This window comes from Antechinus flavipes, chromosome 3, assembly GCF_016432865.1.
Source record: "Antechinus flavipes isolate AdamAnt ecotype Samford, QLD, Australia chromosome 3, AdamAnt_v2, whole genome shotgun sequence".
NCBI classification, from domain to species: Eukaryota; Metazoa; Chordata; class Mammalia; order Dasyuromorphia; family Dasyuridae; genus Antechinus; species Antechinus flavipes.
Window position 1 is genome coordinate 177,684,911 of NC_067400.1, and position 221,722 is coordinate 177,906,632.

The following is a 221,722-nucleotide window of genomic DNA, read 5'->3' on the forward strand; positions in this document are numbered from 1 at the left end:
ACTAAGGCAAACAGATTAATAATAATAACTACTAATTATAGTATTTATTATGTGCCAGACATTGTGCTAAGTGCTTTACAGTTGTCATTACAACAACCCTGGGAGGGAGGTGTTATTATTATTCCTAGTTTATAGATGAGGAAACTAAGGCATACAGAGATTAAGTGAATTGCCCAAAATAAGAAAATTAGTAAATTTCTAAGGCTTAATTTGAACTCAGGCCTTTCTATAGTCAGAATAGCACTCTATCCATTGAGTCCCCTGTCTGATTCTAGTGCAGAGATAGTGATAACCTCCCCCCCAAAAAATGGGGGAAAGAAAAGATTAAAAATAAAATATTTTAAAATATCTTACAAAAAAGGCAGAAGAAAGTTAGGAAGGGGACACATGAGCAGGGCAATGTTGGTACTAACATCGAATTTGACATAAAAATTATATTTATATATTAATTGTATTCTTACCAAAATTATATTGATTATATTAATATCAATTCCATCAATTATATATTATTAATTACATTAAAATTAAGTTATGTAGTAGATTTACATTTTCTTATATAATCTCTACTTTCTAGGGTTTTTTATACATGGAAATATTCATGTCTGTTGGTGACTTTCTAATTCATAAGAATTTTTTTAAATTATAATGAAATGCCATAAAAGAAGTAAGGATAAACCATAACAAAACTCAGGAAAGAAAGAGATCACTTCAGGCTGAGGAAATCAATGGAGGCTTATTGAGGAGGTGATTTTTTAAAAACATTAAACATTTTTTTTTTTTAAGCTTCAAGAGTAGCAAGAGTTACTGTACATTTGATGGTATAAATATAACATTATTGCATTGTTTCTGAAAGCATTTTTCAGAATACTTTAGTACCTTTGAGAAGAGAATTTTTAAAAATACTTTATCTTATAAATCATTTTAGAATATTTTTCTCTTCTCTTCTCTACCTAGTGATTCATCTCTTACTACAAATAATAAAAAAGAAATCTCAAAAGGCAATTAAACAAAACCCAGAATATGCACTATCCACACCCATAACTGCCCTCCCACACCTCTAGAAAGAGACAAAGGAATGATTATTACATGTGATTTTTAGGCTTTTACCAGGTAGTTATGAAAGGAGGGGAAATTGAGGAGGGCAGAATGTCAAGAGCTGATATTAATAATGTCTTAAAATTTTTAAAGTGCTTCACACACATTATCTTATTTGAACCTCATGACAATTTAAGTCAGTATTACAGAGATTGTTATCTCCAAAGATATCTTTGTTATCTTTCTTTTTGCCAAGATCCTGAAAAGCCATAGAGAGTAGGACATGACTGAAAAACAACTCAATAATAATAATCTATGACCACTTTTGTTTTTACAATTATCAACTACTAATAGAATTTCCATTCTGTCTAATCTTGTATAGCATGGCTCATTTATCTGACTCCTATACTCTAGCTAATTGTATCTTCAAAATTTTCTTAAACTGTATTAATTCCCACCTCTAAGCTTTCATTTATGTTTGTTCCTCCAACTATCTGATTCTAATCTATTCTATTAGGCATAAATCAAATTTAATTTATGCATTGCTGGGAGATTAGGACTAGAAAGAGAATTTAGGCTACATCTAGTGTAAGTCTCTCATTTCATAGACGAAGAAAATAAATAATTTGTTTAGTTAATTAGTTGATTATTGGTAGAGCCATGATTAGCACCCACTTCTTGCAATTCTCAGTTCTATACTTTTTCTTCCATAAAGTCTTCACTTGCAATTTTAATTTTTATTGATTTTGCTGACTCCTGAAGCTCCATAATATTTATTGTACATACAAATTATCTTGTCACTTAATCATGGATTGCCTTGTATAACCTAAGTATCTGTGCCTTTTTTTCCCTCCATGGTATATAACAATGCTGCATTCATAATAAATATCTATTGAGTAATGTTAAATAACTGACTAGAAAGTTTAATTCTGCCACTGATTTTCTGAATGACTTTTTTTAACATGAGTCATCAATTATGACGTGTTCTAATTGCCATAAAATGTGTTAATTGCTGGTTATATGACAATGGCTTCATTAGCCATATCAAGCCATGGAACAAAGAGATATACAAAATGAAATTCAATCTTATGCTTCCTGCTTCTGCAGTTTTGATGACAAAATGTTAGAAAAAAAAGAACGAGTCATCTAGAATCACTTTTGTTTGTGTCCATCTCATACTAATATTAGCTTAGCTATTTATCCTTAGAATGTAAGATCTGTGACCTATGCCCAATGACTAGTGAGCACAGAAAGCACTAAAGGAGCTGAATCATATTAATATTGACACATTCTCTCTAAATGAAACAAGAAGACAAAAGGAAGCTACAGCTAATTGGAAGAATGGCCTTGGAGAGGCAAATAAAAGAGTTAGCAGCATTTGTTTCTATCATGAATCAAAGGCAATAAAAAACTCCATTTCATAGAATGCTTGGTCATCATGTGCTGCAGTGTTTGCATAATAAACACTTATAAAATTACTTCCATGGAGACAATTAGAGTTTCTGTGGAGGATAAGGAAATAGAGAAATTATATGAGGATCTTGATAAGACCCTTCACATTTCAATAAAATTTTGATTTCAATAAAAATAGAGACATGAGAAAAACAGTGAAAATGTTATGGTTCAGGAATAAGAAATTTAAAAGTCCAAATATTTGTGTACTAGGTTAAAGCTTCAATATTTTCTTCAACATGGCAATCCTTTAATATCATCAGAAAAAATAGAACTGATTATTTTTTAAGAAATAAGAAAAAACTGATGTGGGAATCGTTTCTAAAACATCTACCTCTGGAGTCAGATCATTGACTTATTATAGCAAAGATCAAAATCATATCAGATAAACAAGAATAAAATGAATAAGAAGATAAAGTGTGAAATTGAAGCAGGTCTTATTACCTATTTAAACAAACTAGTGATACAAAAGAAAAATAAGGGGAAATAGACAAAAGAATCAATATTGTTATAGACTGCCATCATTTTCTAAGGAAGTTTAAGAAATAAAAATCAGTTGTCAAAATAAAGTAACCAAAAGATTTTGGAAACAAGCTCAGCCAGAAACAACTTGTTCTCCTTCTCAAATAAGTATACATGACAGCTAAAAGCAAAACCAATTTAAGTTGTAAAATCTTATAGATTGAGGATATTAGAAAAGTAAAAACAATATCACCTTATAAGACAGCAAGAATCAATGGAGAAAAAAACAAGTTATAGAAAGTTTGGTAAGAGATCCAGTTTAAGTAGATCATCCTGAAAACATTTTAAAATGAAAGCAAAAAGCCTATAAACACAGAGAAAATGGAAAGATAAGTAAAGATTCTTATAATAAATATTTTTCTCTAGCAATGAGAGTGACAACCTAACAGAACATAACACATATACTGCTGAGGAAGAAGAAATAATAGTAAAGGGAAAAAAAAAAGAAAGAAGCATCTGGTCAAAGTTAAGTAGACTTGGAGAGCATTTAAGTACCTTTCTGAAGAAGGAGATACCAAGTGTTTTGGAAATGAGAGACATGGACCTTTACATTATCCCCAAAAGGTTGAGTGACCCACATAATTACTTTCCATCTCCACAAAATCTTTTATACAAATCCTCTACATACTCATCAAGTATGAAAACAAACAAGCTTTCATGTATTTTGTCTTTTAGGAGACTATAGAGACTCCTACATTTAAATGTGTATATTTATAGTCAAATAATTGACAGATGTATAGACTAGGAGATCCTATTGTGTTTATCATTTTTGATAACTAAAAAAAAAAAAAAAAGCTTCTCCCTGAAACAAAGTTCCATTTTTAAAATATCAATGTTTTCAATACTGTTATAAGAGGGAGGGAATAGAGAAGACTGCAAAATATTATGAAGAATTACACACGGAAAATTTTACAAAAAATGTCACCAGAAAGATATATAACCAGAATAAGTGGGTCAATCTTACAGAGAAAGAAATGGCCAAGTTCTTCTACTATTGATATCTATACAATGTCAGGAGACCAAAAAGAAGGCCCATCAATTGTGGAATGGCTGGGCAAGTGGTGGAACATGAATTTAATAGAATATCAGAAGATCCTCTGCCGAGGATTTATGAGCGGTCACCCAGCATTAAAAGGCATGGGTGGACTATAGTTCATGATATTGATAGAAATGGAATGGAATACCCATGTCACTGATGCCACAAAGAGAGCACAGCAGAGTCCTGTGCTTGGAATCAGATAACTAGGTTTATATTCAAATTCTGTCACTTAATACTTGTATGACTTTTGGCAAATCTGTCTCAGTTTCTTCAAATGAGATGACTGAGCTATATGACCTCTAAGCTTCCTTCCAATTCAATATCTATGATTTTATGATTCTATAATAATGATAAGTGATAGATCTCAGTTAAATAATGCAAGAGTTCTTAACACAAATCTACATAAGTCTTAAGGATTTGTGGACAGATTTCAAGGGGTCATGGACTTGAAGAGAAAAAATGAGTCTTTGTTTTCATATAAGTGTTTCCTTTATAATCCTATGTATCTTATACAATGCATATAAAAATGATTTTCTGAGAAGAAAGCCATATACTTTATCAGACTGACAAAGAGTTATACACATATGTGCTCACTTACAGGGGTAGAGTGGGGGAGGTAGGAAAAAACAAACAGAGAGACAAAAAGACACAGAGAGAGAGACAAAGGACATCAAGAAGCTCTGATACAATACCTTTTATTTAAAAAATAATTTGTTTTAATCAGACAAAATCTGCCTCTTCACCTCCCACTTCAAATACCATCCCCATACATACATACACTTGAGCACACAAGAAAAATGAAATTCTGTACAAATATATATGGTCCATCCTAACAAATGACCACATTGGCCATGTCTTCCCTCCCACCAAAAAATGCATAATGTTTCATCATTAGTCCTCTGGAATCATGAGTGGTCATTTTGCTGATTAGAGTTTAGCTCAAAAATATACCATCACATTTATATATCACAATTTTCTCATCTTTTTCCAAATTTGTGAGCACTACCTCAGATTTCCACTTTTGGCCAATGCAAAAAAAAAATTTTTTTTTTTGGTATTTGTGTGTGTGTGTGTGTGTGTGTGTGTGTGTATTTTGATTTTTTTTTTAAGATTTCTTGAAATAAAATGGATATTCTTGAAACAAATGAGGCTCTAGTCTGCACCTGTGCAGATACTACTGGACTATACTATCAAGACTGCAGCTGGCTTCTGAACTTCCTTTCTTAATATACTACGCAGAGCCTACTTACCCCCAAGCATCACAATGATGCTATTCCATAAATCTCCTTGGATCTTTGACTTGGAACTGGATAGTGAGTGACAAAGCTATCAGTTGGCATCTGTCCTTACTATAATGCCCCATGTGGGTCTGCTAGTTTGGGATCTTTTCTTACCCTGGCTGAGCACTAGAATGCTTCTTGAAAGGCATTTTCTTAGCCCAGGGTCTACAGATATCTCTTCTGTCTCCCTCTGACAACATGGATTACACAAATGACTTTTTTTTTGCATTTGTTTTGTGTGTTTTCTAAGTATGTTTAGAGAAGTTTTGTGGAGTGAAAAGTAAGCCATACTGCTTCCTACCACTCTACTAAATCTTCCCCTGATGTCATAGATCAGAATATTTTCTTTATCAGAGTTTTCTGAGATAGGTGGTGAAAGAATATTTTTTCTATTATTTTGGTGGGAAGGAGGGAAGCGGTTGACCCGGATTTGTGACGTTATTGGTCTGGGAAACTTCTTGTGTGAAAATTCTCTTCACTGATGCATATTGTCAGCTAATCTGCAACAATCTCAGAGGTTTACCTAGAGTCTTGAGTGGCTAAGCAGCTAGACCATTGACACAGAGCTGGGAAAAAAAACCTTGAATTCAGGTCTTCCTCATTCCAATGCTGACTCTTTATTTACTAAATTCCACTGTTTTTCATCCCCATATTAAAAATAAGTAAATTGAAAATTTAAAAATTGAGTGATCTAATTAGCATCAGAACTTTGACTCAAATTCATGCCTTACTCTTCTTCTCCATTGATCTTTTCATTATATTATGTGATTCATTATGAAAATAACAATGCTAATTTTTCATTCCTATCATCAGTACAAATTCAGTATTTGTAGCAAGCTTCATAATAGTTCTTTGGGTTCTTCATTACAAAGATTCCCATTGTTTTTAATTTAACCAGAAAGCAAAATAATTTCTACTGAAGCCAGATTCACCTTAAAGGTTAAAATGTCCTCTGAATCTTACATTTACAGATTACTGTTCTGAAAAGTAATAGATACTTTGACTTAAAAAGGAAAAGAAAAGAAAAAGAAAGAAAGCAGAGAGGACATTATCCAAAACCTGCTCAACAAAGCATATTTTACAAGGTTACCCGCCTCTGTGAAGGGTAATACATAATTCCCATTTCCAATCGGGGTTCTAATTAAAGTCCCTGGATAATAAAACACACTCTTAAAACAGCTGCAGAAGATTTCCTTCCTCTAACAATGTTTCTTTTCTCTCCTTGTAGGGGAGGGGAAAAATACAAATCAGTCTACCAAGGATGTGCTCTTATACTTTTTGCAAGCCTTGTGAATTTTATATAATCAAAATTTTTGTGGTATTACCACATAACTATATAATTAGATGCTTAAAAATTAATTGTACTTCTAATGACTGGACTTTTTTGCTGATGAATAAACCTATTTAAAAGGCAAGGAATTTGCATCTAAACTTGAAGAAAATATCTCATTTTCAAGAACAGATTTTGTGATACATAATGATTTGTATCTTATGGTTATTTTGTTCATTGACAAGAAAACCAATTATTCAACACACCCCAGAGAAAACTTGTTCTTTAATGACTAATACCAACTTTATAATATTACAAATTGAAAAAGTAATTTGACTACAGAATGCATATCCCTTGAGCCAGCCATTCAATAAATTCTCATTAAAAGTATACAATATAAAAAGCAATTAGTATCTAAAAAAAAAAAAAAAGATTTCCTCAGGATCTTCCATAAAATGCAAAGATGTTCTCCTGTTTGATGTATACCTCCTTCCACTCTTTCCTGAAATGAGAGAAAAATAACTAAACTAAAATATTATAGTTGATGGTCACCTGAGACTCCATCTGTTTTAATTCATGCTTCCTTCCCAATACTAACATAATCAAGTGGTCACCCACTCCCTGAACTTAGGGAAGTAGAAACTACCTCCTCCCAAAGCAACCCATTCAACCTTTGGACAGCTCTCTATAAGAGCAACTTTTTCATTATATCAAGCCTAACTTTTTCTCTTTGCTCCTTCTGCCCACAGATCTTTATTTTGCCCTCTAGAGACAAGTAGAAAAAATTAACTGCTTTTCTATTTGGTAGCCATTGAAAAATTTGAAGATTGGTACCATCTCCCCTACCCCATCCCCATTCCTACCTTAAGTTTTCTTTTCCCCAGGCAGGGCTATAACTAGTGATCATTGTACTTGGACAGTGGCAGGAAGGGGGGAAAGATAGATTCATTTGGAGTGTGACCACCAGGGAAAGGAAGTGCTCCCTAGGAAATCACAAGGTTTCTAAGCTGTAGAAGAAGAAAACATTAATAGAATGAAGTCACTGCTTCTTTCTCCAGCAGGATAAGCTAAATAGGAATGGTAAGGCTCCTGGGGCATAATTTTACAATCATCAATTAAACACCTACTAAGAATAGGACACTGTGGTGGGTATTATTAATATAAAGACAAGAGTCTCTGTCCTCAAGAAACATACATTCTATTTGGATATATTTAACATGTCCTCACATATGTAAATATAAGGTAACTTGAGGATGGAAAAAGCACTGAATCAACTAGGAAAAGTTGGTCACCCTTCCCTAGTTCCAACTATGTTTCAAAGTTAAAAATCCCAGGTTCTTTCAGCCAATACTCACATGGCATTATCATGAGTTTTCTAACCACCCTAGATGTTCACTTCCAGATGTGCTTCCATTTGCCTTTGTTCTTTCTAAAAACTGATTCCTGAAATACTCTAGATGTGGTCTGAACATGGCAGAGTGCAGCAGAATAATCTTCTTCAAAAAACTCCCAAATGCTTCTCAATATTTGGTTGGTTAGTTATTTGTTGTCCTTCCTTCTCAAAGAGAACTAATATGACATGTTAAAGTCAAGTTAGTGTATCCAACTGTGGCTGATCAAAGCAATACAAGCTTGGAATACTCTGCCACAGGTCAAACATAAATAGTTTCTATGAACATTCGGGGTGGATTCTTTAACTTTGTTCATCTTGCATTTGTTCCGAGCTAATTCAATTCTGTTTTGTTCATAGACTATAACACCTTCTCTGATAAGGGCATGCCATGTTGGGTAGGTCCTGTGCCAGTGTGTCTCATGTCATACAATCAATCCTAAAGTTCTTTTTTATAACTCAAAAGTATTTTATTTTTTCCAATTACATGTAAAGATAGTTTTCAACATTTATTTTTGTAAGATTTTGAGTTCCAATTTTTTCCCTCCCTTCCTCTCTTATCTCCCCCCTCCCCAAGACATCAGACAATCTGATATAGTTTATACATGTACAATCATTGTAAATATATTTCCAAATTAATCATATCATGAAATAAAAAGAAAAAGAAAAAAGAAAAACTATGGGAAAGAAAAAGCAAATAAAAATAAAGGTAAAAATAGTATGCTTCCATCTACATTCCATCTCTATGGTTCTCTCTCTGGATGCAGATGGCACTTTCCATCAAAAGTCTATTGGAATTATCTTGGATCAATTTGTTGCTAAAAAGAGCCAAGTCTAACTAATACATTGTTGGGGAACCGTGAATGGATCCATTGGAACCATTCTGGAGAGCAATTTGGAACTATGCTTAAAAAGTTATCAAACTGTGCATACCCTTTGATCCAGCAGTGTTTCTATTGGGCTTATATCCCAAAGAGATCTTAAAGGAGGGAAAGGGATCTATGTGCAAAAAATGTTTGTAGCAGCCCTGTTTGCAGTGGCCAGAAACTGGAAATTGAGTGGATGCCCATCAATTGGAGAATGGCTGAATAAATTGTGGTACATAAATATTATAGAATATTGTTCTGTAAGAAACAATCACCAAAGAGACCTGGAGAGACTCACATGAACTGATGCTAAGTAAAATAAGCAGAACCAGGAGATTATGGCAACAACAAGATTATATGATGAGCAAATCTGATGGACATGGAAAAATGATTCAAACCAGTTTCAATTGTTCAGTGATGAAGGGAGCCATAAGAGCTTCCCAGAGAAAAGACTGTGGGAACTGAGTGGAGTTTACAACATAGCATTTTCACTCTTTTTATTGTTGTTTGCTTGCATTTTATTTTGCTTCTCTTTTTTTACTGGTTTATGTGATTTTTCTGATGCAGCACAATAATTTTATAAATATATATGCATATGTTGGATTTAACATATACTTCTATTATATTTAATATATATTGGACTACTTTGCCATCTAGGGGAGGGCATGGTGGAAGGGGGAGAATTTGGAATACAGGTTTTGCAAGGGCTAATGTTAAAGAATTGTCCATGCATATGTTTTGAAAAATAAAAAGCTTTAATAAAAAAGAAGAGCCAAGTCTATCATAGCTGATTGTCACATAATCTTGCTGTTACTGTGTAAAATATTTTTCTGGTTCTGCTCACTTCACTCAGCATTAGTTAATGTAAATCTTTCCTGACTTTTCTGAAACCAGACTGCTCATCATTTCTCAGAAAAAAAATATTCTATTACATTCATATCTCATAACTTATTCAGCCATTCCTCAATTGATGGGCATCCACTCATTTCCCAATTCTTTGCTATCCCAGAAAGTGATGCTAAAAACATTTTTGGACATGTGGATCCTTTCCTCTCTTTTATGATCTCTGGGATACAGGCTCAGTAGTGGCACTACTGGATAAAAGAGTATGCACAGTTTCATAACCCTTTGGGCATAGTTCCAAATTATTCTCCGGAATGGTTGGATCAGTTTGCAACTCTACCAGAAATGCATTAGTGTCTCACTTTGCCCACACTCCCTCCAACATTTATCATTATCTTTTCCTGTCATCTTAGACAATTTGATAGGTGTTATGTGGTACCTTAGAGTTATTTTAATTTGCATTTCTCTGATCAATAGTGATTTGGAGCATTTTCATATGGCTATGGAAGACTGTAATTTCTTCTTCTGAAGACTATCTGTTTATAGCCTTTGACCATTTATCAACTGGGGAATAACTTGTATTGTTATAAAATTGACCCACTTCTCTATATATTTTAAAAATGAGCCTTTATCAGAAAAACTGGTTGTAAAAATTGTTCCCCAGCTTCCTGCTTCCCTTTTTAACTTGGCTGCATTAGTTTTGTTTGTGTAAAACCTTTTTAATTTAATGAAATTAAAATTATCCAATTTATATTTCATAATGTTGTCTAGTTCTTCCCTAGTTCCTCTCTTCTCCAAAGATCTGACTATTCCTTTCTCTTTTAAGTTGCTTACAGTATCACCTTTTATGTCTAAATCACTTATCTTGATATAGGGTATGAATAATTTTAAAGTTTTTAAGAGAGATCTTGAGAGTATTCTTATATTGCTTTTTCTGACCACCTTGTGAACATTGATCCTGTTGAGTTCTCCATAAAATAGTCTTTTTGGCAAAAGTATTTGGCATTCAAACAATGAGCCCAGCCCAGTGGAGTTCTGCATTCTGTAGTAGAGTTGGAATGCTTGGCAGTTTAGTTCAAAAAGGGCCTGTAATGTCTGGTATCTTATCCTGATGGGTGATCTTCCTAAGACAATTCAAATGGAAACAATTCAGTTTCCTGTCATGATGCTAGTATATTGTCCCAGGTTTCATAGGTATACAGCAATGAGCTCAGCACAATGGTTCAGTAGATTTTTGGCTTACAATTTGATAGCCTAATACCTATCCTCTCCCACACTTTCCATCAGAGCCTTCCAAATACTGAGCTAACACTAACAATGCATTTCAACCTCATTTTCAAAGCATACATCTCTAAAAAGTATACTGCCAAGATAAGTGAATTTATCCACAGCTTTCAAAGCCTTTCCATTTGCTGTAACCAATGATTCCATATATGGATGGCATAGTGCTGGCTATTGAAATACTTTTGTTTTCTTGTTAATTGTTGTAATGTTCTGGTTAATTCTCTGGAGGTCTCGGGACCAGCCTTGTTTTCAGCAGAATAATCACCATGAGAATAGCCAGGGATAAAGTCCAAAAGTCTTTATTGTCTCTTTCATAGTCTGTCTCCTTCGCCTGGTGCTCAGCTAGCTTTCTCCTGGCCTTCAGATGGGTCTTGGTCTCAGTGGAGAAATGAAGGAGGACGGGCCAACCACCACAATGGTGGGAGATGGAATGTCTCTCTCCCAGTCCTTGTTGGCTCTTATATACTCTACTATAAGTACATCATCATAGGTGTCAATCTTGTAGAATAGGTGTCAATCAATCTTGTAGAACTATATTAAGTACTAAGTACATGTAAACTAGAGAATCATTATCTTAATTCCATTGATTTAATACCTTGTTTCAAGTATATGTCACCAGAGTTTTGCCCTTTACAAATTGTTAGTCCAAAATTAGCATAAAAAGCTGAGTGTCAATCCATATTTTGTTACATCTCAGCTTCAAAGGCTGCATTGAATGCCCAATCACCTGAAAACAAAAACAAAACAAAACAAAAAAAATGATGCATCAATACTCCCTTTACTTTAGTTTTGTCTTGTAGCCTTTTCAAGTTGAAGATTTTTCCATCAGTTGACTTTGATACCATGTTTGTCCTCATTGAAGACATTTGACCACAGAGCTAAAAACAAACCAAACAAAAACAAACAAAAAAACACCATGCCAAAAAGCACAAGAGCAAGCATACAGCCTTGTTTCCATTGGTGATTGAGAAAGATTGAGAGTATTGTCCATTGTCCAGAACCCAGGCAAGCATGCCCTCAAGAAATTGACCTACTATATTGATGAACTTCTCTGGGCAACCAAATTTTGATATAATTTTCCATAACCCCTACAGATCAACAAATGTTGTCTAAAGATCTCTGTTCTGCTCCTAGAATTTCTATTGATGTTTTATTTAATAGACTATGTAACTGTAAGAAGAAGAGACAGATAGAATGTGAGAGTGATAAAGGCAATGTGTGGTGCAGAGTGCTGGACTGATCATGGAGTTATCCTCTCCAAGCTAAATATTAACATTCAACAAAAGCAGCAGTCTCAAGGCAAAAAAGACTACCAGAATTACTGTCAACAGATTAGAGTGTTTCTCTGAGAGTGAACAGTTTGTTGCTAACTTGCAGGGTAAGTTGAGCCAACACACAGTTGGCAACAGTGGAGCATAAAAGGAGTGGACAGCTTTTAGAGAGTTGGTATACAGCACTGCACTTTCTCATCTGGGTCAGAACACTCATAAATATCAAGATTAATTTCATGAAAATGATGGGGAAATTCAGAAGCTGCTCAATGAAAAAATAAGAACTCCACAGGGTGTAACAATAGTAAAGTTCATCCATCTCTAAGAAGGTAGCATTCAATTCCATCAAAAGTAAAGTACAATGAAAACTTATAGGATTCTTGGCTCAGTAAAAAGGCAGATTAAATTCAGTTTTATGCCAATAGTAACAGTCCAAAGCTCTTTTGTGATGTACAGAAGGCTATGGACCTTAGGTCTTTAGCCTATGGTATATCTCAACTACTCAGTGCTGATAAAGCTACATTAATTAAAAATAAGGACATGATCCTAGAGAGAAGGGCTGAACAGTTCCATAGTGTTTTCAATAGACCATCATTAATCAATGGTAAAATATTGACCCTTTACCTCAAGTTGAAATCAATCACTCCCTAGTTGAAATTCCAACTGAAGGAGAGATTTTTGAATGCCATTAGAGGCTACTTTTGTGTGGCAAAGCACCTGGTGCTTATTCTATTACAGCTTAGATTTACAAGGTGGAGGATCCATTGCAAGAACTGACTGAAATTGTCCAGATTATATGGCAAGAGATTATGTCCCATGAGTTCAAGGATGTCTTCATTGTTCATCTCTATAAAGGTAAGGAAAATAGAGTGTCCTGTGACAATCATGAGCATGTGTGTGTGTGAGGGGATACCTCTCTTTTAGTCATTGGTAGCAAGATTATTACCAGAGTCCTCCTTACTAGGCTGATCCTACACCTGAAAGAAGGTTATCTACCTGAGAGTTAGTATGGCCACAGAACAGTCAATATGGTATTTGCTGCCCAACAACTCTAGGAGAAATGCCAGCAGCAGAATAGAGGCCTCTCAATGCATTAGCTATTTGGTTCAAGCCAAACTATTGATGCATATTGAGCTTACATTATAGCCCACAAAAGTATAGCCTACAGATGTTTTTCATAGGAACTATTGTGTAGTCATAACTCACCCATTCAGTTCTTGTGATGCTGGGTTTTTAAACACTTCCAGTTATTTATATTTATTGTTATTAAGCATTACCTTCTTAGAAATTCATCTTTTCATTCTATCATGACAAGATCTTTTAAGATCCTTATTCAATCCTATTAACTTTCCCTCTGGTTTCATGTTAGTTGCAAATTTGACAAGCTTTCATTCTTCCATTCTTTCATTCTAGCCTTTGGAGGTAGAAATGGACTTCCAAGAGGCTGAAACAAGGCCAGCAAGATGGTGCAGTGGGCAGAGTGGTGGGCCTGGAGTCAGAAAAATCTGAGTTCAAATCCTGCCTTAGATACTTACTAGCTATGTGAATGAGCTAGAAAGAAAAACAGCAAATCTCTTCAGTATTATTGCCAAAAAAAAAAAAAAAAACAAACCCCAAAAGGGTTCATCAAGAGTCAGATACAACAAAACTAAACAACAACAGGGCCAAAAACAATTCTCTGGACAACTCTCTAGAGACCTCCCCCTGAGTGGAATTTACCACTTAACTATACTTACCATCTAACAAAAATACATCTTGCTGCCTCTCTATTTGTCTTATAAATATAGCATAGGAGCTTTTGTCAAATACTTTGCTTAAATCTACATGTACTCTGCCTGTGGTATTCCCCTAATCTTCCAGTCTATCATGAACAGAAATGGAGCCTGGCATAACTTATTCTTGATGAAGTCAATCTGGTTTTAACAAATTTTGCTTCCTTTCTAAAGGCTTCCTTTTCTTTACCACTCTACCCTTGAGAAAGTGGTATGGAATTTTTAATTTTGCCAGGAAAGCTAGTCAAACTCGCTGTCCTGTAATTTAGACACTACTCACTTCTAATTTTTGAAAACTGAATCAATATTTGCCTTTCTCCTTATCTGTAATGCCTCTTCCATTCACTCAAATTTTTATTTTTAAAACATCAGTAATTAGTTCAGCAATCACATCTGCCAAATATTACTCAAACACTTTTAGGAATTATTCCAAATATTCCTTTATTTCCTTGTCACTGCTAAACAGTACAATACAGAACATTTCACAATGAAATTTCTAACACAATCTCTACCTGTCCTGCTTTGCTGTAAATCACTACTCCTCTTTCTTCAATATTTTTGTCCAATCTGGGCTTCTTCTTGTTCCTGGTGGTTCTCTTGATCTCTCCCTTTACTCTTCCTATAGTCATCCCATTGAAGCAGAATGGCATCATGGATAGAGAGACTCAATCACCTGGCTTCAAGTCCTGTCTCTGATTGGCTATGAAATATTCCATTTCAGAAGTAACTGCAGAGAGAGTTCTGCTATCTCTCCTTCATGGTTAGGCTCAGTGGATGAAATCCCATGTCTTGGGCAGGGTGGGAGCAATAAATATGGGCCTCAAGCTTAGTACAGTTAGGGAAGCCAGAGAAAAAGAAGCTGCCAAATGAGCTGTAAAAGTTAAGTTTCCTAGAGCAACAAATGAAAGTTTCCAGGTAACCCTGCTTCTCTTTACCAGTTTCTCTCACTATGTGAGTTATTGGCCAAATAATAATAAATAAAATTTAAAAAGAAAAGGAAAACCAAAAAGTCAAGTAGTCGTAAATATAGGAGAAAGAAGGCAGCTAGGTCATGCAAAGCATATGTTCTGAGCCTAGAGTTAAGAAGATTTGAGTTCAAACTTGACTGGGACACATATAGTTGTATGACCATAGGTGAGTTACTCTCTCTATCTTAGTTTCCTCAAATGTAAAATGGGAGATAATAATACACTACTCTACAAGGTTGTTTTTAGAACACAATAAAATATTTCTAAAATGCTTTGCATAGTTCTTGCATATAATAAGAGCTTCATAAATGTTTGTTCCTTTCCCAACAGAAAAGAACTATTAATGTCTAACGATGGTGGAAACCAAAATAAGTGTACCAGAAGATAAATACAAATATAGATTAATAGAGATGAACATACAGACACATATATATTTATATAGACATACTTGTATTATATGTGCACAAATATTTATGTACATATATATACTCATAACATACATATTACCATTATTGATGAGTATTTGCAAAGAGCCAGGTACATAAAGATCTAATCAACTAAAAAACCAGCATTTTATACATGCCATGGATTGGTTCTTTTTTTCCTTTCTCAGATGTCTTGCTATCAAAACAAAATATTATAAACAGCTAAAGTATCCAAAATGCTTTCACTCTTTTTTCAAAGAAAGAAAAACTTCTATTTCCTCTTCACCTTGGGCAAAATTATAAAATAGGCAAAGTTCAGTTTTGAACTTCATCCCCATTCTACTGTAGCTAATTTGTTTTTTAAATTAATTTTAAAAATCATTTTCCTCCAGTTCCTCCCTATAAAAGGAAAGGAAGGGAGTTAACATTCATATAGTATCTACTATGTATCATGTACTGTGCTAAGCACTTAAAAAAATATATATCATCTCATTTGAACCTCACAACCATCCTAAGGGGAAGGTACTATTATTGTTCCCATTTTACAACTGAGAAAACTGAGGCAAATAAAGATTAAAGTGATTTGTCTAGCATCACATCGCAAATAAGTGTCTGAGAAAGTATTTGAATTCAAGTCGTCTTGAATCTGGGTCCACTGCTCTGTCCACTGTGCTAAACAGCTGCCTCACACTCTCTCTTTTCCTTGTATATCTTGTTGTATATCATTCATTTAGTACCTTGTTAGATGATAATTACAATAAAATAATCAAATTAATCTGTAATACTAACTCATTTGTTTTGTTATTCTGGTTCTTCATGACCCCATGGACTATATTACACCAATACTGTCCATGGGATATTCTTGGCTGGATTTGATTTCAAGTCTTTCTGGCTCTAGGCTTAGTGCTCTATCCCTTATACCATCTAGCTGATACATAATAAATAATTCTTGAGGGTAACTTCCTCCATTCTTTTCAGAGATGGGGGTGTACATTGCACAAATTGCATTTTGCATATACTGTCAAACTTGGTTCAGGTTTGCTTTGATTGGTTTTAGTAAATTACCTTATTTCCTTTTTTTTCCCTCTATTACAAGGCATGGTTTTCATGAGCAAAGATATATATTTAGAAATAAGTATAACAAAAACAAAAGATATGTCTTTCATAATGCATTTTAATAACACAAAATGTTTAATAGTGGAAATTAGAAACTTGTATGGGAAGATATCTTGAAACAAACATGCTTTTAGATATCCCTTAAGTCATATTACATGAACAAGTCATATGGTCTACCATACAGATGAGATCATCCTGTGAAATATAATAAAAACATTATTAAGCAAAGTTTATCTCTGAAATCCCAATTGTAAAAAGTATTAACATTTATTTATAACATAGACTGGTACCTGAAAAGAGTTCTTTGTGGCTAGAATCTTATTATAATAAATTTGTGAAGTTCTATTCATTCAGTTTAGAGTGAGATCTGTGAAATCCATGCAATAAATAAAATACATTCCATAATCACTGAACTATTCTTGGGTTGGTGGAGGAGGGAAGAAAAATATAATATTCAAAAATACTTTAATATATAAAAATAATCTTATGTTTATAGCTACTCAATAGGATGAATTCATTTGAAAACATGTTGAACATATCTGTTTGCCTTTGTTGGAGGAGAGGAGCTTATTTTGCTTTTCAGATTTATCAAGTTTAATTTTCATTTTAGAATCCTGAATTCTTTTTTCTATCCTTGAAAGTATTTGAATCTAGTATCTTAGCAGGATTTCTGATTTCTTCCTACAATATGTTTTCAGCAATGCATATTGTAAAACATTTGGAATCCTCTGACTTCGATTCAAATCCCGTCTTTGCAGTTTTACTATCCTGAAATCTTGGAACCTCCGAAACCCCCTTTCTGGGTCTTTGTTTTCTCACCTGTAAAATGGTGGCTTGGGCAGATTATCTCTGAGGTTCTTTCTAACTTTAAATCTGTAATCCTATAATCTTCTGTAGTACAGATAGGTGATAAATTACAAAAGAAATATCATGATTCTTTGGTCTTCATTGAATCACTCAGAGTACCAGAAACATACTCACCAGTCTAGTGATATTTTTTCCCATAATTCACAATAAAATAAATCCTTACTTCATCCTACTATCCTGATAATGGTCAACATACATCTCTTCACTGAGTCCTTCAATTACTTTTCATCATTCTGATAATACAATTCAATGCAATAAACATGTGTTAAGTACCTACTATGGGACCAGCACTGAGCTAAACAAAAGGACCATAATTAATTAAAAGAAAGATACTCCCTGCCTTCAAGGAGCTCACAAGCAATTAATGAAGCAGGGATAGAGTGAGACAACATACCTAAAGGCTGTGAGAATGGGGGGAAGCAGGAGCTATCTAGAGGAGTATCTTGCTCTGTGTAGTTGAAACCAGACAAAGCAGCGGATGCAGAGTGGAGAGGGCTGAGCAATCACATTTCAGCCTTCTATAAAGAAAGACATTGGGAGGAATTTGGTATCAGTCAGGGTAAAGAGGAGACTGAAGGAGATGGTGTCAATCAAGGTTTGAGTTTGCTGTGTGGTGAGATTAGAGGTAGGGAGCATAACCTGGGGAGGGGGCACTTGTTCCTATGAGAAGCAGCAATCTGTCTTAGATATCACTCTGATACTTTCTCCAAAATTACCAATTATGTCTTACATTTGGAATTAAGTGACCTCTTCCAATCATTCTGAATACTGTAATAGTTTATTCTTTGTTCTTAACCTGGAACTCATTTCATTTCAATTCCCCTCTATTTTCCCCTTCTTGAACTTTCCCTAGTATTTTCAAGTGTACCACAATTCTTCAATTCCAATCCACGTATGCAATCTGTTGTCAATTCTTGTTATCTCCATTTTTGCAATATCTCTCATCTATCTCCCCTTAATCCATTCACATAACCATCATTCTGGTCCATACATTCATCACATCTTAGACTATTTCAGTAGACTTTTTTTTTTTAACTCATCTTCCCCCCTCAAAACTTTCCTCTCCAATCCATTATTCATTCAACTGTTAAGTAATTTTCCTAATATTACTCGTCCCCACCCACACTAAATAAGCTTTACTGATTCCCTATTACCTTCAGAATTTTGTTAAGGTCCTTCTTTGCTAATTAAGGCTTTTTAAATTATGTCTTCTACTTTCTAGCCTTTTTAAGTTTTTCATTGCTCTATGGTTGCCACAATCCACTAACGTTGGCCTAGTTACTATTACTCTCCTACGGAACTCCATCTTCCACCTCAGTAAATTTACCTGGAATCCTTATTCGCTTCTGCCTTTTTATTTCTCTGGTTATCCATTATGCTACCTAGCTGTCTCCTCTGAGACAACTCCCCATTTATTCTGGATGTATTTTGTTTTGTATCTAGCTATTTATTTACACATTGACTTCCCATTAGAATATGAGTTTCTTGAAGGAAGGGACTTTTGCCTTCCTTTACATTCCCAGCATTTAGCACACCATCTAGCATATAGTAACCACTCAGTAAAGACTTTTTGATTGATCAAATAATTGATTGATATTTTCTCTCTTGTATCTTCAATCTTTTCCTCTATACTGGCTCCTTTTCATCTGCTTAAAAACATGTCTCCCTAATTTCACAAATGACTTTCCTGGGTCCTTTTATTCCATCTAGCAACTGTTCTACTTCCTTCTTCCCCCTCACTGCTAAAGTTCTTGAAAAAAATCATCTAGGACATGACTCTTTCCAACAGTGAGATAATTCAGGTCAGTTCCAATGATCTTGTGATGATGAAAGCCATCTATACCCAGAGAGAGAACTATGGGAACTGAGGGTGAATCACACTTTTTTTCACTCTTTTTGTTGTGGTTTGCTTGAATTTTATTTTCTTTCACAATTTTATTTTTTACTTTTTGATCTGATTTTTCTTGTGCAGCAAGATAGTTGTATAAATTATATGTGACTAGATGGGGTTTAACATATATTTTTACCATGTTTAATATATATTTGGATTACATGCCATCTAGGAGAAGAGGTGGGAGGAAGAAAGGGGAAAATTGGAACACAAGATTTTTCAAGGGTCAATGTTGAAAAATTATCCTTGCATAAGTTTTAAAAATAAAAAAATTCAATAAAAATGTAATTAATAAAAAAGAAGAAAGAAAAAAATCATTTGATCCATTTCCTTACTAATCAATCTACTCCTTGCAATCTGGTTTTGGACCCATCTCTCTTCTAACACCTGCTTTCTAAAGTTATTAATAACTTCCTGGTAACCAATTTTTTTCAGTCCTCATTCTCCTCTAAGATTTTTGATAGATTAATAGTATTTCTCTTTTTAAAACTTATTTATTTCATTAAATGTTTCCAAACTCATATCAAAAAATTTTAACAATCAATTTTTAAAATTCTGAGTTCCAAATTCTTTCCCTCCTTCCTGACCTTCCCTTCTTCTTGAAAAAGCAAGCAATTTGAATTTGATTATAGATGTGAGATCATGCAAAACATATGTCCATATTAACCAACTGAAATGAAACTACAAAAAAAAAAAAGGTTTTAAAAAGTATACTTTGACCTGCCAAGTTCATCCATTCTCTCTCCAGAGATGGATAAAGATAGGATGGAATTGTCTTGGATCATTGTGTTCATAAGAGAAACGAAATCTTTGATAGTTTTTCATCCTTACAGTACTGCTGTAAATGTCTACAATGTTCTCTTGATACTTCTCACTTCATTTTTTATAAGTTCATGTAAGTTTTCTCAGGCTTTTTTTGAAACCATCAAGTTCATCATCTCTTGTAGCATAATATTATTACATCATCATCATATACCACAATTTGGTTAGTCATTCCCCAACTAATGGGCATCCCCTCAATTTCCAATTCTTTGTTATCACAAAAAGAGTTGCTATTATTTTTTAAATGTTTTCCTTTTCTTTGATCACTTTGGGATACAGATCTATATAGTAGTATTGCTGGGTCAAAGAGTATACATAATTTTATAGCTCTTGGGCATAATTCCAACTAGTTCACAGCTCCACAACCACTATTCCTAAATATTTTCCAGCTCCATCTTTGACTTTGTTGATATTCCCTAATTCCCCATTAATGACTCTTTTTTAGCTTCCTTTGCTGATTCTTGTCTTCTTTGCCACCCATTAGGATAGGTTCTCCCCAGAGGCAGATTAGTGAGGCAGACTGTTTAGCAACTAGCAACTTAAAAAAAAAAAAAAAAAAAAGAAAGAAAAAAAATAAAAGGGACAGTTAAGTGGAGCAGTAAATAGAATACCAGCCCTGAATTTAAGAAGACCTGAGTTCAAATTTGGCCTCCTATACTTAACCTAGTCCTAGCTATGTGACCCTGGGCAAGTCACTTAACCCCAATTGTATCTTCAAATTATTGAACAATGAGGAATTTTGTCCAATCAAAATAAACACATTGCTTTAACTATCAAAAATTAAAATCTTTCTTCTAAATTTCTTTTTTAAAGCCTTGAACAGATCCTATATTTTGTATCGTAAGATAATTTCTTTAATGCTTCCAAGGAGCCATATCATTGGTATAAATCATCCTGGGGCAGCACAGTATACTAATAGAGTGCCAGTCTTGGAGTCAAGAAGATCTGAGTTCAAATCCAGCCTCAGATACTTATAAGCTGCATGATCCTGGACAAGTTACTTTCTCCTGTTTGCCTTGATTTCCTGATCTGCAAAATGAGCTGGAGAAGGAAATGGCAGTCAAATGGGGGCACAGAGTCACATACTAGAATAATTCAGCAACAACAAAAGAGGAGTATACTACAGCCATCCTATGCACCAACAATACTAATTTGTTCTTCAAAAATTTGGCATTAGGAAAAAATGACATTCCCATTCTAAAGGTAAAATACACTATTGGTTAGTCCAAATTTAAACTATAAAAGCTTGTATCTATGATTGTAACCCACAAAACCTTTTATTGGATTTCTACTATAGAAACTTTTTTTTGGACAAATCAATATGATGAAACATTATTGTGTTATAAGAAATTAGGACCATTCTTCTTCTGTTCTGCTTTGTATGTTCTCTATTTTTGAAAATATTCAGGATTTATATGTGTACATATGTATATATATGTATATATACTACATATAATATATATAATATAATGTGTATATAATAAAAGCGGAATAAAATAATCAGAATAAGGAGAATAATATAGAAAAAAATTATTTTAAAGAATAGTTAATACAGTTTCTTCATTTTATAGAAGAGGAATTTGCCCAAGCACTAGGAAATGTCAGGGCCAGACCTTTAAGGCTACTATTTGAGATGTTGTGACTATAAATCCTCCTCCAATTTGATAAATGAAACAACCTAAAATCATACTTTCATAGAAAACAATAAAGGAGAATCCAATTATGTATCACACAATTACTGGCAGATGATTGTTAAGATTCTTATAAGGTACTAAGACAGTGAAATTGATAGAGACAATAATTATCTAATTTAGCATGGTTCTGTATGATTGATCTGATCCTACAAGGAGATGTTATGGACCAGAACTTGAAACAAGGTACTAAGTGAAATTGAGGAGACAATGGTTAAATCTAGTTTAGAATTGATTTAATCCTACAACAAATAATGGCTTCCCAGTGATATAATGATTGGTGTGTACTCAGTGTGCAGCATATAAGCAAGAAGCTCTCAAGGCCAGACACATAAGCCTACTAGAAGTTCTTGGGGGAAAAGATAGATTCATTCCATTTTCCATTTTTGTGCTAGATAGAAGCTGAAGCTGAAGAGGCAAAGGACTGGTGGCAAAAGCTCTTGGAACCAAGGAGAGAGATAGGCCTCTAAAAAAGGGCAAAATTCTGCAACCTTTCCAATAAAAGATAAAATTAAGCCAGAGCCTAATAAAGAAGGAGCTATTTATCTACTAGTTCCATTTTTCCACTATATGTGGTAAGGTAATGAAATTCCCAGGCAGACTTAGAAAACAGAATACCACTACCCAGGTTCCTTACCACTATCACCAGCCAATCATGCAAACCTTGTTGTGGCTAGAGAATTTCTCTAAGTCACACAACTTTTCTCAGATTCCATTGAATTTGTCTGTCAACAGGCACAGGACCATATATATACACCCCAGGCTCAGCTATCTATCATTTAAGTAAGAGAACTCTTTCTTCCCTCTAGAGAGAGAACAGCAGTGGAATTTGGAATAGCACATCTGACACCAAAGATATAGCCAAAAGAACAGACCAAAGTATATTTCCCTTCTAGGCTTGATAAAACAATATTGTGGTTAGTTATGCCATGATTGCCCAAAGGAATAGTAGAAGTTCTTCAGCTCAAAGCAATTTAGCAAAGCCTGAAAAGCAGAGCCAAGCACAATGTAATAACATGTTGTTGGAATTTACATAGTATTTTTTTTAAAAGTTTTATTGACACTTAGATTGGCCTAAATTTTGTCCTGTATTCCTACCTCCTCCCTTACAGAGAATCATTCCATACAATCACAAATAATCTTTAAAATAAAAAGGAAATGAAGAAAAGAAAAACAATCAACAAAAAATGATCAATATATCAAAAAAAAAATCTAAAAATACTATACTCATGTACCTCATACCTCTGCAAAGAAATTGAGTAAGGTTTCTTACTATATTTCATTTTGGGGGTTTTGTTTATTCCTTTATTATTTTATAATATTCACTATCATTTGGTTAGTTATTTATATTCATATATTTTCACTGTGTATATTATTTTCTTAATTTCGTTTACTCTTCTCTGTATCGGTTCATATAAATTTATCCCTACATCTATATTCCCCATATTTTTCATTTCTCATAACAGTAATATTTCATTACATTTGTGTATCACAATTTGTTAAAAGACTGTACAATATTTTCCGATAAACCTTATCTTCCTTTTGAGTCCATTATTTCAATCTCCTACTATTTCCCTATTCTATTTCCCCTACTCTCTTATGTTTGAAACCTTGGAATTATCTCTGACTTTTCTCTCACCTGATATGCTCAAAGAGTTACTAAGTTCAATTGATTCTACCTTTGTAATACCTTTTTTATATGTCTTCTTTTCTCTGTACTACTTGAATATCCCCTTTCTGCCCATTCCCCAATAGATTTATATTTGCTTTGCAGTTCTTACACTTTTTTGTTACATCAAAAAGTGTTGCTATAAAAATTTTTATATTTAGAAGGACTTTCTTTTGTCAATGACCTACTAAGGGTATATATCAGTATTCTAAGGCAAGAATGGACTTTTTTAATCTCTCTGTTTGCATAATTCTAAATTGTTTTCCAAAATTGTTGTACTGATTTTTGACTCAGCTGTTATATGTACCTATAAAGCCTCCAACATTAGTTCCATCTTTTGGCATATTTGTAAATTTTCTTGTTATAAAATGAGAAAGTTCAGGATGATTTTGATTTTGATTTTCCTGATTAATAATTTGGGGTATTCTTTCATATGATTATTAACACTTTTAAAATTCTTTTAAGAACTATTTGTTCATATCTTTGATAGTTATGTATTGAGATACAATATATATTATAAATATATATATATATATATATATATATGTATATGTATATACACACACACACATACACACACACACACAATTGGGTTCACCAAAAGTCAAACACAACTAAAACACACACATTGTGTTTGACTCTTGGTGAACCCATTTAGTGTTTTCTTGGCAAAGATACTAGAGTGGTTTGCCACTTCTCCAGCTTATTTTACAGATGAGAAAATGAAGCAAATAAAGTTAAGTAATTTGCCCAGAACATAGCAAGTGTCTATTGCCGATTTGAACTCAGGAAGATGAGTCTCCCTGACTTAAGGCCTGGCACTCTATCCATTATGCCACCTAGTTTTCTAATATGATATAATGATATAATATATATTTATATATACATTTTTACATTTCTATATATTTTAGGTATATTTTAATATAAATGTATATGTTTGTATGTATTTGTATAATATTGACATGATAAATATTTATATTTACATAAAACTATCTAAAATTCTTCTTGTATATACATTTCTATATACAAACATACGTAAATTTTAATTGCTTATACATCTTGTATTCTAGATACAAGAAATTGATTTTTAAAAAAATTTATCTTCCCCATTTAGTTGCTTCTATTCTAATCTATTGATCTGTCTAGCCATGATGCATTAATTTTGCATGTAGAAATATTCCAATTTCATGTAATCAAAATGATCTACTTTATTTTTTATAATTGACTTCACCCCTTACTCATAATGTACCCTAAGGTTGGAAAAATACTTCATATACCTTCTCTGATCCTTACAACAAATCCTATGAGGCAGTTACCATAAGGATTATGATCTTCATTTCACATAGGAAGAAACTAAGTACAGAGAAATTATAACTTGCTCAGTTATTGTTAGAGGTCACATTTGAGCCCAGGTTGTCTTCCTACTTCCCATGTGGTATTTTCCACCTCGCACTATGCTGCCTCCTTAAAAATAGGCACATACTCCTTAGACTTTGTCTCCATATATGATTATAGGACTATAGATTGAATACTAGGAAGGGACCTCAGAGATCATCTCATTTAATCCCTTCATTATATAGAAAAATAACTCCAGAACAAATGAGATTAAGTGACAAATCCAAAAATAGAAAAGCATGAAAGATAGGATTCGAAACTGGGACCTCTGAATCCAAAGTCAATGCTCTTTCCCCAGTAACTTGCTTTTCAAAATTAAGGAATTTTCTGCCTTGAACATGACATAAACTTTAGACTCTTACTTTTAAAATTGCCTTTGGAATTTATCATAGTTCTGATTCAATCTCATTTCCCTTTGAGAAAGTACGTGGGCTCTTTCTTATAATGATGTTGCCCACTTTGCATGCTGAGCTGCCCTTTATAAAACAGACTTCCCAGCTCAAATCCTTTCCCTGCCTTTACTCTCACTACCCATTACTGTTCTTCAATGTACTTTCAATGTACTTTCAGTGTACAAGGATAAACTTGTACATTGAAACAATGAGCCACAATTTGGGGCAATTCTTAATTGCATCCTCCTCAAAGATGAGAAAGGAGTGGGAAAGGGATTAGGATGATACAGAAAAAGAGAATGGTAGTGAGGGAAGAAGGAGGGGGAAGGTCTGCTTAAATTAAATTAAATTGCCTACTTATTAACATTTTTTAAAAAGAGGATTCATCTTATTAAATGATGTATTGCAATATATACCATTCCAATGTCCTGAAAGATGAGACCATAGAATTATAGTATCTTTGATCATCCATTTTTATATATTCATGGGACCTGAAACAAGCTTGATCTTCTTTTTTTTCATGTTGAAGAATATGAGTAGGCCTGACATTTCACCAGCCACACAAAAGAATTTCAAGTTCAAGTCCTGTCATAACATATCAATCAGAATCAGAAACTAGAACTGAAAAGTGATTTTTCATTGTTTACATTTTCTCTAGGAAATTCCATGGAACTATACTTATTTGCCTCTAAAATACAGGAAAATGGAGTCTGTTGATTTCTACCAATGTGCGACTCAACCTCCATACAGTCTCAGGATTTTTTCAGATTTTTTACATCTGAAAAGCTAATCCACATATAATTTTATCAATATCAGATATGAAATTTGTTTTATTAATCTGATCCAAGAAGAAAGCATGAGGACCTCAAAAAATGTGAAGATTCCAAGAGTCAGAGGTAACTAGAGAAATAGTGAGCACAAAAACACAGAGCTGGAAGATGGAAGAAGATATGGGAAAGAGCTAGCCAGGTACTTTGAATACAACTGAGACTTGATTCAGGAGAGTAACATGAAATAAGACTGGAAACATAGATGGGAACCATCTTGTAGGCTTTATTTTTTTTCTGCACTACAAAAGGCAGTTGTCAAAATAAGAAGTGTTCAAATTAAGAAAGTGCAAATTGGATTTTTAATTATTATTTTTTTCAATTACAAACAAAAGAAAAATTGGGAGAGAAGAGTACTGAGGCAACTGGGATTAAGTGACTTACCCAGAGTCACACAGCTAATGTCAAGCCTTTAAGACCATATTTGAACTCAGGTCCTCCTGACTCCAGAATTGGTGCTATATACACTATGCTACCTAGTTGCTTCATAAAAAAAATTTTTTTAACATTAATTTTTAATGGCTTTTTTATTATCAAAATATATACAAGGATAGTTTTCAACATTCTTGCAAAACCTTGTGTTCCAAATTTTTCTCCCTCCCTTCCCCCCAACTCCTAAACAGCAAGCAATTCAATATATGATTAACATTAATTTTTTTTAAAATTTGAGTCTCAGATTCTCTCCTTCCTTTCTTTGCCTCCACACTTCCTAAGAAAACAAACCTTTTAATATAGTTTTTCAGAATTGTTTTGGATGATTGTATTGCTCAGAAAAACTAAGTCATTTACAGTTGATCATTGAATATCATTGTTGTTCCTGTGTACAATTCTACTGGTCCTGCTACTTTATTCCACATCAGTTCATGCAAATCTTCCTAAACTTTTTTGAAACCATTCTGCTTGTCATTTCTTAGAGCACAATAGTATGCCATCACAATTATATGCCACAATTGTTCAGTCATTCCCTAACTGATGGGCATCCTTCTAATTTACAATCTTTGCCACATAACTTTTTTGTATATGTAGGTCCTTTTCTTTTTTCTTTGATCTCTTTGGGATATCGACCTAAGATCCATCTTGATTTATCCAAAAACATTTAAGTGATTACATTCAAGACACTGTGCAAGATGATGTGGAGAAATAATTATCTTGGGTTTATATAGGCCTTATGGTTACAAAAATTTTCTCATGTCTCCTGTGACACTCCTAAAATTTCACAAATATGAAAAAAGTGTTTGGCAAATATTCTGACCACTGAAGATGGAGGCACCCACACAGAAGAATCACTGTTGCAAAGAATTTAAGTTGTAAAAGTAAATCATGAGTGATGATATATCCCAATACTTTTTAATTGTTTTATAGTAATGGTCTCAGGATTGACTTTGAGTTCAATGACTATATCATAGGAAAAAAAAAATAAAGAAGCAAGACAGACAAAGAAAAATTCCTTAGCTTTTTAAATGTTGGGAACCAGACTCGGGCCTATATTTGTATTAGCATTTTATCCTGCTTGGGAAGTGTCCTTGATTGATAATAGATCTATACTTTATTAATTTAAAGAGCTGTATAAAACATTGGAAAATTAAATTAATTTTAATGGTCACATAGTCTGTATGAATCAGAGGGATGATCTGCATCCAAGTCTTTGGTTTTATGAACCTTCTAAACTTTTAAAGATTATTTAAGACTCCCTTTCCCAAAGACCTTTTGTTTATATGGACCATATTGACCATATTTGGAATTAAATCATCTTAATAGTATTATAAAATTCAAAGACCCCCTGAAAGGGCCTTGGGGTTTGGGGAGCATACTTTCAGAACCATTACAACACACTTCTGCCTCTCAAAAGTAAATTTTAAAAAATTATATCCTAGAAATTCTAGGATATTCTGGATGGTTATGGCATTAAGCAGAAGTCAGCCTTTAACAATAAATGCAGGAGTTTTCCGTAGCCTATAGAAAGAAGAGGACAAAGGGAAAATGAAGTATCACAATCATAGGAAAAGGTCTAATAAATTAGTCCAACTTCTTAAGAATCATGGACATCTCTTTAAATAATCTTTTTGAAACTGGGAGAAAGGCAACTTTTTTTTTTCTTTTTATTATTGTTCTGAATACCAGAGTTTCAGCTCCAAAAAGCTTTCTCCAAGAACAGTACATCTGAGATGCCAAAAATTCAGTCTGAGGATGTAATTGTAAAGCATTGGGGTTACATATTTAGGATTATAGTTAACTTGAACTGTCTTTCATACCTGCTCTGACATCTTTACTACTGCTTTTGTAATTATATTTCTAAAAAATTTATGTCAAATTCAGTTTTCTCATAGACCCAGTAATTACAAGAGTTGTAAGCCTGATTAAAGACCTTAAAGACATTTATTTTTAAATTTGTTGATTCAGTATTTCGGGTTTTTAAATTTATTAATGTACCTTGCCTAATTGTATCTTGTCTAAAAATCATAAACATTTTAAAAATAAAAAAATCACATTATATTTAAGTCTAAATTTCTATATATTTGTAATATCTAATATATACTTATCTATGAATGTGCTTTATCCTCCAGTAGAATGAAACTTATGTATGCTCTATCACAGAGTCAAGGCTATTGTACTAAAAATAATTGTATATATACCAAGAAGGATGAATTAGAATTTAAAAATGGGAGGATAAACAGAATGGAGAGGAGAGAAATTGATCAGCCAAAAACAATATATACAACAAATCAGTGATTCTTTTGACTATAGGAAACAGAGAGGACTTCCTACTTGGGATACTGAAGAGATAAAGTTCATTGGTATCTTTTTCTTGGTTTGGCTACAAAAGATGGAGAAGGAATGGCATTTATGACAGGTTCTCCCAATGAATTATAGTCTGTGATACTATTTCCCTACTACAAGCTGTGGTTCTGTAGTCATTGGTTCACATGGGCCCATTAGATATAGGTGCTGGGGAGGAAATCAGTCTACTCATTCTTCTCTCAGGAGGGAGAATATTTCTGGCACTCTTTGAACTCTGTTTCTCTTTCTTTTCTTTCCCCCAAATTTTCCATGAATCAGTTCCAGTCAAGTATACCAATACTTAACTTCTAGAATTTAATTTACTTTACTTTGGGTTTTTCAAATCAAATATCCATTGCTGTACATTTGGGGACTCTGAGCCTCTTTAAACAGAACTACATTCTTCAGCAATGCCAGAAATTTGCATTCTCTTGCAAAAATAAGCTGGGGAATGATTTGTTTGGAAACAATAACCATACGGCATAAATATAACACTAACACTTTGTGTTTTAATAAGGGTGATTTTCCTGGCATGCCAGGTGAACAACCTAGAAAACCTTTGAAAAATCAAGAAAACATGTTTATTAATATTATTTGACATAGCCATGGCACTATGAAAAACATTACTATAATAAGACAATTCAGTGACAAGATGCCTAAGTTACATATAGGACATATAGCATATATACATTTTAGAAGTACTTGTCTTTTTTTTTTTTTTGATTCATGCATAAATTGGATTTAAATGAAGCAGAGTTGCACCAAGACATCAGTATCACTCTCTTCTACAGACAACATTGTAGCGCATTGGACAGAGTCAAAATATCTGGTGATAACTCAAGATTCAGTAAATGACCTTGGTGTCTTCAATGTCTAACTAAGTTCAACATTTAGCACAGTTTCTAGCATGTAATAAGCACTTTAATAAATATTTCTTGGCAAAGGGAATAATCATAAATAGCAAAGCAATAAAGCTAAGCAAGACTGACAAAGCAAAGTTAGATGACTATGATAATATTAATATCAACAGGTCTATAAAATAGACACATTAATCATAGCATATATGCAAATACAAAATAGCAAAACAATTGGAAAATATTTATAATTCTATTACACACAACACATGTACATAAATAAATGAACATAATAAAACAAAGCATACTGAAACATGCAGTAATTATCATGTGTAGCAAAAAACATTCAATTATAACAAGATAAACATTTGGTCAATATCTAGTATTGTAATCTAGATAAGCATGTAACTATTCTAAAAAATTTCAATTTCATTGATGTATTTCATATTTATGTTACAAATACTAGCAGATTATTCTTCACTCTTGCATCAAAGTAAAAGTTAAGTAAAATTAAAATACAGTGACTTCATCTTAAAGTTCATGCAATATTTCACTTCTGTAATACACCACATTTTTCCATTTTTTCCATTAAGAGAAATTTGGAACTCAAACTCTTGTAAAAATGAATGCTAAATTATCTTGATGTGTAGTTGGGAGAAAATGAAATACTATTAAATTTTTTAAAAAAAGAGATTTGTAAAATCTATCATGTAATTTTTAAGTATATTGTATAACATGGAGATCACAATTTCATATACAATTTTTTGTGTTCTTCTGTATATTTAATTTACATATATATTTATATATTATATACAATATATATATTTAAATAAAAGTAATATTTTTTGATGCTTAGGTCCTGAATAAGAAATTTTAAAATTAAAATATATATATGTACACATATATATTACATATACATACATATATATGTAGGTTTGTGTATGGATGTCTCATACTACATATTAAATCCATTAGTTATTTGTAATAGTTGGCATATTTCATTGTCAGTTGTCAGGAGTCATGAATGATCATTATGTTGATCATGACTTATAGCTTTCAAAGTTGTTTGCTTTTACAGTATTATCCTATAAATTGTTCTGGTTTGTTCATGTAATTTTTCTTTAGTTTATCACAGTTCTCAAAATTGTAGTTTTATAATATTTATATTATTGTATATATTGTGTTTCTGGTTCTCACTTCATTCTGCATCAGTTATATTTTTTTGCATCTTTTCAAAATCATCTCTTTTTCATTATTTCTTTACATTAAAATAGTTCTCTATTGCTTTCACATATATAAATTTGCTCAATCTTTTATCACTTGATACATATCTTGCTGTTTCCAATTTTTACTATCACAAATAAAGCTCCTATGAGTATATTTGGTACAAAAAGTACCTTTTCCTGTTTTTTTAATCTCAAGTGTTATAGCTGAGGCAAATGGCACTCACTTTTTAGTAAGTATTTATATATAAAACCAAACTGCTTTCTAGAATTGTTATATCCATTTAAAGGTCTACTAATATTGTATAGATGTGCCTATTTTCTCATACCCTCTAACATTTAACATTTTCCTTTTCTCTCCCTTTTTTGGTGCTCTGATGAATATGAGACAGAATCTCAGAAATTCTGAGAAATTTCATTTCTCTATTTGATGGTGATTTGGAGCTTTTTTTTTTTAATATGGCTACAAATTGCGTGGATTTCTTCCCTTGAGAACTATCTGATCATATCTTTTAGCCATATTTTATTTAGGTAATTGCTCTTCTTCTTACAAATGAGATGTTTATCAGAGAAATTGCTGCATAGATTCTACAGTTAATGATTTTCCTTTTAATCTCATCTTTATTAATCTAGTAACTAATTTTTTGGGTCTATTACCCAAGTCATTTGCTGACTTCTCTGCTCTTATGTTTATGATAGTAGATAATTTGGACTGATGATCAGTATTATTATATATTTGCTTCTCTTCACCTAAACTTAAGATAGAGTCAGGTTGGCTATCAGTATTCTTGTGTTCTATGGATTGCAACTTTACATTAGGAATATCTTTGGGGCAATTCTAGACAAGAAGTTGGTTTTTGTTTAGCACAATTAAGTGTGTTAAACATAAATTCTTCATGGAAAACATCACTCATACTTTGTTGGTTTTGTTCACTACCTGTTAAAATAAGTTTTCATCATTTCTTGATCATTAGAATGTTCCACAAACTCAGAAAGGGTTTTAGTGAGTAGCCTTATTAGGAACTCCTGCAGTCTCTAGTGTTATTTTATAAATGGGCATATTGTCTAATCTCTCCACAGCTTTGTATGGGTTAACTTTCAATAGATCAGCTAATTTGTAAGTCTCTTAATTTCAAGGTTTAAAACTCTACCTCCTTATTGAAAGTTCTAACTATGTATTTTAGCCTTATATTGTCAATTATTTCTATTCCAATTCTGTTACTTTAACTCTCAAATTTTGAGATTGATCTTGTGACATTATCAATATTTCAAATATTAACTTGAGAGATAAAATTGCTTGCTATATTGCAAGCCAATGATAATATAATTAATATACTAAGTATAAATACCAAACCACTACTCATACAATAGCAAAGCAGCAGACATTAAAAGTCAAACTTATAAAAATTATTAATAATTTCTGTGTTGACATAGCAAAAATTTTGCATAAAACAAGTATTCAGAACCCAAAGCACATCAAGAAAATTCAGCAAGACATATCATATAATAATGTTTCATATCAGCAGCAGATAGATGGAATACCAAGTTAGCCTGTGAAAAAACTTCACACCTCAACAAAATAAATAAAATAAAATTGGAAATAAAGTTTCCCTGGAATATTTGTGGGGAATGTAATTGCAATATATAACCAGAAAATGGAATAAAATTGTCAATTTTTTGGATTTTTAAAAAACTATACATGTATATTCATTTTTTAGATAATTCCATATGAGTCATGTTTGGGGAAAAGATCAGAACAAAAGGGAAAAAAGCATGAGAAAGAAAAAAAAGAAGAAAAAAGTGAAAACAGTATGTTTCCATCCATATTCAGTCTCTATAATTCTCTCTAGATGTAGAGGGCATTTTCCATCCAAAGTTTTCTGAAATTGCATTGGCACACTGAATTGCTAAGAAGAGTTAAGTCTATCACAGTTAATCATCATATAATATTGTTATTGCTGTGTCTGTTTTCCTGATTTTGCTCATTTCACTCTATAACTTATTTAGCTATTTTCCAAATGATGGGTATCCATTCATTTTCTAATTCTTTGCCTCCACAAAAATAACTGCAACAAACATTTTTGCACATGTGGATCCTTTTCCTTATTTTATGATCTCTTTGAGATACAGATCCAATGGTGGCATTGCTGGATGAAAGGATGTACACAGTTTGATAGCCCTTTGAGAACCAAATTGCTCTCCAGAATAGTTGGATCAGTTCACAACTCTACTAACAATGTATTAGAGTCCAGTTTTCTCACACCCCTTACAACATTTATTATTACCTTTTCTTGTCATTTTAGTCAGTCTGAGAGATATGAGGTGCTACCTCAGAGTTGTTTTAATTTGTATTTCCCTAATCAATACTGAGTTACAATTTTTTTTCTTATGGCTATAGATGCCTTTAATTTTTTCATCTTAAAATTATTCATATCCTTTGATCATTTATCCTTTGGGGAATGACTTGTATTCTTATAAATTTGACTCAGTTCTCTATATATTATAGAAATGAGATCTTTATCAGAAACATTAGCTGTAAAAATTGTTTCCCAGCTTTCTGCATCCCATCTAACCTTGGTTGCATTGGTTTTGTTTATGCAAACCCTGTTTAATTTAATTAAATCAAAACTATCTATTTTGTATTTCATAATGTTCTCTATTTCTTGTTTGGTCATAAATTTCTCCCTTCTCCACAGATCTGACAAGTAAACTATTCCTTGTTTTCCTAGTTTGTTTATAACATCACCCTTATATATAAATGATAAACCTATTTTGACCTTATCTTGGTATAGCACGAGATGTTTCAACAATTATAATTCCAGTATATAACTAGAAAATGAAATAAAATTGTCAATTAAAAAAAACTAATAACTATACTCATTATAGAGAAAAAAAATTTAAAAAAAATTCAAACTCTAGAATGAAAATGTAAAAAGTGTCTTCTCAAGCAAAATATCCAAAACAACACATGAGGCTAAGAAGAAAAAGATAATGCCAATCAGGGTTCTCAACTGTTCTGCTGGGGGAAAAAAAAAACACTATTGTACCACCAAACAACCTGATCTTCTCAGAAAAATAAAAAAGATGTGATTTAAAAATTCATAAAAAAGTGATCAGTTCAGATAAAAAAATAAAAGCACTTTACATGTGTTAATGCATTTGATTTTCACAACAATGTTGAAGCAGATGCTATTATTATCTTTATTTTACAGATGAGGAAATTGAGGCTGAGGGAGATTAAATGATTGGTCCAGAAACACACAACTTGTAATTGAGGTAGGATTCAAAGTCAAGGATCTTACTGATTCCAATTCCTTCACTGTCTCCACTGCACCACCACTATTCCATGGTAAAAAAAAATATATATAAAATTAGAACCAGAAATCAAAGAACAGTGAAGAAAGGAAGTTCCATTTCACAAAGGAAGTTTCATTTCACAAGAGCACCTAGGCTCTTGGATTTAGGGCAATCAGTGATTTTTCTGATAGTAGGAAGTAGATTTCCTGCTTAGCTGCAGAAGAGATGAGCAGTCTTCCCTCTAGATGTCCCTGGAAGTAAAAGGATAGGAAAATATCTCACACTATATTGAATCTGCACCACAGGGGTTACATCTCCTGCAATTGAATCTTCAGTTCTCCAAGTCTTTCTGGATGTTAGTGCTGGGGAGGAACCAAACCAGGAATACCAACTGCACTCCACATGTCTCAATCTCTCAAGATATATTGTTCATCTGCTTCTTTTGAACACCATACCTCTCTCCTCTTCTTAAAAGAATTCTCCATCAATCATTCCCAGTCCTACATCCACACAGACTCTCACATTTCCTCAGACATCCATCGTTGTGCATTTTAGAAATCTGAACCTTCTTCAATAGAAACTATGTATGTAAACTCCTTAAGCTCAGAGTTGTCTCGTTTAGTGCCCGGCATATGGTAGGAGCTTGATATATTTTTGCTAATTGATGGATTAAAATAATGTACCTGTATGCTACACAGTACAAAGCTATATAAAGTGTCCAAAAATCAAATAGGCAAACATAATCTCCAACCCCATACAACTATATTTAAATATGAAATGTCATATGACATATTATTTTAATTCCAGACACTTCTACTAAAAAAAATTAAAAGATATTTGAAGAATTTTTTCAAGGTTGTAGAATTTAAAGGTTTTTCTTGAGGAAGTTGTGTTAGGTAACTGAGGAAATTTACTAAGGAAGTTAAACTAAATTATTTCCAAGGTCTCTCCTAGATTCGAAATTCTATGATTTTAGATCTTGAGGCTATTTGATAGCTTCTTGAGTAATGGTTCCAAGGACATCTGTTTTTCCCCTCATTGTAAATTTTTCTGTAGCAAGCACAGATGCCAGAGATCAAGCTGATGATCTTTTTATGTTTCAAAGCAGAAAATATTCCTCTTTTCTTGAGTTATTACCTTAACAATGAAACAAGCTACACCTTACACCCTTGATTTTATGCAAGGCATGATTGCCTTCAAAATACATTCACCAGTTTTGTACTGCATTTTTCATCCTATAATCAGTGCTGAAAAATCTCAAAATCTGGTTTAATTATTGACTTTTCCTTTATTCCAGATCAATAAATTCAAAAATTTATCTCAACAACAAATTCTGTTCTCATCTTATAACAAAGGATTGTAAGCATTCAATATTTGTCTTTTTTAATCACATATTTTTTAATGTTTTAAGGAAAAATATTTTTGCAATAACCAATACATTTTCATCTCTCTCACCACAATAAAAATTTTAAAAAGTAAAAACACAAGGAGGCAGTTAGAAAACCAGAGTTCAAATCCCACCTTACACATTGCTGTGACCTTGCACAAGTCCCTTAACCTCTGCCTCAATTTCCTCAACTATAAAATGAGGATAATAGTAACACTACTTCCAAAGGTTCTTGTAAAAATCACATGTATGTTTGTAAAGCTATTAGCACAAGGCTTGACATATGATAAATATTTAATAAATGCTTATTCCTTTCTCTCTCTACTTACCTATTCCATGAGTGTTGTCCTTCAAAATAGCCATGTTACTGATAATATGTTTGAAGTTTCTTCAGTTAGTTTACCAAGCACACAAGAAAGTCAGTAAGTTTATTTTCTTACCTTCCATATCACTTCTTTCTTTTATCTTTCTCTTTCTCTTAGTTAAGCTTCTTCTCTATCTGAATGTGCACTTGATGGAGCTATAGAACTTCTAGGAAGAGATATCCTGGAGAATGGAGCAACTAGCTTTCACAAGTCTAGAAGCCAAGGGAAAGCAGAAGTGAATGACTGTTAAGGGTTTATTTCTGTGAGGCCTGTTCCAAGTACCATAAGTGAGTGATTATAAGTGTCTGAGTTCTAACTAGGAATGAATAGAAGTTGACTTGCTTGAGTTGCAAACATGAATTAGCAGAAGGTAGATTGACATTATTCAAGAACAATCTGACATTATCAAAGGTCCCTTGACACAGCCTCCCTATCTGTGTACTTGAAATCTTCAGTATTTATACTACCTATAAAGGGTTAAGGTGAACTCATATATACAGGTTTTGAATTATTCCAGTTGCTCCATTTCTTCCTCTAATATTTACGAGGCACAAAACAATTCTAGTTGAGCTTCTGGGCATCCCTAAATGGGCAATCCCAAATTTCTGGCTTGCTTGGGAGCTGACAATAAGACCTTATTTTGATCAAAGAAACAGATGGTCTAGCTAACACATAAAGCAGGAATTATTTTTCTTAATAACCTATTATTATTCATTCAGAGTATTGGGCTTTTGTGCCATGGGTATATTGTAGATAGCTCCCACCAGCTCAGGAGAGCTAACTGCTAAATTTTCAGTGTGAGTATTTATACCCTGGTGTGGTGTTCTTGTTCTTTAAAAAAAATATATATATATATATATATATATATATATATATATATATATATATATATATATATATATATATATAATGGTTTTCTCTGGGGGCAGGTTTCTTAGGGAGGTTTTTCTGGAGGCAGCCTTAGTTTTTAGTTAAAAGTAATAATCACCCAAAACGTTGCCAGGTGTTAAAAGTTCAAATCTTTTGTCTCCAATATAGCCTGGTTAGTTTTCTTGGCCTTTCTCTCTGCTTGGTTCCAAGAGCTCCCTCCGAATGTCACCAAATTTAAAGGTTTGTCCTTCAGTCTCCAGCTAGCCAGGTGGAAAATGGAATGAATCTCTCTTTCCTCCTTTACTTGAGGCTCGGCTAGCCTTCTGGAGAGCCTTTCAGACCAGCTTGGTCTCAGTGGGGGAAGTGCAGGAGCCCAGTCACCACAGTGGTGTGAGATGAAGTGAATCTGGTTGAGCCTCCGAGAGAGGACTTCTCCTGAACTGACTTGACGCTCCCCTCTCAAGTCTTTTCAGCTGAACTCTCTTGACTGGCTCACTGAAGCTCTATTTATGCTCCTTCTCCGAAAGAGGGATTGTGGGATACGAGAGAGTAGGATTATGAGTTTTCTCCCATAGTGCTCTCTGGCCCTAAGAGCTTCAAGGGAGGTGTGAATTCACAAAGTTACACAGTTAATTTTGTGAATCTCCCATACTTGTGAATTCCAATGAGTACTTAAACACTTCTTGCTTCTATGAGCTCTCTAAAGGTGTGAACACAAGCATTTTTGTCTATCAGTTCTACTTAGTGCCTTGTTTCTTCTGGCCTGTAACATCTCCTTGTAGGATCAGATCAATCATACTGAACCATGCTAAATTAGGTAATTATTGTCTCTATCAACCCTAATGACTTTACACTTTGAAAAGATTCCAACACCCTGGAAATAGGCAAATCATACTATTAGGGTTTAAGTTACTGTTTTCTTGATTGTCTAGACTTAAGAAAGTGATGGAACAAAGTTAATAATGCAATTTAAACTCAAAAGTGTACATTTTTTGAAAGTGGTTTTAACATTCACAAGCACATACCCTTGTTTCTATACCAGCAATTTCTGGGGCATTTCAGAGTGCAGGTCCTATTAGCAAGGCTATCCTTAGTAAAACTGTTTATAGGGTGTTATTTGAAGAATTATAGATAGGAACCCCTGCCCACAAATCATTTCCTTTTTCTTCTTCCCGTTCTACTGTCCTGAAAAGTCATAATTTTTTGGTCTAACCAGATCATTTTACAGTTGAGAAAACTAAGACTTTAGAGAAAGTGACTTGGCCATGATTACATAATTAGCGGCATTTTTCTCTAGACTCCTAAGTTCTATGGTCCTTTTACTTTATTGAACACTTTTCTTGAACATTTTCCAGCAACAGGGGGTTCACTACTCACGAAGGCTGCTTATTCAACTCGTGAACTCCACAAAAGTACTTTGAGAAATTCCTGTTTGATCTCAACTGTGATTGTGCACCAATTGCCTCTTGTCAGAGCATCAATTCTTGTTTTGGCCGTTCGGAAGATGCAACAACACCACAAATATAAGTCCCTGAGAAAGGTTTCCTTTATTGAATGGGGGATTAAATACCTTACGTGCAGGCTCAGATTTATCATTTTGATGCTTTTATGCTGGAAAGCAAGAGGAAAATGAAATATAAAAATAAAAACTTTCCTGAGACGTTCTCAATGCGTTTTAAGGATAAAGTAAATTAACTGCAGAGAGAAAGGGATAGGCAAAGATAAAAAAAGCAAGCTTGAATGCTCAAGAGCGCCGAGTTCCCTCATTTCATCGAGGACCATTTTTCCTGAAATAAACCCAAAGTTAAGCTTGCCAGAGAGAACCCGCAGGGCTGGTGAAAAAGATAAGCCCAGACAGATGAGAAGGCGTGGTCAAGAAGCGCTATTCTACGCATGCGTGCACCAGTTGAAGTTGGACCCAACCCGCCCCCAACATTCTTTGATGACCGGAGGGGCGGGGGGAAGAGATGGTTCCTGCGCCTGCGGGTTGGGGGCGGGAAGTAAAGGAGAGGGAGGAACTAAGATTGCGCCTGCGTATTGGTGTCTATCGGCAGGAAGCCTCTGGGGCTGAGGGGCGGAGAATCCAAGGCTGGGAGGCAGAGGGAGGAGTTTACTCGGGCCGCTGCCGCCCTGCCGCGCGCATTGTGCAGCAGGCGGGTCCCCGCGCGCGCGGCAGGGTCCTGGGCTCGCGCTGCTCTCGGGGATGGTGAGCAAGGGGCCGCTGTTACGCCTGCTGACTGCCGTCAATCGGAGGAGGATGAAGCTGCTAGTGGTCATCGCCTTTGTCGCCTACGTAGCCTGTAAGTGTGTGTTGGCGGGGAAGGATGGAGAGCCCCCATTCATTCATTGCTGGGCACTCGTTGAGGGGGGTGGGGGGGAGGAGATGGGGTGGTAGTGGACGAGGTTCTTTTCCCCCGTCTTGTGTAGGGAGTCCTTCTGGGCGGGGAGGAAGGAGGGAGGGAGGAAGGGAGGAATGGGGGAAGTGAGTGGCACTGCTGATGCAGGCGGTAGTGTAGCTCTGGTTGCCTACACACTGCATTCTGAGTGGTGGTGGGGACTAAGGGGTGTGTGTGTGTGTGTGTGTGGGTGTGTGTGTGTGTGTGTGTGTGTTGGGTGCCGGCGCTTTTAGCCTGGAGGGTGCTTTTCCAGTTTTCTAAACCTTCCTTTACACACCTGGCGCTACCTGCTCTTCTTACCCCTCCCTCTCCAAACCCCTTTTCTCCTCCCTCCCGGCTTTCCAGGAGAGTCGGCGATTTTTCCTCTATTTGGAAGTAATCTGCGAGCAAACTTCAGCCGAAACCATCTGAGACCGTTTTAGGGCCCGTAGGGAAGAATGCAACCTGTGTAGAGTTAACCGTGAACTTGAGACATGAAAAGTGGTTGAGGGGGGGAGCGAGATGGGAGGCGTGTCTGCATTCTAAGGGTGGTGGAGCTGGGTGCAAGTTGGTATCTAGGAGAGAGAGATGCGAAATAGGGATCATTTAGGGCCGTAAGGATTAGATAGAGGCTTTTCTTATATTACCTGGAAGCCCTCTTTTTTAGAGTATAAACGAATCCAGTGGCCAAAGAGGACTCATACTGTTGCCTCAAATTCTTCTTTTTCCTCCTCAGCATCTCCTCCCTATCCTCATCACCCATTAAGGAAAGTGTGTGTGTGTGTGTGTGTGTGTGTGTGTGTGTGTGCGCGCGCGCGCGTGGGGTGTGTGTGTGTGTGTGTGTGTGTGTATGTATAGAAGAGTGCTAATTGTGTGTATTGAGTGGAAGTCGAGCAGAGAGTAGCAGAAGAGGCTGGTAAAGCTCAGTTGCTCTGCAAGTGCTGGGTTAATGCCCTTTGGGAATCTCTCTGGATAAAAGCTCAAAAAGCTCTCCTTTGTTGTAGTCTAGATAGAGTTATGCCGCGAAAAGCCACGGAACCCCGTAACACCCGCAGCTAGTCATCGTTGTTTATTAAATAGGATAAAAATACTGTGCAGTTGGCAGAATGCACTGAGCTTAGTGTTTACACTGCGGGGGAAATTACTCAGCATTTAACTATTCTCATGCTAAATTTTACTCTCCAAACTGAATCTTCCTTCTGCCCCTTCTTTCCCCTCCTCCCCCCTCTTTCCCCTCCTCCCCCCAAGTTTGTTCTCCTGTATGGTAGAGAGAGGATAGTGTAGCCAACCTTTTCCTTAGGTTCGATTCTGAAAATGGTTAGAGCCAGCTGCTTGAGTTACATGTGTATCCAACCTTTTTCCGGGGTTTGATTCAGTATCTGGGCTAAGCCGGCAGTTAGTGTTAACAGAAGTAACAGTGTGTGGAGCTGTTCCTGGGGAGATGGGTTCCTCCATCTGAGTAGCTTTTTAATTCGGTGCTACTTGTTAGCTTCTAGGTGCTAGCTACTAGCTGCTGGCTAAGTCCTTAAGTGAGAAAGGAAATGTTACTCAAAAGGACTGAAAGGATATTTTGATGAGAGAGAAATCTTGAAAGGAGGAGGATTGGAGAGTAATAAGACAAAGTATAGAGATTGTGCTTTACTCCTTTTCCTCCCTCCCCCCGGTGGTTGTGGTTTTAGTTTGTCCTCAGTGTAGAGCTCCTGCTCGGGGGAAGACATTCTGCTGACTTAAATGACTGGAGGATTGTGTTGGTTTTTTTTTTTTTTTTTTAAATAATTGGTGGTGGTGCTGTGTGTGTTTTAGGATATTGGGGGGTGGAGAGGATTGGGGCATGACATAAATGGTTTGAAAGCATTTTATCAAAGAAAACATTATAGCACCTTCTCTTTTCCAGGCATTTATGTGGGCACTGGAGATTATATATGCAATACCATAGTACATAGTAGTCTGTAGTTCCCTTCAAGAAGAAATCACCAAGCAAACAGATATGCAACTACTTACTTTCTATGCCAAGGAAGGAAGATATTGTTCCAGGGGTGACTTCAGCTTCAGAGAAGTCCCTTTTTGTGGTACAGTAGTGGATAGGTTGTGATTAAATGTTCAATTGTGAGATACAGGCTAACCCCTCTAGGAATTAGAAAGTGATGGTTGGAGACACTTGGTCTTCACTGAGAAAGAGTAAGCTTTGGAGCTAGACTTTCAAAGATTAAAAAAAAAAAAAAGGTGGGACAGGAAACGAACATTAAAAGTAAGAATTTCTAATTCACTAAGGTTTGAAAATAGAAGAGTTTAGTTGATAAGGAGTGACTGAAGAGGTTGAGCAGAGTAGGATTTTTTTTTTTTTTTTGTAAAGCATCCTATCTGGAAACATAGTTGAGCTTTAGTGTGGAGGAGTAATATAACCAACTTTATACAAAAGGAAGATTTATCTGACAATGAGGTGTAGGCTAATTAGGGAAAGAGAACCTTTAAAAATAGTCAGGCTGACTTTTAGGAAGCTATTAGTATAATTATTTCATTAAATAATGAGGGCCCTAGATTTGGGCAGTGGCAACGTAGATAGAGAAAAAAAATCAAATCTGAAATATATTTTGAAGAAATTAACAGGATTTGGCTGTGATTGATTTGAAGCAAAGGTAGAATGAATGAGTCAAATGACCAAGACAGCAGAATTGGGAAGGTGGAATCTGATTTGGAAGAAATGATTTCAGCTTGGACATTTTGATTGGGAGGTAATGGTGAGACATCCTGATGAAAGCTCCTCTGAATACAAAAATTGGCAAACGTGTATGGCTTCTTTAATGTGAGAAGATCAGGGACTCAAAACAGAAATTTGATAGCTGAGTATCTTGTCTCTTGTTGTACTTTCCAATTAATAATTTGTTCTCTTCCCATATCCTTTATTAAGAGTAAAATCTTTGTAAAGTCTTCCTTGGACCCTCCCCCCTTCAAATAAACAAATAACATACCCAGTTTTCCTGCTCTCCTTTCTCATGTTTCTCTCATCAGAGAATGTGCTGTATGAGCAAAGCAGAATTGAATTAGTCTAACGGAAATGCTAGATATGCAAAATTAGAGAAGCTATCCCAAATGTTCATATGGACTATTTATGTCTGACCAGTGTCAGAGCATTCTGGGCTTGTGTTAGTCTGATCAGCCACAGTCAAACACATTGTAACTTGACTCTAACATAATGATGTCATTATGGTCCTATTCGAGAATGAAGGACAGCAACCAACCATTTCTTCTTTGAGATACTCAGTGTTCCATATCTTGTTGCTTCAGTGATTCTTTTGATCCAAAGTAATCTCTTCCTGTCTTGACTTTCTGTGATACTTATGTACTGGTTTCTTAAGACTGACAAAGTCTGGCCCACCTTCTCCCCTCAGTCTTTTCTATCATTATTTTTGGAGGCAATCACAGTGAAGTGACTTGTTTGGAGATACACAGCTAAGTAACTGAGGCCAAATTTGAACTCGGGGTTCATGACTCCAGGGTTAATGCTTTCTCCATTGCACCATCTAGCTGCCCCGTCTTTTTCACCTGTGTTTTTCAGCATCCATGACCTCTGGGGAATAGTTGACAGGAGTTTTTTTTTTTCCTCCTAATCAAGGGGGAAAGCTTTATTGCAATATAACACCATTACAAAGCAGACTAGATTGTAAGGGAATTCAGTAAAGAAACAGAAGCAAGGAGATACATTTATATAGCTTTCAATCAGATATGCTAATTCTATGGCTCAAGGGTAGGTCAGGGAGTAATTTCCAGATGAAATGAGGATGGTCTCTGAAATTTGATTATCACTGACCAGATTATCACTCAGCAATGAACTGAGAAGTAGTCTATTCAGAATCAGATGGACTGAGCATAGGAGTTTTCTGAGGCAGACTCCAAAACCAAAGTTTTAGAGTTTCATATCACATCATTTTCCCCCTTCAAGCAGTCATCCCCAAATGCATTTGGGATAAAGGGATGGAGGTCTCATCTTTTGGAGCTGCTTCTTGCTGATAAGGGACATAAAGCTGTCCCTGCTCAGTGGGGGTCCAGACTGAGAAGGGGAGGTAAGATGCAGCAACAGCATTCAGTGAGGTGCTGAGTGTCAGAATCAGTTAGCCAGTGGTATTCAGGGTGAACAAATAGTTTGAAGTTCATAGCTTGGAGCCTGGAGGAAACAAATCTCACAAGTAGAGCCAAATAGGAGCAAAAAACGATAATTAAAAGTAGAGTTAGTAGGGACAAAGCCAGGAACCCCACCCAGAGGAAGGCTGGGGTGGGAGGAAGATGAGGCTATCATGAATGCCTCATCCAGACAGCTTTTCCTAAGATAAATACCAAAAAATGTTTTCCCCAAAATCCCCACTCTTGTCTCCTCGAAAGGGTGAAAGTAGTGTCTGAAGCAGCGGCATTATACACAGTGAAAGGAGCACTCAGATGACCTAGGATACAAGTAACATGTCTCTAAAGGTGTTAAGCATTGGGTAGAGAGGATGACATGCAGAGTGGAGATAATAATTAATCTTAAATGGGTTTGATCTCCTTTAGCAAAAACCTGAGCTTTCAAGGAAGACTTTACCCAATTAGTAAAGGTGACAACAAAAACCAAAAAGCAGTTTGAAACCCCTGAGAGGGGCATATGTGTAAAATCCTTCTGCTAGTCCTTCTCTATGTATCCCTATTCCAGATAGTCTTCAGGATAGGGGTTTTAGCAGCCCTTTCACAAACTGGGCACATTTAATAGACCTGTTTAATTGTTTCTCCTAGCTTGTAATCAGTGAAAATAGATTTCAAAAGGATTGGAAAGCATTTTTTTTTTTTTAAGTGAGTATGAAGAAGCTTCAAGGAAGGTGATGTAGAAGTATTATGAGTGAGTTTGCCAGAAAAATTTTGGAATGCATATCCTACAATTATTATCTTTCTGGCAAGAAGACAAAGGAAAGTCAGGTTAAAGTTATTCCCCTAGAGGGGAAAGGGGACAGGTAGCTAGTACAAATGGGTTGGTATCCAGGGTAGAGATGGTGACATTTGGGAAAAGGACCTTTGCAAATAATGCATCAGGGGGTGACAGATTTTCACTTCATATTTCATGTTGTCCTTAAAGAAATTCATAACCTTTTTTAAGTTTCTTTTTTTAGGGATTTTTACAGCTACTAGCTGCAGATAAACAAGTTTTAAAATTAAAAATCTTGGAAGACTTTATTAGTACATTATTTTTCTGATCTCTAAATAAGCTGATCTAACTCCTAGTCACTCTTCTTCAACTGACATCTTGAACTGGGTGTCCTGTAGATACCTTAAAATTTATTTTGTCCAAAATTGAACTCATTATCTTTTTCTCCCCACTCACTTCCCAACTTCCCTTTTACCATGTGGGCATCTTTCAGTTACTCAGGTTTGCAACTCTCTCACCTCACTATACACAATCTGTTACCAAATTCTTTTGATTTTACTTTCTTTCATCTGCCACCATCACCAATGATGAAGATCATAATTGTACTATCTTTGCACAAGATTCCATCTTCCCAACTCTTAAGCATTTTTCATTACCTGTTCCTTATGCCGGAAATTCTCTCTCTCTCATCACTCTTCACTTGGCTTTCTTGTTTTTCAGGTCCCAGCTAAAATCATACCTTCTGCAAGAAGCCTTTGCCAATATTCCTTTTAATATTAGTGCTTTCCCTATGAGATTATCTCCAATTTATCCTGTTTGTTGTTTATAGATGATTGTTTGCATGTTGTCTCTGGACTGTGAATTGTGGATTCACTGGATATGTGAATTACTATTGGACTGTGAGCAAGGGTTACTGTTTACCGTTCTTTATATACTCCACACTTTGCACAAGATCTGGTTCTGGTTAATAAATGGTTTTTGAGTTTCTCTGGTTCAGTTTCTGGTCTTTACTTTGTCCAATTAATCAAACATTTATTAAGCACGAATAAGTACTAGTAAGATCTCTATTCCAGATGTGTGGGAGCTAGAAATTTTAGAAAAATTTTGTGGGGAATTTGCTATATTCAGCTACAACAAATAAGTTCATTAAAGAGATACAAGCATGGTACTTTGTAAGAGATTCAAGGGGAGGAAGTTCATATCTGAGAAAGTGGTATGTGAGGTTTTTTTTTTTGTGTGTGTGTGTGTGTGTATGTGTGTGTGAGTTTGAGTGTGAGAGAGGGAGAGTGTGAGTGTGAGAGAGGTGGGGAGAGGGAGGGAGGAGAGAAATCAGAGAAAACATCTTAAGAGGGGATGCTTTCAAAGATAATTTGGAATTCAGTGGTCAGGACTGGGCTCTGATTGCTTGGTAAAATGTGTTAAGCAATGTGAAGCCACTGAAATTTTTAAAAATAATATTATTTTTAATAATAGTATTATTATAGATATCTTTTGTTTTATACAGAGTACATTTCTCAATGTAACACTCCTTCCCTCTCTTGGAAAGCTATTTATTTATTTATTTTTATACTAATAGCTTTTTATTTTTCAAAATCTATAAGATAGTTTTCAACATTCACCCTTGCAAAACCTTGTGTTTTATATTTTTCTTCCTCCTCTCCTCTTCCCTAGACAGCAAGCAATCCAATATAGATTAAACATGTGCCATTCTTCTAAATATATTTCCACATTTATCATGCTGTGCAAGAAAAATCAGATCAAAAAGGAAAAAAAAAATGGGGAGGCGGGGAGAAACAAGCAAGCAAACAACAAAAATGAAAATGCTATGTTGTAATGCACATTTGGTGTCCATAGGCTTCTCTTTGGAGCAGATGTCTTTGTTCATCATTAGTCTATTGAAATTGGCCTGAATCCCCTCCTTGTTGAAAAGAGTCATATCCATCAAAATTGATTGTCACATAATCTTGTGGTTGCTGTGTACAATGTTCTCTTGGTTCTACTCACTTCATTTAACATCAGTTCATGTAAATCTCTCCAGGCCTTTCTGAAATGATCCTGTCGATTGTTTTTTTGTAGAACAATAGTATTTATTACATTCATATACCATAACTTATTCAGCTATTCCCCAGCTGATAGGCATCCACTCAGTTTCCAGTTCCTTGCCACTATAAAAAAGGCTGCTACAGCCCTGTTTGTAGTGGCTAGAAGCTGGAAATTGAATGGATGCCCATCAATTGGAGAATGGCTGGGTAAATTGTGGTATATGAATGTTATGGAATATTATTGTTCTGTAAGAAATGACCAGCAGGATGAATACAGAGAGGCTTGGAGAGACTTACATAAACTGATGCTGAGTGAAATGAGCAGAACCAGATCACTTTACACTTCGACAACGATATTGTATGAGGATGTATTCTGATGGAAGTGGACTTCTTTGACAAAGACTCAATTTCAATTGATAAATGATGGACAGAAGCAGCTACACCCAAAGAAAGAACACTGGGAAACGAATGTGAACTATTTGCATTTTTGTTTTTCTTTCCGAGTTGTTCTTACCTTCTGAATCCAATTCTCCCTGTACAACAAGAGAACTGTTCGATTCTACAAACATATATTGTATCTAGGATATATTGCAACATATTTAACATATATAGGACTGCTTGCCATCTAGGGGAGGGGGTGGAGGGAAGGAGGGGAAAAATCGGAACAGAAGCAAGTGCAAGGGATAATGTTGTAAAAAAATTTACCCTGGCATGGATTCTGTCAATATAAAGTTATTATAAAATAAAATTAAAAATTAAAAAAAAAAAGGCTGCTACAAATATTTTTACACATGTGGCTCCTTTTCCCTTTTCTATATATGTCAAAGAGAAACAGATCCAGTTAGAGACACTGCTGGATCAAAGGTATACATAATACAGTAGCCTTTTGGGCATAATTCCAAATGGGAGAATTATTTACTTAAAAAAAAAAAAGAATTAAAAAAAAAAGAGGGGGAGAAAGATCCAGTAAAATTAACCAACAAATGGAAAAACGTCTGACCTGCAGTTAAATGTATCACATATATATATATATATATATATATATATATATATATACACACCTTACATTCTGGTTCCTTTGTATCTTTCTAATCTTCTTACATTTGAATCCTCTCCATACATTTTATGATCAGCAAACTGTCTTCATTGCTATTTCTTGATCAATAAACTCTAACTCTTACCTTTCCACTGCTTCTTTTCCATGCTTGGAATGTTCTCTTCCATTTATGTCTGACTATTGGATTCCCTGACTTCTTTCAAGACTGTCCAAATCTGATCCTTTATAAGAGACATTTTTTGATTGCCCTTCTCCCTTTCCCCTTTGTGCCTCCCTTTGAGATTATTTCCCATTTTCTTAAATTTTATATATTTTGTATGTATATGTTGATTGCCCAGAACCCCTCATCCCCCAGAATATGAACTTCTTGAAGCCAGAGAATACTTTTTCCTTTTTTTGTATCCCTAGTGTTTGGTAGAGTACCTAACACATAGTAAGTGATTAACAAATGGTTGTTGACTAATTTTATAGTTTTACCTTTGTGGATTAGAGGGGAGAAGTGCTCTCTCATATCTATTTGGGGTCAAGCTTGGTTATTTTAATTTTATAGTATTCCTTTTTGATTGTTTTCCAGGAAAATGTATAAGTACATTTATACAATTGTAATCATAAGTATTGTTTTCCTGTTTCTCTTTCATTTTGCTTTAGTTCTTATAAATCTTTTCATGCTTCTCTATATTAATCATTTCATAATTTCTTACAGGCTGTTGAAAGTTTTGGAGCATTTTCCTTGTGAAGGCCTGTTATGTTACTTCACTTGTCTGAACTGGAAGTAGTGAGGTCCTATCCTAAGGTAGTTACAGCAGGAATAGTAAGGAATTAGGGGATTGAATGAAGTTTCTGTTGGGAGAGCAATTAGAGAAAGCTAAGGAATTCAACTGAAAAGTCTTAGAATAGTACCTATCCTTGAATCACCATTCAAGAATAGATAGAAAGATAAAAGTAACCTAGAGATTATGTGAATTGGAAATCAAGAGAAGAAAATATCTCCAGTTGCATATTTTGCTGATCTCATGATGTCTAGTACTGGGAAAGAGACTAAAAAGTTACCTAATAGCTATTAGAATTGGTGATTAAAAGTTCATCTCTTCAAATAGTGACTTCAGTAAATTGGGGGAGAGAAGATGGAAGTCATATTACTTGGAAATAGGGAGAAAGCAGTTTAGGCAGGAAGTGAAGGCATTGAGTATAGATGACTTTTTCAAAACATTTGATTATTAGACAGGAGAGAAATGGAATCATGGTTGAATAAGACTGAAGGATCAAAGGAAGATACATACATATATGTGTGTGTGTGTGTGTGTGTGTGTGTGTGTGTGTGTGTGTATATATTAGTAGTATAGCTTTTTGTTGACAAAACATATGTATGGGTAATTTTTCAGCATTGACCCTTGCAAAAACTTCAGTTCCAACTTTTCCCCTCTTTCCCTCCACCCCCTCTCCTAGATAGCAGGTAGTCCCATACATGTTGTATGAAGTCTATGCTAGCTCCTTGGAGGCCTCAGGATCAGCCAGAGTCAGGATAAGTAAAAGTCCTTGGTCTTTAAGAGGAGTAGTGAAGGAGATGGACAAAACTGCGAGAAGTTTTGCCAAGGATCTAGAGTTCAGAATTTCCACAATTTTCTCCTCTGTCCTGCGACCAGGTGGCTCCTCTCACTCCACCCTCTAATCCTTCCTACGATTATTTGTATATACCAAAAGATCAAGCCAGCAAGGAAGTGAGAAGGGCCATTTTTCTAAGTATATGCTAATAAAGTTATTATCCAATAGGTAATTAGCCTTAATTGCTTGGTTGTTTGATTCAAACACACCTCAAGAGTTTCAACCCTTTACAATGTTAAATATGTTACAGTATATGTTAAATACAATATATGTATACATATTTATTCAGTTACCTTGCTGCACCAAGAAAATCGGATTTATAAAGAAAATAAAAATAACCTGAGAAGAAAAACAAAAATGTAAGTAAACAATAACAGAGAGTGGAAATGCTATGTTGTGATCCATACTCTTTCCCAGTATTCTTTCATTGAGTATAGCTGATTCTGTCATTACTGATCAATTGGAAATAATTAATTTGGATCCTCTCATTGTTGAAGATAGCCACTTCCATCAGAATTGATCCTCATATAGTATTGTTGTTGAAGTGTTCACTTAGCATCAGTTTATGTAAGTCTCTCCAAGCCTTTCTGTGTTCATCCTGCTGGTCATTTCTTACAGCACAGAAATAATATTCCATAACATTCTACAATTTACTCAGATTTCTCCAATTCATGGGCATCCATTCAATTTCCAGTTTCTAGCCACTACAAAAAAGACTGCCACAAACATTTTTGCACATACAGGTCCCTTTCCCCTTTTTAATATCTCTTTGGGATGTAAGCCCAGTGGTAACACTGCTGTATCAAAGGGTTTTGCAGAGTTTGATAACTTGAGTATAGGTCCAAATTGCTCTCCAGAATGGTGAGATCCATTCACAACTCCACCAACAATGTATCAGTTTCCCAGTTTATCCGCATCTCCAACATACATCATTATCTTTTCCTGTGTCATTTTAGTCAATCTGAGAGATGTGTCGTGGTATCTCAGTGTTATCTTAATTTGCATTTCTCTGTTCAATAATGATTTGGAACACCTTTTTATAAGAGTAGAAATAGTTTCAATTTAACTATAAAAATGTTTTTCCAATTTATTGCTTCCCTTCTAATCTTGTCTGCATTAGTTTTGTTTGTTCAAAAGCTTTTTAACTTGATATAATCAAAATTTTTCTGTTTTGTGATCAATAATAATCTCTAGTTTTTCTTTGGTCACAAATTCCTTCCTCTTCCACAGGTCTACAAGGTAACTATCCTATGTTCTTCTAATTTATTTATAATCTCATTCTTTATGCCTAAATTATGAACCCATTTTGATCTTATCTTGGTATACAGTGTTAAATGTGCATCAATGCCTAGTTTCTGCCATATTTCCAGTTTTCCCAGCAGTTTTTCTCAAATAGTGCATTCTTATCCCAAAAGTTGGGGTCTTTGGGTTTTTCAAACACTAGATTGCTATAGTTGTTGACTGTTTTGTCCTATGAACCTAACCTCTTCCACCAAATCAACTAGTCTATTTCTTAGCCAATACCAAATGGTTTTGGTGACTGCTGCTTTATGATATAGTTTTAGATTGAGTACAAGTAGGCCACCTTCATTTAATTTTTTTTTTCATTAGTTCCTTTGAAATTCTTGACTTTATGTTCTTCCAGATGAATTTTGTTATTTTTTCTAGGTCTTAAAACAGTTCCTTGGGAATCTGATTGATATAACACTAAATAAATAGATTAGTTTAGGTAATTGTCATCTTTATTATATTTGGCTTATCCAAGAGCTCTTAATATTTTTCCAATTATTTAGATCTGACTTTATTTGTGTGGAAAGTGTTTTGTAGTTTTGCTTATATAGTTCCTGACTTTCCTTTGGCAAATAGCTTCCCAAATATTTTATGTTATCAACAGTTATTTTAAATGGAATTTCTCGTTGGATTTTGTTGGTGATGTATAAAAATGCTGAGGATTTATGTGGATTTATGTATCCTGCAACTTTGCTAAAGTTGTGGATTATTTTTAATAGCTTTTTAGTGGAATTTCTGGGGTTCTCTAAGTATCCAATCATATCATCTGCAAAGAGTGATGATTTGGTTTCCTCATTACCTAATCTCTTTTTCATCTCTTATTGCCAAAACTAGCATTTCTAATACAATACTGAATAGTAATGGTGATAGTGGGCAACTTTGTTTCACTCCTGATTTTATTGGCAGTGGTTCCTTTTATCATTATTACATATGATGCTTACTGATGGTTTTAAATACATGCTACTGACTATTTTAAGGAAAAGTCCATTTATTCCTATTCTCTCTAGTGTTTTTAATAGGAATGGTTGTTGGATTTTATCAAATGCTTTTTTTGGATCTATTGAGATGATCATATGGTTTTTGTTAATTTGGTTATTGATACATTTAATTATGTTAATAGTTTAGAGGAAGATATTTTTAAGATTGTGAGAAATCTCAGGTGGTCTAGAGGCAATAATATTTTAATCAGAAGACCTGGATGTTATTCCTGCCTTTGACATTTACTACATTTTCAGCCTTTGGCATGGCATTTAACTCCAAGGGCCTCATTTTCTTTTTGTGTGTGATAAAGAATTAAGACTGGATAACTTTTTGAATTGTCTTTCAGTTCTGGGAAAGAACCTGTTGAGGAAGAGAGATTATTCACTGTATAACAGGGGTTGTGACTCCTGGAGTAAAGCCCTGGAAGAGTAAAAGTGGGTGGGAGTAAGCATACAAATAAAGGAATTGTCTTTATCTAAAAGTAGAGATATTTGTTACTTACTCATCTTTTTGAAATTTACTTATCTGAACATATTTACATATGTACTTTAGGAAAAGTAGGTGGAGAAAGGATTGGAGAGGACAGAAATTCGAAACAGGTAGTAGGCTAATAATATGAACATATTTACATATGTACTTTAGGAAAGGGATTGGAGAGTGTAATGGGCTGAGGCTTGAGTTGATGCACTGAGGTCCCAAACACTTGAGGCTAAATAGTAATTGTACCATACTCTATTAATATATAAGCTTGGAGAAAGAATGGCCCTATTGCTATCGCAATCCTTCTTGCCCATATTGCTATCGCAATCTTTTTTCACCTCTTCACTTCAATAAAGACTGAAGATTTTTCCCTTAACCTGAGTTCCTGACTCTGGCTGATTTTAAATACTCGATCATTACAGGAGAGGAAAGAAATTCCAAACACTTAGTAGGCTAATAATCCAGGTGAGACAGGCTGAATATCTGAACTAGGATTATGACAGCAGAAAGAAGGAATTGTATGTGAGAGATATTGTGGAGTTAGAAATGATAAGATTTAGCAAGTGTCATTTCACCTCTGAGGATCTGTTTCTCTTCCCCAGGGTCCTTTATTGTTTCCAAAGTGCTTTTTACAAATATTCTTATCTGATCACACAAAACCCTGGGGCATGGGTACTATTATTATCATACCCATTTTATAGATGAGGAAAATGAGGCAGAAAGAGGTAAAATGATCTTACAGATACTAAGTATTTGAGACTAGGTCTTTCTAACTTCAGGCATAGCTCCACTCAATTCTTTCTCTGGTGCTTGTTACAGAACAGGTTCCTACACACACACACACACACACACACACACACACACACACACACTCACACACTCATACTCACACTCTTGTCACTTTGGTATCTCTATAAATCCAAGAAAATACAGTGTAGCTTACTATTCTAAACAATGCATGCTTCCTGTTGGTTGAATGAAATTATCTCAATTAAATAAATAACTACTGTTTTGCAGTTGTTTATAAGTATTGTGGTTCTTGAAGTACAATATCATTTAAAAGAATTACTGAAATCATAGCCTTTTTAAATTACTAAATATTTATTATTCATTGGATACTGATAATATGATGGTATTAGTATGGAGGTCTTTAAGGTTTTTATATATAAAGGAGACTACATATATTCAAAATGGTTGGGAACCATCAGCCTCCTTCTACAGAAGGAGAAACTTGAGTTTCTCTGAATTTAAGTGACTTGCCCAAGTCAAGCAGATAAAAAAGTAGTAAAATCAGAATTCCAACTCAGGTTTGCTGACTCCAAACCTACTAGGTTTTTCTCTCATCTCTGGAGATGTCTTTGTATCTGTTTCAGGTTCTAGTACCTCAGTGCCATTACCTAGTGGGTATTTAAATAAATGTTTACCTGATGAATGATGAATAAGTAGAAGGCTACAGGATTTCCTAGGAGAGTTCATTTATATCTCAATCAGATTCCAGCTTAGTGCCTTCCCATAGTATATCCTACTTCACATAAGAAAGTCACTTTAGTTATTCTCTGACATTTAGCCCTGGAACATAGATTTCCTTGTGTTAGTCTCAGATTGTTTCATATACATTTTTTCTCAGTTCTACTTCAGAGCAAAGCATAAGCCTCATGCCATTTTTCTATTCCCATTGCATCTATGACAAGTATGTAGTAGGCACATATTTGGAACTCGCTTAGAAGCATTTGGACTGAGGAATAAAAGATGCAGTGTCTGGACTCTCCCAGTTTTCCTCTAATTGGTTCAGAATATTCTTTTCCACTAGCTTGTTCATAACATTGGGTCTTGTTCATAATATCGGGCCTCTGGCATGAGGTCTTTAAGAATGGGGATGTGATTTATTCCAATGTGCTCATTATGTCCAAATTTTCTATTGGAAGAAAACAATTTGATTGCCTCATAGCATCTATAATGGAATTTTATCTGTAGCACTTTTTTTCTTAAATTTAAAAAAGTAATCTAATAGATTTTAATTTATTAGTCTTTTCTTGTATCATTCTCATTTCTAAATATATACTCAGCCCCCTTTTCTATTCATCAATCCCTCCTTTATAACAAAACTGAATAAAAGGAGAAAAAACGAACCCCAGCGAAACTAACCCCATCTCTGCAAAGAAGAGAAGGAGTAAATGCCTCCTTGTTCTCTTTCCTCTTTCTGTTATTATCTCCCTGATCTTACCTACTTACTTTTTATTTTTCTTCTTTTTGAACCTATTAAGACTTAAAGTTAGCAGAAATCCAAGCTTTGATTCCCTTCTCCCTTGTTTACAAGAAAATCTCCCAAACCTATGTATAAACTTTGTTCACTTTACAGGAACATATGACTTGTATAAACAGATGTATATCTGTATGTACTAAATTTTAGGGCTTAGTGTGTTAATTCTCCGTTAACAGAAATAGGTCTCTAGATAATTTAAAGGCATATTTGGCTTTAAAATGCATTATAAGTTTTGAAACTGCAGATGAACCTTTTATATTATGTTTAATTCATTAAAGTAAACATTCCTTGAGTACACATCGGCTTTCAGAGAACATTCAGGTATAAACTAGATGGCATCTAGGATTAAAAAAAAAATTCCATGGATAATCTACAAAGCATATAGAGAACCTAGATATAGGTTATAGAGATACAGATAAAATTCCATTATAGATGCTATGAGGCAATCAAATTGTTTTCTTCCAATAGAAAATTTGGACATAATGAGCACATTGGAATAAATCACATCCCCATTCTTAAAGACCTCATGCCAGAGGCTGGAACTTTGGAACAAGGATACTTACAACAAGGTGTTAACTCAGTACTGAAGATTTGATGAGATGATGGTTCTTTAGTGTACATGTACTTAGTACGGAGAATGGTAGTGTAATGGTTCTCTAGTTCACACATAATCAGTATGCCGTAATGATGTAATTACAGTAAGGTCTATAAGGGCTAAGAAGGACTGGAAATGAGACACTCCATTTTTGACCATCCTCCTAGTGGCTCTCCTGCCTCCTGTACTCCTCCATTAAGATCAAGACCGGGTCAAACTGTGATAAAGGAGAAAGACTGTGAAGGAGACAATAAAAACTCTATACTCTATTCCTGACCATTCTTGGGGTGGCCTGCTGAGACCAAGGCCCATCCAAAGGACCTCCAGAAAGTTAGCCCAAACATTTTAGTATACCTTCAGAGAACTAATTGTTAAATGAAGATACACATAGTATAATTATTGTATGTCTGTGTGTATATGTGTGAAATGATGGCTCTCTAATATGGAGTGGGTAGGGAGAGGGATTCAGTTTGGAACTTCAAATGTAACCAAAAAATTTAAAATTTTAAAAATAAAAAAAAAATAACAGATGACCACATTTCACATCGATCGGAGGTTGTGGGGAACAGAATTTAATGTCAATTAAATTGAAATAATATATCTAAGAGTTACTGTTTATACAGTGGCATTTCATGAATTTCAGTAAAATTTAGATCCTTAATATGTTTAGAATATGCACAATATAGAGCTAGAGGCTGAAGTTAAGATATAAAAACTGTGCTGAGGAAGGTTTGACTTCACCATCCAACTTCAGCATTTCTTCTTGTAGGAGTTGGAGTTAAAAGGAAGAACTCTAGTTGGAACTAAAGAAACGGAGCTGGAAAGATGAAGTAGTTTACCCAAGGGGAAGAGGAAGGAAATAAACATTTACTTATCACCTACTATGTGCCAGACAGGACTAAATGTTTTATGGTTATCATCTCATTTAATCCTTACAATAAGCTTGTGAGACAGGTGCCCATACTTGCTCAGTCATGCTGTTAATTAAGTGTCTAAAGCTGGATTTGAATTCAGATCTTTTTGACTCCAGACCCCAGAGCTTATCCACCTCACTGAGCTATACTAGTCTTAAATAAACAAGGATTGTAGCTAATCCAGGATATTTGACTACTTCTTTTGTACAACTAAATTAATTCTCCTTTTCCCCATTATAGCTCTTGATGTGAAAACTGGTATCTAAAATAGCACTAATGTTCATAGTTTTCTGGATATATGTATATAGTTGTACTTGTCATATTATATGCAGTTTAATACTAATCTCTAACTTTGTCATTTATACACAGGCTCTGCCAGTGACTGTCATACTCATTAAAAAAACAAATGTCTAAGCTGCCAAAGGATAGCAGAGATCTGGGGCTTGAAAGCTCATTATCATGAGCCAGCTCTGCAGGATTATTTCTTTCTAAGACTTGGGAAAAGAAGGGGAGAGGAACCAGAAAGAGTAATACTTCTTGGTGGCAAAGAACAGACACAGTACCCAGTTTATGAAAATCCAAGGTCCTAGTGGAATCTAGATCATGGGATTGATGGTTAGGATAAGCACAACATATAAAATCTTTTTAACAGTAAAGTACCCGGTAAGCTAGTATTATTATTATTAACCTTTGAGCTAGTGGGGATGCCTGAAAAACAGGGAAATAGTGAATGGGAACAGTGAAGACTGTAATCCTTGGCCTCTTGGTGAACCAAAGGGTTGTTGTTCTAGAGCCAGAAGGATCTCAGAGGCTATTTAATCTATTTTACAGATGAAGAAATTCAAGTTTTTGAGGTCACATAAGTAGGAAGACCAACCCTTGCTGCCATAGACAAAGTACTCTATTGCTTCACCTTGTCCTTCTAGAGTCTTAAGGACTTAAGTTGAAATTCAGCCTCAGACATTTACTAGCTGTATGATCCTGGGCACATCACTTAACCCTATTTGCCTCACCTTCCTCATGTGCTGGAGAAAGAAATGGGAGACCACTCCAGTCTCTTTGCCAAGAAATATCCAAATAGAATCACATAATAATAGTCAGACATAACTAATGACTAAACAACAATAACAACAAAGTGATAAGCCCCATCCCAATCCTGGAACCTACACATAGAAAAGGAAGATGGTTCCTGCTATCAGAAGGATTCCTCTTCAGCTGTGGGTGGGCCAGATGGTTTCATACATGCTTTGCCACTCTATTATTCTTCCTGTAAAGCCAACACTTCATAGCATGGGAGTGAGCATAGATTCAAAAAAGGTGTTTGTTTGTTTTTTGCCTTGGGAACATGAGCTTCCAATAGGTCCTTCCTACTTAGCTTGAAAGAATAGAGGTCTAGGAATAGATAACACACACGTGATCATCCAAATGACCAAATCAAAGAGATTTATTGTAGTCTGACAAATTTTTTTTAAATGCAGAAACTTTTACAGACTATCTATTGAAATCATGGAGAAGTTTTAGTCTGCATGTTTTAATCAGTGTAGCCACACTGATGGTATAAGGCCTTTAGATGATTCTGTGAATAGAGGGCAGAACAGTGAATCAAAAGATTTGAATTTAAATTCTACTTCAGAAACGTATTGTGTGATCCTGGGAATGTTATTTATTATCTCCTAGCTTTAGTTCCCTCATCTGGAAAATGGGGATTTTAATTTTACCTACTATACAAAATTGTGAGGACCAAATAAGGCAATATATATAAAGCATTGTGTAAAACACAAAATGCTCCATAAATGCTGATGTTATTATATTAGTGATAAAATCACTAAACCTTAATTTATTGAAGTATCAGAACTTGCAATGGACTTGACTTAAGAAGATCAAGGTTTGGCACTTGGGGAAGCCACTACCTTGTAGTTTTTCTCATCTGTACCTTATAAGGTATTTGTGAAGTTCCAATGTATTACTTGAAGCCATAAGATACCTTGTAAGTATCAAATGATATTATTACTTTTAAGGATACATTTTCTTTGACAAAACTTTTCTCCTTCAATTTTCCCGTGGAAAGACTGATTAATTTTTTTAACTAGGGAAAATATTTTCTATTGCAATTGTACCAATGCAAAGTCATCATTGCATTTTTTTTTCCTCTTTATCATTGCATTCTGAGGTGATTTTGATTTAAATACCTGTAGCCAACTCTGTCTTCTCATGTGTGTTTACAATTTTTCATTTTTCTGGAGGTGTTTTTTGTCATTCATATTTGTCTTCAGAATAAAGAATAGATTTTGGGTTTTTTGCAGAAATCAAAAACAGTCTGCTTCGTAGTCTCTCCCCATCCTTCCCTGTCTTTTTCTTCCTGACTTTTATACTATCCTAATTTAGTGTTTGAGCTAGGTTTCTGAATGTTTATTGGTTGGCCTCAGTTTTCTCATCTGTAAGATAAGTTTGAATTAGATGACCTCTAAAGTTCTTTACTTGTTCTAAATTTAAGATTCTATGAAATAAATATTGATGCATTTGAGAACTGGGAATGACATGTATGAGAGCGGAATGTGTTTGTCAAATGTTTCCTTGTCCTGCTGTGACTATGGAAAAGCTGGAGAACTTTCCCATGTGAAGAATTGCAAATAGAAGAATTGCCCTTCAGTTCTATTTATTTCAAGTTGTTCAGAGAATTCCTTTTCCCACACTGTAATATGCAGGTAGTTCTATGTAATCTTCAGTTAAATATTGAGTTGAAATGGAGGAACTTGCTAGTCCATGATAATATATTGGTTCAGGGACTGTGCTGAGTACCTAGGACATACCCAGAGAGGTACACTATTCCAGGAAGACAAATTGGGCAAGGAGGTGTACCATTTTAGGGATACAGAATGCTTAAAGAGGTACACTGTAGCAGGGATAGTCACTGTTCAGACTTTCAGCTGGCCTAGAAAGTTATAAGTATCACTGATAGTTTATTTGTTTGTGCTTTATTTTTAGTCACAAGTGGCTGTTTGTTTTTGGTCTTTATTTCCCATTTAAGCTATTTCATAGTTTCCTGAATTAATTCCCAATTTTCTCATGGGCATTTTAATTTGCACTCCATAACTAAGTATTCTGAACTTTCAACATACATATGTTAAAGAATGGTACACTGAATTTGCAACTTAATAAATTAGATTGACTTTAGGTTATGAGGAAATACTTAAGGTTAAAAGTATGCTGGCTGAAACAAAAGCTCATCTTGTACACTTCAATTTTAAAAAAGCAAAAAATATATTAATAGGGGAGTTGGGTTTTTTAAAAAAATGTATTGATAGCTTTTATTGTTTATATTGCTGGAATTTCTCCAAGTGTTTCTTTCCCTTCCTCTCCTAGAGAGTATTTTTAAACAACAAAAAATAATAGACTTTAAAAAAAAATCATCAAAGCCTGTTAATACAGTGAAAAAGTCTAAAAATATAGTCAATATGCCAAGCTAGTGAACTTTCCACCTCTGCAAAGTACTGAGCTAGGTGTGTCTTCTCATATCTCTTTTGAGCCAAGCTTGTAAAACAGGGATTGTTAGCCTGAATAGATCATAGAATGTTTGTGAATTTGGATCTTTCTTTCAATATAATGAATTTCTTTTTGAAATCCTATATATTGTATTTTGTGTATTTAGAAACATTATTCTGAGAAGCCTAAAGGTTTCGCTATATGATTAATGAAGATGATCATGTCACAAAAAAATAGATGAATAACTCATGCAAATGTAGATAAATGGTTCTCAAAGTCTAATCTATGGGCTATTGACAATCTATAAGGATTTTTCCAGGTGGCATTTGGATTAGCTTGTGGAAGTGAAGTTTATAGTATGATGTTTATTATTTTGATCTGGCAAATTAATTTAGTAAGTTTTTATTGATCAACTACTATGTTCCCAGTACCATTGGTGCTATGAGCCATAAAAAGTTGCTAGAGTTAAATCTCCACTCTAAAGCAAACTCAGAAAGAATAAATACCTTGGGGAGGGTTGGTTGGGGGTGGAGGGGAAGCAGATATTTCATATTCATTATGTATATACCTTGTATCTCTAGGCACTTGTCTCAGGGCAAGAAAACATTGATTATGTCTGGACCTTTTCTCCTTCCTCATTTCTCTAGTCCTTTCTTACCTCTCTCTTACGCTCACTCTTTCTCTACCCTTCTCCCTGTAAAACCCCATGCCAACTTGATTGTCAAATCAAATTCAGTGGTTCATTATTTATCGAGTATACACAGCAGAGTCAAGATATTTAGACACAGAGTCTTAGTTAAATATGCCTGAGAAAATCTCTCATTCATCTAGGATTTTACAAAGTATTTTGAATGCTTAGTACTCTCCCTCCCTCATCCCTACCTCTAGAATAGGTATGCACATATTTATTGTTTTTGAATATGTATATATAGAGACACACATATATGCATGTATACATGTATCTATTTAGCAAAAACCAAGCTATTTATATATGTGAACATACATATATGTATATATCTACATACATATATAGATATAGATGTGTGTATGTGTATTTTCTAAGTTAGCATGTCTGGCTTGGATAGAGACTGACTTTTGAGTCAGGAATTATTGGGTTTTAGTCATTCTTCTGACACTGATTTTTTTTACCCTGGACAACTCACTTAACCATCTGAACCCCAGATAATGAATACTTAAATTATTTAGCAAGAAGTTCTCTTCACTATTAGGAGTTTTCTTACATTAATCTAATTTGTGCTTCTCCTCTCAAAAAGTGTGGATATGTGTGTGTTTGTGTATATTGGGCAAGAATGAAAAACAGAGCATGAGCACAACCATTATGTGCCTTGTATCATTTAAGATGCCAAGGCACTGAAAAAAAAAATTAATAATCCTATTTGTAGCTAGCAAATAATAGGGGAGACACAACATACACATAAGGAATAGGCGGACATATAGTGAATGAGTGGCTTATTCATTATGCATTTTTTTTTGCCTCCCCAACTATATAGCTAGCTAGAGTTTGTCTAAATGCATGTATACATAGAGAGAGTAGCCATTAATTACCTATTCTATATGTTTGTATATACACACATATTTGTATGTAGATATATCATATATAGTATACATACATATATATGTGTGTGTGTATGTATATATATATATATATAGAGAGAGAGAGAGAGAGAGAAAGAGAGAGAGAGAGAGAGAGCTAAGTTATATGGCAAAGAACAATATGCCATAAGATCCTAACAGAATGATTCAAATATTTTGTGCAAATGGAGTTACATGATATATACTACCATCCTCAGGGAATCTTCACAGAGAAACTGAGACTTGAAAATGCCTAAGGATATGGCTGACTAGAGTGTGAAGATGTGAGGGTAAAAATAGTGGTGCATCATGAATAAAGACATGGTATGAAAGAGAAACAATAAGAAGATGACCTGTCTAATTAGAGTGAAGAGAATGTTTTGGAGAACTAGTAGAAGATAAAGGTTGTTTTGATAGGAAGGAGTCCAATTACAATTGACATTGAAAGGCAAATAGATGATGTTCTATGGAATTAGCAGTCTTGGGGGGAATGGGGGAACATGCTGAAGGCAATGATTTAATTTTTTAAAAAATTAGTTAGATAGATGGACTGAAACATAGAGATTGGCATGAGAAAGACCAGCCAGGAGGCAATTTCAGTAATTTAGGCTTGAGGTGTTCAGGGTTATAGAGAATAGTGGTGGTAGGAATAGAATTGAAGGGATGAAATTTAGAGATATTTCAAAGGAAAAATCAACAGGACTTGATGACTAATTGGGGTAAGAGTGCAAAGGACATGAGAATTCCTGAATTTGGGCTTGGGTGAATAGTGATGCAAGTAATTTTCCATGATTTAATTCTTATGTTTTTGTGTTTGGTGGTGGTATGGGGAGAGTGTTGTTTATAGCAATCAAGGAGGACAATTTGCTTTGTCCCAATAATGAAAATGTTATTTTTTGGTGAAGCATTTGGGGATTAACTGACTTGGCCCAGGGTTATACCCTAGTAAGTGTTAAGTGTCTGAGGCTGGACTTGAACTCAGATCCTTGTAACTACAGGGTCAATGCTCCATCCCTCTGTTCTGTTTAGCTATCCCATACAGGTGTTTTATTAAGGGATTTTGCTAGGTACTGGGTGGATGGGGAATGAAAAGTGGTTGTAACTAATTTCAAGACATGAGAGGGTGGAAAATAAAAAAAAAAAAAAAGTGTATAAGCAAGAATTCAAATCATGGCCCAAGAGACTTAAAGAGGTGAGTCGATTGCTTCCTGCCAGAGTATCAGGGAAAGCCTCATAGAGAAGGTACTCTTCAGCTTGACCTTACACAGAATTTCAGTAGAGTGTAATAATTGGTGAAGATGAAAGGGATCTATGGAAAGCAGAAGCATTGAATCTGTAGATTCAATGCACAAAAGCCTGGCTGTGGGAGTAGGCAGAATAATGGCATGCAGGAAGGAAGTTACAGTGAAATAAGGTTTAAAAGGTTGGTTTAAAAGAGGCTGTTTGTGAAACTTTTCTTTTGTAATTTTAGCGTCAATTTAATTTTTTCCTTTCATTTTTTTTTTTGTTGTTGTTGTTATTGATTTGACAAATGCCAACAAACATGCATATTCCCATGGACAAAGAACAGGAAAAAAGCTTGTTTGTGAAATTGTGACTCATTTGCATATAGATTGTTTCTTTTTTAGAGGTATATATTTAAATTTACAAGGTTACTGCCCTGCTTATGTGAATTCCTTCATAACTTTGGGCCTTTTCTTTATATTTTTACATAATCATTGATAACTTTCTTTCTTTAAAAAAAAAAAATCACTATCGTCGCTCTTCTCAGTATTTCCCAACTAGAAAATAACGCTCTTGCTTTGTAACAAGTATAGGAATAAGGTTTCACTGAAATTCAGATGAGAAAATTCCCTTTACCAATATTGAGTGACACTTTCTCTGCCATTGCTGAGGGTCATATAGTTGGTATATGTCAAAGGGAGGATTTGAACCCAGATATTCCTGGCCCTAAGGCTAGTTCCCCATCTACTGGTGACATCATGTTGTCTTAACAAATTTATGGAGAAGCAAAATAAATTCAGTCTAAAACAGTTCCCACAGCCATGCAGTTTATTACCTCCTTGCCAGGAAGAGGAAAGCGTGTTTCATTTCTTTTGGAGTCTTGATTGGTTATTTCATTGTTAACAGTTCTTATGTCTTTCCTAGTTTGCCTTTACTATTTTGTATTCATCGTATAAATTGTTCCTTTGGTCCTGCTCACTTTCCTATGTATCAGTTCATACAAGTCTTTTCCTGGTTCCTCTGAATTCATCCCTTTCTTCTTTGTAATTATATATGCCATTATAATCATAAACCATCATTGTTCATTCATCTTTTAATTGATTTGCATACCCAATTCTACTTGAAAACCTCCAAATGGAGAGGGGAAACCTCCCTCTTGTCCAAATAAGCTATCTGACTGGTGGATATCTCTATATAGGAAGTTCTCCACGCCCATCCATGTTAAATCTCAATTTGCCTCCTGGAAACCTGTACCCATTACTTTTGGGTCTGTCCCTAAGGCCAAAAGAGGTCTGATCCTGACTCAAAGTTAAAGCTCTTCAGATTCCTGAAGACAGCCATCATATATCCTCTGAATCTTTTTCAGGCTAGACACTCCCAGTTCCTTAACTGATCTCACTGTTATAGTCATGGACTCTAGGTCCTTCAGGATTATGGCAACTTTCATCTGAACACTCTAGTTTTGCAATGTCCTTCTTAAATTTATGTTGCCCACAATTGAGGACAGATAGAAGTACAGAGGAATTATTGCTTCCTATTCCTGGAAATGATACCCTTGTTAATATAGTTCAAGATTGTGGTGTCTTGTGGCTGAGCTTGCTGGCCCCTAAAGCCCCCAGATATTTTTCAGTACCACTCTGTCTATTCATGTCTTCCCCATCTTATATTTGAAAACTTTTTTTTAATGTTTTATTCGTTTGCTTGTTTGTTTTTGTTGGATGGCTTTTTCTGTTTATTTCTTTTATCATAAATTAGGCAGTCAGTAATTATTTATTAAGTACCTGCTATGTTCTAATCACGAGTTAGTGTTGGAAATACAAAAAAGATAGGCCTTGGTTTTAGGAGCTTATAATCTAATGGGGGAAAACAGCATACAAATTAAAATTGAAACTGGGAAAGATATCCGATTTTAGGGCATGATTGAAAAGTCACAAGGAGTACTGCTAAGTGAGAGATAAAGAGATGCCTATCCTTATCAAATATAGACTCTTGGAGCTCTCTGCCCTTCAAGCAGAGGGCTGCTGGGGCAGAGACCATTGAGAGGTGTAAGAGTTCCAGCACTGATGTGACCTTGCAAGATGAAGAGATTTCTTGGGTATGAAGAAAAATTCCAAAGGAGTTCAGCCAGGTGGGAAATGAATTCCTTGAAAGCAAGGATTGTCTTTGTTTGCTTGTATTTGTATCCACTGAGCTTTGGTGGCTGACACATAATAAATACTTAATAAGTACTTGTATCCAACAGAATTTAATTTTTAGATTCAGCTCAGTCCTCAGTTTTGTCTTGGGATGAAGATGGAAAAGGGATTAAGCATTTATATTACATATAAGTCAGTCACTTTACAAATATGATCTCATTTGTATCTCATAACAATCTTGGTAGGTGCTATTATTATCATTCTTTTGCAGTTAAGGAAATTGAGACAAACAGGATTATTAAGTGGCTTGCCCAAGATAGTTGGTAAATATCTAAGGCAAGATTTAAACTCGGGAATCCTGATGCGAAACCTGAAAAATCTTTTTTGGATCCTGCCTTTTGTCATCCATTGTATAATCTAACCCTTCCAGATTTGTGTCACCTGCAAATATGATGAGCGCACTATTATCAGTATCTATCCAAATTTGAATAAAAATTAACACATGGTCCCACAAAGACCCTTTTAGTACATTACATCTTCAGCCATATGATAACTCCACTTTGAGCCTGGCTCTGTATCCAATTCTGAATCCATGTGATGGGATTACTTCTCAAACCATCCTCTGTCTTCTCCACAAGAATGGTGTAAGTTGTTATGACCATGAAAGAATCCTATAGTCACATTCTCAATATGATCGTGAGGGAGACTTTTTTTTTTGAACCGTAGTTTCCTCATTTGTGCTAAATGGCAATATTTTTATTATATTCACTTAGCAATAGATAGCCACTGAAAGATTTTTGAGTAGTTGGATGATGTTACTTCATTGCTGTGGTACTGTTTAACTGATCAGTTTCCTCATGTTTTTCCTTCCTTGAGCTCAGTACCCTGCAAGACAACCAGGAAAAGGACCTAGAATCTACTTTTTTAATCTCCCTTTTTAGTACTCTTTTAAAATTATGTTTAGGCAAGGGAATCTCAAATAAACACCTATCTGTCGTTAGTACAATAGAGTTTGCAGCTTAATTAAAGATTGCCTCCCTCAAAGGGGAAAGTCATGTATCTCCTAACACCCCCAAATAGCATATTCATTTTCACTTCACTTTTACTTCTTGGTCCTTGGCTTAGACTCACTATTTCATCACTTCAGAGCAGTAGTTCTCAGAAGTATAGTTTGGTGACCCCTGAGAGAGTCCCTGAGATGCTTGCAGAGAGTCTACAAGGTCAAAACACTTTTCCTGATAATACTGAGATGCTTTAATTCCTAATTTATATAACCATGTAAACAAAAATTCTTTGAGGGAGGGTTCTTAATTTATATAACCATGTAAACAAAAATTCTTTGAGGGAGGGTCAAAAATTTTTGAGGGAGGAAACTCTTAAGGAGTTTCCTGAGAATAAAGAACTGGGGCTATAAAGGATCTCCTGATAAAGAGACACCTCCCATCTGGGTACAGTAGCAATTAGTCTTAGAGAATTGTCTGGGAGAAGTAATAGCTTCTTTTTGGAACCAAACAATTAAGTGTATTAGTACTAGTGGGCAACCTGATAATGCTGTTCCCTGAATTGATGTAGGAAGATTTTTATGTGAGGCTATGTTATTATGAAATCTGAAAAGGGACATTATTAAAACTTAAAACCATATCCTGGAAACACATCTCTTGAAAGTATATTCAAGGGAGAAGGAGATATGTTTTATACTTGACCTTTAACCCATTTGAATTTTTTATCTTTTCCAAAGTAAAGAATCCTTTTAAAATCTCCAATCTTTTAAATGTATCTTTTAAAGAAGTTTTCTTTATGTAGTACTTAATTGTTTAAGTACAGTATTAGAAAAATCCCTACTAACACTGTTTCACTCCTTGGAGGTTACCCTGAGCCGTGGAGCCCAGCCTCTGGAAAAGCCTACCCAAGTGGAAATCTAGTTTACATGGGTTGGTGTTCTGTAGTTGGAGGACCAGTCTAACTCATCACCAGGTTGTCTGTCATGTGATAAATTAACTATTTGGTTGCAGGAACTCTTAAAAACCTTCTGCTAAGTTATAAAGGCTTTAAAACCTATATTGATGAGGAAGGGCCCAGTCCAATTAAATAAATGGTTTTAGAAGTACTGAAAGACTTATCTTTAAACATGCCCTTAACATAACTATAATGTGCTATTTTCAAAAATGCAATTTACTATACTGTGGATTTTGAAAAATAAATCCTTCTAGATGCATACACTTGTTTCTCTTAGTTATAAAGATCTGAAAATTTGATAATATATGTGTCCTTCACTTTTAATATGTAGGATCATAGAATCACAGATTAAGAACTGAAAGTTTTTGGGACTTGAGAAGCCTCAAGATAAGGAGCTAAAGCTCATATACACATATATGTGTATATAAGTGTTAAAAATGTGTTAAATGTTTAGTCTTTAAAGCAGTTTTATACTTAAGCCTTTTATTAATGTGAACATCCACTGTCTCTCACAATTTAGTAACTTGTAAAAGTTTGAGTGTGTCCAGTATTGGTCTGACTGTTCGTAGAGGCATGGCTTTGGAGTAAGATCTAGAGTCAAAACTTTATATATACTAGCAGTGTGACCTTGGACAAATCCCTTAACTTCTTAGTGCTTGTAAGCACATCTCTAGGACACAAAGTTACAGTTACATTGATGAGTTTGTACAGGAAGTTTTGGGGCCTTAAGCTAACTACCTGGCACATAGAGGTTTTTAATGCATATTTGTGGATTGATTGAGTGTCACATTGGTACTATGAAAGTGTCATAGACCCTTCTTAAATCACACATATGTCCCTAAGAACTGTAGCTTCAACATCCCCAGGGCTCCACACCTTAGAACTTTGTTTGACCAATGACTTGTTCTGCTGCAAAGCCTGGGAGGGCCATGAGCCTTCCTGCTTATAAGGCCTTATTCCAGTCCTTAAGAAGTCTTTTGGCATTATCCTTTCAACTCATTTAATGATCCCCTAGACTGGCAAAGACTGACAGTATTTCATCACAGAATTGTTCACAGTTAACCAGAGGTATAGATATAAAAAAGGGAAGGGGATAGGTAATATGGAGGATCAGTGAGAGCCTCATCCTTGAGCCTCCCCTGTCTCTAAGAGAAGTGCTTTCTTCCCTTGGGCCATTTTGAATCTATGCCTCTGATTTTTTGGGTTCTTAAAATTTGTTATGATGCCTTTTATATTGTGTGTTGGAAGCTCGTTTCTTTAAATTTCAGGAAAAAATAACAGACTTCTCATAAATAGAGAACAGTTTTTATATGGTAATTTTTTTTTTGTACTCAGGAAGCTCAAAATCTAATTTTAAAAAATAGTATACAAACAGATAAATACCAAAAAACTATCTACAATATACCTACGAGATAATTAATAGAGGGAAGGTACTGAAATTGAGAGAGGTTGGGAAAGTCTTCCTGTAAAAGATGGGATTTTAATTGAGACAGAGGAAGTTTCTTAAGAAAGTGAATTCAGCAGACAAGATTAGAAGGGAAACAATAAACTGGGAAAACCTTTTACATTCAAAAATTCTGATAAAAGCCTCATTTCTAAAATATATAGAAAATTGACTCAAATTTATAAGAATTCAATCCATTCTCTAATTGATAAATGGTCAAAGGATATGAACAACAATTTTCAGATGATGAAATTGAAACTATTTCTAGTCATATGAAAAGGAGCTCTAAATCACTATTGATCAGAGAAATGCAAATTAAGACAACTCTGAGATACCATTACACAGTTATCAGATTGGCTAAAATGACAGGAAAAGATAATGCAGAATGTTGAAGGGGATGTGGGAAAACTGGGACACTGATGCATTGTTGGTGGAACTGTGAACGGATCCAACCATTCTGGAGAGCAGTTTGGAACTATGTTCAAAAAGTTATCAAACTTTGCAGTATTACTACTGGGCTTATATCTCCAAGAGATATTAAAGAAGGGAAAGGGACCCACATGTGAAAAAAATATTTGTAGCAGCTCTTTTTGTAGTGACAAAAAACTGGAAACTGAGTGGATGCCCATCAGTTGGGGGATGACTGAATAAATTATGGTATATGTATATGTTATGGAATATTATTGTTTTGTAAGAAATGGCCAACAGGATGATTTCAGAAAGGCTTGAAGAGACATATATGAACTGGTGTTAAGTGAAATGAGTAGAACCAGGAGATCATTATACACAGCAACAAGATTATATGATGATCAATTCTTGGACACTGTTCTCTTCAACAGTGAGATGATTCAAACCAGTTCCATTTGTTCAGTGATAAAGAGAGCCATCTACACGCAGAAAGAGGACTGTGGGAACTGAATATGGTTCATAATATAGCATTTTCACTCTTTTTGTTATTGCTTGCTTACATTTTATTTTGCTGCTTCTTTTTTTTTTTACTGGTTTACTTGCCAACTAGTGGAAGGCATGGGGGAAGGGAAGGAAAATTGGAACACAAGGTTTTGCAAGGGCTAATGTTGAAGAATTGTCCATGCATATTTTTGAAAAATAAAAAAGCTTTAATAAAAAAAAAGTGAACTCAAATTTAAATACAAAAGTAGTCAGGCAAATGTGTAGAGAACATGTGGTACCCAAAAGTACCTCAAGTCTCCTATCCCTGGGAGATGTTTTCCTTTCATAAAGTCCTCAAAAACTTCCTATTAACTGTGGCTTTATCTTGGGTTCCAAGAATTGGCATCTTTCTAGAGTCTATTAATGGCTCTTTTCTCTTCAAGGATCACATTCTCTGAAACCACCACCATTCTTAGGTGCTTGGATTTCCACATCCATTTTCCTTTGCTGTCAGGTATTGCTATGATTTCCACTGGATTTTACTACCAACAGTTGCTGGAGAAAGTTGTGGTGGCTCTCCCAACTTTCTTTCTTTTCTTTTCTTTTCTTTCTTTCTTTGTTAATATTTTTTAAAATAGGCTAAAAATCCTTTTTCTTTTATTTAAAAACAAAAACAAAATAATAGAAAAGGAATACAAAACAAAAGGAGAAAAACATTGTCATGTGTCCAAAAGAACATCAGGGAGGATTCAAAATATATAACAATGAATTACCACAAGAAAGTATATATAAGTAGAAGAAATTATATTCATGAGTGCTTATCTTTTCTTTGCTTCCTTTTAATTATTCTTTTGTTCTCTGCTGTACACTTTTTTACTTTATTCTTCCCCACCCTCCAACCATCCCCAAGCAGGCTATAGTTAAGAAAAGATATATTTATGTATACATGTGCAGATATATACGTACACATATTCCTGCATCTGCCCCTACATATACATACATATCTTTCCAATGCCTGCTAATTCTTTGCTTTAATTCTGCTCCTTAACTTGCCTTGCTATTACTTAATCTCCCCCCACCCATGGATCCCTCCCTTGTCTTCTTCCCTCACCTTTTGCTCCCCATCTGCCCAGCTTTCCCCCTTTATTTCTTTATAGGCTTTGAAAGATGCTTTCCCCTTCATCCTATATATGTAATATTGCCAAATTAACCCTATTTAACTTTTGTGAATAGGTTTTCAGAACTATGAGCCCTCCTCCTCCCTCTAATGCCTCTGTGACTATTCTTTCTCTGCACCTCATTTGTATAACATAATTACTATTTTTACCTTAACTTTACCCCAGTCTTTCTTTTGAGTTACCATATTATTTTGTCAATCAAATGGTATATTTTTCCCATGTAAACAATTTGTTGAGTTTCTTGAAATTGATTTTTGATATTGGCTCTTCTATGTGAAATTTTCTATTAAGTTTGGTTTTGATTGATAGAAAATCTTTTAAGTTTGTTGAATGTCTATTTTCTCATTCAATATTATAGATAATTTTGGTGGATGTGATATTTTTGGCTGCAGACCTAGTTCTTTTGATTGTCAGTGGATATGATTCCAGGACCTGAGGTCTTTTTATTGTGGCTGCTGATAAATCTTGTGTAATTTGTACCTCTGGCATATTTGAATTGTTTTTTTCTTGTTTCTCGCAAAATTTTCTCTTTGATCTGGGAGTTTCAAAATTTGACAGTGATATTCCTATGTATTTTCTGTAAAGGATCTTGTTGAGATGTGATTGGTAGAGTTTTTCTATTTCTATTTTCCTCTCATGTTCTATCACTCTTGGACAATTTTCTTGGATTATTTCTTGCATTACTGTATGAAGATTTCTTTTTTGGTCATAACTTTCAAGCAATCCAATTATTTTTATATTTTCTCTTCTTGCTCTGTTCTCCAGATCTGTCATTTTTCTTATGTTTCACATTCTGTTTTAGTTTTTCATTCTTTAGAATCTGTTTGTTATTTTTTAGCTTCACATAGCTTCACTTCTTCCCCTTGCCCAATTCTAATTTTCAAAAAGTTATTTTCTTCTTTGAGACTTGATCTCCTTTTCTAATTTGTTAACTGGTTTTTTTGGTTTGTTTTTCTTGGATGATTTTTTTCCTCAGTGTCTCTAATTTGATTTTTATATTCTTTTTTGAATTCTTCTATAAATTGTCTCTGGACAGGGAGCCATTTCTCTGGGGGAGAAGTTCTTTTTACTTAAATGTTCTTCTCTGACGATGAACCCTGGTCTTCCCTGTTACCATAGTAAGTTTCTATGGTGGGATTCTTCTTTTTTGATTCTTTTTTTTTTTAAAATAAAAAGTATTAATGTAATCATTGTCAGGGGAGGGGGAGAGATGGTGCGTCTAGTTTTACCTCAACTCTCCCCTCTGATCAGCAACCCCAAACCAAGAGTTTCACCCTTCAGCAAGGGCTTTCAGAGAGCAGCATCCTTGCCCTAATGCCTCTGCACTCAGCAGTGTGCTGTTTCCCTCTCTCTCCCAGGTCTGTGCCCCTGCAGCACAGATGGACTTGGCATTCCTAATCAGCCGAGATTCCCTCAGTCTTCTGGGACTCAGAGCTTCGACCCTACACAGTGTCCAGGAGGTGAAAGTTTCTGTGGTTACTACTTAGACTCCAGCCAAATCCAGCTAGTCCCAGGACTATTTCTGTTTCTGTGGATATTTTTGTGGAGCTAGCCGAGAGATGTTTGTACTTCCCATGGATTAATTCCCCAAGGTCTCTCTTCAGATCTTCTCAGGTTATACCTGGAGGACCCCTGTTCTGGCCCAAGTCTTGATTTTGCCCTGTTTGCCCTGTCCATGTTTGCCCTGAGGTGCAGATTTCTTCTATATATGGGGGAAATCAGGAGAGCTTGAAATTTAACAAATTACTCTGCCATCTTCCCAGAATTCTCCCTCTATATATGGTAATTTTATGTGACTATTTTTCCTCTTTTATGTTCAGTAAATTTTGACTATCCCAAGCCCATTTCATTGTGTTACCAGATAGTCTCAAGAGATGTTCTGAAATTCCCAACACAAACTTTTATTTCTGTTTATATATATATATTTTTAAATCATCATGTAATATTTGGAGAGCAAGACAAAAAAGCACCAAGAGGTGCTAAAGCTTTAAGCAATGGGAAAATTTGATAACTTTGAGAATTAGTGTTTTTATTTTTTGTCAGATCTTGATTTTTCCTTTAGAAATCTAGAGTAGTGTTTAGCTCTGCTTGTTTCTTCCCTTCAAAGCATAGTTTAAATAATTATTAGAGGTATTTCATGAATTATTTGATATTCATATATGGATGGACTCATTTTATTTTTTTAAGGTTAAAAAATGTATATAATGTTTCAAAACTCTTAATGCAATTTTAAGCTGTTAAAGCTAAAACTTTTGGAAAACTTTGTATAATAAGGAAGTACTCTAAAAGATGAAAACCTAAAATGTAGATGGTGACAATATAATAGACCACTGAGAAAGTGTTAACTTTTAAAAGATTCTTTGCATTATAGAAAGAGGTGGGTGATAAGGTGACAGGATTGATTTATTTTAAAGCTATTTTAAGGATCTCTTAAAAATTTCAATATGATGGAGAGGAGGCAGAGAAGCCTTAAGCTATGAAAAATGAATTTTGTTTTGACCTATGTTCCTAAATTATTATGATAAAATGAATTCTGTGTAATTACAATTTGTCTGCAAGGAAAAAAAATGAGAAAATGTACTTCCTTCTTTCATGGGCAAGGTGGATGTCTATGACTATGGAAGTGGCAATTAGGAGCTAGGATTATGCTATACCTTCTGGCCCAGTCTGTCATCAGAAGTGATGAGAGCAAGGAATTCAAATGGCACTGGAAATGGGGTTGAAGGCGTAAGGTGACCTTTCCCTGATCTAACAGTCTTATAATACACCTTTTTATAAAGGAAATTATGCTTGTGGGGCATAATCAATCTCCCTTCTTCTTTCCCTCCTCTGTACTATGTGCCACACTATAGGAATCACCATTTTGAAGGGATCACAATCTATTTATTCCTTTAATAATGTATTGTAGAATCTTGCCAGCAACCCCCAAGTCCCTCATTTCTATTTTCCCCTCCCCCATGCAATTTCTCTGGGCCTATCTTCAATGAATTCATATTACCAGCAATTTGCTCCTTCCCTATTTCATTTATCTTAGTCTTTATTCCCATTTAATCAGTTTTTTGCTCCTTCTTTCTCAGTCTTGATATCCATTTTTTTGATTGGGGAAAAAAAAAAACCAGAAGCAAAATTTTGATTATCCATTTGATTGTTCCAGATTGAAGATTGACTAATCTTCTATTAATAGTTCTAACCCCTTCCCCTCCCATATTTCAAAAATGCGTGGGTCTTTTTTTTTTTTTTTTTTTTTTAGTATTTTGAAAAGAAAAATAAGTTATTATTAGAATGATAGATATGCTCTTGCCAATAATTTTTTAGACTTGGGAAGAGTGTCAAGGAAGATATAAATTTTCAGGGAATTAGGACACCTGTTTAAAAAATGACATACTTCCTTCAGTTCATTTCAGTGTGTTCCTACCAGAAAATATTTGTATTTGAATATGTCTTTTAAGAGAGTAAAATATTTATATTTAAAATATTTATGTCTTGAGACCGGGGCTATGTAGACAAGGGATTCTGAAACATTTTCCACTTATGACCCCTTTTCATCTAATAAATTTTCACGTGACTCTAGGTATATAAGACCGGTATACAAATCAAACATTTACTGATATTAAATTATAAAGAAACGTATTTTAAAATAGTTCTGTTACTGATATAATGTAACCACTTATTAAAGATGAAAACAAGTTTGTATACTAATGAGATGGATGTGCTTGTTAATTTTTATATAAAGAACTAAATCTTGATGAAATATTTGATACCTTTTATTGTTGCCAAATTTTTCACAGCCCCCACGTCCAGTTATGAAACTCTATATGAGGTCATGACACAGTTTAAGAAGCTTTGATATGGACCTTGATTTTTTGTGGATTTTAAATATGAGTCACAGTAATCCTTGATTAAGGGACATTTGTGCTGCTTTCCCTTTCATCCCCCCAGTTTGGGTTATAACAAAGCTTTAAAAATAATTCCCAAGATTTTTATTTTAAAAATGAAGTGTAGTTCACAATTAGGCTAGTAGTTTCCAAGCTTTGTGTGAGGAAAAACTTTTGAAGTCACTGGGGATATGTAGTAGGAAGAAGAGAAAAATTTCATAATAAAGAATGAGGGTAGAACAAGAAAAAATTTTTAAAGTTTGAGAGCTTGATCTGTTTTTAAGAGGCATCTTTATAAGGCATCTTATGGTGGTCTTCAATGGATAAATGTTTTCATTGGTATGAGTATTCCCTTGATGCAAGCCTCATCTCATATAAGCCTTGTCCTTCCATAAATATCTTCTAGACCATAGAGGATCTATGTTCTCTGAGCTTTTAATATTTCATGGAAGGTAGCATGAAAGCTGCCCATCTATTCTCATTACCAGCCCACTTCCTTTTCTATTTCTCTGATGTTTTTTCAGATAATTTCTTATGTACAAGTCATGTGATTTCATACTTTCCTTTGCATTGCTTGCAATTTTTATTCATTGGGGGATATGGTAGTGTTTTGTTTTTATTAATTTTTTTTTTTTTTTTTTTTAGTGTTTTGTTCTTAAAGATGGGCTTAAAGATGGGAATACTTAGGGTCATTGACAGTACTGCACAGTACCAAATGGAATTCAGTTCTTTCTTAATTGTAAGTCTAGTTCATTGTCTTCTTGTAATACTTGTCCAAGGCAATTATACTGATATATAAAGTCAGTGGGCTACCCATTCAACTGTGTATATGGCCAACTTATAACTGTTCCCCTTTTATTATGAACTTAATTATTGATTTAATATTGACAAATTATTGCAAAGAAAAAAGAATCAAGTATTAATAACATGGCATTCTTTGGATTTCTTTATTAAATTTGTTTTGTTTTGTGTGTAATTTAAAATGTTTTTACGTACTTTTCTTTCTTTTTTCTTTTTCTTTTTTTTTTTTTTTTAGCTTTGTATCTGTTTCTTTCCATTTATTCTCTTCTCCTTAGTAGAAGTACTCCCTTATGATGAAAAAATTATTAATGTTACACTGTATTTTAGGCACAAATCTGCTAGAAAGTTTTATTTTATGGATCAGAGTTCTGAAGTCATAGGATCTAGAGTTGTAAAGGATATAATCCAGTTTTCTTCACTTTTACAAATGAAGAAACAGATATTTGGGAAAGTGAAATGATTTGCCCTGGATGATACTGGGAAGTAAATATTAGAGGCATGATTCAAACTCAGGTCTTCCTCTGTAATATTTATTATTCTTCCTGTAAACTGTTATATTCATCATATAAACTGTATTTTTAAAAATATAAATAATTTTTTCCAATTACATGTAAAGATAATTTTCAACATTCATTTTTATAAGATTTTGATTTCTAAGTTCTTTTCCTCCTCCCAAGACAGCAAACAATCTGATATAGGTTATAATGTGCAGTTGTAGAAATGTTGTGAAAGAAGAAATAGAACAAAAGGCGAAAAAGCAAAAAAAAATAATAATAATAATAAAAATTAGTATGCTTTGATTTGCATTCAGACTCCACCAGTTCTTTCTCTAGATACGGATAGTGTTTTCCATCATGACAAACTATTTTTTATCCAATTGGTTTTTCTTAGGCTGATGATATTAAGGAGACTTTGTAGATAAATATGCCTTTTGGCCTGGAGTCAGGAAGACCTCAATTCAAATTTAGACTCAGATAAATTTACTAGCTTAAGACAAGTCATTTAATTTCTTGTACCTCAATTGCTCAAATGTAAAATTAGTATAATAGTAGTAGCTACCTCACAGGGTTGTTATGAAGATCAAATGAAATAATATTTGTAAAGCATTTAGCTCAACGGTTGGCATATAGTAGGCACTTTAAAAATACTTACTCTATCCCATTATTTTCAGGGTATTTCAGGGCTAGCTAATTTAATCGGTACAATTTCACTCACAAATAAAAGCATCTTAGAACGTTACTATTTATAAGGAAATACTCTTCCATTTGGATTTTGCTATTCCTTGCTCTTCCTGGAGCTAAGCGTGTCACCTCCTATCTACATCCCCTTACATAGGCTGTCTATCCTCCATGCCCTTTTACAGTTACCTTTTTATGTTTTTTAGCTTCCTTGAAAGCTCAGTTTAGGAATCTTTCTTGATTCCCCTAAATGTTAAGATTCTCTTTTATTTCAATTATCTTGTATTTACTTATTTATGTATATATGCCATTATCCAGTGGAATCTAATTCCTTGAGGGCAGAGACTTGTTTTTATGAGTCTTTGTATACCTAGCCTAATACAGTATTTTGCTTGTAGAAGTAATACTTAAGTAATTAATTAAGTAATACTGAACAAATACTACCCCTCCCCCTAATCCAAGAACTCTGGAGATGGCCATATATCCCAGATCTCTGGCTGCTTTTTTAATTCAGTCTCTCTAGTCACTACCAGGAGAGCAACTTCATTGGAGAAGGGGGCAGATATCCCCTCTCACTAATGACGAACTGCTTCTTACAGAGCAGTAAAAATAGCCTCAATGTTTTGATTTGCAGCACTAATTTCTACTGCTCTCCAAATGCCAAAACATCTCTGAATTTTCCCTATTAAAATGTGCATTGCTTGAGAGAGATACAGAGACAGAGAGAGGGAGGGAGGGAGAAAGAGAGAGACAGAGTGTGTGTGTCTATGTGTGTAGCATTTACTACAGTGCTTTGGACAAAATAAATGTTTAATAAATGCTGTTTCATTCATTTATTTCATTCATCCAGCGTCTGGCAAAGTAACTGGAAAAGAATGTACTCTTAATAAATGCTGTACTATGGACTGGCAAACATCTTTTCTATTTTATGCTTACTTAATATTAATATCTGAAAATAACTCAACATCTAGAAATTAATGCTGCAAAAGTTTGATGTTTAGAATCTTAACAGCTCTTTAAAAATAATGTCTTATGTTCTTTATGGAAAATATAAGTTTTTGTAGAAAACAGAAAGAAGGCTGGACATTTTTGGTGATGGGGTTCCAATTGGGCCATTTTTTCTGAAGTTTGTCTCCTTGTGAGTTTGTTCTGTTTTGATCATTGCTAAAAGAGCAGATAGTAAGGAGAGATAGGAAGTGAAGGGGGTAGGAAAGGAAAAAAAAAGTGGATTGTTACAGGAAGCAAAAAGGTTTATTTGTTTTAATTGAGTGAGTGGATGGTAGAAAATGCCCAACCTGCCCCTCAATGGTTGTAAGGCCTTAGGTCACCTTTATCTGATTTGTCAAGAGTCAGGTACTATGATATCTTCTTAGCACCTGAGATGTGGACAATTTGGAAAAGATCCAGAAGCAAGCAGCAATATTGCTTAAAGGATTGGAAATGAGTCCTTTGGAGAAACATAAAAGGAATTGTTTGTTGTTGTTGTTGTTGTTTGTGGTGGTGGTTGTTTGTTTTTAAGCGAATACTCAATCACCAAGGACTAACATAGAATATATCAGCTTTCTAAGTATCAGCTTTCTAAGAACTTTTACAACTCAATTGTAATAATTATATTGTAGTAGGAAGACATTTACTTGGTGCTTTAGGGATCTTAAGGAGTTAGTGACCTCTCCAAGGCTCAGGTTTAATTCTCAACATCTTAATTTTTGTTCAATTTTGTCTGACTCTTCATGACCCAAATTGGAGTTTTCTTGACAAAGACACTGGAGTAGTTTGCTTCCTTCTCCAGCAGATGAGGAAACTGAGGCAAACAAGTTTAACTGACTTGTCCAGGATCACATAGCTTAAAAACTATCTCTGAGACCAGATTTGAATTCATATCTTCCTAACTCTAGGTTCAGTAATCTATCTATTGCACCACTTAGCTATTCCAACCATCATAATGGGAAGCCATGTAGTTGAGTGGAAAGAGAGATATATTTGGAGTTGGGAGACCTGGATTTGATATTAGTTTTGCCACTTAATACCCTTGTGATCTTGGACAAAAGGTACTTAAACGAAGTCCTTATGTATAAAATAAGAATGTGAGCTAGAGGACAGTCTAACAAAGATTCCTTCTAGTTCTAAATTCATTATCTTTCTCCTTTTCAACCCAGTGACCATGGCTTGTTAAATTAGTCAAGGTCAGTTGTTAAAGATGTGAAATCATGTGGAACATGTTTCCAAAGTAGCCATCTTCCCCCCTCCCCTCACCCCTCACCCCAAAAAAGGAAAGGAAAGTAAGCAAAATAAGTAGGAGAAAAAATTTGAGCTGAGTACTTCAATAGTTGTAATGCTTTAGATCATCTCTGTCTGATTTATCTCAAGAGGCAGGTACTATGAAACTTTTATTGTATTTCATAGTGTCTGAGAAGTGGACTATTCTGTACTCAGCATTTATCAGTTTCCTTTTGAGGTAGATAGCATTTTTCATCTTAAATCTTTTGGAATTGTCTTGGATCATTATGTTGATCTGAGTAGATAAATCTTTGACAATTGATTATTATAATGCATTTGCTATATAGTATTCTGTTGGTTCTCACTTTACTTTGCATCAGTTCTCATACATCTCCCCAGATTTTTTAGAAATCACTTTCCTTATCATTTTTATAGCATAATAATATTCCATCAAAATCATATTCCACATTTTCAGCCATTCCCCAGTTGATGGATGTTCCTTCAGTTTCCATTTCTTTGCCATCACAAAAAGAGCTACTGTAATTTTTTTTAATTGAATAAGTCCTTTTCCTTTTTGTTTGATCTTTTTGTAATATAGACCTACTAGGTATTGCTGAGTCAAAGGTTATGCATAATTTTATAGACAGCCCTTTGGGTATAGTCCCAGTTTGTTCTTCAGAATGGTTGAAGCAGTGTAAACTCTCTCTTTTTAAAAACTATTTCAGTATGATTGGTTTCCATTGTAATCCTATGGATTTTATTTTATGCATTTAAAAATATCCTGAGAAGGGATCCATAGGCTTGACCAGATAGTCAAAAGCGATCATGACATAAAATAGTTAATAACTCGTGATGAAGTAAAAAGAACATTTGGTTTAGAGTGACAAAAAACTTGGTGGGTTTGAATCCCACCTCTATTTTCTAGCTTTGTTTATTTTATTTTATAATTAATAAGCACTTATTTATCTTTCTACCCTTCCACTATTGAAAAGAAGAAAACATGTATAACATATGAAGAATCAAGTAAAGTAAATTACCTCCCTGACCAGACTTGTACATCTTTAATCATGCTTTGCTTCTAACTTGATAGACTGCTTTACCTTGCAATTTTTCCAAGCTTTCTTCTTGTTTTTCAGTTTCCTTTTGTTCTTGACTCTCTGTTAGAGAATATAGGATTCTTGTTTTTGTTTTGTTTTGTTTTGGCTTTTATTTGTATTCACAGTATTTAATATACACAGAACATCTAATAAATTCTTGATTTAATCTAACATGTTGGTATTGTCAAAAAATATATTTCTCATTCTGTATCTTCTCTTGAGGCTTTCATTTCCCTGTCAAGCAATAGGTAGTACTCTTTAACAACATCTGTCCTCTGCAATTATGGTTGATATTTGCACATATCAAAGTTTTAAATTATTTTCTTGGCCTGCTTACTTCATTTTACATCACTTCATATGATGATGAGATGTAAGTCTCTCTGGGTTTTTCTGAAACCATCTCTTTGTCATTTCTTATAGCACAGTATTATTTTATTTCATTGTTGAAGAAAAAAAATGTACTGCATTCCAATTTTAGGCTCATGTTTGCTTGAAACAATTTTATTAAATTTAACACTAATCTAATATCTGAGCATTTCTAGCTTGGAGAAGATGTCCAAATTGGCATAGTCCCACATGCTAACTGATTCTATTCACCAGAACAATGTTAGGTAACATTTTAGGAACTTCAAACAAAGAGATGATCACAGGTTTTTTAAATGCAAGGATTTCCATTCCCTCCTGGATCACTCCTCTCACTTCTACCTCTGTGTGTAATAGATATTAATATCTTTTTTCCATTGGAGAAGGGTGATCCATATTGTTTTTTAATTGTTTTAATTGAGCAAAAAATATTTTAAAAGGTGTCCACACCATTTATATACCATATTTGTTCAGACAAATTAATGGGCACCGCCTTAGTTTTTTGTTATAAAAAGATTTGCTCTCAGTATTTTCATACATTTAAATCTTTTCCTCTCTTTGATCTTTTTTTTGGAGGTAGGCCTACTACTATATAGTTAAACTAGAGCCAAACTATCTTCATTTTTTATTGTATTCTAGCCATTCTTAACCTTTTTTCCATTTAACCCATCTTCACAGATTAGTTACTTATTAATTTTGTCACTGTCATTTACTTTATTATTATTATTTTTTAAAATAACTTTTTATTGATAGAATAACTTTTAAATAACTTTTTTATTGATAGAACGCATGCCAGGGTAACTTTTTACAGCATTATCCCTTGCATTCACTTCTGTTCCGATTTTTCCCCTCCCTCCCTTCACCCCTTCCCCCAGATGGCAAGCAGTCCTTTACATGTTGAATGGGTTGCAGTATATCCTAGATACAATATATGTGTGCAGAACCGAACAGTTTTCTTGTTGCACAGGGAGAATTGAATTCAGAAGGTATAAATAACCCAGGAAGAAAAACAAAAATGCAAGCACTTTATATTCATTTCCCAGTGTTCTTTCTTTGGGTGTAGCTGCTTCTGTCCATCTTTGATCAATTAAGGCTCTCTTTATTGAAGAGATCCACTTCCATCAGAATACATCCTCAAACAGTATCGTTGTTGAGGTATATAATGATCTCCTGGTTCTGCTCATTTCACTCAGCATCAGCTCATGTAAGTCTCGCCAGTCCTCTCTGTATTCATCCTGCTGGTCATTCCTTACAGAACAATAATATTCCATAACGTTCATATACCACAATTTACTCAACCATTCTCCAATTGATGGACATCCTTTCATTTTCCAGCTTCTAGCCACTACAAACAGGGCTGCCACAAACATTCTGGCACATACAGGTCCCTTTCCTTTCTTTAGTATCTCTTTGGGGTATAAGCCCAGTAGAAACACTGCTGGATCAAAGTGTTTGCACAGTTTGATAACTTTTTGAGCATAGTTCCAAATTGCTCTCCAGAATGGCTGGATGTGTTCACAATTCCACCAACAATGTATCAGTTTCCCTGTTTTCCCACATCCCCTCCAACATTCGACATTATCTTTCCCTGTTATTCTAGCCAATCTGACAGGTGTGTAGTGGTATCTCAGAGTTGTCTTAATTTGCATTTCTCTGATTAATAATGATTTGGAGCATATTTTCATATGTCTATAAATAGTTTCAATTTCTTCGTCTGAGAATTGTTCATATCCTTTGACTATTTATCAATTGGAGAATGGTTTGATTTCTTATAGATTAGAGTCAATTCTCTATATATTTTGGAAATGAGGCCTTTATCAGAACCTTTGATTGTAAAAATGTTTTCCCAGTTTATTGTTTCCCTTCTAATCTTGTTTGCATTTGTTTTGTTTGCATTTACTTTCCTTGTCTGGCTCTGTTTCTTCAACTTTAAGAATATTTATAATACTTGGCCTTTGAAGTTACTACCAGGCAAACATTAATTGAATAATACCAATGGTAATATTTTAAAAGTGAATTATATATGTTATAAACCAAAGTTTGTAGTTCATCACTCTCTTATTGTACAACTCTCTGACTTTTAATGACATGGGTCTTGTAGGAACTGATGCTTCCCAATGATGTTTAGTTATATAGAGGGAGATGCTGCATTCCTTTTAAAAAAAAAAAAAAAAAAAAAAAAAAAAAAAAAGCAGAACTCATACATGTCTTATGCACACCTGAAATTCCTGCTGCCTGAGAAAGTGGAGGCTGGTGATAGCTCTAGAGTTCTGCGCTATGTGTAGTAGGCTAAATTGATTGACTGTTCCCACTAAGTATAGCAGTGTGGATTGATGCCACTGTATTGTTTTGGATGATCTCACTGGCTAAATCAGAAACTGATCAGCTCAGAGCTCTATTGCTGATCAGGGATGGGACAAAGCTTCACTATCCCCCCTGTACTTCATTCCAGCTTGGGCAAGAGAAGATCCATTTTTTTTTTTTTTATTCTTTTCCCATTAAAACTCACTGTGGGGGCAGCTAAGTGGTACAGTGGATAGAGCACCAGCCCTGAAGTCAGGAGGACCTAAGTTCAAATCTGGTCTCATACACTTAACACTTCTTAGCTGTGGCAAGTCACTTAACCCCAATTGTCTCAGCAAAATAAATAAATAAATAAATAAATGAATGAATAAGTAAATAAAAAAACTTGCTCTGTGTCTTTTAGAATAAGTCATACTATTAAGTTTATTTTAAAATCTTGTTTCATTTGTTAGCAGCTCTGTATCTTAAATCTAACCACAATTGACTTCTAAAGGTTTCTTGCTTTGTACTAATCCATATTTAGTTCTTCTTTTTTTTTTTTAATATTTAGTTCTTTTTAACCATGCAGATATCAAGGATAACACCGTGATGAAATAAGAAGAGATCTCAAAAAATTCAAATGACCAAATTTGAGTTGGATAGGATATTAGAAAGGCATTATCATTTTTAATAGTTATTGTGTAAATTTCTTTTTTTCTTTCCTTCTCCCCAGCCATAGAGATGGTTATCATCATATATAAGTTCATTTTCATATTTTTATTCTTTCTGTCTTGTTTTTACTAACTTCATTCTGTGTGATTTCATGTAATATACTCATAGATCCATTTTATAAGATGAGAAAAATGAAACTCATAATTAAAGCAATTTACTCGGCCAGAGCTGGGGCTTAGGCCAGGCCAGGACTTTTCTATTATACCTGAAGCCTCTAGGGAATGCACTCCATTTTCCTCAAGTTGCTTACTTGATTATTAAAAATGGGAAAGACAACATGCATAGAACAAAATGAGAAGCAAAATGATTTTGATCTCATTCACAAGAGAGCAGCTACTATTCCTCCTCTATTGGATGAATTGTCTCCAATTCCCTCAACTCATTCTCCACTGTCATGGTATCAAATTCACTTGCCTTTTCTGCTGCCTTTCTGTACAACTCAGAACTGCACACTCTAGTTCGCACACAATCTGACCATCAAAGGGCATTCAGCCTAGTAAAAATTGATAGGATATCAGGAGTAGGACATGGGAGGCAATTATGTGCCAGGCAAATCAAACCACCATTACCACCACCCTGACTATTATCTCTCCTTGACCTAATAGAGGCAGCCCAGAAGCCTGAGTCCAAAAGCCTTGAAAATGGCAGTGTCTTCCAAGCCATTGTATCTCCCTCCTGCTCAGTCTCCAAAGCCATTATTGAGAGGGAAAAATCATTATGGAGAGTTCTTCACTACCAACAACTGCTGACCCAATAGGCAGATAGGAACAAGAGTTGAGGGAATACATAGCATATCTATTTGCTTTCAGCCCATCCTTCTTTGGATCTTTCTATGCAAAAGAGGCCCATCTTTCCCACTAACTCACTCAAAAATCAGCCCACATGAAGCAGCAGAGCACTCTGAGAGAGTAATAAGAGGCAACACATGCCAGGCAAATCAAACCACCGCCACCTTGATCATTTTCTCCCCTTCATAGAGACAGAAGAGCCTGTGGAATAGGAATGTTTCTACCCCTGTGTGAGATGGCTTAGCTTTAGAAAATGATAAGATTTTATCAATTGAAATGAGATTATGGAAGAATTCTTACTATCTATCTGCCTTGAAGCTTCACTCTAAGAATTGTATGACCTTTTGGTGTGGCAGCTGAAACTCCTCTTATATGTAGTCTCCCTTTCATTAGAACGTGAACTGATTAAGAACAGACTTTCTTACCTTCCTGTTTGCATTGACTTAGTGCTTTGCTCTTAGGTTAGCGCTTAAGTGCTTCCCCCTCACCCATTCATTCATTCATTCATTCACTTTCTGCCACTTGTTTGGAACTCTCACTTCCTCTCATTTGAATTCCTAGAGCTGACCTTGATTTGTATCAGGCTTTTCTATCCCACTGGCTTAACTCCCCTTCTCGGAAAAATTAGAAATCAGGTAAATATGTTCTTTTCAAATGTCCATTCTTTAAATTCTCATTACAAAGCAACTGCTTTTGGATTTGGAGTTATGCAAATGAAATCAATCACTTTTCCAACCAAGCTTAGAGAGCATGTTTTATTTGGGAATCTCATTAGCTCAGACTAATTGAGTTCTAAATTTATACGATTTTGTATACTGGGCTCTATAGACTATTAGGTTGCATAAAAATAACATAGGCAAAGTGCAGTTAAAGTGAAATAAGTATTGGGGAAGGGGGTCCTAAGCAGAAGGAACAGTGTTATTAGGATAGGCTAATTAGGGAGCATTTCATAGAGAAGGCAATTTTGGAAGAGTAAGTGATTTCGAAGCATAACCAGACACATAAATCACATACGGGGAAGAGGTTAGCTTGATTAGAACCTAGTTTTTTAGGGGAAGGCAAGATGTGGTACAATGGGAAATGTTCTGCATTTGGAATCAAAGAACAAGGGTTCAGATTCTAACTGACACTTATTAACTGTATGATTTTAAATCAAATCACTTAATCTCTCTGGTTCTCAGCTTCCTCATTTGTAAAATGATGGATTTGTAAAATTTGGATTAGATTTCCTCTGAAGTCTATTCCAGCTCTAAATCTCTGTTCCTGTGAATGAAGAAAGATATTGAAGAGCTAGACAGAAGAAAAAAAGAAAGAACCTACAGCTTTGTGGTCTTTGAAAGCCAAATCAAAAATATGGGATTTTAAATAGTGGGCTTCATGAAGCCATTTCTCTAACTTTTTTTTTTTTTTTTTTTTAAGAGAAGAGAATTCCTGGCTTTGGAGTTCAATGAAGAACTAGAAATATATGTGTATAGTTCTTGATGAAGTACAATTAAGCACTTGTTATTCATTTTATTTATATATGTATGCATATATATAAATGAAGAATAAATGTGAGTGTGTATATATGTATACATATATGTATATCTGTGTATACATATACACACACACACATATATATACACAAATATACATTTACACATAAAACTTGATAAGGTTTTTGTGGGAGGGGTTTTATTCACTTATTCATTACCAATACTCGGGAGCTCTCCCTTCATTTGAATGCATATCATGTATATTTTAATTCATTTTATTTATATCTATACATCCATATATATGTATCTGTTTCACTTTCTCCATATTTATCCCTCTCTATAAGGAATAACAAATGCCCAATTGTATCTCACCAAGAAATTTCTGTTTAAAGATAGAGGGAAAATGACTAAAATTAACATTGTAATTTCATCATAGCTGTTCATTTTTCACAGAATAAAAACATAGCTACTTGGAAGGAAGGAAATTATCTAAGAAAAAGTTCTTTTCTATCTCTGGCAGAATTTATTTAAAACTAGTTAATGTCCATGAAAGGTTTATTTGGTCTGTAATCTTCTCAGTGGGGTTAATCAGTAAGGTACTGATTATAGGAGGTAGCCCTACAGGTTCATATAAATTGTTAACTTCTATACTCTATTTTGGCAGCAATAAAAGGGCTTTAATGATGTGACTGGCTAAGATATAGTTAATTCCCACTGTCCATTTATGTAGTCTAAAGTTTTTATTTTATTGATCTAGAGTTGGCAGGGATCCTGGTCTTCTGGTCCCAATCTCTACCCTCTTTGCATTGTAACATTTTCTTTAAATGAGTTGGGAATAAAAGTTCCCCTTTTTGATTCCAATCCATAAAGTATCCAGTGTATCAATATATCTTCACATCTACTTTTTAAAAAATTGACAAAGTGCCAAGTTCCTTCTTCAGGGTTAGTCTTTCACTCAACAAACTTTTCATGGATGCTCACGATATGCTTTGTTCTGCTAAATGATGGGGGTTTCCAGAAAGATCAAAAACAGCCCCTGCCCTCCTGAAGCTTACATTAGAATGTAAGTTATTTGCATAGAATTTATAATTATTTACCTTAGAATTTAATAAATAGTCTCTCCCCCTTAGTTGATAGAAGGCATAATTTATGGGGGAGGGGGGGGTGCTTCATTGAAGTTGGATTTTTGACCTGAATTTTATAGGAAGGCTGGGAAATGTGGAGATTGAGGTGAGGGACTGTAGAATTTCAGGCCTCGGGCAGTGGTCTAGCAGTGCTATGGAAGCTGGATGATTGGGAATTGGAGTTTTAGCAGAAAAATTGCTTGTAGGCCAGGATAGCTGAATCATAAGAATACTTGGGAGTAAGGATGAGGAATAAAGTGTGAGACGAATGGAAAGGTAGGTAGAGGCTTAATTGTGTAGAGCTTGAAATGCCAAATAGAGGTGTTGCATTTGATCCTGGAGGAAATGGGAAGTAACTGGAGCTCACTGAGAAATGGAAGGAGTGGGGTTTGTGACATGATCAGATCTAAGCTTTAGAAAAATCAATTTGTTAGAGTGGAGAAAGAGACTTGAAATTGGGCCCAGTTATAAAGCTGTTGCTGTAGTCTAGTGAGAAATCATGAGTGCTGAGGCATTGCTTTGTGATTGTATATGTGTGATGGTTAGGGCTGAAATATTATTTTAAAGAACAGAAAAATTTTAGGGATAAAAGCATGGAAATAATATATTAATAATAAATAACATAGAGTACCGTAAGTTTGCAAAATAATATCACATATCTTATTTTATCCTCACAATAGCCCTGCCCAGAATTACACTTGTTTGTATTTAAGTCAAAATCTGAATTTTGACCTTATGGTCATTGTTGTTTAATTGTTCAATTTTCAGTCAAGTGTGTGATTCTTCATGACCCCATTTGGGTTTTTTAATTTTTTATTTTTTGGCACAAATCCTGGAATGGTATGCCATTTCCTTCTCTAGTTCATTTTAAGGATGAGGAAACTGAGGCAAAGAGTTACTTGTCCAGGATTACTTAGTTGATAAATGTCTGAGGTCAGATTTGAACTCAGAGAAGCCTTCTTACCCCAGGTAGGCACTCTATCTACCTTGCCACCTGGCTGTTTGTATAATAAACATTATAAAATAATAACAACACAATAAAAACAATTAATAAATGTCAGCTTTGAAGATATAGAGTACTTAACATGTACTCAGTACAAGGAGTCCTTAATTTACAGATAGCTCATGTTCCCCAAAGTTCAATTGTAAGTTGTTTTGAAAAAGTAATAGGTTTTCCTATAGAAACAATTTTTTAAGATACTGTTGAATCTCCCATAGCTTAACAGATATGTTTATTATTCATTTACAAATAAAATCAATCAGAAATACAATATAATGAAAAGAGTATTGGATTTTGGAGTCAGGAGACCTGTGTTCAAATCCTCACTCTGCCTCTTATTTCCTATTTATCTTAGAGCATATTGTTTCTGTGTCCTTTTTCATGAAATGAGCAGCTGGATTAGCTGATCTCCAAGGACCCAATTTTAAATTCTATGAGAATACTATACCAAATGTGTAGCTGTGCTCTATTTCTGAGGTCCCTTCCAATTTTAAATCTGTTACTATTAAAAAATTTATGAAATATTTTAGTAATATTATTAAAGATCTAGAGCTGTAGAGGACCCCAGAGACAGTCTAGTTTAAGGGTTCCTAACCTTGTGACAGACAGTTAAAACCTATAGCCCTTTTCTCCAAAGAATATGTTATATCTATTATTGAAGGATCAACCAATCAGTAAACATTTATTAACACTTACCATATGTCAGATACTGTCCTAAATGCTAAATACAAAACATCTTAAATTTCTGAATTAAACAAAAATGACAGGTTCCCTGACTCCACAGGGAGTGTTCTTTTTACCCTATGTCCCTATCTTTTGTACCTGCAGGAGTATAGACCTTCTTACCTCATCTAGACAATTTCATAGAGCATAGTAGCTCTTTCCTAGAATTGCTGATAGAAGTTAGGGACCTTACTTGTTTAACCTTCTTTGGGTAATTTATCTTTGAAGGTGTTATAAAAAGGGAAAGCAAAACTCTTGCTATGATAGTTCTATACACACAATGGCTGCTCAATAAATATTTAATGAGTCATGGAAGGGACTACCGTACACTGATAGCCTAAGATTGACCCTTTGTATAAATATTTTATGAGTTTCTGCCATTTAAAAAAAACTTTTATCTTTTTGGAGAAGAGAGGAAAAGAAGGGTTTGTGTAAATCTAAGTTCTGGTATTTTTTTTAATCTCTGTAATGTGTGCATAGTAGGTACTTAAATATGTGATTGAAATAGTCAAAGCTATTTTCATAAAGTGGGCTTCTTCAGCCTGTTTTTACCTGGAATACTCTTCATGGTAGGCCACTGATCTACTTTTGGTTATGATATCTAAATGTATTGAATGATAATTAGTCTTCCTGGATTTGTCTTTATTGTGACCTGAACTCTTAAAGAGCAAATTGGGAATGGCATAGGTTTCTGACTCCTTGGATTGGCTTGCGTTTGCCTGAACTGATTTTATATTCATATCAAGCTGAACAGACATTTGACTTGCTATATTCAGTCTTCTGTGATACTTCCATACATTTTGCTTCATCTCCTTAATCTCCCTCTCCCCCCAGAAATGTTCTTTATTAAATCAGTCATTCATTAAGTGCCCATTATGTTAGATATTGTTCTGGGTACTGGGAATTAAGAGATAAAAATAATTGCTTTTATCTCCAGAAGTTTGTAGGGGAAGCAACCTAAATACAGATAAATAAATGTAAAATATATATGAAGTAAATACAAATAATTTTTATGGTCGGGTTGGGTGCTAGCAAGCAGGAAGATCAAAATTGGTCTCCTGTAGGGAGTTAAGGATGTTAAGTTTTCTTGAAAACCCTTAGGATGCTAGTGATTCTAAGAAGTAGAGGGATAATGGAGCATATTTCAGGTATTAGGAGATAAATCTCTTTGACTAAAGCATGTTAGAAAGCTTTTCCAGATGAGAGGGAGAAGTGGCCTAAGGTGGCATCTGTGCCAGGGATGTTCTAGAGACTGAATCTGTAAGACTGGGTAACTGATTGTGGTAGATGAAGGAGAGGAAAGAGCACAGGATTGTTTTGAGAGCAATCTGCTAGTGGCTGCTGGGGATCTAATTCTGACCAGCAGAGTAGATCCCTTCATGTGAGAGGATGATAATGATACAAGGAGACTGAACGAGTTGCATTCTCTGACCTCTCTTCTTTCCTCTTGCCTCCAATTTATTTCATTCCCAATTTACAAGTAACATCTGCACCAGTAAAGACTGAATTGCAATTCCTTCAAATGTGTTATGATTCACAGCTATTGGGGCTTTCAGAGAACCAACCTGCCCCTTAATGGTACAGTCTTCTTTAACCCTGTACAGACTTTCTGGATTTTGCACTTTGGTGTGGTCCTTAACACAGGATGATTCAGCTTGCAAACTTAGGTGACTGAAAAAATAGTAAAATCCTCAACAGAAATAAATAAGAAGATTAGGATAAAGGTGGAGTTTTAGGAAAAGATGAGATCTATTTTGTATGTGATTAATTTAAAATGCCTGTGAGACATAAAGTAGATATATATCCAGCAATAAATTATGAAATGAAACTGAAGCTCAAGAGAAAAACATGATCCAGAAATTAAACTAAAAGTCACATAAATAATAAAAGAGATGGAGCTGGATTTGAACCCAGGTCTTCTAACTCTAACACAATTAGGTGCATATTGGATAGAGCACTGGGCTGGCAAATAGGAAGACTCTTTTTCCTGAGTTCATATCTGGCCTCAGACATTAGCTATGAGGCTTTGGGCAAGTCACTTAATTCTGTTTGCTTCAGTTTCCTCAAGAATGAATTTGAGAAGGAAATGGCAAACTACTCCAGTATCTTTGTCAAGAAAATTCCAAATGAGGTCTTAGAGAATTGAACAACAGCTTCTAACTCTTGGGTTCTCTTTCCATTGTTATCATTCAATAACAATAATTTAGATATTATGATATTTGAATCCCATCATTTTTTAGCTTCTTAAATTAACATAACCAATCCTATAAAGTTTAAATCTTCTCATATTTACTTATTTTATTACAAAAGGAAACCACAGCACAGAAGTTGAAGTCATTTTAAACTTAAGTAATAAGTCATTTATCACAAATGATGTATACCCTTAGAAATATTTAGTGTCTTAATTTCAGAATTGCAGTTTTTATTCATATGGTATGGACAATTTTCAAAGGTGATAGAAAAAGATGTGAAATGACAATGACAAAGATAGAATAGAAAAAAATATGAAGAAATATATTTTGTATTTGTAGACTTTTCTGACCCTTGAAGAAGTTGCTTAAACTTTGTGAAATCATGTGGCTTTTGGTTTCAGAGACCAGACCACCTGATTCTCAGCATTTACTAGCTTTGTAAAGAAACCTGCCAAGTCATCTATAAAATGGGGATAATAGTATAACATATCTCTCAAGACTGTTTTGAATATCAAATGAGATGATGCAAATAACTATTACTACTGCTACTTCTGAAGGGAAAGCTAAAAGCTTTTGCTAAGGTGATTTCTGCTATGAGTCACCCAGGGATCTTGATTCTATTCCACATTGATGGCCCAAAGAACAAGAAGTATTCCTGTGGGACTCATCCCAGAATAACAGGGTTGAAATGGGAGTACATTACTAGGATGGAACACAGTTGAAGCAAAGTACAAGCATCCTTTTTCTTATATTCTCAAAGCAGTGTTACAGGAAGCACTTTGGTTCAATTTGAATGATTTGATTTAGATTTGAATTGATTTGATAGAATTGTTTGATTTTAATTAGATAATTTCTGAGATCACTTCCCATGTTAAGATTCTATAATCCTATCTCCTGAATCATAGCAGTAGTCTTCTGTTTGATCTTCTTGCCTTAAGTTTCTCCCTACTCCATTCTATCCTTCACCTAGGAACCAAAATTATTTCCCTAAAGTACAAGCCTGAACATGTCACTCCCCTTCTCTATAAACTTCAGTGGCTTTCCACTATCTCTGGGATCAGTTCTTAAAATCTTGTTTTAGCACTAAAAGCTTTTTACAATCTGATTTCATCATCCTTTTCACTTTTGTCACACATTTCCTCCTTTCCTTCTCCTCACTCCAGTATAATCAGATTGATCTTTCTGCTGTTCATCAGACATTCCATTCCCATCTCCCTTTTCTGTGCTATTGCATTAAATTTCCCCCATATTTAGAATATATCCCTTTTGACATTTGTCTCTTAGAATCCTAACTTCAAAACTTATTTCAAGAGCTATCACATTCCATGCTCTGTAAATCAGCTTGTCTTTTTTTTTTTTTTTTTTTTTTTTTTTTTTGGTCCCTATGTATGTACATGTTGTTTCCCTGATTGAATTTAAGTTCCCTAGGGACAGGGAATATTTCACTTGTTTCCCTACCCCACCACCCCACCCCCATCCCCTTCCTAATTCCTAGTCCTGCCTCTACCTGGCCTCAAAATAGGAGCTTAATAACTGCTGGTTGATTGATAGTTGAGATAATCTTTTATCAGATAGGAGCTTTGGACCAAGTAACTTTTAAGGTCTGTTCCAAAGCTGAAGCTCTCTGTGATATACTTTATTTGTCCTCTTGACATGCCTAGAAAATTCTTGGCATGCTTTTGCCACATACTTCCAAGTGAGTACAAATTAAAAATTGACATCATCCCAGTCTATTTTACAGAGATTTAATATACAAAGAATCTTTGATTTTCATGCATTTAGGGAATTGTAGTAGATAATGGCCTAGGGACTTGCCTGAAAAACAGAGGTTAAGAGAACTTGCAACATAGTAAGTATTAGATAGATAAATGGATGGGTGATGGATACATAGATGAATGGATAGATGCAGAGAGAGATGAATGCATGGATGCAGAGAGAGGATGAAGTGGGTTCTTATTATGTGCCAGGCACTAAGTACATAACACAAACGGAAATGGCAATACAAGAGGCAAGATTTGATCCTAGAATTTTCAGTCAACTATAACACATATTAAGCATCTACTAGATGCTAGATACTGCATTAAGCACTGAGGATACAAAGAAAAAACAAACTATTGTTCCTATCCCTCATAGAGCTCTCATTCTAGTGAGAGAAATACTATTTAAATATCTGTGTGCATACAAGTTACATACAATATACATTCTAATATGGAACAGATAATACATATGGGAAGGTGGGGAGACTTAGATATTTTGACCTGGGAAGCCTCAAGGATTGGGAAATGGACCCTTAGAGGAATGACTTGAAACCATGTTGGTATTGATTTGATATGGTGACTAGAGCAAAAGATAGAAAATGGATGGGGCAGGGTGGACATGAAGACTATGTGGAAAATTCTACTTCCCATAGTTTTATGTAGTTACAGTAACAACTTTTAGAAAGAACAGGCTTAAAAATAATGAAATGCTAATTGAGAAAAGCATGAAGAAGTTTGCATAAATTACCAATATATTCACCCAAATTCCAAGATTTGAGGAACTCTAATACTCTGGTGCTTAAATCTCCAAGAAGGTGTAAATATGTTCATTCAAAGCATAGATAACTTTGGGAATCACAGATCTATAGCATTAAGGACAGTGGAGATTACTTACTACTTGTAGGGTAATATTTTTTATTCAGTAATTCTTTCGGATATCTTCCTCCTTTTACTTTCCTACTATCCTGCTTTCTCTTATTGATATCCCTCCCCCCTATCTCCCCCACCCCCAAAGACACAAACCCCAAACCAAACCAAAAAAAAAAAAAAAAACCCACAACATTATGCATCCTAAAATAATTTTGTGAAAATGTTAATGGGTGTTAGTAAATACTTTATTTAATCTTTAAAAATGGAAAATTTAATGAGTTTCTGGTAAACTAATTAGAGCTTTGTTGTCTAGTTTCAAGTATCTTAAGGATGAAATATATTCATCCTCAAAATATGGGGCATGTCAAATGATCACAGTCAGCCCTATATATACTACCTCCAAATTACATTTGGGATTCAATATGGAAATTCTGACATTTCCTACTCTGTGGTCATAATTCTTGATTAGTGAGTTGAGTAGATAAGCAAACTCAGGTAATGTACTTTACATGGTATCTTATCCCACTTCACACTAGCAACTGTGTTACCCCTTCCCTGCTCTCACACCAGCCTTCCTACAATCCTACATCCCCATTTACCATCTTCACTGGAATCTTTAATGATGTACCATTGCCTTTATTTTTGCAAGGATCTTGTCAGCTGACTGTCTATGGCTCTACTCACCATTTTGGAGATGTGCTATATCTAAATATATAGCTTTATCTATATATTGTCTAGCTTTAGCTACTTTTCTCCTATGTTTTTTTCCTTAGTAGAAGGTATTCTTGTTGAGAAAAGTTACTAGCTTTTGTAGCCCTAAAACTTAGTACTATGTATAATACAAAATAAGTCTTTAATAAATACTTTTTAAAAAATTATTCATTTGGGGGCAGCTAGGTGTCACAGTGGTTAGAGCACCAGCCCTGAAATCAGGAGAACCTGAGTTCAAATTTGGTCAGACAATTAACTCTTCCTAGCTGTTATATCTTAAGTGACTAGCAAATCACTTAACTCTAGTTACCTCAGCAAAAAAAAAATACATTAATTCTTTTGCTCACTTGGCTAAATTTAATTTTTAACCCTTTAAGTTTTATTCATTTTTATTTTATTTTTCCCTGAACTTAGTAAATGCCAAATAAAATTAACATTTCCATATAGATTATAGAGTAGAAGAAAATGGTACTTTTAGGTTGTGAATTTCCATTACCCAGAGTTTGTTTTTCTTTTATAATATATAACAAATTTATTGTGTAAAAGTGTTTTATTTTTCCAAATTTATCAAAGATAGTGTTCAAAAATATTTAGCTTTGCAAAACCTTGTGTTCCAAATTTTTCTCCCTCTTTCCTCCCTTCCCCCTTCCAATATAGGTTAAAAATGCGCAGTTCTTCTAAACATATTTCCATATTCATCATGCTGTGCAAGAAAAATCAGATCAAAAGGGAAAAGAAATATGAGAAAGAAAAACAAACAATCAATCAACAACAAAGGAGGAAAAAGGTGAAAATACTATGCTTTGATCCACATTCAGTCTCCCTGGTTCTCTCTCCGGATGTAGAAATCTCTATCACAAATCTATTGCAATTGCCTTGAAACATCTCATTGTTGAAATGAGCCAAGTTCATCATAATTGATTATTACATAATCTTGTAGTTATTGTATGTAATGTTCTCTTGGTTCTGCTTGCTTGACTTAGCATCAGTTCATGTAAGTCCTTCCAGGCTTTTCATCATTTCTTATAGAACAATAATATTCCTTAACATTCATGTACCATAACTTATTCAGCCATTTCCCAACTGATGGGCATCCACTCAATTTTTAATTCTTTGCCATTATAAAAAGACCCACTACAAACATTTTTGCACATGTGGGTCCTTTTCCTATTATGATCTCTTTGTGATACAGACCCAGTAGAGATACTGCTGGATCAAAAGGTATGCAAAGTTTGATAGTCCATTGGGCTATTATTCACCAGAAGGGAGGGATCATTTCACAACTCTACCAACAATGCATCAGTATCCTAGTTTTCTCACATCCTCTCCAATGTTTATCATTATCTTTTCCTGTCATCTTAACCAATGTGAGAGATATGAAGTAGTTCGGTTTTCTTTTTTGTTGAGAGTGGAGACTATTCCCTTTCTTCCTTTCTCTGCTCCTCTTGTGATAGGAAAAAAAGCAAAAAAGCCTTGCAACAAATGTGCATTGTCAAGCAAAATAATTTTTTGTGTTATCCATGATCAAGAAATGCAAGTCTCATTCTGCACCTTAATTCTACCTGTCTGCCAGGAGTTGGATAGCATGATTCTCTATCAGTCCTTTAGAATTATGCTTTTTCATTAATTTATTAGAGTGGTTGGTTTTTTTTTTTTTTTTTAACAATGATATTTATTTTATAAATTATCTTCTTAGTTCTATTCATCTCACTCTGTGTCATACAGGTTTTTCCAGGTTGCTCTGACACCATTCTTTTTGCTATTTTTTTATAGCATATAAACTATTCCTAGTTGCTGGATACTTGACTTGTTAATCAATCCTCCTTTAAAAAAAAAAAAAATCAGAGAAATTTTTTTAAATGTTAGGATATCATCTAACTACTCTGAATTTCAATTTGAAATTTTCCAAAAAAAGCAAATGATTTAAAGTCTTTAAACTAGCATCTTACCATTGGGTATATATAGTAAAGAAGTTAAAGACAAATGAGGATATATCATAATATCCCTAGCAGTACTCTTGTAGCCAAGAAATAGAAACAAAATGATGACCTGTTGATTGGGTATGACTAAAATAACTATCTGAATGCAATAGAATAAGATTAAGTAATTTTTGAGCAAGATTATAAAAAGAACATTAGATGTAATGATTTACAGCAATATACATTAAAAACTTACTAAAAGGAAGTTGAACTCTGTGTAACAGAAAAGCCAGTGAAGATTCTAGAAAAGAGATAACAAAATATGACTCTTTCCTCATTTACTAGGACAAGGAGGAACATGTATTGTGTGTGTGTGTGTGTGTGTGTGTGTGTGTGTGTGTGTGTGTGTGTATACATACACTGCTAGGCAGGACTTCTGTGTGGAGTATCTTTGCCTAATTATTTTTCTTTGTCATAGAGGGGGAGCAGATATGGGTAGAAAATCACTAACAAAAACAAAAGGCTGACTAATAAGATATTATTTTAAAATGTAACATATGTACCAAACTGTCTTAAATTAACTCTGTTCTTCAGTGAAAAAGGGAAATTCTAACCCAGGAGTGAACAAAACTCCACAAAAGTATAATGCATAAGGAAATTAAGAGACTCAACAGATGCCCCAAAAGATATATGCAAAAATAAAAGTATCTAATATTAGGTTGTTATGTAAGGGTAATCTTAACAACCTAGGCGTAGGCGTAAGCGAATAATAATTTATAAAAGTTTTTTTCCCACTAAACCTCCTACCCCCTTACTAAATTTTATTGCTTCTGACAAACCCCCAAAACCGGATGATAGGCCTTTAGCATGGTAATTAAGTACCGAGGAGAAATAGGTAGAGATACCCAGAGACTTCATTCATTAACTCATCTTCTGTCTCTTCCCATTCCCACCATTGTTCTCCTTTTTTTCCTGATGTTATCCATCCCTTCCAAGAAAAGTATCCCTTTGGATTTTACCAAGCACGTACCTTTCCTTCTTAACCAGGGCAGAGCATCAAGGCTGCCTCTTTAGGTACACACCTTGGGAGCAGTCACTTGTAGTTTTCTTTTTCTTCTTTAAAATATATAATAAGATGATGGTTCTCTCTGGGAGAAGGTAGGTTTCTTGAGGAGGTTTTCTTGGAGGCAGCCTTAGTATCAGTTCAGATCAATAATTACCCCAAATGCAGCCAGCTGGTAAAAATACAAATATTTATTTCCTCCTTCCAAAATAGCCCGGTTGGTTGAGAGGCCTATCTCTCTGCTTGGTTCCAAGAGCTCTCTCCAAATGTCTCCAAATCCAAAGGTTTTATCCTTCAGCCTCTGCCTCTGCTTTCTTCAGTCTCCAGAGCCAGCACCACATTGAATCTGTCTCTGAGAGAGCCTTCTCAATCTTCACTGAACTCTCGACTCGTAGCTTCTTCTGACTTGACGCTCTTCTCTTCATGTAATTTGGCTGAATTCTGTCCTAGAGCCTCTGTCTGTTTCTTTTATAAGACAGAGAGGGATTATGGATTTTCTCCTATAGTGCTCTCTGGCCCTAAGAGCTCCAAGGGAGGTGTGAATTCACAAAGTTACAAAGTTTACTTTGTGAATCTCTCATACTTGTGAACTCCAATGAATAAAGGTGTAAACACAAGCATTGTATTAATTAGTTCTACTTAGTACCTTGTTTCAGGTTCTGGCCCAAAATATCTTGTAAGATCAGATCAATAATCTATCAACTCTAATGAGTTAGCAGTTTGTAAAGATTCCAACAGTCACTGGAGTCTGAGAGTCTGAATTCAGATCCTACTGATTCTCACTATGTGTAGCTTGACATTACTGGGCCTTCGTTTTCTCATAAATGACATGAGAGAATTGGCATGGATTTTTGGCTAGATCCTTCCTGGCTCTGTTTTTAAATGTTTTCTTGCTAGCTCCCAGGCAGGAATGTTTTGTTTTTCTAATTTGCATTTTACTCATCTTCCCAGGATTAGTCATCTATCACAAATGCTCACCTGAGTTAAGTTGAAAAGATCTTCTTAAGCTGAAAAACATTTTAAAAACCATCTTATCCAACTCAGTAATTTTTACAGATGTAGAATCTGTGACTCAGAAATAAAATGACAAAGGCAGCTCAAGTGCTGTAATGGTTCAGAAATGCTGAACCCCGAGTCAAGAAGATTTAAGTTCAAAACCAGGTTTAGATATTTCTTAGCTGTATGATCCTGAGCAAGTCACTTAACCTATATATCTCAGTTTCTTCAATTGTAAACTGATGATAATAATAACACCTACCTCCTAAAATTGTTGTGAGGAACAAAGGAGATGATATTTGCAAAGGGCTTAGCACAGTGCCTAGTATATTATAGGCATTTAATAAATGTTTATTCCCCTCTTTTCCCCTTGCCTAAGGCCACTCAACTAATAAACGGCAGAGCTGGTTTTGAGCCCAAGTTCTGACTCTAAAATCTACAATCTTTCTACTGTACCAGCTGCCTGCCTTGATTTATTTAATGTACAAGAATCTAGTTTGTTGTATCATTAAAATCATGTCTTTATTGTAAATAATTTTAGCCAACCATGTGATATCATGATATTGTGATATATATATCATTTATACATGATAAATGATATAAATAATATGTGATGAGGATAATTTGTAGCTAAACAGTAGGCTATATACTATAGTTTTCTGTGTGAATTTGTTTAAATGTTAGTTTTCTTGAAATTTTGCCTTTTAATTCTTTACTAAAAATGATAAATATTATATATTTTAATGATTTTTTCCCTTTTTTTTTCTAGCAGCTGTTTGGGGCAACTTTGTAAACATGAGGTAATTAATTCACTTGAATATCTACTGTGCAATTGTGTTTTATAATTAATTTTCCAACTAAATATTTTATAGATTTGCTGAAGAAAACTTTTATCTTAGATAGGATTCTCAGTATCTAAGCTGTCTTCTCCTGTGTCAGTTGGTATCCAGCTAGTTCCTAACTTCAATAAAACAAGATCAAAAATACATCACCAGAAACAGGCAGAATGAGTGCTTTCTTTAAAAAGCCTGTTGGGGGGGTCAGTAGGATGAAGTGTAGAGCTGATATAAACTTTTTAATTGGCATTTAGAATATAGATTCTATGTTTAAGAAGGAAGAACAACTGAAGTGTTTTTGTTTTTTTTCTTCCCAAAATCCACTTCATTGATTTAAAAGGCCTTTGAAAAGTCTGAATTTGTGGAGAGAAAAGGGGGGAGAAAGGAAGTAGAGAGATCTAAAATTGCTTAAATTGAATCTCGTTAGTGCCCCAAGTCATATGAGCAAATTCTTGATATATGCAATGATAATACTATTTATCCAGTTTATATTACTGTGTACACTTTTACTGTTGATGTAGTGTTTTAGTTAATTAATAGGCTATTTACAGAGCTTATATGATTATGTATGTGTGCCCTTGCATATATGTGTATTTAGGGAGGGAAAATTATGTTTTGTTATTTAAAACATATTTTAGGTTTTCCCAGAAAGCCATTTTAACTTAAGTTAAAAGGAAATTCTCATTACCATGTTTCTTTCTTGATTTTTGAATTCAAGGGAGGGTGGTCACCATATTTTACTATTGCTATTTGTAGTGATAGTGTAAAAGTCTCCAAAGACAAGAGTATTCCTTTTTCTTTTTTACTCTTTACCTCCCAAGGTCTTTTTATTTTTTTGTTATTTTGACCAAAAGATTTTTCCAAAGTGGATGGGGGAAATGTTGATCTGATTTCTACCACTGTGGCATATGTATGTTTCATCAACAAAGAGGCTTCTGTGTGTCTAGGTGTGGTGTATGCTGATCCCATGTAAAGGAGCTCTGTTATGCTACTTGAAAGGGTTCCATTTTGTCTTGGATGCCCAAGAAAGTTCCCTAGTATACAGAGTCCACACCCTTAATATAATGAAGGGTCCCATACCTTTTTACTTTTTAAATTTATTTTTAGGAAGTTTTGCTTCTTAACTTTTAAATCTTAGTTTTGAGAGTAATATGGAAATGAGATTACTTAGATTAGGTTAAAAACTTCTCAATTAGGGTGACTGGAGCCTATATTTACAAAAATGGCACAAATGAATATTAGGGAACGTCTAAATTTTATAATATTTTATTTGTCTATGATAATCAATTTATGCTAAAATAGTTGTTCAAAGTCATGAAATTATTCAACTGACCTCAATTTTATATCCTTTTTTCCTCCATAGGTCTCTACAGGAAAATGGAGAACAGAAAATTGAAAATAAGATAGAAGAGGTTAGTTTACTTTCTTTATTCCTTTGATAACAGAATCATAGATTTTTTTAGCTGGAAAGAAATTCAAAGGTCATCTGATGCTGTTTGATTTTTACCACTGAGGACCAATGAAGATATCTTCATTGGGATGGGAGCTGATGATACATGATGGTTTTGTTTGTTTTGTTTTTTTCTAATTCTTACTATTATATTACAAATGACATTTCCACTTAATTTGATTTTAAATACAGGTTTTTATTATTTTTAATTAACTCAAGGAAAATTTAATTCATCATCATTCAGTGATATCATTCTTAGGCAACAAGTGGGAGAAATTGAGGAGAGAAAGAGGAAAAAATAGAATGAAGAGGTGAAGAAAAAGAAGAAAGGAATAAAAGAAAAAAGAGGATAAGGAGAAAAAAGAAAAGAAAAAATACAAATAAGAATGACTTTAGTTAGCTTTCTTGTTTGGTGGACAAGCCAAAGCATCTGTTATACAGAAACTACAAGTACATATTGTTACATTTAAAAAACAAATTTGTGTTTAAAAAAAAAAATTGCCAGAATTCCCTTATAAAGGATCAAGTTGGGTAGGTGAGCATCATTTTTTTTTTTTTTAAGATTGGTTTGAGGCTCAAATGAAAGTAAAAACAATACAAAACAAATAACTTCTGGAAGACCATGAATTGTGCTGACTCACCCCCAAGATTTTACGCTTCATAACACAATACATGCTGGAGGAACAACTTCTCAGTTACTGAATCAAATTGGCTGCACAAACAAAATGTTGATCGTTTGTAAGCCAAAATAGGAAAAAAGTTGCTTTATTAAGAAAAAGATATGAATGGTTCCTGTTTGTTTGGTTTTGATCCGAAATTCCCCTTTACTGATCCTGATGGTGACTAGATACAGATATTATCTTCTACCCAAACCCTAGGCATCTCAAGGAGTAGAAGCACCATATGCCTGCCCCTTATTGTTTAGAGTAACAGCTGAATCCAAGTTGTAGTACATTTAGATTTCAGACTTAAAATGAACAGTGGGAAATAATGTTAAACTTCTGTGTTATGTTTGCAAGACATTTATGCCTACTTATAAAAGAGCAGTCTGTGTGTTTCAGGGGTGGAGAAAGGTCTTGAGTTCTTTAAAATTTATTTCTGTCCCTGTCGTAGGCTGTTGCACCATTGAGAGAGAAAATTAGAGACTTGGAAAAAAGGTAAGTAAATTTCTATAAAATATATTTAAGACAATAGAATTACAATTTGATAATATTGGAGATGTTCGAGTAGACAATTACTAGAAAGGTATCTAGTATAAACTCATCAGTTAAGTATCACTTAGTATATGTGGATAAATCATTTGAGTAAGTCTCTCTTTGTGTGGCTGTGTGTGTATGTGTATATGTGTGCACACAAACAACCAGGAGTCTGAAATTTAACAAAAAATGGCCAAAAAAAGTAATTTGTTGAAAGAGCTAAATTGTTAAATTATGAGTATATGTTTGTATGGGGGGAGAGGGGGATGTAGGGAGAAGGAAAGGATAATTAATAGTAGTAGCAAACCTTTCTGTACCACTTCCTATGCACTGTATTAACTGCTTTATGATAATTATCTCATTTGATCCTCACAACAACCCTGGAAGGTAGGTGCTTTATCCCCATTTTATAGATGAGAAAACTGAGACAAATATCCAGAATTACACAACTAGTAAGTGTCTTAATCCTGGTTTGAATTTAGGTCTTCCTGGCTCTAGGCTTGGCACTCTTGTGAATAGAAGACTGGTTGCCAAGTCAGGAAGATCTGTTTAAATATTTTGATACATATTGTATACACAAGGCAGGACAATTCACTGACCTTGGGCAGCCCTCTTAAAACCAAAAAGTACAGAGTACTTGCTAATTTGTATGTCTATAAGGAATTTCTTCCCTGGGAGTTCTTTCTGAAATAATGAAATCACAGTCTTGTCCAAAATAATTATATTTGTTATGTGTGTATGTGATTGTGTTCATATATGTTAAAGTACATATAGAAATATTACATATACATACTCTCACATAGATATAGCTTAAAACAAAATGGACATTGTTTCTTTTTCAAACATTGATTAGCCTAAGTGTTTTTCCTGTGTCGGTTATAAGTCCTCTTCCATGAAAAAAAATGTAACTTTTTAAATATTAGGTTGATATATGTTCAGTAAAAATGGCTTAAATTCAGGCCTTCTTGTTCTCATTCTTCCCATAGTGACCATATACATCAGTTGCTCCTTTCTAAAGAACTTGTTCCCTGTTTCTTCATTAAATAATGGTGTAGGCTGTGACTGGATTAAATGGCTATTACCTGCTAACTCAAAGCCCTGAAAGAGAAGATCAGATTTACTGATTGACTTTAAATCTTTTCTTAGTAGATTTCCAACCAGGAGACCTTTTGCTGCCTGGTGTCTGTCTGATTTGGCAAAATTCTCAGTGAGAAGGGCAGTGTGGAAAACTGAGAATTGATATTCATGTTTATTTTTTTAATTCCTTTTTTCTTTTAAATAATATTTTCCCCCAATTACGACAATTTTTAACATTCATTTTTAGTATAAGATTTTGATTTCCAAAGTTTCTTCCTCCTTAAAAGTGTAAGCAATTTGATATAGGCTGCATATGTATAGTCATGTAGAGCATAGTTCCATATTAGTTATATTGTGAAAGAAGAAACAGAAAAGAAAATATAAAGAACAACAACCAAAAAAAAGAAAAATAGTATGCTTCAATTTGCATTCAGACTTATCAGTTATTTCACTGAATATATATAGCATTTTCCATCATAAGGCTTTTGGACTTGTCTTGGATAGAAAATAACAAAGCATATTTGGAAAGTTGTGAGTATCAGGTATGTGTTAGGAAATTAGTGAGAGATGAAGCTAGAAATGTGGATGGAAAGCAAGATTTCTGAAAGGCCTAAAATTCTAGACTGAGGAATTTGTACTTTATTCCAACATCATTGCATGCTTTTGAACAGGTCTATGACATAATTATAGGAATGATAGGAATCAAGCACTGGAGGCCAAGAAAATTAATTGGGAAACTACTGTAATAGCCGAGATAAAAACAGTAAAATACTAAATTTAGTTTGTATCAGTATTCTTGGAAAGGAACTAGTGATACCTGTAGGTATTAAGGCAAATTCCTAAAGCTGATTGCATATTTACTCAGACCTAGAAACATGACTTTCTTTGGAGACAGCTAGCTTTGATCTAAAGATACCCTAAGTCATTCTTAGGTGACTTATCTTTTCTTTTTTTGACTGAGGGATGGGAGATGTTAGATTAATTCTAAATTATGTCGTTAGCATCATTGATTACTCTGTGCCAGGCTCTGTACTAAACACTGGGAATATGAAGAATGGGGGTAAAAATGGTCTTTGTTTTCAAAAGATATGTAAAAAATAATATACATACATGATATATACAAGGAAAATTGGAGCTAATAGAAAGAAGTGTTAATTTAGCCTCGGCTTCAGTAGAAAGTAGGATTTGAATCGAGATTTGAAGGAAACCAGGCTTGGAAGTTGGCTAGGAAAGACAAAGATTCTGGAGATGATATATATAAGATATAGCAAAGAGGCTCCTGAATTCCAGACTAGCTTGAAGGAAGTTAAATCTACAAGAATATAAGTGAGGAAGGAATCAGTCTGTGAAAGGCTTTAAATTTCAGAAAAGAAGATTTCATGTTAGTACTGAAATTGATCAGATGGGATAGATGACATATCCAAAGCTGGATTTTAGGAAAATAAATAGATTGAAGTATGAACTGAAGTGGGGAAAAGATCTGAGACAAAGAAAAGGCTATTTCCATACTTCTGGAGTAAAATGATAAGGGACAGCTAAGTTGCCTAGTGGTTAGAGTACCTAGTCTGGCGTATGGGATACCTGAATTCAAATGTTACCTCCAATACATTTTAGCTGTGTGATCCTGGTGTGTACTTCATTTCACTCTGTTTGCCTTGGTTTCCTCTTCTGTAAAATGAGCTGGAGAAGGAAATGGAAAACCACTCCAAAAGAGATCATGAAGAGTCAGACATGACTTAAATCACTGAACAACCAAGAAAGTGATAAGGGCCTGACAGTGTCAAATAAAAGAATGGGATGTATTCAAGAAAGATTGAGAAATTATTATCTACAGACCTTGGCAACAAATTAGGTAGAGGGAGTGAGTTGCAGTAAAGAGTTGAAGATGACACCCTTGGTAGTATTAGGGAGATTTGAAAGAGAGGAGAATTTGAGGAAGACAAGAAAGATAATGAATTCTGTTTTGGACATGTTGTGTTGGAATGTTTATAGAATATTGTGTTCCAAATGTCCTATAGACTGTTGGAAAAATGAGACTTGAGGTCAAAAAAGAAGGTGATATGGCACTGATGAAAATCCAACAAAGAAGACTAAGATCTAGAGAAGATGCGATGGAATAATTTTTAACATTTACATAGCACTCTAAAGTTTGCAAAGCATCTTGCATCTAAGTAAAATCCTATTTTACTTGAAGAAATTGAGGCAGAAAGAAATTAAGTCGTTTCTCTAGGGCCACACTAATTCAGATTATCCTAACTCCAGGTCCATCATTCTTATCTACTGTTCCACCCACCTGCCTGGAATAGTATGGAATGGAATTCAAGAGGTATGTAGAGGAGTTAGCATTGGCAAGCACTTCTTCCTATAAGATAGAATCCTAGTAATATGAGAAGAAGGAACTGTTGATGAGTTGTCTCACTTCAGAATCAAACTTCTTAGCTTTGAGGGGAGGAGTGCCATGGGAGATGTGAGAAGGAATGAAACCATTGTGGTAAATGAGACTGTGAATGGATTGTTTTTGTCCTTTATTTTTGAAAAGAACCATGACATTAGGGAGGTGATGCCATGACATGCAAGTGAATTGAATGTAAATGAGGGAAGGCTGTGTAAGGCCACCTGCCTTACTTTCTCCTCCAGTCATGTGGGTCCAATGGGAAGGGTATAGATTAGGATGACTAGAGATGACCCTAGGTGCTGAGTTTGACTGGGGCAATGCCCATTCATTTTTTTTTAAATTTTATTTTATTTAATAACTTTGTATTGACAGAATCCATGCCAGGGTAATTTAAAGAGTAGGTAAGAATTGAAGCAAAGAGAGAGAGAGAGAAAAGAGAGGGGGAGAGACAGAAAGAGAGAGAGAGAAAGATAAAGAGAGAGAGAGCGCTGTGCTACCCAACTGTCCAGTTTCAGGGTTCCCAGTAGGATAATCTCTACTCAGAGGTTGTTGTTTCTCCTTTCTTGAACAAGACCATGAGATGGGGGGAGGTGAGTGGATTAGGGAGGTGTAATAAGATTGCCTTTCTGCAGTGAGGGATTATTTAGCATAAAATGTAGTTATCCTTTCCATAACTTGACTTTTTCTCATCATGGTTTTTATATATTGTAGGGTAGCATAAGAAATTAAATGGAAATTTTTTCAAGTTTGATGAAAATCATAGACAACATGTGAAAGCAAGCAGACAACACAGAAAAACTTTAGAGATGTAGAAATACTTATATAATACTATGTATTAGCAATATTTTTTTAATATTATAGGAATTCAGAATTCTCTGGTACAAGAAGATGATCAAAAAATTTTAAACAGATTTTCCAGATTGCAGGGGCACCATACCCCTAAATTCTACAATGTGGAAGGGATAACCATAATATAGTTCAATTTAGCTTACTTTACATTTGAGGAAACAAGTCCAGAGAACTTTAGTGTATTCAAGGTCATACAGTTACTTAGTAACAGAAATAGGTCTACAATCTCTGTCTTTTCACTCTGCATTCTATCCTCCCCTCCTCACATTCCCCTCCTCCCCCAAACAGTGTCATTCTGACTACACCCACTAAGGAAGATGCTGGGGATTACTTTTGAGGGGGCTCATCATAAGCCAGTTTTGTATCCCCGGTATTCACCTCAATTTCTGTTTATATTGCTATTTTTATAGATAAAATCCATAACACAAACATTACAAAGAGGTGGTTTGTTTAATAAAGTTACTTCCAAGGTTTGGCAGAGCCTGGTTTGCTAAGATTCCACATGGGAAAAGGAAGCCAAGCCTGGTGCCCCCTTCTCTTTTAGATGATTAGGCTAATTCATTCATTCAATAAATATTTGCTGAACTCCTAAAAAGATGAGCTAGACATTACATGTGGCATTTTAAAAAGAATTGTAATCTAGGAGGAATCTGAGACATATGCATAATTAAGCAAAATTTACTGTTCTTTTTGTTATTTAATCATTTTTCAGTCATGCCTAACTCTTCATGACCCTATTTAGGGTTTTCTTAGCAAAGATCACTGTCTTTCTCCAACACATTTTACTGATGAGAGAACTGAGGCAAAAGGGGTTAAGTGATTTGCCCTGGGTCACACAGTTATTAACTGAGGCCAAATTTGAGCTCAGCAAGATGATTCTTCCTGACTCCAGACCCACATTCTATCCTCTTTTCCATCTAACTGTCCTTCACAGTTATTTAAGATTTGGCAAATTCAAAGTAACAGTTAATCAGTAATCATTTATTCAGTACCTTCTATGTGTCAGATACAGGGCTGCATGCTAGGGATACAAAAAGAAGCAAAAAATAGTAGCTGCCCTCAAGGAACTTTTAGTCTGAAGGTAAAGATAATATATAAATTAACAATATATACAAGATAAATAGGGAATAATCTGCAGAGGGAAGGCACTGACTGGTATTAGGAGGGGTTGGGAAAGGCTTCTTGTAGAAGTTGAGATTTTAGTTAACACTTTAAAAAGAAGGCAGAGAGGTCAATAGTGAGATAGTAGGAAGACACTGGAATTTATTGATTAGGGTTGGGGTTAATGTGATATGTTCAGGTTTATGCTTTAGGAAATTGACAGTTAAGTGGAGGATAGACTGGAGGTGAAAGTGGACCAATCCAAAGGGTACTGCAGGCCTGAGAGGATGAGAGGATGCACCAGAATGCTGTCAGGGTCAGGGTCAGAGATGTTGGGAAGAATATTATAGAACCTAGAAATGACAACACATTGGTTACATATTGAATATTAGAGGTGGGATAGTGAATTAGAGAGAGAGATATTAAGCATTGATATCAAGATTGGGAGAAAATGTTTGACAACTTTTACCATAATACGTGTTTTGGTTGGAATCTATGGTGACATTGGTATAGAGTTTTAGGGAAATGTATTTGCTACTAAGATGTTAAGTGACTTGGCCAAATTTAAGCACCTACTAGGTGTCAGATGGGATATAAGCCAATGGTTTCCTAACTGACTGGATCTGTATATTATTATCATTATTAATAGTCTTACCAATATTCCTTCTACTTTTGAGGGGATTAGAGTCTCTGGTGATGACCACATATTTAAAATCAGCCGGAGTCAGGAATTCAGGTTAAGGGGAAAATCTTCAATCTTTATTGAAGAGATGAAGAAGGATTGCTATAGCAATATGGGCAGCTGTGACAAGAAGCCAGCTAGCAGAGGGGAATTGGAGGTGAAGGGCAGTCCCGATAGCAATACGAGTAGCTGTGTCAAGACTCCAGCCAGCAGTTTCTCTTTCCCCTTCCCTTTCCACTCCCCTGCCTCCACCCACCAAAAACGTCATTTCCTGTATAACACATCAGGACTTGTACAAAGAGTGGGCGGGGCCATTCTTTCTCCAAGCATATATATTAATGGAGTATGGTCCAATTACTATTTAACCTCATGTGCTTGGGACCTCAGTGCATCAACTCAAGCCTCAGCCCATTATAATCTCTATTCCACAACTTATCACCTTGTCATGATGACTCTCTGATATTATCATTGTCATCATTATTACTTCAGGTTTCGGTTGGAATCTGGATTCTGACATTTATTCCCAACTAGATGGCGGTGATAATAAGAGTGCTTGGCTGTAATCAGGAATCTGGCCACATACACATAGTAGTTGTGTGACCCTGGGCAAGTCACTTCATCCTGTTTGTCTGTTTCCTCATCTGTAAAGTGAACTGAAGAATGAAATGACAAACCATTCAAGTATATTTACCAAGAAAATCCCAAATAGTGTTACAAAGAACCAGATGTGATTGGAATGACTGATCATTATCACAATAATAAATTGAGTTCTGGTTTGTAGCATTTGTCTATTTCTGAGGCATAACTAACTCATAATGCACAAAATTTAACCATTGGCTCTTTACAAGTTCAAGCTGCCTCTTGCAGGACAGCAGGACAAAAAAAAAAAAATAGCATCTTTCAATTTTATGGGAATTTATCAATTCCAGGATTAAAAAGTAAGGAAGATAGTAATTTAGTTTGAATGAATGAATGAAAATACTTAAAAGGCATATCCCTTAAAGAACTTTATATTCTAATGAGGTAACATATTAGGAAGTTGTGGCCTGGAGAAGTTATTCTGGTTTGGAAAGTTAAGTTGGGCTCTATAAGTGATGCAAATAGTCTTGATCCTGTCCGTTTTTGCCCTCAATTAAGACTAATGGATTGACCATTTAATCTCTCCCTAGAGCAAAAGTAAAATATTTTATTCTTATTTAAGGAAAATAGCTCAGATATTATTGTTGGGAATTTTCCTGTAATAGTTCATTAGAGTTATTGAAACCCGAATCATTTTGACCTAAATTGAAGATTAAGCTTCTTTGGGTAGAAAGAACCCACATTCAGTAAATCAGAGCTTGCCTTGCTGTGTGAGCAAGAGCAATGATAGCTCATGCTTGTAATGAGAAAGAACAGGCAAAACAAAACAAACAAAAAAACTGGAATAAGATTTCCTATGATGGAGTATATATAGTTGAGAAAATAAATTTGTCCATCTGTTGTTTTTGGGCTGGAAATTCCTTTAAGTTTGTGAAATGAAGAAATAAACTGGTCTTATAGCATTCTTGCTTTATTGACAAAGAAAAAAATACTGCAAATATGAGAAATGGAAGATTTCCTTTTATTCTTCTTTGAAGATAATCTATGTGTTCACAGAAATATTTACATATTTAATCTGTAAGGATCTATCTTAAATGTCTAGAAAAAGTTTATGAAACATTTTTCAGGTTAACTGAGCAGAGTGAGGAGTGTATGTGTGTGCATATTCTCAAGTAACATGACATCTGTTGTTTTTATTTCTTCTGTTCTAGAATCATGGGAATATTTTGACTTTGTACACATGTAATTATAGTTAGAAGATATATTTGGCTATCAGAATTGGCTCCTTTGTTTATTAGCAGAAAAATACAGTAACCAATTTTTTGGCTTTAGAATTTGCCTAACCACAGTATTAAAAAAAAAGAATAAAGAAATGTGGTTTTGGAAGTAGAAATTAAGCATTATTCATCAAGAATAGTTTCAAGGTTAATGTGTTGTAGTAAAAAATTTTACTAATAATATGCTGCTAAAATAACTTCAAATGTTTTTCAGTTGTTCAGTCATTTTTCAGACACATTTAATTCTTCATAATCCATTTGGGATTTTCTTGGCAAAGATAGTAGAATGGTTTGCCATTTCCTTCTTCAACTTATTTTACAGATGAGGAAACTGAAACAGAGTGAAGTGACTTGTCTAGAATCATATAGCTAGATATCTGAGGCCACATTTGAATTCAGGAAGATTCATCTTCCTGATTCTTCTTGATTACTGACTTGTACTTGCAGTACTGCAGCACTACCTACCTACCCCCAATCTGAAATAATGTCAGCTCAGTTTAAGTTATTTTCTGATAGCTTACATGGTATGTTTGAAATTTACAGGCAAATAACGGTAAATTGGAATATCTTTTTGGTTTTTTCCTTTTCTGTTTATTTTATCTTTTTCCCTTTCTTTTCTTTTCTCATTCATTAGCTGTTTTATTCATTTGACTGCTTATCTTATAATATTCTGTATTGTTGTTTATTTTAAGCTATCTTGTTTGTCTTATCTCCCCACCTAGATTGTGAACCTGAGTTTTAAAATTTCTTTGTAATGCAAACACAGAATTGTCTGAAAGCTTGTAATAACAGACCTCTCCTTGAACCTTTTAAAGTTTTTTGATATTTTCCAAATCACTAAATGTCTGAGTCTCTCTTATCTTACAGAATTGATTTAAGAATAAGCTTTGAAACCTGAAAAGTGCTGCATAGATGAAAAATAGTGTTTTTGTTATTAGTAATAGTTTTATTAGCACAGAATTCTAAATACTAAAGTTCAATAAATGTAAGTTATATAACTATAATTCTCTGGCCTAGACTGTCTGAGGGAAAGCTATATTCCACTTTACCCATCTCTCCTTAAGTGGGTTGGGAGAGGTAGTTATACTTATTTTCAGGTATCATTTCTAATAGTGCATTGCTAGGAAAGTGTGGTTGATAGCATAGTATTAATAGCAGTCTATGGAACTCAAGTGACCACCTGGTTAGCTATTCAATATTCTTGCTACGTTTGATTCCCACTTATTTAGGCATTGCACTGGAAATGAAGAAAGAGAACTATTTTTTCATCATAATACTCTTTTTTCCTTTGGGTTTCAAGATTTTGTGCTCAATTCTACATTACCATTCATTCCTATCTTACCATTCATACTCAGGTCTCCTTTTTCCTTTTTACACTCTCAGTTAGTTCTTGTCAAAATGTGCTGCTACCTGGTTCCTGTATATGACATTCTATATCCTACAGAATACATCCCTTTTTCACCTTTTTTTTCTTTAGAATTCCTAACTTCTAAGCTAGTTATTTTTATTCCATATTTTTTCTCCAGAAATCTAATTTAATTTCTTGCTTCTTTCTTTCCATCTTCTCATATAGTCCGTGTGGCTAAACCATTGCTTTTAGAGGCTCTATTTGTCCCAGTGGAATTACTTTCTTCTGGGCTTACAGCTTGGGTTTTTCTTAGCCTTTATCATTTTTTCATTGTCATTGTTTTCTCCTGCCTACTTTTTTGTTTATTTGTTTTTTTGCTGAGGCAATTGGACTTGCCCAGGGTCACACAGTTAGGAGGAGTTAAGTGTTTGAGAACAGATTTGAACTCAGGTCCTCCTGACTTCAGGGCTGGTGCTCTACTCACTGTGCTACCTAGCAGCCCCTTTCCTGCCTACTTCTGTTTCTTGTTTCAGTTCTTAAATTGGAACTTTGTACCTTGAATAGTTAAACCTTGTTTGGTCCTTCCATCTCAGTTGTCCGTATGCTATTGCTACTCTAACTAAAATGGCTAGTATTAGGCACTACTCTCAATATTTGTCTCTTTCTTTTTTTGCTGGTTTATCTTTTCAACATTTAAATTTTTTTTCTTTTTTTAAAAATAGTATTTTAATTTTTTCCCTCACATGTTAAGAAAAATTTTCACATTCATTTTTTCAAGATTTTGAGTTCCAGTTTTCCATTGCCTCTTTCTTTCCCTCCCTTCTTCTGAAGATGCTAGGCAGTTTGACTTAGTTTATGAACATGTTATGACATAAATATATTTCCATATTATCACATTTGTGAAAGAAGAAACAAATCAAAAGGGAAAAAAGGAAAAAAAAATGCTTTGATCTGTATTCCAAGTCCATCAGTTCTTTTTCTGATTATAGGAATAGCATTTTCCTTTGTGATTCCTTTGTACTAGTACTGAGTACTAGTACATTTTATTTTGCATCAGTTCATACAAATCTTTCCAGGTTTTTCTGAAATTTGCCTGTTCATAATGTCTTATTGCATAATAGTATTCCATTAGAGTCATAATCCTCGCTTGTTCAGCCATTCCCCAATTGATAGGCATTTCCTTAGTTTCCAGTATTTTGCTTCTACAAAAAGATCTGCTATAAATATTTTTGATACATAGGCACTGTCTCTCTTAAACGCTCCCCAGTTGAGAGTAGGTTCTGCTGCAAGACAAGGCCCATTTGGATACTATTCTCAGGGTTCTTGCAAACTACTCTTTCGTCTCTCCTCTCAATCTTTCCTCCTATTCCCAGTCATTGAGTTGTTCCTTCTTCTTGCCATGCTTCCCTGTTCTTCAAGGTATAACTAGTAAAGTCCTGTTTTCCTGCTTAAGTGAGCTATGAAGAATTTTTCTGACCAGCCAAGGCCAGTTTCTGGCTTCAGTTCATCATTCCTGGAGTTTGTGTTGATTTACCACTCATCCCCTCATCCCTTTCCCAAGAGCATCAGTGATCATTAGGACCATTTATAGTAGCTTGTGCTTCCCTAGCATAGTCCTTCTTCCAGAGTTGACCAACCTCCAGTCCATTTATTTACTTAGACTTGCTTTGGCTTTTTTTGGTGCAGTTCTGGTTTAGAAAAAGGACTCTAATTTTGTTTCTCTGATTTTTCTTGTGATTTCTCTATTTGTGGTCCTTTTCAAGCTAAGATTTACCTGTAGATATAAGCTCTTTACTACCTTTCAATTACTCTCTTAACCAGAAGTTTCTCTTTCATTTAAAAGATAAATCAAGGTAGTTTTCAAGAGGTTGGAAAATGAAATGAAATTTCCCCCTCCACCCCACCCTCCCCCAAATATTAAATCCTAAGACAGTACAAAAAGAGCAAAGGAAAGTATGGGGAAAAAAATTCAATCCTAGATGAACACTTAGCTGCTTGCCTGGGCCCTGCTAGTGATTCTCCGTGTGAGTAAGGAGAAGTCACTTAACTTTCCCTATCCCTCATTACCCTTATGTGTAAAAGAAAGGTCTTAGAACTCCAGGTTCCCTTCCAACTTGAATATTCCATGATCCTGGAAAAGTTAAAAAAAAAAAAAACATTTATAGACAGTATTCTCAAATGATCAGTCTTCTCTTCTGTCTGCCTCTGTCACTTAAGTGACAAAATGGACTAGATGATCTGTTAATATCTTTCTTAGCTCTAACACTATGATCTTATGATCCAGCTCTGGCACTTGCACAATTTTGTCTTTTCACTGTCTCTTTTCTGGAAGAAGTATGTAACCAGGCCATTGCTACAGGCAACATATGCCCTCATTCCTTTTTCTCTTAATGCATGCAGCCACGGAGGCTGTGAGGGTGCTGCTAAAAGGCCTGTTCTGCATGGAAACACAGCTAACAAAAGCCCTTCAGAGTGAAACCAGTGTTCCGATAAGCATTATAGATCATTAATTTGGAAATAAAATGCTTCCTCTCACAAAGCTCCAGGTATACTGCATGCTGTTTGTTATTCTATTGCTTTTAAATCTCGCTCTTGCCTTCTTATTGGGTGGGGAAGGGAGAGGAGAGGAAAGACTTTAGCACTGAAAATTTGAACTTTTAAAAAATAAACATTAGAGACACATTCCTAAAACAAGGGAAATCAGAATTCTTGGGATATAGTTAGTCAGTAAGCACTTATTAAGTACCTAGTATGTGCCAGGCATTGTGACCGAGGCTTACAAGGAAAGGTTAAAGGTAGTCCTTGCTCTCAGGGTACTCATGGCTTAATGGAGATAACATGAAAACATCTATGTATAAACAAGATCATGCAGGATAAATAATAAACAGAAGAAAAGCAGTAGCATTAAGGGGGATTGGAACAGGTGGAATTCTAGATGGAATTTGAAGGAATCTAGAAAAGCCAGAAGATAGCAAGGGAGAGCTTTTGTAGTTTGGTAATTAGCCAGTGGAAGCATATGTATCTGGAGATAAAGGATGGGGGAGTAAGATGCTATTGTTTTGAGAGTTCCCTCTAACAATATACAGATTGTAGCCTACATATATCTTCCTATCCTATACACTCTGGTCCATGTCCTCCTATAGATTCACTTCAGGGAATCCTCTCATCACAATATTGATCTTTGATTTTTTTTTTCTGATATTAAGAGGCTGTCTTACATTAGGAGAGCCCTTACTTTCCTGATAACATCATTTGCTTCAATTCACCTTCAAAATTCCATATTTGTTATGTGCTACATCCTGCTTACACCCTTGACATTTTTCTCTATGACCCTCATTTTTAATTTCTCAGATTCTGGTTTCTGTTATTCATGGTCATAACAGTATTGATAATCCCTTTGCTTCTGGTAGAAGTTTTGGGGTCTTTAAATGAACTGCACAATTTCCCATAGACAAGTGAGCCTGCTTTCCTAGTCTTGTTCAATAATGTGTCCAACTCCCAAAGTGTATTTGTATATTCTCTCCAGAAATATATGTATGTATATTTGTGGATATGTATACAAATATATATATATATATATATATATATACACACATACAATTATATGCATGCCTACAAGTGTATATATCTGCCATATGTGTGTATTTTGTGTATTCAAGTGTATGTAATATAGTATGTCTGCTCTATATATCTATCTACAAGTATGTTTATGTACAGAGTGTATATGTGCTATATTAGTGTTTGTTTTATATATACAGGTGTGTTTATATGTAAAAGTATGGGTATACAAATATGTATGTGTGTGTGAGTATGTACACACAGGGATAGACAAGCTTTTTAACAGAGATTCTTAATCTAGGATATGTAAACTTTTCCTCCCTTATATTTTGATAACTGTTTTTAAACTAGCTGTAAATCCTATGTATTTTCCTTTATGAATTTAAAAATAGTATTCTAAGATGGGGTCCATAAGCTTCCCCAGACTTCTTTGATGCAAAAAAAAAAAAAAAAGTCAAGAACCCCTGCCCTGTAGGAAGTCAAGACTATTGATGTACTTTGGAAGAGATCCATAGGGCAGCTGAAACTACAGGACTAGATGAACTTCTGGGATTTTGTTACTAACCAGGTGGCCTAGTAGTTGGGAAGAAGAGAAAAGATAACATAGGGATTGTTTAAAAAAAAAACAAAAACAAATTTGGAATTCTGAGAAATTGGGGAGAAGGGACTAATATTTAGAAAAGTGAAAAGAAGTATTTTTTTCAACTTCTTGTTTGACACAACATGGTGTTCTTCCCTGCTCTGAGAATTAGAAAAAGATGACTTCTATTTTTTCCTATCAAGGCTCGAGCAGCACTTTGGTTGTACAGTTGTTGTTGTATTTAGTATGTATGTATTTCTCTTGTGATTTGCCTTTACATGTGTTAACATGTCAACTTCAGGTCAACTTCAGCTGCAGATTGGCTCTGTGGTAGATCCTCAAGTCATACTCAGTTAGTTTGTGGAACAGCAAATTAAATAACATTTATTTAATGAATTGAATGAGCAACAGATATAAATTTCATATAAGAATTGCCCTAGGTCAGCTGTTTCTTTGACCATTAAGACTAAAAGCAGAAGTGAAACATATTTGTTTCTGTAAAACTATTGCTATTAGTGATTCATCAGTTAAAAAAGAATGAATTGAGACCCCTAATTTTGGCTTTCTGCTTTTTTTTGTGTGTCCTCACATTCTGTAGCTTTACCCAAAAGTACCCACCGGTGAAATTTTTATCAGAAAAGGATCGAAAAAGAATTTTGGTAAGTTTTTGCATATTTTTTTCTTCATTCACATTGTTCTTTTTAGTAAAGGAACTTATTTATTTTGTTAATCTATGATCTTTGATGACTTATGAATTGTAACCCTACAAGCTTTAATACAAACTTTACCAGAGTATTCAGAGTACTTATCCCACATTAAGTTTGTGGGAACTTAAAAAAAAGAAAAAAAAAAAACACTTATAAGAAAAATGTTACTTATTTTTCAGTAGCAAATAAACTATCTTTACATAAAAACTCCTCTAAGAGGAGTAGACAGATTGGTTGTCTCCTGCCTTTTCCAAGTGAGTCACATAATCCAGATCCAGACCAAATCCAGAAGCTTCTTTTACAAATGTCAGCTCTCTACTTGGGTCAGAGCCTCTTTTTACAACTCACCAGAAATATCTATTGCCCCATCTGAGCTTGAATGGAGTAGTAGCCCATGATGATGTGGCACAGGACAATTATTTCTCTCCAGTCTTCTGGAGCCATAGGACTAGGTGCTGAGTTTTCTGATGAATGGCATAATCATAACCATTTATTAATCTTGTGTAAAATTCTATATAGGAAGGACTAATGGTTTTGAAGAAGACTTTATACATGATGTGGCAAAGGTCACAGGGTCATGAATGGTAGCAAAATTTATTCTGTTTTACAAATAACTGCAAAATTCTGACCACTATTTCCAGAGTAATTGCTCTAAGATAAGTTAAACTGTGAGAAAAGACAGAACTTCATCTAGGGTTTTTGTGTGTGGGGGGGTTTGAGTTTAGAATGATAGTTTAAGCTCTAAAAATCATAAAGTCTATTTATATAGTGACTTACCATTTATGAAATGGTTATACAGCTTTAATTTACAAATTCTTTAGCACTAAAACTTGGGGCCCTTTTGACTGAAGGACTGTTAAAATATTCATACCCAAGAATGGTTTGTTGAAATAATTTTTTCTTATTGCTGAGCAACCTCACATTTAACTGCCAAGTTTGACCTTAAGCACTTTAGTTTCTTTTGGCACCTTGAAAAAGCCTTACCATTAATGCATCAACTGAAATCTGTAAGGTGGAAAACACCTAAAGTTGTGTAGACTCAACCAATTTTCAATGTAATAGATAACAAGCCTTTTTTTGCTGGTACCTTTATATAAATTTACCAAGAAGATCTGTTTCTTATTCTTATTTGATTCTTACCCTTATTCTTCCTTTTCTGGTGAAATTTTTCCTCCTCCTGAAGCCTTCAGCTTCTATCAGTATTCCTTCTATTAGGAATGCTTACTTAATGGGCTGAAGATAAGAAGAAAATATTCTTATAGTCTAGCTAAGTAACATAAAGCATTAAGTACTCCTGGTAGAGGATAATTGCTCCATTAAAACAACTCTGGCCACCTAGACCAAGGGACCTTCTCACAATTTCATGCCTCTGAAGTTAACGAAATACAGGAAGCAATTCTTAAATACAATGCATGGCTTTAGGTTCTAGGCTGTTGACTCTGCATTTTATGTAAAAAATGATTGAATAGACAGTTACTAGTTGTGTCACCCTGGGCAAGTCACATAACTGGTCTGCCTCTATTTCCTTATCTGTAAAATGGGAATCATAATAGCACCTACTTCTCAGAGTTATTTTGAAGTTCAAATTAAATTATATTTATAAAGCACAATGCCTGGCACACACATTAACTGCTTAATTCATACTTTTTTTTCTCCTCTTCCCTTAATAGGATAAGTTTAAATTCATTGTCTTGTTTGCAAAAAAAAAAGATGTTTTTAAAACTTAGGATCATAAATCTGGAGCTGGAAGATCCATGCATAATCTAATCAAATCCCTCTTCACTTTAAAGAGCAGGAAGTAACACTTAATCCCTTCCAACAGACAAACTCACACTCTCTCTCTCTCTCTCTCTCTCTCTCACACTCACACTCACACTCACACATACTCACACATACTCATTCTTACATAGGAGGAAACAGACCTGGAGAAAAATAGTTGACTTGCACAAGATTAGATAAATAATAAATTGTGACAGTAGCAGATTTTGAACACATTATCAGCCTCCAAATTCAGCACTTTCTCAGATGCACCATTCTTTTAACCTTTTGTAAAAAAGAAAAAAGTGTTAGACTTGAGACTCTAAGATCATTTAAATAGATATTAATTTCTACCCTGACTATCTTGCCATGTGGATATATGGACGAAATGAAATAATTATTATAAAAACATTTTTGTGAACTTAGACTGAGATCAAAATGGCAATTCCAAAAGTAACTTCCCAATTACTTTTTTAATACCTGCCAGTAAAGTTAATTCAGCTAAAACAGCATAGTAGGATAGTGAAAGTATCCCTCTATTGGGAGCCCAGGTCACATAAGCCTCTTTAGATCTTGGTTCTTCATATGCAGGACTAGATAAGGTTATCTTTCATTTATTTGTCTCTTGATGGTTCATAAGGTATTCTTTATAGTCTCTATGAGAAGTCAGGATAGGAATTATTATCTCTGTTTAGATGATCCTAATGTCTCTTTTAGTATAATTCAGTGGTTCTAAAAGGGTACTTATGAATATTCTATTAATAGTGAATAAATTTAATTACATCGCAAATTAACCTCTATGGACCAGTTTCTCCATCTGCAAAACGCCCCATTTGGACTATCTGCCCTCCAGGGTTCTTCATAACAGTACAATGAAGAGAGCACTGGATTTGGACTCAGAAAATCTAGATTTGAACTCTCATCCTGTTACAACCTACCACCTGGGCTTTAGTTTCCTCATTGTAAAATGAAAGGGTTAAAGATGGTTACTAAGATTTCTTTGAATTCTATATTTGATTTCTTTCCCAACTCAAACATTCTGTTGTTCCATGATTCTAATATGAGCAATCAAATTTACTTAGCCTTAAAAATGATAATTAAAAATCATTCCTAAAAATATACATTTTTTAAGGCTTAAAAAATGAATAAGCCATGTATTTTTTAGGTATTGAGTTACTTGCTCTTCTTCATCACCATCATACAATAGCTGACATAATAATAATTTAAGATTTTCCAATTTTTTTTCCTCACAACAGCCATATGTAGTAGGGAATATGAATATCTTTATCCTCATTTTACAGAGGAAGAAAGTGAAATTACAATATTTAGTGGCATAGCTAGGAAATGTATGAGCCAGGATAGGGAGATCCTCTGACCCTAAGATCAATGTTCTTTGATCAATATCAAAGTGCCTTTTAGCATTTTTGAGAGTGGGGGACAGAGAGGAAGGTTGAAAGGAGGGTAAGAAGGGATGGATATTGAGGAGAATAGGATGGCTTTAGTGACCTAGAAATTTCATCTAGGAACTTTTAAATTAAATGAATGATATTGCTGTTTTATAATGGAATGGAAATCAAAGCAGAACATGGCAAAATTTTTTTGTATATTTACACCTGTCTAGCCCCTATAATCACCCCACCTTCTCCCCAAGCATGAATTCACAACATTGTATTAATAGCATCTTTTCATTCATATGTTTTGAGTTGACCCTGTTTCTTATGGATTTTAATTTTAGGAAATTGATTATTACTGAACCCCTGTCACAGCACAGTAACTGCATAATTATATCATTTCTGAAGTAGCATATAGTTAGAGTCTACATAGGATTTACCTTTTTGTGATGATAATCAAGCAGCAGTTTTGTGTGTGTGTGTGTATTTTGCATGTTAGCCTCTGAATAGTCCTTGCTATTTGTTTATCAACTTGTTAACTTTTTTTACTGGTGAATTCTTGTAATGGAAACCTCTATTTATCTCACAGACATTCAATGCATGAGTCACTTTGCCTATTCTATGTCTTCTAATGAAAATAATTCTATTAGGTTTTCTATCTATGGTAATACCATCCCAGCATTACTCAGGGTATCTCATGTAAACAGAATGCTGAAATGATGTAATTAATGTTATCCAGAGAAAGATGTTTTTCAATTTGTAACACCTATCTTCCTGAACAATTATCTGAGTAATATCTTTTGGTTATTTTAGAGATTGTTGAGATATTTATGCTTGCTTGCTCTGGAGTAGAAGTTAAGGTATTACCTAAACTATCTTTACCCTCCCATTTTCCCTTCCCACTTCTCCCCATTCCCACCTTTCCATCCCCAACCTCAGCCAACTGCAAAAGCCAGTTTGTAAAATCTGTTTTCATCTGATTTCTTTGGTGTTTTCTGTAAATATTTCATACAAACTGTCCTAATGCAGATAACTGGAGGAGCAGGGTTTGTGGGTTCTCATCTTACTGACAAACTAATGATGGATGGCCATGAGGTTACAGTTGTGGACAACTTCTTTACGGGCAGGAAAAGAAATGTGGAACATTGGATCGGCCATGAAAACTTTGAACTAATTAACCACGATGTTGTAGAGCCCCTCTACATTGAAGGTGAGAAAACATGTCTTATGGATAGTTTTCATTTGGGGGGAAATATTTATTGATATGTGTATATCCATGCATCCTATCTTCTTACTAACTGCTAAAATTTGTAGTTAATGCTAATATTTTTCCATTGTTTTTAATTTATTTTCAAATAGTCTGTTAAAATATAAATATAAACATTTAATAAATAATAAAATATAAGTTTCTTCACAATAAGGATAATTTCATTTTTTGTGTTTGTCGCCTAAGTTCCTAACACACTGTCTGGCACATAGACACATAAAAAAATGCTTGATATGTTAATAGAGTAATTATAAAACAATAATAAAATAAACCAAATTAAAATTCATGAATTTATGTGTCATGTAAGACTTGTATATTATATATTGTTAACTAACAATAATATATAAAAAAGAATTGATAGAATCATGGTGATTCAGATTATTTGACTTTTTAAAAATCTTTTTGTGTGAATTCTTGTTCCATTTGTCACATATTGTTCCATGTGTTGTAAATAAGAAAAAATACATTAGTGGTTTTTTTGTTGTTGTTGTTGATGTTGGCTTCTCCTTTTTTTCTCCTCATCCCCTCTCTCTATATATATATACACATACTTTTAGTATTTGAAAGAAATTGAGATTTAGGCTATGTCTTAGAGAAGTCATTCAATTCTTTTCAGTAACTGCCAGCAAATGATTAGTGGTCCCTTTAGATTAGTGCAGACATGGTGCAATGAAATATGTTGATAGCTACCAAAAAGTTAGCACTTTCGAATTTATTTGACAGCTAATGGTTTTGCTTTACTCCTTCCTTCATTAGGATGAGAGAGGATTAGGAGATAAAGAAAGAAAATCTCATCTATTTCTTCACCCCACTCCCTACCCCCCAAAAGAATACTTGTAATCCTTTCTTCCCCCTTACATAAACTAGTCTGAGCATATTTGAAAACATTCTTTAGCCTTGAAAAGTTTTAGGGTTTTGTATTGTTTGTAAATTGTTTGGATTAATGAGGTAGTAATTACAATATGGCATGTCCAGAGTACAGTACTCCTGTAATTCTTCTGTGGAGATTTCCTTCAGCCATGCATGAAGGTCATTTGTAGATGAAAGATGCCTGTAATTTTAGAACTTTGAGGTTATAAGAGTTATGTTTCAAAAGCAAAGATATTACATGGATTTCTCTTTGGATCCTTTGATTTCTTATTATACAAAGAAGCCAACAGCTAGCTATGCTAAGAATTTGGTGTGGAGTCAGAAGGAATATTTAATTAGAACCTTGGTAATAAGTAGGATAGGATTTTGGTGACCAAAGAATTAAAATAATTAATTTGGAAGGTTTGTGGTCGTTTGACCTTTGCTTATTCAAAGGTGAAAAAGACTCAGGCAACCTCTCCCCTCAAGGAGTTTTTAGTATAGTACAGGACATAAAGACAAAAATAAAATATGTATGTTTGAAAGAACAAATTAGCTAAATTATGATTGGTTCATAGGAGAGGACAGAATAAGATTTTTGAGAAGGAATTAGAGTTAGAAGTGGGGTCTTGAGAAAGTTTCTACAAATGGATGTTAGACAGAATTGGAAAGGAGAGGGCAAAGGATATAGGGAATAGTGAATGAAACTACACAGAGAGGATCCAATTTCAGAATGCTGAGTTCTGATGGGGGCTGGAGACAGGTTGGAACTAGATTTTAAAACCTCCATTGGAAGTCTACTCACTTTGAGTGCTGATAGAAAATGGGGAGATGCAAAAGTTTGAGGGAGGGAGGGAAGGAAATTGGATTTTGAGGCTTGCATTGTAATTGTTAATGGACCATCATGATCTAAGGTCTTTATTGATAACAGACAAATAGAGGTTTAAGTGAAATGAAGATAGATGTTGGCCATTAGAACTGTATCTTCTTTGAGAGACAAATACACTTTAATCTGTGGACACAGGACCTAGAGAGAGTAGAAGGAAAAAAATTAAAACGTTATCAGCAATCATTTTAAATCTTGTTCTCTCTTCCTCCATTTTTTTTTTAGAGCCATCTCAAAGTAACCAAAAAAAAAAAATTCTCTTTCATTGTTAAACTACAGGATGACCAGAGATTAATATAAAGAGGAATATTGATGACTCCAACTATTAATATTTGAGTAATCATTATAGGAGACCAAAAATAATGTTGTCAAGCATACCATGGTATGCTACTTTAAGAATAAGAGTTCTGGGGAAGTTAGGTGGTACAAGGGATAAGACCAGCAGTGGTCAGCAGTACCTGAGTTCAAATATGGTCTCTGGCTCTTAACACTTCCTAACTGTGTGACCCTAGGCAAGTCACTTAAGCCCAGTTACCTCAGGAGGGAAAAAAAATTTCTGTTTCCTCATGAGCCTTTAGATTTGAAAGAAGTCTCTAGTGTCAGAATACAGACTTGAGTCATCATATGACTTTAAGCAAGTTACTTCATTTCTTAAATTTCAGTTTCCTCACCTGTAAAATGAGGAGAGATTTCAGCTCTTTTTCAGCCTTAAATTGTTTGATCTCAAGTTAATCATTTAACTTGCAGGTTTCTTAATTCTAGTTTTCACATTGCAAATATGAAGCACAAAAAACCGGTTGCTGGAAAGCAGAGACAATATCTCTTTATTATTATTATTATATCTTTATTTACAAAATATATGCATGGGTAATTTTTTTCAACATTGACCCTTGCAAAACCTTCTTTTCCAAATTTTCCCCTCCTTCCTCCCACCCTTTCCCCTAGATGGAAAGTAGTCCAATACATATTAAATATGTTAAATCCAATAATATGTATATATATTTATAGTTATCTTGCTGCACAAGAAAAATTGGATCTAGAAAGAAAAAAAAACCTGAGAAGGAAAACAAAAATACAAGTAAACAAGAACAGAAAGAGTAGAAATGCTATGTTGTGGACCACACTCAGTTTCCATAGTCCTCTTTCTGGGTGCAGATGGCTCTTTTCATTATTGAACAATTGGAACTGGTTTGAATCACCTCATTGTTGAAGAGAGCCATGTCCATCAGAAATGATCATCGTATAGTCTTCTTGTTGCCATGTATAATGATCTTCTGCTCATTTCACTTAGAATCAGTTCGTGTAAGTCTCTCCAGGTCTCTCTGAAATCATCCTGTTGGAGACCATCTTTCTTTAGAATCTTTGGATAATAAAATGTTATACTTGAAAAGACTTAGATATCACCTACTCCCTCATTTGACAAGGCTATATGCCAAGAGTCAAAATCCTTTTCTTTGGTAGATGAGAACTTAGTTTTCAGAAGTTATTATTGTTGTATTCATAATGAAAAATATTAAAATGCATAACTGTAAAGAGTACCATGTAAAAATTAAATAGTTTTATCCTCTGTAAAATGAGGCATTGGACTTTATATATAATCAAGTTATTTCTTTTCTAACTCTGATATTCTATAATTCTAAGTGAGAATTGAAAATTTAACAACGTTTGTGAAATAAGGTATAACTGATTTGAAATCAAGCAAATCTAAATGCATAGGATAATGAATTTAGAGCCAGAATGGATCTTGGAGGGCATCTAGTCACAGGTTGAAAGATGTAGCAAAATTTTTCCTTTTTTTTTTTTTTTTTTAACCAAACTTAGTTTTTCCACTACCTTACAAGCTCTCAAAAATAGAGACATTCCCTTCTCTTTTTTTCCTCAAGATTTTGTGGGACTTTTGGTATTATCATAAGGAAGAGAGGAGTGTGTGTGTGTGTGTGTGTGTGTGTGTGTGTGTGTGTGTGTGTCCTTGTACCAATGCAGAGTGACATTTTCTCTAAACTTATACTCTTGGATAGTTGCCTAGGACACTGAGAGGTCAAGTAGTTTGTTTAAATCAACAAGCTAGGATATATCAGAATTGGGACTTGAACCTTTTTCTTTGATCTTTTCTCTTAGACCAGCTCTTTATCCAGTAGTATGCTATGCTGGCTCTTATTTCTGTATATATATACAGATATGTATGTTTTCCTCTGTGGCCACTAACTGCATTAGTGGCCTTTCTGAGAATAAGGGGCTAGATTTAGTGGTTTCCCCCCCACTCTTGTATTTTCTAAAAATTAAGATGCTCTATTTTATTCTGCAGTCAGCCATTCATGAATGGAGCTTACTGGATAAGGGGAGAATATGATACTGTTGTTTTTTTCCTCATTTTCAGGGGGCAAGACATCTCAGATTTTAATTAGCCCTCATGCCATCATTGTGGAAGTAAAGTAGCTTGTATGTCTGGCTAGAGTTTTAATGGCCTCTGGCACTGGGTCTGAATTGAGGCTTTCAGCAGAGAGGAATCAGGGGGGTGTTGCAAGAGACCATCTATTTTTATATGTGCCTTCTGCTTGTATGATAGGAAATAAACTGATTTTGCTGTTTTTATATTATATATAACTCTGGTGGGATACTTGAAGAATTTTTCCTTCTCAGTTTTTTGCAGTTTTCGTTCTAGATTTTAATAAATGCTTTGTTTGCATAGACTTCAGGCTTCACTAAAATGTACTCCTAAAAGAAACCACAAATAGTCCATAGATGGCTAGGCCTTTCTTCCACTAGAATTATTGGCAGTAATTCTGTAAGGCACATTGCCTCTCATATCTGTGTGGTCTACGCTATCCCTTTTTCCTTGCCTCTCCCCTTCCTTTGATAACACAAAGGGAACAAAACTCCTATGTTCTTAACAGTGTTTTCTGAGCTATTTTTAGCAGTTCTGTGAAAAAGTGAAAATAAGCATGTCTTTAAAAGGGGTTAACTAAACTAATTTAAAATTCTTTAGGCTCATTTCCTGAGGGTCATAATTTTGCTAGCTGAGGTTACCAGACATTACAAATGGACAGAGCTTATAAAAGGTTCATTTAGTGGTCAGTATCACTGGAGGGAAGGAAACTTGTAGTAAATGACTAGTGCATACCTGTCTTTTGCCTCCTACTTCCATCCTTCCCTTCTCCCCACCCTCCACCGAATCATTTTTCATTTTTATTACAGTCTGAAGTATAAACAGTTGACATGCTATGAAGCTAATTCTAGACTAGCAGAGTTAACATTGCTGCTTTATTTACATTCCAACTCATTGCTATTAATATAATTTAGTGCTGACATAGAAGCAGCAGCGTTCCTTGATGATAATTTGAAGGATTTTTCCTTTTCACGTTTCTTTTCTTCATAATTCTTTAAGAAATTAATTTATCAACTAGAACTAAAATAATGTCTTTGTTTTTTTTTAAGGACAGGACCTGAGGTAATGCTGTCTTTTTTTTTTTTTTTTTTTTTTTTTTTTGCTCTTTTATCTGCAAAACTGCTGAGATAGAAAAAGTTGCTTTGGAAAAGAAGGGTTATAATTGTTATTTATCTTTTATTCTTGAAGAGGAGCAATGGGATCACAAGGGTGATATATTGCCCTTTGCTTGTCTTAAAAATAGATTGTATGAAAGGAAAGGGATATTTTATTCCTTTTGTCCTTTTTATATAGAATACCAACTAGGTATTCTAAGGAATAACTGAAATAAAGGAAGATTAGCAATAGTTTCCATAATTTCATAAGAAACTCATTCCCAGGAATTCACAGGAGACAATATATAAGAGGCATCAAAAACAAGAAGGGAAATGGGGGAAAAAAAGGAAGAAAGGAGGGATTGTAGGGGGGTATCAGTGTTAGAGTGCTGGGTTTGGATTCAGAAACAATTTGGGTTCCCATCTCAAGGTATTATCATATCACTAAGTGTTATGACATTCTTTAGTGAAGTCAAGTAATTTCTGTAAGCTTCAGTTTTCTGTAAAATAATGACTGTAGGATCTTAGATTTAGAGCTGGAAGAGAGGGACCTCAGAGACTCATTGATCTAAACTATCCATTTTACACTTAAGTTAACTGAGACTCACGGAGACTTAAGTTAACTGAGATCAGTAGTAAGGTTGCCTAGGTAATAAAATCTGAGATAATCTTAGAACCCAGGTCCTCGCCTTTTAATAATAATTGTAGTACTTCGTAGGATTGTTGTGAGGATCAAATGAAATAATGTAATTTTAAAATCATTTGGCTAACCTTAAAATGGTAGCTTTTATTTTAATTTTTTGAGGAAAATTTTTTGCATCCATTGTGCTTTCCAGATTCCTTCGTGAATAGTATAGATAAAAATTGATTTGTTTAGATTTTTGGAACAGAGCCAGAGGGGGCCTTCTAGAATACTTAGAGAGATCAACCACTTGCACCGGTATTGTCATTCTATCCACTAACAAATAGAGAGGTGAGAAATCATGACTTGAATAGAGTCAAGCTAAAAAATTGCCATTCTACAGTTGATGCTGAAGACTCATTCCTCAAGATGTCAGATAATCATACAGCTTACCCACACTCTCATATAATAGTTTTATCACTAGTGTGATGTTAAAAGGAAGATTTTCTTCTCAACAGCCTTTATTGCTTTTCCTTTCTTTCTTTGCATGTGTTATTACTTCACACATGCAATGGGTATTTAAGATTCATTCTACAATAGAATTTTTGTAAATCACAAAATGAGAATTGGAATAGACCTCAGAAGCATCTACTTGAACACTTAAATGAAAGAAAGTTCTGTCATTAACATATCTTACAGGCATCATCCAACTTTAGTCATTTATACAGAATATCAGAAAACTTTTAAGAGCTACCTCTTAGAGGAACAGAAAGGAATCACTTTGTAAATTGGGGTGGTAAGCAAGTTGAGCTGTTAGACATGCTTTAATTTTATACCAAGATTTATCATTAAGACCCATGGTAATTTTTAAAAACTTCACCTGTAGATTCAATCTATTTTGAGAGCCCCTAGGAGGCATAGCAAGTGAGAATGACATGGAATATTTATTGAAACATTGTCAAGAAATCTAGTTATATGACAAAACCAAAATGTTCAAGTACTCAAACTTACTTTTAATTATCCATAGAGTTAATTAGGACCAGGAGTCAGGAAGACTCATGTTCCTGAGTTCAAATCCAGCCTTAGATACTCATTAGCTGTGTGACCCTGAACAAGTTACTTCACCATGTTTACTTCAGTTTCCTCATGTGTAAAAGGAAATAAGTAAACCATACTACTATTAAGAAAATCTCAGATGGTGTCGTGAAGCATCAGACACAACTGAAAAATAACTGATAGAAACAAAGAAAACAAATAAATGAAACTTTTTTCACTTTATAAGCTGAAACCAGCCCCCTTTGGGAAAAGTCTATTAGTAAATAATCTTCAAAACTAAGTGAACGGGGGTAGCTAGTTGGTGGAGTGATTAGAGCAAAAGCCCTAAAGTCAGAAGGGTTCAAATCTGGCCTCAGACACTAAATACTTCTTGGTTTTGTGACCCTGGGCTAGTCACTTAATCTCAATTGCTTCAACAGGGGGAAAAAAAAAGAACTAAGTGAACAAAAATTAAACACCATGAAAACTGGCTAAGCATCTTTCTGTTTTGAACTCAAAAAAGTATAAAATAAACAACTGAGAAAATTAAAAATTGAGGAAAAGTATTATTCAACTAATTTAATTGGACTGGCTTTTTTAAAGCTCCATTTGAAAATTTCTTTCTGTGCTTGGGCAAGTCCTGTCTTACAGTTTGCATGTGGCCTGGTTTATGCCATGGGGAAACTGGATTTTTTTAAACTTGGTTTCTAATGAAGACTTTCAGATGAAAAGTGGTTATGCCTTTTGTTTAGTCTAGAGTGGTAGCTTAAAAGCTCTGTCATATTTCAGGTTCATAGATTTCTAAAGGAGGAGTTAAATGGATCCAAACAAAACCTTGGCAATGCCAATTCGAAATACAGTGTCTTTTTCTTTTGAAAGTCTTTTTCTTGATTTTAAATTTATTAAAACTTGTATCCATATAATCAATCTTCTTCAGAATCTTTATCTTCAGTTTTGACTTTTTAACATCCTCCTGGTAATTCTAGCCAGTCATGAGGTAATGAGCATATTGAATGTACTTGTTTTGGGATTTGCTTATTTTTTTGTATTGTAGTCTTGATGATTTTTGCCAGTATCATTATATCATATTTTAACATCACTTCCCAAACTGATTGGACCATGGAAGAATATTGGGCTCAAAATATATTATGGCAGTGTGAATTTCTCTATACCTTCTTTTCATAAGGAAGACTGTCTAGCAGCATATGTTCTATCTTATAATTTTGGAGATGAATTTATTTATCTGAATGTAGAACTTCCACCTTTATTCCTTTTCCATTTTATTTTATTCAGTTTAACTCATCTTGCCAGTCTGTCTTTTTTAAACCTTGATTCCCATATTCATTATATTAGCTGTTTCTCCTAACTTTGTGTCATTTGCAGATTCCACAAGCATGTCATCTATGCTTTCATCCAGTACTAACTGATTTAAAAAAAAAAAAAAAGGGTGAAGAGCATAGGGTCAAAGACAAATCCTTCATTTGTTCTAGGAGAACCCTTCAACTTGACATAGATAATTAGTGACTCCTTTTTCAAATTGGAAATTCAACTCATTCATACATTTATTCAAATTCATCTAACTTGTTGAATTTCCAGACCCCCCAAAAGTACTGTTATCTATCACACATTTCCATTTTGCCCACAGGAATAACATGACAAGTTTTGTCAAATGCTGAGTTCTAAATGAACTATGTCAGTTGCATTCCCTTGATATTCCTAGTCTAGTAGCACAGAAGGGAGGGAGGGGAATCCAGTACAGTTTCTCTATCCTCAGCAATAATTAGGACTTTTTTTGCACAACCTGTAAGACCACAAGCTATATCTTACATAGCTTGAAATAAATGCCCCCCCTCCCCCAACAAAAAAAACCTCTCTTCTTTTGCTGGGGGAAATATATAAAGGAATGTATCCTACTAGATGTTAAGCTTTGTTATTTCTACATTACTAAAAGACTGTGGTCTCAAAAACTGAAGTCTTTAATAGTTCAATCCTCCTTAAGACCCCACCTATTTAAGATGTGCAGATCATCTCACCGGTGCTTCCTTATCTAAGTGCTCACAAGCCATCCCTTTAATAATATTTTCTATAAAATTTTTTTTAAAATTATTTATTAAGTTTGTTTTATTTTTAATTTATGGAATAAAATAAGTATTTGCATAACATTATAATAAAAAAGATAATTGTACATGAAACTGAAAATCTATTATGTACAACTTGCTATTCTTTATAAATGTATCATAAAGTTCTTATATAAATTTTTTCCTTCTCATTTTTTTCTTCCCCACTTCTCTGCCATAGAGATTGCTATCATTAAACATAAATACACAAACACACACACACGCGCACGCGCGTATGTGTTTGTGTGTTCAGGCTTACAGTTTTGCAGACTGCAGAAGCAGGAGTCTCTTCCTTTTTTTTTTTTTTTTTTTTTTTTAATCTAGACATTTGCCCTTCTCTAGGTTTCTGCTGGTAACCTTTCTAATTCTCCATATATTTTAGGGATCACTGACAGTGGCTTATTTGCCAATTTTTCCTCAGAATGTAAAATGTAATTCAATATATTATTGCCAGGAAACTGAGATAGAGGGTAATAAACAAAGAAAACAAAAGACATGATAGAAACCTGCATCCTGATTATGGAGCTATTATTTTCTCTTTTATCTGAGGATAAACATTTGGCATATGGTGATCATTGCTGTCATAAGAGATGTGTTTTTAAACATAGAAACTCAAGTTCCAAAAACCACTATATTTATTTGCAAGGCAATTTTAGATTAAGAGTATTTTTAGAAGCAGGTTCTGATTTTTTGTTGTTGTTCTTGATTGTTATGTGAGGGAAGGAGGAGAGAAGGTGAATGTTTTAGTGAATTCAATGTCATTTCTGTTTTTCATTGAAAATGCCACTTCTGCTAATATAGAGCAACCCCAAAGTCCTAGTGCAGTTTTTAATTTGAATATCTTAAAACTGCACTAAGACCTTGGAGACACATTGTAAATCATTAAGTAGGGGCAAATAGATAGCATAGTGGATAGAGCACTGGCTTGTAGTCAGGAGGACCTGAGTTCAAATGTGGACTCAGACACGTAATACTTACTAGCTGTGTGACCTTGGACACTTAATCCCAATTGTCTCACCAATAATAAGAATAACTTGAAAGTAAGGAATAGAGCAACTGGAAGGAGCAAGGGTGGATTAGTTGGAGGTGATGAGAACCTGGGGTAAGAAAGCCTGAAACTTCTTCATGGGGAAGCAAAGGGTCAGGGATAATGGGGTTTAGAGTTTAGAAAGATAGCATCACCTTAAGCTCAAGCCTCAAATGTTTGGACTTTTATTTATTATGGCAATAGGGAGCTTTGGTACAATAGAAGTTGTTCTGGTTTTGGAGTTGGAGGACTTGAGTTCAAATCGTGGCACTGTTGCTTAGTATCTATGTGAATATGTTGCATCGTATAAAGATATTTGTATCATTGTCATCATATGCATTAGAGAAATTTGGTCAGCAAAATCTATGGATCTCAATTTCTTGATCTGCAAAACGAGAAGGTAAAGATTGTTGGCCTAGATGACCTTTCAGAGTTCCTTCCACCTCTAAGTCTGTGATCCTTTCATTTTGAAGTGATTTGATCAGAACTGTACTGTGCATTAGGAAGATTAATTTAGCAGCACTGTTTAAGATGAAAAGTGGAAGGGGGAGACTAGAGACAGATAGGTTAGTTAGGATTGCATAGTTTAAGAGTGAAATATTCAGAAGTCTGAACTCAAGAGGTGACCACTGGTGAGGGTATGGAGGAGAAGTGAGGAATAGATGTGAGAGAATGTGAAAGAGTTTGCAGAAATCAATAATAGAACATAGGCAGTAATGAAAAAGGCAGAATCCACGATATGTCTATCAAAAAGAGCATGAGAAGTAGTGGTGCTGTTAGTGGAAATAGGGAAGGATCAGAGGTGTCAAACTCAAAGTCATCTCTGGAATTGGCCAGCAAAACTTCCACATTAAAATTGTTGAGCAAAATAAATGAAATATGTTAATCTGTGGTTTTCTAAGTCATTATGCAGAAGCTAGATCCCTTTCAATTTCGTTTGGATGCCACTGTTGTTGATTATGTTGCATCATATAAAGATATTTGTATCATTGTGATCATATACATTAGAGAAATTTGGTCAGCAAAATCTTAACTGATAGATGCCAGGAATTACTTCTGATCCTTGGTAGTGAGTGATTTATTGGAGCAATAAGCTGATAAGATACAAATATATATAGTCTATAGTCTAGACAAAGGAATTAACCAATTTAATGAGGCCTTTTTGTTGTAAAATCTTGATATTTTTATTGGTCTTTGGAAATCATGCTTTTATCATGTTTCTTATAGTGGACCAGATTTATCATCTAGCATCTCCTGCTTCTCCTCCAAACTACATGTACAATCCTATCAAGACGTTAAAGACCAACACAATTGGAACACTAAATATGTTGGGTAAGTTGAAATTAGTTTCTTGTTTCTTTTATAAGTTATATTTATTATTTTACTTTATACACACACACACATATATTAACAAGATAAGAAGACACATCGTGAGCTCTTGCACTGGACATTTATCTCAGACTTGGAATGGTTTCCCTTATATTGTAGCTTAGGAAGGGAGTGTCCTAATAAGATGGTAGTTTGCAGTCTTGACTACCAGTTTATCAGCTAGGAGTTCTCTAGTTCTTGTGCAGTGCCTGGGGTCCTTAAGTTATTGCAGTGTCTTTCTCACTGAGTAACCATTTTTGTGGTAGAGCAAATAACTGGCCAGCATTTTAAAAGCAGGTATCTGTACTTGGGAGCTTCTTCTGCAAGTATCCTATAGCCATCACTTTCCCCTCTACAATTCCACAAATCATTAAATAAATTATCTAATGCCAGAAATGAATCCCATACCTTCCATCTTACAAATTTACAAAGAAGTACTCATGCATGACCTTGAGTTGAGCTCTAGATTGACATAGAGCCATGGGTGTTTAGGTATTTAATGGCATTATTTAAAGGTAAGGAGAAACTGTCTGATTGTTAGGACAGGTAGGTTGAAACTGAACTATATTACCTGACTCTGGACTAAGCCAAAAGATTGATATTAAAGGTAAACTATTCTTATTGATGGTGTTGAACGATGTGTGTTACAGAAAAAAGGTGAAGAGTTAGCATTTTTGTAAGATTTGAACCCAGTTTTTCTGCCTTAAAAAAATAACAATTTTTTCAGTGTACTATGATACTCTTCAAAGGAAGGGAAGTTAATGTGCTATGAGTTTCACATGATTTCTCTAAATTGTTTTCTCCTTCAGATTAGTGTCCTACATAGCCAGAAAAAAAAATTGAGTCTTGCCAACTAAAATGAGCTTGCTTTTTTTTTTTTTAATGAATTGACTATCTCAGGAAATGGAGTCAGCATTCTTTTCCCAAGGAAAATGGATAGAGAAGAGTTTTTGTTTTGTCTTGTTTTTTAACTTCATCTTTCTATTTCAAAAAAGGAATTTGAGCAGGCATTATCAGTCCCTTCCACAGGAGCCAGATAGATTAAAGAATATAACATAGTTTCCTCTGTCTACTCCCATGTCTGCTCAATAGTTGTGGAATGGCAGAGTTGCCCCAAGCCTCTTCTGTACTTACCATTCTGAACTTGGCATGCAACATAAGATTAGTACCTTTGAATAAGGAGCTGTTCATCAAGAATATGAGCCTTATTGTCCCAAAACTGATATTGGGATACATGTTATTCTCAAAAACAGGACATTGAGTTTTGGATACTTGTAATAATATATAAACACAAGTTTTTGCATTTGAGGCAAGTCTAGAATCAATTTTCTTCCCTGTAGTGATGAAATCTACAGTAATCCCTTTTATGTTTTCATATTTGTAGGGTTGGCAAAACGTGTTGGAGCACGTCTTCTTCTGGCCTCCACTTCAGAAGTATATGGAGGTAAGACAGTGGCAACTTGTCTCTTAGGGTCAGTGGGAGCCTTCACTTGTCAGAACTTTATAAAAATTTTGGTAGGAGAATTTTAAGGTTGAATTTTGAGGTTTCATCTCAGAAGAAGAACCTGCAGTTTCTATTATAGTTTTATCTCTTTTTGGTCACAGGTGAGTATTTGACAGTCACCCCCAAAATAGTCTTGTGACCAGAAGGGATTTAATTTTTAAATGAGTCAGGAGTATCACTCATGTAGATTTCATCATTCCCAGTCCTAAAAGAGGAGAGCCAAATGAGCAAGGAACCTGTTTTAGAATAGAAAGCAGGAAGAGAATTTTAATGTCCATAGCTTCTCACGAATCCTTCATCTCTGAGACTCCTTCTGCTGTACTTTTTTCTTGTTTCCCCTAACTCTCCTTGTTTGTACCCTTTTACTACTTCCTTGACTCATTTCTGGAATGAAGTGAAAAGAGGAGACTAAAAATAAAATAAGATGGAGAGGTTGTATATGTTTATTTGCTTAATAAAAACCTAATAATAATGGGAATTTGCCTTTAAACATCATGTTCACAAATGAGATAGGAGAACCTAAATCTATCTCTTCAGGCATTAGCAGTAAATCTGGCTTCTTCTTGGTAGCCTTTTAATCTGTGGACATTGGCATGGGCTGGATACTAATGAGCATCATTTTAACTAAAAGCTTATTTTATCTTCCATCATTCCAGTCTTAATAATGACTTTTTCCTTCCAGTCTATTGCCCTATATTGGTATTCCTTTATCTATTACTTTGGACAGTACCAGCATCTGTCATATTTTCTTTCCTCTGGTATCAGGTTACCTGTTTTCTCAGCATATTTTTCTAAAATTTTTTTTCCATAAATAAACTATTTGTTTTAGCAGGAGAGAAAGGATTAAAACTCAGCTCCAAGAAGGAATACATCAACTGCTTTTTTTCTTCTTCTCCTGTTCTCCTCATAATCCAATTTGGGGTTTTCTTGGCAAAGATACTGGAGTGGTTTGCCACTCCATTTCCTTTTCCAGCTTATTTTACAGATGAGGCAAGCAGGATTAAGTGACTTTGCCAGGATACATGTCTAGTAAGTGTCCGAGGTCAGATTTGATCTCAGGAAGAGAAGTCTTCCTGACTTCAGGCAATACTCTTATCCACTGTGCCATCTAGCTGCCCCTTATGTGCTCTAAGATATCTACAAGAGCACATCCCAAAAATCTATCACATAAAATGTGTTACCTTCTAATAGCATACTCATCAACATTTCCCCAGCCCTACCATTGTCACAACAGTGATATATCTAATTGAAAGACTATAAGAGGGAGTTGCGTTTTAAATTCACAGTAAAATTATCCTCCGTTTAGTTCTACACTAATGTTTCTTTGTTATGTAGTGTAGAGGTGACGCTGGGTTCCCAAAGGCTAAACTAGAGGAAAGCAGTAAAGCTGCTTCTCCTACGCTGGAAGGGTTTCAAATATAAACCTAGCAACAGACTGTATCTCTGTCTTCTGGAGACCAGATTAGCAATTTGGAGCTGCTGCTCATCATCAGGTTGGTTTCAAAGATGATGAATTATTTTGACCATAGCAACTCACAAAGAGTATATTTACTAGAGCATAGAGGAAGATCTACACCGTTGACACTATAGCATTGCAATATATTTTAAGTAAACACAGCATATGTGCAAGGCATTGAATATCAAAAAGAATCCAGTTTAGGTTTAGGGCAAGATTGGAAGTCTTTGTGGTGTGTTAAGTCATGGTGCTATTCTGAATGAAGTACTGGAAAACTATGCAGATGCTACATAAAGAGAGAGTAAGGTAATCTGGAACACATCTGCTACCTAAACAGTACTACCACCCACCCAAAATAAAGTCTATGTATATTTTTTATTATTTTGCATTCCAGGGAAAGAATGTTACCAGCTCTTTCTCAGAAGCTCAAGGATACTATACCTTTCTTCTTTGTTGATTTGCTTCTTGGTACACTGAGACACTGAAATGTTCTATCTTCACTACACAACTTTCCTCCCTTTCCTCTTATTTTATCTTATTGTTGTTGAGGCAATTGGAGTTAAGTGACTTGCCCAGATAGAAAGTATTAAGTGTCTCGGGCCGGATTTGAACCCAGGTCCTCCTGACTTCAGGGCTGGTGCTCTATTCACTATGCCACCTAGTTGCCTCTTATTTTATCTTTCTTTCTCATCCCTCTCTCATCTCTGAAGAAACATGGAAACATTGTCTGTTTTGTTTGAATAAATGATGAACTGACTGGCTGCTCTCCCTTTAAATTGTCAGATGTTCTCTTCCTCAAAGACAAAGGCAGCAAAATATCTTAAAACACTATGTCCAAGAACTGTGCTTTCCCTTCCAAGCTAGTATGTCCCGTGGGCTTAGCACTGTTTTAAAAGATTAAAATATGAAGCGACCTTCCTTGTCCTATCCAAGATAGCATGCTCACAAAGCTCATATGCACCACCTTCCCTTTCTACTTGAATGACATATTTGATGGGAGTTTGTTTTTCATGAGATTGTGGAAAACAGTACATTTTCTGAAATTCACAAGACATTGCATTTCAGACTTAATTTTGTCAAAAAATCTTTCCTAAGTATTATTTATAGTGCCAAGATCTTTATGTGGTTGGGTACTCCTTTATTTGTATACCTTTACTTGAACCATAAATAACACAGAAAACTATCTCATAAATGAATCTTTGATGTTGACAGCATTTATCTTGAATAGAGAAATCTTAAGTATACAAGGAAATATTCTTCTGGTATTTGGGATTGTTCTTTGTAACATGATCTTTTACCACTTGGTTATTCTGGGATGCACAAATACCTACCACCAAGAACTATTTTGAACATTGATGCTAGTGATAAAATTAATTGGCTCTTACTGCATGAAACAGGTGGGGATCTGTACAGGTAGAGGAAGCCCTAGGCAAAATTATGTTTATCTGTGTCCTTCTGAGAAACCACATAATTGTGTTCCTGTTTTGTTTTCTATATATGGAGTCCTTCCTTTTTGTGTCCCTATTTCCTTCTCTTTATTAAAACTTAATTTATAGGGGTAAAATCTGATTCATATCTTAATGTTATGATACTGTGTTCTTAAGGACACTGTGTTCTTTCCTAGAAGTATTCACAATATTTGTTATTTAATTGTGAAATGAGAGCCTTGTTTGTAGGTGATCTTTTGTGTTCCAGTGATACCCTCTCAATAATTGTCTTTTGTCCATTTAAATAAAAAGTAAAAATGTAAATAATCACATAGTCTTTTAATATTTGATACATGGTACATAAGTGATTGTTCAACAAGCCCTGGTTTTTTGTTTCCTTCTGACATACATTTGAACATTTTTACATTCATTCTTATGAACTTGCAATGTTCCTATAAGAAAGATTTCAAATTTTATTTTTATTTGTATTTTCTTTTATTCCCATTTATTAGGTAAGAAACTGAGAATCAAGTTAATTTGGCTAAGAGCATACAATTAGCAAGTGGAGGCACCATGGCTTAAAGTTAGTCTTCTGATTCCAAGTCCAGCTTTCTTTACCTTGTACTTGTAGATTACTTCCTAAAGGTAGCCCCCTAAGACAAAGACATCAGAAATATTTTTTATGTTATCATTTTAAACTCCATGGAAAACCCATAACATTTGTGATCACAGATTTTCATTTAGAAGTTTAGCTTTCTGTACAGAGCTTTAAGAAGAATGATTCCCTCTAGAAAGATATATAAAATAAATATATGGCATGATAATTTCTGTTACCAAAAACAAAAAAATCTTTTATGAAATAATTTATTTTATTATTAAAATGTTTAATACATTCATCCACATTCAGGAATATAGAAATTGTATCCAAAGGGAAGGAATTTGTACTAGACCATTTAAAACTTATTTGTCCTATCCCATTTCTTCAATGTTCTACCTTGCTTATATATTCCTTGTATTTCAGATAAATCTCAATATAAAAATTCTTCCACACTCTCCCTTTTTCTTTTTTTCTAACTCCCATTTTCAAAGTGAATTTATCTTGTTTGTAAGCTTGAAATGAAGTAAAAGAAAAACTATTTCTTATTTCCCTCTAATAGATCCAGAAGTACACCCCCAGAGTGAAGATTACTGGGGCCATGTAAATCCAATAGGACCTAGAGCCTGTTATGATGAAGGAAAGCGTGTGGCGGAGACTATGTGTTATGCCTATATGAAACAGGTATGCCCTTGGTTTCCTACAATACTTTTTAGTACTTGTTTCCTTCATTTGGATTTATTTTATTTACTAAGCATGTATCATTCAGACTATGTTTAGTTTAGGAAACTGATCTTTTGGGGTAGACATGTGAAATTAATTTAGTCAGTAGGAGAAAAGATGTTTTTTCATGTTGATATTTGATGGAGCTGCTTCTGGTTAGTTTCGATGTATTGTCTTCCTCTATGACTTGTGTTCAACATATTTAATGGATTGGGAGCCGGAAAGTGGTAGATGGTCGTTTTTGTTATTGTTTATTTTAAATTTTAAATATATCTGCAGCCTTTCCCTGTAGGAAAAAGTCTGCAGACTTTGGGAGAAATGCACTATATTCCATTGTCCCTTTGTGAGTGGGATGCACTGGCTTCCTCACCTTCCAAGTCTTATACCCTTACTCAGCTTCTTTCATGTTTTTAAAATCTGCTATGATGCCAGCCACCTTATCTGAGTTTCAGAGCTCTGAACAGTTGCCTATAGCCTCAGGACTAAAGTGTCTCCCCTTGATGTTGTTACTTTAGAACTAGAACTCACTGGTATGCTTGCAAATTTCAGCAGTGATGCTACATTGCCATGTAGGTAATGTCAAGTGGATGTATGCAGAGAAATCTCAAGTTCAAATTATGTAGCTTTCTTTCCTTTTTAACATGCATTTCTTTTTCTCTCTCAGAAACCTCTTTATAATGAATAAATCCTGCCTTAATGTATACTTCCAGTCATGTTAAAATTAAAGAGAGGTGGAACATTATGATTGCACCTTCAGAAACTAGTATTTAGAAAACTGCATTAAATTTTTGGGCCAGAATGAATGAGCATAGATTTAAAGTTGAAAGAGACTTTAGAGAATTAACCTGTCAATTGTATACCTAGCATGTAGCATAGTGCCTGGTACATAGTAAGCATATTATTATAATAATTAATAAATTCTTGGTGATTGATACTTTTTTTTGCCAGTTCAATTCAACATTTAATTATTTAGCACCTACTACAGGCAGGGTACTATGGTGAATACTGGGGATACAAACAAAAAACTAATTAGATGCTACCATCAGGGTATTGAAGTGGGAAAAAAAAAAAAAACCATAGATCTTGCCCTTGTGATTTTAGTATCATTTAGTATTATTATTGGTTATGTTGTTAAAGATTCAAAGAATCTTATCTCAGTACCTAAGGCTGGTCAATTCTTCCTCCCCTACATACCACATTGTTTTGCATATATTTTTTATTTATTTATCAGTGTACATGTTGCATTTATCCACAATAAAATGGGACCAGTTTCTTTTATAGATGAGGAAACTGAGGCAAACAGAGTTAAGTGATTTGCCCAAGTTCGCACAGATAGAAGTATTTGGTATCAAATTTGAACTCAGGAAGCTGAATCTTCCTGACTCCAGGCTTCTTATTCTCTCCACTACATTACCTAATTTAGATATATTAGGCTCTTAATTCATGCTTATTAAATTGGATTGGCTATCCAATCTGACTTCTCCCTTCCCCCAATTCTAAGGTCTCATGGCTACTCTAGTTAGGCTAGATTAAGAAACAGGCTTAGTGAGATAAAATTATTTTTTCCCAGTCTTCTGGATAATGCATTATCTATCATAACTAAAGGAGTGCCATGGTTATGGCCAGAACCAATACTAAACTCTCCTTCTCACTCATATTTTTTTATCCTACACATGTGCCTAGAACATCTGAACTAGGTCACTGCAGAGTAATGAAGCATGTGCTGGGGGGGAGAAGGGGTGGGAGAGAAGAGAGGACGTTTAGACTAGTACCTAGCTTTTAAAGAAATCAGAATCATCTATGTGTGGCAGCCACAATAATTTGACTATTCCGAAAGTAAATGGCCCATAGCCTGCATTTACATAACATTTGTTACCACTTCTCATGCTGAAGATCCATAACAAAGTTGCCCTAGAAATACCATCTGTTACTCCAAGCATTTAAGTTTTAATCAGCAAAGTTGTAGCTGTCTCCTCTACTAGGATATTTTTGGCTTTTGGGTTTCTTGTCTTAAACTTGAAACACAAAAAGTGCATCTAATGATAGTAAAAAGTAAAGGTATTCAGTAGATTGTGATGGCTCCAGTTTAAAGAAAGATCAGAAAGGAGGCATGAATTCAATGGTAAACTTAATACCATTGGAGCTTTTTTGTTCTAAAGTCATATATTCTCACAATTTTGGGTTATTCTGAAGCACAGGCATATCATTTAGAACACAAGTCCTTGTTTTATTGTAGAACACTCTAAATGATGTACAGGGCTGCCTTACTTTACACATCCAACATAAGATCATCTGCAGTTCTTTATGCCATGAAGCCTAGCCATGTTATCCATTGAGATTTCTTCTGAACAAGACCTTTCCTGATATTTTCCTTCCTTCTAGTTGCTAATTTGGAACTGGCTGAAATGCTTTAATATTTTTGGTTAATAAATATTTCTCACCATATTCTTCACCCCTCCCCCATTATATTTAGTTTATTTAAAATTTTTATTTTCATTTTCTTAAATTTATCTTTCCATATACAGAAATCTACCTTCTCTCTTCTATGTCCTTCTGCCCACCTCCCCATTGAAAAAGAGAAAATAAATATGCAGGCAAGGGGCAGCTAGGTGGTACAGTAGACAAAGCAACAGCTCTGAAGTCAGGAGAACCTGAGTTCAAATCTGGTCTCAGACACTTAACACTTCCTAGTTGTATGATCTTGGGTAGGTCACTTAACCCCAATTGCCTCAGCAAAAAAATAGTTTGATAGATAAGCAAGTAGTCAAGCAAAACATACCTTTCTGAACAAGTCAAAAAATGTGTGTCTCCCTCTGTTTCTGCTGTATTTTATATTTACTTATTCTTCTCCCCCATACCTCCTTGTGGGCAGAAATATTTTCATTTCTTTGCCTTTATAACCCTTATACCTAGCCCAGTGCTTGGAATAGAGTAAGTACTTTAAAATGCTTATTAAATGAGTGAATTTAAGAAAGAACAGGGGCTAAGGCTAATTGTTATATCTTATTATGACTTATCTCAACCTATGGCATGTGCCTGTATTCAACTGGGAGCAGCAGACATGGGGAGGATTCTGAAATCTGTTTCTGCCTCACTGTATTGGCTAACCATCAGCAAAATGTAGTAACTATTCTGAAAAACCAAATTTTTCAATGGCCTTCAGAAGCTTTTTGGTTTTTGTGTCTCTTATAGCTAATTGTTTTTTGTTTCCCCTTGACTCTTCAAAAGGGAAGCATTCATTACAGGAAACTTAACCAATAACTGACATTAAGCCTGTTGGCTTAGAAACTACATTTAATATAATAAGCTTCCCTGAAGTTATGTGTAGCATCCTTATGAGGAAGACTAATTGTCCATCTTATTTTCAAGTTGCTGTCTTTCAGATGACCTGACAACTGCATACTCTCCTTTCAGACATTCAGTATTTGTTTTTCCCTTTATAAAAAATTGTAATGTCTAGAGTGAGATGCCAGTGACTCAAATTATTCCCCACAATGGTACATTCTGTACCCAAATGGGTACAGAACCCAAAAATGAAAATTAGTCATTAGTAATAGTGATTCAGCCATGAACCTCCTGAATTACTGACTTGTGACTCCAAATCCTTGGTGAAGAATGTAAATTTACCAGAATTGTAGTCAGTAGGAGATCTGCCACTATAAAATAGGATTTGAGATATGATTCTGGAGAAGTCACATTTTGATCTTTTTTTTTTTTCACTTATTTTTGCCAGAAGATTTAAAATTGGGAAAGAACAAGAAAAAACTAAGTAGAGTTGTCAGCTCAGCATCACAAAATTAATTGAAGGAGTTCTAAGAAATGAGATTTACTGCTTTAAATTGGCCTGTAAAGATGATTTATCACTACGAGATATTTATTTATAGGAGATATGTTTTGAAGAATTTTTTAGGTAATTATGACAACATTCACAAACTCATGTGATAAAGTAATCTTGAATGCTAGACTAAAAGTCAGGAAGATATGAGTTCCAATTCTGATTCAGATACTTAACTATGATGCCCAACATATTACTTACCTAATTCAGTCTGTCTCGGTTTCTTCATTTATTAAAAAAGGAATATAATGCCTCCAGGGTTATTGTGAGATTAAAATGAGAATTCTTAGAGTGCTTTATAAATTTTTTTTATTACATTTACCTACCCAGTAAATCCTTCTAGTAACTCTTCAGCCCAGGAGTTTATCTTATGGCCAAGAAACAGATATTCTCCTTTGTAAGCCTAATTATTCTACCTGGGTTCAAAATTGTAACCTTGACTTCCTAAAAAATCATCATGCCTTAATCATGAGTGAAAATTATACACTTCAGAGGGTCAATTAAATTTTTTAAAAATTTTCTGCATAAATATATTTCTTTTAATTATTAGAAATGACACTGGAGAAGGTACAGGTAAGGATACAGTAAGAAATGTAAGTGAAAACAAATTTTATCAATAAATATTATTCTTTAAAAAGAGGGGATAATCTGTTAAACTTAGAGAAAATCACATTTATAGAGCAGAGAAGATGAGAAAAATGCATTGAAATCACTGGGCCATTCAGAGGGAAGATTCTAATTTGAGCAAGTAGAAACTAGGAAGCTAGTTTTGAGATTAAATGATTTCCAAACTGAGCCCTAAAAATCAGGGTTCTACGTGACATAGTAAGTAAATGGACAGGAAATATGAAGCAGCTTCAGAAAAGCCTATATAGGATTTAATATTAGGATATTCTAACCTCAGTAATTAAAAGTTCCCCTGAAAGCCTGAATGCTCAGAAAAACTGAGCTAATTTTACTTCATCTGTTGATAAAAGATTTAGAGCCTTTAATCCAAATTTTAAAAAGCAACTATCCTTGAAGTATAGGACACCTAGATAGCACAGTGGATAGAGGGAGTCAAGAAGAATCCTCTTCCTAAGTTCAAATTTGGCTTCAGGCTGCTAAGTGAAATGAGCAGAACCAGGAGATCATTATACACCTCAACAATGATACTGTTTGAGGATGTATTCTGATGGAAGTGGATCTCTTCAATAAAGAGAACTAATTCAGTTTCAATTGATCAAAGATGGGCAGAAGCAGCTACACCCAAAGAAAGAACACTGGGAGATGAATATAAACTGCTTGCATTTTTGTTTTTCTTCCCGGATTATTTATACCTTCTGAATTCAATTCTCCCTGTGCAACAAGAAAACTGTTCAGTTCTGCACAAATATATTGTATCCAGGATATACTGTAACCTGTTCAACATGTAAAGGACTGCTTGCCATCTGGGCGAGGGGGTGGAGAGTGGGAGGGGAAAAATCGGAACAGAAGTGAATGCACGGGATAATGCTGTAAAAAAATTACCCTGGCATGAGTTCTATCAATAAAAAGTTATTAAAAAAACAAAAAAACAAATTTGGCTTCAGGCACTAGTTGTGTGATCCTGGGCAAGTCACTTAATCCTGTTTGCCTCAGTTTGTTCATCTACAAAATCTGTTAAAAAAAAAAAAAAATCTGGAGAAAGAAATGGCAATCACTCCAGTATGATGTCAGTAAGATTCAGACATGACAGAAAAACTATTCAGCAACAACTGGCCTTAAAGTGCTGATATCTTGTCTCTTGAGGAAGAATAAGGACCACACATTATCATAATAATAACATGAGGATAAGGCCAGACCACAATCATCTTTTTCTTAAGTCTCAGAAGTCATCAAGCCTCCTTTGCTTTAGGCCCCATAATTTTCCAAAGAACAGAAACCAAAAAGGAGAGATGTTTGTTTATTTATGAAAATTTTGTTTTCTATCAGTCATTTAGGTGTTTCAGTGGATAGAGTATTACAGTTAAAAAGACTTGAATTCAAGTCCTCCTGCAAATGGACTGATCCTGGCAAATCGCTTTACCTCTTTCTCCTAAGAAAATGGAGATCATAATATGAGGATCAAATGAAAAAATGCTGTGATGGTAAAATGTGAATTCTGGTAAAGCCTTTCAAGCTGAAAGAAATATAGAATATTGACAATAAGGCAATAGAATATCGACAGTAAGATAATAGAATATTGAACACGCTTATATGGAGCATCAGCCTAACTTAATTCAACATATTCAATCAGGTTGGCTGCACAGTGATGAATTTTTAAAATAAGTAATAAGCCAAAATAAGACTAATTCTGGGGTCAGGACCTGAGTTCAATCTGAGTTGCTTTAAAGGATGACCTGCCTCCATCCTCTACTCTCTTAGAAGGCAGGTTTCTCTCCCTTCCCCATATCCCTGGGCTGTGATGGAAAGGGAATACTTACGGGACTCTGGATCTCAGTTTCTCATCTGTTTAAAAAGAAAAAAATGAAGATGTCAGATCACATGACCTCTAAGGTCTCTGCCAGCTAATAGATCTAGGAGCCTGTAGTGCTACTAAGCTTGATTTGTTGGAGATTTCATGGAAACTTGGTATGACTTTTACTCTGTCAGGCACACTGGTTTGATTTGTGTAAACTTGCTGAGATTTTATATTCTATTCCTAGAATAAAGCTGCATTCACTGCTTGTTTCTGTGTTTCCTTCCCCCATTCTATTAATAAAACTGAAGTTGGTGACTTTAGAGTTATTTTCAATTGAGATCACCATCTCTAGCCCCCTTTTTATATCTTCTCTGACTTGTTTAGTGGGAAAAGGGTTTATTGTTTCTAGGCTACAAATAAAACCACAAGCCTTAGTCATCAACATTTGAGTACCCAGCAAGATAACAATATATTGTGTGCTGTGAAGAGTTTATATGTGTGTGTGTGCGTACATATGTGTGTGTACATGTATATGTAAATAAAATTTTTTTAAAGTAATTTTAAGGTCCTGGCTTTTAAGGAGTTTATAATGTGATGGAAGAAACACAATAAATATAAGGACTTTAAAACTTTATAAACCAACACTCTTAAGAAGTTGTGATACTGCCTGGGTTGAAGTTTATGCAATCTGAGGGGGAAAAAAAGAATTAATAGTGAATAGCAGGCTGGGCTTGGAATCAGAAAGAACTGAGGTTGATTCCTGCTTCAGTAAATCTCTTTTGCCAAATCATTTAACTCCATTAATTTGTCTCCAAGTTTTTTTTTTTAACCTGAAAAAAGGAAATAGTAACAGTATTAGGGAATTTCTATCATAAGATGTTAGGATTTGGAGGAGTCTTAAAGATCATTAAGTCAAGGGTAGCTAAGATAGTCCTGGAGTCAGGAAGACCTGAGTTAAAATATGGTCTCAGACACTTAACATGCATTAGCTGTGTGACTCCAGGCAAATCACTTAATTTCAATCTCACTGAAAAGAAAAAAAATTAATTTAGTCTAATCCTTTCATTTTACAAGTGAAGAAACTGAGGTCCATAAATCTTAAGTCACTTACCCATGATCTTTCTGGTAGCGAAGGGCAGAATTTGGATTCAGATTTAAGCATATATAATTCTGCTTTCAGCACTATTTCCACTTTTTTATTCTACTCTAGTCATTTTTATAGGTGAGAAAACCAAGGTTTAGAAAAAAAGTGACTTGCCTGAGATTAAACATCTTGGACAACAGAATGTAATGAAGCTTTACCTGAAGCCCTTTGTATTATGCCTTCAAGAACATTTTTGTAAGTGAAGGCACTCTCTCTCATTCATAGGTAGATTAGACTATTTCCCTAAGTCTGCTTTGTATAAAAACTGGGAACTGCTAACTATGGCATTCTTAGCTCTGTAGTCACAACTTAAACCTTGCTGGTCTCTCCAGAAACAACAGAAATAGTATCAGCAGCTTCTTCACCATCCCACTCACAGCTACTAGCTGTGCTAGATTCTCTTGCTGTTCCTGCTGTTGATATTACTGCAGGTGGAGCTCAACAAGGTAATGAAAAAAAAAAGCCTTCCGAATTGCTTCAAGGAACTGCTTGTCTCCTTCCAGTCTCTCTGAGAGAGGAATATGACTGTCAGAATCATCTATATCTCTCTCTCTCCTGCATCCCTGGGCTTAGTGAGGGGAAGGGATCCCCAGAAGACGTTCTCCCTTCCCAAATCGTTTGCAAGTATTTTATTTGGTTCTGGAGGTCCACTCTTAGATATATGCCCCTTAGGATTATTGGTCATGGGGGAAACTTTCTAAAGCTTTATGTTAGAACAGAAAAAGAGATGTGGAAAAAGGCAGAGGAGGATAGAACCCCTGAAAATAGGAGTTTTCAGTATTTATAGTTGACTGAGGAGATATCCTAGAAGTAGACCAAAAGCAATCAGGATAGGACAAGGAAGAAAGCCCAATCTGAATCAGCAACTTCCTCTTCAGCCAATAAAATCCTATTAAAATTCATTCATTCAGCAAGCATTTATTAAATACACCACTTATTCCAAGCAAGCTGAGGGGAAGGGAGATAGCCTAGATGAGTTTCATAGCTAGATTCCTCTTTCTGGGGATGTGAGACAGGAATGCAAGTTGTCCCTTAAAATATGCAAGCATATTTCACCTATCTTTGAACAAGCAATAGCTATATCTGGGGAGGCTAGCAGAGATAGCACTAGGCACCTTATTCTTGGGTCCCAGCATTCTTCTAAGTCAGATAGTATGGGGCAACTTTAAATTATCAAGGACTAGGAGGAAAAGACTATGCCTGGGATAGTTAGGGTTTGGGCTAGAGTTATGGCTGTGGGAATTAAGAGACAGATATAGGGGCAGCTAAGTGGTGCAGTAGAGAGAGCACCAGCCCTGAAGTCAGGAGGACCTGAGTTCAAATCTGATCTCAGAAACTTAACACTTCCTAGCTGTATGACCCTGGGCAAGTCACTTAACCCCAATTGCCCCAGCCAAAAAAAGAGAGAGAGAGAGAGAAATGTAGCTCTGAATAAATTCTAATCTAGTAGAGGACAGCAAGAAACACTGGACTGTGGTAATTGGACATCACCTCAAATTTTTCTACTTAGTAGAGATGTGTCCCTAGGCATATCATTTATTCATCTGTAACATGATGATTGTCCCTGCTTTGTTCTGAGAATTAGGAGATGATTTATATGAGAGTACTTTGAAATGCTAAAGTACTGGGCAAATATAAAGTAATATTGTTAATATATGCTTGCAGTTAAACAGAAAGCAGTCAAGATGACCCCAAGAATAATAAGCACTGCCCAAGAAGACACTTTGATTTTCCAGATTATGGCAAGGCCAATATGTTTAGAGAAGTTAATGATTTGGAAGAAGTATAAAGAACAGTGACCTGAAAGCCAGAAGATCTGGTTTCATATGTTAAATTTACCACTTATAATCATGCAACTTCAGGCAAACTACATAACCCCTTGTAACTTCTGTGAAATTAATATTTCATGTACACACATGCCTGTGTGTATGTTCCCTGGCTTGTTTTTGTTGTTGTTTTTTTTTTTAGTTGTATGTGACCCTATTTGGGGTTTTCTTAGCAAGGATACTGGAATGGTTTGCTATACATACATGCATGTGTACATGTCAGCACACCCATATATACTCATTTGTGTGCATGATTATATATACACACATACATGTGTTATAAGAAAAGACATGTGATTTCACTGGTATAGGGAACTACCAATGAATAAACTCTTTTTACCCATACAGAACAGCAAATATATTCAGCAACTTATAGTTTTAGAGAATGGCTGAGCGCTCTGAAATATTAAATCATTTCCAAGGATCGTTCAGTAAACGTTTCAGAGACTAGATTTGAACCCACAACTTCACTGAATTCCTATGAAAGGTGTCCCTTGAGCTAAATATTAAAGGGAAACAGAAGCCAAATGAGGGAAGAGTAACAGTAGCTGGAGGGGAAAGAAAGGCCTTCTGTAGAAGTTACAATGAGCAACTAAGTTGCACAAGGAAGCCATGTGAGAAGGCAGAGCATTCCAGCCTGGAGAGTAGCCAGTAGAAAGACACAGAGATGGGACATAGATTATTGTGTAGGGTAAACTGTAAGCAGGCCAGCATGGCTAGGTCACAGAGTACAAGGAGCGGAATACTGTGTAAGAAAACTGGAACAATAGAAAGGGGCCAAGCCATAAAGTGTTACATAAATGTGAATGGTGAATCCTGATATTATTCATGTGTTCTATTTTAGAAAATGGTCCTAAGAGAAACTATCCTGTTAATGGCTAAAAATAGATAAGGGAGAGAGAGTATGAAAAGTTTATGGCTAGAAATATAGATCCGAAAGACGTGCTGGTGATCATTTAAACCATGTGAGTTGAATTCCCTGCAGTGGATGTAGAAAGAAATGAACAGAGGATCCAGGGCAGCCTCAGGGCATACCACAGTTAATGTGTGGGTGAGTAGGAGAGCTGATGGACTTGTAAAGGAACAAGTCCTTTGGAAGGAAAGTGCAATGCTTAAAAAACTTGGAAAGGAAGAGACAGGCTGGTTACAGTATCTACAATTAAAGAAATGTTACTCTTGTAAGAAAGCTGTCATATTTGGTCATCTCCAAAAGTTAAAACCCCTGACAATGTTAAGGGATATATGTAAAGTGAAGAAGATAGTGTATTAGCTAAAATTTTATATTATAATAAAATTTAGAATAAATCTTTCTGTTCCTAGAAAAGAGAATTATGCTTCTATTCCCCTCTCTCCATTTGTTTTGCCTTAATCAAGATTACAGTTGAGAAAATTAAACATAATATTACTTTTTCTCTCCCTCTTCATTGCAGGAAGGGGTTGAAGTACGAGTTGCTAGAATATTCAATACTTTTGGACCACGGATGCATATGAATGATGGCCGGGTTGTCAGTAATTTCATTTTGCAAGCTCTTCAAGGGGAACCTCTCACAGTAAGTATTTGTGACATTATTCTTAACTTTGAACTTTTATAAGTTAAAAGATTTTAAATCACTGTGAGACCTCTATTTGGAATTTAAGTTACCGTAGAAAGCTGAGAAGAAATGTTAAATTAAACGTAAATATCCCTGAAAAAATGTACACCTTGGTGCAAAATTAAGCAAATTCTTTTCATCCCTTGCTGCTCATTTGAAAAATTTTAATGTCTTCCACAGAAGCAAACCAACTAGTAATACCGAAATCTTACAGACTTTTTATCATGGACACATAGTATGAGGAGTGAGACCCTAACAGCATTTGAGGGTCCCCATGCCAGTGTTGCCACAGTGCCAGTCTCCAAGTGAGGTTTTGTCAAAGGATTTTTTGATACTGAGAAGCTCTTTCTCTCTGTGGGCTCCTGATTAGAAGGTAGCAAAGATTTGGGATACACAGGGTTTTGTTTTAATTTAGTTTTATTTAGCTTTCTGGCCTGGCATCTCCAGATAAATTGAGGGACTAATTTCCAGATCAATAATGGTGATGGATAATGATGGAGCCAAGTGAAAAGGTGGAGAGGAGTTGCAATTCAGGTGGGGATGATTTTAGGAGTTTCCCAAGGCCAGGTGAAAGAGGTATGGGAGGAGTTGCCAGCAGATTCAGAATTTTCTAACCCAGGTGCCCTCCCTCCAAAAAAAAAAAAAAAAAAAAAAAATCGGGATCACAGAGTCCTTATTACATCAATAGGAAGATTAGTTAATTTTAGACAGTTGAACAAAGATGCATTGGCATTTCACTTATCTAAGAGACTCCAGACATTTAATAAGTGATTATTCTAAGCACTGTACTTTGTTCTAGGGGCAGAAAGAAAAAGCCAAAGTAGTCCACACTCTCAAGGAGTTCTTGCATTCTAATGGGGAAGGCATTGGGCATTTTGTATTGTAATGAGGGAATCATAGGACAACTTATACATAATTAGTATCTACAATGTAAATACTGAGCACATAGTAAGTAATATTAGAGGGGAAGGCAATAGTGGAGTCAGGATATATAGGGCTTAGTTTTGAGTAAAAGGATCATTAAGTTTGGCATAGGGAGAAAGAAAGATTCAGGTGCTCTCTTCCACCATTCCTCTAGGTAAAAGACTGCTGGATGGTCCCACCTAAGAGTACAGGTTTAATATAGAAGAACCTTTTAAGATCATTGATTTGTTTTTGGGGTAGCTAGATGATACAGTGGACAGATGACCTGACTTCAGATGTGGCCTCAAATACTTTACATTGGTTAAATCTTAACCCCAATTGCCTCACCAAAAAAAATAAAGAGCCTTGGGCTTTTTTATAAGGAGTGGTGAAATTTCACCTTTGATTGGTTTCCAACATTTATTGTCATGAATAGGTGTATGGGGTAGAAAGGTACTGGGGAGATGGGGTGTCTATCAGCATGTCTGCTGTAAGTTTTCAACAAGGAATATTGGTGCAGAGGTATCACAAATATTTGACAGGAAAAACAGGGTTTCTATGGAACAGAAATATCCAGTGAATAAAGTCTAACATCAGAAACCAAAAGCTTTTTGGGCTACCACATATCTCACTGTCTACATGTGCTCATATATATATTTACTCCCAAATCTTAATTATCCATATCAATCAGAGTTAGCACTGGTATGTATAATTCAAATTTGTGAATAAATGTGTTTGCAACAAATTTAAATTCCTAATTGGACCTTGTCTAGATAAATTTAAAATTAGTCTGCTTTTTCTGAGTATGTACATCAGCTGACAGTGGAAAAAGGTGGAAAGACTAAGCCAGCCACCATTCTAAAATTTCTATAGGTATTTTCACATGTGGCTAATTGTTACCTTGGTATCTATTATGTGCCTCAGTCTGCATATTTTAGGTCACCATGAAAATTTGTTGTTGTTGTTTTGTCCTTTATTCTTGAAGAGGATCATGATATCAAGTAGGTGATGCCACGACATGCAAGTGAATTGGATTTAAGGAGGGCTGTGCAAGGTCACCTAACTCACTTTCCCCTCCAGAGCCATCTGGGTCCAGTGGCCAGATATAGGACAGCGGGAGATGGCCTTGAATGCAGGGGGAGACTTTGGCCTTTTTAAGCTAAAGTCTTCAACAGGTCTCCATTTGACTGAAGCCGCGCCCATTCAGTAACTAAGGCCAGGTAGCATTTGAGGCAGATTTTTTTTTTTACCTAGAAAGAAAAAGCCAAAGTAGTCCACACTCTCAAGGAGTTGGGACCTTGTCCAAAAAAAGAAAAAAAGAAAAGAAATCTAAATAACACCCTGGTCAGTGTCATGGGTTTGACAAAAGAATTCACATGCTCAATCAGTCTCCAAGTTAAGATTTATTACAATTATAATTTATTACAAAGATCAATTACAATTTACACCAATTGAAGTGGGCTAAACTTCCAAAGGAGTTTAGCAAAGAGACAGAAACAAGAAGATGGCTTAGAAGTATAATTGAAGAGTAGTAGGGGAGGAGTAGTTCCCCTAGGGATTATTGACCAATATATTGGCCCCCACTGTTTCTGGTACTTAAGGCTAAGTAGCCTTAACTCAAATTCATTTAGGACAAAGGGATGAAGGTCTCATTTTTGGAACTGCTTCAGGCTGACAAGGGGAGTAGAGCTGGCCCTACCTACAGCTGAATCCTGACTGAGGAAGGGAGACTTGAAGGTGGTGACAGCAGCATCCAGAGGATGTTGAGATTCAGGATTAGGTAGCCAGTGGTATTCCTGTTGGGATGTTCATGGCCAGAATCTGGAATATACGAAGCTCACTAGCAATAGGGAGAAAACAATTAACTTGGAAAAAGTGGAAGATAACAACAACAACAAAAAAAAAAAAAAAAAAAAAGAAAGAAAGAAAGAAAGGTAGAATGAGGTAGAACTGTCTAATTGTTTGACTATTGAAGATAGATTTCCCAAGTGATTGGAGGGCATTCTTTATCAAGTGAGTGGCTTGGTGTAAGCCAAAAAAAAAAAAAAAAAAGAAAAGAAATTTCCACTGGCTTGCCTCTGGGTTTAGAAGTTGGCCTGAGGATGTTTGACACCACTCAGAAGGAGAAAGGTGTGTCCCCTTTATCAAAGTCCTGTTCTTGGGAGCTATATGCAATAGGAGTTGGGGAATAAAAGGTGCCATTAGGGGCACCTAGGCAGCAGCATGGACTGCTGAATCTGCAAGCCTGTTTCCTTTGGCTGAAATGAATTCCCCTTCTGGTGTCTTTTATGAAATATAACCAAAATCTCTTTAGGTCCATGGACAGATTGCAGTAATTATAGAATTTCCCCTGCATAATTAATGGAGGAACGTTTGGTTGTCAAAAATCCCCTTTCTTTCCATATAATCCCATGAGCATGCAAGAGATGAAAGGCATATCTGGAGTCAGTATAGTTGTTCACTCTCTCATTCCTTTCCCCAATTCTAAAGCTCTGGTGAGGGTATAATTAGTTCAGCCTTCTGGGCAGAGGTCCCAGTAGGGAGTGGCTTAGCCTCCAAGGTGATATTGAGGTTCACCACAGATTAACCTGACTTCTTTCCTATTTAAATCAAAAAGAGCTTTCAAGGCCATTGGTTTGTTTTGGGATAGCGAGATGGCACAGTGGACACAACACTGGTCCTGAAATCAGGGTGATCTGACTTCAAATGTGGCCTCAAACACATGCCCCACTAGGCAAAGGTCAGTTTTAGCTTTCTTTGAGTCAGGTTCTGAGAGTGACATGATTACCTGCTTCCTCTCCTCTGAGAGTGAAAGTGAGATGAGAGTTAATTGATGGCTCAAATACTTAGTTGGATGCATGGGCCAAAGTGGACCTTAGACAAAGAAACCTAGAAAGTCAAAGATTTTTATAGCAGCAGCCAGAGAAGCCTCTTGCATTGGGCTACCAAAAATGAGTGGCTCCAGGTTTCTTCAATCTTTAGCTAGTACCTATCCAAAAGGTTTAAGAAGGGAAAATTGGGTCCCCACTTTCACCATTAAGTCATGTCCCAACAAAGGGGCAGGACAGAAGGAGATAAGAAGAGTGTTTGGATAATAGGTCTCCAAACTGACAAGGCAGAGAGAAGGCCTTCAAAACAGTTCGCTTCAACTCCCATCATCTTAAGAGGGGAAGGGTGGGTAGAACTGGAGTACCAGGGCAGGACAGAAAATGGGGCTTCCACAAAGTCGAAGAGAAATGCCTTACATGCAACATCAAAGTTACCCTGGGTTCAGCCATTGTGATGGAGCAGGGGGGAGCCTGGCCTAATACTGGACACCATAACTCCTGGTCCTGAGGAGAACGGAGGACAGAGCACTGGCAGAGTTGACTCATCCTCACTGTGCCCCTCCTTGTTGTAATTAGAATATGGTTTCTGGTTGCACTTGGGTCACAGGTCTGGGGGTTTCCTCCAAGGACAATTGCGAGACCACTGGCCTGACTATGGTTCCTGGATATGGCAGCAGCTAAAATTTGAAACTGTTCTCTGTTCCTCACCCTGGCTCTGCCTTCATTTTCTTCTGCGTCAGCTTGAACCTTTATTGAAGATTCTCAAAAGCCTGTTTCCAATAGTTGTGTCTAGAGAGTTTGAGGACCCATGTCTAACTCTGCAGCTTCCTCCATATGTTTAGGACAGATTTGAAGAGGTTCAGCTCCCCTCAATTCCTAGTCAGGGAACCAAATGATGAGATTTGGGGTTCCTGGTGGTCTGGGAGTCAAATGAAGAGATTCAGGGAACCAAATGAAGAGGTTTAGAGTTGTGTCCCCAAATGATGAGGTTTGGCGCCAGGCAGGGAGTTGTGGGAACTCTTTTAGTCAGCGCAAGGGTCCTTGGTAAAAGAATTTACGAATCTGAAAAGCTAGACTGATAAAAAGTTTATTTTTTAGGAAGTCAGCCATTGCTAGAAAGACTGAATTCCTTGGTGGCAAGGTTCCCAACAGAGGGATATAAAGTTTTTAGTGGAAGAGTCCTGGCAGAGAGTTTCTAGCAGAGAAATCCTGTAGCGGAGAAAGTGAATAAGGTCTTGTTGGGAAATAGAGAGATAAAGATAGAGGGAGTAACGCTAAAAGAGAATATCATTTCAGTGGACAGAGGATTGCAGCTTATGCCAAAGGGAGAAAGAGGTTCCTTGGCATGGCATATTAGATCCTCTGCAAAGAAATGAGTTTAAAATTGCCACTTTGATAAGGAAATCTGAGATGGAAGTTTCAACTGAATGAGATTCCCTCAATGCTGTCACTGCCTCCAGGTCTAGATGAGACCCCTTACTGGGAGTGGTTTTGAGCCAATTTTCAGTTCAATAAATGAGATTAAATTTGAACTAAGTAGGGAGTGGTCCTGTTCTCAAACTAGTCCCACCAAGATAACAATGAAACCACTTTATCTTGATTTCCTGGGGTGGGTCTTTCTCAGAGGCAGGGTTCAAGGAGAATGTCTCCTTCAGGGAGCTTCTCAAATGCTTTATCTCATTACTCATCCCCAAAGGCAGAGAGAAAGAGAATATTTCGGTGCTCCCCTCATCAGACTAACAAAATACACACTAACCTGGACAGTGGGCCCCTCTGGAGAAGTGGGGTCCGGGTTAGTATATTTCTTTAAGGCCTCTATAAGAAGAGGGCAGGATTTACATAGTGCAGACAACCTAGACAAGATTTCTTAGGCGCTTGGGGTATCCCTTCACTATAGGATAAGGGATTACCTTAGAAGAACAAAATTTGGGGGGGCAGAGGGGTCCCACAATGGGCACCAAAAATGTTGAGGAAAACACCTCAACAAGATTAGGGTCCCCCAGTCAATGTAATGAGTTTATCAAAAAAAATCTGCACACTCATTTTGTATTCAAATTAAGGAGCAAACATTTATTATATAATTGTGGCCCCAATTGAAGCAGACTCAAAGTTTCAAAGGAATCTAGCAAAGAGGCAGAAGCAAAAATAATTTTGCTTCTTGGCAGCAGACTAAAGTTTCAAAAAAGTTTAGCAAAGAAGTAGAAGCAAGAAGATAATTTTATAAGAAAGAAAAACAAAGATTAAGTTGATATGCTAATAGGTTTAACGATACTACTGAAGAATGGTAGGAGGAGGTAGTTCCCATTATTGAGTTCTACAGCTTACTGACCAACAGATTGGTCAACATTGCTCGTGGTACTCCTTAGGCCAGAATAGCCTTAGGATTTCTCAAGGGTAGGGTTGCTACTTTCTCATACTTCATCTTTGGGAGAGATGCAGAATTTTTAAAGTCATATTTCCTGCTTTGATGGAGCTTCTTGTCTATTTAGGGAGGTAGATGCCATATTAACACGAAAAGAGAATGTGATGTATTATTGTACCGAGCAGGGAACCTGGCTTTAAATTTTGATTTTACAGCTTAATAGAATGCTAAGGGATATAAAGATAAAAACTAAATAGTCCCTACATTGAAGAAGCTTTAATTCTGCTGAAAAGATACAATATATCCGCAGAAAAGTAAATAGGAGTCCCTGGATATTTTTAAGTAGGGAGATAAATTAACATTTGCATAGATCTGATGATATATTAATTGCATGGAAGATGGATTGGAAATAAAAATTGCAAGCTAAACTTAGGAAACTATTAGAGTTGTAAAGAAAGTCTTGAAGGACTATGAGTGGAGAGAATATGAAAGAGGTTGTGAAAAACTTGGCCAAGTGATAAAATACTGATAGTAGGATGAAGAAAGAATAATAATTCCAAAGTTATTGATCTAGGATGTTAGAAGGATTGTGGTATTCTCAAGATAAATAATGTTTAAACAAAGAATGTATTGGAGGGAAAGAAAAGTTCCATTTTCAAAATGTTGAATTTAAGTTTCTGGTATGGGGCACAAAAACAGACTCTTGGAGTAAGAAAAAGCAAAAAGGAGCTTATTACTATCTATGAGAAGGTGTTTGTCAGCAAAAGGAACGTAAAGCATAAATTGCAAAATGCAGAAGCCCCACCCCAACCTGGCCTTTTCCCCCCCATGGTTTGGGGGAGGAAAAAAATAAAAATATTATAAATGTATTATAAAATTATTAATAAAAATCAAGTCACAAAGTCTAGTTTAAGGTTATATTCCCAGGAGAGTGGGACTTCACCTTACTTAATTCCACACTGGTATCATACCAATGAGAAGATGTCAACAAGTAATTACCAATCTATATCTTTCTGCTATATGTGTGTAGTATATATTTTATATATAGGAAAACAATGGTAAGCCCATTTATTGCACATTGTATTTAACTAGTGGTAAGCCACTCTTGTTTTTGTTTGTTGTTCATAAGTAGCATTACTAAATCTGCATCTTGCTCCAAATATTTAATGCTTGGCTCTGAGTCTAAATCACTATGCTGTATTAATTGTCCTATTTAGTTATTCTGCCTCAGGTTATAACCTTTCCCTCTTAATGTTTGATGAGATAAAGGTCTACCTCAGTTGCTGTGCCCCCAAACCCCAGGCTATAATCATTCCCTCTTAAATGGTTGATGAGATAAAGGTTTTATATCTTTAGGTTATAGACATTCCTTATTAATATTTGACAGGATAAAGATTTATCCATTTTAGATGTCATTAGAAAATCAGTAACTTCCCTCTATTGTGTCATCCTAGGGGCCTCCCCCCATTAGGTTATTCCCACCCAAGGTACCTCCCCCATTGTGTCGTTGTTATCCCATAAAAGGCTTGCCCTCTGAATACTTCATGGCTGGACTCTTGAGGTGAAAGTCTCGTCCAGCTTTGGGATCAAACATGGATCCATTGGTCCCAGTATTTCTCTCCATTTAATAAACTATTGAATTGGTCTCTAATCTTTGTCTTGCTCAGTTTCTTTGGCATTACAATAGCTTCTTTCTCTGTTTCCCCTTTGACTTCTCTTAGGGATTCTGAACTCGCCTTGAATTGGGACTCTTGGTCTTCGGTGCCACATAAATCACCAAATAGACATACCTTTTTCCTTTTCTCTCCCTCATTCTTTTCACCTGTTGTATATAGAAGCCCTTCTTTTTATATTACAGTTCAGAGCTATTTGGTTTCAAGAACAAACTGCCAAAGATCTTCCTGGAAGCATGGTCCTGATTCATTAGTCTCCTAGCAGCAGTCAGAACCCAAGTGCTAGGCAGCCAAGAGAGCCTCCAGGTGTGTCACAAATATAAGATCTATTGTTGGCAGGCAGTGATATTCACACGTCTTTATGCCTGGAGAGCTTCCGTAGTGAGGAAGCAAGGCTGACTGGTGCCATCAGTGAGTGCAGTCTGGAAAGTTAAAGACTTTAGTTAAGTCTGGAAAGGTAAAAAGAAAACTAATTATCAGGAAAATTGTTTGGGAGAGGTTGACTTTCTTTCTTTTTTTTTTTTTTTTTTTTAATTTTCTTTTAATTTTTTTTTCTTTTATGATACTTTCTTTTAGAGTAACTTTACAGCATACTTGGCTGTTGAAACAGCTCTCTCATCTCCATCCCCTGAGCTGTGTTTGAGATTTTGGCACACTCATGCCAACTAATTCTTTAATTAGTTCCCAAAAAACTTGGAAAACTTTGAAGGAAACCCTTTTCTCCCTTCTTACCCCCAATTCACTTGAAAAAACTTAGTTCCTTAGAAGAAGGAAAATAAAGAGGCACACACACATCCTCTTTTCTCATACATGCTTTCTAAAAGTCATTTCTAAGGGAAAAATAATTAGCACCAACTTAGCTTCTTTAATTACCCTGTACAAAGTCCCCCATAAATTGTTTTGTAAAGGCCCAATTTTTAGATTACTTCTTGATTACATCATAATAGTTTAAAAAAAAAAAAAAGGCACACACACACACACACACACAAAATTTGTAAGGCCTTTTTTTAAAAATCCCATACCAAATCAAGGGACAATTTGAATGAAATCTGTTTTAGTGATTGTGTGTCTGTATACATGTTTTAAATTTTCCATGTAGGTTTTAGGATCTTAGGGCAATAGTTTTTTGTTTTGTTTTTAAAACAGAAAGGTTGTCTATTCTAAACCCCTGATTTTAAAGATGAAAAAAACTGATCCAGAATGTTTAAGCAATTTGTTTAAGGCCACACTGGTAGAGCTACAATTTCAGTCCAAGTTCTGTGATTCCATCACTTTTTTCACACAAATTTAGTTTGCTTCAGATTAAACTGGTTATTTGGTAGTGTTAGAATTTTTCATAAATGTCAGTTTTTTTTTTAAATAAATGGCAATATAGCATGAATAGTTCCGATTTGAAGGATAAAATTATGTATGTGTGGCCGATTTTAGCCTCTCTTTAAGAATCATCTTTATTCCATATTGTTAGAAGTAAAAATTACCTGGACATTTGCAGATACTCGCTTTTCTAAGATTAGTTAAGTGTTGTGATATGGAAGCCATCTGCCAGTGGCTGCTGGAGGTCTAATTCAGACCTGTAGAATGGATCTCTCTTTATATGAGAGGATGATGATACAGGAGCCTGAAAAGCAGTTGCTGTTCTCTGATCTCCTTTTCCCTCTGCCTCCAATTTATTTAATTCCCAGTCCACAAGCAACATCTGTGTCACTAAAAGATGCTTTTCAACTCCTTCAGATGTTATGATTCACAGCTGTGGAGGCTCTTGGAGAATTGATCTGCACCTTCTTCAGCTAGGCATGGTCCTTAACAGTTAAGTTTACAAATACTTATTAAATACCCATTGTATTCTAAGGCTCCCTGTGTGGGAACCAAAAATATGATGAGGTTTAGGTTTTGGGGTTCCCTTTAGAAGGGAACCAAATCATAAGGTCTAGATTTAGGGAACCAAAATGAAATTGATGAGATCTAGATATGGGGTACCTGAATGAAATTAGGGTTTTGTTGAGGTCTAGTGGCAGGTTCAGGGTACAGGGAGTCAAATAGAGTTCCCCTCACGATTGGCACAAGGATATGGCATTAAATGAAGTCTAGTGGCGGTGCAAGTCCCCAATAAAAGCATTTATTGGCCTGAAAAACTAGATTGATAAAAGAGGTTTGTTATGGGGTTTGGAAGTAAGGAAATAGGTGAAAGTAGAGATAAAAAGGGCACTGGGCTAGCATGTTTGGGACCTCTGCAAAGAGGGGATCCTAGCATGGCCCTTTTATAATGGGAGATTTAGCTAGAGGGGCCTGTAGGTGTAGCCCCAAATTTGGCTCAGATGGGGTTGGGGTGGGACAGGTCCGAATGATCTTCTATTGGAATTCAAAGGGACTAGGATTTGTGAATCAAAAGGTAATTACATTAACTAGGAGAGTTTGGGAATCAGAAAGAAAGGAATCTTAAAGGTACCACACCTGCATCAAGATTAGGGTTTCTGATGGTCAGGGAGTTAAATGATAAGGTCTAGTGGAAGTTTTGGGGTTCAGGGAACCAAATGGAAAGGTTTGGCTAAAAGAAGTTTATTATAGGGATTGAGAAGTAAGGTTAGAAATCGCGGCAGAGAGGCATAATGTCTGCTGGGGAAATAGGTAAGGGTAAAGAGAGGATGGCACTGGAAAATAATATTCCAATGGCCAGAGGCTTTCTTGGCATAACATGGCATGTTTAGAACCTTTGCAAAAAGAAGATTTTAGATTGGCTCTTTTATAATAAGAGCTTTGGCTCCAAGCTGAAGGGGGCTACTGGGTGGAGTCCCAAGTTGGCTCATCTACAAGCTGGGTTTAATTTGAGCTGGAATTTTAATAGAATTGAATGAGTTTTTTAAATTCAGTAGGGTTGGAATACTTTTGCTCTGGACTGAACCAACCCCACCTAGATAACAGAATGAAACTATCTTGTTTCCCTTGGATAGGGTCCCTCACTGAGGCAGAGTTGAAGATTTTTTCCTTCAAGAAATTTTAGTTTTGGAGTCCCTTCTTCACACCCACTAGACCCCTTCAGCTTGTAGCCAAAGCTTCTATTATAAAAGAGGCAATCTAAAATCCTCTCTTTGCAGAGGCTCTAAACATGCCATGCTATGCCAAGGAAGCCTCTGCCCGCTGGAATAATATTATTTTCCAGTGCCATCCTCTCTTTACCCTCACCTATTTCCCTAACCAGACATTATGCCTCTCTGTTGCGATTTCTAACCTTGCTTCCCAATCCCCCTAATAAACCTTTTATCAATCTAGGTTTTCAGGTTTGTAAATTCCTTTACAGAGAATCTCTGCACTGCCAGAAGAGGGTTCCCCAAAATTCCCTACCCTCATGCTGAATCCTGAGGGAATACAGGGGAGCCAAACCTCTCTATTTGGTTCCCTAAATCTAGACCTTATCATTTGGTTCCCTTAAAGGGAACCCCCAAAACTAGACTTTACCTTATCAGGTGGAATTCCAAGTTGGCTCACCTACAAGCTGGATTTCAGCTTGAGCTGAAATTTGAATAGAATTGAATGAGTTTCTTTAATTCAGTAGGGTTGGAATTCTTTTGCTTAGGACTGAACCAACCCCACCTAAATAACAGAATGAAACTGTTTGTCTTGTTTCCCTTGGGCAGGGTCCCTCACTGAGGCAGAGTTGAAGATTTTCTCCTTCAAGGAGTTTTAGAGTTTCAGGGTCCCTTCTTCACTTAGAACTGGGGACCCAATGAAAGGTAAGACAGTCAGTCTCTGCTCTGTGAGAGTTCACAATCTAATGAGGAGACAAAATGCAAACAACATTGTATAAACAAGACATGTACAGAGGAAAGGCAGTAGCATTAAAGGATAATCTAGAAAGATGCTTTGATATTTTCTTATTTGATTTGGTAGCCAACTTTTGCTGTTTTCTGAAATATGGCTATATTCTTCAGAAAAATAGAAAGTTTTAAAAGGAAACCACAAAAGGAAACTGACAGACTGTGAGAATCAGCAGGAGGAAGCAACAGCACACATAAAAATGATGACTGAAGTATAACCTCCTGTCCTGCTCTTAACTGTCCCATTCATTCCTGTGTAGTTTGTTTTCCTCCCTATTCATCTTTAAACTTTTTGTCATCTACTAAACAGTTCCATAGAATGCCATCCCCAAATAATCAGTTCTCTCCTCCAAAAGTTCTTTTCATTTTTCCTTTCCAAAGAGAGGCAAAATCTACTAAAATTTTCACCTCACCGTTGTCATGTTTAGAGATGAAAATTAGCATTTTGTTCATTCTGACTTTTAACATAGGGCTTTGTGTGTATTTATGCCTGATGTTTTCTCTGATCTCCAAGCACTCTTGATTCCTAGAAAGTTTATGTGTATGAGGTGGGGCAAGAGAGAGGAAGGGAGGAGAGAAATTCAGAAATTCAATTTTTTCTTTCTCATATCATATTTTCATATAAACCTCTTAGTACTCTTCTCTTGGTTGTGGGTCCTTGGTTTCCATGAGTTATTATTCTTTTAATATTAGGTCTATGCAGAATTACTTCTCTCTGGTACAGGGAAGATTCAGGAGTTTGTGGAATTAATCGAGTGAAGGCACTCTGTTGTGAATATACCCTTAAACTATACCTTAATTGTGACTTGATACTTTATAATTACAAATAGAGTTATAGCTTTAAAAAAAAAAGTTGCAGGTGTTTGTCCCTTTCTGTCCCTTTTAAAGTTAATTTATTCTTTTATTTCTGGGTTAGATTTAAACTTTGACTCCACCAAACTATGAGAGAAAAGGCGAGGGGGGAGGCGGGAAGAGCTTCTGTGTTTAAGCTATTTAATCTTGGTGTTTTGCAGTTTTTTGTTTGCACTCCTTTTACTGACAAATACCTTGTCAGATGGGAGATGCCCTTTCTCACAAGATCATAATAAACCCCCTTTTTGCTTTTTCTTACTTTGAAAGTCTCTGATTGTTTTTGTGGTCCATACTGTCCCACACAGGAGGAAACCTTCTGGCTACAGTTGTGTGGTTGAAATGATAGCAGTTATCAAACACGTTTGCCAAAAGGACATTCCTGTGGATGACTTACTACAAGATATGAACAAAGCACCATGCCTTACAAAAATACTTTTTAGGGATGCCTAATAACAGATTAATTTCACTTTAGAAGTTCATAGAAATTCATCTATTAAATCATAGTTTTGATACTTTTCTCATAGAAAAATGTGTTCTTAATCCGAGATCCATGGATAGATTGCAGGGAATTCATAATTTGGGAAGAAAACACATCTTTCTTTTCACTAATTTTTCACTAGTATTTAGCATTCCTTCTATTAAGAATGTAAGCAACAAAATTATATGAAAAGGGGGCCATATAGACTTCAAACTGCCAGAGGGATCCATGATCTAAAAAAAAGGTTAAGAATTCTTGCTGTAGATGATGGCTAAATTGCCTGGCGAGTGCCTATTTATTACAGAACAAATGTAATGCTGGAGAAACTGAGACAAGATAGAGATTAGAGAATATTTAATAATTTATTTGAAAGGGAAAGATTTACTGGAACCAAATGGATCCATGGTTTGGTCCGAGGGCTGAATGAGACTATTGTCCCCAAGAATCCAGCAGTGTGAGTTCTCAATGACCTATATAAATGTGGCTCAGACTGGATATACTGAGGCAGGGGTAGAGTCAGAATACTGAGAGTGGGAAGGGAGGGTGGAGTGAGCAGGGGATGACATAATAGGGGGAGGCACCCGGGACAAGGGGAGAGGCATCTTGATAAGACATTATCTGACATTCCGATAGTTTGGGATGGGGAGAGGCATTCTGATATTCTAAAACATAAGATCTTTTATACTTATCAATTATTCTGATAAAGAGGGAGGGGAGGTTTTGCAGAACTGAGCTTTGAGAAGCAGGCAAACTGAGTCAGGACTGGGTCAGGGTAATTAGAGAAACTGAGAACTGTGACATAACACTATGAACTTACCTACTTGTTGTAATGTTTAGGTGAGATAATGAATTTATATTTTAAATGCAAATTCTTTCTTTTCTCCCCATTCAAATTCTAGGGGCAAGTTTTCCCCTCCACATATATATAATGAGAATTCCACCTTTTATACTGGTACAAACCCTTTGACCAGTGAGCTCAAGAGACACCCAGGATAAATCTTGAAATCATAGCAAATAGATTGCCTGACTGTCTTCTGCTCCAGTCTTACACATAGGCCCTGTATATATGTAGCTTGGCATGTGCTAGCTATGTAAGCTTGGGCACATTGTTTAATTTCTCTGGGTCAGTTGAGTGTTTGTATTTGTGGGTCTGTGTGTCTTTGTTCTGTACTGGACTTGTGATTTCATCATTGTCAGAAACCTGTTCTGCAACTTGAGACTTTAAAGGATCACCTAAGGGCACTGATGAGTTAAGTGACTTACCCTGAATCACACAGCTTATAAAGGAGGACTTTCAAGTCCAGGTTTTCCTTACTCCAAAGGCTTTGTGCATATCCCATGCTGTTTCCCTGTACTAATAAATGAATAGCAAATGTTGGAATAACCTATCAATCCTTGGTGGCTTTAAACCTACCTTTAGGGATCCATGAAATTAAAGCTCTCTAGCTAACAAGCTTGGCTTGCTTATTTTAAAGCATAACCTTATCTGGCTCTTTCCGTACCCCCTTAAAACATTGATGATATGTGTCACTAATTAAAACAAGTGACCATAATTTGCAGCCTAACGATAATCACCCTAAAACTTAGTGCTGTAGGCCAGCCAATCACCCTGAACAACTATAACTAAAGGAGTCATTTTATGTATAAGCCTTAGTTTACTCATCTGTAAAGTGAAAAGGTTTGTGGTCTCTGAAATTCCTTCCAGCTCTAGATCATAGATCTAGTAGTAACCTAATTCACTACCTAAAGAAGCTGACAGGTAGGAAAAAAAAACAACCAGAAACCTGGTATCCTGTGGAAGACCAGTGTAAGATCATGTTGGCTTTCAAACTCACCCAAAGATTAGTCATTCCCATTGCATGTGAATGTCACATAGGGCTCAACACACAATGCATGCTCAGGATATGCTGCCCACAAGGCAGACAACCCAAAGTAGGAGACCATGACACAGTGAAAAGTAGAGTGGATTTAGATTTCTGGATCTGGGCCTCAGCCCTGTCTCTTAGCACTTGGTTGGTTACTTAACATCCCCAATTTCTTCACCTATGAAATTAAGAAATTGAACTTGATGTCCTCTGAGATACTTCAGTGGTCCTTTGATTCCTACTCTGAAAGTTTAGGGACAACATCAATTAACAATCATAAAGACAATAACTAACATTTATGTTGCACTTCGAGGTTTGCAAACAGATTTTTACATGTCTTGTCTCAGGGTGGGTGCTATTACTGCCATTTTGCACATGAGATATCTAAGGTTCAATAAAATTAAATGATTTACCCAGGATTATATAGAAATTAAGTTGCTGAGACAAGATTCTAACTCAGGTTTTCGTGAATACAAGCCCAGCTGTCTCTCCAGTGCAATTCCTAGATAATACTGAAAATTGTTGTTGATCATCCTTTGTTCTCAGTGGACCAAGAGGGTAATGTCTTGACTTGCAAGTGTATTGGATTTAAGTGTGCCGGACTGTGCAAAGTCATCAGCCTCACTCTTCCAGAGTCATGGAAGTCCAGTGACAGGATATAGATCAGAATGACTGCAAAGGCCCCAGAGGCAGAGGAAACTGTGGTCTTTTAAAGCAAAGGTCTTTTCTAAGTCATAGTTTGTCTGAGGCAAAACCCATTCAATAGTCAAAGGCTACATAAGAATTGAAGCCAAAGTTGGCCTCATTTGCCTTCACAAAAGAATCATTCTGGGAGGGGAAGACTCAAGAGTTTCTGGCCAGAAACCACTATTGCAATGACTCTGAAGTATCAAAACTCAATATAAACACATATACACACACACAGTACAAATACAGCCAAGGGTATGACATCTGGAATGATTTGAGGATCATTGTCATGGATTTTTTAGGTAAAAGACTTCTCTCTCCCACTATTTAATTAGGATTAACAGTCCTCTTTTCTTCCAAATGTAACAAAAGCCCTGGAAAGCCATGGGATTTCTCAAAATAAAGAGGACCATTCCTTATTTCCCACATCTAATCCTAGGGAATCAGTCTTCACCAATTAGGTCTGTAGATTCAGAAACCATATGATATCTAAGGCTATTATAGATTCCCAAGTGAGAACTAGAATGGGTGTAAGAAGGGAGATTCTCAGAGCCCAGGCATGGGGATCTGTGTACCTAATGGGCTTCATTAGGTACTTTGCAGCACTTTGACTGAAGCCACTGCCTTTGAAAGAGAAATCTCCAGAAAGTTAGCATCATCAGACTTCGTGTTTCACAAAGTACTCATCTGGTAGGAGTTGTCTGCTGCCCCTTCTTAAAAACAAGAGAAGGATAAATTAAGGATTTTACATTTCAGTGCTTACTCTCATTAGAGAAAATCAAGAATTGAGAATTTCAGGTTTAAAAAAAGACATTTTATTGTGCAATTACACTTGTCAGGATGAACAGGGAGTCTTATCACAATTGAATGCTAATTGTATAATTTTCTAGTCCTCTGTGGAGATTATCATGTAACAGAGCATGCATGGATGAAGCAACTGGTATACTTCTCATAGTAAAGTTTCCAGATAGAACAGGTATATATATTTATATATTATATTATATATTTACATATATAATAAAATTATTATACATATTATACAATAAAATATATTATAAAAAGCATTAAAATGTGCTAGCAATACTAGCTTTCTATGTGCTTATAAGCTAGGTGGCATAGTAGATGGACTCATGCAGACCTAAATTCAAATGTGGCCCCTAACACTAGCAATGTGACTCTGGATGAGATTTTAAGCTTGTTCTGCCTCGGTTTTCCTCCTTTGTAGAAAGGGGATAGTAATAGCACCTACCTCTCAGGATTGTTGGGAGGATAAAACATGATTATTATTTATAAAACACTATGTAAGCCTTAAAGTATTATATAAATATTAACTCTTATTTTTTTTTTATTACTACCAAGTATTATATTGTTGGGTATTTCTAATTAATCTACTTTTGAGTTCCAGGGTTTTTATTTCTACTAAGTAGATTTGCTACTATAGCTGTAGGGCATTGAAGTTGCACATTAGAAAGAGAATTGGACCTGGAATCTGGAAGATTTCTCTTTGTGAGTTCAAGTCCAGCCTCAGACATTTATTTATTCATTCATTTATTTTTGTTAAAGCTTTTTATTTACAAAGAATATGCATGGGTAATTTTTCCAACATTGACCCTTGCATAACCTTTTGTTCCAAATTTTCCTCTCTTTCCTCCCATCCTCTCCCCTAGCTGGCAGGTAGTCCAATACATGTTAACTATGTTGAAATACATGTTAGATCCAATATATGTATATATATATTTATATAGTTATCTTGTTGCAAAAAAAAAATTTGGTATACACAAATTCTGCAGCCTTTAGATTGTATGTTGTGTATACCAAATTTTAATAAAATATCTAGATTAGTGACTTTCAATTTCCCTCATTTTATCTTATATTGAATACTAATGAAGCTTTGTATGCAAAAAAAGCTAAGGAGAAAAAAGTAAGGAGGTGCCTTTCAAAAAAACTAAATTATATATTATATTTATTTTGAAGATTTGAAACACAAAAATTAAAATAAGTAAAAGTCTCCATAAAAAAAAAATCATATCAAGAAGAAAGAAAACGAAAAACAGAAAGAAAACAAAATGCAAGCATATAACAGAAAGCGTGAGAATGTTATGTTGTGTTCCACACTCTGTTCCCATGCCTCTCTCTGGGTGTAAATCCAGCACTCTTTCTGCTTAATTTAACTGTCTCCTTTAGACCCTTAAGTATACCATAAGTGGTAAAAGGAGACTCAAGCAGATATTAACAACTGTTTTTCAAATGTGAAACTCTAAAGAATATATAAATAGATTTTTTAAACATCAGGATGCTTGATTTTATAGAGGAAGCACTGGACTGAGAGCTATGGAAACATAGCTTGGAATCAAGACTGCTCCTCACTTTCTGTGTGATATTAGGAAATTCATTTAATTATATGATGAGATACATATCTAAAGACTATTTATACCATTATATAGATGTATTATATATGTTCACTTGAATATTCATACATTTATTTATTCATATATAAAAATATAGATATTTCTGTCATCTATATAATTGTGTATAAAATATATAATTCTATAAAATTAATTATATAAAACAGAATCTAAAATTAATCTAATTAATTAGAAATATACAGGTATATTAAATAATGTATTATAATACTGTTAAGATATATTTATAAATATTTCAAATGAAATATGATGAATACAATAAAAAAAGAAAATTCACTTTGTCCCTTGAGACTGTTTCCTTATACAGAAGGAAAAGGTGGAATTAGGTCAATTCTTCTTCAACTATCTTTATGTTATAAATCCCTTTGGTTACCTGAAGTTTAGGTACTCCCTCTCATAGTAATGTTTTTAAATGACTAAAATAAAATTTATGGGATTATAAAGGAAATTGATTGTATTGAAGTGAAGTTATTAAAAACAACAATCTTCATGAACTGAAGATTGGACTCCCTGCACTAGATGATTACTCAGGCTGCTTCCAATTCTCATATTTTTTTGATTTGGTATGAAGCTTTTTCTAAACAACTCAGCCCTACCAGCTAGTTCTGAGCTTCTTAGGAATTTGGGGGATAGAATGAGTGTACCTGTGGCAGTTAATGATTGGGGGGAAAAGGGGGATATACCTTGTGGTCATGGTACTGGGAGGAGACACCATTATTGTGCTATTATATTGCTGCTGTAGTTGAGGGAGGAACTGGATCCCAAAACAATCTTTCTTACTAGCTCTCTACTTCCCACCAAAAAACAAAACCTTCCTAAATTTGGCCAAGGGTTTGTGAGATATGCTTCCATCTAAAAATCCTTCAAATCCTTTTGAAGAACCTCTGATGCCATAATTTGGGCCACATCCCAAGATGAAAACAGATGCAATAAGCAATAGTACTAATATTGGGATTTGTGGTTTTTTTTTTAAGTTGTGTATTTCAGGATAGCATAAATATATTTTTAAAAAATTATCTTAGCAATCATTTACTTTCTCTTTTACCTTCTATCCTCCAATGAAAAGAAAAAAAATTTTAGCAAATAAAATTCAGATATTTGAACAGTGAAAGTGATTTATCATGATAATACTGCTCTATCAAGATAATATCTGTTCCTTTCTTTTGAAGACATTTATTTATTTGTTTGTTTATTTACAATAAGGAAGACAATGTGGTACAGTGGAAAGATTATACTGATTATATGATCCCTGATATGTTACTTTAAGAAAAAGAAGGAAATAAGTATTTATTAAGTGCTTACTATGTAGTGGGCCCTGGGCTAAGTGCTTTTACAAATATTTCATTTGATTCTCTCTTGCTACGAGTAATTTTCTAAGATAGTCAATTGCAGAATAGTTGCTGATCTGGGAGTTTTCCTTTACCAATGAAATCATAAACCTGAACCAAAAAAAATTATATTAAGCTACTACATCATCTCTTGCCCCAATTTTTCCCCCTCGAAGTTAAATGAACCATTTCATTTATCATTTTTTCCTGCTCTGTATTTTTTCCAAAATTTCATAAAATGAATATTTGAGGCGCTCTATCCACTATGTGAAAACCACCTATGCTAGCACATTCCCCTTCTACACTTTTACTTAAAGAAAATATTCTAAAGGATTTATGGCTATTCACAGTAAGAATTTTCTGATCTCCAATTTCCTTCTCACTTGATATAAGGAAGTATAAGGAAGTAATCATAACACTGTCCAGAAATGGCAAGGCTCTCTGTTCTTAATAGTCTCAGCTAATAATGCCTCAACACTTAAAAATAAAGTGCAAAATGTCAGTGTTAGGAAAGATAATTAAAATAAGAAGACAGGAAAGCTCAACCAATTCATCAGGAAGCCAAGAATGTTATGACTCAGTTTCTCAGCAGAATATAAAAATATTCTCAGGTATAAAGTATTCTATGTGGTCCATCAAAGAATTCACTCTGAGCACCATTCGTTCTTTGGGCTCTTTTTTAGGCTGCCTTTACTTAATTACCAATCAACAACAGAAAGAGCATAGCTTAATCAATTAATGTACTGGATTTGGAGTAGCAAGACCTGGGTTCAAAATTAAGCTTTTAAAGCATTAGGTATATGAATTAATGTTAGCCACAATCCTTTCATCACAGGAAGGATAGAGAAAAAAATGTGTTGAGAGTGGAAAAAAAATCACATCACCAACTTGTATTCCTTGGAATTTGATCCTTTCTATGACTTTTGGAGTAATTTAAGGGTAAATTGATTCCAGAGCAATTGTTAGATTTTCATTTCAAGCATTTATACCTCTAAAATAGACAAAAGCTACAAAACAAGGCTTGACTTACTGTTTTGTGGAATGTCTAGACTTAAGGAGGTAAGAAATGTTAATAATGAAGACTGAACACAAAAGTCTAGGTTATAGACTTTTTTGGGGGGGTAAGTAAGGGGGGAGAGAGGGGGGGAGGAGGTGGAGGGGGAAGAAGATCTGGTTGTTGAACATTTACCAGCACTCTTCCTGTTATTATTGTGTTCCTAACAGACTTTCTATTTGTTTTCCTAGGTATATGGTTCTGGGTCTCAGACTAGAGCATTCCAATATGTCAGGTAAGGGCATATTTATTTTTTGTAACATGTAATTATTGTGTAGCATCTGTTAGCCAGTTCTGGGGACAGATAAGATAGTCCTGAAGAAATCTTCTTTTTTATTTTGTAAAGTTCCAAAATACACTAGAATAGAGGCAGTTGGAAAAGATCCATTTCTGTTTTTAAAATAAATTCAAAAAAATTTTTTAAATCAGAAAGCCTTTTTTTTCTTCAAAATTAATTCACACTAAATCCAAGTTTTACATTTCTCTGTTAGAAATTAACTTTGGTGGATTTTCTTCTAATCCATGCTGCCATCTAGTGTTCTTAGGAAAAACTAACACCTGTAGCACATATTTAAAAAATTTTTGTGATTCAAGGGAGGTAGGATATGTAAAGTGCTTTCTAATTTTATAGCTTTATGTAAATGTGTATTATCATGATAATGATTTAAGAATCTCCATAATAGCCCTGAAAAGTAGTCATATATTTTTAAAAATTAGTCCATTCTATTTTTGGATAGCTAAATACATGATGGGCAAGACCACTTATTTCTGATCTAATTGTGTTTTGTCATGTACTTCAATATAAAATACATTTTCACAAGTTATACTCTTCCCTATGAAATTCCTCTAGTCAATAGGATATGTTCCTTAAAAAAATTTCCAGTAATTTTATAACCATGAATATTATAGAATCATAAATTTAAAAGTAGACAATATCTTCTCAGTCCTCTGGTTCATCTTCCTCATTTTGCCAATAAAGAAACTGAAGCCCAAGGGAGTTGATTGTCTTGGCCAAGCAAAAGTAATGTGTGACCTGTTCTTCTGGAGTTCAAGTGGCTACTCTACAGGATGTTCAAGAAGTTCCTCTCAGCTGCCGTATAGTATCTTGACTGATATATCCACCAAACATAGGGTTACGTGGGCCATCATAGTGACAAGGAAAACTTGGTCACAAATATAATTTAGTGCCATTTTTAGATTACTTTCTTTTAGGTTTATAGGCTTATAGATGAAGAATTATAAGAACCTTAGAGACCATCCCTTTCCATTTTGCAGATAAAGAAACTGAGAGGTTAAAGTGATTTGTTTTGGGTCATACATGTGGTATTCCTGACTCATAAGTTCAAAAGAATGACCTCAGCATTCTAAAAAAAAAAAAAAAAGGAAAGCTCTTTCTATTGGGTCCTTTACAATTTGGGAATTTTTTTTAAAAATAACTTTTTATTGACAGAACTCATGTCAGGGTAATTTTTTACAACATTATCCCTTGCACTCACTTTTGTTCTGATTTTTCCCCACCCTCCCTCCACCCCCTCCCCCAGATGGCAAGCAGTCTTTTACATGTTAACTATGTCACAGTATATCCTAGATACAATATATGTGTACAGAACTGAATAGTTCTTTTATTGCATAGGGAGAATTGGATTCAGAAGGTAGAAATAACCCAGGAAGAAAAACAAAAATGCAATTCATTTCCCAGTGTTCTTTCTTTGGGTATAGCTGCTTCTGTCCATCACAATTTGGGAATTTTTAAAGGAAGTCATTCCTTATTCCTGAGCCTTCAATGTTTTTAAAAATTGAAATAGTCTGCACATATAAAGCAGAATGAATGGTGAAAGGACTCTTGATAGTAGTAATACTACTATTAAGTATTGTTTAGTACCTAATAGGTTTGAAGATAAATTTTGAGGAGATTTTGCTACCCAACCCTATGGGTAGAAAATTCATCACTTTGACCCATTTTAATTTTCTTTCCTCCCATCTTTTTAAGGATCCTCATTAAATCAAAATCTAATAATATTAACTAATATTTATATAATGCTTTATGACAAAGATGCTTCAGATAAATGGTGCAAGTATTATTCTCATTTCACAAATTAAGAAAATTGATACCAAAGAGTTAAAATGATCATTGGGTAGTTAGAGTGCCTAATCTAGAGTCAGGAAAACCCACCTTCCTGAGTTCAAATGTGATCTCAAACACTTGCTAGCCATGTGATTCCAAGCAATTGACTTAATCCTCGTTGCCTCAGTTCCTCATCTATAAAATGAACAGGAGAAAGAAATCACCAACCACTTCAGTAACTCTGCCAAAAAAATCCAAATTGAGTCAAGAAGTGTTGGATATGATTGAAACAACTGAACAACAAAAGTCATGAAGATAGTTGGTGGCCCTCCTGGGACTATAACCTAAATATCCTTACTTCAGTGCCATTTTTATTTTCTGTAGAACAGCTCTTAAGTCATTTTGATTCCATCATCTCTACTATTTCTTTTGTTTGAAAACCATGCCAATAAGCCAAGATTTTTTGTTTATTCTCTTAACATTCAATTGCTGTCTATTTACATCATTCACCTGGTGTGTTTTGCATTTTAAAATTTCACAAGTTCCAACTAATTGGTAGAAGAAAAAGAGAGTCTTTGATAAATGCAGTTTCATCTAAATGCTAATATAATGTTACTAAGTACAAGTCCTGCTTGAATGAAGACATTCTGATGTTCACTCATTTTACAAATTACAAATGCTTTCCCCAATAATAACCCTTTCAGTATAATCCCTATTCAGTATAATCCCTAGGTTTTCTTTTCCTAGACTCTGAGTTTTATCCATGATCATTTGATGATGTTGGTGATGGTATTCCTGAGTGTATAGATAATGAATTTACATATTCAAAGTTAAGTTTTGTTGTTTCTACTTTCCCAGAATCTCTTGAATGCTTGCTTCCCTTTCTCACATACCTTTCACCCTGCTTCAGTCCCTCACGACCCATTCTGTTGCAGTAACCTAGTTGATCTCCTTGCCTCAAAGCTTTCCCCACTCCAATTCTTCTTATAGTCAACTGCCAAAGTGACTTTAATAAAACACCAGTTGGATGTTTTCAATTCCCAACCTCCCCATCCCTGTTCCAAAGCTTTTCATTCTCACTTCCACATTCTTGCTGGTCTGGCCTCATTCAATACTCAGCTTAAATCCCACTTTTTGAAAGAGACCCCTTCCTTGTCCTCACCACTGCTAGATCAACTCCCACTTATTCTATATCTATTTTGTATATACATAATATTTTTGCATGTTGTTTCCCCCTTACTAGAATGTGATCTTCTTGGAAAGACCATATTTTGTTTTGTTTTTTGCCTTTGTATCTTATTGTTTAGTACAATGACTAATATGATCCATTGCTGATAAAATACTTACTGACTTCAGTGAAATCTCAATACATTTATTCAAAAAAGAATCATATTTTGTACCTGCCCAACAGTTCACTGAAATTAAAGAACAGTGATATGATTGTTAACTTTGCTAACACTGTTTCTATTGCCACTCAATTATTAAATATAAGAAAAATTTTGCTGATCATGATAAAGACAATAGAGATAGGCAGCATGAGCCATAGTAGATGGAGAACTGGCCTCAAGGCAGGAAAAATTAGGTTTAGGCCCTATCTCTCTCATATAATGGCTATGTGATCCTGGGAAAGTCACTTAATTTCTAAGTGACATAGGTCCCTTTCTAAGTTGATCTTGCCAGCATCAGCTGATCTGCTTTAATGAAGGGAATTGAGGATTTCACTATGTCAGTGAAATCATAGATTGAATCCAAAAAATAATGTCTCATTCTGAGGATAACTAAGATTTATCATAGTTTTCTCTTTCTTATAAAAATAACTAACATTTACATATTGAATTCTAATTACAACCTTGTCAAGTTAGAATTGCAAATGTTATCCATATTTTAGACACAAACTGAATCTCAGAGACGTTGACTTGTCCATGATCTTATAGCAATAGGTTAAAGCAACAAGATTTAAAATTCATAACTCATCTCAAACCAAGCCCAAGATTCTGCCTCTGGCTAAAGTAGAAAAGTATACTGTTACTTTTCAACTATTCTATCTTCAGTTTGCCTGCTGTAAATATATAATATGAAGGGACTATTCATTTAAGCTCTTAGAGAAATGGTGTTCATGTTCATTCACTAAGTAAATCTTTTCTCCCTAAAAGGCCCCTAATTCTGACTAAATTATCACAAACTACAAAAGCCCCAAAGAATCATTTCTGGACTTACAATAAATAAATAAATGAATAACTAGGTAACTTAAGTAAATAATTAAATGTTTAGAATGCCTCCCCCAAATAAATAACAAATGAAATTTATATAGTGCTCTAAAACTTATAAAGCTCTTTATATATATTTTCCTTTGAGTCTCACACTCAGTCTTTAATGTTCTTACAAGTATTATCTCATTTTGTAGATAAGGAAGACATTAAGTGTTTTCCCTGTTGTCCATCACTACTAATTATACAGCTAATTAGTGTGAGATGAGATTCCAACCCAGAATTTCCTGATTTCAAATTCGTTATTCTCCTATGCCAACTTTCCTTTTAAAATAATAATTAATATTTTTAAATAGCACTTCAGTTTTTGCACAGTGCTTTACTTATGTTATATCTTTGGGTCTTCACAACACCCTTGTGTGTACGAAGGATGTTGTCATACCCATTCTACAAATGAGAAAACCTATGTGAAACCCTTGCTCTCAGGATCAGAGTCAGTAATGGTATTTGAACCTTTGAATCTTAACCTTTGTCTTCCTCATTCCAAGTCCAATTTTCTTTCTGTTTTGCTAAGCTTCTTCTTTTAGGAATCTTTATATATTAGGGCATTCTTTTCTTTGGCAAAATTAGTTTCATAATTTTATCAATATTGAGGACTTTCTATGAAGAAAGTTCTTTCATTGCAAATTAGAAAATTTTCTTTAATTTAGAGCCATAGAAATTTGAAAAAGTTGTGACTTTCTTGGGGCCACATAGTATTAAGTTTCAGAAAAAGGACTTAAATCTAAATCTTTATGACATTTAGACCAACCCTCTATCATTTATCATCCTATATCTCACATTTTATATTACAATTAGGATTAGGTATGAGAAAACCTCTTAACCAATAGTTTCCCATTCTCACAATTTGCTGTTTCTAATCTTTTGGGATGATGTTACTTAGTCATCATAATGCAAAATTAACTGTTTTTTCCAAAAATGTGTCATCTAAGTAAGGAATATCTAACAATTCAAATTCATAACCAATTTCATTTTACCATTGCTGTGGTTGATATTTTCATGGTCAAGTTATGTTTTCATATACATTAAAGTCACATTATTTAAAAAAAGTCACTTTGTCAAAATGACACTTGATAAGAACTTTAGGTTAAATATAAGTGTGATCTGTGCAGGGTTGACCTTAAAAGTTGCCAGATTATGTTATAAATTATCCATCATTCAAAGCATGGTTACCAGAATCCTGTTAGCCTTATTATTTGATATTAACTTAAATAACTTTACTCTCACCATTTCCATCCCCACTCCCTACCAGTTTCAGACTAATTATAATAAGTAGTATTGAATGGCAGCTTTTAATGTCTGAAACTGAATCTTTTCAGGCCACATTGCTAATAGAAAACACCTCCATTACAAAGAATGTTAAGATGGTACCAATGATTCACTGCCATAGTGATGAAGTGACTTTTTTTGGTCAGTTTCTCTACAGTAGAGAAATAATCAAATGGCTGGCAATTATTGGCATGAGTGCTTGATTTGTGAAAAAGAATGATTTGAGCATGTTAGTATAAATATGCCCATTGGTTATAAATGGAAAATTGAAAAGTTTGCCAAAATAGCCCCCCAAAAGATTTTTCTGTTTAAGAGAAAAGCAAGACTGTTGATCATTGTCTTTTGCTTTATACAATTACTTTTTTTTTTTTAATCTGTAACATGACTCGTAATGCCCTGCTCCTCAGTGGTAACAATGCACAGAGAAGGATCAAAATATTTTAAAATTTGCATCTTTCAAATCTCTGAGATTTGAGCTCTCTTGAGAGCTCTCTCTAGGAATAAGCTGCCTCTCAAATAGGAATAAAAGTGTCTTTTGTGCAGTACTGCAGTGTCATTTTTACAGAGTAACTTTTTTTTAACAGAGCCCCACTTTAAAGCTTCTGAAAATAAGAACCAAATCTTGGTAAGCGGAAATTTGCTTACTTCTCTTCACTTTTCATGGACCAACCAATCACAATCCATCTGAAACATTTGCAATTCCCTGACTTTTTTGTGTGGAGTGTTTGAGATTGTTGTTTGGGGAGAAGGAGGAAGTTGGGGTGTTGGAAAACAAGCCATAATCACATTTCAATAACCAATATTATTTGGTTTGTCTTTGTAACATACCAGTCTGGGGATCTCCATGCTTTGCACAATTCTTTCATCTCAGTGGGCTTTTGTTTCATAATAACATTTCATCTGGGTAAAGAAATGCTCATCATTGTCCATCAGAGCCAAATGGGTAGGGACACATCAGACATGGGTTTTCATTAGGGATATAAGAACTTATTCTGTGAACATCCATCTCAATTACAAGATTTGTTTTTTGGTGTTTTTTTTACATTCTTCATATTTTCCGATTTGTTTTTGGTGGGGAGGAACCAAGAAATTGTTTTTTCAATAGTCATTTATTTTGAGGAAATAGACAACATGGCTTTCCTTCTTTTGCAGTGACTTAGTGAATGGACTTGTGGCTTTAATGAATAGCAATGTCAGTAGCCCTGTCAACTTGGTAAGTCCTTTTTCTTCACATTTTCTGTTCTCCATTGGTTGGCAGGAATATGACTTTCTGGTAAAGGTCCTTATGAGTCTGAATTGTAGGGTCTGTCTTTTCTATCAAAAAAAAACTTTGGGAATCTAAATGGTTTTTTTGCTGGGGAAGATGCACAGAGTAAGAAAGTTTTACAAGCAAAATATTTCCATAAATATGTTTTACAAAAGATCATAATGAAGGAACTCGGAACTCATAAATGAAGACCTAGGTCCGCTCAATTTGGCAACAACATGCATAATCAGGCAGTATTAATAAAAGCTTTTTAATAATACTTGTAATTATGGAAATTACATGCATAAATTTGTGTGTCCCTAATTTAATACATGAATGTATCTTATGTAAATATCCTTGAGTAACATGGAAGAAGAAGCTTTTTCAAAGATAATGTCTCACTGATGAGAGTTGTTATAATATAACTATGAAAAACAGCCTTCTTGCCAAGAAAAGGATGCTGGCTGGGTTAATCAGGAGATCTGAGTTCATATTGAACCTCTGATAACTTGCTACTCTTGATTTGGGGCAAATTATTTAGTTTGCTAGGGCTTCAGTTTCCTTAAGGCAACTAGGTAGCACAATGGATAGAGTGATGTGCCTGGAGTCAGGAAGATTCATCTTGAGTTCAAATCTGGCCTTAGAAACTGTGACTCTGGACAAGTCACTTAACCCTGTTCATCTAATTTTTCCCATCTGTAAAATGAATTGGAGAAGAAAATTGCAATATCTTTGCCAAGGAAATCCCAAATTGGGTCACAGAATCAGAAACAACTGAACCAACAGTTTCCTTCTATGCAAAGTAAGAGGTTTGGACTAGCTAGTCTATTGAGATCCCTTCCAATTAAACACCTGTGATATTATGAAAGCTTAGTTTCCCCATGGTCCTTGGGTTTTTGTTATTATTACTGTTAATATTATTATTATTAAAATAAGACCCTAAAATAGTTAAAACTCGTCAAAATACCCGTCAGAAAAAGTAAAGATATGTAACTTAAGAAATTTATTTTCTCAGATTTAAAAAAAACAAATGAAAGATGTAGCTTGTCACCTTGAAGATATGAAGTTAGCCATTATATTTAGAAACTTTTAAAACAGTAAATGAAAGTAGACAAGCCTTTTTCTTCTCTTTTCATTATTAAATACAAAGCATGTTCAAGTGTATGTGTCTTTTTTATTACAAGGGCTACAACTAACCAATAAATACTTGCATCTTGTATGTGTTAGATTTATAATTTCTCTTTTATGTGGAATTTATATTTGACACTAGATATTATCTGATTTAAGCAGTAGACTTTGCTTTTGTTTGCCATTTATGTCACTGTTCTCATTAGGGGCTCTACCTTCCGAATGATTTTTTTTTTATTTATATTTACTTATATGTTTATAATGTCAGACATTGTGCTAGGAACTTTTCAAATATTATCTTATTTAACCATCACAACAGATCTGGAAACTAGGTGCTACCTTAATTTACAGTTTTTCAAAGAGAGGAAATTTTCCAGTTGAGGAAATTGAGATGGACAGGTTAAGTGAGTGCATTAGGTCACAGTATCTAACTCATTTGAACTCAAGGCTTCCTGACTCCACACTCAGCCATCTATATACAATGGTTGCTGCTGCTATCATACTTGGAAAGGTAGTGGATAGATACAATGTATCATCAGCCAGAGTCTATAAACATGAATTTTGATGTGTTAACAGCCCTGAATGAAAATTGCAACTGTGATGAAATAAACATATGTATGTTCTAGAAAGCCTGTTGCCTTCTGCTATCAGTGAACCTATAAACATCTTACAGAAGATTAATGTGATGCTTAATTACTCTCATAACCAGTAACCATTTCTTCCTTAGGGGAACCCAGAAGAACATACAATTCTGGAATTTGCTCAGTTAATTAAAAACCTTGTTGGTAAGTAGGATAAGTCATTTCATGGGTGAACTTCAATATGAATGTTTCCTATCAGTGGCTAATTCCTTGATTAGCAAATGTGTAATTAATATAAGCTAATTGAATTGAATAAAAGCAGAGCTTTTATCAGAGACATTTGTCTTCTGATGCTTTAATTAAATAACAGCAGGAGAAAAGGGTGTCTTTGGTTTTGTTTGGGATTGTAACTGTGGGCTTGTTTCTGTGATAGATCCTTTTTATTCCCCAAAGTTAGGTCATTCTGTGTAGGTGAAAATGATTTGTTTGAGGAGCCTATGCTGAGTGAGAATGGAATTTTAGAGGGTGAAGGAAAATCACTTAAATTGTGTATTGTTTGGTGTAGAACACATCAGCCAGCTCTATAAATACTATTTACAATTCTGACCAGCTTTCCCGTGAAATTGTAAGAGCCAACATAGAAATCAGGGCAAGAGATAATAAACCAGCCAATTGAACCCCACAGTGACCCAGAGCTTTGTCTGATTCCAGACTCAGTTCAAGTCCAAGCAATCTATCTCCTGTTAATATGAGTTTAGTCCCCAGCCCTGAGCAATTTGTGGAATCTTTGGAATTTTTTTTTCTCAGTTCTATACCCATGTGTAAAGGGAGACTAAAGATTTCTGCTAAACAAATATGGCACTGGCGTAATTAGGCTTTGCTGAGATCAAAGCTTTTATTGTATATTCATTTCTTATTAGCCACTTATAGATATTCCTGAGATCATGTGGTTTAGCTACAAATGAGTTTGACCTGGAATCAAAGGTCAGTGTTTTTCACCCACCTGATCTGAATTCATGTCTTTATTATACACACCTGTCAGCAGCAAGGGCTTTATTATTGGATCTGACCTAAGAAAACCTCAAATCTCCCTACAGTAGGAGGCAGCCTTTTTGGAATTTTGATTACTGATCAAAGGAATACGTGTAGTTCTTTCCTCATTGGCCAAGCTGAGGAGAGGGACTAGTCCTGAGCTCAGGGGCTCAGATCACCAGGTTCATTCACTTCCTTTGTGTTCTCTGACCCTTCAGATAACTGTTCCCTCCTTCTCCCCCACCCCAACATCCAGGAAGGAGTCTTTTTAAGAAATTAAATTAGGATCAAAGATTTAGAGCTTAAGGGGATTTAGAGGCTATCTGATCTAATCCCTTCATTTTACAAATAAAGAAACTGAGACTCAGAAGGGTGAGAAAGTAAATAACAGAAATGGAATTTGAAGTCATCTTCTCGAACCCCATATTTGGAATAATATCTACTACACTGTTCCTCTTCCTGAAACCTTACTCAATTTTTGCAATCTCCGAATTACATAAAACAGTAAAGGTTTTCGCCATCAAGATGGGAGAGGTCATTTTTAAGTATCCCTTCTCAGATATTTGAATAGATGTATGTATATATGGCTTTTAGCTAATTACTTAATCTTTCTGCCTCAGTTTCCTCATGTATAAAACATGACATGAGACTCAATGTCTTCTTAGGTCCTGTTCAGGCCTATGATCCTCTGACTCCTGGATTGCCCCTATGTCTTAAGAAGGTATAGGGCTTTAATGTGTAATAGAACTAAGTTTTATTTCTATTTCAATATAGGGAGGGACCAAGTAAGGAAATTGATTTTATCAATGGAGATCAGTACTGTTCTATAATTTACACACTTAGATAATTCTGTGAGTGACTGAAAAGTTGAGTGATTTTCTGGATATCACAATGACAGTATGATTAACCTATTATCTGTATTAATAATAACTTTAGTTTCACTTATAAGAGGTTCTTATTAAATTACAGCCTTCACTAAGATTCAACTACAGTGCCTCATTGTAACAAAGTGGTGACCTTGGGGTCTTTGAGTGGAAAAGAATTTATCAGACCCAAAATGGAGGGGCAGCTAGGTGGCACAATGAATAGAGTACTGGACCTGCAGTCCAGTTGAATTTGAATTCAAATCCAGCCTTAGATACTAGCTGTGTGATGCTGGACAAGCCATTTAATCTTGTCTAACTCAGTTTCCTCATCTGTAAAATGAATTGGAATAGGAAATTGCAAACTACTCTAGCATTTCTGCCAAGAAAACCCTAAATGAGGTCACTAAGCATTGGATATGACTGAATAACAACCAAAAATAGAAAAGCATTTCATCACAGATGCTAAGAAAGATTGACTTTAGCTTGATAGGAAATTTTGTAGAAATTCTGGGTGCTATCAACTAGAGAAGTATCTTATTGTAAAAGTTAGAGAGCTAGTCTCAAGAATTCCAGCCCTAGCCTCTAAGTCATATTGGCTATGACACTGGACCAGTCATTTAGTCTTTGTATCTTTAGCAGTTTTCACGGGCTATAAGTTGTAAAGTTCATCTTTAATGAAGGGAATTTTTCTTACACCATTGAAATCATATATCTGGATATTTTTTTTTTAAACTCATAAATAAGGACAACAATAATGAGGAGAAGGTGATAACAAATATGTGGCACTTAAAGGTTTGCAGAATGCTTTACAGGTATTATAGATCCAATCTTCCATTGCAATGCTGCTTAAGGGAAACCTAGTCAGTGTATGTTCAGCAGAAACTTACATTTTTAAACCTAAAAGAGAGCATTTCTTAGATAATATAACTCCTGCCTCAGTTATTAGCAGCCTTCCTATTGTGGCAATATCTGCATCCATGAAAGACTGGCCCTACTATGGAAATCAAGAGAAACTAAAAATTGAAATGGAATATAAACACAGTCATCATAGTTTGCTCCTAAATCCGTGGTGTTTTTTTTTTTTTAAATAGACTTCAGTAGAGTCCTCTTCCAGGCTTTGTTCCCACTTAAGAGGTGACCCTAGTTTCTCAAAAGCATACCATAGGCATTAGATTCCAAGGTCTGGCAGATTCCACCAAGCTGAAAAGTCTTTGAGTATTGACTAATGATGCAGCTTTTTAGACCAGCATTTCTGGTTTGAAGGCATTTGCCCCCAGGTCAACCACAGAGAAATGAATGTTCTAGCCAAAATAGCTCTAACAGTCCATGTACTAAGTTCCAGGAATTTTGTGTTTTGCATTCGTGGAGGAAATAACCACGGTAATAAAATAAGGACATTTTTTCTCCCTTGATAAAATTTGGATCACATTGCAACTATATAGATACATAGATAGTTATAAGTATATACATACACACACATACATACATCTATGTGGGGGTATATGTGTGTGTGTGTGTGTATTGTATACATGAGTATTTATGTATACAGACAGACTGATGGATCCTGGGCAGGTCATTTAATCCTGTTTGCCTCAGTTTCTTCATTTGAAAAATGAGCTGGAGAAGGAAATGGCAAACTACTCCAGCATTTTTGCCAAGAAAAATCCAAATGGGGTCAGGAAGAATCAGACACCACTACCACCACAACAAACAAGAAGATATAAAGCTCTATCCTTACACTACATTGTATGAGGTGTTATTTCCCACTTTACAGGTAAAGCAGTTGGATGTCAGGAAGGTTAAATGTCTCAGGGCTGGATAACATAACTAGTCTGAGGCTGCATTTGAACTCAGATCCTCCTCAATATAAGCCCAGTTTTCTGACACTATCAACCTTGACTATCTTCAAGTCCTCTGGAAATGAGAATTATTGTGTAGGAGACTATTGTCACATAAAAACGGTGCCCTAATTTCCTAGATCTTGGGGAGTTGGGGGGAAAGAACCTTTGCCAATGTAACCAAGTGGTTTACCAAAACATTTCAGCTGATTGTGGTGACAGCCTGTAAAACTTGCCATCAGGAGGCTGGGGCTACTGGATCACTTGAGCATGGGAGTTCTAAACTGAATAGACTAACTGCCTGTTACCAATCCAACACCAAAATAGTTGGGGGGATAAGAAGGGAGAGTAAGCCATCTAAGGAGAGATGAGGAGTTCCAAATGAGGAAGGAAAAAAAAAAAAGTTGTAGAATCAGAAGACTCATGAGAAGCTGCTATTGACTATACTTTCAGCCTGGGTGAACTCAGTCTCCTGTTCTTATGTTCCCCCCCGTGCTCCCCTCCCCCCCCAAAAAAAATTCTCTAATCATCCAGATCTCTAACTCAAGGCTAGATTTTAACTTTTCTTTTGTTTTCTTTTTAAATTGCCCCCCATCATAGCACAATGGTTGTGATTCTCTTTATAACTCTAGAAATTATGTTATGGTTTTGGTCTTTAAACAGGTAGCGGTAGTGAAATTCAATTTCTCTCAGAAGCCCAAGACGACCCACAGAGAAGAAAGCCGGATATCCAAAAAGCCAAGCTAATGCTGGGGTGGGAGCCCGTGGTAAGTGAAGCCAAAGGAGACATGGCATTCCCTGGAAAATTGATTTCCTCTGTTGTACATGACCTTGCCCCACTCCCTCTCCCTTTTGTGTCCTTCTGTCCATCAATAGAAGAGCCATACCAGCTGAATTCAAGCAACGCTTGGTGAAGCAGAGGGGAAGAAGGGGTGGGATTTTCCTCACACCATTAAATGACTTTTCATGCATCATTTGAGAATCATTTTCTGTTACCAAGGAAATAGCTTTGATGGCCTTGCCTGGGCTGAATGAAATGACATATACACAGTTGTATTCCCCTGTGCAGACACCTTGGCCAGTGGCCTATTTTGGAGCTTATAGACTCATCAGGACCTTTGTTCCTATTGCTTTCTTAGATCTGAGTTTAGAATTCCTGGTAAAGAAAAATGCCTTTATTTAATTTTGTCAGTACCCTTTCTTAGATGCATGAAAACTTACCTGAAAGGGGTAACCTATTTATTATCTGTGAATCAGAGAGATAGCAAGTTCATAAACACTGGGTAGGAAACATTCTCATGCTTTAGGGCTTTAACTTATCCATAGAAGATAATTGTCCCTTGCTGTGAATTCTCCAAGTTTGTTATTACATGTTGGGAGGAAGGCTGCTTTTGAAGCATGTATTGTTGATAGCTTTGAGGCAAACAGCTGGTGGTAGAGACAGTGAGGAATACCCTTGTTGTTGTTGTTATTCCTAGTCTACCCTGAACCCAATTACCAAGGAGGAGGTGGGAGTCCCCCACCCCCATTCTTGATTTATCAAAGCAGCAGCATCTAGCAATGGACTAGATCTATATTGTACATAATTTAGTGAGTAGAATCACCAAACAGTGGAGGAAGAGCTACTCATCTTGTTTTTCATATAAGAAAACCAAGGTTGGGAGTACAAAAGATTTATTAAATTAATTACATTAATTATTAAAGTCAGAATAAATTTATCTTTGTTTAAGACAATTCAAATATGAAAAATTTTTAAATTTCATATGGATAATTTTAGATATTGCAGGCTTTCTTCAACATGTTGCAAGTAACCTCCCCTCCCCCCAAAGTAATTTCAAATCCCCAAAAGTTTATCTTTTGTTTTACTTCTGTTGAATGGTTTATTTTTTTTTTTTCATTTTTTGATAAGCTTTTGAGTTCTGAATTTTTTTCTCTGTCACTTCCCCAAGACAGCCAATGATCTGATGTAAGTTATACATGTACAGTCATATAAAACATATTTCCACGATAGTCATATTGTAAAAGAAGAAACAGAACAAAAGGAAAAAAAAAATGAAAACAAAGAAGTAAAAATAATATGCTTCATCCAGATTCCATTAATTCATTTTCTGGATGTGGATACCATTTTCTTTTATAATTGTCTTAGATTATTGTATTGCTGAGAAAAGATAAATTAATCATTGATCATCACACAATGATACTGTTACTTACATTTCCATTTTTTAACAATTAAAAATACATTTTTCTCCACTCTTTTCCCCTTATCCTTTTTCCCCTTTTTCTTTTCCTTGCAAACTATTTGCATTACAGAATAATATTTAGGATGACTTCTTACCTATAAAAGGATCCTTTCTCCCCCTTCCCCCCCCCAAAAAAAAAAAGATTTCTTTGAAATTCCTATATAAATAACAAGCTTTTCTTAGTAATTATAAGATTTAATTCAGTTAACAAAAAAATTAATTTCATTTACAATTTTTTGGAAACATTATCACATAAGAGAAAGCATGGCATAATGGTAAGGTCTGGCCTTGGAGTAAGAATGACATGGGTTTACATTATGGATGAAGCAAAGTTACTTAGCATCTCAGTTCCCTAATCAATCCCTGAGTCTAAATGTCACAGGCCAAAAGTTAATCTACATTTGTAGAGAGAAGATTCCCCACTGAAGTTAGAAGTTCTAGTCTCCCCATTCCTGTCCTAAAACAAAACAAAAACCCCATTATATGAAATAATAAAGTCAGACATTATATATTATAAACTAGTGAGAAAATTAGATATTTCTAGTTGAAGGCTATATAAATACTGAATATGGAGTCAGAAGACCTGTGTTCAAGTTCTGCATTGAATATTTATCCCTCTATTTGGATATTTATTTGGGGGCATGTTACTTTTTCTCATCTATAAATTGAAGAGCATCAGATTAGATAGTCACTGAGGTGATCCCAAGGACCCATCCAGTGATCCAGTAGTCATCAGCTCTTTTTTCTAATTTCTAATTGTGTAGTGATTTTGAAAGGACCTATATTAGAAGAAGCTTTGGGGCACTTGCTACTTCCATTTTGCTATGTTCATAAGTGAAAGCTCAATTGTTACTGTTATCTGAAGTGAGCTGACAACTAACAATGAGGTTAAGATTATTTTAAACTCTGCCATGAACTCTGTTCATTTTACAATATTCTGTCCTTTCAACCAGCAGTAAGTGAAAGTTGCCCATCCAGCTTAATCTGAACTATATGTAGATATTTGAGACATAAAGGGACTCACTAGCAAAGGGCTGATTGTGTTTTTATATATTCTTTTCCCATCCTATGGCCTTCTTCCAGAATAATAATGAAATGGAATCAGTTCTAAAGAGGAGGCCAAAGGCCATTTAGTTCAATCTCTCTCCTCTTTCTTCAGATGAGGAAACAGTCCTTGGGAGATTAAAATACTTTCCCTTTTAAAAGAAAATTATTGTTTCCCCAAGTAACATTTTTTCTTTGTTTAATCAGAAATAGAAACTAGTAGGTAGAAGGGGAAAAAAGGAGTGACGGGGAGAAAAGTTTAAAGAAAGGAAAAAGGAGAAAAAAAGAAAAGTAGGTCAGTATTTCAGATTTGATATCTTTTAGAGCAGAATTTTATTTATAATAAATAAACAAAATGAAAGATAAAAAACAAAACTACTCCTGCTGCTGAGTTCCACCACATTTTGAAACAGTATGCAGAGTAGTCTGGTTTTTTTGGGGTTGGCATTGGTCCTGTGACCAGTGTGTGGTGCTGTGAGCATTCCTAGCAAACATTTCATGTTGAAAACCAGCATTTCCTGCGAAGTAAACCCCAAAGGACAAGCACAATAATTTATTTCATTAGACAAGAAACTCAGTATTGATGTGACCTTGTCTTTTTCTCTCCTCTCCAAACAGGTCCCTTTGGAAGAAGGCTTAAATAAGGCAATCCACTACTTCCGTAAAGAACTTGAGTACCAAGCAAATAATCAATACATCCCCAAACCGAAACCCGCAAGGATAAAAAAGGGCCGAACACGACATAACTGAAGGAAGGATTTGCTTCTCTGGACAGGAGAATTCCCTTTTACATTTGACAGGATGTAATTTTTTTCCTTTCCTTTTTTTTTTTTTAAAAAAGAAAGACTTAAACAGGTGTTATGAAGAACAAACTGGAATTTCATTCTGAAGCTTGCTTTAAGGAAATGGATGTGCCTAAACCCTCCCCCAACACACACACACACACACACACACACACACACACACACACACTCACACTCAGAAGAAAACTGCAAATCTTGCCTTGCACTTTTTAAAATCTGTCTTTTTATGTACAAATAGAATAGAAACATCTTTGAGTATTTTCAAGTTTTTTATCTTGCTGTGAGATCCTTTGTTGTTGACTGTCACTGACAGTTTTATTTACTGGTTTCTTTGTGAAGCTGAAAAGGAAGACAAATGGAATGGAAAATGCCAATTTTATTTATAAAATATGGATCCCATAGTTATACTATGCATAAGAGAAGAAGTTTAACAGTATTGTCGGGCAAGTAAAATGCTGGGATTAAGCCTGCAGGAGTATATACGAGAATTCAGTTTGAAACCTTTATGTTTCTTTGGATTCAGAAATTTTCCAAGGTTTTAGTTTTAGTTGCTCATTTGAATTGGAGACATTTTCATTGATTATCATGGATAAGGATATTTTAAATCACTACTGTGTCGTGCTGCGTACTCTGGGAAAATTTAAAAAGTTATTGTATTATTGGTTGACAGTGGTTGAATATGCTATTTTAATAAAATATTATAACTTAAAACTTAGACTTTTCAATTTTTAATTACAGTAGATGTTTTATATCTGTACAGTACATTTTCGAAGGGGTGAAAAAAGGAGAAAATGAGTATGTATTTATTTGTACAAGTCTATTAAAAAATCAAAGTTATTATATATGCTGTATAATTGAGAATGATGGCTTTTGAATCATTATGTGCAGTCCAGACTAAATTTACAGAAATAATGAAGAACATTTTGGGAAGACTTTACGCTTCTTAATGGCTGACCTAGAGTTTTATCTTATTCTTATATTCATGGGCTTATTTGTGATGTATGATGGATATATAGTTGTTGTTCAGTAAATTTTTATTGATAAAAGATAGGGACCAGACATGGGTCATTTGTATTATATTGTGTGATTTGTTAGACTGATTGGGTTTTTGTATTGTTTTTGTTTTTGTTTTCCCCAGGGAAGAAATGAAACTAAGATCACAACTTTTCAAGCCAGAGCATGCGGTTTTACCAGTTAAATGAAAAGAAACAAATATGTACCTCTCCCTTTTCCCATTTCCTCACTGATTATCCTGGATAATCAAAAGAAACAAGAGACAATGTCTTCTTGTATCTATGTAAGAACTTTCTTTTTAAAAAAAAAAAAAAAAAAAAAACGAGATTATGATGTTAAAAAGAAATGGTATTTACAGCATGATAAAAATACAACTGACTGCTAGAATTCTGAATTACAAAATATCAGAGATAGTCTGGATCTCTGAGGCCTTCATCTGGTGTCATTCAGTTGTTTTAGACCCTTCATGACCCAATTTACAGTTTTCTTAGCAAAGATATACTACTGGTACACTCCGCTACATAAACCTTCCTCATTTATTTTGAGACATTAATGACTACTGACTCTGATCCTACCTATATTTCTCTACCTTGTCCCCAAAGATAGTATTTGTCAAATATTTTACTGACATCTAAATGAGCTATAACTATGGAATTTCTTTTTTGATTTGACTACCTAATAATCCTTTAAAAAAATCAGCCCACTCTTGCTGAAACCTTGCTGTCTATATCATTGCTTATTTTTCTAGTTATTCAATAAGGATCTAAAATAATTATAGACAAAATTGATTTATAGATTTTGTTTTTATATTGCCTAAATTTCCCATCTTATCTTTTCTCTTCCCAGAAAAAGATCCCATATAAGGATTAAAAAAAAAAAGACAAAGTCAAGCCCCTTGAACTTTCATTTCCACATTTTGTCTCCTTCCTCTCTTTTTTATTTTTATTTTCATTTTCTATTTTTGCCCTTTTCTAGACTTTATTGCTCCCATTCTCCATGATCTTTTCAAAGTCATCCCATGGTGACTAAACCATCCTTTCAACCAATTTTCAGGACCCATTGGTATCTTAAATCAAAGAAAGCTAGGTAATTACTTATTTTCTCATTAATCTTGAGTTTTAACTTTTATTACTCATTGATTGTTCTCCAGGGCTCAAGAAAACAAATAAAATAGGATTTGAGTAGTTTTGTTGTTCTCCTTTGTCCCATTCACCCCAACTATTAATCCTATAACTTCTTTAATCCTGTCCTTACTCTATATATTGCTTAAAACCCCCTTTTGTCAGTTTTGGTATTCCTCATCAGTCTTGACTAGTTGCATGTTTTAGCCATACCTATAATACTATTACTCGATCATGATACTTTTGTATTCTTCCCATTACCTGTTATTGCATACATCTTCTTAAAAATCAAAATTGATTTAAGAGTTCCATGTGCATTCACAACAGTCTTTTTTTAGAAAATATCTCAGAATAGTATCTTCAGAATTTCATTCTTGAGAGCACTCCATCTTTTGCTAGCTTTTACCATCCTATCTAATCTTTCTGAACCCTTTGAAATTTTCTCAACCCAAATATAGGATGCAGGTGAAGCTATGATCAGATTTGAAAATGTAGTCCACATGTTCTCTCAGTAATAAAACCTGTGACTGATTTATACATAGGCAAGGCCTATGGAGCACATAAAAAGCTCCATATCTTTCTTTCCAAGTGTTCAAATATGAAATTTTGTCATCATAATCATAACTCATGTTTACATAATACTTTACATTTTACAAAATGCCTTCTTTATGACTATTCTATGCAAATATTTCCCATTTTACAAATAATCTATAAACATTTATTAAGCTCCTCCAGGTTCAAAATAGAAGTTACAGCAGCATATTTTGGTTCATGTAAGACAGATTTTCATAAAAACTTCATGAAAATGGAATGGATGCCAATACATGTAATAAATTCCCTATCAATCAGTGGAAGCATTTAAGTGGAAATCGAATGTGTTATATGATGGATTCCCTGTATCGCGTAAAAAGCCAACTTCTCTGATTCTGAAATCAGGTAAAAATAAACCTATGAAAGGAAGGTGACCAAATATAAATAGTTCACTTTACAATTGACTACAGGATCAGCCATGATTTAAACACATACCCACACATGATGAAGGATAGGTTTCAACCCAGGCTTTCTCATTGTGAACTTCTGGGCTAAGAATGGTACATCTTTGTGCCAAAAAAGGAGAAAGTGTCATCTCAGTTACTCCCTGTGTTCTCAAGGTTGGAGGATATGCTTCCTTAAATCTAAGAGTTGCTATTTTAATTTGTTCATGGATATGGATGCCAAGCCATTGGCTCTGAATATTTTTTGTTTTGTAGGAGTGCTTAGCTTACTTCAGAGGAGGAAATATTCTCCAAGTGTGGATATGTCAAATATACAGCAATGTTCAAGGGTCCCACACACTCACACACACACACACACACACACACACTTGGACTTGTGTGCTAGAATTGCTTTTTTGCTTTTTTTTTTTTCTTTGAATTCTCTTGGATTAATTGCTATAGTTGGAATATTCTATTACCATCAGTACTGTTCTAACACATATCTGTCTAAAAAAGTTATTTCTATGATGGAAAGTAGACTTTATCTGATTTCCCTGGTCATCCAATTGGGTTCTGCAACTTAACTGATTTGTATAACAAAAAAACTGGGTATTGCTTGCCTTGAGACAGAGAAAGGAAAATGGTGAAATTCTTGGTTCTCATTTTGAAGATTGTGAGAGCTAAAAGAAAAGAATTTTATCTTCAAAGGCTATAATTTGTTCTTAAATTGAAATTATTTGTAAAGAGTTGGCACAATTCTAGACCATTCAAAATTTTGTTTCCTAATAATAATTGCCTTTAAAATTGGTTATTTTTAACTCAATACTTAAGTGGATCTGTGTTCTCATCACTGTGGAGATGAATGACCTTTTCAGAGCTGCATATTATAGTCCTTTCATCCTTATTCATCTTGTTCAACTCTTGTCCATGTCTTCCCATAAGTTTTTCCCAGGGAATCCACACAGCAAGCTATGGTCCTTTTAAAATTTCTTCTGACGTCACTCAAGAAAACAGTGGTTATTCTCTGATTTTGCTACATGGCCAGCCCATCTTTTTCAATCGTTTGATTTTTTTACTCAACTATTTTTCATAATCCCTTATTTATTATTATAAATGTGATTATCACACATGATTTTATTGCCTTCTGAGTGATAATCAATTTAAACTATTTAAAGACCATAGTGCACACACTATGCCATGACAGATCCATTCAACCACACTGGTAGAATATTAGCATTTATAAAATAACTTCATTTCAGGCACAATTTGGGGGTCACTAAAGGCATTTTCTGCAGTTTCTAATAAGCAATTCAGCCTTCCCACCTCTTCCTGTGCAATACTGGTCTCTATCCATTTTTAGTTTCTGTCCAAGTTATACTGGTAAAAATGTTCTATAAGCTATTTGTATAATATTATCATAGTCTAGACTATAGATATTCTTCAACCACTTGGCTTCTGGGGGTAATTGGTAAGGTCAACTATTATAAATGTTGATGGAGTTCATCTAGGAAATGATACGGTATTCTGGAGCTTGTTCGAAACAGTACAAGGTCATCTTCAAATAGAATCATCTGTATGAAAACTGCCTACAACTTTGATTCTAGACTGGTTCTTTTCCATGATGATGTCAAATTCCTTTGGCAAGTTTATGTCTCCCTTTTTTAATGACCACAAGAAAGATGGAGCTGCCACATTGGTGACCACAGTCCTAGATTTTCTTAAAAGGAGGTAGAAATTGAATTAAAGAGAACAAAAATGGGAACAAAGATAGGAAAAAGCAGCTGGATAGAACAAAAAGGTATTAAGAATATTTGTGCTTGAAGCAACACAATTGTGAGAGCCTTAAAGAATTCGCCAATTTTCTGAGGGAGAAAGAAGATACCAAAGACATGGAGAAAACATCCCAGATCTTATTAATACTCAGAAGAGAACACCTGAGAGATTAGCAACTTCTACTTTCTACAGCTACCTTCCCATGAAGAAAAGAAAAGCTTCACTCAGCATTTGGATAATATTCAAATTAAAGGTATTTGCAGAGAAGGCACCAGTTGGTCTAAAGGTTTGATAAACCAAGTAGGATCTTCCTAAAAGTAAGTCCAAATGAAACTGTAGCAGTATTACATAAATGAAGTAACAGAACAAAAGGGACAGAATCTAATTTTCAGATATGATTTTGATACCTTGTGTCCTTCCAAATAATGCTCAAGTTCTCAGGTTCAATCAACATTTCCTTATCCTCCCAAATAGCTATTAATGCCCTTCTTCTCATCCCCAAATTTTCTTTGCTTTTTTAAGTAATATGTATTTATTTATGTAATAATAGCTTATATTCTGTATTATTTGTTCCTCAAAAGTGCCTTGTGATTTAGATGCTATTATTATACTCATTATACAGATGTACACATCTCCTGCAGAATGTAAGTTTTTTGAGGTCAGTAACATCCATTTAGCACTTAGCATAATGCCTGGTGCATGTTAGACATTGATTCAGCTTGTTAGTTAGATTATATTTCACAGATATGGATGAGAATGGATGCAAACATGATAAGGCAAAAGGAGTTTTGAAATTATTAGAAAAGCAAAGATACTTATTCAAAACCAGAATGTTCATAACACTTAGAGGACTTAAAAGTTCCAAAGTTTCACCCTATTGGTATAAAATCATGATTATACTATGCACTTTTTGAAGGCATCTTTGATCAGATTTTAGTAGGGGAAAATCAGCCTTTTTTTTGAAAGTGACGTTTCTTATGGGTACAATTCTCACATCTTATGAATGTAATATCTACTTTTATTAAGGAATTCTTTTGAACAGCTAAAAGTTAAATGTTTTGTTGTAAATATGTTCATTGCGTTAAATTGGGGTTGGTTAAAATTGTTACTCAATGTATTTATGTATCCATCCCAGAACCTTTTGTTAACTTTAGATAAATCTGGCAACTTTAGATGAATTCATTTTTGTATTAGAGTCCATTGGTTTCTGAGATAAGTGATGATATAGATATAGATGATGATATGTGATATAGGTAAGATGATATAAGTGATAGGTAAAATTGTGAATTCCCTGGTCTAAAAGATTCCAAATTTAAAAAGACATAAAGATTTGAGCTAACTTTCATTATCTTACCTGTTTATTGGCAAAGTAAAGTAGAAGTTTGAGATCAAACTTAGTAGGAAATTTCTACAAATGATCTGAATTGGACAGGAACAGAGCCACAGGACATCAGATGTTTCTAGAGGAAGGGAAACATTGACTTTTTCCCTTTGTGTCTCTTATCTGTAAGATGTGCTTATCAAAAAGGACTGCCCTCTTTGATTCTATCTGTTATTAAAGGAAATTGCTCTTTATCTTTGTCAAGTTCCATCCATTTTTCCATGTTTCATCTCACATTTTCTTCTTAAGTTCCAAAATTAGACACTCATCATATACGTTTGCCTTTGGTCTAAAAGAGATGGCCAAATGACAGCCCTTTTAAATTTAATAACCTGTTGGCCTTGTTAATAAAATGATTAAATTGCTTCCCTGGAAAAGTGACATTCCACAGTAAGCCACATCTTTACTATCATACAACTGCAATATGTTGAGATAAGCTTTTCACTATGCTTACTGTTTGTAACAAATTGTTTTGGTAACAATTTTTTTAAAAAGCCTTTGGATTCAGTAGCATACAATGCCACCTAAAAGACTTTTATAACAAGATGTTACATGAATACGCCATGTATGATAGTTATTAAATTAAATCATTAAATAAAAAAACTTTAATGATACAATTTGAAATTACACATCATAGGTGTGAACCAAAAGTATACAGATCAGGAAAGATTAGGAAAATGAAAACTTGGTTGACTTGGGGCCAACCATATATGTCAAACATATATTTTCTGAGTCTCAAATCAGAGTATGTAATACGACAGGATTTTTCTTTCTTGAGACTTATTTGTTTTATAATTGAATATGCATATTGTCCCAAGCTACAGATCCTGAACCATCAAGAATCTTGCTAAGAAGAGGATCTCAAAAAAGAACTTAAAAGACTCTGTGAGACAAAGTGATATAAACATGTCCTTTCCATGATATTTTCTTGATCTAATTGTGAAGGATTTGACCCAGCTCTCCGAGATTCTGTTTATCAACTTTGCTTAACCCATCTAACTTTTCATCTAACTTAATGTGGACATTTCTATTTACGCTTTTTATATGAATATCTTGTTATTTGTGTGTGTGTATGTATCTTAAACACAGTCAATTGTTGAATTTTATTTTCTTATTGTCAAAGGTTGTGAAAGATAACAGATGGACAACCCAAATATTCCACTGTTATCCTTTCAATAGTAAGAAAAAGGGAAAGAAAAATCAAGGAAAGAATCCAATACATTGAATGGCAAAATTATGAAAGAACAAGAAATAGAGGAGCAAGCATAGAAAGATTGTGACCTATATTGCTGAGAAGGAACATCCAAATTGAAGAGTTGGTAATTCCATTTGAAAATTTCTTCTGTCACTTTTGGCAGCTAAGTGGAGGATGGAGTTGATTGAGTGATTAAAGACTCTGGAGAGGGAAACCAATCAGCCAGCTATTGCAATAGACCAGGCATGAAGTGATAAGAGCTTACAACCAATATGACAGTGTCAGAGAAGGGGCCACACATATGGCAAAAGTAGAATTGACAGAATTTGGCAGTGGTTCTCAAAATGTGGTCTAGATAATATTGGTTGGGGTTGTGGGGAGGAGTCTCTTAAACCCTTTCAGAGGGTCTACTAATTCAAAATTAGTTTTTATTTCATAATGGTAAATATCTAGGAATATAACCTTCCAAAAATAATGTTAAGAACAAAAGTTCTCAAACTTTTAACTGAGTTAAAAGAATCAAGGATGACACATTTCAGACCTCAGTGATTGAGAGTATCATGGTACCTAATATGGCAAAAGGGAAGTTAAGAAAAGGGGAGGTATGAGTTCAATTTTCAGTGTGATCTGCATGTTGAGTTTAGGATATCTATCGAATAGGCAATTGTAGATGCAAGACTGGAAATCACGAAAGAGGGTAGGGCTGGACCCAGATCTGAGAATCAACTGCATATAGATGGTAATTAAAACTATGGGAGCTGGTGAGATCCTTATGAGAAATAGTACAGAGAGAGAAAAGGAAAAAATCAAAGACAGAGCACAAGGGCATACACTGGAAGGCCTGCTGAATGAAGATGAGGCAGACATATAGGCAATTCTTTAATATTATAAAAAGTAAAATAAAGTGCTGATCTTCATTGTAGTTGCTAATGAAATTACAGGACTAGCAATATATATACTTCCACTTGCTCATCAGAAATTTTAAAAAATTGTTGATTATAAAGCTTTATTCTTTCTCACTCTGTCACCTGAATCAGCCGTTTTTCCATTCTGCCTGTCATCAGGTTGTAAGAGGTAAAAGTGGTCTGTCTTCAAGGTGGTAAAAGCACCAATTCAGCACTTTGGCCTCCCTTCAGGATCTTATTATGTTTGGTATCACTTTCCAGAAAATTTGCTTTTCAGCAGGAAGGGAAAAGGATGAAAATGAAAAGAAAAAGGTATAGAAGCTCACCAAATGGTGCTAATCTATATCAAATGGACCTGAGATCAGGGATCTCATATTGGCTCACACTGCCCTTCACAATGACACCATCAGTTGTTTAAAGAGTCACATATGAGCACTTTCTCCTGACCATTGAGGAACATATCAACAGTATCACTTTTCCTTTACTACTATGCTCTCTCCCTTAAATGAGTTTTGTTAAGAAGTAACAGCAGAAAGAGAGGTAATTGAATTGTAGGAAAGACAAATTACTTAAAGGACCAGAATCTCATACTCCTGTAAAATGACTCTCTATATTTATCAGAAAATGTGTCCTTTTTTCTTACCTTCATTAATATTAATAATTTTCCTGTTGTTTCTGTGGCATTTTCTTGACAAAGATACTGGAATGGTTCCTCATTTCCTTTTCCAGTTCATTTTACAGAGGAGGAAACTGAAGGGGATAGGGTTACATGACTTCCCAGAGTCACACAGTTAGTATCTGAGGCCAGATTTAAACTCGTCTTCCTGACTCCAGGCCTACTGTTCTACCCACTATAACATCTAGCTGCCTTTAATTTAATTTATTTTTTTAAATAATGGCTTTAAAAATACATGCAAAGATAGTTTTCAATGTTCACTCTTGCAAAACATTGTGTTCCAAATTTTTCTCCCTCCTTTACCCCCACTCCCTTCCTCTAGAAAGCAAGTACTCCAAAATAGGTTAAATATGTGCAATTCTTCTAAACATTTCCATACATGCTCCACAGGAAAAATAAGATCAAAAAGGGGGAGGGGGGGGACGAGGGGAAAAAAAGCAAGCAAGCAGCAACAACAACAAAAATGGTGAAAATACTGTTGTGATCCATATTCAATCTCCATGGTCCTCTTTCTGGATGCAAATGGCTCTCTTCAACATGAGTTTATAGAAATTATTGCCTTTAATTTTAATAATAGATAACATTTACATAGTATTTTTGTAAAATGATTTAAATATGGTATCATTTGATCATAACAACTCTGAAGGATGGATTATTATCCCCATTTTATAGGAAACTAAGGCAGATGGAGACTAAATGACTTGCCCAGTAAGCATCTGAGGCAGGATTCTAATTTAGATCTTTCTGACTCCAGCTCCATCTTCTAGCTCCGGATGCTAGGCTGTTGGATTCCAAGTACAACAACAATACTTGCTGTGCCATCTAGCTGGCTAGTGGGAAAGAGGATAAGGAAATGGGATTTTCCCATTACCAAGTGAGAATTCTCAATGATTTCTTAATAGTATGACATTAGGCAATCCACTTCTTTTTTTTACAGTTTCCTTACATGTGAAGTGAGTGGATTAGACTAGAATTATTCTATTTTAAAACAGGAAAAGGAAACAGTTATTTAGTCTTGACCGCCATCATTTTACAAATGTGAAGGGAGATTTGGATGGATTTTTCCATTTGTATTTCCCATTGGTTGTTCACACTGTGAGGATCAAATGGCCATAGTGAGCAGAAAATAGGACAAATTGAGGCAACTTACTCATAGTCATGCATTTCAATAATGGCAGGACTAGAATTAGAATTCAGGTTTCCTAGAGTCATAAGCTTTAGGATCATAGATCTAGAGCTGACAAGAGACTTTTGAGATCATCTAGCCCAATTTCCCCATTTTATAAAATAAGAAACAGACTCAGGTTAGAAAAACCCTAACTCAGGGAAGCTTCATGGGTCTATGCAATAGTGGAAGGGAAAGAAGCTAAAGAGTGAACAAGGGAAACCAGAGACAAATGAGAGAGAATAAGAAGTCAAAAAAGAAAGGCCAAAAGGAAAAAAACGAGTAAAATCTAGTTAAGTGACTTAACCAAGGTCTCAAAGGTAGGAGTAGTAGAACCAGAATTTAAATTCAGATCCTCAGATTTGTAAACCTGTATTTTTTCTATTATACCACATTTCTTTCACCAGATTAAGTTTGAAGAGAACTTAAGTTTGAAGGTTATTTAGACCAGCTACTAATTGAGCCTGAATCTTATCTATAATGTCCCAAGTTCTTATCTATAATGTCTACAGCTTCTACTTGAAGACTTGCATTGACTAAGGAGCTTATAATCACATAAAACTTACTATTGTACTACTAGATCTATCATGACAGAAATATCTCCAAGGCCCTGTGGTGTCAAAATTGAACTAGCACAATGCAGAAATTATAGAGGCAGGAAAAACTTAGGTTTTATTATTATGTTTAAGCATAAGTTCAGAAGTCAGACAAAAAAATAAATCTGAACAACCATTAGGATTCTTAGAAGGCCTCATAAGCAAAAATACATTAGAGTGATAGAGAAATAATTCTTTTACATGTTGCAATCTTATCTATTCCTCTTAGGCCATCAAAGTTTGTTTTTCTTTCCTCCTCCAACAGCATTTTATTTTTTTCAATTACACATAAAGATAGTTTTCAACATTCATTTTTGTAAGACTTCATGTTCCAAATTTTTTCTTCTTCCCTCCCTTACTACCCCCCTCCCCAAGACAGCAAGCAATCTGATGTAAGTTAAACAAAAAAAAAAAAAATTATTTTAAACATTTCCATATTTGTTATGTTATACAAGAAAAATCAGATAAAAAGGGAAGAAACCATGAGAAAAAAGTGAACAAAGGTAAAAGTACTATGCTTCGATACACATTCAGTCTCCACAGTTCTCTCTCTGGATGCAGATAGTATTTCCCATCCAAAGTCATTGGAATTGTCTTAAATCACTGCATTGCTAAGAGCCAAGTCCATCACAGTCATCACTTAATTTTGCTAGTGCTATGTACAATTTTCTCTTGATTCTGCTAATTTCACCCTGTGTATTGGGCTGAGACTTGAGTTGATGCACTGAGGTCCCAAGCACATGAGGCTAAATAGTAATTGGACCATACTCTATTAATATATAATCTTGGAGAAAGAATGGCCCCCGCCCACTCTTTGTGCAAGTCCTGATGTGTTGTATAGGAAATGACGATTTTGGTGGGTGGAGGCAGGGAAGTGGAAAAGGAAGATGGCTCTGTGGATAGAACAGTGGCCCTTAAGTAGCGATAAAATTCAGGCCTTATTAGATATAGTACAGGAGCAGCTTGAACAAGGGCATTTACAACCTTCTCTAAGTCCTTGGAATTCCCCAGTGTTCATTGTAAAAAAGAAATCGGGAAAATGGAGGATGTTCACTGATTTAAGAAAAGTGAATGAACAGATGGAAACTATGGGAACTCTTCAGCCTGGACTTTCATCTCCTACTCAATTGCCTAGAGAGTGGCCTCTTTGGGTCATCGATATTAAGGATTGTTTCTATTCTATCCCTCTGGATAAGGAGGATATGAAAAGATTTGCCTTTTCAGTGCCCAGCGTTAACTTAGCTGAGCCTTATAAAAGATATGAATGGACAGTTTTGCCACAGGGAATGAAAAACAGCCCCACTATGTGTCAAAAGTATGTTGCTGCTGCTCTTGCTCCAATAAGAAAAGCATTTCCAAAAGTTATGCTGTTACATTATATGGATGATATATTGGGATGTGCACCTGAGGAACAAATGCTAGAAGCATGTCTACAAAAGATGATAGAAACACTAAGATACTACAAATTATACATAGCTGAAGAGAAAATTCAAAGACATGCTCCTTTTCAATATTTAGGATATGAAGTATAACCTAAGGTGCTTACAGTACAAAAACTGTCCTTAAGAACAGAGAAGCTAAACACCTTAAATGATTTCCAGAAATTGATAGGAGATATCCAATGGATGCGACCAGTGTTAGGCTTGATTACCTATCAATTACAACCATTATATGATATTTTAAGGGGAGACAGTGCTTTAAATTCACCACGCCAGCTTACAAAAGAAGCTCAAGAGGCTTTGAGAGAAGTTGAACTGGCTTTATCCAATGTGGTTGAAAGAGTCACTCAAAAACCCCTGGAAATATCAGTTTTTGCCACACTAGAGGCCCCCACAGCAGTCCTTCATCAAGGAGACAGTGTGATAGAGTGAGTGAACCTCCCGGCACAACCAGAACAAAGCCTTACTCCTTACCCAGTGCTTGTGGCTAGAATTTTGTTAAAGGCCATTAAGCGAGCAGTACAATTATTTGGGGCAAGACCTGATAAGATATACACCTTTTACACCAATACACAAATTAATGTGTGTTGTGAGACCATCCCAGAGTGGCAAATTTTATTAACCATGGGTCTCCATTAAAGATAACCAGACTTTTACATAATTGGCGATAGATTCTTGAAGAAAAAGTTTCTAAAGTTCCTCTTAAAGGACCAATTATCTTTACAGATGCGTCCAAACACAATATTTGCGCTGTATACTCTCATGACTTAACGATAAAGAGAGTAATCAGAACTCCTTTTCAGTCCACTCAGCAGAACGAATTATATGCGATCATGTTAGCTCTCACTTATTAACCAGGTGACATAAATATAATATCTGATTCAGCCTATTCAGTAGGTGTGGTACAAAGAATTGCCACAGCCCAAATAAATTTTGCAGCTTCTAATATATATCAGCTCTTTAAGGAACTTCAGGAGCAAGTGAGAAAACATCCAGGTAAGATTTATATCTTGCATGTCCACTCACATAGTGGACTCCCAGGCCCTATTTTTGATGGGAATTCAAAGGCAGATAGCCTTTTAACTATGTTAGCCAGTACGCCTTTATTTCAGGAGGCCCAGGAATCCCATTCTAAATACCATCAGGCTGCTCGAGCTTTGCGTTTACAATTTGGGATTACAAAAGAGGAAGCTAGGAGCATAGTAAAAAGCTGTACAGCTTGCCTTCCTTTCCATGCTCCTACACTGCCTCCAGGGAAGAACCCTCGTGGTTTGAGACCCAATGAAATCTGGCAAATGGATGTGACCCATTATAAATCTTTCGGTCATCTGTCTTTTATCCATGTTGTGGTAGACACCTTTTCAGGATTCACTTTTGCCATACCAGCAGCAAAAGAGACAGCCTGAGTGGTCACTGAATTCCTTACGCAAGCATTTGCCATTATGGGAGTGCCACAAGCAATAAAAACAGACAATGGTCCTGCATACACCTCCAAACATTTTGCACACTTTTGTGCACAGTATAAGATTTTACACACCACTGGCATACCCTTTAATCCTCAAGGACAGGCAATAGTAGAGAGAAGAAACAGAGACATTAAGACGCTGCTCCAAAAACAAAAGAAAGGGGGAGCCACAGGTAAACCTAGAGAGCTTCTAAATCTAGCTCTTTATACTATTAACTTCTTGATTTTTGACAAAGATGCACTGGCTCCGGCAGACAGGTTTTATAACCCACCGGAAGGGTCCAGTGTCCAGTGTGAGCAGCTCCACTATCTTTAGATAATCGCCAGGTGATGTGAGAGACCCAGAAAGTAGGGAATGGAAGGGACCAGATAGGCTAACTGCTTGGGGGAGAGGGTTTGCTTGTATCTCTACAGGTGGAGAAGGAATCAGATGGGTGCCAACGAGCCATATTCGCCTTGTGCATCGCAGAGAGACAGAGCAGACCCTTGAAACGAAGGAGAAGACCCAAGAAACATCGGGTGGTTCTGTTACTGATTGTGCTCACCATTGAAAGAGTGTGGCAGTTATGGCGTTTGATTCATGGACATAGAAAATCATTGGACTTCAAAACCCTCAGAAATCATTGGATTCTCTGAGACATTAGATTTCTGTAGGACTTTAAATCCCTCAGGAATCATTGGATTCTTTGAGACATAAGACTTGAAAGCGCTCAGGAATCATTGGATTCTCTGAGAAACGATATGACTGTTATAGGACTTCAAAATCTGCTGGAATCATTGGATTCCCTAAGACATAAAAAGACTTTTGCTGGACTTCAAAAACTTGGGGGGATCATTGGATTCCCTGCTATGTGAAGCAATGGACAATAGATTGGTTTTGGACTATCTCTTGGCTGCTGAAGAAGATGTATGTGTGACTGCTGTTTACATACTCTCCTTCTAGGACTTCTGGCACTCTTTTACAACACAATGTTGATTCATATTGTTTGTTATACCATTAATTGGGTGAATAATTCATGTTTGTTGCACCACATCAAGCCTGCACTGACTGCATCACTAATAGCCTCTGCGTTGTTGCTATGTGCTTGTGTAATACTTCCCATGCTGATGGGTTTGTGCATAATAAGACCCTTGAGCCCAGAAACCTGCTAGCAACCCCCACTTCCCTTTGGTGCTTTTCATCTCCTTCCTGAGATGTCAGGGAGGGCGTGATTATCTCCTTTTTAGTGCTTTCACCTCCCTTCCTGAGAAGTCAGGAAGGATGTGATCACCTCCCCTTGGGGGCTCTGACCTCCCTGAGGAGTCAGGGATGGCATGATCACCTGTGTTCTAAAACAAAAGAAAGCGGGAGATGTAATGGGCTGAGGCTTGAGTTGATGCACTGAGGTCCCAAGCACATGAGGCTAAATAGTAATTGGACCATATTCTATTAATATATAATCTTGGAGAAAGAATGGCCCCTGCCCACTCTTTGTGCAAGTCCTGATGTGTTGTATAGGAAATGACGATTTTGGTGGGTGGAGGCAGGGGAGTGGAAAAGGAAGGGGAAGGAGAGACTTTTGGGATTGCCATTGCCACGGTTGGCTGAGCTCACATCTCTCTCTGTTAGCTGATTTCCTGTCGCAGCTGCCCATATTGCTATCGCAATCTTTCTTGCCTATATTTGCTATCACAATCTTTATTCACCTCTTCAGTTGAATAAAGACTGAAGATTTTTCCCTTAACCTGAGTTCCTGACTCCGGCTGATTTTAAATACGCGATCATTACAACCCAGCATCAGTTCTTACAAGTCTTTCCAGGCTTTTCTCATCAATTGGCCTGCTCATCATTTCTTATAGAAGAAAAATATTCCATTACATTCATATATCATAACTTATTCAGCCATTCCCCAACTGATGGGCATGTACTCAGTTTCTAATTCTTTGCCACTATAAAAAGAGCTTAAGCCATTAAAGTTAAAGAAAAGACTCTATACTTTCTTCACTGTTACAAAAGTTGAATAAACTTAGTTAAACAGAATCATAAACTCATAAATAATCAACCTCTTTAACAGACTCTCTGGGAAACTAAGTCAGATTACATGCTAAACTATATTTAGAGGGTTCACAAATAGGCTGGTGAGGGTGGGAGATTTACATGTTACCAAAGAGCAAAGAACAGTTGACATTCTTCCTCGGGCTTCCCTTCCTAAGGAATGATTTCAGGCCTTAAAAAAATTAAGAAAAAAAATTATAATTGACAAGGCAGGTTTTGCTCAAGTGAGATTAATATTAATAGAAAACAGGCTTTCTATTAACCAAAAATTGCCAAGAGTAATAGCCCTGGCTTTCAAATAATAAAAATTAATAAAAGTAAATTTAAAAATTAAAACTTCCCATTATTGATAGAACTAATTGTTAAGTTTTTCCAAGACAAATGTGCTGCTGAAACTCCCACCCACTGTTTATAAGTCTGCCCTCTGGGAACAAGTGGTTCAGAATTAAACCTCCCTCCACTTCATGTAATAGTCCCTTAAATGCTGGAGTCAGTTGATATGTTATGATTTCCTCCTCTCTAAAAAAAGCTTTTTGTACCCTGGTACCTCCCAATTTTTCCAACGGATTCAAAGTTCGTATGAGTTCAAGCTCCCTCACTATCCTGGGCCTTGTTCCTGTGGATACATTGCTACCAATGTTCTTCCTAAAATTTTATGTCAAGAATTTTTCATTGCTCTTTCTTCTATACCCATGATGTTCAGGGATAGTAACTAGCACCTCTAAGTGTGACTCTAGCACCTCAGCTTGCAAGTTTACAGAGCAAATTTGTCACCTAACTCTCATCTTTAGCCAGACTCAATAGACATGATAAATAAGGATAATCAAAGAGTCTAAAATGTTTTGATGAGGTAAAGGAATGTCTACCCCAAGCTTGTGAAGACTTCTGCCCATTGTGTGGGAGGATAACTTATTCCGATAGCAATCAAGATAGCTGAAGCAGGAATTGTGGAGCACTTAGAGCTTGGCCAGACACCAAAGACTCAAGGTCATCCACTGTATTCCCAGACCATTATCAGTCATCTTGACTTTTGTCCTGCTGGTAGGACTCAATGACTCAATGACTCGAAAGAGAAAGACTGACAACTATTTAATTTTTTTTTATTATAGCTTTTTATTTACATGTGTAATTTTTTAACATTACCCTTGCAAAACCTTCCAACTTTTCTCCTCCTTTCTCCCTCCCCTTCCCTAGATGGCAAGTAGTCCAATCCATATTAAATATGTTAAACTATATGTTAAATCCAATATGTGTATACATATTTATATAGTTATTTTGCTACACAAGAAAAATCAGATCTAGAAAGAAAAGGGAAAAAATAAACCCTGAGAAGGAAAACAAAAATGTAAGCACACAATAACAGAAAGAGGGGAAATGCTATCTTATGGTCTATACTCCTTTCTCATAGTTCTCTCTCAGGGTGTAGCTGATTCTCTTAACTGCTGAACAATTGGAACTGGTTTGAATCACCTCATTGTTGAAGAGAGCCACATCCATCAGAATTGATCACTGCATAATCTTGTTGCCATGTATAATGATCTCCTGGTTCTGCTCATTTCACTTAGTATCAGTTCATGTAACTCTCCCGGCTTCTCTGAAATCATCCTGCTGATTGTTTCTTATAAAACAATAATATTCCATATACCATAACTTATTCCCATTCTCCAACTGATGAGCATCCGCTCAGTTTCCAATTTTTAGCCACTGCAAAGAAGGCTGCCACAAACATTTTTGCACATACGAATCCCTTTCCCTTCTTTAAGATCTCTTTGGGATATAAGCCCAGTAGTAACACTGCTGAATCAAAGGGTATGCACAGTTTAATAACTTTTTGAGCATAGTTCCAAACTGCTCTCCAGAATGGTTGAATTCATTCACAATTCCACCAACAATGTATCAGTGTCCTAGCTTTCCCACATCCCTTCCAACATTTGTCATTATCTTTTCCTATCATCTTAGCCAATCTGAGAGGTGTGTAGTGGTATCTCAGAATTGTCTTAATTTGAATTTCTCTGATCAATAATGGTTTGGTGCACCTTTTCATATGACTAGAAATAATTTCAATTTCTGTAATGTTCTTAATTGGGTTTTCTGAAGGTCTTTGAGCAGCCTTTGTTTCAGTACAGGGTAGCCAGGGGTTAAAGTCCAAATCCTTTATTATCTCTTTCAAAGTCTTGTCTCCTTTCCTGGGGTCAGTTAGCTTTCTTAAAGGCCTTCTGGAGTCTTGGTTTCAGTGAAGAAACTAAGGAGAATCTGCCACCAAGGTGGTGTGAGATGGGATGAATGAATCTGAGTCCAAGGACTTGTGCTTCAGCCACCAGTCCGCTTGTCTTCCCTAGCTCTGAATCCGAGCTCTCTCAGTCCCCCAGGAGAGCCACCAGGAGCCTGACTGAAGGTGGAAATGAATCTCCCTCTTGGCTCTGAGAGCTTGGCTTATACACTGAGTATAAACCTATCATCATATCACTAGGAAACCATTATTTGTTGTAAGATTAAATCAATCATACTGAACTTAGAGAACTATTAAGCACATGCTAAACTAGATAACCATTGTCTCATCAATTCCGCTTAATACCTTGTAAGAATCCTTGTTTCAAGTTCAGAGTTCTGATCCATAACAAATTTCTTCATCTGAAAATTGTCTGTTCATATCCTTTGACCATTTATTAATTGGAAAATGGCTTGATTTGTTATAAATTTGAGTCAATTCTCTATATATTTTGGAAATCAGGCCTTTATCAGAACCTTTGACTGTAAAAAATTTTTTCCCAATTTATTGCTTTCCTTCTAATCTTACCTGTATTAGTTTTGTTTGTACAATTTTTTTTAACAATATAATCAAAATGGGGATTGCAAACTCAAACAATTTTACAAATGGGATAACAAGATCAAAAACCTTTGGTAACCCCTGTTTGACTCTTCTGTTTTTTTTCCCTTTCCCTCCCTCCTTCCCTCCCTCACTCCCTCCCTCTCTTCTTTCTTCCCTTCTTTCTTGCCTTCCTTCCTTCCTTCCTTTCTTCTTTCCTCCCTTCCTCCCTTCCTTCCCTCCTTTCCTGTTAGGATTCTTACAAGGTGCCAAGTCAGTGGAATTGATGAGATAATGATTCTCTAATTCACACGTACTTGGTACTTACTATAATTCCATAAGATTCACACTTTTAAGAGAGCATATATAAGGAGGAGCTCTCAGGGCCAAAGAAGAGAAGCCCACTAGAAGCTCATTCGGAGGAAACTAGAGGCAGAAGCTGGCAGAGGCAAAAGATTAGCTGCAGGAGCTCTCAGAACCAAAGAGAGAGATAGGCCTCTAAGAAAGCTAACTGGGCCCCCCAGGAAGGAGACAAAACTTAAAAGGAAACAATAAAGAATTTTGATTTTAATCTCTGGCTGCACTTGTGGTGATTACTGGCTGCCTCCAGAAGTCCCCCAAGAAACCTGCTCCCAGAGAACATTATTTAGAGAAGAATATTACACTTCCCTCCTTCCCTCCTTCCTTCCCTCCTTCCTTCCTTCCTTTCCTTCCTTCCTTCCTTCCTTCCTTCCTTCTTCCTCCCTTCCTTCTTCCTCCCTCCCTTCCTTCCTTCCTTCCTTCCTTCCTTCCTTCCTTCCTTCCTTCCTTCCTTCCTTCCTTCCTTCCTTCCTTCCTTCCTTCCTTCCTTCCTTCCTTCCTTCTTTTTTTTCTTCCAGCATGGACAATCCAACAACAGCCTAAGGGATTCTGTGCTGTCAGAAGGGTGTGGGGGTATGAAGGGAACACAAGTGCATGCAGAAATCAAATTAGTGAGACATTTTCTAATTAAAACTCAGAAAGAATGCATGAGATAATCTAGCAACTATTGAGATAATGATGTGAAAACCATTTGTAAGTTGTCAAATGCTACAAAAAACATAAAGCATTATTACTGCTGGATTAGAAGAGATCTTGGAGGTGAATAGAAAACAAAAAAAGTTAATGACTTTTCTTTCTTATGTGAATATATCAACTTCTAGCAGCTGACTGATAATTAGTATCATGTTATCCTAGAATCTAGGATTCAAATTCCAACATCATCTGTCACAATCTGTCAGCCTCACATGAAAGCAATGAAATCCATTTTATGAACTATAAATATAAACTATTATTTATTATTTCTGATTTAACCAAGCAAATTGATCCACAGACAGTCATGCATCATGATCCTCAGAATTAAGAATGCTCTGTCAATTCGTTGGTTATTTCTGTGTCTAGGTCAGGAAAAGTTTCTTAAATTGAGTTAGGTTAATCTATAAACATAGTAAATAGAGAGCCAGGAAGATCTGGCTTCAAATCTCACCTCTGACATAACTGGCTATTGACTCTTAAGTTAATCGCTCAGCTTTTTACTGCTATACATAATTCTTTAAGGCCCTAAATTATAGGTATCAGAGTGGGGAGTAGGGATAGTTAGGTGGCACAGTGGATAAAGTACCAGTCCTGAAGTCAGGAAGACTTAAGTTCAAATCTGGCCTCAGATACTTAACACTTCCTAGCTTTGTGACCCTGGGCAAGTCATTTAACCCCAATTGCCTCAGCAAAAAAAAAAAAAAAAAAAAACAAAAACAAAAACAAAAAACAGAGTGGGGAGTGGAGAGGGAACCATTACCCTAAATCTATTTAAACAAATAAAATCTAGCCCTTAGAATATCAAATATTCTAACCTTGATACCTTTGTCACTTGAAAACACTGTTGAATCAATAAATCAAGAGCCTTGAAATAAATAAGTGCAAAAATTTAACATTCATTTTTGCAAAATCTTGTATTTCAAATTTTTCTCCCTCCTCTTCTCCCTGGACAGTAAGAAATCCACTATATGTTAAACATGTGCAATTCTTCTAAACATATTTCCACATTTATCAGGCTATACAAGAAAAATAAGACCAAAAAAGGACAAAAAAATAGAATAGAATGCATTCAAACACTGGATAAATGAAATTATAATTATGCATTAGCTGAAGAAACTTGAATTTGGATTCTTGTCTTTGGATTTTGACTGAGAGTAATTTAATTCAGAAACCAGGAATTAAATGCATGGTGGTAGAACCAGTTACAGCTAAATCTTTGAGAAGGAATAACTGTCTCTTTTCTGTCTCTTCTTCCCATTCATTCCCTAGCCATGTATCCCTATTACCTTGTCTAGAGGAAGATATTTTATGCTTCAAAAAATCTGAAAGACATGGATATCTCGGACATCCAAGCAATATGCTAGAAAAAATTAATGGTCATGTTTTTGAATCAAGAGTTGAAGACTAAATAGAAACACAAAAGGGTTCAGATTTAGGACTGAGAGAATCAATTGTTTAATAACCAATTGTTGGGTAAATTCCAAAGGTTTTTTTTTTTCTCTTCTTATTTCCTTATATTCTACTAGGTGAAGCCAGAATATGAAGGACTGATTTGCTGATAAAGATGAAGGACATTGCTGATAAAGAGATTGGATTAACTTTCTTCATAACTCGTTCAGACTCCACCCAAATGGGGAATTATTTTATTCTGGTTTAGAGGTGGGATGGAGTGGAGTATAGATCTTTTGTCTAGATTGTCCAAGGGTGAAGTGGTCTAACAGTGTTCAGAGTCCTATCCCTTAGCACCTCATCCAAATAGATCCAGCTATCAGAATGTTTATTCTTCTTATTAATTGTTAACCAAAATTAGTTGATTGTCACCCTCAAGAACACCCATTCTTTCTTTTTTTAAATTTTTAAAAAATATTTATTTTATTTTTTTATAGCTTTTTATTTACAAGATATATGTATGGATAATTTTTCAGCATTGACAGTTGTCTTTTGTTCCAATTTTTCTCCTCCTTCCCCCGACCCTCTCCCCCGAATGGCAGGTAGACCAATACATGTTAAATATGTTAAAGTATGTGTTAAATAAAATATATGTATACATGTCCATATAATTATTTTGCTGTACAAAAAGAATCAGACTTTGAAATAGTGTACAATTAGCCTGTGAAGGAAATCAAAAATTCAAGTGGACAAAAATAGAGGGATTGGGGATTCTATATAGTGATTCACACTCATTTCCCTGAGTCACAGTTGCTGGGTGTAGCTGGTTCAATTCATTACTGTTCTATTGGAGCTGATTTGTTTTGTCTCATTGTTGAAGAGGGCCACGTCCATTAGAATTGATCATCATATAATGTTGTTGTTGAAGTATATAATGATCTCCTGGTCCTGCTCATTTCACTCAGCATCAGTTCATGTAAGTCTCTCCAGGCCTTTCTCAAATCAAACTGTTGGTCATTTCTTACCGAACAATAATATTCCATAATATTCATATACCACAACTTATTCAGCCATTCTCCTATTGATGGGCATCCACTCAGTTTCCAGTTTCTAGCCACTACAAAAGGGGCTGCCACAAATATTCTTGCACATATCGGTCCCTTTCCCTTCTTTAGTATCTCTTTGGGGGATAAGCCCAGTAGAAACACTGCTGGATCAAAGGGTATGCACAGTTTGATAACTTTTTGAGCATAGTTCCAAATTGGTCTCCAGAATGGCTGGATGTATTCACAATTCCATCAACAATGTATCAGTGTCTCAGTTTTCCCGCATCCCCTCCAACATTCATCATTATTTTTTCCTGTCATCTTAGCCAATCTGACAGGTGTGTAGTGGTATCTCAGAGTTGCCTTAATTTGCATTTCTTTGATTAATAATGACTTAGAGCATTTTTTCATATGGCTAGAAATTGTTTCAATTTCTTCATTCGAAAATTGTTCATATCCTTTGACCATTTATCAACTGGAGAATGGCTTGATTTCTTATAAATTAGAGTAAACTCTCTGTATATTTTGGAAATGAGGCCTTTATCAAAACCTTTGACTGTAAAAATGTTTTCCCAGTTTATTGCTTCCCTTCTAATCTTGTCTGCATTAGTTTTGTTTGTACAAAAACTTTTCAATTTGATATGATCAAAATTTTCTATTTTGTGATCAATAATGATCTCTAGTTCTTCTTTGGTCATAAATTCCTTCCTTCTCCACAGGTCTGAGAGGTGAACTATCCTATGGTTCTAATTTATTTATAATCTCATTCTTTATGCCTAAGCCATGAACCCATTTTGATCATATCTTAGTGTACAGTGTTAAGTGTGGGTCAATGCCTACTTTCTACCATACTAGTTTCCAACTTTCCCAGCAGTTTTTGTCAAATAGTGAATTCTTATCCCAAAAGCTGGGGTCTTTGGGTTGTCAAACACTAGATTATTAAAGTTATTAACTATTTTTTCCTTTGAACCTAACCTATTCCACTGATCAACTAGTCTATTTCTTAGCCAATACCAAACAAAAACCAAAATGGGTTTTGAACACCCATTCATTCAAGGGCAAATAAGTATTGAATGGGTTTCATGAGGGATCTTAGGCATTTAAGAATGCCACTGACCCTTTTCATTAATTATCTACTAGTGTAATTAGTAAAATGATTATTTATCCAGAAACCATGTCTCTTGAACTTTTTATACATTACAGAACTTCACAAAGAACTTAGTAGTGTTGTACCACAGTTCCCTTTTATTATCCTGACTCAGTTTCCCTAAATTGTCCTGCCTCAGTTTCCCTGAATTGTTTTGCCTCAGTTCCTAATTGTTCTGCCCAATCCTGTAGCATTACCCCTCCCTCCTAATCACGATGATCCAGGTAAGGAGAAAGACCTTGTATCTTAGACATCAAAATATTGGGTACCTCTCCCCATCCTAACTTATCAGAACGTCCTTTCCATGAGGAAAAAAAAGGGTGGAAGAGACAGGAAATTGATGAAATTGGTGGATTTTTCTCAATACCTGAAAGGATGAAAACCCTTAGTTCCTATTCACTTTGCCTTAGGCACCTCTGCCCCACCCCCTATCTCATTAGTTCAGATTGAATTGAAAGCCTTCTAGAAGTCCTTTTTTCATTTTTACTATGCTTTAACTTTGAAACCCCCTTATTCTGTTGGAATTACCCTAGCAGACTCAATTTTGGGGATTATTTTTAAGAAACAACCAGAAATCAGACACCTGTTTTGGGACTGGCAGTCTCTCTGGTCTGTTTTTCCACTCCTGTAACCCCAGTTCCTTAATTAGTATTTCAGAATTCTCAAAGGACTTTGAAGTTTGGTCTAAGGCCTCTAAAAATTTGGGGTTTGCCTGCCTTGATCTTACTATGCACACTCTGACATTCTGATCAGAAATCTGGATCCTTTCTGCAGCCCTGTCTGTTCCCCTGGGTGGGGACAGGTGGAGCTACTCCAAACTTCACCCTCCTCCTCTGGAGAGGGTTGCCCCTTGAACCCTGCTGTTCTATAAGCAGAGACTGAGTTTAATGCACAAATGACTACAGACACCTAACTTACAGGGAACTGTCCATCTCAAACTCTCTGGATTCTCTGGATTCTCCAGAACTGCAGAGGACCTGACATGCTTGCCACAGGGAACCTCTGCATTGCTATTAACTCTGGGGTTATCAGGGAAAGACTTGTCCTTGCCGTAAGTCCTTGCATTTTTCTAGTTTTATTTTGGTTTCACATAGGGTTGGTCAAAATTATGGTGCTAGACCTTCCAGGTATCAAGAGGAAGGTGATTTCAATGATTTGAATATTCAGAAGAGAGAGAGTATGGAATGTTGTGCCACAGTTCCCTTTTATTGTTCTGACTCAGTTTCCCTAAATTGTCCTGCCTCGATTTCCCTGAATTGTTTTGCCTCAGTTCCTAATTGTTCTGCCCAATCCTGTAGCATTACCCCTCCTCCTAATCACGATGATCCAGGTAAGGAGAAAGACCTTGTATCTTAGACATCAAAATATTGGGTACCTCTCCCCATCCTAACTTATCAGAACGTCCTTTCCATGAGGAAAAAAAAGGGTGGAAGAGACAGGAATTGATGAAATTGGTGGATTTTTCTCAATACCTGAAAGGATGAAAACCCTTAGTTCCTATTCACTTTGCCTTAGGCACCTCTGCCCCACCCCCTATCTCATTAGTTCAGATTGAATTGAAAGCCTTCTAGAAGTCCTTTTTTCATTTTTACTATGCTTTAACTTTGAAACCCCCTTATTCTGTTGGAATTACCCTAGCAGACTCAATTTTGGGGATTATTTTTAAGAAACAACCAGAAATCAGACACCTGTTTTGGGACTGGCAGTCTCTCTGGTCTGTTTTTCCACTCCTGTAACCCCAGTTCCTTAATTAGTATTTCAGAATTCTCAAAGGACTTTGAAGTTTGGTCTAAGGCCTCTAAAAATTTGGGGTTTGCCTGCCTTGATCTTACTATGCACACTCTGACATTCTGATCAGAAATCTGGATCCTTTCTGCAGCCCTGTCTGTTCCCCTGGGTGGGGACAGGTGGAGCTACTCCAAACTTCACCCTCCTCCTCTGGAGAGGGTTGCCCCTTGAACCCTGCTGTTCTATAAGCAGAGACTGAGTTTAATGCACAAATGACTACAGACACCTAACTTACAGGGAACTGTCCATCTCAAACTCTCTGGATTCTCTGGATTCTCCAGAACTGCAGAGGACCTGACATGCTTGCCACAGGGAACCTCTGCATTGCTATTAACTCTGGGGTTATCAGGGAAAGACTTGTCCTTGCCGTAAGTCCTTGCATTTTTCTAGTTTTATTTTGGTTTCACATAGGGTTGGTCAAAATTATGGTGCTAGACCTTCCAGGTATCAAGAGGAAGGTGATTTCAATGATTTGAATATTCAGAAGAGAGAGAGTATGGAATGTTGTGCCACAGTTCCCTTTTATTGTTCTGACTCAGTTTCCCTAAATTGTCCTGCCTCGATTTCCCTGAATTGTTTTGCCTCAATTCCTAATTGTTCTGCTCAATCCTGCAATATCACCCCTCCTCCTAATCATGATGATCCAGATAAGGAGAAAGACTTTGTATCTTAGACATCATCAGAATGTCCATTGCTGCTCCCCATCCTAACTTATCAGAATGTCCAGTGCCTCCCCTCACTCCATCAGAACTGATTGATAGTCTGTTCCTGATCTCAGTGCTCTGACTCTGCCCTGCCTTGGTCTAACCCCTGGTACCTTGGAGCCACGTGTATATATACTTCATGGGAAGCACACATTAGTTGCTGGATACCTTGGACATCAGACTTGGGGGCAGCATGGCCCCAGCACAATCTCTCCCTTTCAAATAAAATATTAAAACTCTCTAATCTCTATCTTGCCTCAGTTTCTCCAGCATTACACTAGAAAGCTATACCTGAAGGGGAAAGAAAGAAATTCTCTTTTGCCATTTGTATTCTAACCTTCATTTTACTTCCTCTTGGACTTTGTATGTACTTATAGAGGAGTTTGCCCCTAGAGTGGGAAGATGTTTTGTACCAGTTATTCTTACTGTGCCAACTTAGTAAATCACTATCTATAAAAGCTAATTGTCTGTCTAGCTAGCTATTGTCAATGGATAATCATCAGGAAACTCATATTTGTTGGGTCTCTCTACTGTAGAGTTCTATGAATAATAGTGTTAGAAAACCACTCCCAACTCCTGAGTTATTCCTAGAGTCCTGAGGGGCAAAATTATTAGCTCCCACTTTAAATGACTCAATTTGCCAGTGCAAAAAGAAATTGAGATAGTAACTCTACAGGCTATACTGCACAGAGAATGTAAAAACTACATTGCTATAGGAAGTTACCACATCTGAGAATTCCCTAGGGTAATGAAATAGTAAATTTTATCCCTATTCTTATGTATTCATTCATCCAACAACCATTGATTTAGGATCACAGTGTAGAGCCCTATTCTAGTCACTTAAGGAAATGAAAAAATAATTAAGATATGGCCCCTGTCCATGAAGATCTCACAGTCTAGCAGAGTGAATATGACATCTCCATAAATAAACTTGCCATAGTTACAGGGTAATGGTGAACCAGTGTAGAATAGAAAAATATAAGAGAGATTATAATGCTCTAAGAAAAGTTTAGGGAAGAAGTCATTTTGTGATGTGTAAAACCAGGAATATTTTGGCTTATTTTCTCAGTTTTGTACCTAGAGAAATATTAAAGATAACTTTATATTAAATATTAAATTTTTATATATTTTTAAATATTTTAAAATTAAAAGTAATTTTTGTGAGGATAAACATGACTTAATGCGTATAGGGAATGGGAGTGATTTAATTGGTATATGGGATTTTTCTATCAGTGCATATTGGCCATCTTCAGTCATCCTAATCTGTATCTGGCCACTGAACCTAAATGAGTCTAAAGGAAAAAATGAGGCAGGTGATCTTTCCCAGCTCTCCCTCACTTCATTCCAAATCACTTGCATGTCATAACATCACTTCCCTGATGTCATGGCCCTTTTCAAGAACGAAGAACAAGCAACAACCACAATAATAATAGCACATAGAAGGTAATAACTGTTTATTGATTGATTGATTGATCCAGATAAGGAGATCCGTCTGGTGGATACTACAAATATTCCCATTTTGCATATGAAGAAATTGAATTTCAGAGAAGTTATCATAAGTGTTAAGTACTCAGGTGCCTTATCATCAATTAGGTTTTAAAGGAAAACGTTTGTAGAATCATAGAATCTAAGAGTTGTAAGGGACCTTAGCACTCAATATTCATCCTTTTAGTCAATGCAATAATTTGTTTCAACATATCCATAGCAGATGGTTATTTAGCTTCTGCTTGAATATTTCTAATAAGTATTAGAAGTGTAAACACTCAGTAGTTCAAAAATAGACCATTTTCTTGGGGGAGGGGTTGGGGAAGTTCTAATTGTGAGATTCTCCTTATATTGAGTCAAAATTTGCTTCCCTTATGATTTCCATCCATTGTTCCTGGTCTGTATTTTGGATTCTCAGAATAAGTCTAATCTTTCTTGTATATGATGGTCTTTCAACTACTTTATTATAACAATGATGTCATTTCTCAAGTTTTCACCAAACATAAGTGTTTTTCCTAATGTACCACGGGCAAGTCAAATTTTTAATGTTAATTAAACATTAAACAAATGTTAATTGTTTAACATCATTAACAATTTAATCAGTTGTTAAATTTAACAACTGATTTAACATTCCATCAGTTAAATAGGAAAATTTAACATTCTGACAGGGCATAGACTGCACACAGTCTTCAGCCTCATTCTCTTCTCCAAAGTTGTTGGAGTCCCGTATCAAGACTTGCGTCAGAATGACAGACCACTGGTGATGGTCCTGGATACAATGGGAGATCTTGGTCTTTTTAAGCTCAGTTTTTCCAAGGACTCAGTTTGTCGGGGTCAAGATCCATTCAGCAACCAAAGACTGGATAGGAATTGAGGCAAAAGATGGCCTAGCTTCCCTTCATAAAAAGAATCATTCTGGGATGGAAAGAGCCTCAGAGTTTCTAGCCAGAATAGAAAAAAAATTGCTCCTCACATTCACTCTGAGCCATCAAAACCTAAACAGTGAGCAAATGAGACCTATTATTGGCCAATCAGTGAGAGCCAGAATGATTTGGATTTATAGGTATAGTCCAGTAGCTTCAATTAAATCACAATGGGCTTTATCATAGCCTGATTTTTCAGGGTTTACATTTCAAAAAAATTCATAAATGAAAACTACATGAAACCAAATAATTGTCTCTATTATTTTAAAAGTAATAGAATAAATAAATATGGGGAAAAAACATCTAGCTGCCAAATTCCAAGATACCTTGCTAAGTATTAGTGATGGGGGTGAGGGGTATGAACCCTGAAACTATCCTCCCTGACTATGGGGGGGGAAGCCACAGGGTGAACTCTGAGAAACCCTCCTCTGGAAGAGGCCCACCTCAGGGAATCAAGATAAATTATCTTGTTGGTGACTAGCTACATCCTCTATTGAGTTGAAAATCAGTCCAAGACCACTCCTAGTAACTGGAACTTAAATTCACTGGAAATACAGGCCTGGGGGCAATGACAACATAGAAGAAATCTCATTCAATTGAAACCCCGAGTAAAATTTGGTGTAAAAAAGGCAATTTTTAAATTCATTTTCTTGCAGAAGCCCAAAGTAGTAGGCTTTGTCAAGGGACCTCTCCTCTTGGACACAGCACCTACCAGGACTTCTGCCCTCTGTAAAGATACCCTCTTCTTAGTGAAAACGTCTTGTTATTTCTCTGCCAGGACCTTGCCACTGAAGAAGTCAATCTTGCTAACACAGCTGACTTCTCAGTGCAAAAAAAACTTCCTTTTTGTCACTAATATTTCGGGTTTATGAATTCTTTCACGTCAGACCTGCGCCTGCAACCAAAAAAAGGGGATTCCTACAACTCTCTGCACTATCACTAACCGTAGCATTAGCAATTAACATTTATATTCTTTGGTACAGAGCACCCACACATAAGGGTATGATTCCCCACATGGACAGAGGGAGAACAGGAGATTGGAGAGGAGGAACCCCAGGAAAGCAGTGGAGGAGAGGAGATTGGAAGTTTCACTAGTGGCGAGAAGTTCACCAGCAAGTTAAATTAAGGATGACTGGAGCCAGCCTAGATATAGTGGTCCATCCAAGCATCCAAGTGGCACTGACCAACTGAGGCAGGAATTCAACTGAAATTCAAATCTTTAAAGCACATACTCTGATCCTGGGTACCATCTCACTAGAAAGGACGATAAAGATGAAGTAGTTTTGGAAAATTGAATGGACTCCACAAATTCACATTCCTAATAAATAGTATAAAAGTCCTAAGACACAAGCTAGGGTCACACAGGAGTCCTGCACATTTTATGTAAATAAAATGCTAATAATTTTGCTCATGAATAGATGAGAAGTTCTTTTCTCCCTCTTCCTATTTCCCTTGCATATGACTGTCCTCCCTCTTCAAGAAAACCAAGGGCTGCCACTAAGCTTTAGATTCCACCACCCTGTTCAAAAAGATTTCCCAGTCAAATATCTCTGAGATTTCTATCTCCCTGTTTCTGATTTCACATCAGTTTTTCTACCAGCTGAACAAGGCGACACAGAACTGAGAAGGATGACCTCTATTCAGAAAAGAGGAGATAATCAGTTTCATTTGTCATTCAATCAATTGCCATTAATGGAACTGGACTTAGCCAAGAAATGGCTAACATATTTCCCTGATTGCAGCACCCAGCTGACTGGTCTGTGCTTTTTACTTTCAGAAGAGGCATTATGTTAGGGTTTGCAGATGTGAGCAATCAAAATTACTATTTGTAGTTTCTACTCAATTCAGTCAAAATTCATTCTCTGTTTTTTTCTCCCTGTCTATGAAAAAAAGATCGCACAATCAATATCAGGTTATTCTAAAAGTCATATTTGAAACTATAATAAAAACTGACATATATTGCAATGATTTTAACAAAGATTTACAAAGCATTTCCTTCTGATGAAGGGGATGATTTCAGAAGAACTTGGGAAGATTTATATAAACTGATGAAAGTGAAATATGTAGAACTAAAACGATGTACACAGTAAGAACAATAATGTAATGATAATCAGTGTGAAAGGCTGAGAAATAAATAATCCATAACAATTCCAAGGGATTCATGATAAAAAAAAAATTTTATTCACCTCCAGAGAGAGAATTGATGGACTCTTGAAGACAATGGAAACATATTTTCTTTCATTTTATTTTTCTTGTTTTGTTTTGTTTGTGTTTCCTTTTGCAACATTGCTAATGTAGAATTATGTCTTGCATGACTTTTTTATATTGTTGGTATTATTATTTGCAGAATAATGCAATGGGCAGAAGAAGAGCAGGAGGGAGGGGAAAAAAGTCAGAAATGAGAAATAAAATTTTAATTATATTTTTAAAAACACAAAAATTTTCTTTACAACACCCCTGTGAATTAGGAAGTATAGGTATTATTATCATTCCCATTTTACTGATGAGAAACTAAGCATAGCCCTCAGCTTGATTTTAGCCACTGATGTGGTGCTAATAGTCTGGTTCTTTCTGATGCAACTCCAATAATTCCCCCTTTACCCCAATCAGGGAGGTTTTTTGCAAATATGTAGAAATTGAAACAATGATCTCTCAGAGACAACATAGGTTTCTGAAGTATAAATAATACAGCTCTCTATATGCTTTTATTTGATAACATCTGGGTTGTGCAGATGACTATCAGATTTAAATATCCAGCTCTAGCTTTTCTCCCAGGCTATTTATATTGGATATTTCAGATTGCATATCTTCAAGGCTTCTCAAACTCAGCATAAAAAAGAACTCATTATTTTTCTTTTAAATATATGTATGTGTACATGTGTACATGTATGTATATATATGCACACATACATATAAATATATATTTTTAATCAACAAAAATCTGCCTTCTTGACCCTCCTCTTTCAAATTCCTCTAGACACACACACACACACACACACACCTCCCTTTACAAATATGTGTAGTCAATCAAAACAAATTTCCATTATCTTTCCTTGAAAACCCACCCATCTGGAGACAGAGCCCTCCCCCAAATCACTCCAAATTCTTCTAACTAATGACTCTAAACAAGTTTTAGCATATCAGAACACAAAAAGACATTTTCTAACTGAAGATAGTTTAAACGGTCAACAGGAGAGGTTTGTCAGTAGGATGAAGGGCTTGAGAAACCAGCAAGTGAGTGAGCATGGGTGGTGGTGGAAGTAGCAGCTTCCATAGGGCCTCAGCTCACAAACTCTCTTTACTAGCTCTCAGGAAAAACTCTTGTCATTTTAGGACATTAGAATTTATAGCCACAATGGAGTGAAAATATTTCTCATAGCTCGGGGCTGAAAGGAACGCTTGTCATCAGATCCCTAGAAGGATTTCCAAAAACAGCTGCACAAAACCTCTGGTTTTGCTTGGACAGGAAACCCTTTATCCTGGAAATGGAGTCCTACTTCCATAAAGAAGCTTGGGACAGGAAACCCTTCATCCTAGAAATGGAGTCCTACTTCCATACAGAGTTAAAAGCCAAATAATAATCTGGGAAGACGAGTAGACAACAGAAGAGGATTCTGATGATAGAAAGTTACTATGATGATAAGAAAGATCAAAACATACATTCAGAAGAATATACAAAGAGTCAAAGTTCTTACATCCAAAGTCTCTAAGAAAAATATGGTCTCAGACCATAGGCGAGCTCAAAAAGGATTTTGAAAATCAAATAAGAAAGATAAAGCAAAAATTGGGAAGACAATTGAGAGTAGTGTGAAAGGAAATACAAAAGATTAATGAGGAGAAGAATATCTTAAAAGGCCAAATGGGGAAGGAAGTTCAAAAGCTCACTGAGGAAAATAATTTCTTGAAAATTAAAATTGAGCAAATGGAAGTTAATGTCATTATGAGAAATCAAGAAATAATAAAATAAAACCAAAAGGATGAAAAAATCAATATGAAATATCTTACTGGAAAAAATAATTGACCTGGAAAATAGATCCAAGAGAAATAATTTTAAAATTATTGGTCTACCTGAAAAGCATGATCAAAAAATAAATAAATAAAAAGAGCCTAGACATCATTTTTCAAGAAATTATCAAGGAAAACTGTCCTGATATTCTGGAAAGCTAAATAGATATGGAAAGAATCTACTGATCACCTCCTAAAAGAAATCTCCTAGGAATATTATAGCCAAATTTTAGAACTCCTAGGTCAAAGAAAAATATTGCAAGCAGGGCTTGGAATATGATATTCCAGAGAGCAATGGAGCAATTGGAGGTAACCAAAAATTACCTATCCAACAAAAATGAGCATAATCCTTCAGAGGAAAAGGTGATATTCAATGAAATGTAGGACTTTCAAGCATTTATGATGAAAAGACTAGAGTTGAATAGAAAATTTGATTTTCAAATACGGGACTCAAGAGAAGCTTGAGGTAATCAGGAAAGGGATATCATAACGGACTTCATAAGGTTTATCTGTTTACATTCCTACATGGAAAAATTATACTTATAATTCATTAGAATTTTCTCATTATTATGGCATTTAGAAGGAATATATATACACAAAGGCAAGATATGAGTTGAATATGAAAGGATAATATCTAAAAAAATAAATTAAGGGGTGAGAAAGGAATATAATAGGAGAATGTGAAAGGGAGAGATGGAATGGTGTAAATTGTCTGCTACAAAAAAAAAAAAGCAAGAAAAAGCTTTTTGCAGTGTAGGGGAAAAGGTGGAAAGGAAGGGGACTGCGAAAAGTTTACTCTTGACAGAACTGGCTCAAAGAGGAAATAACATACACACTCAATATGGCTATAGAAATCTATCTTACCTCAAAAGAAAAGAGGAGAAGGGCATATGGGAAGGGGGATGGGTGATAGAAGAGAGGGCATATTGAGGGAAGGGGTGAGAATAAACAAGAGAGCAAATACAATTAGCAATAGTTACTGGGAAAATTATTTTGAAGCAAATTTCTCAAATGTACAAGAAACTGAGTCAAATAAATGATCAAAAGATATGAACTATGCCCAAAGGGCTACAAAATCATGCATATTCCTTGACCTAACAAGTAGTGGTATGCTACTAGGCATGAATCCCAAAAGAGATTTGGGGGGAAAAAAAGGAAAAGGACCTATGTATTACAAAAATATTTATAGCAGCTATCTTCTCAGGGCAAAGAATTGGAAATCGGGGGGATGTCCATCAATCGGGGAATGGCTGAATAAATTGTGGTATGTGATTATGATGAAATAGTATTATTTTATGGAAAATTATAAGTGAGATGCTCTGAGAAAAACCTGAAAGTCCTTCATGAACTCAAAGTGAAATGTACTATGTACAAAGTAATAGCAATATTGTGGGATGATCAGCTATGAATGACTTTGCTAATGTCAGCAATACAATGATCCAAGACTGAAGGACTTATGATGAAAAATTCTCTCCATACCCAGAGAAAGAACTGATTGTGTCTGAATACAGATTGATGTATACACTTTTTTAAAATTTATTTTTCTTGAAAGTTATTTGGCGGGGCAGGGAGATTTATGTTTTCTTTCACAATGTGATTTTTATTGAAATGTTTTGCATAACTTTACATGTACCTTCCTAAGGGAAGGGAGGGAGTGGGTGGGAGGGAGAGAATCTGGAACTCAAAGTTCTAAAAACAAATGTCAAAAAATAATTTTACATATTACTGAGGAAAATAAAAATATTGAATATAAAAGAAAATAAATCCATCCTTCTTCTGAACTATAGATAAGACTATTTGGCTATTACTTAGGCAAATTCTAAAGTTATAAATTACTTGGAGTTATTGTCATCATGTTAAGCCTTATCAGTTTACCTCCAAGTATGAAGTGTGCAATACTTTTCCCCTTCACAGACTGGGGGGGAGGTACTAAACATCATAGCCCAGGAAAACACTAAGAATAGTTGGGGTGAGCAACAGCAAGCTCAGCCCTTTCCCTAGGATCTATGTCAACTCCCCTTAATTTATAAGCTTGCCAGTTTTCTTGAAACCATCAGGGTAAGCAAGGTCATCAGCCCTGAGAAATGAGCCTATTTAAGATTTATAGTTTCTAAACAAGGAATGCATTTACTAAAAATTTATATCCTTGTTTATTGATTGATCCTTTGCACCAAGTTGAGTTTTAAACATATAAAACATGTTAAACAAAATCTCCTATGGGTATAAGTCCTGGTAAACTTTTAAAATATTTAGTTCCAAGCTGCAATTGGTAGAATTTGTTATTAGAGATAAAATCTCTAGGGACTGTAACTAATATTCTTTTGAGCTATGAATTTGATTGCCTGATCATTAAGTCAGTAGTCCACCCTTCGAAAGAAATTCCATAAGTTTCTAGGTGGACATCTTGTCTAGGCAAGAGTTGGGAGGATAACCTTATCCTCTGCTTAAAATGGGATCCTTCTGACTCAGTTTTCTAGTTCTGTTTCTTTGTTTCCCACCTGATTATTCCTGAGTTGGCTATGAGGTGGAATTATCACTGCATGATTGGCTGTCAAACAGATCTACGGATGCTTTATCCTATGATGTATGTGCTCTCAGACTGAGGGCTAAAGATCCTGCTTTGATGCTATTATAATCATGTTCCTGCTTTTTTCTCTTATAGTAAATTTCTATAATCAGAGCAAATGGTCAGTAGAAGCCATGAACCCAACACAAGTATCCCAGGGGATACAATGGTTTTCTACTTTAGATCTTAAAGATGTTTTCCTTTGCAGACCATTGCAAAAAGACTCACAATTTCTTTTTGCCCTTGAAGGGGCAAATCCAGGGGAACATAATCCCTCCACAATGAACCATAGCCCAGTATGGGTTAGATGATATCTTGATCTGCAGAGAGGCTTCTCTGGCTGTAGCCATATAAACAAACTCTTAACTTCCAGCCTCCCTTCTCCCCATATAGGGTTATGAATTTCTTTGTTTAAAGACCCACACAATCTTATCAGTTTGCTAAGACCCTGAAAGCTAAACTAATGTCTTGCCCAGCCTTAGCCCTACCTAAAGCCTTTTATACTGTACATTGTTGTCAGGCAGGACCAGATCCTAGGGGTCTCCACTACTTGCCTTAGAGCTAGCTGCCACATCCCTTCTAACTGAGGAAGCCTCTAAGCTCATCAGAACATTTTGGAAGCCAAAGGGCTTGCTAGGAGGAAGCTTACCAGATATCAGGTTCTCCTGCTAGACACCCCCAACTTGACTCTCCTAGTGTGCCATACTCTCAACCCTGCCACTCTGCTCCCTGACAACACTCGGTCTAGTGTTACAACCCAGATGGTGAATAGTTTACAAATGGGTCCAGTTTTCTTGGAACTGGAGAAAGGAATGAGAGTGAGCAGCTATACAGACTCCAAATATGCTCTTCATATTTTGCACACTTATGGGGCTATATGGAAAGAAAGGGGATTTTTAACAAAAAAAAAAAAATCTCCTCTTAAATATGCAAAGGAAACAGACTTGCAGATTCAGCTGCTGCCTATTTGCCCCTGATCATGGTATCTTTAAATCTCAAGCTCCCTGACTCTTACACCTCTTCTTATAGCTCCTTGCAAAAGAAAGGGGACACAACCTTTCTCTTTCTGGGTAGTTTCAAACATCCTCAGGCCATTTTCTAATCCCAGAGGAAAGCCGATAGAAACTTTTTTTTGGCCTTCACCAAGTTATCCATTAGGGGAAAAAATGCTCTCCAATCCCTTATGAAACTTATCTTCACTCTTCATAAGGTAGAAGAAACAATTAAACAGAGCTGTCAGTCCTTACTAAACTATGCCTGGAGATTCAAGAGAATTGGGTGCAAACTCGAATGTTTCCCCTAACTCATGTTTCTAGAATTAAAAGTTCTACTTCTGTTACTTCTTCCTCAGATATTCCTGAATATTTCTGTGAACCCATAGAGGACCTGAAACTACTCTTTCATAGGACTCCTGAAAACACTCTGGAGAGAGAAGGGTGAAATTGTCTGTGTTCTTCTCTCCCTCACTCTACTTTTCTTTCTTGTTCTTGTCTATTTTTTTTCTGATGTACTTTTAACAACCTCCAAGGATGAGAGCTTTCATCTTAGTATTTTCTCTTCAGCTCTCTTGGTGGGAACCTGATTCATTATTTGCAAAGGTTCCATTCCCAAATGTCACCATTTTCCCCCTGGATGTTACCAGCTACTAGCTTTTCTACTAGCTACCCACTCCCAGGGGAATAATTTTAATTTGCCTAGTCCCTGTTTTCTTACTGGAAAGGATCTCTTACCCACATAATAATTGTGGGACACCCATTCCAAATTATTCTGGCAAACTCACTCACAATGCTTGTACATTACCTTCCTTGAAGCCTCTTCATAACCTCCTGAGAACTAACATTCCAATTGATATAATGTCATGCGATTATAATCATCCTTAGGGACAATTAACTAAGAAGTTACTACAAAATCTGATCTCAGGTACCATTTGTGCACCTAGGGATATGCTTCTCTTTGTAAAATGGGTTTTCCATTCTACTTCGATGTTTCTGAGGGACCTGGAAAGGGCTCTGACTGGAGCCCTTCTCAATCTGTCATACTGTCTAACACCTTTTTACACATGATGACTCTTGCACCCTAGGTCATCTGAGTGCTCCTTTCACTGTGTATAATGCCACTGCTTCAGACACTGCCCTCACCCCCTTCAAGGAGACAAAAGCGGGGATTTGGGGGAAATGTTGTTTGGTATTTAAGGAAAGTCATAGCAATGCTTGCTCTCCAATAAACTACTTAGAATATGAGAAAATTTTCTTCAACTTGACTGCCACAATCAATCAGGGGCCAGCGAAACTGCACATCTCTCTGAGAGATCCAAGAATCTCTGGACTCTTGCTAACATGGTTTTAGATTACAGGTTGGTCTTGGATTATATTCTTGCCTCCAGTGGAGGTGTCAATACCTCCTGCTATATATACATCAAGAACTCAGAGAAGGTTGAGTTTTGTACTACAAGAATCTTAGGGAAAGCTGGCTGGATGCAAGACATTCATGAAAATATCAACTCAACCCCCTCAGTCTTCCTTTGGATGGGGTTTCTGGCTATTGTCTCAACTAACCCCTATACTAATTCCACTTTTAATTATTCTTTTTTTGCTCATATTTTGCCCCTGCATTTTTAATCTAGTTGTGAGATTTGTTTCCTCCAGGCTCCAAGCGATGAACTTCCAACTACTCATTCAATCTGAATATCACAGCCTGACTGATTTGGACACTCAATATCCCCTAGATGTCACTGCTGCCATCTTCAAATCATGTGCTTCTCCTCCCTGGTGTGGTCCCCACTGGGTAGGGACAGCTCTACCGCCCTTATCATCATGAGGCTGCTCCAGAAGATGAGATCTCCATCCCTTTGTTTCAAATGAATTTGGGGTACAACTGTTTGAGAGGGGAAAATGATGCAATATAGCTTCTCGGGGAGACAGCAATGATTTTGAGCTCCTCTAATTTTACTGGGGCTTCTGTTCTAACAAGTCATAACCCTAAATCTTCTGGCATTGGAATCTGCCTCAAGGACTTCCCACACTCCTAGTCTAAGAACAACAATCTGTCCGATTCTAAATAGATTCTCAATTCATTGCTGACTGTCAGATAGCTTCTGGCCTCAGGATAGTTCCACAGACCAAACACCTAAGGCAATAGTCATAATCTGTTGGTCAGTGAAAACCAAGTTCCAGAGACCACTCTCTGGCCCCAGTCCCACCCCTGAGTCATAGAATTAGCATGTCAGTGATAGAAAGTGGATAAAAGTGTCTTCTCTCTCTTAGCAGTTTGCTAATTTCTTTTGGAACTTAGACTGCTGCAATTGGTATGTATTACAATTACAATAAAACTTTGCTCCTTGTCTAGGAAATAGATCCAAGCCTGCATATTATTTTTATTTTATTGTATTTTATTATTATTATAATAGCTTTTTATTGACAAAACATATGCATGGGTAATTTTTCAACATTGACCCTTATAAACAATTCTGTCCCAACTTTTCCTCTTCTTCCCTCCACCCCCTCCCTTAGATGGCAGGCAGTCCCATGCATGTTAAACATGTTAAAGTATATGTTAAATGCAATATATATATATATTTATATAGTTATCTTGTTGCACAAGAAAAATCGGATTTAGAAGGTAAAAATAACCTGGAAAGAAAAACAAAAATAGAAGCAAAGAACAACAAAAAGAGTACAAATGCCATGTTGTGGTTCACACTCATTTCCCAGTGTTCTTTTGTTGGATGTAGCTGGTTCTGTTTATCACTGATCAATTGGAACTGATTTGGATTCTCTCATTGACAAAAAGAGTCATTTCCATCAGAATTGATTCTTATATAGTATTGTTGTTGAAGTATATAATCATCTCCTTGTTCTGCTCATTTCATTTAGTATCAATTCATGTAGATCTCTCCAGGCCTCTCTATATTCATCCTGCTGGTCATTTCTTACAGAACAATAATATTTCATAACATTCATATATCATAATTTAATCAGCCATTCTGTAATTGATGGGCATCCATTCAATTTCCAGTTTCTAGCCACTATGAAAAGAGCTGCATAAATATTTTG

The 221,722-nt window shown here is 35.4% G+C and overlaps 1 protein-coding gene and 1 long non-coding RNA gene across 3 annotated transcripts; one reads left to right on the forward strand and one right to left on the reverse strand.

Moving 5' to 3' along the window:
* Positions 1 to 38,960: 38,960 nt before the first annotated feature.
* Positions 38,961 to 183,730, forward strand: UXS1 (UDP-glucuronate decarboxylase 1). 2 transcript variants are annotated; one of them, XM_051984301.1, is made up of 15 exons: positions 38,961 to 39,161; positions 97,186 to 97,216; positions 98,616 to 98,664; positions 99,816 to 99,859; positions 113,943 to 114,003; positions 118,230 to 118,410; positions 129,711 to 129,815; positions 131,236 to 131,295; positions 135,396 to 135,517; positions 146,214 to 146,333; positions 166,832 to 166,875; positions 173,394 to 173,454; positions 175,343 to 175,400; positions 179,596 to 179,699; positions 182,835 to 183,730. In XM_051984301.1, the coding sequence occupies exons 1-15, from the start codon at positions 39,065 to 39,067 to the stop codon at positions 182,964 to 182,966; spliced, it is 1,269 nt and encodes a 422-aa protein (XP_051840261.1). In that variant the 5' UTR covers positions 38,961 to 39,064; the 3' UTR covers positions 182,967 to 183,730. The 2 variants fall into 2 exon arrangements, with proteins under 2 accessions (XP_051840261.1, XP_051840262.1); XM_051984302.1 differs by having other exon boundaries at positions 97,189 to 97,216.
* Positions 134,630 to 154,587, reverse strand: LOC127553527 (uncharacterized). The gene is made up of 3 exons (XR_007951763.1): positions 154,259 to 154,587; positions 141,836 to 141,860; positions 134,630 to 134,891 (listed from the first exon to the last, which is right to left on the reverse strand). It is a non-coding gene; the product is annotated as an uncharacterized LOC127553527 (long non-coding RNA).
* Positions 183,731 to 221,722: the final 37,992 nt, after the last annotated feature.

What these genes read in the sequence shown, in the direction of transcription:
- UXS1 (XM_051984301.1), top strand. Translation starts at nt 39,065, where the DNA reads ATGGTGAGCAAGGGGCCGCTGTTACGCCTGCTGACTGCCGTCAATCGG. An exon ending in CACTTCAGAAGTATATGGAG is followed by an intron (nt 131,296 to 135,395) that starts GTAAGACAGTGG and finishes TCCCTCTAATAG; the next exon opens with ATCCAGAAGTACACCCCCAG. An exon ending in TGCTGGGGTGGGAGCCCGTG is followed by an intron (nt 179,700 to 182,834) that starts GTAAGTGAAGCC and finishes CTCTCCAAACAG; the next exon opens with GTCCCTTTGGAAGAAGGCTT.